At 42.4% G+C, this 255986-nt stretch overlaps 3 protein-coding genes and 1 non-coding gene across 11 annotated transcripts; 2 read left to right on the top strand and 2 right to left on the bottom strand.

Annotated features, from left to right (window-relative positions):
- The first annotated feature begins 13208 nt into the window (after positions 1–13208).
- On the top strand, positions 13209–38246 carry LOC137373441 (ubiquitin thioesterase OTUB2-like). Of its 3 annotated transcripts, none has more exons than XM_068038262.1 (6): positions 13209–13332; positions 14861–14953; positions 26850–26968; positions 28920–29004; positions 29403–29597; positions 38031–38246. In XM_068038262.1, the coding sequence occupies exons 1-6, from the start codon at positions 13249–13251 to the stop codon at positions 38238–38240; spliced, it is 786 nt and encodes a 261-aa protein (XP_067894363.1). In that variant the 5' UTR covers positions 13209–13248; the 3' UTR covers positions 38241–38246. The 3 variants fall into 3 exon arrangements, with proteins under 3 accessions (XP_067894363.1, XP_067894364.1, XP_067894365.1); XM_068038263.1 differs by having other exon boundaries at positions 13240–13337; XM_068038264.1 differs by lacking the exon at positions 14861–14953 and having other exon boundaries at positions 13240–13337.
- A 4647-nt stretch (positions 38247–42893) lies between these two features.
- Positions 42894–70675, bottom strand: ddx24 (DEAD (Asp-Glu-Ala-Asp) box helicase 24). Its single transcript, XM_068038742.1, has 9 exons — positions 70405–70675; positions 67916–68610; positions 58807–59178; positions 56383–56536; positions 53124–53639; positions 52453–52528; positions 51982–52170; positions 44174–44303; positions 42894–43235 (listed from the first exon to the last, which is right to left on the bottom strand). Exons 2-9 carry the CDS (start codon positions 68601–68603, stop codon positions 42994–42996), a joined length of 2367 nt encoding a protein of 788 aa, XP_067894843.1. The 5' UTR covers positions 68604–68610; positions 70405–70675; the 3' UTR covers positions 42894–42993.
- A 2968-nt stretch (positions 70676–73643) lies between these two features.
- On the top strand, positions 73644–252124 carry ppp4r4 (protein phosphatase 4, regulatory subunit 4). 6 transcript variants are annotated; one of them, XM_068038738.1, is made up of 24 exons: positions 73644–74501; positions 76196–76269; positions 146120–146222; positions 150637–150784; positions 155414–155487; positions 170709–170815; positions 173394–173501; positions 174402–174523; positions 180660–180782; positions 193354–193523; positions 195433–195552; positions 201921–201998; positions 208800–208883; positions 212504–212683; positions 213789–213894; positions 226048–226195; positions 235574–235718; positions 237072–237113; positions 237226–237300; positions 242524–242575; positions 244803–244908; positions 246732–246796; positions 247953–248091; positions 249173–252124. In XM_068038738.1, the coding sequence occupies exons 1-24, from the start codon at positions 74412–74414 to the stop codon at positions 249195–249197; spliced, it is 2484 nt and encodes an 827-aa protein (XP_067894839.1). In that variant the 5' UTR covers positions 73644–74411; the 3' UTR covers positions 249198–252124. The 6 variants fall into 6 exon arrangements, with proteins under 6 accessions (XP_067894839.1, XP_067894838.1, XP_067894840.1 ...); XM_068038737.1 differs by having other exon boundaries at positions 180660–180791; XM_068038739.1 differs by lacking the exon at positions 244803–244908 and having other exon boundaries at positions 180660–180791.
- On the bottom strand, positions 159793–159865 carry trnak-cuu (transfer RNA lysine (anticodon CUU)). Its single transcript has one exon. It is a non-coding gene; the product is annotated as a tRNA-Lys (tRNA).
- Positions 252125–255986: the final 3862 nt, after the last annotated feature.

Below are 255986 nucleotides of genomic sequence, written 5' to 3'. Positions count from 1 at the left end.
AGTGCCTGGAGGTTTGTGGTTTGTGGAGCAGCGCCTGGAGTGGCTAATAAGGCCAATTCTAGAGTGACAGACTTTTCCACAGGTGCTGCAGATAAAATTGGTTGTCGGGGCTATTTAACTAAGATACTAATTTCCATCATCCTGTTACAGTGAATTGTAGGCACTTCATATTGTCATGAAGGTGCTTCCACTATTAGTATTTTTTGGGGACTTGTGTTAGTGTTGAAAATACCTGAGAAGGTGCCTGGACATGTTTTTTTAAGGGTCACTGGAAGAAGACTTGGGACTTTGTTAAAAAAAGAACACTACCTGGAAGTCACATGTCTTAAGCTAAATAAACAGCCGAATATGGACTATAGAACTGTTTGGACTTGGAGAAGTCGCCTGTCTGGATTTATGGCTGTCAGGAGTTCTGTTTTTGTTTTTGGATATTGTTTAGAGTTAAGGGGTTGGTATGTATCCTGCTAAGAGAGAAGCCACCCAACTCATCCTTTTCCGCCTATTTTGAAAAATCTGAGAATCCAGTGTGACAGATGCAGTAATTCTCCCGAAAAGCCTGAAAGACTACTCCTCGACAGCTCCTGAACAGAATTGCTCCAGAAAGATCCCAGTGACAGCCGTCTACGTGTACCCAGACGCCAGACCAAAGGGCCATATGGAACATTCCATATCTTATCCCTTTTCTTCAAGAATTGACAATAACTTGGCGAAAGTATTTTTTTTTAAATTCATCTCTGCAGAGCCAGTTTCTTTCATTTTTCTTTATTTTTTCTTTAACCGGTTTTTGTGTGTGCGGGTGTGTTAGGATATTTTAGAAGGGTAGATATTTATACTTTCATATTTCAAACTGTGTTAATAAGCTTTGCATCTCTATTGAATAAGCCTTGTTTTATAATAAATTAATTCAAGAAACCTGGTTGGTGGATATTTATTCCGAAACTAATATAAAGTATATAATTGGCCATATCGGTAAGTGAGTAAAACATTTAAATATATGCTGTGACTAGTGGAGTAGTGGAACTAGGGAAAGACGGTGCATTCCTCCAATCTCGATTGTAACAATATATAAACTATATCAGTTAGTTACATTTTACCTCACATTAGGTTTAGTTTACAAATGTAATGCACTGATTTCTTAATAGGCCACCGTATACAAACGGAAGGGTGTGATCAAAGACAGAAGCTCCCCAGATGAGGTGACTTTGTTAACCATGGTTGGTTGGAGTTCCCAGCTGTCCATTACACTTATGGCATGGCATCTCACTGTGCAAAACTACTAACCAATTTAGTACCGCATTTAAACAAAATTTCTTTGACAGTTACTTTAATGAAGGGGGTTAATCCAACATATTACTAAAATCACATAGCATGGTTTCAACTAAACAAACATTTTAATCTATTGTCCATACTATTGTGTAGAATATTTGAAGAGTTTGCCGTGTAGAAATGTTCATATGAGAATGTGATCTCTGGAGAGGTGCAGTTAACATCAATCTGCTATCACTTTTCAAAGTACTATTATAATAGGAGCAGCACAAGGTCAACAAGTAGTCTCCACACATTACACTTCTACATAAAAGTAAGCAAAACAGTTCAAGTGCAGACCTGGCTGTAGGCCTATTCCCATGCAATCGCAGAGGCTGCAGTGTTTTAGGGAGCCCCTCAACAGTCATTTATTCCAATGTCTTCTTGCCCTCACTCAGAATAGCACAGAGTTCTATGCTTACATATAATTAGGAATCTCTTTGGTGCCAGACCACATTTGCTTAGTGTGCTGCAGGCTCTGCATTAGTGAGCATGGTTATTTTTGCAATGAATCACAAAGTAACCATTCACCTGATGAAAGCTTCCACCTAATGAGGAGGGGTGGAGACAGCCAAATGGAGGATTCATAGTCATAACAGCATAGAATGAATGTTGCCAAAACAAAACTCATATATCAACCCACGCCTGCTCAGCCAAATATTCCAGCTCCCATACATGTTGAAGGAGACACTCTGGAATATGTTGTGCACTTCTCATACCTTGGCAATTACCTTTCTCAAAAGGCTACCATTGGTGAGGAGATCCAACACCGGATTAGCTGTGCCAGTTCAGCCTTCTACAAATTACAGCAACAAGTGCTTCCCAACAAAGACTTCCGCAAATCAACAAACGTCTTAGTGCACAGAGCAGTTGACTTCACCATGCTGCTGTACTGCAGTGAGACCTGAACTGTGTATCAGCGATACATAAAAGCGCTAGAGCAATTCCATCAGCAATGCCTCCACCGCATCCTCCGGATTCAATGGGAGGACCGTTGAACTAATGCTAGTGCCCTTCTTGATGCCAGATTCACAACCATTCAGGCAAAATTCCTGCAAAGTCAACTCTGGTCAGTGTGTCCACATGGATGAAACTTGTCTCCCTGGCCAGGTCCTGTTCTCACAACTCTCAAATGGCCAGGATTCCAGGGGAGGACAAAGAAAACACTTCATCTGGCTGCATTGACCTTAACAACTGGGAGGATCTTGCTACCACCAATCAGAACGGCGACAACTTGTCCACTAAGCTGCATCATGCTTTGCGTCTCAACATCTTAAAGAAGAGGCAGAGCAATAGCAGAGAAGGAAAGAAAAGGAACAAATCCTGCACTCCAGATTCCACTACCTTGTGGGATATCCTGTGCCATGTACCCAAAGATCTGCAGGTTGAAAATCTGTCTGCTAAGTCACATGAAGGCCCATGGCAGAAACTCATGACCCTGAGAAGATGTCACCCTCGAATGGAGCAATCCAGTCAGTCCTATACCCTTGATCTATCCCCATAGCCCTGCAAGTTTATTTCGCTTAAGTGGCCATCCAATTTCTTTTTGAAAGCATTGATCATCTCCACGTCCACCACTATCATACACAGTGAGTTCCGTTACCATTCACTGTGTAAAAAACTTCTTCCTCAGATCCCCCTGTATCTCTTGCCCAAAACCTTAAATCTGTGTTTCCTAGTCCTTGTATCATCAGCTAATGAGAACAACTTTTCTTTGTCTACCTTATCTAAACCTGTCATAGTCTACACCTTTATCAAATCTACCTCAATTTCCTTTGCTATAGGGAGAACAACCCCAGCTTTTCCAACCTAACCTTGTAGCTAAAATCCCTCATCCCTGGAACGATTCTAGTAAATCTCCTCTGCACCCACTCAAGGATCCTCACATAATTCTGTTACGACCAGGTGAGAAAGGTATCTAGGGGTCCCTCTCAGCATTCACCTGGTCTTACCATAACAGGGTTTAATTTTAAACACACCGTGTTTTTAGCTCCCCCTTGGTGAATCCTTGTTCACCGCTTTCCAATTATGAGGCAAAGAAACCAGCAAAAACAGGTTTTCTTAGGTTTAAAGAAGAAAAGTTGAAATTTATTAAACTTGAACTTAAACTCTAATTTGGCTGGGGCCTATGGATATATGACATACCCACGCTAGCATGCATACGCGATACACACATACAAATAGAGACAGAAAAGAGCAGAAGAAAAATAAAGTGGAAAAGTTTGAGGCAATATCTGAAGAGTTGTTGTTACAGTTCTTCAAGCTCGCTGTGGAGTCCTTGATTGTAGGTAGATCTTGCTTTTCGTTGGGCCCCAGTATTCTCCTTAAACCTTGTTCACTGTAGGAGACTTTTCTCTCTTGGGGTTCATGTGTCTTCAGTGGATTCAGAGGCTTGTGAGAAAGAGATGGGAGAAGATGGGAGAGATCTTCTCAGTCCAGGAGCAAATAGTCTTTCTCAGTTCAAACTGTACAATTCAGAAAAACCAGGTTGCCAAGCAGGCTAGTCACGTGACCAACTGGCCTGACTACATCTGTTTGTGGATTTGGCCATCCCAGCAGTCATCCTGAAATTTGAACTCCCTCACCTTCAGTGTCTGGTGCTCAAAGTCCATTGTGGGTTGAATTGGATAAGGGAAGTAACCTCTCTTGTGCCTATTAGTATGCAAATATCCTCCATCCAAGTCTGTCAGCCCTTGTAACAGGCCTTCTCTTCTTCCCAGCAACAATTTGAAATTTAATGTCCATATGGCAAAATTAATATGCCTCATTCTTGGCAGTTGGGGTTCCAGTATGACAAGTCCTAAAGTGTGGTGACCAGAGCTTTATAGAGGTTAAGGAAAAGTTCCCTACTTTTGTACTCATTACCCAAGATCCCATATGCTTTGCTAACTACTCTCTCAATATGTTCTGATGCCCTCAAAGGTCTATGCACATGAACCCACCTGGTCCCTCTGTCCCTGCATACTCTTTAGAACTGTGCCATTAAGTCTTTATTGCCTCTCCCTATCCCTTCTGCCAAAAAGCATCACCTCACACTTGGTATTAAATTCCATCTGCCGCTTGTCTGCCCATTCTGCTAGCCTATCTGTCCTGTTGCAGTCGATTGGTATCATCCTCATTGGTTGCCATACCTCCAAGTTTGCTATCATTGGCAAATTTTGAAATTTTGCTCTGTATTCCAGTATTCAAGTAATTTCAAAAGCAGTGGTCCTAGCACTGCCCTTTAGGGAACACCACTGTCTACCATCCTCCAGTCTGAAAAACAACCATTTACCACAACTCGCTGTTTTCTGTCCTCAGACCAACTTTTTATCCAAGCTTACACTGACCCTCCTATTCCATGTGCCTCAATTTTGTTAACCAGCTTTTTATGGTACTTTGTCAAACGTTTTCTTAAAACCCATATATACAACTCTCATTGTATTCCCTTCATCAACCTTTTTTGTTCATCAAAAAGTTCAATTAGACTAGTCAAGCATGATCTGCCTTTTACAAATCTGTGCTGGTTCTCCTTAATTATCGCAAACCTCTCCAAGTGCCGCTTGATTTTTTCCCTGATTATTGTTTCTAAAACCTTACCCACCACTGATGTTAAACTGTGGTTACTAGGAACGTCCTTACAGTCTTTCTTGAATTTGCGAGGCTCCAATCCTCTGTCACCTCCCGCATATCTACAGAAGATTGGAATATTATTGTAAGCCCATCTGCTATTTCCACTCCCACTTTCCTTAGTAACCTGGGATGCAAGCCATCCTACCCAGGCAACGTATTCACTCTAAGCATAGCTAGCTTTTCCAGTGCACCTTGCCTATCAATTTTCACCCTCATCCATTACCTCCACCATCCCTGTTTCTACCGATATTTTGTCAGCATCGCCTTCCTTAGTATATACCGATACAAAGTAATTATTAAGTATTCTAGCCGTGCCCTACACCTCTAAGCATATGTCAGCCTCTTTGTCCAATAATAGGCCCCACTCTGCCTCTTATAACCTGCTTACTATTTACAAGCTGGTAGAAGATTATTCGTTTTCCTTTTATGTTAATGGCCATTTTATTCTCTTTACCGGTCCTACTTTCCTCTTCATTTGCTCTCTCAACTTATTGTATTTGGCCTGTCTCTCACTTCAAGAATTCACCTGACATGCATCATTCATCCACTTTTTTTTGTTTCGTCATATTCTTTATCTCCCTCATTAGCCAAGGAGACCTGGCTTTGGTTCCCTTACCTTTTGCCCTTGTTGGAATGTAACTAGCCTGTACCTGAAACATCTTCTCCTTAATGATCATCCATTGTTGTTACTGTTTTTCTGTCAGTCTTTGGTTCCATTTAACCCTGGCTAGATCCCCTCTCATCCCATTGAAGTTAGTCCTTTTAAATTTAGAAGTTCTACTTTAGATTGTTCCTTGCTCTTCTCCATTTCTAAGCTAAACCTCATGATATGATGATCACTCTTATCCAAGTGCTCCCCACAGACACTTGGTCCATTTGGTCCACCTCATTTCCCAGCACCAGATCCAGCAATGCCTCCTTCCTAGTTGGAACAAGAACACACTGGTCAAGGAAGTTCTCCTGAAATTTCAAAAATTCCTCCCCCTCCTTACCCTTTACTCTAGCATTATTCCAATAAATATTTGGGCAATTAAAGTCCAATATCACCACTCTATAGTTCTTTCACATTTCTGTGATTTTCCTGCAGATTTGTTCCTCTATCTCTCTCTCACTATTTGGAGGCCTATAGAATAACCCCAATAGCGTGATCATACCCTTTTTGCTTCTTAACTGTAACCAAATGGATTCTGTCCTTGCCCCCTCAAGGATATTCTCTCTTTCCAACACTACAATGTCTTCCCTAATCAGTACTGTCAGCCCACCTCCCTTTTTCCTTCCTTAGCTTTTCTGAACACCTTATAGCCTTGAATATGAAGCAGCCAGTCCTCACCATTTTTATGTCACATTTCCATTATTGCCATTACATCATGTTCCCACATGACTCTTTGTGCTTGTAGCTCACCAACCTTATTCACCATACTTTGTCTGTTTACATACATGCATTGTAAACCTGTCTTTGGGCTGAATTTACTGAGCTTGTCGTGGACCCCAGCGGCGGCCTGGAAGTGGGCACCGTTCCTGCTGTCCCGTGTGCGGCCGGCCCACTGCGATTACGCAGTGGGCGGCCACTTTACATAATGGAGGTGTGGGGCCCGCCCATTTACGTGATGGTGGTGGGATGACTCCCGTGCAGGTGCTGGTGCCATATTTAAAGTCCTGCCAGCCCTGCTTGCATTGCTGCCTTAGACTCATTTACAGTGCTCTTTGTTGAAGCCATTGCTGTAGTGACTCCTGTACCCCATCCTCGGCAGACGGACGCCACAGGATGGCAAAGGCAAGACACAGGGTGGCCCCATGGTTTGGTGATGCCTTCCTCCAGATTCTCCTCCAGGCTGCAAGGGCAAGGAGGGTGATCCTCTTCCCTAGTGATGGCAAGAAGAGGTCCTCCTGCCTGACCAAGCAAGCCTGAATGGAGATCACAGAGGAGGTCAGCAGCAGTGGAATCACTGCCCGAACATGGGTGCAGTGCCCCAAGACGGCCAAGGACCTTCTTCGTTCTGCCAAGGTGACTGCTCCAAACCTCTCTCCTTTTTAGTGATTGCAAGTGGTTACGCAGGAGGAAGTGCGACATGGGGAGGGAGGTTTCACAACTCTGCTGGCAGAGGGTCAAGGTATCATGTCGTCCTGACAAATGCATGGTTGCATCTTGACCAGAGGCTACCTTCCTTCACAGCTTACCACCAGTAACTGTCCGGAGAGCAGGTAGGAGGATGAACTATATAGAAAACCCCAGTAGGGGATGAGGCGCTGCAACTAGCAGAACTGCCATGTTGATCTCTCTGCAAAGTATAACTATCTCCCTCTTTCCACTTGCAGTGTGCCCATACAGGAGGGAGAATCGTGGACTGGCAGAGGCATCCCAGATCTTCAACCTCTCCAAGACAGAGGAGGAGGCACTAGAATTAGTGGGGACCTAGGGCGGCCACTCAATAGCTGGTGGAGAGACTGGAGTCTCCGCGCAAGAGAGTGATGATTGTTTTCCATTGACATACAGTTCACTTCTGGAGACCCACATCACATATGTTTGGCATGACGAGATCTGCACAGCCTAACACATGTTTGTGTTCTCTCATGCAGGTCGGCAACCACAGGAAACTCCAGTTGAAGGGGGACATAATTCCACCTCTGAGGAGGATTTTCAGTCAGACGATGCACCATCCCATGACTCTCCTGCACCTTCCACTAGCACAGATACTTTCACCTCAGTGGGTATTCTTTCAGCCTTAGAATCAGGGTCACAAGCTGGTGAGATCACCGCACACATGCACGAGCAGCTGGCTGAGGTTTTGGCAGCCGAGGGCTCTGACAGTCAGAGGACTGCGGGTGGCCAGGCCCATTCTGAGCCCCAGGCTCATGACGAGCACAGGGCATGCTGGAGTTGCAGAGAGAGATAAGGCAACATCTGGCGAAGATGTCAGAGGCAATGCGCAGCCATGAGCAGACAATGGAGGAGTCCATCCATCCCATGAGTCGTGCCATGTCTCAAGCGTGTGAGCACATGCCTTCCTCCATGGAGAGTTTGGCAACCCTCATGGAGAGCCAGATCCCACAAATGCACACAGACCTGCACACCATGACATTGGCCAAGAGCTCAATGCAGTAGTGGCAAGGCAAGAGAAGGACGAGGCCCCTGGAGTCTTCTCCAGCTCCTTGTCCTTCTCGGTCAGCAGGGAGGTTCAAGTGAGCCTTGAAAGAGAGGAGGAGAGGCTGATCTCCACAGCTGGGGGCTCCTTCAGCGTGCTCTGAGTGTGGACAGCGACTCCCCATCCCCTACACCACTGAGCCCAGCTCCAGTACCCATGATTCCTGAGGAGAGTCCTGCACTTGTGCGGGAAACCCTCAGACAGCTGGGGTCCTCCAGGCCTCAGGCGGTCAGAGGATGGCCGTTGAAGTCATCACAGCAAAAAGGGCAGACAGATCAGCAGCCTGCCTCTAGCCCAGCTGCTAACGCAGAGGTTACACCTCATAGAAGCACTCAAAAACGTATAAAGAAAACCACCTAGAGACACTTGGGGTTTCATGGGTGTTTGAAATTTGCCATTAGTTTTGTCTTATACAGTTTCTTTGTTTTTGAAATGAGCTTCCATTGTGGAAAATGCTTATTCTATCCTTCCTTCATTGTGAGCTGCTGACTTCATCCTTCTCCCTTAGTGGATGCCAATGTAGGCACAGCCCTCATTTTATTAGCATCTCCCATAGGCCATAGTCTGTGTTTAAGTTGGGCGCTTGGCACGGAACACTAGTAGAAAGGAGGCGACAGACTGAATGCATTGAGGTGAGCCTTTATTGATTTCGCTCTGAGAGGCTATCATGGTGGCTGGAGGCGGGTAAGTATGAGACTGTCTCTTGCCTTCCTGGTCCGTTGCTCAACATGCCTAGCCTCCGATGCAAGGGGTTCAACATCATCACCCTCCTCTGCGTCCTCCTTCTCGGTTGAGGAGTGGTGGTCAATCATGTCCTCGTCATGCAAGGCCTCCCCCATCTGCAGTGCTAGATTGTGCAGAGCACAGCAGACCACTATGATACGCGAGACCCTTGCTTGGGCATACTGCAGGGCTCCACCGGATCGATCCAGCACTGGAATCTCATCTTCAGTAGCCTAATGGCCTGCTCGTTGGTCACCCGGGTGGAGCCATGGCAACTGTTATACCTTCACTCCGCTGTAGTGTGAGGGTTCCTGACAGGCATCAGTAGCAACATCTTCAGTGGGTAGCCCTTGTCCCCAAGAATCCAAATCCTGAAGGTGAGTGGGATCCAGAAAAGCCGCGGCACTTGGGACTGTTGAAGTATGTAGGCGTCATGGCTGCTTCCCAGGAAGCTGGCACACAGCTGCAGGAAACGCTCTTGGTGGTCACAGACCAGTTGAACATTGATGGAGTGGAAGCTCTTCCTGTTGATGACGGTGGCTGGCTGATCCATTGGAGCTTGATGGCCACATGCAGTTGATCACACCTTGTACCTGGGGGAATCTAGGAATGGGCCTGAATCTGATGGTCCTTTCTGCCTGATTGTCAGGGTCAGTCCAGTAGTGCACATATCACTAGCCTTCTTGAACAGGACATTGGTCACTTCCTTGATGCAGCTGTGGGCTGCTGATGGGAGACAGCACACGTTGGAATGATCCAGATGTGTGTAAGTTAAGTGCCATGGTGATGTTCTAGGCCACTGGCATAGGGTGACCACCGAATCCCATGGGCCACAAGTTGTCCTGCAGTATGACGCATATGTCGGTGATGATCTCCCTGGAGAGCTATAGTTTAAGCTGATGATGCCACTTGGACATTTGGAGGTAGCTGAGCCGAATCCAGTACAGTCTGTGGCATAGGTGGTCCTTTCTTGGCATGGCCGGCTGCTGTTGCTCTCATTCTGGAGCTTCACCGGCAGGCTCAGTTGTGTCAGAGGCACTACATTAGGCTAGGGAGGTCCAAAATGACAGGGTGTATGAGACCCATTCCAGGTGATCAGTAGGCCTCCAGAGAACTGTCCTTGCAGAGATGAACTTGCCTTGGCTATCTCGCTAATGGCCCACAGTGATAGCCAGCCCTTTCACCTGACAGTATTGCCAGCCCTCTCACCCGACAGTATGGCCACCCAATCTTCTCACCCAGCAACATGGCCACATGGTACAGATCCCCCATTCCCTGTGCAGACCACCCAATACCAAGCTCGCCTAGTAATGCCACCCGAGACCAAGCCTACCCATGCAGGGTGCACAGCACTGTAGGCCGGCAATGGCTTCCGCTGCCCTGTCTTCCCCTATGCAGTGCTGATCATGGCTGCTTACCCATTGCAGCACTGAGGTGTCGTTTTGGTGCCGCCAACTTTCAACGGCCAGGGATCTGAAGACACGTGAGGGCCACCCGTCATCCACTTTATCCCAAGCTCCCCATTGAATCACAATCAATTAAATGCAAATTTATTAAAACTATCTGTTCAGCAATTTTAAATTGCAATCCTGTCGTGTCAGGTTGGTGATGCTGCCTTGGACCTTTCCCTTCACTGACTAAATCCAGAACCAACATCACAATGCTGGATTTCCTGGCGGAAGCATCTGATGCAATTCTGCGTCCCCCCCACACCTCCATTCCCACTCCAAATGGGCTCACTAAATTCAGCCCTTTGTATGCCTCGTAGTCCTTCTTAGTCTGTTCCAATCTAATATGGTACTTTAGTACTTTCCAACATTTCACTCCTTTATGCACCTTATTCTTCTTTCCTACTTATAAATGCTTGTGTCCATCTCCCTTCTAACATAATTTAAACCTTCCCCAACCACACTAGTGAACCTCTCCACAAGGACATTGGTTCTAGTCCTGTTGAAGTGCAACCCATCCCTTTTGAAAAGGTGTCTCCTGCCCCAAAGCTGGTCCCAATGCCCCAAGAATCTGAAGCCCTCCCTCCTGCACCATGCCTCAAGCCACACACTCATCCTCCCTATCTTCCCACTTCTACTCTAACTAGCGTGTGGCACAGGGAGTAATCCAGGCCTTTGAGGTCCTACTTTTAAAGTTCCTCCCTAACTCCTGAAAGTCTGACTCTAAGACCTCATTATCTGCCCTCCCTATGTCATTGATACCAATGTGTACTTCTGGCTCACTCCCTTCCCCTTGCAGAATATTCTGCACCCTCTCCATGATGCCCTTTACTCTAGCACTAGGAAGGCAACACACTAAGCAGGATTCATGGTGACGGTTACAGAAATGGCTGTCAGTCCCCGACTATGGAATCTCCTGTAATGACTGCATATCTATGCTTTGCTGTTTCCTCCTGTGCAGTCCCTTGCCCATTCTGGAAAAGTCTGAGTTTATTTCTATTTAATGAAGTTTGTGCTGTTATCTTTTGTTGTATCTGAATCTGCTTACGTTCTAAACAACAGAACCATATCTTCCCTTTCCCCACTCACTGGAAGTCTTCAATCCTGCTCTGCCATTGTTCAGTCCCTCCTGTCACTGTCTCAGAAACAATTCCTACTGGTTAAATCCATTCCAATCAATGTCTTCCTCTATTTGCTGTGTGATGGCCATGGCTTCAAGGAGAGGCTAGTCGGATTAATCTCAGAGAGAAACTGAGGGGTTCTTTTTCAACATACTTTCTCAGTCTGCCTATTTTTCTCCATGTCCTTCTCTTTCCCTTCATTTTTCATTTTTCTCTATTATTTTAATTTGTACATTTCTTTCTCTCCTTATCACGTGCCCCACTACATATAGATACAAAAACAAGAAATGCTGGATTCACTCAGCAGGTCTGGCAGCATCTGTGGAAAGAGAAGCAGAGTTAACGTTTCGGGTCAGTGACCCTTCTTCGGAAGAAGGGTCACTGACCCGAAATGTTAACTCTGCTTCTTTTTCCACAGATGCTGCCAGACCTGCTGAGTGAATCCAGCATTTCTTGTTTTTGTTTCAGATTTCCAGCATCTGCAGTATTTTGCTTTTACATATAGATACAAGTTATTGTTACTATTTGATTTACTCTACATTTTCCTTTTTTTCTGACCTGCTTCCTACTCCATGCCATATTCTATTTATGTTCCTCTCTTCCCTTATCTACCCACATCCCAGATACCATGGCAACTGTGACATATGTTTTCAGTGAGCTATTTATATATTCCTTTGTGAACAAATTATGTAAAAAAAATGCAAAACGTGGTGCGATCATACATGTCTTGCTCAATATGTACATCTTTTATTAGCAGAGGTATAGAGTAAGTGCTTCTTAAAAATTCAAACAATAAATATTATTGACGCCTCACACCGTTCCCTAGTAACAAACCATGTTAATTTGGAATGCTCCATGAGTTCAATCTCAAATCTCCCAAATTATAGCTACTTGTTAACTCGTATTTTGCCAGAACAATTCCACTTTAAAGGATTTTTCATGTTCTAAAATCTGAAAAATAGGAAGAGGATGCATTTTCTTCTGTTTGAAATCAAAATCTTTCTGCAAATGTGGTACATGCAAAGGATTGGTGCTGTGTGTATTAAATATGCTGAGTGGCATTAGCCAAATCAACTTGGTGAGTGTTGTAGGCAAATAGCCTACTTCATGTAAATCTCTATTCCAGGTGCCAATATTTTTTTCAAGTGATTACACGTGGTGACAAATGGGTAAGAAGTCATGAAAGGAGTTTCAATCGAAACATTTTCGAATAAACAGCATACAAATTACGAGTGCAGTTTCCAAAAATACTTCCTTTAAAAAAATCTAATGGCATTATGGGCGTTTCGATAGCTAGTAAAAAATGAAATGCATATGCATTCATATTTGTTACTTATTACTGCAAACAAATCTATTCATACTAAATGAAATTGCACCGTGCTGCAATGCTGTGAAACAGAATGAACCGTTTTTGGCGCTGGTTGGGATGAAAGCTGTCTTCCAAGTTTCGAAAACAAAATGAAATAAATTTGAATTTGTAGATAACTCAACTCATTCATTTAGAGTGACATTCACTCAGTAGTGATTTAAATTATAACCTGATGCACCCCACGCTTAAATATAAAGGCAGTTCCAGGTGTTTAAATGGAATTTTGGTGCAGCTTAGCCTTTCCCCCCCCATACAAACTAACATTGCCTCTTATACTGATGCCACTGTGACCCAAGACAATGCCTATTGTGAACTAGACAGCAGCAGCAGAAACCGGACCTGTCAAAGGGCACGTGCTCCCGGGACAGCGGAGCCAGAGTAGCGATCCTCTCGCTGCTCTGATTGGTCGGAGGATTAAACCACCTGACCTCTCGGCTGATTGCTCCGATTGTCAATTGTCTGTTACGTCACTTCCTGCGGTGGAGGGGGTGGAGCTGATGATGCGGGTCTCGTGAGGCTTGCGGGCAATGTGTCAATCCCGGTATCCGCGCTGCATGTCACTGCACAGCACAAGCCGGCTGCTCACTCCTCCACAGGGAGTGCAATGGATGGTACAGTAAGTCAGAGTTTCTCTGTTCCAACCCCTTGCTGTCAGTGTGAGAAGTAAAAGTGATGACATTGTGGGGGTGGGGGAAGGGAATAGAGCAACATGATTGATGGGTTGGGGGTTGGGGCAAGATTGTAGATGCCTCAATTCCCCAATGAATTTAGTAGATCAGTTGCCATTGTGACAGCACTAAGGCACAAAAGGCATAACCAATTCTATTGACAAAGTTGGAATGTGTTTCCGCTGTCTGCTGTAAAGCAATGGGCATGTAAGATGTACCTGGCTAAATCGGCTGTCTTTAAATTGCGTGTTGGAGTTTTGTAAAAGTTATTGTGGTGTTAGTTTAAGATAGAATGTTCTTTGCTAAGTCAAGGGAAAAAGTGTTTTCCTGTGAGCAGGTGACCAAATTCATGCGTTGCTTTGGTAGTCAAGATTGTTACTTTATTTTATTCTGTATCATACTTTGTTTCATGAAGTTACTTATGTTAATTTTTCTGGAACATTTCCTAATTGAACCATTAAGTGTCAGTTTATTTTTTTGTTTGGGTACAGCATGGATTAGATATGGATCAAAGTTCTTTTTTTGATGCCCCAGCAATGTCTCATAACCCCAATCTTAGCAGAGCATGAATTTTCCACTTTTTTCACCAAGTATCCTTGCAGCCTCTCAAATTAGGTTGCAATTAAAGTTGGACTTGAATCCAAGCTCCAGAAGTGAAAGGTCACTGCTAGCCTAGTGTGACATCCCATCCCCCTGAAGTTGATAACTACTAATCTCATGGATTGTATGTGCTACAATGTATAGGTCTACAATGTTCAAATGTGTACTTTAGGTGATGAATGCAGTGGTCAGTAAAACAGTTTCTGACAATCTGCTTATCTATGACCAAGCCACAAGCACTTGAACTGAAGTTTTCTTAAGTGATGATATATATGCACAACATACTGAATAGATACACAGAAGGAAAAATCAAATTTGTTACCTTTGTATTATTTTGAAATACACACATTTATCATTGTGATGGCATGAAAATGATTATTTCTCAATAGTTTCCTGATCACTTGTTCACAAAGATGGCCTTCCTTTCGTATTCAGTCAACCCCTGTTTTGTTTTTTTGAAAAGCATTGTACTTTACAGCCTTTAATATTTCTCTGAAATCCTGCACTTTTGACTGGTTAGTATATTAGTTGCTGCCCCATTCACATTTACCTCAAGAGGAAAGGTGGAATCTACCACTTTCCATTTTGTAAACTCAACTTTTCTCCAAGGTATGCTGCCATGAACAGTGTCTCAGATTGGGTACTAACTTATTCTGATTACATTAGGGAATATAAGTTTAATGTTTTGTCTCATATGTGAACTTGCATTCATTGGATACTGGGTAGGCATTGCAAGTAGAATATTAGTATGTAGGATCTTTGTTCAAATGTCAAAATGTATAGTTTGCATATGTGAATGTTATATGCTTTTTTTTTCTTAGCACTGATTTCCATGTTCTATTCAGTGTTCTTTTTCCCTTTTTAAAAATAGTTTGGATCTGTTTGTATAGTCTCTGATAAAAGTGAAATACTAGCACTTGGAGAAGAACATCCTGAAGATAGAATTTATCAACAAAAAGTGCAGGTAGGATATTGTTTAATTACAGCTCTGTGAAGGCTCCTAAAAGAAGCTTCTATTTATCATGGCATTCGACAATTAAATTATATATCAGGCAGTGGTGATAATGGCTCAGAGATTGTGGTCATTGCCGAAGCACATACTTTGGTTGTGTCTTCACAAAGGAGGGCACAAATAAGCTCCCAGAAATGTTAGGGAACCAAGGGTCTAATAAGAGGGAGGAATTGAAGGAAATCAGAATTGGTAAAAAAAAGTAGTGCTAGGGAAATTAATGGGGATAAAGGCTGACAAATCCCCAGGGCCTGATAATCTACAACCTAGAGTACGAAAGAAAGTGGCCCCGGAAATAGTGGATGCACTAGTGGTCATCTTCCAAAATTCTATAGACACTGGAGCAGTTGCTACAGATTGGAGAGTGGCAAATGCAACCCCACTATTTAAAAAAGGAGGGAGAGAAAAACAAAGAACTACAGACCAGTTAGCCCTTACATTAGTAGTGGGGAAAATGCTAGAGTCTTTTATAAAGGATGTGATAGCAGAACACCGAGAAAGCATAAACGGGATTGGACAAAGTCAGCATGGGTTTATGAAAGGGAAGTCATGCTTAACAAATCTACTGGAGTTTTTGAGGATGTAACTAGTAGAATAGATAAAGGAGAACCAGTGCATGTGGTGTATTTGGATTTTCAGAAGGCTTTTGATAAGGTCCCACATAAGAGGTTTCTTTTGGGCCTCCTTATCTCGAGAGACAATGGATACGCGCCTGGAGGTGGTCAGTGGTTTGTGAAGCAGCGCCTGGAGTGGCTATAAAGGCCAATTCTAGAGTGACAGGCTCTTCCACAGGTGCTGCAGAGAAATTTGTTTGTTGGGGCTGTTGCACAGTTGGCTCTCCCCTTGCACCTCTGTCTTTTTTCCTGCCAACTACTAAGTCTCTTCGACTCGCCACATTTTAGCCCTGTCTTTATGGCTGCCCGCCAGCTCTGGCGAACGCTGGCAACTGACTCCCACGACTTGTGATCAATGTCACAGGATTTCATGTCGCGTTTGCAGACGTCTTTATAGCGGAGACATGGACGGCCGGTGGGTCTGATACCAGTGGCGAGCTCGCTGTACAATGTGTCTTTGGGGATCCTGCCATCTTCCATGCGGCTCACATGGCCAAGCCATCTCAAGCGCCGCTGACTCAGTAGTGTGTATAAGCTGGGGATGTTGGCCGCCTCGAGGACTTCTGTGTTGGAGATACGGTCCTGCCACCTGATGCCAGGTATTCTCCGGAGGCAGCGAAGATGGAATGAATTGAGACGTCGCTCTTGGCTGGCATATGTTGTCCAGGCCTCGCTGCCAGAGAGCAAGGTACTGAGGACACAGGCCTGAAACACTCGGACTTTTGTGTTCCGTGTCAGTGCGCCATTTTCCCACACTCTCTTGGCCAGTCTGGACATAGCAGTGGAAGCCTTACCCATGCGCTTGTTGATTTCTGCATCTAGAGACAGGTTATTGGTGATAGTTGAGCCTAGGTAGGTGAACTCTTGAACCACTTCCAGAGCGTGGTCGCCAGTATTGGTGGATGGAGCATTTCTGACGTCCTGCCCCATGATCGTTTTCTTGAGGCTGATGGTTAGGCCAAATTCATTGCAGGCAGCTGCAAACCTGTCGATGAGACTCTGCAGGCACTCTTCAGTGTGAGACGTTAAGGCAGCATCGTCAGCAAAGAGGAGTGCAAAATTAAAGCACATGGGATTGGGGGTAATATACTGGCATGGAGTGAGAATTGGTTGACAGATAGGAAACAGAGACTAGGAATAAACGGGACTTCCGGGTGGCAGGCAGTGACTATTCGGGTACCGCAGGGATCGGTGCTTGTGCCCCAGCTATTTACAATATACATTAATGACTTGGGTGAGGGAACTAAATGTAACATTTCCACGTTTGCAGACAACACAAAGCTGGGAGGGAATGTGAGCTGTGAGGAGAATGCAAAAAGGCTCCAATGTGATTTGGACAGGTTGGGTGAGTGGGCAAATGCATGGCAGATGCAGTATAACGTGGATAAATATGAGGTTATCCACTTTGGTTGTAAAAACAGAAAGGCAGATTGTTATCCGAATGGTGATAGATTGGGAAAGGGGGAAGTGCAACAAGTCGCTGAAAGCAAGCATTCAGGTGCAGCAAGCAATTAGGAAGGCATTGCAAGAGGATTTGAGTACAGGAGCAAGGATATCTTACTGCAGTTATACAGGGCCTTGGTGAGACCACATCTGGAGTATCGTGTGCCGTTTTGCTCTCCTTATCTGAGGAAGGGCATTCTTGCCTTAGAGAGAATGCAAAGAAGATTTACTAGGCTGATTCCTGGGATGCAGGATTGATGTATGATTGTGTCGACGAGGCCTATATTCACTAGAGTTTAGAAGAATGAGAGGGGATCTCAAAAACCTATAAAATTCTAACAGGACTAGACAGGCTAGATGCAGGGAGGATGTTCCCAATAGCTGGGGAGTCCAGAACCAGGGGCCACATTCTCAGGATATGGGGTATGCCATTTAGAACAGCGATGAGGAGAAATTTCTTCACTCAGAGGGTAGTGAGCCTGTGGAATTCTCTATTGCAGAAGGCAGTGGAGGCCAAGTCATTAAAAGGAGATAGATAGATTTCTTAATGCCAAAGGGATCAAGGGATATGGGGAGAAAGCGGGAACAGGGTACTGAATTAAATGATCAGCCATGATCTTTTCTGAATGGCGGAGCAGGCCCAAAGGGCCGAATGGCTTGCTCTTCCTGTTTTCTGTTGCTATATAAGCAAGGGTGCCCAGAATTGACCTGGAAGAAAGCTGCTCACAAAGATCTAGCCATCTCTGGTCTGGTTTTTCCCTTTCCTGATGGCAGTTTAAATCTGGTGCCAAGTCAGAGGGATGTCTTGGCGTGCAGCAGCAATGATGTCAGCAAGCATGTAGGTAGCCAGTCACATTGAAGTATTCACACACAGCATGCCAGGAAGTTAAAAGCCCTTAATATCCTTCAATTTTTTAAATTTAAATTTTCGGAGTGAAATAAATGATTGGATTAAAGAAGCTAAAATGAAGAAACTTTAAAAAAATACATTTTTAAAAATGTAATTTTTCTTAGGGCCCCTACACAGGTGTAGGATGATGCCGGTGGGAGGAGGGGGAGGGGTGGAGGGAAGGGGGTGCGAGGGGGAGCTGGGAAGGGGGCTGTAAGGGGGTAGGGGGGGTGCAGGGGAAGGGTGTGCAGGGGGAAGATGGTGCGAGGGGGGGGCTGGGGAGGGGTTGTGAGGGGGGTGCGGGGGGTGGGGTGAGCTGAGAGAGTGGAGCTGGGAAGGGGAAGGTGGGGGAAAGGGGGTGCAGGTAATAAGTCATTTCCTCAGTTCCCACCATCGATGCCTGGAAATCTCGTCCGCGTCCTTCGGGAGGTGAGCGACATCCTCGTGCGCCGGTACCAGCATTGCCGACAGTGCACTGCAGATGCTCTCCGAGCCATCTCCCGCGGGCGCTTTGAAGTTGCGGCCGAGGAGCCGTTCGTGGCTTTTTGGGTGTTCGGGGCACCTTTTCGCAAGGCTTCCCTCGGGTCCCGCTTCTCCTTATTCTCTTCAATGGACTTACCGCACGCTGTGGCCGCGGACACTCTGGACGGTGAAGACAGCAGGATCGAAGATCAAAGTAACACCAGCTGTACTTTTCAGTTTCATCCGGACTGCGATCAATTTCATTTAGAAAACAAAGAGCAGGTATGGCTGGGGGAGGGAAGTGGGCCCAGGTAACATAAACTAGCTGTTACCTTGTAGTTAGGGCTAAAATGAACTGATTAAAGAGCCAGGGGAGTTTAAACAGTTGAAGAGGGTAGATTGGGGGAGAAAACACTAAGAATGGGAGCAGATGGCCATGGATAGAGTTGAACAGCAAGGAAGCTTCCTAGGGAGCTTGCTGCCCAGGAGCCATCTTGCCTTGAAGATCTCGGGAGAGACTAAGGCTAAGGGAGTAAACCCTAACAGAAAATCCGGAGCGGAACCCCGTAGGCGGTCATGTGTCACCTTTGGCATGCTTCCGGCAGTTCCTGCAGCCATACCGGTGCCAAACGTCGTGCTCTGCACTCCTTTGGACCCCCACCAGAAAGGGCAAGAGGGGGGTTTTGATGACTGGGCAACTCTCAACCGCCTTAAATTCGCCCAGGCATGCGCCATGGAGAGGTCACTCCATAGTTGCCTCACAGCGACTGAAACAACACGGAAGGCAGCAGTTACGGGTTATAAGTCCAGCTAAATTGGCGTAGAGATTGGGCACCACGGGTTGCCTTTGTCGGTGGGAGAGGTCATCGCACCTCACTGGACAGCTACTGCACGCCTAAAGCCGGGCAGCCCCCGGTCAATAAGGTTCTGTCCCACCACAGTCCACCTGCTTCAATGGGTGCTTGGAGCTCAGGGTCGTTGCCCGAAAGGTGGACTGCAACACCGCACCAAACAACATGAAAGAAGGTACCAGCCCTTCGCTTTGCAAGCTGGAACGTCAGAACTATGTGTCCTGGCCTGTCAGAAGACCTGACACAAATCAACGATTCTCGGAAGACCGCCATCATTAATAACGAGCTCAGTAGACTCAATGTAGACATTGCAGCACTTCAGGAGACACGCCTCCCCGTGAGTGGATCTCCAGCAGAGCAAGACTACACCTTCTTCTGGCAGGGCAGGGATCCTGAAGAACCAAGACAGCATGGAGTGGGCTTCGCCATCAGAAACTCCTTGCTCAGCATGATAGAGCCTCCCTCAAATGGTTCGGAACGCATACTGTCCATTCGACTGCTCACCACCTCTGGTCCAGTACACCTACTCAGCATCTATGCTCCAACACTCTGCTCCCCACCTGAAGCTAAAGACCAGTTCTATGAGGAACTCCATGATATCATTCGCAGCATCCCCAACACCGAACACCTGTTCCTGCTGGGGGTCTTTAATGCCAGGGTTGGGGCCGACCATGACTCATGGCCCTCCTGCCTTGGGCGCTATGACATTGGAAGGATGAATGAGAACGGGCAGAGACTGCTTGAGTTGTGTACCTATCATAACGTCTGCATCACCAACTTGTTCTTTCACACTAAACCCTGTCACCAGGTTTCATGGAGGCACCCAAGATCGCGTCGTTGGCACCAGCTAGACCTCATCGTCACAAGGCGAGCATCCTTAAACAGTGTTCAAATCACACGTAGCTTCCACAGTGCGGACTGCGACACTGACCACTCCCTGGTGTGCAGCATGGTTAGACTCAGACCAAAGAAGTTGCATCATTCCAAGCAGAAGGGCCACCCGCGCATCAACACGAGCAGAATTTCTCATCCACAGCTGTTACAAAAATTTCTAAATTCACTTGTAACAGCCCTTCAAAACACTCCCACAGGGGATGCTAAGACCGTGGGCCCACATCAGAGACACCATCTATGAGTCAGCTTTGACCACCTATGGCAAACGTGCGAAGAGAAATGCAGACTGGTTTCAATCTCATAATGAAGAGCTGGAACCTGTCATAGCCGCTAAGCGCATTGCACTGTTGAACTACAAGAAAGCCCCCAGCGAGTTAACATCCGTAGCACTTAAAGCAGCCAGAAGCACTGCACAAAGAACAGCCAGGCGCTGCGCAAATGACTACTGGCAACACCTATGCAGTCATATTCAGTTGGCCTCAGACACCAGAAACATCGGAGGAATGTATGATGGCATTAAGAGAGCTTTTGGGCCAACCATCAAGAAGATCGCCCCCCTCAAATCTAAATCAGGGGACATAATCACTGACCAACGCAAACAAATGGACCGCTGGGTTGAGCACTACCTAGAACTGTACTCCAGGGAGAATGTTGTCACTGAGACTGCCGTCAATGCAGCCCAGCCTCTACCAGTCATGGATGAGCTGGACATACAGCCAACAAAATCGGAACTCAGTGATGCCATTGATTCTCTAGCCAGCGGAAAAGCCCCTGGGAAGGACAGCATTACCCCTGAAATAATCAAGAGTGCCAAGCCTGCTATACTCTCAGCACTACATGAACTGCTATGCCTGTGCTGGGACGAGGGAGCAGTACCCCAGGACATGCGCGATGCCAATATCATCACCCTCTATAAAAACAAAGGTGACCGCAGTGACTGCAACAACTACCGTGGAATCTCCCTGCTCAGCATAGTGGGGAAAGTCTTTGCTCGAGTCGCTCTAAACAGGCTCCAGAAGCTGGCCGAGCGCGTCTACCCTGAGGCACAGTGTGGCTTTCGTGCAGAGAGATCGACCGTTGACATGCTGTTCTCCCTTCGTGAGATACAGGAGAAATGCCGCGAACAACAGATGCCCCTCTACATTGCTTTCATTGATCTCACCAAAGCCTTTGACTTCGTCAGCAGACGTGGTCTCTTCAGACTACTAGAAAAGATTGGATGTCCACCAAAGCTACTAAGTATCATCACCTCATTCCATGACAATATGGAAAGCACAATTCAACATGGCGGCACCTCATCAGACCCCTTTCCTATCCTGAGTAGCGTGAAACAGGGCTGTGTTCTCGCACCCACACTTTTTGGGATTTTCTTCTCCCTGCTGCTTTCACATGCGTTCAAGCCTTCAGAAGAAGGAATTTTCCTCCACACAAGATCAGGGGGCAGGTTGTTCAACATTGCCCGTCTAAGAGCGAAGTCCAAAGTACGGAAAGTCCTCATCAGGGAACTCTTCTTTGCTGACGATGCTGCCTTAACATCTCACACTGAAGAGTGCCTGCAGAGTCTCATCGACAGGTTTGCGGCTGCCTGCAATGAATTTGGCCTAACCATCAGCCTCAAGAAAACGAACATCATGGGGCAGGACGTCAGAAATGCTCCATCCATCAATATTGGCGACCACGCTCTGGAAGTGGTTCAAGAGTTCACCTACCTAGGCTCAACTATCACCAGTAACTTATCTCTGGATGCAGAAATCAACAAGCGCATGGGAAAGGCTTCCACTGCTATTTCCAGACTGGCCAAGAGAGTGTGGGAAAATGGCGCACTGACACGGAACACAAAAATACGAATGTATCAAGCGTGTGTCCTCAGTACCTTGCTCTCTGGCAGCGCGGCCTGGACAACATATGCCAGCCAAGAGCGACGTCTCAATTCATTCCATCTTCGCTGCCTCCGGAGAATACTTGGCATCAGGTGGCAGGACCGTATCTCCAACACAGAAGTCCTCGAGGCGGCCAACATCCCCAGCTTATACACACTACTGAGTCAGCGGCGCTTGAGATGGCTTGGCCATGTGAGCCGCATGGAAGATGGCAGGATCCCCAAAGACACATTGTACAGCGAGCTCGCCACTGGTATCAGACCCACCGGCCGTCCATGTCTCCGTTATAAAGACGTCTGCAAACGCGACATGAAGCCCTGTGACATTGATCACAAGTCGTGGGAGTCAGTTGCCAGCGTTCGCCAGAGCTGGCGGGCAGCCATAAAAGTGGGGCTAAAGTGTGGCGAGTCGAAGAGACTTAGCAGTTGGCAGGAAAAAAGACAGAGGCGCAAGGGGAGAGCCAACTGTGTAACAGCCCCGACAAACAAATTTTTCTGCAGCAGTTTAGTTTAGAGATACAGCACTGAAACAGGTCCTTCGGCCCACCGAGTCTGTGCCGACCATCAACCACCCATTTATACTAATCCTTCACTAATCCCATATTCCTACCACATCCCCCACCTGTCCCTATATTTCCCTACCACGTACCTATACTAGGGGCAATTGCTAATGGCCAATTTACCTATCAACCTGCAAGTCTTTTGGCATGTGGGAGGAAACCGGAGCACCCGGAGGAAACCCACGCAAACACAGGGAGAACTTGCAAACTCCGCACAGGCAGTACCCAGAATTGAACGCGGGTCACTGGAGCTGTGAGGCTGCGGTGCTAACCACTGCGCCACTGTGCCGCCCACGAACCTGTGGAAGAGCCTGTCACTCTAGAATTGGCCTTTATAGCCACTTCAGGTGCTGCTCCACACAGCACTGACCACCTCCAGGCGCTTACCCATTGTCTCTCGAGATAAGGAGGCCAAAGAAGAAAAAAATTTTCTTAACAGTATGGAGAAATTTGCCATTCTACAAATATAAAATTAGTTTTTCAGGGCTAGTGAGAGTGTTTAGCAGTAATTATGAAGTCAGTACACTGTTGAAGAGCCAGTTACACCCCATTCAAAAAAGTGTAACTTTTTTTCTAGAGTTTCTAGAGTGATACTAACAGTGTAAGACTGGAAGTTTTTGTCAATTCATTTGATTTCCCATTGATTGCAGTTGGGGTGGTGGTGGGGAAGAATACCTCAACAACGCACCCACTGGAGAAGCATAGAATTACTGACAGCAACTTCTGGATTTCCCCGTTATTCTGCAGCGCGCAGAATAAATCAGTTTCAGTGGAGTAATGACAATGAACGTTACTAGTTTCACCATCATTACCACTGCAAAATCCAGGTCAATATAGTAGATGTATTGCAAATGGAGTTATTGAAGCTGCAGTAACAATTTAAATTTTCTATGCAAAAATGCATACGTTGGCTGTTGTGTAAAACTATGACCTGAGTTAGTTTATTATCTGCTTTATTACCTTTGGCGGCATGGTGGGGGTGAGGGCATTGGAGAGTTAATGTTGATACCAGTATTTTTGCAAAAAATTTAACTTATCAAGGTTAGTTAAGTTTAGTGAATACATCAGGTGACCTTTTTCCATCTTAATCTGCCCTATAAACTCTGCTGGAAAGCTATCTACTGAATGCACTACAGTATACATGGGGTAGTAATCATTGTACACTCTAACATTTTAAATAAATCATTTTTTTCAGTCTGTCCAGCTTGTTTGGTGTTACACTTCCTGCCAAGCTAGCTGGAGAGTAGCCTGCACCACAAGCCTTTCTGTTTGGCCAGCTGCGAGCAGGTGTGGATTGGGAACATTGGCCTATTAGCCCATCGAGCCTGCCCCACCATTCAATACAAGTGGCGTCCCCCTTATTTTTAAATTGTATCCCCTGGTTCTAGACTCCCAAACTAGGGGAAACATCTTAGCTGCATCTACCCTGTCTATCAGGTTTTGTGGTTGGATTAGAGTCCAGAATAAATGGAAATTAAATACACAGTCTGTGAAGTTGGATGATTCGGTGGTCTTCCAGCTGAAGTTGTATTCTTTAAGTCCTTAGCTGGTCAAAGTGCACTTTGTGGCTGGCCCGCTTGGCTCAAGGCTTTCTTGGAGGCAGGCTTGTAGATGGCTGGTCTCTGTCAGTAGCAATCTGTAGGGTTGGAGGGTCCGCAGTCACAGACGAGGTTCAAACTTGTGTTATCTGGAGAGAGGGGTAGGGAGGGAGACACATCCTTTCTCCTGCTGCACAGTCTGAGTTACTGCCTGTTTGTCTTTGTTCAAGGAAACTTTCTGGCTTTCCCAGAGATGGACAGACAGTCACATGACAGCCCCCGTGTATTCACTGGAAACTTCTAATGATATTCAAAGGTTCGGAATTGGCTCCCCAGTCCCCATGATGCCAATATTTACACTTGCAGGGGGTTTGCTCTTTCAAAGTCAAGGTGTTAGAATTGCCTTGAATGCTGTGCTAATGAAGCAATCTTAGGTAATTCAATCACTTCGAGCAAGCCATTATTCTGGGTCTATGATGCTCAGACCTCTGTGTCTGGGTGGGTCTTTGGAATGTGCAAAGGTGTTTTAGATGCAAATTGCAGTGACCATCTTGGCTGCTAGTTTCTTTAAAGTTAACTGCAGGAATTTTTCCATTAAAAGTTTGATGTAAATTTCCAACCACTGAATTAATAATCCCTCATTTGGCATCCCATGTTTTCTTGACAACATATCTACAGTCATGGATTGAGCATAGCCTGTATCCCTAGTAACTACTGGCTCAGTGCAAGAGAAAATCATGCAACAAGAGATCTTAATTCGAAGAACACACAGCAGGTCAGGCAGCATCTGTAAAGAAAGAAAAGATGTTAACCTTTTCAAGTATAATCCTTGGTCAGAACTGGGACACAGTACAGAAGACTACCTTCTAGCCTGCTCAGCTGTAATAACCTTACAGTTCTGACAAATGGTTATACCTGAAATATTAATATTTTCCCTTTCTTCACAGATGCTGCCCAGTCAGCTGAGTGTTGCCAGCATTTTCTGTTTAGGCTTCAGCATTTGCATGTTGTATTTTCCTTCATTCTAGGTAAGGGATGTTGCATTTAATGTTTTCTTAAATCTTTTTGGCTCTTGTATCTTATTTCACTATTATGACTGAGCCCCAGCTCCTTAAACCTCCCGAGTGTTGATATAAGCCTTCAGATTCAGGTAAACTTTTTGTTAAGATGCCTGGGTAAACAGAGAGCAAATCCTATTGAGTAATTACTTTTCCATAATATCTCATTTTGGGCTTTGAAAATGCATTAAATGAGACCTTATTCAAATTAAGAATGATTTTATTATATTTATTATGGAACATCTTTTAACTTGAGCAGGGAAAATAATTGTAACTAAGAATTAAATGTTTTGTAAATGGCTCTTAAGTACAGTTTTTCTTGGTCTGTCAGCTTTTTTCAAAGTGCCATTTGGTTGCTTGTCTGAGACATCCAATTAACTAACAGACAATGTGCTTTTTCTCTCATCTCCCGGAAGAGACTTGTTGGGACTTCATTTTTAAAACTTGTCACTCCAATTAAAGTAAAGGAGCTACAAAATGAACACATTGTGAAGTCAGGACATAGTTGAAAATTATGTACCAGATTCTCAAGCCTATTACCAGTGAGATCACTCCCAACAAACTTGGCAGTGTTGTATATGGACAGGCCTGCTCCAAAACTCTGGCTGCAGCTGGTTGATAAATTCCCTAAGCACAATAGCTTAAGTTTTAAGGTGCCGACCATTTATCAAAACTGCAAAAAAATATATAATTTGTCAAACTGATATTTCAGCACTAAAGCTCCGGCCTGACTTTTTTTCTGGCTCAATTCTGAAATTTCCAAATACTTTTGCTTTTCTCAGTGCATCTTTGACAAGAAAAACAAGGGGAGATGGTGGCGTACTGGTAATGTCACTGAACTAGTAATTCAGAGTCCCAGGCTAATGTCCTGGGGACAAGAGTTCAGATTCCACGATGGCAGCTGCTGGAATTTAAATTCAATTAATTCATTAAAAAAAAGTCTGGAATTGATAGCTAGTCTCAATAATGATGCCATGGAGCTGTCATTGATTGTCATAAAAACCTACCTGGTTCACTAATGTCCGTTAGGGAAGGAAATCTGTTGTGCTTACCTGGTCTGGCCTACATGTGACTCCAGACCCACAGCAATGTGGTTGACTCTTAACTGCCCTGTGAAATAGCCTAACGAGACGCTCAGTTGTCAAGGGCAATTAGGGATGCGCAACAAATGCTGGCCTTGCCGGTGACGCCCACATCCCATGAAAGAATTTTTAAAAAGTTGATTGTATATCTAATTTACTTGCATGTGTCATATAATTCATACCAGGATAGAGTCATAGAGAGATACAGCAATGAAACAGGCCCTTCGGCCCACTGAGTCCGCGCTGACCATCAACCATCCATTTATACTAATCCTGCATTAATCCCATTTTCCCTCTCCCATCCCCACCTTCCCTCAATTCTCCTACCACCTACCTACACTAGGGGCAATTTTTTTTACAATGGCTTTTACAATGGCCAATTTTCCTATCAACCCGCAAGTCTTTGGCATGATACTATGCAACAACATTCCTAAAGGAATACCTTTCACTGTCATGCTGGTTTGAATGGGTCATGGTTTCAACAGACTTCAAGAAAGTGATTTAAATGTTGAAAGCATTGAATTGAAAATGATTTCTTTCATGTCAGCCTACATGTGTAGATCCATCTTTTTTTTTAAAAGGATATCAGTAGAAAGTATGCCTTCTTCAGAAGAACACTTGGTGATGGGAACTGCTTTTATCGAGCACTGAGCTTTGCTTACTTGGAATCACTACTTGGAAGTAGCAAGGGAATCCAAAAGTAAGTTTGCTTTATGGTTGCTGTTACTCATGATATTGCAGATTTAGTTGTATAGTTATAGGTAGGATGGAGTTGCAAGATGGTGATATAAATGAATTCCGATTTGTGAAATTATCAGTAATTAGCGATCCACTCTCCTACATGCGTGTTATTACGCTGTTACTGTGGCAGAGGAAGTGGAAGAGAGGTTAAATGATCTAATAGGTATTCAAGATGAGGCTGGGGAATTTTATTCCTCTTTCTCCTCTTTGAAGAATAGACTCGTACAGCACAGAAGGAGGCCATTCTGCCCATTGTGCCTGAACGAGCTACCAATTTGTCCCATTCTCCTGCTCTTTCCCCATAGCCCTGTAAATCTTTCCTTTTCTAAGTAGAGATCCACTCATGTTCTATACAGATGGTTGGTTTGAAATGAGTAACTCGCTGTGTAGAACTGTAGTTAGGTTTTGTATGATTTGCTACTATTCAAAAATAGTCATATAGAATTTTTTTTCTGCATTGAGGACACAATGAACATTTTTATTGGTAGAAGAATGTTGCATTTCATGCAGTGTTCTATTGATTGTCCAGCCAGTCCAAATCCGGAGGGATCCACATGTGGCTGAGGATATGGATTCTTCCCAATCTGCTCCAGATAAGCCTCTAAGTGAATGCCTAAAATTAGTAGTTTTAGCTGGGCAAGGAGTAGGCAGCTTACCATTCATCTCTTAGTAAATTGCTTTGTTTGAATTGTTTGAACTGGATTTAAACTCCAGCTATGCCTCTGTGCACACTTGAGGATCCTCATGCCTTGGCTCTGCCAATTTGGACTCTGGTTAATTGATGTGTGTAGGGCAGTGTTGCCTAGCCACAGGTGCGGTATGGCACCACTGTTTTAGCCATATGCACTAGTTTTAGTCAAATGCTTTACATAAACATATATTAACTTAAAAAACATCTATCGCCATTCAGTGCATAATTTGCAATCTTTCTCGTTCACCTAGCATTGGAATTCTGGTATAAATTTATGAGATACAGCACGGTTTTAAACAGCTTCTTTTGCCCGTTGGTTGAGAGTACCTAAACTTCGAGAGTGATTGACTGGCACAATGAGGCACGCCACACCTGATTTTGCTATTCCCTGCCCTTTGCCATGATGTGCCCTGTTGGAGCTACCTATTGGTTAGGCTTGCTTTCTTCTGGTCTGGAACAATTGGTTGAGCTGAAACGGTGACAACTCCCCTTTCCATACATTATTGCTGGTGTTTCTGTGGTGCTGAAGTCCAATGTTTTCATCTGTGCTACACACCATTTTAGCAGTTGACCAATAAGCAGTGACCAAGGAGGTAAAGCACACGCAACGATCAAAATACCCTTTCACACACTTTTTGTTGTATCATTTTACCTTCAAGAGGTTAAAGTACATATGCATATGCAATGAGTATTGATATCACATGCCCAACAATAGTGTCTTTGTAAATTTTTATTTTCAATAGCCACATCTAGTTTCCCAATTAGGCACTAGTGGCTCTAGAGAACGTTGCTGCTATATGAATGAGAGTGCATGCAGTCCAATAGCAGTTAGATAGGAATTGCCTGCTTAGACTCTTTTGTAGCTTGGTGTGGAGACTCATAAAGGTGATGATAGGTTTCTATGTATGACACCTGGGTAACTCCAAAAATGTTGTTATAACAGACATGTGTCAAGGAATTAATAAGGAGAAAAAAGTACTATTCATGTAGATTTTGCTGATATTCAAAGATTTTAACTAAATTTTGTTGAAATTTCTACAGCTACTATATGGAAATTCCCACTGTTCATGCTCTACAGCTAACAGTAAATGTATAAAAACAGAAGTTAAGATTTTATTACAAATAATAAACAGTAAAAGTCTTCTCCATAGTATTTGTATAATTAATCTTAAAGGTTAATCACCATTTTTTTTCCTAAGATTAATTATTTTTATTTTAGACTCAGAAAGAATTTAATGCGGAGTAGAGATGAACTTTCATCTGCTGGATTTGCCGAAAGTACATTTGAAAATTCTTTCACCACAGTAAGTATTTCATTAATGAAGAACTGAGGAAAATGAGAAGTTTGAAGGTTTCATTACTCTTGCCTTTTGACTCAACTGCACAAAAAAACCCACAAAATTTAGAAGGGATTGTTTCCAAATCTATGATTAGAACTTGATACACTGTGCAGGATTGCAAACCTTTTCTTCAGTATATAGCACTAGCAGTAATAGATCTCATTGTTTTAAATACTAGTGAGCAAATGTGGATTTTTTTCCATTTGTTTTTGAGTGATATAGGCTTTAATCCTGAAATATTTTTATTGGTCAAAATGAGCCATCTCCATTTTCTGTCTAAATTTGCTAAGGAATGGTTGCAGTTGCCTTTTAAGAAAAAATTGCATTGATATAGATGTTACTGTTGGGTTCTCTGGTTCTAGTTTATGGATGTGATTGACCTGGTGGAAACGGATGGTTCGGTCTCAAAACTTCTTGCTGCTTTCAACGATCGTGGTGTTTCAGATCACTTAGTGCAATATCTTCGACTGCTAACATCTGCGTACTTGCAGAAACGGTCTGAGTTCTTCGAGTTTTTCCTTGAGGGAGGTGTAAGTGTTAAAGATTTCTGCACTCAGGTTAGTTCCATAATTGGTTATAATTGGTTTAAATTATTGAACATGGATTTCCTTTAAAACTTCAGGTCAGAAAAATGTTTTTGGTAAATATTGATAAAACAATATAGTTACTGAACAGTATTGTAATTAAAAACCCTTGAATTCTTCGATTAACCCACCAGTGCACTACTGAAGAAGTGCTACATTGTCAAAGATGCCATCATTTGGATGAGATATTAGACTGTGGTCTGGTCGACTTATTTAGTTGTTGCCTTCCTCTTATAGGGATGGTATTTAGTGTGGAAAATGATAGATCTAAAAAATGATCCTCAATTTTAGGACACTTTAATGAAAAGTAAGCAAGGCATCCAGCTGCCACTGACTTCAAAACAGATGCAATCTGGTACATCTTGTCTTTTAAGAGAGTTGATAATTATGGGAGTTGTGCCAAAGTTCTGGAGAGAAGATGATGTGCCAATCTATAGAGCATGGAAGAATAATCCAAGAATTTAGACTTCTGATCTTAACATGAGCAGTTGGGGAAAATAAGACAAAATATTCTGAACAATACAACTGAAACATCAGATGAAATCTGGAAAGATTGAAAGCAGTCAATATGGCTTTCAATGTGATAGATTATGCTTGCTAAATCTATAATCTTCAAGAATATTACTGAATTAATTAACAAAGAACCCAGATTTCATATACCTAGACATCAGCAAAGTTAGTAAATTGTAATATATCAAAAGATAGGAGAAAAGATTGTTAAATGGATAACTGTTAAGTCAGAAATTCAAAGGCTATCTAAAGAAGCAGCAGGCTCCGATGAAAAGCATAGGATTTGAGCACATAATCTAGGCTGACACGTCGGTACAATACTGGAGGAGTGCTGCATTGTTTGAAGTGCCAGCTTGCCTGTTCAGATGAGCATTAAAGATTTCATGGCATTATTTGAAAAGGCTAACTTCCTTCTTTCAACCAACACTCCCAAAACCAGATTACATGGTTATTCAGTCATTCACATCTTGTTTATGTGGTCTTGCTGCATGCACATTGATTGCTGTACTTGTCTACATAATAATAAATAGAAGTAGGGCTTATGACCCTTGAGTCTGCTCTGCCACTCAATAGGGTCATGGTAGATCTTCGATCTCAACTCCACTTTCCCATCCAGTTCACATATTCCTTGATTCCCTTGGGTCCACATTTTGCAATCATAGGCGAAGTGCCAATGCTCACCGCTGACCTTGAAGAAAACTGCTCACAAAGATCTAGTGATATCTGGTATGGATTTCCCCTTTCCTGACATAAGTTAGAATGTGGTGCCAAGTCAAGGGGATCTCCTGGCGTCCAGCAACAGGGATGTCAAGTAGGGTAGGCAGCCAAACACACTGAAATATTTTCAGAGATAAACAGGAAGTAAAATGCACTGGCTATCTTCTAAATTTTACAGAGAACAAAATAAATTGAGACATATTTCAGCTTCTACCTTAATCCTATGTATATCAGACTTTTAAAAAAATAATTAAATGTGGATTTTTTTTTAACCATAATGATGAAATTTGAGATTCCACAAAGGTAAAACAAGTTTTTTTAGGGCCATTGAGGCTGGTCAGCTGCAATTATGCTTAGTGCGCTGTTGCAGACTGGGGGTCTTCAACAGCACACCTCATAGAAGTGTAACATAACTGGCAGCAACATCTGGATTTCTGCATTTAACTGCACACAAATGCATTCCAGAAGTTGCTGTCAGTTTCAAAAGAGTAATGCTGGCAAACTCTGATGACCTCAACCACCTAGTCGGACAAGGGCAGCAGGCGCATGAGAACACTGCCACCTGCATGTTCCCCTCCAAGTCTCTCTCCATCCTGATTTAGAACCATATCGCTGCTGCCTTACTGTCGCTGAGGCAAGAACCTGGAACTCCCTACCTAATAGCACTGTGGGTGTACCTACACTAGATGGATTGCAGCAGTTCAAGATGGTGGCTATCACCACCTTCTCGAGTGTAATTAGGGATGGGCTACAAATGCTGGCCTTGCCTGCGATGCTCACAGAATAATGTGAAATAAAGTATATAAAAACAAGAAATGCTGGAAATACCCAGCCGGTCTGGCAGCATCTGTGGAGAGAGAAGCAGAGTTAATGTTTCAGATCAGTGGCCCTTCTTCAGTACATCGCTCTCAAACTCGATATAAAATTCTGTCATTCTGATCACTCTCTCCCAGAGGATCCCTTACTACAAGATTACTAATTAACCCTTCTCATTGCACAAGAGAAGATCTAATGTAGCCTGTTTCCTGGTTGATTCCACGATGCATTGTTCTAGGAAACTATCTTGAATAAATTCCAGGAACCCGTCCTCCAAACTACATTTGCCAATTTGATTTGTCGACTCCCTATGAAGATTCAAGCTCCCCAAGATTAATGCATTACCCTTTTTGCCAGCTCCTCTTATTTCTTGATTAATACTCTGTCCAACAGTATACTACTGTTGGAGGCCCTACTCTCACCAATCTTTTCTGATCCTTGTTGTTTCTTATCTTCAACCACACTGATTCTACTTCCTGATCCTCCAAGCTAAGATTGTTCCTTGCTAATATTCTTGTCATCTTTTTATCTAGGACTACACCCCTTCCTTTACTATTTTCTGTATTTTTGAAATGTCAAGTACCCTGGAATATTTAGTTCACAACCATGGCCCGGATTTTACCCTTTGCGGACGGGAGCCGTCCACCAACTGAAAAGTAGGTGGCGAACCCAATTTTGCCTGGCCTGCGGATCTGACCCGCATTTTGCAGTTCCCCAGCCTTTAATTGCTCTGAGGCGGGACTGCTTGAGGCAGGAAGTCCCGCCTAATCGAGCTGCCAGCCAATCAGTGGGTCGGCAGCTCTTAATCTCAGCAGCGCCACCGGGAGCGGTGGCCACTGCTGGGGCTGCAGCCAAGCTTCAAGACAAAGATGTCGTGGAGCCCCGGAACCAAGGCAAGTTTTTGTTGCCTTGCCGGGTGATCGGTTGGGTCCTGGCAAGGCAAGGGTGGCCGATTGGGGGGGACGCGGGGCATGTTTGGTGTGGTTGTGGCAGCGGGGGCGTCCCTCTGATGGGCACAAGATGCCCAACTATGAGGGTCTCCCAGGCCAGCTTTTGTCAGGTGGCTTCTCTCGGGCCTGGCTGCCCGACCAGCCACAGTTAAAACCCCTTTGGCGGCGGGCAGAGGCCCTTAAGTGGCTACTTAAGGGCTTGACTGGCCTGGGGCAGGCGGGCAGTTTTTTGTCACTGCCGCCCTGCATGAAGTGGTGGCAGAGATGGGTCGGGACGGGCCCCCCGCTCCATTTTACACCCCTTGCCCTGGCCACCTTCCTGCTCTTTGGGGGGGAGGGGGGGGCATAAAATTCCGGCCTTGTCTCTGTAATAGCTATTAGATCAACCCCATTTATCTCTATTTGTGCCATTAATTCATTTATCTTGTTATAAATGTTCTGTGCATTCAGATGAAGCAGCTTTAATTTCAACTTTTCACCATTTTTCCCTGATTTGATCTTATTCACTGCACTATTACTGTTGAACTCTGTGTTTCTTCCTGTCACACTTTGCTTATCTTTACCCAAATCGCTACACTGTTCTATGGCCTTGACTTTTCTCTTTACATTTACAAACTTTTCCTCACCTGAACCCTCCACCCCTACCTTTTTTAGTTTATTCAGGTTGTTCAATACACCAGGACAGCTCCCAGCCAGGTTTAACAGAACTCTTTCCCCAGTACTGCTGCCCGTTTTCCCATGAATAAAAAGCCTTCTCTCCCACGCCACTCTTTGAGCCATGCGTTCAATTTTGATATGTTTGACCCTATGCTAATGTGTGTGGCTCAGGTGGTAATCCAGAGATTATTATCTTTGAGGTTCTGCTTATTAATTTGGACCCTAGCTCAACTCCCTCAGCAGAATTTGAGTTGTAGTTCAGTCTATGTTTTTGGTACCCATGTGGACCATGACAACTGAATCTTCTCCCCTCATGCACCAAGTTCTTTTCCAGCTGGGAGATGGCCTTAACCCTGGTGTAGGGCAGGATACACAGCCTTCGGGTCACAGCTGCAGAGAACAGTATCCTCCTGACTATACTGGCCGCTACCACTACCACATTTTTATTTGTCCTACTTGAATGGTCTCCTGTACCAAGGTGCCATGGTCAAATTGCCCATCTTTCCTGCAGTCTTCGTTCTCAGTAGCAAGTACCTCGTACTTCTTGCACAATGTTAAAAGCTGAGGCTCTGCCATCACTATATCATCTGTCCCCATACCTGCCTGACTCTCATTCACATCCTCCTGTCCTTGACTACTGTTTAAAAAGGGATCACCCATTTAGGGCAGAGATGAGAAATTTTTTGTCTGAGGGTCATGAGTCTTTGGAACTCACTTCCTCAAAAGGCGGTGGAAGCAGAGTCTTTGAATATTTTTAAGGCAGAGGTAGATATATTCTTAATCAGCAAGGAGGTGAAATGTTATTGGGGGTGGTGTTGAGGTTACAATCAGATCAGCCATGATCTTATTGAATGGCAGAGCAGGCTCGAGGGGCCGAGAGGCCTATTCCTGCTCCTAGTTCGTATGTATGTTCAACCTAAGGCATGTGACTGCCTCCTGGATCAAAGTGTTCAGATAACTTCTCCCTCCCTGATGCATCTCTGTCTGCAGCTCAGACTCCAGCTCAATAATTCTGATGTGAAGCTCCTTGAGTTGCAGACACTGCAGATGTGGTTGCTTAGGATCTCACTGGTCTCCATAAACTCTCATACGCTGTAGTTACTACATACCACCTGCCCTGCCATCCCGATCGAACCTTGTTTTATATATTTATTTAAGGTTTTTATTCATTGTTTTCAGTTTTATTAACTAATTAGTTTATCTAGATTTAATGAATAGTTTCTCCGCTCCTGATTTTAACCACTGCCCTAGCTTAAAGTGCCAAGAATGGTAATACTCACCAGCTAATTGCCAACCTGCTGTCCTGTGATATCACTTAGTGATTATTTTTGTGCTCTCACTCCACTGCTTTTATTCCCCCTGCTGCTCTCGCTGTGCTCTCTCTCTCTCTGCTGCTCCTCTATCCTCCCACAGCTGTTGCTGTGCACCCGGGGTGGTGGGGGTGGGGGCGCCACTGCCCCTTATATTCCTGCTGCTCTTTTTATTTCCCCCCCCCACCCCCCGCCACTCTCCTTGATCTACTGCCATCAATCTATGAAGAACTAACTGTGCCAAAACTGTAAATTTTCCAATTATGACGACTTGTGAACCACTTTAAAAGTAATCCATTGATGGCATGATGAGCTTGGAGATGTCAGGAAAATTTGTTGAGTCTATAAAAATTCAATATTTTTGTTTTTACACAGGAAAAAGTGACTATTGGGGTACCACAGGAATTGATTGAGACTGTGACCAACCTGTGGAGGAATTAAGTACTAAAACTCTAAATTTGCCAATGATAGCAAATTGGGGGGCTCTGGGTCAAGTTTGGAGGATTAGGTTTATAAGTAAGATACCATTTAATATAGAGAAATATGGAATTATGAAGCTGAGGAATGGAAAACTGTGGCAGGATGAAATAAATGTGTAGAGTTTACAGGAACCTGAAGCTGTTTTTTTTTTTTGGAGGCATCTTTTAAATGTGCAGCACTGGTGAAAAAGCAAGATTTCATGATGTATAAGCTTGTGGCATAGAATATAGAAAGTGGTGATTAATTTTCCCAAACTAGTTTCCTTTACCTTGGTATTGTGTACAGTGCTAGACACGACAGTGTAAAGGGATATGGTGTCCTTGGAAAGAAGCATCAGTGTTGATAAGTGGGATTGAGCACCTCATTTAGTGAAAGATTATTCGTGCCTTTTATACTGGACAAGAGTGTCATGTAGAGGGGATCTTATTTAGGTATTTAAAATTTTCCAAAGAACAGACAAACAGAATGATCAATATTAACACAAGCTTCTGGATATGGAGTCTTAGTAGAGAAAAGGTAAATACAGTTAACTTTTATAATTTCTTTACACTTGGCCTACTCTGGAAGGCAGTGGAAGGGAAGAATGCTTAAAATTTTAAGGTGATGGATAAACTTTTGACAGCTATTGAAGTAAAGCGAGGGTAAGAAAACTGATCTTTAGGACCAACTTAATGGAGGGAGGTTGTTGTTTCTGGCCCTGCTTAGTCCTATGTTCATAAGTAGGGCCCTACCAAATTCACGGCCACGCAAACTGCGTCACAGATCATGAAATCGGCCATTTTGCGAACATTGTGTGTTTTACTGATTTGACATAAGGCTCAACTCTGGTTGATGAGTGAGGGCTTCTTGTGCAGTTTTGAGAGTAGCAGTCTCAACTGTTAGCAGACCAGTGAGAATGCCAGAATGAGCAAATCAAAACGGCCACAACCATTACTGCAGCACACAGTGAAAAAATGTGGAAGCCAAATTCTGTATGCTGATGGTGGCATACTGTTTTGTTCAAGCTGCAGTGTTACATTGGATCACACAGTGGGCAGCATTCGGTGCCACTTGGAGTCTGAAAGCTATCGCAGCAGAAAGAGAGCATCTGACACCACACTGCTGGAAAACGAACATGCAAAAAAAAAAGCAACAATTTGTCTTTTTAAAATGTTGACAGAGCTCAGAAAATTCAGATGTGTTTTGATTCTTTAATGGGATGTGGGCATCACTGGCAAGGCCAGCATTTCTCATCCAACCCGAATTGCCCTTGACAACTGAATGTCTTGCTAGACCATTTCAGAGTGCAGTTAAGAATCTTCCACATTGCTGTGGATCTGGAGTCACATGCAGACCAGATCAAGTAACGACAACAGATTTCCTTCCCCAAAGACATTAGTGAACCGGATGGGTTTTTACGAGAATCAATAATAGTGTCATGGCACCATTAGGTTTCAATTCCAGGTTTTTATTAATTAATTGAATTTTAAATTCCACCCGCTGCCATGGTGTTATTTGAACCAGTGTCCCCAGGGCATTAGCCTGGGCCTCTGGATTACTAGTTGTGACATTACCACTATCTCCCCCTGTTGTTATTTGTAATGGAACCTTTTGCAAGTGCAGCATACAATTGGAAAATCTTGATCGCCCAAAGCTGTAGTTATTCAATGTGCAAAATGGTGATTGCTTGCCAAGTGTAAATAAACTACGACAGGACTACCTACCAAAGGTTTTTGCTACACATTGCAGAGATGAACTCTGGAATGCAGAATCCCCCACCTTACAAGGTTAGCATGGCGCTGACAGAGAATGAAGAAAGACAGTTGTACTGATCTCAGTGATTAAAGAATGTGACATGTTTATAGTCCGCTTTTTACATTCGTTTTTGAGTATACAATAAGTGCCAGTTGAAACCAGAAACCTTTTGTCTTTTTTTGGTTTTAAATAGATTCTTTTCATGGGTGTTGCAACACTAAAATTTGATTCAAATATGTGAAATTCATGATTCTTAAAATGCCATGACTGAAATTTATAAAATTTGACTTAATTTGGTAGGGCCCTATTCGTAAGCAAATTGAAACATATTGGCAGGGAGGAAGTTGAGTTTTATGCATGCCAAGTGATCACAAGAGTAACTATGGTCTTCTGGAACTTGCTTTAGTGACTGGGGAGGATTTTTCCCAGAGTTGTTGAAGTTTTTTTTTGCCCGGGAGTTAACATTTATGATTTGAGGGGGATGCATGATTTGCACACTAATCCCTAGGATGGGTTAATGTGCTTTTCCCATCATTCTTTTTGTATGTTTAGGTATCCACTAAAGATCCTTAGGCACCATTTGAACGCTGAGTTCTCCTGGGGCCAACATTATTTCCTTAACAAACCTGTCCAAAGACATTAGCTAGTCATTCATTGGTGTTTGAGAACTTGCTATGTGCGATAATTATACTTGAGTAACTGATGTAAAATTCAATAGATTGTTTGAGATAAAGGTGCTGTATGCAAGTCTTTTAAAAAGATAGATTAATGTTCAGAGGGGAAGATATTTCATGAAACATGATGGATACTCAACTTGCATTTTATATGGTGCATTTAGCTTGAAAAAACAAAGTTTGGGGGGAGGGGTCATAAGGAGTAACCTGGTAATAAAAAGGGTGTTTTATTTTCTTCCTCTAATAATTTGCTCAGTTCTATCTAAATAATTGCTCTTTTCTTCCCTTCTTGATGACTGCTGGCTGATTTCCTACGTCGAGATCCCAGTGTAGAAATGGTCATACTGAGATTTCAGTAAAAAATACTTAGTCAGATAACTTATTCTGGTCTGTTTCTAACCAGAAAAGGATTGACCTATTGTTGGATGTTTGCTGATAAATGGGTATTGCCAGGTGCATTTGAGCGGAGGTCATTATTGCATCCTGAAGCCTGGCTTTAACAGAACTTACTTTTATATACAGTATATAAAATAATAATGCCAAGTTTCCCCCTCATAGGAAGTGGAACCAATGGCTATGGAGAGTGATCACATTCATATCACTGCGCTGACCCAAGCACTGAGTATACCAATCCAAGTGGAATATATGGACAAAACGGACACTGAAGTTAATCATCACGTCTTTCCTGATGGATCAAAGCCTTTGGTTTACCTACTTTACAAACCAGGCCATTATGACATACTTTATAAAGCAAATAAACCCAAATAGTCGTCAGTCTGCCGTGTGATAACTGGAACAGTTTCAGTCTTGGGACAGGGGTTGGGGAAAAGAAATTCACTTGATAAATTCATGACCACAATCTTTAAACTATCTTTCTGCACAAAATGAATGTATATCCCCATATGAAAATGGAGTGAATTTAGTGTGTGTTGAGTCGTATTTGTAAAGCATGGTGGTTGTAATATACTGTGGACAAAGGTCTTTACCTTTCAATATAGCTTTGTAGCAAATAATACATTTCTGGTATAGCCTTGCATAATGCTTTTAAATTTAGTTTTAAAAATTATATCCTTTAATCTATCTTTCTCCTTTCATTGACTTCTGCATGCTATCTGTTTTATTTCTTGCTGATCTATGCCTTGAAACTCCTCCCGCACACAGCAGAACTTTTCCTTCTCATAAATCCCAGGTGAGACTTGAAGCTGCTTCTTCATCCAGAATTTTAATGTTGATGCTACTTTCTAACTTGTATATTCTATATTGGCTTTATTGCAGGTACAACCAATTATAGCCTTGTAGCTGTTTAAGATAGATCATACAATGCTTAACTTTATGCAGCATAAGCTTGTTTAATTTGGATTTTGGTATAAAAGGTAATTGTCTAATAGTGTCCCGTGTAAGCATAAGATTTGAAGTATCAGATGCTCAAAAGATATGACTGTGTTGCATAATGTTTTCTACTTAAATGCAAAAAATTGCATACCAACTTAAACACCTACTGCAAATGTAGAAAGCACCCTCATCCCAGTTTTGCTTTATTGGTATAGATTGAAAAAGTAAATGGTGACAGTTATGATCAAACTCTCCCCAGATATGAATTAGAACATTACAGCGCAGTACAGGCCCTTCGGCCCTCGATGTTGCGCCGACCTGTGAAACCATCTGACCTACACTATTCCATTTTCATCCATATGTCTATCCAATGACCACTTAAATGCCCTTAAAGTTGGCGAGTCTACTACTGTTGCAGGCAGGGCGTTCCACGCCCCTAGTACTCTGAGTAAAGAAACTACCTCTGACATCTGTCCTATATCTATCATCCCTCAACTTAAAGCTATGTCCCCTCGTGTTTACCATCACCATCCACCCTATCTAACCCTCTGATTATCTTATATGTCTCTATTAAGTCACCTCTCCTCCTCCTTCTCTCCAACGAAAACAACCTCAAGTCTCTCAGCCTTTCCTCGTAAGACCTTCCCTCCATACCAGGCAACATCCTAGTAAATCTCCTCTGCACCCTTTCCAAAGCTTCCACATCCTTCCTATCGGTATTCATTCTAAACGAGTATCGGTATTTGCATCGGTATTCACCGAGGAGAGGGACATGACGGATGTTGAGGTTAGGAACAGATGTTTGATTACTCTAGGTCAAGTCGGCATAAGGAGGGAGGAAGTGTTGGGTATTCTAAAGGGCATTAAGGTGGACAAGTCCCCAGGTCCGGATGGGATCTATCCCAGGTTACTGAGGGAAGCGAGAGAGGAAATAGCTGGGGCCTTAACAGATATCTTTGCAGCATCCTTAAACACGGGTGAGGTCCCGGAGGACTGGAGAATTGCTAATGTTGTCCCCTTGTTTAAGAAGGGTAGCAGGGATAATCCAGGTAATTATAGACCGGTGAGCCTGACGTCAGTGGTAGGGAAGCTGCTGGAGAAGATACTGAGGGATAGGATCTATTCCCATTTGGAAGAAAATGGGCTCATCAGTGATAGGCAACATGGTTTTGTGCAGGGAAGGTCATGTCTTACCAACTTAATAGAATTCTTTGAGGAAGTGACAAAGTTGATTGATGAGGGAAGGGCTGTCGATGTCATATACATGGACTTCAGTAAGGCGTTTGATAAGGTTCCCCATGGCAGGCTGATGGAGAAAGTGAAGGCGCTTGGGGTCCAAGGTGTACTAGCTAGATGGATAAAGAACTGGCTGGGCAACAGGAGACAGAGAGTAGCAGTGGAAGGGAGTTTCTCAAAATGGAGACGTGTGACCAGTGGTGTTCCACAGGGATCCGTGCTGGGACCACTGTTGTTTGTGATATACATTAATGATTTGGAGGAAAGTATAGGTGGACTGATTAGCAAATTTGCAGACGACACTAAGATTGGTGGAGTAGCAGATAGTGAAGGGGACTGTCAGAGAATACAGCAGAATATAGATAGATTGGAGAGTTGGGCAGAGAAATGGCAGATGGAGTTCAATCAGGGCAAATGCGAGGTGATGCATTTTGGAAGATCCAATTCAAGAGTGAACTATACAGTAAATGGAAAAGTCCTGGGGAAAATTGATGTCCAGAGAGATTTGGGTGTTCAGGTCCACTGTTCCCTGAAGGTGGCAACGCAGGTAAATAGAGTGGTCAAGAAGGCATACGGCATGCTTTCCTTCATCGGACGGGGCATTGAGTACAAGAGTTGGCAGGTCATGTTACAGTTGTATAGGACTTTGGTTCGGCCACATTTGGAATACTGCGTACAGTTCTGGTCGCCACATTATCAAAAGGATGTGGATGCTTTGGAGAGGGTGCAGAGGAGGTTCACCAGGATGTTGCCTGGTATGGAGGGCGCTAGCTATGAAGAGAGGTTGAGCAGATTAGGATTATTTTCATTAGAAAGACGGAGGTTGAGGGGGGACCTGATTGAGGTGTACAAAATCATGAGAGGTATAGACAGGGTGGATAGCAAGAGGCTTTTTCCCAGAGTGGGGGTTTCAATTACTAGAGGACACGAGTTCAAAGTGAAAGGGGAAAAGTTTAGGGGGGATATGCGTGGAAAGTTCTTTACGCAGAGGGTGGTGGGCACCTGGAACGCATTGCCAGCGGAGGTGGTAGATGCGGGCACGATGGAGTCTTTTAAGATGTATCTAGACAGATACATGAATGGGCAGGAAGAAAAGAGATACAGAACCTTAGAAAATAGGCGACATGTTTAGAGAGAGGATCTGGATCGGCGCAGGCTTGGAGGGCCGAAGGGCCTGTTCCTGTGCTGTAATTATCTTTGTTCTTTGTTCTATAATGCAGTGACCAGAACTGCACGCAATACTCCAGGTGCGGCCTCACCAGAGTTTTGTACAGCTGCAGCATGACCTCGTGGCTCCAAAACTCGATTCCCCCTACTAATAAAAGCTAACACACCATATGCCTTCTTAACAACCCTATTAACCTGGGTAGCAACTTTCAGGGATTTATGTACCTGGACACCAAGATCTCTGTTCATCTACACTACCAAGAATCTTCCCATTAGCCCAGTACTCTGCATTCCTGTTACTCCTTCCAAAGTGAATCACCTCACACTTCTCCGCATTAAACTCCATTTGCCATCTCTCAGCCCAGCTCTGCAGCCTATCTATGTCCCTCTGTACCCTACAAAATCCTTCGGCACTATTCACAACTCCACCGACCTTAGTGTCATCCACAAATTTACTAACCCACCCTTCTACACCCTCTTCCAGGTCATTTATAAAAATGACAACCAGCAGCGGCCCCAAAACAGATCCTTACGGTACACCACTAGTAACTAAACTCCAGGATGAACATTTGCCATCAACCACCACCCTCTGTCTTCTTTCAGCTAGCTAATTTCTGATCTAAAGCTCTAAATCACCTTCAACCCCATACTTCCGTATTTTCTGCAATAGCCTACTGTGGGGAACCTCATCAAACACCTTACTGAAATCCATATACACCACATCCACTGCTTTACCCTCATCCACCTGTTTGGTCACCTTCTCGAAAAACTCTAAGGTTTGTGAGGCACAACCTCCCCATCACAAAACCGTGCTGACTATCGCTAATGAACTTATTCTTTTCAAGATGATTATAAATCCTGTCTCTTCTAACCTTTTCCAACATTTTACCCACAACCGAAGTAAGGCTCACAGGTCTATAATTACCAGGGCTGTCTCTACTCCCCTTCTTGAACAAGGGGACAACATTTGCTATACTCCAGTCTTCCGAGACTATTCTTGTCGACAATGACGACATAAAGATCAAGGACAAAGGCTCTGCAATCTCCTCCCTGGCTTCCCAGAGAATCCTAGGATAAATCCCATCTGGCCCAGGGGACTTAGCAATTTTGGAAAGTGTGAAAATAGATAACACCTCAATCCCATCTAGCCTAGTAGTCTGAATCTCAGTATTCTCCTCAACAACATTTTCTTTCTCTAGTGTAAATACTGATGAAAAATATTCATTTAACACTTCCCCTATCTCCTCCGATTCCACACACAACTTCCCACTACTATCCTTGATTTGCCCTAATCTAACTCTAGTCATTCTTTTATTCCTGATATACCTACAGAAAGCCTTAGGTGAATGGCTTTAGTTTGGAAAATGCTTAAGAAATGTTGATTATCACCTTACAATCCATACTTACTGCAATCCAAGAGAAGTGGAAATGTTTTGATGACCTGGACGCAAGAGATTTTCTGTAGGATGAAATGCTGCATCTCACTGACTGCTTGTTCCCATAGTAACATAGGCCTGCTGGCCTTATTTTTAGTAACCAAAATTCTTAGGAGGTGCCTTGCACATCCCTGTTTATCTGGACTTGCTCTTTATTTGAAATGCTTTACGAAGATCTGTTATCCTGTTATAGTGAGGATATGATTGGTGTTTGGGTTTTAATCTTCATATTGAAGACAATAGTACTATGCAAGTTCTGGATTTTTATTAAATGCAATAAATGGTTCAGTGACTGATACAACTAGCTGATACCAGTGTATAATTCATTGATTTAACAACCATCACATCTTTCAATGTATCTGTTCATATAACTTTCGCTTTTTTCTATTTTTATGCTTTTTGACTGTACTTAAAGCAGTTTCTTGGCTGGCCAAAGGTAGGGCAGGCACTGTTAGCCTACCAAATTGTGTTGGGTACTTGGTCTGCAGGTAATTCTTAAACACTGATTGCGAAAGCAAATGCTTCAGTTGTTTCTTCATTCCTTTTAACATTCTTTGTCTCTGCTTTTCATCACTGTCATTACAGTCTCCACCTAAAAACAAGTATATAGTATATTAGTTCCGATGAAGGGTCACTGACCCGAAACGTTAACTCTGCTTCTTTCCACAGATGCTGCCAGACCTGCTGAGTGGTTCCAGCATTTGTTGTTTTTATATTATATATTATATAAGTATATAGTGTAGTTTTGTTAAACATATTCTTAAGTCTTCCATTTCAGTTCAGCCCTCATTATTGGCTCTAAATAATACAAGTGTATTGGAATAAGCAGTAGACTCTAACTTGATCAGACTTTTTAAAATTGGGAGACAAAATGCTGAAATTGAGTGGCTGTGAAATAATTGTCTAGGATAAAAACAGGTCCAATGTTAATCGAATTTATCTGGGAAGCAAAATAAAATGCTATTAAGAGGATAATGCAGTTCTAGGAGATAAACCTGTAACACTGCCACAAAAATGACCACAAAGATTGGACTGGCTTTAGAACAGACTTCATCAACTATCTGTTCCAGCGTGGAAAGGGCAAGAAACAGAGGCTCTTCAAGCAGAGTCCAAACCAGGAAATATATACTTGATTTACATTGTGTAGAGAAAGTGAAATGATTAGAGAGCGAGCCAAGAGAAAAACAAATTTAAAAATATGCAACATTCATTTTCTTAGAGATTGAGACCTCTTGTAAAATAAATTAAAGCCAGAAGGGTTGATAATTTAGAGGTTAACTTCTCTCAAACTCCTGAATCCACTAGTCCTTTTTCAGCAGTTTAGTGCAGAACTAGTGGGTCAAGTTCACACCATTTCAGTGATTTCAATGCCGAGTCTATGAAGACTGCAACTGATGGACTTTTTGCATTCAACTGTGCATGTGCACACAAGCAGCTACTGCCAGATTTATCCTGTGATAACCGTGAGTGCCTAAAACCTGGCCATTATCACTACAAACTCTGGGACAATGTATGGTTGCATGTACTTACCCATTAAGACATCATCCTCCAAATCAACCTCAAGAGCTTCAGCAGCTTGCTGAAACCAGCTGTTGTGCTGTTGTGCTTTACTGTGCTGGTATTCCATCTTTTCTATACTCCTAGCTACAGTAACACGGGCCTGTGAATTGTAAAGGAGAGGTTTTATGCTGTCTTGTATTCACAATTGTTCACTAAATTAAATGCTGTTTTTTTAATGGATATATTAAATGTTGTGTAAATATTGAAGATTTTAAAATAGTAGCCGCCATCAATTGATTTTTATAGAATTAAATGCTTCAGCAGTTAATCATTTGTAAAGCTTTTCAAGTCTCACATCCAACAGCTTAAAAACTGATTTTCACTAAGCCCCATATAAATACAAAATTTCAAGGCCAGCTGCTTCCTGAAGAGCTATTTTATTCCACATCTCCTGTTCAGTTCTATTTGCAACTTCAGATAATGAACATAAATACTGTGGCTACGGGTAGGCGGTGTCGTAGCGGTATTATCACTGGACTAGTAACCCAGAGAACCAGGGTATTTCTCTGGGGACATGGGTTCGAATGCCACCACAGCAGAAGGTTGGAATTTGAATTTAATTAATAAATCTGGAATTAAAAGCTAGTCTAATGATGGCCATGAAACCATTGTCGATTGTTGTAGAAAACCATCTGGTTCACCAATGTCCTTTAGGGAAGGAAATCTGCTGTCCTTAGCTGGTCTGGCCGACATGTGACTCCAGACCCACGGCAATGTGGTTAACTTACACTCCCTCTGAAACGGCCTAGCAAGCCACTCAGTTGTACCTAACCGCTACGAAGTCAATAAAAAGGAATGAAACCGGACGGACCACCCGGCATCGATCTAGGCACCGTAAACGACAACAGCAAACCCAGGCCTGTCGACCCTGCAAAGTCCTCCTTTCCTCCTTACAAACATCTGGGGGCTTGTGCCAAAGGTGGGAGAGCTGTCCCACAGACTAGTCAAGCAACAGCCTGACATAGTCATACTCACGGAATCATACCTTACAGACAATGTCCCAGACACTGCTATCACCATCCCTGGCTATGCCCTGTCCCACAGGCAGGACAGACCCAGCAGAGGTGGCGGCACAGTGGTCTACAGTAGGGAGGGAGTTGCCCTGGGAGTCCTCAACATTGACTTCGGACCCCATGAAGTCTCATGGTATCAGGTCAAACATGGGCAAGGTAACCTCCTACTGATTACCACCTACCGCTCTCCCTCAGCTGATGACTCAGTGCTCCTCCATGTTGAACAGCAGTTGGAGGAAGCACTGAGGGTGGCACAAAATGTACTCAGGGTGGGGGACTTCAATGTCCATCACCAAGAGTGGCTCGGCGGCAGCACCACTACTGACCGAGCTGGCCGAGTATTAAAGGACATAGCTGCTAGACTGGGTCTGCGGCAGGTGGTGGGGGAACCAACACGAGGGAAAAACATACTTGACCTCGTCGTTACCAATCTGCCTGCTGCAGATGCTTCTGTCCATGACAGTATTGGTAGGAGTGACCACCGCACAGTCCTTGTGGAGATGAAGTTCCGCCTTCACATTGAGGATACCGTCCATCGTGTTATGTGGCAATATCACCGTGCTAAATGGGATAGATTTCGAACAGATCTAGCAATGCAAAACTGGGCAGCCATGAGGCGCTGTGGGCCATCAGCAGCAGCAGAATTGTACTCAACCACAATCTGTAACCTCATGGCCCAGCAAATCCCCCACTCTACCATTACCATTAAGCCAGGAGACCAACCCTGGTTCAATGAAGAGTGCAGGAGGGTATGCCAGGAGCAGGTGTCAACCTGGTGAAGCTACAATCCAGGACTACTTGCACGCCAAACTGCATAAGCAGCAGACAGAGCTAAGCGATCCCATAACCAACGGATCAGATCTAAGCTCTGCAGTCCTGCCACATCCAGTCATGAATGGTAGTGGACAATTAAACAACTAACTGGAGGTGGCGGCTCCACAAATATCCCCATCCTTAATGATGGGAGAGCCCAGCACATCAGTGCGAAAGATAAGGCTGAAGCATTTGCAACAATCTTCAGCCAGAAGTACCGAGTTGATGATCCATCTCGGCCTCCTCCTGAAGTCCCCAGCATCACAGATGCCAGACTTAAGCCAATTCGATTCACTCCGCGTGATATCAAGAAATGACTGAAGGCACTGGATACTGCAAAGGCTATGGGCCCTGACAATATTCTGGCAATAGTACTGAAGACCTGTGCTCCAGAACTTGCCGCACCCCTAGCCAAGCTGTTCCAGTACAGCTACAACACTGGCATCTACCCTGCAATGTGGAAAATTGCCCAGGTATGTTCTGTGCACAAAAAGCAGGACAAGTCCAACCCGGCCAATTACCGCCCCATGAGCCTACTGTCAATCATCAGTAAAGTGATGGAAGGTGTCATCAAGCGGCACTTGCTTAGCAATAACCTGATCAGCGACGCTCAGTTTGGGTTCCGCCAGGGCCACTCAGCTCCTGACCTCATTACAGCCTTGGTTCAAACATGGACAAAAGAGCTGAACTCGAGGTGAGGTGAGAATGACTGCCCTTGACATCAAGGCAGCATTTGACAGCGTATAGCATCAAGGAGCCCTAGCAAAACTAAGGTCAATGGGTATCAGGGAGAACCCCTCCGCTGGCTGGAGCCATACCTAGCGCAAAGGAAGATGGTTGTGGTTGTTGGAGGTCAATCATCTGAGCTCCAGGACATCACTACAGGAGTTCCTCAGGGTAGTGTCCTAGGCCCAACCATCTTCACCTGCTTCATCAATGACCTTCCTTCAATCATAAGGTCAGAAGTGGGGATGTTCACTGATGATTGCACAATGTTCAGCACCATTCGTGACTCCTCAGATACTGAAGCAGTCCGTGTAGAAATGGTGCAAGACCTGGACAATATCCAGGCTTGGGCTGATAAGTGGCAAGTAACATTTGTGCCACACAAGTGCCGGGCAATGACCATCTCCAACAAGAGAGAATCTAACCATCTCCCCTTGACATTCAACGGCATTACCATCGCTGAATCCCCCACTGTCAACATCCTAGGGGCTACCATTTACCAGAAACTGAACTGGAGTAGCCATATAAATACCGTGGCTACAAGAGCAGGTCAGAGGCTAGGAATCCTGCGGCGAGTAACTCACCTGATTCCCCAAAGCCTGTCCACCATCTACAAGGGACAAGTCAGGAGTGTGATGAAATACTCTCCACTTGCCTGGATGGGTGCAGCTCCAACAACACTCAAGAAGCTCTACACCATCCAGGACAAAGCAGCCCGCTTAATTGGCACCCCATCTACAAACATTCACTCCCTCCACCACCGACACACAGTGGCAGCAGTGTGTACCATCTACAAGATGCACTGCAGCAATGCACCAAGGCTCCTCAGACAGCACCTTCCAAACCCGCTATCTCTACCAACTAGAAGGACAAGGGCAGCAAATACATGGGAACACCACCACCTACAAGTTCCCCTCCAAGTCACACACCATCCTGATTTGGAACTATATTGCCATTCCTTCACTGTCGCTGGGTCAAAATCCTGGAACTCCCTTCCTAACAGCACTATAGGTGTACCTACCCCAAATGGACTGCAGCGGTTCAAGAAGGCAGCTCACCACCACCTTCTCAAGGGCAATTAGGGATGGGCAATAAATGCTGGCCTGGCCAGTGACGCCCACATCCCATGAATGAATAAATAAAAAAAAAAAGTCAGAGGCTGTATATTCTGTGGTGAGTAACTTATCTGACTCTCAAGCCTTTCTGCCATTTAGAAGGCACAAGTCAGGAGTGTCATGGAATACTCCCAACTTGGATGAACGGCACTGCAGTAATGCTCAGGAAGTTCAACACCAACCAGGACACAGCAGGCTGTTTGATTGGCACCCCATACACCACCTTAAACATTCACTCCCTCCACCAGTGCACAGTGGCAGCAGTGTGTTCTATCTACAAAATACATTGCAGCAACTCGCCAAGGCTCCTTCAATAGCATCTCCCAAATCCCTGCCTTTGACAACCTAGTCACATGAGACCACCACCACCTGCAAGATTCCTTCCAAGTTGCATACCACCCTGACTTGGAAATTTATCACCACTCCATCACCATTGGGTCAAATTCCTGACACTCTCTACCTAACAGGACTGTGGGAGGACCTCCACCACAAGGACTGCAGCGATTCAGGATGGACAATAAATGCTGGCCTTGCCAGTGATGCCCACACCCTATAAACAAGTGTGTCTCAAGGTCTCACATTTTGACACTCCATGCTAAGTGCCTTGGGTTGTTTATACATTAAAGGTGCTAAATAAATGCAAGCTGTTAATTACATTTTAATCGATAAAGTTGACTTTATGCTAGTTGTGTTGAAGTAGTACATAGTCTGGCACTGCTTACAAAATGCACAGGGTAACAGTTACAGTAGAAATAGTGTAAAGCAATTAGAGATGCAGTTCCATTACAGTAGAGAATCCTCAATACTGTAGGATAAGTAAAACCGGTTCGACTAGTAATGGTCATTGCACCACTGCCTTGGACGCTATGGAGAGTATCTGAGTCTAAATCAGGTACAAAATTAAGTTAGGTTATTAACTAGATTAAATTAGCTTTACAATATTTATCCCAAATTTTCTCAGAAAAGGTGACTGGCCACTGTTGTCAAAGTGGAATTATCATTTCTGATTTTGCAGTTGTTTGAAGAGGGAGTGCTATTTGAGGACTTGGGTAGGAGTTGCTGAGCCTGTCAGCAGCAGGGGGCTGCAGCACTACAGCTGTTGTGATTACTAAAGCCCCCACAGTGTCTGACTCAATTCTTTCACAGTAGCCACCCCCAAATTACAACTCTTCACTTTGTCTCAAAGTGTAGGGGCGTGCTCGTGCTGTGTGATGTTTTATACTTTTAACTCTTCATAGTAGAGGTTCAATTTATTACAAGCCTGAAAAGGGAGCATACATGACATTAAGTCTGATTCAGCTAGACACCAGTGGAGGAATCGATTCTATTTTAAAACAATTTTGGCAGTTTGTCAAATTGGAAAGCTGGTCTAGGGTCAGAATATCAATGCATGAGTCCATCTCTTGAGCACAAATGTTCTCTTCATTCCTTCCTCTTCTGAAAGCTTTGATTAATTAATTAAGACGAGATGTTGGAGTAGTGATAGTGTCACTGAGCTAGTAATCCAGAGGCTCAGGCTAATGTCCTAGAGACACTGGTTCAAATCCCATTCTAGCAGCTGGTGGAATTTAAATTCAATTGATTAATAAATTCAATTAATTAATTTTAAAAATCTGGAATTGAAAACTAGACTCAGTAATGTTGCCATGAAACAATCGGTTGACCAATATCCTTGTGATCATAATTCAGTTAGTTTCCCTTAGCGGAGGTTAAAGGCCTGCTCAGGTCAGGAAATAAAAACCCAGAGCCCACGTCCCTCCACTTTTTCCTCCCGAGCCCAACCCGACCCCCGGAATAGTTACCTACTTTGATTCCACAGTGCACTCACTCACTGTACCACTTTTGGATTAAGGAAGCTGCAGCATGAGCATGATGACATCATTGAGACGCTCACTGTGCAGACACATGTCGTCGGGTCCAGGTTGGGTAGCAGGCCTTTAGCGGAGGTGTCAATAACCAGGGGGCACAGATTTAAGTTAAGGGGCAGGAGATTTAGAGGGGATTTGAGGAAAAATGTTTTCACCCAGAGGGTGGATGGAATCTGGAACACACTGCCTGAAGGGGTGTAGAGGCAGGAACCCTCAACATTTAAGTAGTATTTAGATGAGCACTTGAAACGCCATAGCATACAAGGCTATGGGCCAAGTGCTGGAAAATGGGATTAGAATAGATAGGCTTGATGGCCGGTGCAGACACAGTGGGCCGAAGGGCTTGTTTCTGTGCTGTATAACTATGACTAATTGCTGGCATATTATTCTGCAAGAGCCATGATAACAAGTGGCAGAAGACCAATCAATTTTAGGAGCATCACAGCTAAGGCCAGCTCAATCTCCACAAAAAAAATGGTTGCGTTATTGTTTAAATTCATTTCACAAGATGTGGGCGCCCCTGACAAGGCCAGCAATAATTACCCGGAAGAAGGTGATGAGCGACCTCTTGACCAGCTGCAGTCGGGAGGTGAATCTACTGCAGTGCTGTTAGGAAGGGAATTCCGGGATTTTGACCCAGCAACAATGAAGGAACAGCAATACGTATCCAAATCAGGCTGGTGCGTGACTTGGAGGTGGTGGTGTTCCCATGCACCTGGAAGGAGTCAATGGTAGAGAGTAGGGTGGGAACCTGGCCATTATTATTCCTTCAGGACCCTCAAGTCCCTTTCTCTTGCCTTGCTGAGATTAGAAAGTCAGTATAGGATCAAACCCAGGTAATCTTACTGAACACAAAACACTTTAATTCAATCCCAATATATCAAACCTCTTTCCCCGTCATGATTTGGAGTTGCATTACTTTAAAATACCTTCTGCTTCACTTTTGCTTACGATGACCAAAATTGGCATTCCATTATAAAATGCTTACTCCAGAAATCTTAAAGTGGACTTTGATACGTCTTGAGCAATAAGCAGGTTATTGGATTATTTCATTAAAATTAATTGTCTCTAATTAGAAATAGACAGTGCCAATGTACATCTGTACTGGGCCTTACTGAGATGCAGATCAGCTCGAAGTGTTCAGTAGGACAGTCCTTTTAAAGGTATTCAACAGTACTCCTTCCATGCAATAAATTTATCCACACTAGTTAACTAATGTTTTTTTTCTTAACTTTGTACAAGAAAATCAAAACAATACAGATTCAAACTTTGATTTAAATTCTCATCGAATATCCTTGCAGAAACTCAGAACACTGTTAAATCCCTTCCACTCAGCTCTGGTTTTGCATGAGAAGTCCGTAGTGATGATGGGTCAGCCACAAGCAAATGCTTCACGGGCATTAACAAAGTCTGTGTTAGACACCCACAGCCCCCAAAATCTTACACAGTTCACAGCAAATGGCTTCAGCATGCATAAAAATGGACACACACATTTGAATAGAGCAGTGTAGTCGTCCAGGTTTAGTTCAAATCTTGACAGGGAAAGGTGTGAAATTGCCTTTAATAAATCTGTTAAGTTATGGGCTAGCAACAGAAAAATTGATCATGAAAACTAGAATATTGTTAAAAACGCAACTGTCTTTCAGAGAAGGGAACTTGCTACTCTGTACCAATCTGGCATACATGTAGCTCTAGTCCCACGCTATGACTAACCCTTAATGATGTCTGAAGTGGCCTAACAAGTCAATCTGTGGTCAGAGTAGTTGGAGATGGGCAATAACTCTAGCACTGCCAGCATCACCTACATCTCAAGAACAAAATAGCTGCACTGCCTGTACTGAAAAGAGTGGGATTCTGCTCCTACTTTTTATCTGCCCCATCCAGAAGAAATGGAGGCCAGGTATTTTTTTTTTTTTTTTTTAAAAGCAGTAAAATACAAGGGCTGATCATCACTCAAAGCCATTTTGGCATCAATTCACCAATTCATTCCTCCCTTACCCCCTATTTCCCGATACACAGGAACAGACTGCCTACCCCTTGGAACTTTGTGGTACAGCGATAGAAAAGAAATATTAACATTTACCCAAGAGCAGAAAATCACTAAAGCAACTTGATTTAAAAAAAAAATTAATGCCAAAAGCATTGATCAGCATGCTCTTCTTTCCAACACCATCGTTAATTTTCTATATATGATATATGGGTGCAAATCTGACACAGGAAATTGGAAAAGATTTGACATTTACCTTTATTGCAGACATACATTTGGCTTGTACCGGAAAGAGAGGAATATTTTCATCTTTGCCCAATGTTCTGCATATCTTCTTAAAGTGAATCATGTCATCTGGCCCAATTAAAATCAATGAGAGACCTGCCTTTGTGGCTCGAGCTGTTCTGCCACTCCTGTGGACATAGATCTCAGTAGTGCGGGGAACCTGTACAAAAATGCATTTTAATCTTAAATTAGTTTGCGATTTTGGATGAGAATTAAGTCTGTGCCCTGATGTACTGAGGTATCAAGTAGCACTTGTGTTCTACCTTTTCCCTTCTTGATATTTTAACAGTAACAATGATACAGCAGAAAACTTTAGATGGGTAAAGCTTGTTGCAGTTCAGGTTTTATTCACCATCTTATCTATTATAATATATTCATTATTGAGGAGGATTCTTAAAAGGAAAACATGCCAAGAGTTCAGATTTTACTCTTTCAGTCTTACCTGATAGTGAATGACATGCTGTACATTTGGAATATCCAGACCTCGAGCTGCAACATCAGTGGTCAATAAAACACAGCTGAAATATAGTAAGAAAATCAAGCTAAGGAAAATGTCCAGAATGAATGCCAAAGTTTCCAAAACAAAATTCCTAATGAAAATGTGACACCCTTTCACTTTGCCACACCAAGATGGTGGTTCTTACCCACTTTTTTTTTTTTAAGCATTTACAGAAATAAAATTTACATTTATTGGACTCAATTTCCCTGCAGTTAACCTTGCTCCACAGAAATACTAAAAGGAAAGTGTGAAGTTTATTATTGAAAAAAGTAGGTTTTTTGTCACATGCTGGTTATGGCCAATTTATAACCCTTTTCTATCCTGACTGCATCTACTCAAAGACAAGTACTGTTCCATGGGCACTATCCAGAATTTTATTCAGGGACTACCTTATTCAAATTGTCTGGCCCCCAAATGCAATTCTACAGCACAGAAGAATACTTTGCACAAGTGCATCTACAGGTATGTACAGAATTTTCCTCCAAGCAGTTAACATTTTAATGGTGAAAAGCATACATACACAAAACTTCTAAAGCAACTCCAGGTAAGCTTAAAAAGAGCTCAGGAGGTTCATATATTTACAATATACTTTTCCCCTAGTTTTAGAAACTTACCTCTCTCGGTCAGCGAACCTTTCTAAATTCTTTAACCTCTGTTTCTGATGCATGTTTGCATGCAGCGGCAGTGGACTGCATTCCAGGATAGTGAGCAGTGCGTTCAGACGTTTGATACAATCTATACTATTTGCAAAGACCATTGTACGGCCTGGATACTGAAGCAGGAAGTAATACAGGTAGATGTCTTTTTCTTCCACCTCGCATTGGATCCTGGTTTCAGTGAGGGTCTCAACTGTACCCTCCTTCCTGGATAAATCTATTATTTTTGGTTTTCCTTTGATGCCTACTTTTTGCATCAAAGCTTCTAATTTTGTTTCTGCATTTATTTTTTTGACATTCTTCTTTCCTAATACTCTTGCAGGAGCCTGATGAACCATAGTTAAAGTGGCAGAAAATATAAAGGTTCTTCTTTTAGGATGGTATTCTTTTTCATGTAGCAGCTCCAATAGTTGAGACAGTTCTGCAAAATGTCCCTTTTCAACCATGCGATCTGCTTCATCAATCACCAGGCACCTAGGTCAATTTAACAATAATATAAATTCAGAATTTGCAGGTCAATAGTGCACTGCATTCATGACTTCTTACATCACATCATCATCAGTTACTGTGATAATTTACACAATAGCTGCACTTTACAAGGTAAAAAGCGCACTGTTTAATTTTTAATTCAGATCCAACATGCACCCCGGTATCTAACTACGTTCAAAGTAGACATGATTAATTTTTTTTCCCAATTAATTAGTTGCTAAAAATAACCAAGAATTGCAATAACCATGCTTACTTTAATTTGGTCAGAAATAGATATTCAAACTGGGATACATGTTACAATCAAAGTGGAGCTCCTAATTCACTAAACTCTACTCAAATGAATTGAATTCCAGGCTGGGTATGTTGGTGTAGTCACTATGGCCAGAATTTTACAGCCCCCAAATGAGCGGGTTAGTGGCGGGGGGCCATTCCCGAACCCCTTCCACCCCTGCTGAAATTTTACACTGGGTGGTGGCGGCGAGAAACATCCCGCCAGCCCCAGGCCAATCAAAGCCCTTAAGTGGCCAATTAACTGGCATTTAAGGGCCTCCTCCTGCTGAGGGTATTTTATAAAGGCCTGCTACCCGACCCGAACCCAATGGTACCTGATGACATGTGTCGGGTCGCACTTCCAGGTCCAGCATTCTGGCTCGGGTCGGACATGCTGTATCACAGGTAAGTGGCTCCAATGTTAATCTAATTTTTTGACTGGAAAGGTGGATTTGTTACAGTTATTTTAAGCTTGTGCAGATCAGCAACAAAGTGAAAAACAGAAGGTAAGTTAACTGATGATCGGGTCAGGTGCGGGAAAAAATGGAAGGACTCGGGCGGGGTCGGATGTGGTTCTGTCAGGCTCAGGTTGGGTTTTTGTTTTGCAGACCCGAGCAGACCTTTAGTATTTTACCCTAGGCAGTCGGACGGCAAAAACCTCAATAACCTAGCCTGGTAAAACCAAGCGGCCTTCTTGTGGGCTGGGGAGGGTCCTCCTGATTGGGCACCCTGTGCCCATGAAGGGCCGCCCCCGAAGCCCCAACCTTCTCCAACGCACAACACCTCCCCCACCCCCGCCCTTGCCTCGCTGGGGCCCAGCCAATTGTCCTCGGCGAGGCCCTAAAAACTTACCTGTCTTCTGGGGCCATCCTTGATTGCGATGGCTGCCAGTGGCGCTGCTGGGACTAACAGCTGCTGGCCCGCCGATCGGCTGGCAGTTCCATTAAGCAGGACCTCCTTTCTCAAGGAGGTGGAAGTCCCACCCAAGACCAATTAAGGGCCTGGGGAGCGAAAAATCCCAGCTTGACGGAGGCAGGCTCGCCACCGACTTTTTGGGTGGTGGGTGGGACATCCCACCCAACGAAAAATTCCGGCCAATGTTACTGGACTAGTAATCCAGAGACTTAGACTAAGAGAACATGAGTTACCAATATGTCAGATTAAGAATTTGAATTCAGTTCAAAAATATTTGGAAATGAAAAAAAAAGTGAGCATGAAGCTGTCGGAGTGTTCCAAAAGTCCAACTGCTTCACTAATGTGCTTTAGGGCAAGAAACTTGCTGTTCTTACAAGGTTTCTATGTGGTTCCAGTTCCACACCAACATGTTTGACTCTTATCTGCCCGCTCAAGTGGCCTAGCAAGCCTCTCATTTGTATCTGACTGCTACAAAGAATAACTGCAGAAGGGTCGCTACTGCCTTCCCAGGGGAACTAGAAAAAGGTCTTTCTCTTCTGCCTCACTCTAGATTTTGGTTTTACTGAGTGCCTCAACTGTATGCTCTTTTTTTTTTAGATAAAATCAACCACTTTTGGTTTCCCTTTGATATCTTTTTTTTTTAAGATCAGAACTTCAAACTTTGTGTCAGTGGTAGAGCTCTCACCTTTAAGTCTGACAACTGTGGGTTCAAGCCCCACTCCAAGACTTCAGCACAATAATCTAGGCTAACATTTTAACTTGGTACTGAGGGAGTATTGTACTGTTGGAGATGCCACCTTTAAGACCTTATCCTGTGGCCCTGTCTTTTTCTCAGGTAATATAAAAGATCCCATGGCACTATTCAAAAATCTGGGGAGTTCTTCCAGGGCCCTGGCCAGCATTCACTCATCCAACATTGTAAAATAGAGTACCCTTTCACTTATCTCACTACTCGTTGTAGGACCTTACTGAGTGAAAATTAGTTTGTGTTTACCTACCTTACAACACTGTCGAAAGTACTTAATTGATTATGGAGCACTTCGGGGAATTCTAAGCTAGTGAAACATGCAATACAAATATAAGTTCTTTCTTTCAACCATTATATATCAGATGCAACATGTTATCCGATGACTACTTATTAAAGGCCGGCTCGGGTCTGCAAATGAAACCCGACCCGAGCCCGACAGAACCACATCCGACCCCGAGCGCGGCCCGAGTCCTTTCACTTTTTCCCGCGCCCAACCCAACCAGCAAACCTAGCTTCCGTTTTTCACTTTGTTGCTTATCTGCACAAGCTTAAAAAAAAACTGTAACTAAACAACCGTTCAAGTCCAAAAAGTACATTAACATTGGAGCCACTTATCGGAGGTGGTGATGGTGTGTGTCCGACTCGGTCAGACCCAACCAGAGCCCGAATGCTGGACCTGGAAGTGCAACCCAACCCGAAGCTGACACATGCCGTCGGGTCCCGTCGGGTAGCTATGCTCTACTACTTATTTCCTCTCAACACTACTTCAACATATTCAAACTGATTCTGGCTTACCTGAGCTGTTTCAAATGAGAGAGATGTGGATGCCTCTCCTTTATCAGTTCCCACAGTCGCCCTGGCGTTGCAATCACAATTTCTGGCCTGCAATTCAAAACCCTTTTCTGCTTCTGAGCAGCCATTCCTCCAACTATTGTTGCAGTTCTGATCCCTGTAAAGGTGCAGATTTAGGGTGAGGTATTTATTAATTCAGGATATATAAAAAATTTAATTCATTTTAGGAGAGACTGCGGGGCTCAGTGGGTTAAACATACTGGGACTGGAAATCCAATCTGACCCAGATGGGACAAGAGTCCTTTCTCTGCTGCTTTCCAAATGATATTGGTCAGTCTTGACTTAGCTTCTACAGGCATGGGCCTCTAACAGAAATCTACTCATTATTTGGCACAAATTAACAATTTTCCTCAAAGCACAAGGTCACCTGTTGTGGGAAGTGGAAAAATTCATACTTGTGTAGTAGTGCATAACATCCTAATAGAGAATACCAAACTCTTTTTTTTGCTAAGCCCCCCTTTGGAGATTCATTTAATGAAACGGATTCTATAGGTCCAATGACCATTACTACAAATTGAGAATGGAGACATCCCACGCTGCGTGCCTCATACAACCTTGCATAGACACAGGAGGTGGGTAACAACAGCTCTCATACTGGTTAGTTTATGGCAGCTTGTCCTGCCTGCACACCTTGATAACCTTGTCACACACCCATTTGGGAACCTCTGTTCTGATGTTAAGGCAGAGTACATCTAACTTGGGAATGTCTGATGCTGGGTCGTAATAGTGGAAAAGGGTTCCATTACCCAGCACAGAAGTTTCCATTTGTTCAGCAGAGTGTCTAACATATATGGAAACCAGTCACCATGTTTAAGGATCTCCAAAAAAAAAAAATTGCTGCAAAATCCACACCTGCTGAGTATTTCCAGCATTTTCTACTTATATTTCAGATTCTCAGTACCAACAGTATTTTGTCTCAAGTAGATTTCCTTTTTGGCTAATAGTGCGCTCACTCATCACATTTAAGTGCACAGAACTTAGGTGCACCTTGGTAAAAGACAAGCTAAGGGAGCTCAAAAGTGTGCGTCAGATACTGTTAAGTTATAATCTCAAAGCTCACCCCACAATGCACGAAGTTTCCTACTGTTTTTCAACTTAGGACCATCTTTTCTATTAGGGCATTGTCTTGCAAAGTTATTTAGAGTGAGAAGAATTCTAGCCCCCCATACACAAGTGTAGCCTCCAGACTGCATCTGAGACAGGCTGACTGGTCATTCACAAACAGCATTCTGGAATCCATCACAAGATTGAGATCATCAAAACAAAAATGGTAGGTATATCAAATCAGTTTCACTTCAATGCAATACTAATTTCAATTGACTTTCATCTCTTCACACCTCTTTAGGTCTCACAATATCTGTCCCTAAACAAGGCAGTGTGCAGGTGATCTGCTGTTCACATATGGGTTAGTGCCTGTTGGTCTGCCTCTACACAAAGCAAAAGAATGTCCAAAGTCACTTGCCTTCCAATTCGCTTCTCCCTCACCATCAACCCTCCCAAGCAAGTAGAGAAGTGCCCAGTCTCAGATCTCCACCTGCTCAATGACATGGCTGAGATTAGGAACTAACTGGGTGACTAACTCTGATCAATAATTCTCATCCAATCATGACTATGTAGTATTGCTGTTCCATACTTAAGAACAGCAGAGTAGTTTAAAAGTACTGCAATGTACAAATTCACAGCACAAACTGTTAACTCTGGCATATATATGTCATAATTTCTTCAAATACTCTCAAAGTTCTGGTATCTCTACTACTTTAAGTGTGTGAAAACACACAAAGAAAATAAACCTAAAAGAGCATTTCATTTAGTTGTAAATCTACATCCTAAAGCTTACTTGGTTGTGCATACTGAGATGGAATTTAGTGTTCTCCCTTCTTAATATGCTGCCTTTTGCTGGCATACAAGAAACAGTTACCCTAGTTTCCATACAGTAAGTGAAAGGTCCAGTTAAAATAGAACTATTGTTCCTATAGTTTTGTGCTCTGTGTCACACTTACCAACTGACCAGATTAATATCAGGGATGAATTATGTGGGATACTGCAGCAATATTACTTTAACCCATGTTGCAGTATTAGAGCATCCCATAAACAAAACACCAATTAGGATTGTGATCCTTGACAAAAAGTAATGCTGACACTCAACTGGATTACTGTTCAAATTACTATAAATACAAATAACCACCATGGAGAAAAAAAATAGTGCTTCATTAGACAATAGATATTTACTACTTTCTGTAACATAGTTCTCTAAAACCTGAAATTTCTATAGTGACTTTATTCTGCTAACAAGTACAGAGATGAACCTTAAAAACATTATTACACTGTGCCATACTTTAAAGTTTTGCATAGTTACTGCGTACTTACCAGTGAATTTGGCAACAGCATCAATATGATGTTTTACTTGGACAGCTAATTCTCTTGTTGGAGTCAGCACCAGGCCCAATAATGGATTTTCAATATTAGAAGCTGCGCCAATCTCAAAATCAAAATGCACATTTACACAGCCTTGGTTGTGAGCTGCAGGATTCTCTTCATTGTCATTTACTTCCTTGTGTTCCTCCAGGTGTTCACTGGCATTTTCCAGTACATGATCACTGACTGCTTCTTGATGGTCATCAGAATCCTGGTTTCCTTCCTGTACTTCCTCACTTCGTCTCAATTTAGCATCTTTAGCTTGCCTCCACTCTAATATAAGGTGGATCATGGGAATAGCAAATGCTAATGTCTTACCACTGCCTTCAAGTTAAAAAAGATAAAGATCAGAAAAGAGTCATGTAATTTAGCTTAAGCCAGCACATCAAAAATGTGGGAATTCATAGCAAACAATATCTGTATTTTACATTTATAATCTAAATGCCCCAGAATTTTTAAGTTAGTGAGCATGGCAGAAAATTGTTTTAATGATAGCGGTGCATATATTTTAGATGTTTATTTGAATTTAACCCAACACAGCAAAAACTTGATAAGATCTGTCGAGACTAGTGTTATAGGAACTTATGAATCAAGAAAAAGCAGAAAAGTATCTATTGAGCAAGTTTTACATCAAGGCTGTGTACATGACTACACTAGACACAGTTTTAATGAATTGAGGAAAAAGTCACAAGATGAGATTCAGAGCATAACTGAACTCAGACCATAGTAATAAATATGTAAACAAAATGTAAAATAGATGTTGACCGAGACTAGCAGGTTACAACCGAAAGACTGGCTGGTGACTTAATAATCTTGTAGATCATGATCATCCCAGCTTCAATCATTTGCATTAGAATTGGTCATTTACTTTGTTAACTAGAGTGTTAACAGTGGCATTCCGCAGGGCTCCTCTGCTTTTTATGGTGTACGTTAACGATTTGGACATTAATATAGGGAGCACGATCAAGTTTGCAGACGACACAAAGGTCGGCCGTGTGGTAGATAGCGAGGAGGACAGCTGTAGGCTGCAGGATGGTCTGGTCAGATGGACTGAAAAGTGACAAAATGGAATTCAACTTGGAGAATGTGAGGTGATGCATTTGGAGAAGTCAAACAAGGCAAAGGAATACCCGATTAATGGGAAAATACTGAGAAGTGCAGAGGAAGTGAGGGACCTTGGAGTGAATGTCCAAAGATTCCTGAAGGTAGCAGGACGTGTGATAAGATGGTTAAGAGGGCATATGGAATCACAGAGTCATACAGTCAGAGAGATACAGCACTGAAACAGGCCCTTTGGCCCACTGAGTCTGTGCCGACCATCAACCACCCATTTATACTAATCCTACATTAATCCCATATTCCCTACCACATCTCCCCCTTCCCTCAATTCTCCTACCACCTACCTACACTAGGGGCAATTTACAATGGCCAATTTACCTATCAAGCTGCAAGTCTTTGGCTGAAAGGGGAAACTGGAGCACCCGGCGGAAACCCACACGGTCACAGGGAGAACCTGCAAACTCCACACAGGCAGTACCCAGAACTGAACCCGGGTGGCTGGAGCTGTGAGGTTGCGGTGCTAACCACTGCGTCAATGTGCCGCCCTTTCCTTTATTGGCTGAGGTATAGAATACCCGAACAGGGAGGTTATGCTGGAACTGTACAATTCATTGGTTAGGGCACAACTTGAGTACTGTGTGCAATTCTGGTCATCTCATTACAGAAAAGATGTAATTGCACTAGAGAGGGTACAGAGCAGATTTACGAGGATGTTGCCAGGACTGGAAAAATACAACTATGAGGAAACATTGAATAGGCTGGGGTGGTTCTCCTTGGAACAGAGAAGGCTGAGGGGAGATCTGATTGAAATGTACAAAATTTTCAGCAGCCTGGATAGAGTAGAGGTGAAGGGTCTATTCACCTTAGCAGAGAGGTCAGTGACGAGGGGGCATAGATTTAAAATGATTGGTAGGAAAACTAGAGGGGAGATGAAGGAAAACTTTTTCACCCAGAGGGTGGTGGGGGTCAGGAACTCACTGCCTGAAAAGGTAGTTGAGGCAGAGACCCTCAACTCATTCAAATGGAGTCTGAATATGCACCTCAAGTGCCGTAACCTGCAGGGCGAGGGACCAAATGCTGGAAAGGGGGATTAGAATAGGTGGATTGTTATTCGGCCGGCACAGACACATTGGGCCAAGTGGCCTCTTTCTGTGCTTTAAGCTTTCTATGATTCTATTCTATGAGTGTTACTCAGGTCACACAACCAATATATAATGTATATACAATGTTCCTCAAGAGCCCATTTTGAAACAATCTAAACCGGTTTCCTGCAGAAGACTCAAATCACAGCTGCCAGACACTGGTCCGTCAAGGCTAGGACCTGGGTTTGATCGCTTACATCCACCTGTGCAAGCCTCACTTTAATGTCTCATCCAGAAGATGTCACACTGAACAGTGCAGAATTCCCTTGATGTTAAACTGAAGTGTCAGCCTAGTTCATATGCTCAACTCCTGTTGTGGAGCTTGAACTCACAACCTGACTCATGTGAAAATGCTACCGCTCCGAATCATAGAAACACAGAAAATAGGAGTAGGCCATTCAGCCCTTAGAGCCTGCTCCGCCATTCATTATGATCATGGCTGATCATCCAATTCAGTACCTTGTTCCTGCTTTCCCCCCCATATCCTTTGATTCCTTTCGCCCCAAGAGCTATATCTAACTCCTTCTTGAAAACATACAATGTTTTGGCCTCAACTGCTTTCTGTGGTAGCGAATTCCACAGGCTCACCACTTTCTGGGTGAAGAAATTTCTCCTCATCTCAGTCCTGAAAGGTTTACCCCGTATCATTAGACTATGACCCCTGGTTCTAGACTCCCCCGCCATCGGGAACATCATTCCTGCATCTACCCAGTCAAGTGCTGTTAGAATTTTATAGGTTTCTGAGATCCTCCCTCACTCTTCTCAACTCCAGCGAATATAATCCTAACCGACTCAATCGCTCCTCACACGTCAGTCCCGCCATCCCAGGAATCAGTCTGGTAAACCTTTGCTGCACTCCCTCTATAGCAAGAACATCCTTCCTCAGATAAGGAGACCAAAACTGCACACAATATTCCAGGTGTGGCCTCACCAAGGCCTTGTATAATTGCAGCAAGACATCCCTGCTCCTGTACTTGAATCCTCTCGCTATGAAGGCCAACATACCATTTGCCTTTTTTACCACCTGTTGCACCTGCATGCTTGTCTTCAGTGACTGGTGTACGAGAACACCCAGGTCTCGTTGCATATTCCCTTCTCTGTTTATAGCCGTTCAGATAATAATCTGCCTTCCTGTTTTTGCATGCAAAGTGGATAACCTCACATTTATCCACATTATACTGCATCTGCCATGCATTTGCCCACTCACTCAACTTGTCCAAATCACCCTGACGCCTCTCTGCATCCTCCTCACAACTCACCCTCCCACCCAGTATTGTGTCATCTGCAAATTTGGAGATATTACATTTAGTTCCCTCATCTAAATCATTAATGTATATTGTGAATAGCTGTGGTCCTAGCATCGATCCCTGTGGTACCCCAGTAGTCACTGCCTGCCATTCGGAAAAAGACCCGTTTATTCCTACTCTTTGTTTCCTGTCTGCCAACCAATTTTCTATCCATCGCAATATACTACCCCTAATCCCATGTGCTTTAATTTTACACACTAATCTCTTATGTGGGACTTTGTCGAAATCCTTCTGAAAGTCCAAATAAACCACATCCACTGGCTCCCCCGATCATCTCTACTAGATACATCCTCGAAGAACTCTAGTAGATTTGTCAAACATGATTTCCCTTTCGTAAATCCATGCCGACTCTGTCCAATTCTACCACTGTTCTCCAAGTGCTCTGCTATAAAATCTTTGATAATGGACTCCACTACTGACGTCAGGCTGACTGGTCTATAATTCCCTGTTTTCTCTCTACCTCCTTTTTTAAATAGTGGGGTTACATTAGCTACCCTCCAATCTGTAGGAACTGTTCCAGAGACTATAGAATCTTAGATGACCACCAATGCATCCACTATTTCTAGGGCCACTTCCTTAGTACTCTGGGATGCAGATTATCAGGCTGTGGGGATTTAGCAGCCTTAAATCACATCAATTTCCCCAACACCATTTCTCTACTAATACTGATTTCCTTCAGTTCCTCCCTCACTAAACCCGTGTTCCCCAACATTTCTGGTATGTTATTTGTGTCCTTTGTGAAGACAGAACCAAAGTATGCATTTAGTTGGTCAGCTATTTTTGTTCCCCATAATAAATTCCCCTGTTTCTGACTGTAAGGGACCTACATTTGTCTTCACCAATCTTTTTCTCTTCATATATCTATAGAAACTTTTACAGTCAGTTTTTATGTTCCCCGCAAGCTTACTCTCGTATTCTATTTTCCCCTTCTTAATCAATCCCTTGGTTCCCCTTTGCTGAATTCTAAACTGCTCCCAATCCTCAGGTCTGCTGTTTTTTCTGGCGAATTTGTATGCCTCTTCCTTGGATCTAATGCTGCCTCTAATTTCCCTTGTAAGCCATGGTTTGGCTACCTTTTCCGTTTTACTTTTGCGCCAGACAGGAATAAACAATTGTTGCAGTTCATCCATGTGCGCTTTGAATGTTTGCCATTGCCTATCCACCGTCATCCCTTTAAGCAACATTTCCCAATCCGTCATAGCCAAATCGCACCTCATACCTTCGTAGTTTCCTTTATTAAGATTCAGGACCCTAGTTTGAGAGTCAACTACGTCACTCTCCATCTTGATGAAGAATTCTATCATATTATGGTCACTCATCCCCAAGGGGTCTCTCAACTAGATTGTCAATTATTCCTCTCTCATTACACAATACCCAGTCGAGGATGGCCTGTTCTCTAGTTGGTTCCTCAACGTATTGGTACAGAAAACCATCCTGCATGAATTCCTCCTCTACGGTATTGACTAATGCGATTTGCCCAATCTATATGCAGATGAAAGTCACCCATAATTACAGATGTTCCTTTATCGCATGCGTCTGTAATTTCCTGTTTAATGTCATTCCCAACATCATTACAGTTTGGGGGTCTATATACAACCCCCACTAATGCTTTTTGCCCCTTGGTGTTTCTCAGCTCTACCCATACAGATTACACATCATCAGAGCTAATATCCTTCCTCACTATTGTGTTAATTTCCTCTTTAACCAGCAATGTAACTCCACGCCTTTTACTTTTTGTCTGTCCTTCCTAAATACTGAATACCCCTGGACGTTCATTTCCCATCCCTGGTCACCCTGCACCGTAATCCCGATTATATCATACCCGTTTACATCTATTTGCGCGATTAATTCATCCACTTTATTGAGAATACCCACTCAAAAAAAAAAACTTGTCGCTCATCCCACTCCCTCACTTTGAACATTCACTGCAAATTGGCAAAATTTGTTTGGGGAATTTTATTTTTGAACACTATTAGTCATCCCATAGCAAAAGTTGGTAACTTCTTAGCCTTAAATGCTGTAATTTAGTAAAGTCAGTCAACGCTGGTGGGGGACATGAAGCACTCTCTGGTCATTTATAACATGCACTTAAAGAACTCCCTGCTCAGAACAAGAACAAAGAAAATTACAGCACAGGAACAGGCCCTTCGGCCCTCCAAGCCTGCACCTATCCAGATCCTCTATCTAAACCTGTCGCCTATTTTCTAAGGGTCTGTATCTCTTTGCTTCCTGCCCATTCATGTATCTGTCTAGATACATCTTAAAAGACGCTATCGTGCCCGCGTCTACCACCTCCGCTGGCAACGCGTTCCAGGCACCCACCACCCTCAGCGTAAAGAACTTTCCACGCATATCTCCCCTAAACTTTTCCCCTCTCACTTTGAACTCGTGACCCCTAGTAATTGAATCCCCCACTCTGGGAAAAAGCTTCTTGCTATCCACCCTGTCTATACCTCTCATGATTTTGTACACCTCAATCAGGTCCCCCCTCAACCTCCGTCTTTCTAATGAAAATAATCCTAATCTACTCAACCTCTCTTCACAGCTAGCACCCTCCATACCAGGCAACATCCTGGTGAACCTCCTCTGCACCCTCTCCAAAGCATCCACATCCTTTTGGTAATGTGGCGACCAGAACTGCACGCAGTATTCCAAATGTGGCCGAACCAAAGTCTTATACATGACATGCCAACTCTTGTACTCAATACCCCGTCCTATGAAGGAAAGCATGACGTATGCCTTCTTGACCACTCTATTGACCTGCGTTGTCACCTTCGGGGACCTGAACACCCAAATCTCTCTGTACATCAATTTTCCCCAGGACTTTTCCATTTATTGTATAGTTCACTCTTGAATTGGATCTTCCAAAATGCATCACCTCGCATTTGCCCGGATTGAACTCCATCTGCCATTTCTCTGCCCAACTCTCCAATCTATCTATATTCTGCGGTATTCTCTGACAGTCCCCTTCACTATCTGCTACTCCACCAATCTTAGTGTCGTCTGCAAACTTGCTAATCAGACCACCTATACTTTCCGCCAAATCATTTATGTATATCACAAACAGTGGTCCCAGCAAGGATCCCTGTGGAACACCACTGGTCACACGTCTCCATTTTGAGAAACTCCCTTCCACTGCTACTCTCTGTCTCCTGTTGTCCAGCCAGTTCTTTATCCATCTAGCTAGTACACCCTGGACCCCATGCGACTTCACTTTCTCCATCAACCTACCATGGGGAACCTTATCAAACGCCTTACTGAAGTCCATGTATATGACATCTACAGCCCTTCCCTCATCAATCAACTTTGTCACTTCCTCAAAGAATTCTATTAAGTTGGTAAGACATGACCTTTCCTGCACAAAACCATGTTGCCCATCACTGATAAGCCCATTTTCTTCCAAATGGGAATAGATCCTATCCCTCAGTATCTTCTCCAGCAGCTTCCCTACCACTGACGTCAGGCTCACCGGTCTATAATTACCTGGATTATCCCTGCTACCCTTCTTAAACAAGGGGACAACATTAGCAATTCTCCAGTCCTCCGGGACCTCACCCGTGTTTAAGGATGCTGCAAAGTTATCTGTTAAGGCCCCAGCTATTTCCTCTCTCGCTTCCCACAGTAACCTGGGATAGATCCCATCCGGACCTGGGGACTTGTCCACCTTAATGCCTTTTAGAATACCCAACACTTCCTCCCTCCTTATGCCGACTTGACCTAGAGTAATCAAACATCTGTTCCTAACCTCAACATCCGTCATGTCCCTCTCCTCGGTGAATACCGATGCAAAGTACTCGTTTAGAATCTCACCCATTTTCTCTGACTCCACGCATAATTTTCCTCCTTTGTCCTTGAGTGGGCCAATCCTTTCTCTAGTTACCCTCTTGCTCCTTATATATGAATAAAAGGCGTTGGGATTTTCCTTAACCCTGTTTGCTAAAGATATTTCATGACCCCTTTTAGCCCTCTTAATTCCTCGTTTCAGATTGGTCCTACATTCCCGATATTCTTCCAAAGCTTCATCTTTCTTCAGCCACCTAGACCTTACGTATGCTTCCTTTTTCCTCTTAGCTAGTTTCACAATTTCACCTGTCATCCATGGTTCCCTAATCTTGCCATTTCTATCTCTCATTTTCACAGGAACATGTCTCTCCTGCACGCTAATCAACCTCTCTTTAAAAGCCTCCCACATATCAAATGTGGATTTATCTTCAAACAGCTGCTCCCAATCTACATTCCCCAGCTCCTGCCGAATTTTGGTATAGTTGGCCTTCCCCCAATTTAGCACTCTTCCTTTCGGACCACTCTCGTCTTTGTCCATGAGTATTCTAAAACTTACGGAATTGCGATCACTATTCCCAAAGTAGTCCCTTACTGAAACTTCAACCACCTGGCCCGGCTCATTTCCCAACACCAGGTCCAGTATGGCCCCTTCCCGAGTTGGACTATTTACATACTGCTCTAGAAAACCCTCCTGGATGCTCCTTACAAATTCTGCTCCATCTAGACCTCTAACACTAAGTGAATCCCAGTCAATGTTGGGAAAATTAAAATCTCCTATCACCACCACCCTGTTGCTCCTACATCTTTCCATAATCTGTTTACATATTTGTACCTCTATCTCACGCTCGCTGTTGGGAGGCCTATAGTACAGCCCCAACATTGTTACCGCACCCTTCCTATTTCTGAGTTCTGCCCATACTGCCTCACTGCTCGAGTCCTCCATAGTGCCCTCCTTCAGCACAGCTGTGATATCCTCTTTGACCAGTAATGCAACTCCTCCACCCCTTTTACCTCCCTCTCTATCCCGCCTGAAGCATCGATATCCTGGGATATTTAGCTGCCAATCGTGCCCTTCCCTCAACCAAGTCTCAGTAATAGCAATAACATACTCCCAGGTACTAATCCAAGCCCTAAGTTCATCTGCCTTACCTACTACACTTCTTGCATTAAAACAAATGCACCTCAGGCCACCAGTCCCTTTGCGTTCATCATCTGCTCCCTGCCTACTCTTCCCCTTAGTCACGCTGACTTCATTATCTAGTTCCTTACAGGTATAAGAATTGTCAAAAGTCACAGCAAAATTCTACTGTGTCAAGGAGGGCTTCACTCTAAAAGATGCTACATAAAAGCAGTCAGTTTCTCGTCTCGCAAAATTGTCTTATTGATAAGCAAGTTATAAATAAGGTGGGGCTAAGGTGTGGCGAGTCGAAGAGACTTATCAGTTGGCAGGAAAAAAGAGAGGCGCAAGGCAAGAGCCAACTGTGTAACAGCCCCGACAATCAAATTTTTCTGCAGCACCTGTGGAAGAGCCTGTCACTCTAGAATTGGCCTTTATAGCTACTCCAGGCGCTGCTCCACACACCACTGACCACCTCCAGGCGCTTACCCATTGTCTCTCGAGATAAGGAGGCCAAAGAATCAAATAAGGATATATCCAAACAGCTACTTTTTGGTACAGTTATACAAGTAACCAGTAGATACCAATATCAGTAGTTTACTGAGGACAATTATAAACCCTTGCACAAAATATTGCAAAATTCCAGCACCAACCAGTTTCTGCAGCACCAAGAATGTCTAGTTTGTCTCTAATAGCAGGTGGCAGTACCAATGCTTGGATAGGAGTAGGAGCAGTATAACCAAGAGAATTCAGAGCACGGAGTACTGGCTCTGGGACAAACAGGTCTTTCCAGGCAGAAACATCAGTTGTCTGCTCAGATGAACACGAATGATGTGTTGTCCAATTTTTCACTTTCATGGCAAGTGTGGAGGACTGAGAAGCTACAGAGTTTTTTTTCTTTTTCCTTTTCTTTGAAACTGCAGTAATGTTTGTTTCTGCCTCTGCTGTCTCATTTTTATCAGAAAGTTCAAGTTCATTCATCCCCTCAGAGAAGTCAACACCACCCTCTTCATCCCCAACACGTCGAATGTTGACTTTTTTCCTTTTTCTCTTCATTGCTTGCGTCAGTTTTGGTAAATCCTCACTAATTTTCTGTTTCTTTGGAGAATTGGACACCTCCAAAATATTAGATGCTCTTTTTTTTGTTTTTTTCTCTGTCGATTTACCAGCATTAACCAACTGATAATCTGTAAGCTCTTCAAAACAAATCAGTTCTCCCAAATCTTCCTCACCAAACAAAGTTGAGTCTATATCCATTGGTTTCCATTGTCCAGTTACTTGTATCTTCTTTCGTTGGGCGTTTGAAGGCGTATAAAACTTCTTTCTTTTTCCTTCTTTCATTTTGCCCCTAAAAAAAACAAGCAAAATTATGCAAACCAAGTTAATAAAATTTCAGTTCATAAACATGTTCGACTTCCTCAATGTGAAAAATCAAGTTAAGACAAAATAAAAACTGAACAGTTCCAAACTAGGTGTAAATGCAGGCATCTTTAAACAATAATTCTTACAAATACACTAATTTACACATTTTACCTCCTGGAGTTCCTTCGTACAGATGCAAAATAATCTTAAAATACTGTGTGTTCTAGCTCCCTCTCCAAGAATATTTCAGTTCCACAATATCTCAGAACTACTTAATTTACCTGTTGTCAGGCAAGCCCCCACCTGCCAAGAATGAGGAAAATTAATTTCGCCACATAAACATTCATTTTAGAAGAAAGAACTTGCTTGAAAAAACAATTGGAGACTTTGGCTGGAGAGAGACATTAGCATAACAGACAAGTACTTCAAAGGACAAAGGAGCTATTCTGAAGGCAGCAGTTCTGAAGAAGGGTCACTGACCTGAAACGTTAATTGCTTCTCTCTTCACAGATGCTGCCAGACCTGCCGAGTGGTTCCAGCATTTCTTGTTTTTATTTCAGATTTCCAGCATCCGCAGTATTTTGCTTTTAACAAAGGAGCTATTCCCTGCTCGAATTTAATCCACAATGGATTTTTGATAACCTGGAATGCTTCAACATCTGATAAACTACTAAGATGGTCGAATACACAAACAGACATGGTCGGGCCAGTTTGGTCACATGTCTGACTGACTGTTGAAGTTTTTTGAATTTGAACTTCTAACAGGGACTGAACACCTCTTTCCTGTCTGCTCTCATCTCACTCTCACCAGTTTTGGAAACCACTGAAGACATATGAACCTCAAGAGAGAAAAGTCTCCTACAGCGATCAAGGTTTAAGAATAATCCCAACGAAAAGCAAGACTACCTACAATCAAGGACCCTACAGCAAGCTCGAAGCAAAGTAAAGAAAATCCCTCGTCAGCAATTGCCTCAAACCTCTCCATTTTATTTTTCTTCTCTTTTCTGTCTCTATTTGCATGTCCTTATCCCGTGTGTATGCTAGCATGGGAGCAGCGTGTATCTGTAGGCGTTAACTAATTACAGTTTAGGTTTAATAAATTTCACTTTTCTTCCTTAAACCTAAGAAAACCTGGTTTGCTCATTTCTTTGCCTTATAATTGGAAAGCTGTGAACAAGGATTCACAAAGGGGAGCTCAAAACCCTGTGTTTAAAATTAAAATCCTGTTACAATAAAACCAGGTAAAGACAGTGAAAGACCCCTAGACACCCTTCTCACCTGACCGCAACACTGTCAAACGAGGCCAGGTTCAACTCTATTCTTTCTCAGCATGTGCTGCCTGATTTGCTGAATGTTTTCCAGCATCTTCTGCTTTAATTTCCTTTTAGTGATCGCAACATTAATTTCAAGAATGAACAATTATACTGTACAGCTTTAAAGGACAATCAATTTTACAAAAACAATACTCCAGCTTAGTAAATAACAAATCTCCTGACTTAAGGTGAACAATGACAGAGGAGATTGACTAGTTAAATATAATTAATAATTTCTACCGTTTTAAGTACCCCAGTGACTCACAGGGTAAATGCACAATCCAGACAGGAAAGCCCTAGATTTAATCTGCTTTATGTAGAGTTAGAACGCTAAAGCCTCCTCTAACTTGTAAACCGAGGCTCGTTTCCCGAGCCCAGAACTGAACTGTTCCCCAAACCTGACATCGCGAAAAGGTCGAGTTACAGTTCCTCGCGGGGAATGGGAGTGAAGACTCCGTTCCTTTTACCTGAGAGGAGTGGTCTCTCCTGGTCCTGCTCTGACCCGGCGCAACTTCTCCTGGCCCCCGTTCGCTGTGAACCGTCACGGCAACACACGACCTCTCCCGGCTCGCTGTGACCCGGCACGGCCTCCCGCCTGTCCCGGCTCGCTGTGACCCGGCACGGCCTCCCGCCTGTCCCGGCTCGCTGTGACCCAGCACGGCCTCCCGCCTCGCTGTGTCCCGGGAACTCAGTCACCACGCGCTTTACCGCAATCCAACCGCCACTCTACACCGCGTCACCAGCAGCGACCAATCGGAGGCCGCGATACTTTGAGGTGACAGGATTTCCCATCATTAAGAAAAAAAAAACTTTATTGACAAAGTGAAAGACAAACACAACAGGTGCTCACATTGCCGGGAGGAGCAACAATTCCAACACGCGCCTCTCACCCACCCAGCAGATCAGCGTCAATCTTCATGACGGGCAACACACACGGGCATTAGATTGAACATGGGTCATGGCTTTTCATAACTTTAGCTAAAGGTGTATCCACACTCCATTTTTATTGTGGGGAGGAAAGCTAAAGGAGTGCTGTTACCAGCAGTGATGGGTATCTACTCAGCAGCGGAAACAGAGGTCTGGGGGAGATTCTTCCTGAAAGAAATTTCTGATTTTAACCTTATTTGGTACATCCGGTTATCTGTCATTTTATATTTGCTACAAACACGACACACTCTTTATTTGGGCATCACCATCCTGTTATCCTTCCAGGTGGCTTCTGGATAGGATGTTCCCGTTCTAAAAGCTACCTGCTCCAAAGTTTCACCTACAGCTACAAAGGTCTATCAGAAGGAACTCACAAGTTCGAGAAGCTACAGATCACCATATCTATACAACAGCATTACCTTCAGCACGCTGAAGGAAATTTGAATTGGACACACTGTGGGCACCACCATGGGAGTTCCACTTTATTGTTTGGAGCCTACTGTAATTCTGCCTTTCAGGACAAGAATAATTTATGGGTTCAGATATCTTTAAATGAAAAAGTAACTTTAGGGACTTCAGTACAACTTTACAGGATACAATTCTTTTTATTGGGAATCTATTCGTGATGTATCATATTAGTTTGTGATCCAAAATCTTTTACATATTTTTGATCCCAATAACAGTGCACTCTATACAAATGGATCAGCATCTGTCCCTATGCCAGACCCCAGAAAATAGATCAATTTATAAACTATTAAATAAATTTACTTAAAACTAAAAATGATTCCAGTACAAAAAGTAGGGGGAAAAAACCTAGAAGTGCACTAATTAAATAAGAGAACTGGAAACAATCCTCAAAGGGGTTTACATACCATTAACTATATTAACAGAGTCCAATGTTTCCGAACCAGCACTAACATTTTTTAACTAGGACGGAAAGGTTTATCCTTCTGATCTCCGTTGTAGAAAGCAAGGAAACAACATTTTCAAAGGTTTTCATACCTTAATAAGAAATCGAATAATGGCTTGTAACAGTTATATTAACTCTCTTACAGTTCAATCAACTGTATTAGCACATATTAGTCTGTTGAAACTTAATACTTCAATTATGCTGTCCCATGAAAAAAACTTCAACTTTCTGATTTGTGATCTATAGCCTTGTGTGGTTTTCGTAGACCTAATTTCTCCAGTGCTCTCTTTTGTACCTAGTGAAGGAGTAGTTTCCATTTTAAACCTTAGCTATATTTTGATAGATTAAAATATATATCAGCATATCTCAACAAGTTATATTTTGCCATAATAGGTTTCCTTGGAAATGGTACAAATATTTGTTCTAATGGCCTTTTTGAATGTTATTTGTCTCTTTCCTTAATATCACAGGTATTGCTTCTGTGCCTGGTTTTTCCCCCATTAGCCATGCCTGTTCAGACCAGATAACTACATTAGTAGCAGTAGTGAGCCAAACAGACTTGGAAGGTTCTAGGATCAGTTGGTCATCGAACTGAAACATTAACTCGTGTTTCTCTCTCCACAGATGCTACCTGACCTGCTGAGTATTCCAGCATTTTCTGTTTTTATTTTGTACAGTAGATTGCTTGTGTTTTAAAATGTTGTGTCAGTATAGAAGGAGAACAGGAGTGGACTCATCTTTCATAATTAAATAGCCTGTCAATGCTCCCTGTAAAAACTTACAGGTGTAGAATGAAAGATATATGGTGCCTTTCATGACCTTAGGCCATCCGAAAGCACTTTACAGCCAATTAAATACTTTTGAAATGTAGATGCTATTATAATATAGGAAACATAGCAGCCAATTTGCACACAATTAAGGTCTCATAAAGAGCCATGTGATAATGACCATATAATGTGGTTCAGTAATGATGGTTGAGGATCAATATTAGTCAGGACACCAGGGAGCACGCCCCAGCTTTTCTTCCCTGTTTACAATCCATCTGAGAAGGCAGACAAGGCCTCGGTTTTACATTTCATCTGAAAGACGGCACCTCTGACAATGCAGCACTCCCTCAGTACTGCACTGGAGTATCAGCATAGATTTTGTGCTCAAGTCTTGAGCTCACAACCATCTGATTTAGTGGTGAGAATGCTACCACTGAACACCAGTGGTGGACACCAATGAGCACATGGCTGGTTTACCAGAGGCCATGCAGTGCCCAATGGAACTTTTCTCCCAGCAAGAAAGTTAACCGGGGGACGGGGGACGGGGAATGGGAGGCCTTTTTTTTTCAGAAACGCCCAAATATTCAAGTCTAATAGAACTGAAGCCCCCTCTCTGCTAGCAGTAAATATACCTTGGTGAACTTCCAGCATAAATAATGCAGCCATTGGTTTACACTGGGATCGCTGCTGTCGGATTGACTGTAACTAGAAGGGTGCATTATTAATGCTGGGAGATCACTGTCCAAAGTCATTCGTCATCGCTGAACCGCAGCCCCCTCTCCTCGCCCACTCTCAGAGCCCATCCCACGCACCGCACTGACGCAGGAAATTGTCATTTCAAATGCCATTTGTTCCAAAGCATCACTGGGACGAGACCAAAACAAAATCAAAATTAAACCGGAGAGTAAGTGAAAGAAGATGTGAAATACATATAGAAGAGAAAGGAGCTGCCTGAGAAACAGCTGCTGGCTCGAGGAGCGCAGCTACGTCTTCCGCACAGACGTGAGAGGTTTGCCATTCGGCGCTCGCCGTAGCGGCTGGTTTCCAGGGCGACGGCGGTGCTGCTGGGTGACGGACGGCCCCGCGCGGCGGCGTCGGCGGCTCCTCCCCCTCCCGGCCCCGCCCCCAGCCGCCGCCAACGCTGATGCTTCAGCTTCACTCCGGTGGCCGTTCGCATTCGGAAGCTCAGGTTTCGTCTTTCAGGCTCCCCGGTGTTGTGTGTGTGTTAGGAAGCGGGGGTAAAAAAAAGAGGATCGAGGTTTTTCTACTCGTGTATCGGGAGAGAGGGAGGCGGCCGCGGGCTCCGAGAGTCGGGGAGGAGGATTAACGGGAGATTGGAAGAGGCGAAGCGCCGGGGAGCGGCTCCGAGCCCACGAGTTGCCGCCGCTTTAAGTTCAGTTGGTGGGGAGCGGGAATAGGAGCAGGCGGCGCATCTCCAACTGCCTCCCCTTCCGAAGAGACGCATCGTACCGGCGGCGGACAGGGACGGGCAGGACACCGGGTGATGATGCTGGGATTGTCGGGGAGTCGCTGACCTTCTTCCCCCTCCCCACCACCCCTCACCCCCCCACCACCCCTCACCCCCCCCTCCCCACCACCCCTCACCCCCCCCTCCCCCCCACCACCCCTCACCGCCCCCCCCTCCCCACCACCCCCCCCTCCCCACCACCCCTCACCCCCACCACCCCTCACCCCCCTCCCCCCTCCCCTCACCCCCCTCCCCTCCCCTCCCCTCCCCTCCCCCAATCCCCGGATCCCGGCTCAATCCCGCATTACACACACACACACACACACACATACTGACACCTCCTGCCCCGGGCTCTGCTGTTTCATCTGTTCCAGAATAATCATTGAAAGAAAAACAAAGGTGATGGATTTCAACCAGGAGAATTTGTTCGGGCAAATAGAAGATTTGCAGGAACTTAGTTTCATTGAAAGACCAGTGCGGAGATATCTGAAGGTGTGTATCTGGAGGAGGGGAGGGGAAATAATATTTTTAAATACATTTATTGATATGCCCCCGGTGTAAGTAGAACTGTCGAGGTTACAGTGGGTACAGAAAATGCGCTCCGTTTACAGTGCACTCAAGGCAGCTTCACTTACCCTTGACCTATTGCACTGGAAATGTATTTAAAGCGAAAATCGACTGCCTGACGAGGGTACTGAGACTGAATCAGGTTTATTATATTGGTCCATAATAATACCAGTTACAGCTACAGGGTAGTGAAGCTGAATTACGTAAGTTATTAACAAATGCAACATCAAATCTGCAGTGCTAAGTCTAATATCTGTAGCAAGTTGATTCATTTTAACGGAAATGTTATATTTCTACCTGCTTACCGTTAACATTTTAAACATCGCCGCAACTTGCATTGTGCTTATTTATTAAAAGTTGCATCCATAATTAGATTTATTTATCCATGCAATGTATGTGTGTGAATTATAGCGAATATGAATTGATACTAAAGATCAAGTTATATTTCTGGGCAAATTTTAATATGTTTCTAGTTTAATTCTGAAGTGTGAATGATTCGCTATTTAATATGTTGTCTGATATACTAATTTAATGAAGACATTTCTGATGCGATACAAATTAGATGTCCTCGCTGCTATGTGCAACAGAACACATTTAACCTGAATACAAAGTCAAAATACTGTAGATGCTGGAAATTTGAAAGGAAAATAGGAGATGGCTGGAAATTCTCTGATGAAAGGCCATCGACCTCAAATGTTAACTCTGTTTCTCCACAGTGGTTGCTTGACCTGCTTCACATTTCCAGCATTTTCTCTTTTTATATCTAACCTGAATGCTGTTAGCCTGCACAGATTGGTAATCTGAAACAGAAGTGATAACTAAAAAATAGTACTTATTGGCAAAAAGCGTATTTCCTATAGTTATGTGGTTTTGGCAAACTCTTGTCAGCTTGAGTATTTTATTATATATAGCCTGTCAAATAAATACACCAACCTTCAATAACTGTCATTTATAAAATGCCTTTAGTGGTTGGAAATAAGTGCGAGTCTGCAGATAAAAACCTGCATGTTTAGCTGTGGACACATTACATTGGAAGTGTGACTGGGCCGCATACAGATGCGAGATCAAGTTTAAAATCACACTGAAAGCTGTGGTTGAGTCAGCAGGATAGAGTTGCTATTTGATTCATCACAGTGCAGGAAGAGCCAAGTCCATTGCTGTCAACTGGTTCCCCTACACCTTTTCCCCTGACTTCAGTTTTGGCTCTTGCTTTTTTTCTTAAAGCGATGGTACTCTATTTAAATGATAATTTGCCCTCCTGATGTAAAAATTAAGTGGCTCCTTACTACTTTAGAGTGACGAATCACTCTTGCAAACAAATTGCTACTGTGAACTGTTCTCACTCCAACTAGTTCAGATTAATTGTGTTCTTCTATGATAAGAATGTATCACTATATATCTATATTTTATATGTATATTTTATATGTATGATAGTTGCCAAGAAATTTTAACAATATTGTATTTTGCCAACAATCTCAAAATGCTTGAGCTTTTCCATTGCAGTTTATGATGATATCTGGCAACCCTTTGCGTCTCCCTTGATTGAAATTAACTTGTAATTTACTGACAACCATCTAGTCATTGCATATCTATTCCATTTTCAATATTTACATTTGTAGACACCAGAAGAGATAGAAAGATTGACAGTTGATGAAGAACTCAATGATATTGAAAGGGCAGTCTATCTTCTCAGGTAGGTTATAAATTCCAATTTCCTAGCATTCTGGAAGAAAGATGCAGTAATGTCTGAAATTGTGGTTGCAATATATTTTGAAAATGAATATTCTTAAGTGATATTTCAACAGTATTGAGATTACTTATTTTGGAAAGATATCTGCCAATTGCTGTTCAGACTATTGGTTCTGTTTTTGGTGCAGTTTTCTTTTGAATAACCAGTCAGTTCATAACTGGCCAGCTTTCCTATCTTTATAGAATAGATATAGAATATATATTTAGCTCCTTTTTGGTTCTCTATCTGTTGCCTCTATCACTTCAGTATTTCAATTATTTACTTGGCTATAGGAAGTGGCTTGGCAATGCTCCAGAACTTTTTTGTTTTTTACCCTCCCTCAATGGAAAGTGCCTAAACCTTAGTTGGTAAATGTATGATGTTCCCCTGTGATGCATAGTGAAACTTCCACTTACACATTTGAATCCTGCACCTTATGCTGTTTATCTGTTGTAATATATTACTTAATTGCACAACTTTTATTTGAAGTTTCACATAATTCTAGAAATGCTTTTTACTATTGTATATGGTAGCTAACAATTGCAGGCATTTGTTTTTTGATTGTTTTTGTTGTATGCCCTACAAATTCAAATCTCTACTTTTCAGGCTGTTGTCATTGCCATTGAGATTAAAACCTTTATCATTCTGTTTCCTTCAGTTACTTGTTCATTAGTTTACAAAATGGTATTAAACTGGTAAGCTTTACTGGCAGCATATAAAACTAAAAAAAAAGATTAGTTCTTTGCTTTTCTGCACTTTTCAATAACTATTGTTGTCTTGGTTTGGTTCTTGCTCCTCCAAGCTATAAATTACGTGGCAGCCATAAAACCTGACATTTTTTTTGTATGCTCAAATGTGCTAAGAAGCAAGCCCATTTCTTGGGTGAGACAGCTGTTCTTGTTCTGTACTGATCTAGGGTTTATGTCATTCATTTGCTGATGCTATTTCAAGAACCTAGAAAAGAGATATGAGCAATTTGTTTCTCTGATCCATGACGATTTAGAACATTGAAGACTAGAATTTTCTCCAAGCATAAGAGCAAGCCATGTATTCAGTGTGGCTTGAAAATCTCTCTGAAATTTCACTTTTATGGTTCAAAATATCCTGCATTAGTACCCAATATATATTTGTCTTTTCTATCTGACTCTGCTGAGTATAAACTACTTTCTAAGTGAAATCTTTGCAGATTCTCTGTAGATGTATGCACTCTGTAGGTGCTCTCTAGGCTGTTTAAGTTTAGTCATTACTTTGCTCCAGTTTGTGCTGTTTACTTGCCTCCTTTCCTCAAATTGTAATTATTTTTAAAGAGAATCAGTTTCTTCAAAATGCTTCGTTTCAGTTCTTTTACATTTGACAGACGTTCACTTTAGATGTAAAGCTGTTTCAACTTGGAATAATTGGTATTGGTCCGAAAGAGAGGCTCAACAGATAATTTAATGTGGTAACTTGTATCAGACAAGTGATTCAAATTAACTTGCAATGTTAGAAGACTTGTAATATAACAACATACAAGCAGGAGTAGACCATACAGCCCCTCTAGCCTGCTCCGCCATTCAGTAAGATCTTGACTGAACATTTACATCAAGTTCACTTTCCTGCCCCTCCCCATACCCCTTGATTCCCTTAATGCCCAATACTGTATTGATCAAAGACCTGAATATACTCATCAACTGAGCATCCACAACCCTCCTGGGGTAGAGAATTTTAAAGATACGTAACCCTTTGAGTGAACAAATTTCTCCTCATCTGAGTCCCAAATGGCTGACCCCTTATCCTCAGACTATTCTCCCTATTTCTAAATTCTCCAGTCTGGGGAAGCTGCCTCTTAGCAACTACCTACTAAAAACTTTATCTGTTTCAATGAGATCATCCCTCATCCTTCTAAACTCCAGAAAATATGGGCCCATTCTAATCAATCTCCCCTCACAGGACAGTTATAGAGTCATAGAGTTATACAGCACAGAAACAGGCCCTTCGGCCCATTGTGTCCATGCCGACCATCAAGCACCTAACTATTCTAATCCCATTTTCCAGCACTTGGCCTGTAGCCTTGTATGCTATGGCGTTTCAAGTGCTCATCTAAATACTTCTTAAATTTTGTGAGGGTTCCTGCCTCTACCACCTCTTCCAGATTCCAACCACCCTCTAGGTGAATTTTTTTTTCCTCAAATCCCCTCTAAACCTCCTGCCCCTTACTTAAATCTATACCCCCCTGCTTATTGACCCCTCTGCTAAGGGGAAAAGTTTCTTCCTATCTAACCTATCAATGCCCCTCATAATTTTGTATACCTCAATCATGTCCCCCCTCAGCCTTCTCTGCTCTAAGGAAAACAACCCTAGCCTTTTCAGTGTCTCTTCATAGCTGAAATGCTCCAGCCCAGGCAACATCCTGGTGAATCTCCTGTGCACCCTCTCCAGTGAAATCACATCCTTCCTATAGTGTGGTGCCCAGAACTGTACACAGTACTCCAGCTGTGGCCTAACTAGCATTTTATACAGCTCCATCATAACCTCCTTGCTCTTGTATTCTGTGCCTCGGCTGATAAAGGCAAGTATCCCATATGCCTTCCTAACCATCTTAATCTACCTGTGTTGCTGCCTTCAGTGATCTGTGGACAAAGCACACCAAGATCCCTCTGACCTTCTGTACTTCCTAGGGTCCTACCATCAATTGTATATTCCCTTGTCTTGTTAGTCCTCCCAAAATGCATCACCTCACACTTCTCATGATTAAATTCCATTTGCCACTGCTCTGCCCATCTTACCAGTCCATCTATATTGTCCTGTAATCTAAGGCTTCCCTCCTCACTATTTACGACACCGCCAATTTTCGTGTTATCTGCGAACGTACTTATACCTCCGATATTAACATCAAAATCATTAATGTACACTACAAATAGCAAGGGTCCCAGCGCTGATCCATGCGGTACACCAGGAATCAATCTCGTGAACCTTCATTGTACCCCCTCTAAGGCAAGTGTATTTTTCCTTGGGTAAGGAGAACTAAACTGTACACAGTACTTCAAGTGTGGTCTTATCAAAGCACTATATAATTGCAGCAAGACTTCCTTACTGTTATACTCCAACCCTTTGCAATAAAGGCTAGCTTTGCCATTTGCCTTCCTAATTGCTTGCTGTGATTTGTGTACAAGGACCCTGAAATCTCTTTGAATACCAATAGTCTCTCACCTTTTACAAACAATATTTTGCTTTTCTTTCTTTTCTTTCTTTATCAAAGTGGATGATTACACTTTTATGCAAGTTATACCCTATCTGCCATCTTCCTGTCCAATCATCTAATTGCTCTATATGTTTTGCTGCATCTTTACATCTTTTCACAGCTTGTTTTTCGCACCTAGCTGTGTACTGTCAGAAAACTTGGCTCCCCTCATTTAAGTCATTGATATACAATGTAAATAACTGAGGCCCAAGCACTGATCCCTGTAGCACTCTACTAATTACATCCTGCCATCCTGAAAATGACCTGTTTATTCCGACTCTTTTCTGTCTATTAACTAATCCTTAATCTATGCGGATATTAGCCCTAATCCAAATATATTATAGCCACTTGTTCCCCTGTGGCTCAGTTGGTAGCACCCTCACGTTTGAGTCAGAAGGTTGTGGGTCTAAGTCCCGCTCCAGAGACCTGAGCATAGAAACTAGTACTGACACTCTAGTGCAATACTAAAGTGCTGCACTGTCATCTTTCAGGTAAGACATTAAATCGAGACCCTATCTCCCCTCTCAGCTGGATATGAAAGATCACATGATTTTGAAGAAGAGCATGGAGTTATCGGTGTCTTGGCCAATATTTATTCCTCAATCAATATCACGAACACAGATCTAGGCATTATCCCATTGCTGGTTGTGGGAGCTTGTTGTGCACAAATTGGCTGCTTCCTTTCCTACATTACAAGTGATGACACTTCAAAAGTCCTTCATTGGCTATAACTTGCTTTGAGGCATCCCGAGGTCATGAAAGGTGTTGTATAAATTTAAGTTTGTCTTTCCTACTTTCTTTTCTTTTCCTCCCTCTCACTTCAAAAAAAACTCTAATAGATTTGTTAAACACAATTTCCCTTTCATGAAACTGAATTGGCTGTGCCTCATCATAATATTTTTCCAATTGCTCTATTACCACGTCCTTAATAATAGATTCTTGCATTTTTCCCTCCGACTGATGTTAGGCTAACCGTGCCCTGTTATCCCTCTCCCTCCTTTCTTGAACAGCGGAGTTATATTTTCTACCTTCCAATTCATGAAGACCGTTTGAGAACATAGGGAATTCTGGAAGATCAAACCCAATGCAGCTACTTTCTCTGCAGCCACCTCTTTTAGAACCTTTAGGGCGGTGCAGTGGTTAGCACCGCAGCCTCACAGCTCCAGCGACCTGGGTTTAATTCTGGGTACTGCCTGTGCGGAGTTTGCAAGTTCTCCCTGTGACCATGTGGGTTTTCGCCGGGTGCTCCGGTTTCCTCCCACAGCCAAAGACTTGCAGGTTAATAGGTAAATTGGCCATTGTAAATTGCCCCTAGTGTAGGTAGGTGGTAGGAGAATAGTGGGGATGTAGTAGGGAATATGGGATTAATGTAGGATTAGTGTAAATGGGTGGTTGTTGGTCAGCACAGACTCGGTGGGCCAAAGGGCCTGTTTCAGTGCTGTATCTCAAAATAAATTTTAAAAAAAATAAACTGTTGATTGTAGGTCATCAGGTCCATGGGATATGTTGGCTTTTAGTCCCATTAATTTTTCCAATACTCTTTCTTTAGTAATTACTTCAAGTTCTTCACTCATTAGACCTTTGGTTCCCCACAATTTCCAATGGTTATTTGTGTCTTCTACTATGAAAAGAAAAACAAATATTTGTTTGTCACTGCCATTTCTTTATTCCCAATACCATTTCTCCTGTCTCTGCCTCTAAGGAGCCCCCATTTATTTTCATTAATCTCTTCCTTGTTACATAATTGTCCAAGCTCTTACGATCTGTTTTTATATTTCTTGCTAGTTTACTCTGATTCTATTTTCTCCCTCTTTATCAATTTCCTGGTCATCCTTTGCTGGCTTTTAAAATCCTCCCAATCTTTAGGCTTATGACTCTTTTTGACAACATTGTAAGTCTCTTCTTTTAATCTAATATACTATGCTTAACATCTCTAGTTAGCCATGGTGGTACCATGTTTCCAATAGCATTTTTAATCCTCAAGGGAATTTGTTGAGAATTATGTATTGTTACGACCAGGTAAGGAAGGGGTCTCAGGTTCCCCTCTCGCCCCTTCTCTGGTTTGGCCGTAACAGGGTTTATCTTTTCAAACAGTGATTTTACCTCAGTGACCCCTTGCTCGCTGCACTCTGGTTCATTTGCAATTGTAATTAATCAGACAGGTTTTCTTGGGTTTAAACAGAAAGATGCAAGTTTATTAACCTTATCACTCTAAACCGGTTAAAATTACTAAAATATACGATGCATCCCTGCTCGCATGCATATGAGAGGCACACACACACACAAATAGATACAGAGGGGAAGAAAGTGTTGGGAGGTTGAAACAGAGTTGGTAATAAATGGAATACCGATGCTATCCTTAAGATAATGTCCTCAATTGAAGTTAAAGTCTTGGAGTCCTTGCTGGGGCCATGTGCACAATTTCAGGCTTGCTTCTCTGGTACCAGAAGGCCGAAGAGAGGTTTTGTATTTTCTTTTGGTGGTCGCCTCTAAAGGGCTGTAGTCTTGATGTGTAGAAGCTGCCACTGTGGTTTCCCTGGGACTTTGCTGGACAGAGGGGGATGTCTTCCTCTTGGGGTTCAAAACTGCAGTCTCTTGTTCGCTCTGAGGCACAATTCAAAAACTTCAGCCTTACCCCAGCAGGTAGGTCATGTGACCATCTCTTTGTTTGAAAGAACAGTTCCCGGGGGGTGTTGGAATTTTAGAGTCTTTCAGACCTACTTGGTGGTTGGGGGGTGGGTGGGGGGGGGGGGTGGAGTTTGTCTCTTACAAAGTCAAAAGGGTGTTGATGTATTTTGATTATCCCTATTGGCAAAACCAATCTCGCTAATTGAATCAGGGAACATCCTCATTGTTGCAGCTAGACTGGTACTTCACTTCTGTCTTGTCAGCCCGCCTTTGTCTTCTCAAAATGCAAATGTGCTTGGTCACTTTTTAACTGTTCAGTTCTGCTTTTTAAAAAATTATTTGCAATGTCCTGTAAAAGTTTCAAGCAGTGTTCCATATGACGAAATTAATATGTTTCCATTTGGCAGGTGTGATTTCTGTCACAGTATTACTTCATTTAAATGTTTGCCATTGCTTATCTACCATCATATCTTTTAATCTAATTTCCCAACCTATCTCAGCCAACTCGCCCTTCATACCTCCGCAGTTAGCTGTTTAAATTTAAGAACCTAGTTTTGGACTTAACCACATCACTCTCAAACTTAATGTGAGGTTCATCGGAATATGATCACTTTTCCTCAAAGGATCCTTTACTGTAAGATGTCTAATTTACCCTATCTTATTACATAATACTAGATCTAAAGTAGCCTGTTCTTTAGTTGGTTTCTCAACATATTCTTTTAGATTTTAGAGACTATTTACCAATGATATGACCATAATCACTGGTGGTTATCTATAAGTACTACCTATGCATAAATAAGTTTGGATGAGCAAGTTATCAGTGTATCTTTGTATCTAGTAAGTCATGATCTGGCACAGCATAGAATGAATGGTGTGTTGCAAGACAGCACCCCATCTCAGGTAGGATTATATGATGAGTTGCTTGAGTGAAGTGTGTTTAAAATTTACATTTATTTCTTTACACTGGTGGGAGTGTTATGACCATTTTTAAAGGCTAACTCTTGACCAAATCAAGTGATTTAGAATAGAAGTATTGCTTTCCTGCTTGATATGAGCAAGAGTGTGTTTGGAGTTTTTTTTTATTTGTTCATGGATGTGAGCATCGCTGGCTGCTCTCAGCCAGAATGATGTTGGGCCCCACCAGATAAGGATGGGGAAAAATTAGCTTTTTCCATTTCTGACTGCTATCCAGTGATGTTTTATAAAAAGTTCACATGGATGGATGTCGGGCAAGGACAGAATCAAGCTTAGCAATGATTCTTCGGGGTTGAATAATCTGTCATGCACAAACACTTGGATGACTGGGAGACTGCTATTAAAGCTTTTTTCAGCATCTTTGCCATCTTCCAAAATAGAAGAAATTTGAAATGGAAAAACGGGGGCATTTTACAAATTATTGAAGGGTTGCAATATGGAGGCTTGTATTCTACTGAGAAAACCCTATTCATGTTGAATATCTCTGTGGTGAACATGTTATGGTGTTGCAACTTCTCCAAGTTGAAAAATGAATGTGAATGGTCTGATGTAGTGATGGTTTGTTGATCACTGATTTTTCTTTCATGTTCAAAGCCTTGTAACTAAAGCTAGCCACGGCCTTTGCATGTATTTGAATAGGTGATCAAAAGGCAACGATGTAATTCTGCTTTAAAATCTAGTAACTATGGGGGTGACCTTGTATGGAAGTGTAAAGGAAATTTTCCAAACAAATCGTATGCCTATTGCTTTGCTGCTATATGTTTAATTCCAATGCACATATTTAATAGTGTTTTTGATCATTCTTGCCACTGTATAGTCATGTAACTCTTGTCTTATAAAAAAGAGTTAGATGCAACTTTTAAAGTTCCTATTACAGTTAAACAAATTCTGAGGAGTTAGAGATTGATTGACAGAATTAGTTCCATTTATGTTTGGCTCCTAATTTCTCATTAGCTTATCTTAATCACTGTTTCACTAACATGACTGATGTGACAGAGCTATTTACTAGTTCGCTAAATATTAATGTTATGCCAATTGTGTATTATAGCTTGCAACAAAAGGCAGTGAATGCAGCCTAAATTTCAATAATTTTTATGCAGAACAGATATCTGATAAAGGTTTCATAATTTAGTTTTACTTTTGTAATTTTGAAAGTTATTTTTTTCCTATGATGAGAGTGACTTAGTGTTAATCCTTGCAGAAAAGGTGATAACTATTGCAATGTCATAACATCCCAAAGGATATTTGTTTTGTAGTATGCTAAGTAAAATCATGATATTTGCTTTAGTAATGGCAAGCTAAGTGGATAACTGGAGCATATTGCTTCAAGTCTGTATTGTAAATCATGATTTTCACCTAGTTAGTTTTTTTAGCTAGTTTAAAGTCTTGGGATGAGGTGAAACATGTACTCATAAGAAGGATGGGGAATATTAAGGGGAAAATCAACATAACTTAACAGTTGCGCTCACTATCAACCTAAGCTGAGAATAGATCGTTTGATTGGTGATAGGTATGAAAATGGGGACAATAACAATTTAGTTGGACTCAGTTTATACCTGATTGCAGAGAGTATGATTATAGTAATTGAATATCCTTCTTGACGCCTCCAAACACATGCGCTCGTATGTACTCACTGCACAGAACAATAGTTGTTTACAACACAGAAGTAAGTCATTCAACCCATGTCTGTGTCATCCCTTTGATCGAGAAATCCAAAGCCAATCTCAATATTCTGTTTTCTTATCACCTTGTACCTTCCTCTGGTTCAAATGCTGCACTATATAGATGTGGTATTATGTTTTGGCTGCTGTAAAATGTTAGAATTTAAGTTTTTGTTTACAACTTCAAAAGTGAATTGCAGATTTTCTTCAGCTAAGTTTGAAGAATTGTTTAATATAATTGAGAATGTATTTGGTTCATGTATTCATGTTAATATTTATTGGTTCAATCAATAATGCAAATGTTTTGCTATATGAAATCTACAGATACCCATTCTGTTTTGTTTAAATGGCAGTCTCTGGAGCAAGAACTATCCTGTTTTTAAACTGTAAAGTTATGCTATATATTTAATTCTGCTGTAATCTTCCCTCCTTGCTCACCAAGACAAACTTCCACCAAGGTTTCCCATGCTTTAGTCTGGAACTTGCATTTTTCTATAGCTTCTCCATTTATCCTCATGCCCTTTGACATCAACTTACTCTTGGGACTCGACTCCTGCTCTCTCACCCCTATTCCCATTAAATCGCTGACCACCTAAATTTCCTTTCTGATTCCATGCTAGCTAACGTAAGTGGTTCCCTCTCCTTGGATACAGTCCCCTTCCCTTTCAACACAGTCACCACCATCTCTTCAAGGAACATCCTTGAAAACTACCACTCCAACTCCAATCATCCTTTCCTCATTAAAGTTCTTGAGCCTGTTGTCTCCCAAATCCATGCTCATCTTTCCCACAACTCTATTTGATCTTTGCCATCATGTTTCTGCCCTGCCACAGCACTGAGACGGTCCCAATCAAGGTTGCAAATGACATCCCACATGACTGTGACCATGGTGCACTATTCCTCCACATGTTTCTTGACCTGTCTGGCCTTTGATATAGCTGACCATACCCACTCTGCAACACCTCTCCTCTATTAGCCAGCTGAGTGGAACTACCTTCATGTGGTTCTGCTGTTAGCTATCAGTCATGGTCAGATAATCTCGTGTAATGGCTTCACTTCCCACCCTGGCACTCTGAAATCCCCCAAAGGATCTATCCCTGACCCTATTTCTCATTTATATGCTGCGCCTTGGGAGCACCATCCAAAAATATCAGGTTCCTCATATACACTGACAACACCCAGCTCAACTTGCCACCACCTCTCTTGACCCCCTCCACTGTGTTGTCAGACTGTTTGCCTGTCATCCAGTCCTAGATGAGCCAGAATTTCATCCAATGAAACATTGTGAAGACCAAAGCCATTATCTTTAGTCCTCGTCACAAACTTCAGTTTACTTCCATCTCCATAACATTGCCCACCTCTGCACCTGCCTCAGCCCATCTGTTACCAAATCACTCATCTTTACTTTTGGCACTTTCTGGCTCAACTAATTTTTAATTCCTCTCTGGCCATGGGGGAGGTGCCAGAGGACTGGAGAACAGCTAATGTGGTCCCACTATTTAAGAAAGGTTGTAGAGATAAGCCAGGGAACTGCAGACCAGTGAGTCTCACGTCCATGGTAGGGAAACTGTTGGAGAAAATTCTGAAGGAGAGAATCTATCACCACTTGGAGAGGCAAAATTTGATCAGGAATAGTCAGCATGGCTTTATCAGAGGGAGGTCATGCCTAACATATTTGATTGAATTTTTTGAGCATGTGACCAGGTGTGTAGATGACGGTAGTGCAGTTGACGTAGTTTACATGGATTTCGGCAAAGCCTTTGACAAGGTCCCACATGGGAGACTTATCAAGAATGCAAATGCACATGGGATACAGGGTGACTTGATAAGGTGGATTCAAAATTGGCTTAGCTGTAGGAGACAGAGAGTGATGACAGACGCCAGTGTCCAGTGGCGTACCCTAGGGATCCGTGCTGGGTCCCCTATTGTTTGTCATTTATATAAGCGACATAGATGACTATGTGGGGGGTAGGATCAGAAAGTTCGCGGATGACACAAAGATTGGCCGAGTGGTTAACAGTGAGGTGGAGTGTCTTAGGTTACAGGAAGATATAGACGGGATGGTCAAATGGGCAGAAAAGTGGCAGATAGAATTTAACGCTGAAAAGTGTGAGGTGATACACTTTGGAAGGAGTAATGTGACACGGAAGTATTCAATGAATGGCCTGACACTGGGAAGTTCCGAGGAACAAAGGGACCTTGGCGTGTTTGTCCATAGATCTCTGAAGGTAGAAGGGCAGGTTAATAGGGTGGTGAAAAAGGCATATGGGACACTTGCCTTTATCAATCGAGGCATAGATTACAAAAGCAGGGAGGTCATGTTGGAGTTGTACAGATCTTTGGTAAGGCCACAGCTGGAGTACTGTGTGCAATTCTGGTTGCCACATGATAGGAAGGATGTGATTGCTTTGGAGGGGTTGCAGAGGCGATTCACCAGGATGTTGCCTGGGATTGAAGATTTAAGCTATGAAGAGAGGTTGGATAGGCTTGGGTTATTTTCACTGCAGCAGAGAAGACTGAGGGGTGACCTGATCAAGGTGTACAAGATTGAGGGGCATGGACCGGGTGGATAGGGAGCAGCTGTATCCCTTAGTTGAAGGGTCAGTTACGAGGGGTCACAAGTTTAAGGTGAGGGGCTGGAGGTTTAAGGGGGATTTGAGGAAGAACTTTTTTACCCAGAGGGTGGTGATGGTCTGGAATGCCCTGCCTGGGAGGGTGGTAGATGCAGGCTGCCTCACATCCTTTAAAAAGTACCTGGATGAGCACTTGGCACGTCATAACATTCAAGGCTATGGGCCAAGTGCTGGCAAATGGGATGAGGTAGACAGGTCAGGTGTTTTAATGTATCGATGCAGACTCGATGGGCTGAAGGGTCTCTTCTGCACTATTATTCTGTGATTCTGTGATCTGAACTATTCCAATGCTTTCCTGGCTGGCTTCCCATCCTCCACATTCTGTACACTAAGCTCATCAAAAACAGTTGTGTAGAGCCAAGGTCAGGTTCCATGTGGAGTACTACATTCAGTTTTGGGCTTCACACCTCAGGAAGGACATATTTGCCTTGGAAGGGGTGTGGAGCAGACTCATCAGAATGATATCTGGCTTGGAGAGTTAAATTACAGTGACAGGTTCCAAAAACTTTTTTGTGTTCCCTTGACTATAGAAGATCTGATCAAAGTATTTAAAATGCTTCATGCGTTCAATAAGGTTGATACAAAAACCTTTTTTTCATTATTCTTGGGATGTGAGCATTGCTGGCAAGGCCACCGTTTATTGCCCATCCCTAATGGCCGTTAAGAAGGTGGTGGTGAGTTGCCTTCTTGAACCACTGCAGTCCATGTGCTGTAGGTACACCCACAATGCTGTTAGGAAGGGAGTTCCCGGAATTTGATCCAGAGACAGTGAAGATGCAGTGATATGGTTCCAAGTCAGGGTGGTGTGTGGCTTGGAGGGGGACTTGCAGGTGGTGGTGTTCTCATGCATCTGCTGCCCTTGTTCTTCTAGTTGGTAGAGTTGCTGTAGTACATCTTGCAGATGGTACACACTGCTGCCACTGTGCATCTGTGGTGGAGGGAGTGAATGTTTAAGGTGGTGGTATGGGATGCCGATCAAACGGGTTGCTTTGTCTTGGATGATGTCAAGTTTCTTGAGTGTTGTTGAAGCTGCACTTATCCAGGTAATTAGAGAGTATTCGATCACACTCCTGACTTGTGGATGCTGGACAGGGCAGTCAGGCGGTGAGTTACTCACTGCAGAATTCCCAGCCTCTGACCTGTAACCACAGTATTTATGTGGCTGGTCCAGTTACATTTCTGGTCAATGGGAACCCCCCGGGATATTGATGATGGGGGATTCAGCAATGGCAATGCCATTGAATATCAAGGAAATATTGTTAAATTCTTTGCTGTTGGAGATGGTCATTGTCTGGCACTTGTGTGGTGTGAACAGTACTTGCCACTTAGCAGCCCAAGCCTGAATGTTGTCCAGGTCTTGCTTCAGTAGCTGAGGAGTTCCAAATGGTACTGAACACTGTGAAATCATCAGTGAACATCCTCACTTCTGACCTTATGTTGGAGGGAAGGTCATTGATGAAGATGGTTGGGCCTGGGACAATGCCCTGAGGAACACCTGCTGCAATGTCCTGGGACTGAGATGATTGGCCTCCAACAACCACAACCACCTTCCTTTGTGCTCGGTATGACTCCAACCTGTGGAGAGTTTTCTCCCTGATTTCCATGAACTTCAATTTTGCTAGGCTTCCTGATGCTACACTTGGTCAAGGGCGTCACTTTCACCTCACCTCTGAAATTCAGCTCTTTTATTCAAGTTTGGACCAAGGCTGTAGTAAGGTCTGGAGCTGAGTGGCACTGCAGGAACCCAAACATAGCATTGGTGAGCAGGTTGTTGCTGAGTAAGTGGCATTTGATAGCACTGTCAATGACAATTTCCATCATTTTGCTGATGATTGAGAGTCGACTTATTGGCTGAATTGGATTTGTCCTGCTTTTTGTGGATAGGACATTCCCGAGCAATTTTCCACCTTGTCAGGTAGATGCCAGTGTTGTAGCTGTACTGGAACAGCTTAGCTAGGGGCGTAGCTAGTTCTGGAGCACAAGTCTTCAATAGTACAGCTGAAATGTTGTCAGGGCCCATAGCCTTTGCATTATCCAGTGCCTTCTGTCATTTCTTGATAGCGTTTGGAGGGAATCAAATTGTCTGAAGACTGGCATCTATGATGGTATCTCCAGAGAAGGCTGTGATGGATCATCCCCTCGGCACTCCGAACTAAATGTTGCAAATGCTTCAGCCTTTTTCTTGCACTGATGTGCTTGTCTCCCCCCCATCATTGCGGATTGAGATGTTTTTGGACCCTTCACCTACAGTTATTTACTTAATTGCCCAGGACAGTGGCTGTGGCAGGACTGCAGAGCTTTTATCTGATCCATTGGAAATGGGGGTTACAGATATGTCCCCTTGTTCTTGATATTGGGAATAATCTTAAAATTAGAGCCAGGCTATTTAGGAGCTAAATGAGGAAGCACTTTTCCTCACAGAGTAATAGAAATCCTGAATTCCCTCTCATGAATGCTGATATAACTGGAGCTTTCAAGACTGAAATTGATAAGAGTTTTGTTAGGTAATCAAATTAAGGGATCTGGAGCTAAGACGGGTGTGGTGTTGAGGTATCAATGAGCCATGATCTAATTGAATAGTGGAGCAGGCTTGAGGAGCTGAATTGCATACTCTTGGTTCCTCACTCTGCTGCCTGAATCCTATACCACAGATTATGTTCTGCTTACTTATAACTCCTATCCTCATTGACCTATGTTGTCACTCCCTCACCACATCAATTTGAATTCTCATGTTTGTGTTTAAATCCCTTCATGCTCTTGCCCCTTCCTAGATATGTAACCCCCCCCCCCCCCCCCCCCCCCCCCACACACATCCCTTTCAGGCTTCTGTCTCTCTCTTGGGGATTGTGTTTCTGCACCTCCTTTCCCCTCCCCACCCATTGGTGCCATGACTCCACCTGTCTAGGCCCATACTCTGAAATTCACTCCTTTAAACCTCTATGTTTAGACCTCTGTGAAGCACCTTGGGATGGTTTTCATTGTTAAAGGTGCTATATAAATACAAGTTATTGTTGATAATTGACTTGATGGAGAGATACTCTGCTTGAATACCAAGACATGTGAACATTGAACTGGAATTTGCTGGAATGGTATTATTAGCGATGTACACTATTTGTGTTGTCTGTTTATGTCATGATATTTCCAGCAAATTTTGGCGTACATTTGAACCAGCTACGGTGCAGTGAGATCGTTGGAAATCAAGGATCCTGTTCATAATGCATCCAATGGCTTATCCCAAGGACCAAGGGCATGGCACTATAAAAACAACTAAGAACAAATCTCATAACACAGATTGAGACTTGGCACTGGAATGTAAATCAATTGCAACTGGTAAAATCACCTTTTAAAAAAAATTCTGTTTAATATTTTTTTAAAAAATGTAAAATATTGAAAAACTTAATTTCAGTTGTCTGCACATGAGTCAAGGGTGGTGGAGTGATGAAGAAGAAAGCTGTCGTCAACTCTGAGTTACCATGTAGGATTTTCAATTGGGCATTGCAGGCAATTAGCATATTTAGCAAGGAGTGCCCCTTTCTTTTAATAAGACAGGTTTTTCAAGTGGAGCCATCGATAGCACATGAGTTCCAGCAATTGCTCCCTTGGGAAGCAAGTAAGTCTTGTGAAAATTGCTGGCCTGTCATATATAATGAATTTGTATTCCCTGCGAGAGAGAACATCTGTCATGTGTTGATGCAGTTCCTTGCAGCTCCTTGGCTAATGTTACCAAGGTCTCCAGTGCTTGACTTGATGGAGCCAGAACCATTGAAATTTAGACCTGTTGACTCCTTCATTGTCACAGATAGTGCCCTGTGGCAGGTCGACCGTGGCTTCAGGTTTTCATGAGCATCTCACAAACGTGGGCAAATACTTCCATGGTAAAGCACAGTTTGTGCATGCACAGCTCCTCTGACAGTGCCTGAAATTACATTTGTTCCTTGTAGTAATGAGATTGATACAGTCTCCAGTCATGGTGCCTCGAGCACATGCCAGCTACCTCTGCACTTTCTCCAGGTTGCCCATGGTGGTCAAGGACATGTGAATGTCCAGTGGATAGACCATTGTAATGCTTTTGCCTTCTTGACATATAGAAAGAGGTGGGAGTCCTGAAGGTAATTGACTGCAGACACTAATGGGACTCTTGATGGGAAACCTGGCAAGAAAAGCCTGCAAAGGCAAATAGAATTGGGAAAAAAAACCTGAACTATTTCTAGATTGCTGCGGTGAGGCTCTACAGTTTTAAAGGCTTCTTTCATTAGCTTTCCCGCTTCAAGTCATGTGGATGCAATAAATCATATCAAAACCAGATGACTCGTCGTTATTTTTCAGTCTAAGTGGCTGCGACATGAAAAGAGATGTAAATCCAGCAAAAAGATGTTAGCCACAACAGCAATGATGGGCTGAGTGACAAGATTGAATTTAAATAGGCTTGGGTGAGGGCATCAGCTGAATGCCCCAACAAGGCAACTAACAGCATAATCCACTTCATTATTTCATTGCAATTCTTTACATATTGATAAAGGTGCATGCGGTTAATGGGTCATTACTATGGCACAAATTTCAGCCATTGTGGCGGGTTTGTCCAATTTCTCATTAACATGTTAGCCCAGATTTTGTGGTCAGTGGTGAGTGGATGGTGCCAACCATTCATGCCACTTCTACTCACCCACAGACCTCCCATGTGTTTTTGAATTGGAATTTGTAGTCATTAGAAAACCACTATGGCACAGTTCCCTCTACAGGGGATCTGAGCACTGTGTGAGTAGGGCAAGCAGGTACAGTATATTTCCTTACCTCCTTAACCAATCAGAATGAAAAATTCTTATTGATGTAACGCAGTCCAAACTGGGAAGTGTAACTAAGAATAGTTCATTCAGTGCCAATTCATGTATGGAAAGTGAAGTAGAGATGGAACAAAAGATGAAGTTTAAAAATTTTACAAGAAAAATGTTTATAAAAAAATTATTTGTTTTTAACTCTCCAACAATAATTAAAATCTTTAGGGATAAGACTCCACACTTGTACAAGTACACTTTCAGAGCCAGAGAGATGGTTTGGCAGTAATTAAGATTTTAAAATTAAAAATTTACTGACACTGGAATGGACAAGCCCAGAACCTTTACTGGTGAGTTTAGAGGGTATCGAGTGGGTAAGAACTGCAGTAACACACACTTGCGTGTATTTGAATGTCAAGTCTCTTGATGAGATACTGTTATAGTAAAGCTTGAGGAGGAGCAGGGTAACTTGAACAACAATGCCTGATTTCCACATTTAACTCTGCTATGTGATCTTTGGAAGTTGCTCCCGATTTACTCTTAAGTGAGTACTGATGACCTTTTTCCACAAAATCTGCACCAATGTGTTAGTGTTGTGTGTTTGTTCTGATTTTGATTAATAGCTTCTGTGTGCAGAAGCTGTTTGATTGTGAGAATGGATATGGTAAGCTTTTTCCAGTTGAAGTTCCATTCATTTGCGTATTACTCATTGAAGTCTCTGTGATGATTCAGAATCCATAGTGCATAAAGTGCCCATGATTATGAAAAGCACAATTCTAAGGACTAAGAACATCAAACACCATTTATGTTGATCTCAGAAACTCAATTCATGTACTAATGAAAGTTAAGTAATATATTGCAGTCTTCTGTGACTTATTTTTGCTTCTTGTAACAAACGGGATTATAGTTTTCAGCCTTGGCTGCATATCAGTTTAGTGCTTCACACCAATTAGGGGAGATTAGTAGTATATGCTGATCCCATACTATTTTTGTTGTATTCCCCAACGATATGAAGATTCAGGGTTTGCTTTGTGGTGACATTCCTAGATGCTGCACACACGCAGTCATTTAAGTTCATAGGAAGTGTGACCTTGCCTGTGGAAGTTGAGTTTTTCAAGAGGACAAATAGACTATTGAGAAGAAGCCCAAATTGTAACAGTCACTTCAGAAAGTTATTCAAAAGCGGTGCTCCGTGGAGGAGTGGGGTGGTGTGAGTTTGCTAGATAAAATGCTTGAGCCAGTTTGGTCTTTTGTACCTCCTGTTTCTTTGAAAGAGTATTTTTTGTGCAGGGTAGAAAGAGGGAATTGCTGTCCATTTCATCACTCTTTGGTTTTTCATGTTATGTGATTTCCTCAGCTCACACCTGTTGCTTGATTATTGGATGCATTCTGCATCTTCACACTGAAATCACAACATCTTGGTAGAATGAGTTTTTTTGGTTAAACCTAGATGTACATTGTGGAGTATATAGCTAATAGCTCTAAGAAATCATCTCCTATAATAAAGGCTTATGCTGCCCATTAAGTGCAAGATTATTTGGTACAAAAAAACATTGTGGTACTATTACTCGATTTGTTCAGGGGATGTGGACGTCGCTGGCAAGGCAAGCATTTATTGCCCATCCCTAATGACCCTCGAGAAGGTGGTGGTGAACCACTTCATTCCATGTGGTGTAGGTATACCCACCGTGCTCTTGGATAGGGAGTTTGAGGATCTTGTTCCAATGACAATGAAGCAACAGCGATCTGTTTCCAAAGTCAAGATGGTATGTGACTTGGAGAGTGACTTGCAGCTGGTGATGTTCCCATGTGCTTGCTGCCGTTGTTCTAGGAAGAGGTTGTGAGTTTGTAAGGTGCTTTGTTAGGCAAAGATGTTTAGTGGCACAGGGCAAGGCTAAAATACTTAATGAGTACCTTGTATAAGCGTTCACCAAGAAAGTGGAATCTGACAAAATATTGCTAGAAGTGGAGAGAGTAGAGGCAATGGATCGGGTAAAAATTGAGAGGAGAGGTACTAAAAAAGCTGGCTATGCTTCAGGTAGATAAGTCATAAGATGGCTAGCATCCTAGTTTGCTAAAGGAAATGGGGATGGACACAGCGGAAGGGCTTGCCATAATCTTCCAATCTCCCCTGGATACTGGGGAGGTGCCAGAGGATTGAAGAGTGGCAAATGTAACACCCTTATTCAAGAAATGAAGCCCTAGCAACTCCAGGCCAGTTAGTTTAACATCACTGGTGGATAAGCTTTTAGAAACAATAATCGGGAAAAAAATCAACAGACACTTTGAGATATTGGAGTTAATTAAGGATATCCAGCATGAATTTGTAAACGACAGATCATGCTTGACTAATCTAATTGAGTTTTTATATGAAGTAGCAAGGAAGGTTGATGAAGGAAATGCTAAAGCTTTATATGGATTTTAAGAAAATGTTAAGATACCACATAAAAGTCTGGTTAGGAAAATTGAGGCTCATGGAATAGGAGGGTCAGTGTCCAATTGGATTAAAAATTGGCTTAAGGACAGAAAATGGTGAGTTTTAGTAAATGGTTGTTTTTCAGACTGGAGGATGGTTGACAGTGGTGTTCCCCAAGGGTCAGTGCTGGCACCACTGTTTTTTTTTTGCTGTATTCGACTCGGCTCTTGGAATACAGAGTAGAATCTCAAAATTTGTTGATATACCAAATGATATGAGATGATATGAACTGCCTGCAACAGGACATAGACTATCAGAATGGGCAGAGAAGCGGCAGGTGGAATTTAATACTGATGTGTGTGAGGTTATGCATTTTGGCAGAAGGGATAAAGAGAGGCAATATATACGTAATGGCACAGTTCTAAAGAGTGTCCAGGAACAGAGGGACTTGGGAGTGCATGTGTATCAATCTTTGAGGGTGGCAGAACATATTGAGAGAGTGGTTAGTAAAGCATATGGGATCTTGGGCTTTAAAATTGAGGCATTGAGTACAAAAACAGGAAAGTTGTGCTGAACCTTGATGAAGCTCTGGTTAAGTCCCAACTGGAGTATTGCATCCAGTTCTGGTCACCACACTTTAGGAAGGATGTGAGGGTCATTGAGACGGTGCAGTGGAGATTTATCAATGATTCCAGGGATTGGGGTTTTTAGTTAAAAGGTTAGATTGGAAAAACTGTGGTTGTTCTCCTCAGCACAAAGGAGATTGAGGGGAGATTTAATGGAGGTGTGAAGATAATGATAGGTTTAGATAAGTTAGATGAGGAAAAACTGTTTCCATTAACTAATGGTTCAAGGACTAGGGGACACAGATTGAATGCTTTGGGCAAGGGATGCAGGGGAATATAAGGAAGAACATTTTTATGCAGCGGGCGGTAATGATCTGGAGCTTTGTCCCCACAAAGGTGGTGGAAACGGAAACAATCAATGACTTCAAAAGGAAATTGGATGGCCACCTGAAGGAAATGGACTTGCAGGGCTATGGGGATCGAGCTGGGGAGTGGGACTTACTGAATAGCTCCCTAGAGTGCCGGCATGGACTCAATGGGTTGAATCCTCCTGTGCTGTAAATGACTCTGACTCTAAGGCGCCTTGGAGAGTTTCTGCAGTACATCTGTAGATGGTGCACACTGCAGCTATGGTGTGCTGGTGGTAGAGTGAGTAAATGTTTATGACGGTGGATGGGGGTGCCAATCGAGCAGGCTGCTTTGTTCTGGATGGCGTCAAACTTCTTGAGTGTTTTTGGAGCTGCACTGCTCCAGGCGAATGGAGAGTATTCCATCATGCTCCTGACTTGTCCCTTGTGGTGGAAAGGTTTTGGCGAGTGGAGGTGATTTACTCACTGCAGAATACGTAGCCTCAGAACTGCTCTCGTCGCTACAGTATTTATATGGCTTTTCCAGTTAAGTCTCTAGTCAATGGTGACCCGCCCCCCGCAGGATGTTGGGGAATTCAGCGATTAGTCATGCTGTTGAATGTCAAGGGGTAGTGGTTAGCTTCCGTCTTGTTGGAGATGGTCATTTCCTGGCGCTTGTCTGACATGAATGTTCCTTGCCATTTATCAGCCTAAGCCTGAATGTTGTCCAAAGCTTGCATATTATCTGATTTGGGCTACTTTGATTAAATGGCCCTCGTATTAAAACCAAGTATCAAACAGAACGACTTGACTATGCTAAAAAAAAACCCAAACAGTTTCTCATAATTTACACCATAATGAAAGCTTATTTCCCGAAAAGGTAATTAGCCAGATATTATGCACTATTGCGATGGTAAATAAATAATGACTTTAGCAAGCAATGGCCAAGCCATTATTAAGATTTTATAATAAATTATAATATTATTCTGTGCAATTGCAGAAGGTAGATTTTTTTTTTCTCTATATGAGGAAAATACATTATACGCCTCTGGCAGTTTGTTTTACATGGCCCATTGACGGGAGTGCGCATTTACAGAGATTGTTTTCTCAACCTTTAATTTCATCTCTGTACTTTGTACAGTATTTATATAAGCAAAATTGCAAGAATATTTTGCTGGTAATGGTGGTTGGGGGATGCTCCAAGTAAGCCCTTAATAATCTTTCTTGAGTCTACCATAAAGACTTTCTAGTCATAAATTCTGTTAAATGTAAAATATTCTTCTGAATGTGCAGGCTCAGTAGTCTGTCTGTTGCATGTCTGCTTAGATTAAACAGATTTTTTTAAAGCAAGAAATTGCAACATGACTGGAACACAATTGAATCTTTTCTAGTTTATGTTGAGTTTACATGTGTGAGCCCGTTCCTTTTTCTCCTTCCACCACGATTAATCTTTTTCCCTTCCCCAGTATCCTATAAAAGATTGCTTTAATTGTAACAAAATTGCTCTTTTCCCATTTACTCGTTGCAGTTTGAAGTTAATTTAATTCCCTTATCTCACTGTAATGCATGGTGTTGTCTTTCAGCCAGGACAGTACAGCAATCTGGGTTAGGGCCCTCTCAGTGGACATAATCAAGATTAGCTGATGGATGCACTCTCTGGAGTACGATTGATTCTTCTGTGATTTATTTTTTCCTTTTCACCTCTACTGCCTCTGTTTGGTACTGCATCTAAGGCACTAGCTAAGGAATAGTGAAAATTGCACATAAGAGTTATAATCTTTAGGATATACAGGTTCGGGTTAGAGTCTAGGCCTCCTGCATTGAATCCAACATAGAATTTAATTAAGAATTGCTAGGCCACAAAGCCTCTCTCTCTTTTAGAAAGCATATGGTTTCACTCTGAGCACTGTTTCCCTTTCTTGAAGGAAATGATTTTCAATATGAGAGCTTTTGCAAATACAGAATACATTGAAATATTGTCTTATCCTAACAAATATAAAATGATTTTCCCTAAAAGTGACATCTTGTTACAAAACATTTTGAATGTTTTCTACTTCATCGTTTGCCACCTGCCAGATAAACCTGCTTTAGCCTATCAAATAAATAATATCATTCATATCCTTATAGTTGCATAAAGATCATATTCAGTTTGGGTCAGGATGACCTGAACTGAATCTGATCCCCCAGTGTTTGTAGTTTGGCCTCACCAATTCAGTTTGTGTGCTAGAAACTGTTGGGTTTACTTGCCAACAGATGTGCGGACGTTTCTAATTTGCAAAAGATGATAGAACATTTACAACAGGTATTTATATCTGCTTGATATAAATTTCCAGCTTTGCACATTTGGGTGATTTCAATTAAGTTATAAAGCTTAACTGTGGATTAGTGCAACTAAGTAATTTATAGCATTCATACTTAAGGGTCTTGCCATCAAGATCAGATATTTAGGGGGAAAAATACATGCTGCAAGGAATGAGCTTCCGTTTTGTTTCTCCCTGTTTGGTATTTTTGTTTAAAACCACGAGTAATGATGGCATAGAATTATAGAAACTTAACAACACAGAAGGAGGCCATTTGGCGCGTCGTGCCTTTGCTGGCTCTTTGAAAGAGCTCTCATGCTTAGTCCCACAAGCTCGCTTTTTGTCTTTAACCCTGCAAGTTCCTCGTCCTCAAGTACCTCTCCAACACCCTTTTAAAATTATTTATGGGATCAGCTTCCACCACCTTTCCAAATAGTGTTCCAGATCCCGTCAAATCTGAGTGAAAAATTATCATCTGTCTAGATCTTTTGCCAATGATTTTGAATCCATGACCTCTAGTTAGTGACCCACTGTCGATGAATATTTTTCCTTATTTACTCTATCAAAACTCTCATCATCTTGAAAACCTCTATAAGGTCACTTGATAACCTTCTCTGCTCCAGGGAGAACAGTCCTAACTTTTCCAAGCTTTCCTCATACTGAAGTCCCTTATCCTTGCGAACATCCTGGTAAACATTTTCTGAAGCCTTCCTAATGCATTTGCATCTTTCTGAAATGTGGTGCCCAGAATTGTCCACAATACTCCAGTTGAGGTCCAACCAGTGATGTATAAAGTTGTAGCATGATCTTTGCTTTTATATTCCATTTCTCTCTATATAAAATCAAGTAGCCCAATGCTTTTTTAACCATCTTATCAATTTTTCCTGGCACCTTTTAAGGATTTGCATCTATGAACATCAAGATCTTTCTGTTCATCTACACTTTTCAAAATTGACATTTAATGTAAACTACCTTTTCATCTTAATCCTTCCACTTCTCCTTATAGAAATACATCTGCCATACTTCTGCTTATTTCACTATCCGTTTTAAGTCATCCTGAACCCTATAATTGTCCTTATCTATTACTTTGCCAAGTTTCGTATCATTTACAAACTTTATTCTGCTCCTGAGTCTAGGCCATTTATATAAAAAAAAAAATTGCAAAGTGTAATGGACCCAAAACTGACCCTTGGGGAACACCACTGAAAATCACTTCTCAGTTTGAAGAACATCCATCCACCAACACCCTTTGCTTCCTGTCACTTAGCCAATTTTGTATTCATACTGTCACTTGTCCCTTAACACCATGGGTTTCCAACTTCTTAATAAACCTCCTGCGTGGCACTTTGAATGCCTTCCAGAAGTCCACATATACACCGACTGCATTAGCTTGATCAACTTTCTCTGTTACCTCATCAAAGGATTCAATGAAGTTAGTCAGACACGATTTACTATGAACAAATCCATTCTGGCTCTCTTCGATTAATCCATGCCCTTCCAAATGAAAGTTTATTTTGACCCGATAATGATTTCCAATAACTTCCGCACTAATGAAAAGTGGCAAAACATTAGCAACTCTCCAGTCCTCTGGCAGTATTCCTATAGTCAATGTGGATTAAAAGATTGTGACCAATGCCTCTACTATTTCTACTTTTAGCAACCTAGGCTGCATTCCATCTGGACCAGATGACTTGCCTACTTTCAGTTATGATCTTTTTATTACATCTTCTTTATTATTATCCAGTCCATAAATTCCCTCTCTTTTAGTGTAACCTTCACATCAGTCACTTCCTTGTAAAGACAGATACAAGCTGCTCATTTAATATTTTAGCCATGTCCTCCTGCCTCTACAGGAAGATCTTCCTTTGAGTCCTTAACAGGCCCAAACTTTTACCTAGCAAGCAACTTGCACTTTATATGTTCATTAAATTGAAGCCTAAAACATTTAATATTACTTGCTAATCTTTTCTCATAATGACTCGTTGTCTCTTCTATTAACTTCTTCAATTCCCCCCTGTACTTTCCATAATCTTTCTGGTTATTAACTGAATCTTGCTCCTGATATTTGGCATAACTCTCCTTTTTCTGTTTTATTTTTAACTTTTATTCTCTGTGTCATCCAAGGTGTATTAGCTTTGGATGCTCTTCCTTCTCCCTTCAAAGCAATATACTTAGTTGTACCTGAACTATCTCTGCCCTGAATGCCTTCCGTTGCTCTGCTCCATCACTGCTTTATCCTGAAATCACTTTTTCCAATCTACCTGTGCTAGATCCCTTCCTAAATCACTGAAATTAGCTCTTCCCGAGTTGCGCATTTTTACCTTGGATGTTTTCTAGTCTCCGCAATTACTTTTAAACCAAATTGTTATGGTGATCTCCTACTGTAACACTCTTCGCTTGTCCTATTTAATTTCCAGAACCCAATCCAAAACTGTTTCCTTCTTTGTTGGACTGGAGATACTGTGGATGGCAATGATAGCTTGAACAAGTTCCAGTTTTATGGAGCTGAGTTAACATTAGTAGAAATACAGTAATCAGTGTCAACATCAATAGTGTATGTTAACTCATGTTGGTATTGGGATTAGTAACCTTTACAAACTAGTGTCCTCCGTACTGTAATCATCATTTTCTGTTGAAATGAAAATTTTCAATAAATGAATAATATAAAACAAAAGATGCGAATTACAAGTCTTTGTACTAGATTAATGCTTAAAAGAAAATCCTGATTGTGGGATGTCCTCCCTTTCATATTGTTCAAATTAATGTGCAGTTACAGGACATGAAAATTTAAAGTTTAACATATATGATTTTTAGCTTGAGTGCTCAGATTAAAATGGTTTATCTGGGCCATCTAAAATTACATTGATTAAATATATCACGTTCTTCTATTTCAGAACATTTTTAGCTGTAGTTTGGGGGGAAATGGTAATGGCCAATTTGATTTGAAAGACGAGATCAAATCCTTCTGTTGGCTTCCTTTGTTCTTCAAATAGTACCCTATGTTGTACAAGTGGGAGCTCTTATTCCTTTGATCAGTTGTGTTTACTGCTTGAGCACTTGTTGTTTTCTGGCCCTTGGACGCTTTCATTAATAATTGCCAGAGTTTGAAACAGTAGTAGGAGTGCTTCCCATTGCTACTGACTTGTAGGCAAGTTGAGGACTGAGTCAGGGAGCACTTTTTGGTGCACACTGACGGATATCTGGAATTGTCTTTTGATTGTGTAAAAGAAGGCAAAAACTCTGAACCTATTCATGATTTGATGCTGTAACAAAGGGGGTGGGGAGGAACTGTAGATTTCTATGGAATAATATGCTAGATGGGCTGAGTGGCCTCCCTCATCTGTATGTTTAGTTGTGAAATGATGAGGGGAATAATTGGTTTACATCTTTTTGCATGTTTGAGAATACTGTGAGGGTATCACTGATTTTTGTTGTCTGTTGTGAAATTTTTGTGTGCCTCATACCTACCTTCGGGTCTTGCATAATTCTTTCTTTCTTGCATAGTAATGCAATGAGTGCTAAGCAATACCAGTGCAGAAAAGCCAGTAAAATTAAGATTACAAATGAATGTTTCTGATTACTATACGTCATTTTGAAAGAGTATGCTTGCAAAGTAATGGATTCCAGAGACAAGATTTTCCTTTGAGGGGATATAGTTGATAATGCAACATGTTGCAAAAAATTGCAGGCTTGGTTAAATTGCCTACAGAAATCGAACATATGAATATTATAGGCTGGAGAAGACGAGTTGGTGTATCCATTAATTTTATTGGCATTTCTGCACAATTTCACAACAGACAACAAAAATCAAGCCTGCCCAATTAGTTAACAGGACTATTCCAATAATCCATTTGCTTATTTCAGAACTAAATATGTTTGAATTGTAAATATGAAATTAATTGGCACCAGCAGCTTCCTCTTTAATTTGCTTCCATAACTGTTTGAATTTCATTGAGATATTTTTATTTTTCATTATCTGTTCCACAAATAAAGTTAGGTGTACTATTCTAGTTTATTCATATTCTTGCTCTCTGGAGTTTATCTGCCCGGACAATGAAATGACAGCAATCATTGTAGAAGACCTATTGTCACCTTTTTATTATGGAAAAACATAAGCCTTTCCAAAGAAAGTGCTGTCTTTCTTTGCATTTGATATGTCAATGATGAGTTTCAGCCAAGAAGAGTGAAAATAAGTCTTTAGTAAATATTTCTACGCTAATCTTACTCTATTGACCTTTTTTCTCTCCCTTTTTATTCTTGCTCAAGAAAATGCAAAGCAAGCAGGCACAATGCTGAAGAACAAATGTGGGCATATGGCCATTTTGTGACTTTGCCAAGTGAAAGAACTCAAGTAATCCAAGTCTTTGTTTTTTTTGAGCAGTTGTTAAAAAAAGGATCAAAATTAAGAATTTTATTGAGAGGTGGATAAACTACATTGAAGTATATAAATTTAAGAAGTTTTTTTTAAAAGACGCAGTTAAAAACTCCCCAGTTATGCCAGACAATTCAGTAAACTGAGGAGTGACCTCAGCATTCAGTACCGTACCAGAAGGTATATAAGGAGGAGCTAGCTTGATGTTTGGTCAGTATGTGGACTATTTGGCCTTTGACAGTTTGCCTTTTTTCTTGCTGAACGGAAAGTGAAGCAAGGTAAACTTTTCTGAAATCCTTTGCCATTCTATCACTAACTTGGAGATATGGAGTAGAAGTTTGGAGGAAAGTGAGACAAATATATTTAATTTTAGTTATACCTATTGTTCGTCATACCTTAACTCATTTTGCAACCCAGTGTCAAAATGGAGAACTTTTGCTTGACATTTAGTTTAATATTAATATCAAAAGACTCAAATGCATGAATTGATAGAGGTTTCCATACAATTTGATTGAAAGGAAGAAGGAAAGCAGATATTTTGTTCCACAACTGGTTACATTTTTGTGAAAGAAACCACTTTAACCTTCATCGTAAACCTACAATTCTCTTGCCTTCAGCTTAAACACAGAACAACTAAAGCTTCTGAAGTCAGTAAAAATGTGTTTTTATTCTGGATTTTACATTAGGTTGCACTGCTCTAACTCTGGAGTCTATTTCCAACTGTGCATTTTCACCTTTTGTGAAACTGTTCTTTATTAGAGGTTAAAGTGTGAGTATCCCTACAGGTACATTTTTTTAAAAGAATGAAATGGTAAACCAGCAACCACTTTGGAGAAGTTAGAGTTGCCATTGTAAGTGCAATTAATTAAATTCCAGCACTGATACAAAAGCCTGGATTTTAGTGCTAGGAGCTGTTTTGAGGTCAGGAAACTTGGAAGTACAGGGTCCCAAATGTTCAGCCATTTTTAACTGCTGGACGTTTTTAAAATATTTCTTCAGCATTCCTGTCCACAACCAGCCTGATTGACAGGCTAGAGAGCTGTCAGGCTGCTGCTCCTGCTAGCCCACAAGCAGTGCCATAAAGGCACTTAACTCATGGGTTCAGCCCTTCTCTCTTTTCACCTGCTTGGTTTCCTGGGAAATCCAGCCCCTATGATTAAAAATAGAATCACTGTTAAAACGAAGGCATGTAGCCTCTTTAAAATATTTCAATGACCAACCCACCTTGTGCGAAATGATTAGTCGCCTGCCCCTTGTCCTGCCTCTGTTAAAGCCGAAAGTGGGTGGGTTCAAGGTGGGTTGGGTTCCTAATTCAGATTTGTTTTTAAATTTTAACCTACCCCAACCCACTCATTTTTGGGAGTTAAAATTCAGCAATAATATTTCAGTAATCTTGTCACTTTCACTTTGCACATTGATTGACTTTTCTCATACTACTGGGATGTAATTTCCTCCTGGTGTTTTGTGTGCTTTTAAGTAAAAAAAAAAAATCTTTAAATTCCCAAAATCTTGATCAAAAATGGGAAACTTGGCTACAAATCTTTGTACTGACCCATTTAATTTGCTGCTGAAGGTGAAGATTATTTCATAAGAAAAATATTTTAAATGGGGTTCTGCAATGGAAATCTTAACTTTGTTAATTGTGTGCCTATATTTGATGGGTAAGTTGTGGGATGGGTAGTTTATTTTCTGGCAGTAAGGTTACTGGTTATTCTGTGTGCCCAGCCCCATTATACTGAGTTCACATTCTTTGAGGAATTATAATCACTGAACAGTTATATGGATAGCTTTGGGAAGCAGTGGTAGCAAGCATGCAGCCTGATGATTTTTAGGTTGGAGCATTAGCTTTGTGTCTAATTGTTATAAGCAATAATGCTGTTTCCTTTGCAAAATATCACTTGTATACCTTTAAGATTGTTCATAAAAGTCATTAATATGCTGTAAACTGTTCACTGGCAATACAGCTGTTAAAATTACAGATTTTCCAAAATAAATGTTTTGTTTATTATTTCCGACTGTGTTTGCTATTGTTTATATTTTTTTGACCATATGACTTTTGACTCAGGAATGTGGTCTTGTGCTAATAAAGTCATAGAGTTATACAGCACAGAAACAGGCCCTTCAGCCCATCGTGTCTGTGCTGGCCATAGAGCACCCAACTATTCTAATCCCATATTCTTGCACTTGGCCCGTAGCCCTGTATGCTATGGCGTTTCAAGTGCTCATCTAAATACTTCTTAAATGCTGTCAGGGTTCCTGCCTCCACCACCACTTCAGGCAGTCTGTTCCAGATTCCAACCACCCTCTGGGTGAAAAAATGTTTCCTCAAATCTGCCCTAAACCTCCTGCCCCTTACCCTAAATCTATGCCCCTTGGTTCTTGACCCTGCCGCCAAGGGAAAAAGTTTCCTCCTATCTAACCAATCAATGCCCCTCATAATCTTGTACACCTCAATCATGTCCCCCCCTCAGCCTTCTCTGCTCCAAGGAAAACAGCCCTAGCCTTTCAGTCTCTCTCCATAGCTGAAATGCTCCAGCCCAGGCAACATCCTGGTGAATCTCCTCTGTACCCTCTCCAGTGCAATCACATCCTTCCTATAGTGTGGTGCCCAGAACTGTACACAGTACTCCAGCTGTGGCCTAACTAGCATTTTATACAGCTCCATCATAACCTCCCTGCTCTTATATTCTGTGCCTGGGCTAAAAAAGGCAAGTATCCCATATGCCTTCCTAACCACCTTATCTACCTGTGCTGCTTCCTTCAGTGATCTATGGACAAGTACGCCAAGATCCCTCTGACTTTCTGTACTTCCTAGGGTCCTACCATCCATTGCCTATTCCCTTGCCTTGTTGGTCCTCCCAGAATGCATTACCTCACACTTTTCAGGATTAAATTCCATTTGCCACTTCTCCGCCCATTTTACCAGCCCATCTATATCTGCCTGTAATCTAAGGATTTCCTCCACACTATTTACGGCACCACCAATTTTCGTGTCATCTGCGAACCTACTGATCATACCTCCTATATTCACGTCTAAATCATTAATGTACACTACAAATAGCAAGGGTCCCAGCACCGATCCCTGTGGTACACCACTGGTCACAGGCTTCCAATCGCAAAAACAGCCCTCGACCATTACCCTCTGCCTCCTGCCACTAAGCCAATTTTGGATCCAAATTGCCCTGGATCCCTTCTTAACCAATCTCCCATGCGGGACCTTATCAAAAGCCTTATTGAAATCCATGTACACTACATCTACTGCTTTACCCTCATCTACACATTGAGTCATCTCCTTGAAAAATTCAGTCAAGTTAGTTAGACACGATCGCCCCCTGACAAAGCCATGCTGACTATACCTGATTAATCCCTGCCTCTCCAAGTGGAGATTAATTCTGTCCCTCAGAATTTTTTCCAGTATTTTCCCAACCACTGATGTTAGACTCACCGGCCTGTAATTACCTGGTTTATCCCTACTACCCTTCTTGAATAATGGTACCATATTCGCTGTCTTCCATTCCTCTGGTACCTCTCCTGTGGCCAGAGAAGATTTGAAAATTTGTGTCAAAGCCCCTGCTATCTCCTCCCTTGCCTCACATAACAGCCTGGGATAAATCTCATCTGGGCCTGAGGATTTATCCACTTTTAAACCTGCTAAAACAGCTAATATTTCTTCCCTTTCAATGCGAATATGTTCGAGTATATCACAGTTCCCCTCCCTGATTGCTACACCTACATCATCCTTCTCCATAGTGAACACTGATGAAAAGTAATCATTTAAAACCTCACCTATGTCCTCCGGCTCCACACAAAGATTGCCAGGTTGGTCTCTAATGGGCCCTATTCTTTCCCTGGTTATCCTCTTACCCTTAATATACTTATAAAACGCCTTGGGGATTTTCCTTTATCTTGTCCGCCAGACTTTTTTCATGCCCCCTCTTCGCTCTCCGAATTACTTTTTTAAGTGCCATCTACACTTTCTATATTCCTCTAGTGCCTCCGCTGTTTTCAGCATTTGGGATCTGCTGTAAGCCTCCTTTTTTTTTCCTGATCCAATGCTCTATATCCCTTGACATCCAGGGTTCCCTGGGCCTGTTAGTCCTACCCTTCACCTTAACGGGTACATGTTGGCTCTGGACTCTCACTGTTTGCTCTTTGAATGACTCCCACTGATGTGATGTAGACTTTCCTACAAGTAGCTGCTCCCAGTCCACTTTGGCCAGATCCTGTTTTATCATATTGAAATCAGCCTTCCCCCAATTCAGTACCTTTTATTTCTGGTCCATCTTTGTCCTTTTCCATAACTACCTTAAATCTTAGAGTTATGGTCACTATCCCTGAAATGCTCCCCCACTGTCACTTTTATTTATTTATTTTTATTTAGAGATACAGCACTGAAACAGGCCCTTCTGCCCACCGAGTCTGTGCCGACCATCAACTACCCCTTTATACTAATCCTATACTAATCCCATTTTCCTACCACATCCCCACCTTCCCTATATTTCCCTATCACCTACCTATACTAGGGGCAATTTATAATGGCCAATTTACCTATCAACCTGCAAGTCTTTGGCTGTGGGAGGAAACCGGAGCACCCGGTGAAAACTCACGCAGTCACAGGGAGAACTTGCAAATTCCGCACAGGCAGTACCCAGAATTGAACCCGGGTCGCTGGAGCTGTGAGGCTGCGGTGCTAACCACTGCGCCACTGTGCCGCTCAGTTCTACCACTTGACTGGTTTGATTCCCTAGGATTAGGTCCAGTACTGCCCCTTCCCTTTGTAGCACTTTCTACATACTGGCTCAAAAAGCTCCCCTGTATGCATTTTAAGAATTCCGCCTCCTTTAAGCCTTTTGCAGTAAGACTATCCCACTTAATATTGGGGAAGTTGAAATCCCCTACTATTATTACCCTATTATTTTCACACCTCTCACAGATTTGCCTACATATCTGCTCCTCTATCTCTTCCTGACTACTACAGGCCTCCAAACAGGCACCCAGCCAAGTGATTGCCCCCTTTTTGTTTTTAAGTTCTACTCAAATGGCCTCATTTGAGGAACCTTCGAAGATGTCATCCCTCCTTACTGCAGTAATTGACTGCTTGATCAACAGTGCAATGCCACCTCCTGTTTTATCCCCTCCCCTGTTGCGCCTGAAGATTCTATACTCTGGAATATTGAGCTGCCTGTCCTGTCCCTCTGTCAACCATGTCTCTGTGATAGCAATAATATCCTAATCCCATGTGCTAATCAGTGCCCTCAATTTATCTGCCTTATTAGTAAGACAGCTTGCATTGAAATAGATGCAATCCAACCTTGCATTTTTCCCTTGTGCCTTACCAGGTCTATATTTGCTCTGCCTTCCAGGCTGACTCACTTTCTGTTCTATATTACCCCCTACTGTACCTCCACTCTGTATCCTATCCCCCTGCCAAATTAGTTTAACCACCGCCCCCCCCTCCACCCAACAGAACTAGCAAATCTCCCAGCAAGGATGCTTGTCCCATTCCGGTTCAGGTGCAACCCGTCCAACTTGTACAGGTCCCACCTTTGCCAGAAACAGACCCAGTGATCCAGGAAACTAAAGCCTTCCCTCCTGCACCATCTCCTCAGCCACGCATTCATCTGCTCTATCCTCCTATTTCTAAACTCACTAGCACTTGGCACCGGGAGTAATCCAGTGATTACAACCTTAGAGGTCCTGCTTTTTAATCTGCTACCTAGCTCCCTAAATTCTTGTTGCAGGACCTCATCGCTTTTTTACCTATGTCGTTGGTACCAATGTGTACCACGACCTCTGGCTGCTCACCCTCCCCCTTTCAGAATGTCCTGCAGCCGCTCCGCGACATGACCCTAGCACCAGGGAGGCAACATAGCATCCTGTAGTCCACAGAAACGCCTGTCTGTACCCCTTACGATAGAATCCCCTATCACTATAGCTCTTCCACGCCTTTCTTCCCCCTGCTGTGCAGCAGAGCCATCCTTGGTGCCATGGACCTGGCTGTTGCTGCTTTCCCCTGGGAAGTCATTCCCCCCCCGAACAGTATCCAAAGCGGTATATCTGTTTGAGAGGGGGATGGCCACAGGGGACTCCTGTACTACCTGTCTGCGTCTACTACTACGCTTGGTGGTCACCCATCCCTTTTCTGCCTGTGCTGCCATTACCTGCGGTGTGACCTGCGGTGTGACCTGCGGTGTGACCTGCGGTGTGACCTGCGGTGTAAATGTGCTATCCACGACGTCCTCAGCATCACGGATGCTCCACAGTGAATCCACCTGCAGCTGTAGCTCCGTTATGCGGGTAGTCAGTAGCTGCAGATGGATGCACTTCCTGCACATATGGTTGTCAGGGACACTGGAAGCATCCCTGATTTCCCACATAGTGCAGGAAGAGCATATCACGGGGCTCAACTCTCCTGCCATGACTTACCTTTAAATTAATTTAGTTACTCCCTTTAAAAAATACTGATGAACAACTGTGACAACTGAAAGAGTTTTTAAAAGTCCCTCTGTGAGATGCAAGACTATTGTATTCTCTCTTTGGCCTCCTTGTCTCGAGAGACAATGGGTAAGCACCTGGAGGTGGTCAGTGGTTGGTGAAGCAGCGCCTGGAGTGGCTATAAAGTCCAATTCTAGAGTGACAGACTCTTCCACAGGTGCTACATATAAAATTGGTTGTCGGGGCTGTTACACAGTTGGCTCTCCCCTTGCGCCGCTGTCTTTTTTCCTGCCAACAGCTAAGTCTCTTCGACTCGCCACGCTTTAGCCCCGCCTTTATGGCTGCCCGCCAGCTCTGGCAATCGCTGGCAACTGACTCCCACGACTTGTGATCAATGTCACAGGACTTCATGTCGCATTTGCAGACGTCTTTAAAGCGGAGACATGGACAGATGGGGGTTCTGATACCAGTGACGAGCTCCCTGCACAATGTGTCCTTGGGCATCCTGCCATCTTCCATGCGGCTCACATGGCCAAGCCATCTCAAGCGCCGCTGGCTCAGTAGGGTGTATATGTTGGGGATGTTGGCCACCTCGAGGACTTCTGTGTTGGAGATACGGTCCTGCCATCTGATGCCAAGGATTCTCCAGAGGCAGCGAAGATGGAATGAATTGAGATGTCGCTCTTGGCTGACATATGTTGTCCAGGCCTCGCTGCCGTAGAGCAAGGTACTGAGGACACGGGCTTGATACACTCGGACTTTTGTGTTCCTTGTCAGTGCGACATTTTCCCACACTCTCTTGGCCAGTCTGGACATAGCAGTGAAAACCTTTCCTATGCACTTGTTGATTTCTGCATCGAGAGACAGGTTACTGGTGATAGTTGAGCCGAGGTAGGTGAACTCTTGAACCACTTCCAGAGCGTGGTTGCCGATGTTGATGGATGGAGCATTTCTGACGTCCTGTCCCATGATGTTTGTTTTCTTGAGGCTGATAGTTAGGCCAAATTCGTTGCAGGCAGCCACAATCCTGTCGATGAGTCTCTGCAGACACTCTTCAGTGTGAGATGTTAATGCAGCATCGTCAGCAAAGAGGAATTCCCTGATGAGGACTTTCTGTACTTTGGTCTTCTCTCTTAGATGGGCAAGGTTGACCAACCTGCCACCTGATCTTGTGTGGAGGAAAATTCCTTCTTCTGAAGGCTTGAACGCATGTGAGAGCAGCAGGGAGAAGAAGATCCCAAACAGTGTAGGTGCGAGAACACAACCCTGTTTCATGCCACTCAGGATAGGAAAGGGGTCTGATGAGGCGCTGCTATGCTGAATTGTGCCTTTCATATTGTCATGGAATGAGGTGATGATACTTAGTAGCTTTGGTGGACATCCGATCTTTTCTAGTAGTCTGAAGAGACCACGTCTGCTGACGAGGTCAAAGGCTTTGGTGAGATCAGTGAAAGCCAAGTAGAGGAGCATCTGTTGTTCACGGCATTTCTCCTGTAGCTGGCGAAGGGAGAACAGCATGTCAATGGTGGATCTCTCTGCTCGAAAGCCACACTGTGCCTCAGGGTAGACACGTTCAGCCAGCTTCTGGAGCCTGTTTAAAGTGACTTGAGCGAAGACTTTCCCCACTATGTTGAGCAGGGAGATCCACGGTAGTTGTTGCAGTCACTGCGGTCACCCTTGTTCTTATAGATGGTGATGATATTGGCATTGCGCATGTCCTGTGGTACTGCTCCCTCGTCCCAGCACAAGCAAAGCAGTTTGTACAGTGCTGAAAGTATAGCAGGTTTGGCACTCTTGATTATTTCAGGGATAATGCTGTTCTTCCCAGGGGCTTTTCCGCTGGCTAGAGAATCAATGGCATCACTGAGTTCCGATTTTGTTGGCTGTACGTCCAGCTCATCCATGACTGGTAGAGGCTGGGCTGCATTGAGGGCAGTCTCAGTGACAACATTTTCCCTGGAGTACAGTTCTAGGTAGTGCTGCACCCAGTGGTCCATTTGCTTACGTTGGTCAGTGATTGTGTCCCTTGATTTAGATTTGAGGGGGGGGGCGATCTTCTTGATGGTTGGCCCAAAAGCTCTCTTAATGCCATCATACATTCCTCTGATGTTTCCAGTGTCAGAGGCCAACTGAATATGACTGCTTAGGTGTTGCCAGTAGTCATTTGCACAGCGCCTGGCTCTTTGTGCACTGTTTCTGGCTGCTTTAAGTGCTACGGATGTTAACTCGCTGGGGGCTTTCTTGTAGTTCAGCAGTACAATGCGCTTAGCGGCTATGACAGGTTCCAGCTCTTCAAAGTGAGATTGAAACCAGTCTGCATTCCGCTTCACACGTTTGCCATAGGTGGTCATTGCTGAGTCATACATGCATCTCTGGTGTGGGCCCACTTGGTCTCTGCATCCCTTGTAGGAGTGTTTGAAGGGCTTTTTCAAATTAATTTAGAAGCTTATGTAACAGCTGTGGATGAGAAATTCTGCTAGTGTTGATGCGCGGGTGGCCCTTCTGCTTGGAGTGATGCAGCTTCTTTGGTTTGAGTCTAACCTTGCTGCACACCAGGGAGTGGTCGGTGTCGCAGTCCGCACTGTGGAAGCTGCGTGTGATTTGAACGCTGTTTAAAGTGGCTTGCCTTGTGACGATGAGGTCCAGTTGGTGCCAACGACGTGATCTTGGGTGCCTCCAAGAAACCTGGTGACCGGGTTTAGTGTGAAAGAATGAGTTGGTGATGCAGAGGTTATGATAGGTACACAACTCAAGCAGTCTCTGTCCATTCTCATTCATCTTTCCAGTGCCATAGCGCCCAAGGCAGGAGTGCCATGAGTCATGGTCGGCTCCAACCCTGGCATTAAAGTCCCCCAGCAGGAACAGGTGTTCGGTATTGGGGACGCTATTAATGATATTATGGAGTTCCTCATAGAACTTGTCTTTAGCTTCAGGTGGGGAGCAGAGTGTTGCAGCATAGATGCTGAGTTGGTGAACAGTCGGGTGGACAGTCTGCGTTCCGAGCCATTTGAGGGTGGCTCTATCATGCTGAGCAAAGAGTTTCTGATGGCGAAGCCCACTCCATGCTGTCTTGGTTCTTCAGGATCCCTACCTGCCAGAAGAAGGTGTAGTCTTGCTCTCTTAGAGATCCGCTCGCAGGGAGGCGTGTCTCCTGAAGTGCTACAATGTCTACATTGAGTCTACTGAGCTCGTTGTTAATGTTGGCGGTCTTCTGAGAATCGTTGATTTGTGTAAGGTCTTCCGACAGGCCAGGACACATAGTTCTGACGTTCCAGCTTGCAAAATGAAGGGCTGGTACCTTCTTTCCTTTTTTTGTCGTGCTGTTTGGTGCGGTGTTACAGTCCACTTGTTGGGCAGTGACCCTGAGCTCCAAGCACCCATTGAAGCAGATGGACTGTGGCGGGACAGAACCTTACTGACCGGGGGCTGCACGGTTTGAGGCGGGCGGTAGCTGTCCAGTGAGATGCAATGACCTCTCCCACTGACAAAGGCAACCCATGGTGCCCAATCTCTACGCCAATTTAGCTGGACTTATAACCCGTAACTGCTGCCTTCCATGTTGTTTTGGTCGCTGTGAGGCGAATATGGAGTGACCTTTCCATGGCGCATGCCTGGGCGGATGTATGGAGGTTGTGAGTTGCCCAAGCGTCAAAAGCCCCCTCTCGGCCTTCCTGGTGGGGTCCAAAGGAGTGCAGAGCACGACATTTGGCACCAGTATGGCTACAGGAACTGCCGGAAACATGCCAAAGGTGACAAATGATCGCCTTCGGGGTTCCGCTCCGGATTTTCTGTTAGGGCCTACTACCTTAGCCTTGGTCTCTCCCGAGACGCCCGCAAGGCAGTGGGGTTGTTAGGGCCCCTGCTCAGGGATAGGTGGATGCCGGTGGGAGGAGGTGGGGGCGAGGGGGAGTGTATTGTATTCACTCCTCCTTAAAAGCCCTTAGTTGATTTTCCATCTGATCCAGCTCCCACCCAGTCTCACTACCTTCAGCCCTTGAATACGCTGTTGCCACTCAGCTCCATTTCCCCAAAGTGTGGAGGTTGTCTTTTTCAAAGTTATCAGTGACATCCTTTGTGGTTATGACCATGGTGCATCGTTCTTCCTAGCCTTTCTTGACATCTTTGCAGATGTCAACTCAATTCTCCTCCACTAGCGCTCCTCCCGTATACCGCTGCCCTTGTCAGGTCGATTCCTGCCTGTCCCAATGATGCCAGCAGATCTCTTGCCTCTGCTCTATCATCTTACTTATGTCCCAAAGCTTCATCCTTGGTCTGCTTTTCCTCATCTACATGCTGCCCTTTGGTAATGTCATTCAAATGCATGGGATCAGCCTTCAAATACATGCTGACAATATTCAGATTTCCTCTCTGCCACCATCTTGAACTCCTTCACCACACCTCTGTTGTGTTACTGTACAGCTGGCATCAAGTCTTGAATGAGCAGCAATATCCTTCAACTGAACATCAGTCATCCTGTTCAGTTTTCACCAAAAGCTTAGTCCCTAGCTGCCTGCTTAGTGTGAGACTGATGGATTGCAATGCCAGAGAAACCAAGTGAAGCTTCAAGTTTCAGATCCTAGCTACTGCCTATTTCCGTCCTCAGCACCAGCCAATTCTACCCCATCTCTCTCCAACTCTTACCGAATTTATTATCGACACTCTTCTCATGTCCATGCTAGATTACTCCAAAGCTCTCTTTATATGCTCCCTAAATTTTATTCTTCCAGTCTTTGAAGGTGGTGGGATATATTAAGAGAGTAGTTAACAAAGTATATGGGATCTTCGGCTTCATAAATAGAGGTATTGAGCACAAGAGCATGGAAGTTATGCTGAACCTTTATAAAGCTCTGATTAAGGCACAAGTAGAGTATTGCATCCAGTTTTGGTCATCACACTTTTGGAAGGAGGTGAGGGTCCTTGAAAGGGTGCAGAGGAGATTTGCCAGAATGGTTCCAGGGTTGGGGAATTTTAGCTGCAGGTTAAGTTGGAAAAGCTGGGGTTGTTCTCCTTGGAGGAAAGGAGATTGAGGGGAGATTTGATAGAGGTGTACAAGATTCTGATAGGTTTTGATAGGGTCGACAAAGAAAAGCTGTTCCCATTAACCGATTGTACAAGGACTAAGGACATGGATTTGGGCAGGAGATGCAGAGGGGATGTGAGGAAGAACTTTTTAAAGCAGCGAGTGGTTATGACCTGGAACTCATTGCTTATGAAGGTTGTGGAAGTGGAGACAAAGAATGATTTTAAAAGGAGTTGAATAGGCACTTGGGGGAAATAAACTTCCTGAGCTACGGGGATCGAGCCAGGGAATGGGACTGATTTGGATTGCTCTACAGAGAGCTGGCATGGACTTGATGAGTTGAATGACCACCGTCTGTGCAGTTATGACTCTATGGGCTGAATTTTATGAGCGCGCTGCAAATTGCAGCGGCGCTCTCCGATCGCGGTGGCCTTCCTGCGTGGATGCGCCATCGTTGAGCCCCCCGCAATATTTCACGCGGGGGCCCGTTTAAATGGAGGGGGCGGCCGTTGCATCCCTGGCGCCGGTGCAATTTTTAAAGGGCTTCAAGCCCTTAGATGAAATTCTTAAAATCATATTATGACTGAATCGTGTTCAAAATACTTAAGTGAAAATTGGAGGCCCTTTTCCCACCCCCCGCCAATGTTTGCTTTCAGGCCTTTATCACCAAAAGTAACTTTATTCCCAACCCGAACTTCCCTTCTCTTCCCCCCACCCCCCCCGCAACCTTGTAACATTTGCCCTTCAAACCCTTCCCACCATCCCCACAGTCAATACAAAGTGTTTTCCCCGTTCCCCTGCCCCCAGCCCTGGTAATTTCACTCCTCACCTCGGAACTCGAAATGGAGTTCCAAAGGCGTGGGAGTTCCAGCCAGAGGCCGGAATATCAGCATGGGGCAGCCATCACTGCCAGATATGTTGTTGTTCTTTAATTTTACTATAATTTGCATATGAAAATGAGGGCCCCACCGCCAGGTGGCGGTGGTGGGGGGGGAGGGGGGTGGTCGGGGGCTGCACCGACACCTCACCGCCGCCGGTAAAATAAGGCGAGGCCTTCACGGCGTCGGGGATCGTTGCGGGCCTCTTCCAGAAGAACTTTCCGGGCCCCCCACCACAACCTCCAAGCCAGAGGGCCAGTAAAAATCAGCCCTATGACTCTGTTGCAACTCGGCCAAATCGCATCAAACATAGCATTAGATCAAGAGTGAGTAAATAAAACGATGAGTAAGAGTTTGGAACAGTTATAGAGATTGAGAGTTGCAAGTAAATATTTTGGGCAGATTTTATTTTTACTTTTCTTTGCAGGTACTCCTCTCCTTGCTTGGTTCCACATATCTAAGAGACTAGTTAGTTCGCAGGTACAATAGGTGACATAAACACAAAATAACAACTTTGTTAAAAATTGACCATCTTAGTTATAGTTATTTCATAAAATTAATATGTGTATGCGCTGTGTTGATCAGGATACACTGTTTATACCTTTTATAGCTTGGTACATAACATGGATGTCAAACTGAGTTATATTTTAAATTAAAAACAGAAAATGCCCGAAATACTCAGCAGGTTAGGTATTATCTGTGGAGAGAGAAACAGAGTTAATGGGTCCAGTTTTAACTCTGTGTAAGTGAATGTGTTTTGAGTTTCAGGTCAATAACTTTTCGGCAGAACCATTTATTTAGTTGGTGTAGCAATATGTTAAGGTCAAACCAAATGTAATACAAGTTATGTAACAAACGCCATAAGAGATAATTGCATCTTTTTAAAATTATGATTGTTGGTCCTCTGCACAGCGTTTGGATTCTACAATATAAAGCATTTGAGTTTGTTGTAAATATGATAATTGCACTCAAAACACCAAGAAAACCAAACTATAATAACCATTTAAATACTCGCACATTGTAATGAAGAGATCAAAAGTATGTCATCTGCAAAGCACTCCAGCAAAATATTTTTAAAATGTAGGACTCTAGCATTGTTCCATTTTGCCCAAATAAAGGGAGTTTACCAGTTACAGATTTCTAACAAAGTAATGCACAAACTCAAAACATTTACAGGATAAAATTGTCCTAGCTTCGTGCAAACAAGTAGGCAATACAAGGATGTCAAATAAGTACACCTTCTGCAAGCAGCCATTATTTTAGGCAGACCTGGAATTAAGATCAGTTACCTAATTTGAGTTCATCACCACTGCAACACTAATTCGTTTTCCAGATTGTCTTTCGCCATTGCTAAACCACTATTAGAGTTACAACAGTGCATGCATCTTTCATTGATTTGGGGTCCTTGTATTAATGCTGTAAAGGCACCCTTTTGAATTCTGGCTACACCACCATGTTGTAGCTTGCCATAGCAACAGAACAGATAAAAAAACTTTGAATAAACTAATTCATTTAAGGGCTGTCTGGAATTGCCAACATTATCATAAGCATACAGATTCTTTCTTTTACTTCTCTTCCCTCTACCCCATTAAGCATACTGAACAATAATATTTTCCTCATCTATTTTCTGCCCTCCTCACTGGATTTAAGAAAAGTTTTTTCCTCCCCTTTAAACTGATATTACCTATGTCTCTTTCCTCTTTCTTTTGGGTCTCTGCCCTTCAAAATTGCCCTATGGCTTGTTCTGATTTCATATCATCTTCCACTATCTATCTATCTCCCATATTTTCTCTCTCCTGTTTCAGCGACAGCTCTTATCAACACTGCATCGTGCGAAATTGGGGCGGCGGGAGTGTTGCATCATATCAATCTCCCCGTTCCTTCAGTTCTTCACAGACCTACAGAGACTTCAGTAGGGAGAAAATTGCGTTTCAAAAATCTACTGGGGACATCAGGTAAAGTGCTTCAACCTTTGATTGTGGATAAACCCTTAAGATTTTTTTTCTTCAGTTCTACATAGACCATTTCCCTACCTCCCTTATCTCTCCATGCATCTGCTTTGTATGCTTCTGATAAGATTTATGGGCAAAATCCTATCTGTCTAGTGGGGCACTAAAACTGTTTACTGCTAATTGAAAATTACATTTGAACTAAAATCACAAAGCAAATTCAAACCGCATTAATACTGATGAAACAACATTTAAAGTCATACTGCTGATAGGGCAACATTTGAAGTTTTATCAATTTTAAATTGAAATATTTGCCACAGTTCTTGCATTCATTAACCATTGTGCTCACAGCCCATAGTTTTTTGTCCATTACTGACCTTGGAGCCCATAATTCTGAATTGGGAAAGTAATATAATACCTTCCATCTATGAAAGACGATGGACACGCAGCAAACGCTCAATTTAGATGGGGTGTCTTCTCTTGGTGCACCTTTGCTGTTGGCTGTGAACACCAGTCCTTGAGAGGCAGGTTCTGCCACAAGTGCTGCAGGTGAAACTGCCAAGTGATGCTGTGAATTGTTTTTGGCGTTAGTGCCTGGTCGTAGTGGTAATGCATACCATAGAAATGTTAGGCACAGAAGGAGGCCATTCAGACGATCGTGTCTGCTCCGGCTGAAAAACTAGCCGCCCAATCTAATCCCACCTTTCAGCACCTGTTCCGTAGCCTTGCACGTTACAGCACTTCAGGTGCATGTCCAGGTACCTTTTAAAAGATTTGATAGTTTCTGCCTCCACCACCAATCCAGGCAGTGAATTCCAGGCACCCACCACCCTGTGGGTGAAAAAGTTTTTCCTCATGTCCTATCTAATCCTTCTACCAATCACCTTAATTCTGGTAATTGACCTCTCCGTATGGGGAAACAGGTCCTTCCTGTTTACTCTATCCAGACCACTCGTAATTTTGTACACCTCAATTAAGTCACTCCTCAGCCTCCTCTGTTCTAAGGAAAACAACCCTAGCCGATCCAATCTTTCCTCATAGCTGCTACTTTCAAGCCCTGGCAACATTCTTGTAAATCTCCTCCGTACTCTCTCCAGAGCAATTATTATGCAATTATAATGTCATTCCGGAGTCTACAGCTATCCTTTTCACTACCAACTACACGGCCAGTTTTTATGTCAGCTGCAAATTTCCCAATCATGCCTCCTACATTTAAGTCCAAATCATTAATATATACCACAAACAGCAAGGGACCCAACACTGAGCCCTGTGGAACGCCACTGGTAACCACTTTCCATTTGCAAAAACATCTGTCAACCGCTACCCTTTGTTTCCTGTCAACAGAAGCCAATTTTGGATTCAACTTGCCACATTCCCCTGTATCCCATGGGCTTTCTATTTTTCTGACCAGTCTGCCATGTGGGACCTTGTCAAATGCCTTACTAAAATCTATGTAGACCACATCCACTGAACTACCCTTATCAATCCTCCTTGTTACTATCTCAAAAAATTCAATCATGTTAGTAAGACGCGACCTTCCTATAACAAAGCCATGCTGACTATCCCTGATTAATCCATGCCTTTCCAAGTGGCAGTTTATCCTGTCTCTCACAATAGATTCTAATAATTTACCCACCACCGAGGTCAGACTGACTGGCCTATAATTACTTGGCCTATCCCTCGCACCCTTTTTTAAACAATGGTACAACATTCGCAGACTTCCAATCCTCTGGTACCTCCCCTGTATCTAGTGAGGATTTGAAGATGATCCTCAGAACATCTGCTGTTTCCTCTCTGGCTTCCTTTAACAAGCTGGGATGCAATCCATCTGGCCCTCATGATTTATCCACTTTCAAGAATGTTAGACCCTCTAGTACTTCCTCTCTCATTATGCTTATTGTATCTAATATTTCACACGCCTCTTTTACTGCAATGTCTGCATCATCCCTCCTTTGTAAAGACAGAGACAAAAAACTATTAAGAACCAGCCTGTAGGATGTGTCGCCATTTCCCTCTTTCGCCAGCTAGTGACTCCCAGGTGTGATGGTTGACATTTAGGGCCTTCATGTCACACTTGCAAGCATTCTTGAAGTGGAGCTTTGGGTGCCACACTGGTTGTTTGGCCCTGGCTACTTCACCATATACAAGGTCCTTGGGTATGCCCAAGACAAATTAGGAAATTATTGCTTAAAACAGTACAGAGACCAATTTTATTAACATACTATCAGACCTTTTTGAGTATCTTAATGCTAGTCAATGAAGTAGGCCTAATTTTTACCAGGATAAGCTGTTTAAAAAAATTGTGTCCAATATTTAAACGTACTGTATTTTTGTGCAGTGGTAACATTGCCAACTAAGGAAAAAGTTGCACCAGAATTAAAGGAGATTAAGGAGACTAAGGTACCTACAACATGTTAACAGTTACCATTTTTTGAGGAGTTATTCTCAGTGGAAATGTTTTTCTATAGCTTACTAAAGACCACTAGCAGATGTAAGATACAGGCTCTGCACTGATGCAGGGTAGGACATACTAACATTACTTTTGTCAGTAGACTTTGATTGTCCACCAGTGTCATTTTTTGAAATTCGTTTCATCTCTTCATGGAAAGAATTCAGGAACATGGTATGTTTGTGTGTTTTGACACAAAACAAATGTACATAAATGTTTCATCTTTTTTAAAAAAAAGTTAAGCACATATGCATAGATTTAAGAATTGTATTCAAGCCAGACGGACCAGATTTGTATTCAAGCCAGATGAACCAGTTTGCAGCATTTTATATTTTGCAGTCTATATCAAACTAATACAATGAACGTCAAATACCTCACCAAGCCAGGCTGTCCTTGATTCATTTTGAGAATAACAGGAGATGGTGAGTGAGGGTGGAGTGGGGCGGGGAAGAGGGGTAACTGCTTTCATCGATAAGCTTGCTGGCAAAATATTGATTGAGAAAGGCAACAGAGAGAGAGAGCTTTCTCACTGGTGAAGTACAGAGAAAAGGGACAATAAAACACATGAGCAATCAGTGAGTCATCTAGGTCTTGGAGGATGACGTGCAGGAAAACACCTGGTCAAGTGAGGGGAAATTTGCTCACTTCAGACCCAGAGCCAGTTGGGATCAGAAGACGGACCAGAAAAAACGTAAGTGAGCTTGCAGGTAGGGATAGTGTTATAATTTATTTTTTCTTCTCAAGGAGGATTATGTAGTTAGTTTAATCAAGGTGAGAGCTGATTAAATCTGTTACTCTGTAGGATCAATTGCTGGCTGTAATATGAAGTAGTTTAACAGACCTTCTTTCACTAAATATTTCAGTTTGCCTTTGGAAAGATTGGGAAATGGTGTGTGAGGGCATGTGGGAAACATATACTTAATTTGGGTCGCAAACAGGTGCTATTGTATAGTTAGATTTTGGACAGTATGGGCACACTGCTAAATGTAAGAGTAGCATTGTTGTACCTGAGAGAAGTATTAAGTATACCTAAAAATTACACCTGAAACAATTGTATCTGTTCCTGTGCCCAATGTGGAAGTAGGTGTGCATTTCCATCCTTGAGTAAATGAGCCATTTTATGCCATCATTGTACCTCTAGGTTCCTTCATGGAGCATTTTCTATTCAGCTAATTTTTCCTCAATTTCCCTCTGGACATGATATCCAATTACAAAAGTAATTGACTTAAGCCCTGCAATTAATATCTGATTCTTACTTTAAGCTCCTTTCTTTGTCCCAATTTCCTTTTTATTCCTTTTTTTGTGGAAATCATAGTCCATTTAAAAAGGAAAATTGAAGTGGGACTGTAGGAATATCTACAAAGAATGTAAATGAACCACTACTGGAGATAAGTATTCAAAAAATCTATTAAAGAGTAAAGTAAATGGCATCCCAGTCTATGGAGGAAGGTTGACACGAGTTAGCATGGCCAGTTAACCTTATTTCAGGATAAACATCTATGGTCTATAGAATAACAATGGTGACTTGCATTTAAGTAGAGTTTTTAATGTAGGAAGTATCTTGAGTTTCATAGAGGAAGGAAGGAATGGACACAGCCATTTTGAGAGAATTGTGGGGGGTGGGGTGGGGGAGGTGGTGCAGAAAACACAAGATATTGGACAGTTGAGATGATTTTATGAAGGGCTGGTCATGTTTGATTAATTTAATTGAATTGTTTGAAGAAATAATAGTGCCTAGATAAAGGTAGCATGGTGGATATTGCATATGGATTTTCAGAAGGTGTTTGATAAGTTGCCAGATAAGAGAATTGTGAAAGTTAAGGACAGTTTGGATAGGTAAATGACTGCCAAATAGAAGGAACAAAATGAATGTTTTCTGGGTTAGCTAGATGTGACTGGTGTCTCTCCTGAATCTATGTTAGAACCACTTTTATTTTCCATTTGTATAAAAGATTTGAACATTGGCACAAAAGGAATAATATCAATGTTTGCTGATAACCAAATTGTATGGTTGGGGAACATAACAAAGGATTACTGGAGGAGGAGAAGAACAGTGAAAGGAAGTACCCAAAATAGTAAGATTATTGACAATGGGGGAGCAGAGTGATCTGAAAGTGCAGATAAGAGTTTTAAAGGTGGGAGTTCAGTTAGAAATGACAAATGGGATTCAAATTTTTATATATAGAGTAATTGAATATAAAAGTGAGGAAATTATGTTTAATTATGGAAATTTGTATAATACACCGGCTAGACTACAGTTAGGAACAAATGTCAAGGGGGGATCTCAGAATTATGAAAGATTTTAGAGGATAAGAATTGTGGCAAATTGAATCCATGGGTTGACGAACAAGGAACTAAGCCATATAAACTTACTAAAATATTAAAAGGTAATGTTAGAAATTTTTTCACTTTTTAAAATATTAAATACTTAAACAAAAATGCCCATTGAGAAAATTTAAGAGAATTGGATCAGTATTTGAAAAGTAAGAAAGTAAATTGGGGAAAGAGCAAGAAAATGGAATTGGAATGGATGGCTTCAATTGAAGAACTGGTGCCAGCAATGGAGGTGGAGGCACGTGGCCGAAAAAACAGATTACCTTCACAATCTGATTCTATTGATGGCAAGTAATGTTTCCTTTTGCTATTATTTCAGTACAGTTCAGCATCCTTTAAAATCATGCTTCATGTTAAGCCATAACTTTTTTATTCTGGTCCAGGGAAACTCAAGTTTATTGCTGTTGTGACTGAGAAGTTGGAATTGCAAGATTGAATCTGCAACCTTCTTGCTGTATGCGACTTAGTACTACACCACACAATTGTTTTACATTTTGAGCCAATCATCATCCTCAGAACTTATCTGCTCAGCCTCCCAGTTGATTTCAGTTGTAGATTATAATTTTTGCATGTTTTTTTATGGCTCAGAAAACATCTGATTAAAATTAACATGATTAATTAATCTTTGACACACTTCCTACTATACACATTTGTATTTGTGTGGATAAGCTCTACTAAGAATATACTCCTTTGGGGCAGATATGGAGAAAATAGTATTTTTTTCAGAGTTAAGACTGGTAAATTTTGAAATTACTTAATAGTAAAATCGCAGAATTGTTGCTGCGCAGAAGAAGATCATTCAGCCCATCATGTTCACTCTCTGAGCAACTCACTTGATGCCATTTCCCCGCCTTCTCCCTGTAGCTCTCAAAACAGTATGAAAACCAGCAGATATTTTATATTTGTCAACTTTAATAACACACAATAGCTCAGATTTTGTGGTCAGGAGTGAATGAATGATACTTGCCATTGATTGCACTTAAGCTTGCCCACAGACTTTCTATCTGCTTTTGCATTGCTTCTTGCAGTTATAAGTAATCCAGAACAACATGGCACCCTCTACATGGGATCTGGGATCCATGTGAACAGGGCAAGCAACAGTGTGTCTACTTAACTAATCAGATTGAAGAATCCTTACTGACCCAGGCAGAGTCTAAGCCAGGAAGTGTAAGTTAGAATGTTTAATTCCATGCCAAATCATGTACAGAAAGAAAAATAAAGGAAAAGATGGAATTGAGAGAGAGGGAAAAGGGACAGAAAGCAAAGTAAAACAAAATGTATTTTAATTTCTTAAAATCTTCAATAATTAAAATCTGAAGAAATGAGACTCCACAATTTTAAAAGTAAATTTTCAGTGCCAGAGGTGGTGTTTGGCAGTTATTGAGATTTATGGTGTCATTAAAAATTTACTTACACTTAAATGGAGAAGCCCTAACTTTTTTCTGGCGTGTTTAGTTGCTATATACTGGGCAAGTACCGCAACTTCGCACCCTTCATATAGTTGGATGCGAGTCTCTAGACAAAATAACGGTACAGCACAGCTTCTGGAGGAACAGAGCAACTCGCACAGCAGCTTGCTGTTTTGTGCATTTAACTGTGCATTTATGGATGCCAGAGGTTGCTGTATGAAGAGCACTCACTATTATTTTTGCAACAAAAATCAGGGCCAATGTAATATTGTTTTTTAAACCAAAGATATCTTTTTATTTGCCTGTAAATGCAAGTTTGGTAATTCGGGTAATGTGTTTTTAAATTAATTGTAGATTTGTCCAACAATAATGCCATTGTATTTCTGTTTCATCAAAAAATAATTAAATGTAGTACTATATGTACTGTAGCAGTTAATGCTTGCCTTATACCAAGTGTTCCTTGACGCTTGGTTAACTTTATAAATATTTGAACTATGATTGATTTTGTCAGCCACTAGAGAAAGATAACCTTGTAGTTTGCCAATATAATTTTTTAAATTTTTAAATTTTTTTTACATTCTGGGGTAGAGGAACAGAGGAATCTGAGGGTACAATTAGACAAATCTCTTGAAGTAGCAATGCAGGTTATCTGCGTTTATCTCTAACTGTGCGGGGTAATTTTGATTATCCATGAGCAATGTCACAAGAGATCGAGACGCATTAGTTTTATAAAAGTTAAACAACGCATAACTGGGGAATTGTAGCACTTTTTAATTGACCATGAGAAATGACTTAACAGAATATTGGAGTGAATGCCTGTTCTGATTAAAAATTGATTCACAGAATGTTCTAGTTAGTTACAGTTATCCAATTTTGTTGTCGTTCAACTAATGATCCGTTAAGGACCTCTTGAATGTAATGGTGATGTGAACATTCACGCTGGAGCCTAAAGCTGAAGCCATGTGGTTCTAACCAACTAAAAGATGCAAGCTGCTGCTCTGTTTGTACATGACTAATCTCTAGAAACTTTGTAGACTGCATGAGTGCATGTTGCAGGGATATCAAAAAATTAAGTTGAACATTTGCATTAATTTACATCTCATTTCAAGGCGCTAATAGTCAAAACTATTGGGGGACATAGACAGGAGAACGCGCTGTTTTGACTGTATTGGCACTGAAGACCAAGAAATTATAATGGAGATAGGCTCTGCAGACATGGTACTTTCACTATTGTTACAGATGCAAGAGAAAACTTGTATTTCCCACAGCTAGGTGGACTGTGAAGGAAAGAAAGATGGAAAAGATGGTAGAAATAGTGTATTAATGCCATTTAGCTATCGTCATGTGCCTGTGATGGATGTTGCTTGCTACTTTTAAACATATTTATAATTTGGGGGGTAGGTAGTACGCCAGATACACTCTCAATTTATGACTTGTTCAAAGGTGATAGTCCTGATGCTGGCATCTGCCTACATTGACAAGTAGGATGATTTGTTGAAGGTTTTGAGGTTATCATTATTGTGGAACTAAACTGACAAACTTTTTTAAATTCTGCACTTTTTTAATTTTCTTGATTTGTGGCATATCCCAAAAAGTTGTGGATGTATTGAATGCTTTTTGAAAATTGTTTGCACTGCATCTACTGGAAATGAGAACTACATCAGATTTGTGAATTTACTTGACTATCATTATCAATACAATGCAGCTCTATATAAACATAATAGACAGTGGATAAAACCCAGATGGTAGAAAGCTAGTTCGACAACATTGTTTTAGTAATCTAGGTGCAACAGAAATATCAACGACAGCTATTAAATATACTTATACAGGTTATGGAGGAATAATGGTCCAGATTTTGCAGCCAATGGTGAACAAACGGCACTCACTGTTCATTACTCTTACACTTGCCCACAGATTTTTTTTTTATTCGTTCACGGGATGTGGGCATCACTGGCTAGGCCAGTATTTATTGCCCATCCCTAATTGCTCTTGAGAAGGTGGTGGTGAGCTGCCTTCTTAAACCGCTGCAGTCCTTGGGGTGTAGGTACATCTACAGTGCTGTTAGGAAGGGAGTTCCAGGATTTTGACCCAGCAACAGTGAAGGAATGGCGATATAGTTCCAAGTCAGGATGGTGTGTGGCTTGGAGGGGAACTTGCAGGTGGTGCTGTTCCCAAGCATCTGCTGTCCTTGTCTTTCTAGGTGGTAGAGGTCACGGGTTTGTTAGGTGCCCTTGAAGGAGTCTTGGTGAGTTGCTGCAGTGCATCTTGGATATGGTACATACTGCTGACACTGTGCGTCAGTGGTGAAGGGAGGGAATGTTGAAGGTGGTGGATGGGGTGCCAGTCAAGCAGGCCGCTTTGTCCTGGATGGTGTCAAGCTTCTTGAGTGTTGGAGCTGCACCCATCCAGGCAAGTGGAGAGTACTCCATCATACTCGTGACTTGTGCCTTGTAGATGATGGACAGGTATTGGGGAGTCAGGAGGTGAGTTAGTTGCTGCAGAATTCCCAGCCTCTGACCTACTCTTGAAGCCGCAGTATTTATGTGGCTGGTCCAGTTCAGTTTCTGGTCAGTGGTAGCCCCCAGGATGTTGCTAGTGGGGGATTCAGTGATGTGGTAATGTCATTGAACATCAAAGGGAGATGGTTAAATTCTCTCTCGTTGCAGATGGTCTTTGCCTGACACTTGTGTGGTGCAAATGTTACTTGCCACTTATCAGCCCAAGCCTAGATGTTGTCCAGCTCTTGCTGCATCTGGACATGGGCTGCTTCATTATCTGAGGAGTCGTGAATGGTGCTGAACATTGTGCAATCATCAGCGAAGATCCCCACTTCTGAACTTATGACGGAGGGAAGGTTATTGATGGAGCAAGTGAAGATGGTTGGGCCTAGGACACTACCCTGAGGAATACCTGCAGTGATGTCCTGGGACTGAGATGTTTGACCTTCAAATTTTCTGTGGGCCTTTGCACCGCAACTAGCAATAGTCAATAATCCATTTCAGCCCGGTGCCCTCTACAGTGGATTTGGGACCTGTGTGAACCGGGCAAGCAATGGTGTGTTTCTTTACCCAATTGGATTGAAGGATCCTTGCTGAGACATGCAGTCTCTAAATCATGAAGGGTAAATTAGAGTATTTAATTCAATGCCAAATCATCTACAGAAAGTTAAATAAATAGAGGATGAGAATTTTAAAATTGAGGTATTGCTTAACTGGGAGCCAATGTAGGTCAGTGAGCACAGGGTTGATGAGTGAATGGGACTTGGTGCAAATAAGACATGGACAGCAGAGCTTTGGGTGACAAATTTATGAAGGGTAGAATGTGGGAGGCCGGCTAGGAGTGTATTGGCAGAGTCAAGTCTGGAGGTAACAGATGTGGATGAGGGTGTCAGCAGCAGATAAGTTGAGGCAATGTTAAGGAGTTGGAGACAGGTGGTCTTCGTGATGGCACAGCTATGGTGTGAAAGCTCCTTTCAGGGTCAAGTATGAGACCAAGGTTATGAACAGCCTGGTTCAGCCTCAGACAGTTACCAGCGAGAGGGATGGAGTTGGTGAGTAGGGAACCTAAGACAATGGCGTTGGTCTTCTCAATATTTAGTTGAAGGAAATTTCTTCTCATCGAGTACTAGTTGTCAAATAAGCAGTCTAACAATTGAAGAACAGTGAGGGGTCGAGAGAGAGGTGGTGGTGAGGTAGAGCTGGGTGCCATCAGCATACATGTGGAAACTGACACTGTTTTCGGATGCTGTTGCCAAGGGACAGCATGTAGATGAGAAATAGGAGGGGACCAAGGAAGGATCCTTGGGGACACCAGAGTTACCTCTGTGCAGGAGCATGAAGGGAAGCCATTGGAGGTGATTCTCTGGCTATGGTTAGATATATAAAACTGATAGCAGGTGAGTGCAGTTCTACCCAACTGGATTATGGAAGAAAGGCATTGAAGGCTGATGATGTCCTGAACTCTTAACTTTGTGACCTGTCTGTAAATACAGTTTAATTTTAGGTGCCAGAGAGGTTGTTTGGTATGTTTGAGGCGTACTACGCCATTAAAAGGGTACTTGCACTGGAATGACCAAGCCCTAACTGTATGTGATGAGTTCAGTGTGTATCTGTGACGTTTGTACAGAAACCTCACACTGTTTAATACATCTGAACAGGGATACAGATGGTGAAATGCCATTTTTGCAAGCTTACAGACAGCCAAAGTATCTTGGACAGTAATTTCCGGATATTTGTGTTTAACTGCAGATGTGCACTTGCTGGAATTTGCTGTTGTATTTGCTCATAAATAACGGTGAGCGAGTGCTCTTATCCTTACTGTTTCCTCCTTCAGCCTCTGCACCAAGTGGCTTCTCATCCTTGGTGATTTTAATCTCCATCTCAACTCCTCATGTTCTTACTCCTCTGAGTTCACTGCCCTTTTTATTCTGTCTCAATCTCTCCCTGCATGCAAACACCCCAACCCATATTCACATTTGCCCCGTCAAACCTTCCATCGCATGTGGTCTTGCTAGTCCCATCGTATCAATTACAGATCAGGTCATCTCTGATCACTTCCTTGTATCACCCTCCATCCACATCCCCCTTCCACGCCCCAATCCTACCTCATTATCCTTCCCTGGAAATAAAGATCCCCCTATTCACTTATAACTCCACTTTCAAAATCTCAACTATCTAGACTTTGGCTGTTCGTTCGCAACAACATTTCTGTAGCTACTGATTTGCTCAACCACATCCTCTCATCCAGCTTTGATGCCCTAGTCCCCAATGAAAAGATCAGTCTCTTTCACCCTGGCCATTCCCCCTGGTATGGCTCTCATCTCCATTCCCTTAGTCCAAGGGGCGCAGACTTGAAAGGATATGGTAGACAACTGGTTTAGTCATCCACCACTAGATCTGGCTGGACCACTTAAAACCATATTGGTCCTGCTGTTGTCTGCTAAAACTGCTCACTATTCCAAGATCATCTTGGAATGCATAGCTAACCCCTGCTTCTTTTCTCTAGTGCAAACTGTTTTCTTAAACCCTTCCACCCTCACCTCTAACAATAAGCGCGAGGAGTTCATGGACTTCTTTGCCACTAAGATCGAGACCAGCTGCCACTGCCTCATCCCACCCTTCCACTAGTCCACCTGACTAAACTTCCTATAATGCTCCCCCCTGCTCTAGCCCTGAACTCTCATCTTTCTCTAGTTTCTCTCCTATCTCCCCTCATGCTCTCTATGAGCTCATCTTGTCTGTGAGACCCACCTCCTGTTCTCTTGATCCTATTCCCACTAAACTGCTGATCACCCAACTTCCTCTCCTGGTCCCCGTGTTAGCCGGTATTGTAAATGGTTCTCTCTTTTCAAATGTTGTCCCTCTCTCCTTTTAAATCTGCCGTCATCACCCGTCTCCTCAAAAAACAATCCTTGACCCCACCGCCCTTGCAAACTACCGTCCCAACTCCAACATCCTTTCCTCCCCAAAGTCCTTGAACGTGTTGTTGCCTTCCAAATCCGTTCCTGTCTATCCCGGAACACCATGTTTGTATCCCACCAATCAGGTTTCCACCCTGCCACAGTACTGAAACAGCTGTTATGAAAGTCAAAAATGACATCCTATGTGACTGATAAACTTTCCTCGCCTTTCTTGACCTGGCTGCAGCCTTTGACATGGTTGACCACACTATCCTCCTCCAATGCCTCTCCACTGTCATCCAGCTGGTTGGGACTGCTCTTACCTGGTTCGATTCTTATCTATCTAATCGTAGTCAGCGAAACACTTGCAATAGCTTCTCTTCCTGCTCCCACAGTATTACCTCTGGTGTCCCCACAAGAATATATCCTTGGTCCTCTCCTATTTCTCATTATCAGACTGTTTATCTGACACGCAATACTGGATGAACAGAAATTTTCTTCAATTAAATATTGGGAAGACTGAAGCCATTGTTTTTGGTCCCCACTCCAAACTACGTAGCCTAGCTACCGATTCCATTCCTCTCCCTGACAACTGTTATAGATTAAGCCAGTCTGTTTGCAACCTTGGTGTCACATTTGACCTCAAGCTGAGCTTCCGACTTCTTATTCGTGCCATCACTAAGACCACCTATTTCCACCTCTGTAACATTGCCCGACTTCACTCCTGTCTTGGCTGATCTGCTGCAAAAACCCTCATTCATGTCTTTGTTACCTCTAGACTTGACTATTCCAATGCTCACTTGGCTGGTGTCCCACTTTCTACTCTCCGTAAACTTGACATCCAAAATGCTGCTGCCCCTGTCTTAACTTACCCAAAGTCCCGTTCCCCTATCACCCCTGTGCTTGCTGACCTACATTGGCTCCCAGTCAAGCAACATCTTGATTTTAAAATTCTCGTCCTTGTTTTCAGATACCTCCACGGCCTTGCCTCTTATCTCTGTAATCTCCTCCAGCCCCACAACCCTCCAAGATATCTGCACTCTTCTAATTCTGGCTTCTTGTGCATCTCTGATTTTAATCGTTCCATTGTTGGTGGCTGTGCCTTCAGTTGCCTAGGTCCCAAACTCTAGAATACCCTCCCTACACCTCTCTGCCTCTCCACTTCACTTTCCTCCTTTCAGACACTCCTTAAAACCTACCTCTTTTACCAAGCTGTGGTCATCTGACCTAATATCACCTTTTGTGGCTCAGTGTCATACTTTGCTTAATAACACTCCTGTAAAGTGCCTTGGGATATTTTATGATATTTTTCGAGTAAAATCTGACCCTTTGTCCTCCAATGAGTCTTGCTCTGCTCAGGTATCCAGTTGGGCCCTGACTGCCACATCAGCATGTGTTACAATTTGCACCATTGGCATACTAAGATATCTAGATTGGAATAGAGTTATATTTTTTCTGTAATTTTAAACTTAGAGTATTAGTAATTGGGATTGGATATCTGTTTCTTAAGTATTTGCTGTGAAATCCGAAACAAGGTGATTCTTGACAACGCAGCCGGCGGGGATGTCATCCGACTGCGCCAATCTGCGCACATGCGCAAACTGGCTCCTGCTCTCTGCGCGTGGGCTGCGTTCCGCATTGCCAGGACCGGTTGGCACATGCGCAGATGATGTCATCGCATAACGCGGGAGAGAGAGCAAGTGGAGAAGCGGGGTGTGGGAGACAACCAGGAGACCACGGGGCGTGGGGGGGCAGGGGGGGGAAGCAGGGAGAGAGCGGGGTGTGGGGGGGAGAGCGGGGTGTGGGAAACAGCAGTGGGGGAGGTGAAGGGAAGCGGGCAGAGAGCGGCCAAAGACCTTGGTGGCGGTGGGTGTGCTCTCCTCCTGCCTCCCCGCCCGCGCACTCCAGCCATTCCGCCTGCCCGGTCGTCCACCCCCCCGCCCACCCCCCCCACCACCACCCCAGCCTGCCCCCTCTCTCCGGCCGGTCGATCTCTCCGTGTGTGCTGCCATATGTTCACGTTACCTTTGTGTGATTATTTGAGCAGCGCCATCTTTAGTCCTGGCAGCTGCCTGAACGTCGCTGACTGTGACGTTTAGGTTGAACAGGCTGCAATGCGCATGTGTCAATGCAGTGCCACCTAGTGGCTGCGTTGTCAGCAAATGCAGCCAATCCGAAAAGGGGGAAGGCGGTGGTGTACTGGTATTGTCACTGGACTAGTAACCCAGAGACCCAGGTATTGCTCTGGGGTCATGAGTTCAAATCCCACCACAGCAGAAGGTGGAATTTGAATTCAATTAATAAATCTGGAATTTAAAAAAAAACTAGTCTAATGATGGCCATGAAACCATTGTTGTTTGTTGTAAAAACCCATCTGGTTCACTAATGTCCTTTAGGGAAACAAATCTGCTGTCCTTACCTGGTCTGGCCTACATGTTACTCCAGATCCACAGCAATGTGGTTCACTCTTGCATGCCTTTGCAATGGTCTAGCAAGCCACTCAGCTCAAGGGCAATTAGGGATGGGCAATAAATGCTGGCCTGGCCTGCGACGCCCACATCCCATGAATGAATAAAAAAAAAATTTGTGCTGTAGGGGTTTTCTCTAATACTCATTGTGCACAGGAGCCCGATTGGGGAGCGGGGGTGGGGTGGGGAATAAAAAAAAGGCTGGCATTTCCGGTTGCTTGCCATTTCAACACTCCCCCCTGCTCTCATGCTCACATCTCTGTCCTGGGATTGCTGCAGTGTTCCAGTGAACATCAACGCAAGCTCGAGGAACAGCATCTCATCTACCGATTAGGCACACTACAGCCTGCCAGACTGAACATTGAGTTCAATAATTTCAGAGCATGGCAGCCCCCCATTTTACTTTCATTTTTAGTTATTTTTTCTTCCTTTTTTTTTACATTCTTTTTTACATTTTTTACAATCTTTTTTTTGCATTTATTTCATTTCATCTTAGTTTGTTCAGTTTGCTTACCCACTGTTTTTTTTCAAGTTTGCACTTGCTGCTGTTCAATATTCAGTGTATTAATACCTAATCTGTACTAATGCTTTGTCTTTCAACACACCATTAACATATTGTTTGCCTTTGCTCCGTGACCTTTTGGTCAGCTATGTGGCCTGGTCCAATCTAGACCTCCTTTGTTATCTCTTGCCCCACCCCCACCTCACTTGCTTATAACCTGTGACTTTTCTAATATTTGTCAGTTCCGAAGAAGGGTCACTGACCCGAAACGTTAACTCTGCTTCTCTTTCCACAGATGCTGCCAGACTTGCTGAGTGGTTCCAGCATTTCTTGTTTTTATTACTGGCATTAATATAGCTATTTTAATGACCTCATGATATCCCAAAGGGCGGCACAGTGGTTAGCTCCAGCGACCCGGGTTCAATTCTGGGTACTGCCTGTGCAGAGTTTGCAAGTTCTCCCTGTGTCTGCGTGGGTTTTCTCCAGGTGCTCCGGTTTCTTCCCACAGCCAAAGACTTGCAGGTTGATAGGTAAATTGGCCATTATAAATTGCCCCTAGTATTGGTAGGGAAATTGTGGGGACGTGGTAGGAATATTGGATTCATGTCGGATTAGTATAAATGGGTGGTTGATGGTCGGCACAGACATGGTGGGCCGAAGGGCCTGTTTCAGTGCTGTATCTTAAAAAAGTGTATGATTCATTTATTTGTTTACCATGAGTATTACTGATGTTGGACTATGATGAGATTTAAATACAAAAATATACATAGTCCTGCTGCTGAATCTCAACAAACCAAACTCTTTTTTTTTTCTCTGCTGGTTTATTCCCACATCTCAGCTATGGCTTGCACGTCTTTACCTGCTTGTTGCAAAATCATTCAATCACATTGCTGCCATAACTGTATTGTCTGAGCTTGACAAGAAGAATGTTAAAATAAGTGAAATTAAAAGCTTTGCAAGGGAAGAACACTTTACCTCTTGTCCAAAGTTGGTATCTGTCAATCTAACCAATGTAGTTTCTGTTGAGTTCCCTTTTTGAAAGCTGCATTGGACTGACAAGCTAATGCAAAGCCATAAAAATGTTCAGCATTATTGTCTTTTGTGTGTACTGGGAGAAAAGAAATCATCGCACTACACTAAAACTCTTCTGTTCCAGCTAGTCTAAATTTCTATGCTATGCTAAAAATCTAGCTAAGGTTTTGGCTACTAATGTGGTGAACACTACAGTGTTGTAGATTTAGATTTTCAAAAGGCATTTGATAAACATCCACACAAGAATGCTAATTAAGCTCAAAAGATGTGAGGACTAAGAGCAACATTTAGGTATGGTTTAGAAACTAGCAGGAAGGGAGAAACATGTGCTGATCGGAGGAGTAATTCCAGGGTGGTCATGGTTGGGTTGTGGGTGAGCAGATTCTACCCATGGCTTTGTGCATTTTGAAATTAAATATAATTTAATTATATTTCCAGTTAATACCAAACTAGGAGGGATAATGAAATTGAAGGAGGTAGCCAAAAAGTACAGAATGAGCAAAGCAAAATTTGTGAGTGGGTCAAACAATGACATGGAAGTTAATGCAGGCAGTTGTAAAGTGTAGCATGTAAGAAGGAAAAATGGACAACATATTTACTTTGTGAATGGTGTTGAGATAGCTAAGGATGGAATTGAAAGAGTACTTGGTGCCTTGGTAGACTTTATATGCAAAATGTGCAGCCAATGTAGAGCACCATTCAGAAATTCAATAGAGGTGTTGAATCAAGTGGTCACTGCTTCAGATTGAGTCAGACTGGTTGACCCACCACCCCTGCCAAGTTGGACACAGTACACAAAATGTGGTCTGACCAGGACACAGTACAGTTTTATCATGACTTCCTCAGAATTGTATTCTACTATTCTGGCTGTATGATCCTAGATAAACAAAAGAAACAGTTTTTAATTCATATATTCTGAATTGTTCATTTTATAGAGGTACTAGATTTTATTGTAGATTAAATCCAGTTCATTGTTAGAGAATTTGTACATAAGATTTGATAAATCATTAGAGTGAGAAATGGTAGGATCAACATGGCCAAACTGCCTGAGCTGTTAATGGTGTTGCTAAGGGACACCATGGACCAAATGCTGGTTGTCAGACATGTGTAAACAGAGGATTTCTGAGTTCTGACAAAAGGAAATTTGTGTGTTTCTTTGTTTTTGTAGTTTTATTCCTGGTCTTGAGTTCGACTGTTAGTATAATTGCAAACTCTGAGGCTACTGTTACAATAACCACTTTTATATATTTAAAAAAAGCTTATTTCCCTATAAAGATTTTAAAAAGTGGTTACCCGAAAAGCAGTTTGAAAGCTCCAACAGCTTTCCAAATTAGAACATTGTTACAACTTTTGTTGCTAAACAGGAAATTGGCCTGGGAGCACTGACATTTATTATTGATGCCTGTAGTGTTACCATTGAAAATTCTATTCTGTGTAGTTTTCTGATCTAGCTCCAGTTGTCTCAATTTAAATGCTCAACATCATTATCACATAAAGGAAAAGTTACATTATTCTGTCCACTGCCTGTATTGTGCAGGATTTCTGAAATTAGAGAATTGTTTTTGAGTAGTTTGATGCAAATCAATAAGAATTATATTACTTTACCTTTTCAAAATGTAATGCATGTGTCTGTTACCATTCAGGTGCCTTCCAGGTACTTACTCTCATGCTACATGCAAATGCTCCACAGTCCCAGGCAAGCCAATTATGTTATGCAAAAGGGAATCTGAGAGGCATCAAGTCCTGAATGAAAATAATCCCCCTTTATTGTTGATACATCCAATGGGTGTCAAGCATTACAGCATAAGCTCTTCAATTAATGGGCAAATAATAACAACTTGCATTTATATAGCACCTTTTATCATAATAAAACATGTCAAGACACTTTACAGGAGCATTATTAAGCAAAATTTGTCACCAAGCCATGTAAGGAGATATTAGGTCAGGTGACTGAAAGCTTGGTCAAAGAAGTAGGGCTTAAGGAATGTCTTAAAGAGAATTCCAGAGCTTATGGCCTAGGCAGCTGAAGACACAACTGCCAATGGGGAGCAATTAAAATTGGGCATTTGCAAGAGGCCAGAGTTGGAGGAGTGCATAAATCTCAGAGGGTTGTCAGGCTGGAGGAGGTTACAGAGAGGGGGAGGGTCAAAGCCATGGAGGAGTTCGATTACTCTGACGAACTGTACATTTCTGACAACAAACTACAAGCCAGGTTTATATATATTATATAAAAATTAAAGCTGAAGGAAAAAAAACAAGTATATGGACTGTATTTATGGATCCAGCTTGTTTAACTGCCTGGCGAAGTGGCAGTTATACTGCTCCTTGCCTTAAGTTCTGGACTACAATAAAGGAAACTTCAGGTTATTTGCACAATAGCCAAAACTCTGAGCAAAACGCTAGACAGATATACTCTCAATTAATTGAGCTGACTCACTATAATATTTCTACAGTGACAGTTTCATCAATTAATTTGGGTTTCACAGATATTAGGAAGGCGACTTGTGTTGTGGCCTCAGGCCATTCGTAGTCTTCAGGACAAAGCTGAGCTGCATGCTTGGTATATGAGATCTCTTTTGGGACAATAAATCGTAGTCCATGTCTTTTCAAAAGATTTGTAGCATAGTTTAAAGAATAAACTTTAATTCTGGGCAGAACACAGCCTGATGATCCATTAATCTGGGTGGGCTACAGCCTTTCCTCTTGTTGAACAGTCCACCTAACGAGAAGGGAGCCATTTTCATATTAGCCAGCCTTGTGGATTTTATCTCACGAAAGAAAAATCAAGTCTGCAAAGAATTCTTTCAAAAATGCAGTTTGTTAAAGTCACTTCAGAAATATTGTTATAAATTCTTGATGAAGCATTATTAAAAAATGGTTACTTTCATAACTTGAAAGAAGACAGATCTCTGTCTTCAGATCTCTGATCTGTCACTGAAATATTTTAACAAACTTGTGAAATATAGATTTTTGAATTTTTTGTATTGCTTTTATTGTATACTGTAGTATTGATGTGGAGTAATTTTCTTTGCACAGCTTACAAACATATGAGAAATGACGGGCAGGTAAAGGTCCATCCATCCTGTCCACCTCACTTGAGATGCCTGCTTCATCACAATGGCTCGGATTTTGTAGTCAGCTGTCCACAAAGGTTTCCAGGCTTTAGAGTGCAGACTTGCTCGAATGAGATTATACTCTTGTAAAATTACATTTTCAGAGCAAGAGAGGTTATTCAGCAGTAATTATCACTTATCGCAGTATGAGAACTCACTCACTCTTAAATACACTAACTCAAACTTATTAAGCAGCTTTTAGTGCACTACTAGTGGGTAAAGCAGAACCCATTCATAAGTTGCATTCATTTCAGTGCCAAATCTATTGGGGTGAACTGCAACAGCACAGCCAGTGGAGAAGTGTGGTATCTCTGACAGCAACTTTGGATCTTCGCATTTAACTGCGCATGTGTGGATGCCAGAAGTTGCTGTCTGATTTATTCCATTGCAACAGTGTGTGCCATTAGTCTTGCCATTATTCGTATTACAAAATCGGCCCAATATATACACTGTGCACCCCACCCAAAACGATGTGCACTCTCGGAGAGGTGAAAAACCAAATAAAGGTCCAGGCCAAATTGTTTAGGGAAAGAGTCTGGGAAATTTCTCTTCAACCCGTCTCGGCAATCTAGGCAAAAGTAGGCCCGCTGCTCACTGACATTGAATTCCTGAAGTTCTTTGTCTCTTACAAAGGCTATGCCCAGAAAAGAATGGCTTCCTGACATATAACCATAATCTGTGGCCTTATACGACTTAAAATTGTTACTCCTGGTCCTTGCCAACCTATTTAATTGGAATGAATGGTCAACTGGAACATAATCTATTCCCTTCATCTTCTTACACACCTTAATCAGATTACCTTTAAGTCTAGACTTCTTTGAAGTATCTTGCTAAGATGCTTTATGCTGGGAATTAGTCAGGTGGTCCTCCTCTGCACCCTTTCCAAAGCCTCAATATCACCCACTGTGTGAGGCAACCAAAACTGGACACAGGATTCCAAATGAGCCCTGAGCAAGGTCTTGTACAAAGACAAAATAGTATGTCCTGTCTTGTAATCAATTGTGCTATGAATGCACCTCAACATCCTATTTTCTGTAGCTATCATTTCACAGCATTTCTCACGTACCTTTGAGGTCTGTGGACTAAAGCACCCAGATCTCTTTCTTCCTCCACCTTATTTTAATGCTTTTCCCAGATTTAGATCAGTAGATGGTTCTTTTCCCAAAGTATAGTGGACTTCTGGAACAGGCTGTCATCTTGTGTGGTGGACACCAATTCAGTGGATTCCTTCTGGACCTGGACTTGTTTCTGTTTGGAGTGGACGTCACCTCTTACAAAAGCTAATGTTGAGCATTCACCCTATCCACATAGCAAAATAGCACTTATCCAATTTAAGCATCATTTGCCAGGCATGACCCCAATCTCCCAAGGCATTAAGATCTGTCTGGAGCAGTTAAGCATTATCTGCAGTCCTAACGTTCGCACAGATCTTAGTATTGCCTGCAAATTAGCAGATCGTGCCCCCATCACCTATATCCTGATCATTAAAAAGAATAGTTAAAGCAGCGATCCCAACACCACTGGATCCAGTCTTCAAACAGATTCCGATCCATCTAGAACTAATTTTTGCCTACATCCTGCAAGCCTGTTTTCAATCCAGCTAAATATATTACTACAATACTAGACACTTCAATCTTGTAGAAAAGCCTCTTATGTGGAACCTTATCAAAAGCTTTTTGCAAGTCTAAATATTTTAGATGACCAGCTGGAGTCATACTGAGGACAAAGGAAAATTGCCTCCACAAACAAAACCAATTATCTCAGCCCCAGGACATCACTGGAGTAGTTCCTCAGGGCAGTGTTCTAGGCCCAATCGTCTTTTACCTGGTTCATCAATGACCTTCCCTCCATCATAAGGTCAGAAGTATGGATGCACAATGATGATTGCACAGAGTTCAGCAGCATTTGCAAGTCCTCAGACAATGAAGCAATCCTTGCCTGCTTGCAACAAGATTTGGACAACATTCAAGCTTGGGCAGATGAGTGACAAGTAACATTCGTGCCAGACAATGACCATCTCTAACAGGAGAGAATCTAACCATCTCCCCTTGATTTTCAGTTACTTTACCATTGCTGAATCCCTCACCATCAACAAAACTGGGGGTTACCATTGACCAGCCATATCAATATTGTGACTACAAGAGAAGGTCAGAGGCTCTTTATTCTCTGGTGATTAACTCACCACCTGACCATCTACAAGGCTCAAGTCAGGATTGTGATACAGTGCTCTCCACTTGCATGGATGAGTGCACTCTAACGACACGTGTAGCTCAACACCACCCAGCACAAAAGTGCAATACTGCAGATGCTGGAAATTTGAAATAAAAACAGAAAATGCAGGGAATACTCAGGTTTGGCAGCATCTGTGAAGAGAGAAGCAGAGTTAATGTTCCATGTCTGTGACCTTTGATTAGTGCAAGGCAAGGCCAGCATTTATTGCCCATCCAAATTGCTCTTGAGAAAGTGGTGGTATGCTGCCGCCTTGAACCACTGCAGTCTGTGTGATGAAGGTACTCTCACACTGCTTTTAGGTACAAAGTAATAGTATTTTGACCCAACGACAGTAAAGGAATTGTGATGTATATCCAGGACAGAATTGTGTGTGGCTGGCAGAGGAACTTGTAAGTGGTAGTGTTTGTAAGCGCCTGCTGATCTTGTTCTTCTAAGCAACAAAGGTCATGGTTTGGAAGGTGCTGTTGAAGGAACCTTGGCAAGTTGCTGCAGTGCATTTTGTAGATGGTACACACTACAGCCACAGTACACTGGCGATGGAGGGAGAGAAAGAAGGACATTGGAATAATGAGATTAGAGTTAACAAATGTATGAATGAGGGTTGCATCAGTAGCAGATAAACTATGGCAGGACTGGAGGTGGGAAATGTTGTGGAGGTGGAAGTATGCACTTCTGCAATAGAGATTGTGTATGGGCTCGGAAGCTCAGCTTGGAGGTGGAGCAGGACACAGATTGCAAACAGTTTGGTTCAGCCAGAGGCGATGGCCAGGGAAGAGGATGAGATCGCTGGCGAGGGTATGAGGCTAGTTGTGGGAGCCAAAGGCAATGGCTTCAGTTTACCCAATCTTCAGGTGGAGGAAATTGTAAAAGATGGTATGTATCATATTCTTTTAGGACTAACCTAAGTTGAGTTTGAATTGATGGTAGATGTACAGGTCCACAGTACGTTGTCCATTAAGATTCAGTTAATAGCTTAATATAACATTTACTGCTAAATGACCCCCTTTGATGACCGTTCGCATACAGTTGCAGCTGTTTGTGCAGGCTTTGGTTTTGCTCAGAAATGTACAACAGTGACTGGTCATTTTATTTTCTTTGTTGATGCAGTAAGCAATTTGTATTGAGAAGCAGAAAACCAGTTTGTAGCATGATATCCCAGGCTCCCATGCTGTCAGTTGCCCTGCTGTTCTGAAGACTTGATCCCCATTTTCTTCTGAACAAGTTGGAATGCTCCCTGTCGAAGACATAACTAGAAAGCTCTAGCAGGAAGGGAAACTTGATGTATGTATATGATGCCTGTTTCCAGAAAAGTCTGGACTAGTATCTACTCGTTTTAAAGCTAATCTCTGAGCAGCTGCTTTAAATTCCTTTGAAGAGATACCACATCAACTTAACTTTGAATTCCTTTTGCTATTTCAGTTAGTGTGGCATTGAGCCACACAAATCAGAGTGTCCTTTGTCTGTGCTGCCGTGACAATAATGAAATCTGCAAGTATCCTTGGTATCCCAGAGCTAGAAGGAGAAAAATAGGCTAGAGTTTGTCTTAATGATTTTATCCAGTGGACACAGATGAAAGCTGTAATGTATGAACATTGACTGGGGGGACAGTGTCAGACTCAGCTACCATACATCTCAGTTGAACAGTCTTAACAACTATTCAGGTTCACATCGGAAGAATGGCTACTTAGATGAGAAACTGGAAGGCTACCAATAGAATTGTATTTCGGAATGAGGCACCCAAATATTGGCCATGAAACCAGTTACCACTCCATTGTACTGTAGCGGTTAATACTTATTCTTACTTCAGTATTCTTACTATTGTGAAGTTCTTATGGTGGAAGTCTATTTTATTTGCTTATTGCTTTCTTCGTATCAGTCTTATCATCGCTGCTGTCTAAAAAGAATTGACAATGGCACTTTTATGCAGCACAGGAAGGGAAAACTAAGGTGATTCCAACCATGTACGTGTATATAATTGCATTCTTTTCTTGCTTAAGGAGACTGAAACCACAACCATGCCATTTAAATGCAAGGTTCACCATAAGCCAATTAGTTCTGGGGACTCTATGATAGGAGCTCAGAAATGCTTTGAAACCAGCAGTTTTGACTGAAAGTGATCTGATGGACTTCCTTGTATTCAGGTTTTCTGTCTTAGTCAAATCACTTTCCTTAGTTTGAGTTGCCCTTCTAAGTACACAAACTTAATGAAAATCCTCCTGTCTAGCAAAATTTCATACCATTTCATACCATCCAAGATGCAGAAATATATTTTTTCTTTTTCTACATTTAAAGCTCATTTGGATTTCTGAAACGCTGTCATCTTGCTCTAACCCTCCAGCAATTGGTCACAGGCCTGACTTACTAAGTTTCAAATTGCTGGAAAGTGCAGAAACAAAAGGGCAGTAATAGTAAGGATTTCAACTATTAGTAACTGGGATAAATTCAGTGTAAAATGTACAGAGGGTACAGAACTCTTAAAATATATCTGGGAGAACTTTTTTAGCCAGGGGCAGTTCTAGACTTAGTTTCAGGGAATGAATCTGGACAGGTGGAAGGGGTATCAGTGGGAAAGCTTTTCAGTGGTAGTGATTATAATTCAGTTAGGCTTGGAGTGGTTATGGAAAATGATGAAGATAGACCAAGAGTGAAGGTTTTGAATTAGGGAAAGGCCAATTTTACTCAGCTGTGATGTGATTTAGCGAAAGTGGACTAGAAGCAGCTACTTGAAGGTAAATTAGTGACAGACTAGTGGGAGGCACACAAGGAGGAGCTAAGAGCTAAAGAGGGTTCAGCATAAATATGTTCCCACTGAGAAAACAGATGGGACTCAAATACACAGCCCCCTCCCCTCCACTTTAGGTGTCAAAGAGCATACAGAGTAGTATAAGGCAAAAAAAGAAAGCTTATGTCAGCTGCCAAGAGCTCAGAACAGCAAAAAGCCTAGAGGAGTATAGAAAGAGCAAAAAGGAAATTAGGAAAGCAAAGAGGGCATGTAGAAATATTGGTAAGTAAAAAATCAAGAAAACGCCAAAGGAGTTTTATAAATACATAAAGAGCATGAGGATAACTATGCAAAGCGTTGGGCGAATTGGAGACCAAAGAGGTAACTTGTGTGTGAAGGTGCAACTTTGGCGTGGTTCTTCATGAATACTTCATGTCTGTTTTCGAAAAGTGAGGGATGAAGCATTGTAGTTAAGATGGAGGAGTGTGAAATATTAGATAAACATAATGAAGGAGGAAATTTTAAGGTGTTTAGCATCCTTGAAAGTGAATAAATCACCAGGCCTAGATAAAAATGTATCTCAGGTTGCTAAGGGAAACAAGGGGAAAAAAATAGCGGTCTCTGACCATCATTTTATAATCCTCTCTGACAACAAGTGTGGTACTGGACGACTGCTAACATTGCACTGTTGCTTAAAAAAAAAGGAGGAAGGGATATTCCAAGTAATTACAGGCTAGCCAGCTTGACTGCAGTGTTGGACAAATGATTGAAAAAAAATTCTGAGACACAGTATAATTAGTCATTTCGAAAGGCACAGATTAATCCAGGACAGTCAGCATGGATTTATTAAGGGAAGGTTGTGTCTGATTTACTGGCCTTCCTTGTTACTTCTTCAAAAAATTCAATGAGGGCAGCACATTTGATGCAGTCTACGTGGATTTTAGCAAAGCTCTTGACAAGGTCCCACATTGGTCAGTAAATGAAAAGCTCATGGGATCCAAGGGAAAGTAGCAAGTTAGATCCAAAATTGACTCAGTGGCAGGAAGTAAAGGTCGATGGGTGTTTTTGTGGCTGGATGGCTATTTTCAATGGGTTCTGCAGGGCTCAGTGCTAGCTCTCTTGCTGTTAGTGGCGTATATCAATAATTTAGAATTAAATGTAAGGGACATGATTAAGAAGTTTAAAGATATGAAAACTGGTTATATGGTTAATAATGAGAAAGAAAGCTGTAGACTGCAGGAAGATATCAATGGACTGGTCAGGTGGGCAGAAAAGTGGCAAATGGAATTCAATCCAGTGAAGTGTGAGGTAATACCTTTTGGGAAGGACAAATAAGGCAAGGGAATACAAAATCACAGAATAATACAGTGCAGAAGAGGCCCTTCGGCCCATCGAGTCTGGACCAATGCATTAAAGACACCTGACCTGTCTACCTAATCCCATTTGCCACCATTTGGCCCATAGCCTTGAATGTTATGACGTGCCAAGTGCTCATCCAGATACTTTTTAAAGGATGTGAGGCAACCTGCCTCTACCACCCTCCCGGGCAGGGCATTCCAGACAGTCACCACCCTCTGGGTAAAAAAGTTCTTCCTTAAACCTCCCGCCCCTCACCTTAAACTTGTGACCCCTCGTAACTGACCCTTCAACTAAGGGATACAGCTGCTCCCTATCCACCCGGTCCATGCCCCTCATAATCTTGTACACCTCCATCAGATCACCCCTCCGTCTTCTCTGCTCCAGCGAAAACAACCCAAGCCTATCCAACCTCTCTTCATAGCTTAAATGTTCCATCCCAGGCAACATCCTGGTGAATCGCCTCTGCACCCCCTCCAATGCAATCACATCCTTCCTATAATGTGGCGACCAGAATTGCACACAGTACTCCAGCTGTGGCCTTACCAAAGTTCTATACAACTCCAACGTGACCTCCCTGCTTTTGTAATCTATGCCTTGATTGATAAAGGCAAGTGTCCCATATGCCTTTTTCACCACCCTATTAACCTGCCCTTCTGCCTTCAGAGATCTATGGACAAACACGCCAAGGTCCCTTTGTTCCTCGGAACTTCCCAGTGTCAGGCCATTCATTGAATACTTCCGTGTCACATTACTCCTTCCAAAGTGTATCACCTCACACTTTTCAGCGTTAAATTCCATCTGCCACTTTTCTGCCCATTTGACCATCCCGTCTATATCTTCCTGTAACCTAAGACACTCCACCTCACTGTTAACCACTCGGCCAATCTTTGTGTCATCCGTGAACTTACTGATCCTACCCCCCCACATAGTCATCTATGTCGTTTATATAAATGACAAACAATAGGGGACCCAGCACGGATCCCTAGGATACGCCACTGGACACTGGCGTCTGTCATCACTCTCTCCTACAGCTAAGCCAATTTTGAATCCACCTTATAAAGTTACCCTGCATCCCATGTGCATTTGCATTCTTGATAAGTCTCCCATGTGGGACCTTGTCAAAGGCTTTGCTGAAATCCATGTAAACTACATCAACTGCACTACCCTCATCTACACACCTGGTCACATGCTCAAAAAATTCAATCAAATATGTTAGGCATAACCTCCCTCTGACAAAGCCATGCTGACTATTCCTAATCAAGTTTTGCCTCTCCAAGTGGAGATAGATTCTCTCCTTTAGAATTTTCTCCAATAGTTTTCCTACCACTGACGTGAAACTCACTGGTCTGTAATCCCCTGGCTTATCTCTACAACCTTTCTTAAATAGTGGGACCACATTAGCTGTTCTCCAGTCCTCTGGCACCTCCCTTGTGGCTAGAGAGGAATTAAAAATTGGGGTCAGAGCCCCTGCAATCTCCACCCTCCTCTCCCACAGCATCCTGGGACACAAATCGTCCGGACCTGGAGATTTGTCCACTTTTAAGCCTTCCTAAACCTCCAATACCTTGTCACTCCCTATGACAATTTGCTCAAGAACCTCACCATCTCTCTCTAAGTTCCATATCTACATCCTCATTCTCTTGGGTGAAGACAGATGTGAAGTATTCGTTCAACACCCTATCAATGTCCTCTGGCTCCACCCACAATAAATGGTAGGATTCTGAAAAGTGTAGAGGAACATAGCGACCAAGAAATGCATGTCCCCAGATCCCTGAAGATTGTAGGACAGGTAGATAAGATGGTTAAGAAGGCATATGGGATACTTTCTTTTAATAGCCAGGACCTAGAGCAGGGAGACTATGCTAGAACTGCATAAAACACTAGTTAGACCGCAGCTGGAGTACTGTATATAGTTCTGGTCACCACATTACAGGAAGGATGTGATCACACTTGGAGAGGCTACAGAAGAGACTTAGGAGGGTGTTCCCGGGAATACAAAATTTAGCTTTGAGGAAAGATTGGATGGACTGTGTTTGTTTCCTTTGGAACAACGAAGGCTGAGGAGAGATTTAATTGAGGTGTCAATAACAAGGGGGCATTAATTTAAAGTAATTCATGGAAGTAATTAGAGGAGAGTTGTGAAATCTTTTCACCCACTGGGTAGTGGGGGTCTGGTGTTCAGTGCCTGAAAGGGTGGTAGAGGCAGAAACCCTCATTACATTTAAAAAACACTGGGATATGCACTCGAGGTGCCATAACCTAAAGAGTTACGGACCAAGAGCTGAAAGAAGTGGAATTAGACTGGATAATACTCTTGGCTGGCAAGGACATGATGGGTTGAATGGCCTCATTTTGTGCCGTAAATCTATCTTTCTTTCTGTGCTTCTATGAAATTTTGATTTGGCAAGTGTTGGAAAGTCAGTGATATAAGTTCTCTGTTCTGAGACCAAAAAGCAGGTGTTTAGATTGTGGTCTACACAATTAGGCCTCTGTCCAGAGCTTTCCATTTTAATCACTGCTGGTCTCTGGTTGCCACAGGAGGAAATAGTGTGTAAAACAATTAATGCTGAGGCTTGGGTGCTGAAACTCATTAATTGTGTTGACACTTCAATGAGATTACCCATTATCAAAGCTGTCAGTAACGAGAACACAAAGTTGATGTTCCCCATTAGAACATAAATAGGAGCACGAGTAGGCCATTCAGCCCTGCGAGCCGCTCCCACCATTCAGTGAGATCATGGCTGATCTTCTACTTCAGCGCCATTTTCGTGCACTATCCCTGTATCCCTTGATGTTTTTAATGTGTAGAAATATAAGAATTAGTACAATATGCTTGTTAAATGGAACTGTTGATCAATTAAACATTGTTTTTAATATAGAAATTTCTTTAAAACACGTAATTGTTGGGTAGACCCTACCAGATTTAATGACATGCAGCATGGCTTCAATGAAGATATCTGCCACATCCAAACTGCTGCTGTTAATGTCACTAGTTTAAAAACATCGATAATTCACTCTTGTTAGAAATTGATAATATTGGAAAGCTTAGAAACTTTAGATGTTAATAAAAGTGAATTAACATCTGTAGGTGATTGCGTATCTGTGCCATTAAAATCACATCTCTATTTCATATTTATTTATTTAGAGATACAGCACTGAAACAGGCCCTTCGGCCCACCGAGTCTGTGCCGACCATCAACCACCCATTGTACTAATCCTACATTAATCCCATATTCCTACCCCATCCCCACCTTCCCACAATTCCCCTACCTGTACTACGGGCAATTTATAATGGCCAATTTACCTAGCAACCTGCAAGTCTTTGGCTGTGGGAGGAAACCGGGACACCCGGCGAAAACCCACGTGGTCACAGGGAGAACTTGCAAACTCCGCACAGGCAGTACCCAGAATTGAACCCGGGTCGCTGGAGCTGTGAGGCTGCGGTGCTAACCACTGCGCCACTGTGCCGCCCTATAAGATGATAAAATGTACTGACAAATTAATCCAAAAGCAAAATATTACAGATGCTGGAAATCTGAAATAAAAACAGAAAATCCAGGAAATACTCAGCAGGTCTGGCAGCATCTGTGGAGAGAGGAACAGAGTGAATGGCTGGAATTTTATGGTGGGTGGACGGGAGCCGGTCTCAGACCTGAAAGTCGGTGGTGAACCCGCTTCCGCCTGGCCTGGGGATCCGTCCCTTTTTTTACGGGTCCCCAGGCTTTAATGGTCCCGAGGCAGGACTTCCACCCAGTTGAGGGAGGAGGTCCCGCCTCAGTGAGCTGCTGGCCAATCAGCGGGCCGGCAGCTCTTAGTCCCAGCTGCGCCACCAGGAGTGGTGGGCACTGCTGGGTCTGCAGCCCAGCCAATGCCATGGATCGAGGAGGGAAGGTAAGCAGGGGCATGCCTCACCAGTGGGATTGGTCCTTCCCTGGTGAGGTTGGAGTGGTCGTTTGTGGGGAGAAGGCTGGGTTAAGAAGCGGGGGTGGCCCTCAATTGGGCAGCCTGTGCCCGACTGCCATGCCCCCCCCCCCCCCCGGGGCGCGGAAAGGCTGGCAGCTATCGCTGGGCGACCTTTCACGTTCCCACTACACCTGCTTGCCATGGATAAAATACCCGTGGAGATGGGCGGGGGCCTTTAAGTGGCCACTCAAGGGGCTTGATTGGCCTCGGGCGGGCGAGCCGTTTCCCACCCCCTGCCCGACGTCGTAAACTTGTCCGGTGGCGGAAGCGGTGCGGGTAGGCCTCCTGGAGCCTGCTGCTCAATTTCACGCTGCCTCCATGCCACCATCTGAGCTGCTGGGGCGGTGTAAAATTCAGCCCAATGTTTCCGATTGATGACCTTTCATCGATTAATTGTTTCTTTCTCCACAAATGCTAACTGATATGACAAATTAATCCTTAGTTTTAGAAATGCACTTTGAAGTACCGTACTTATACAAAGTTAAACTGAATTATCATTTACTATTTGATTTATTCAAGAATATGCAATATGTCTTTTTGATGGGACTAACTTATTTTCTGTCACAAATGCACACGAGTGTGCAAGTTTACACACAAAATCAGCTTTTGCGTTATCTGCCTGATCAGTTTGTGAGAGTAAATGCAATTGTTTTATTTGCAGTTCTGGTCAAGATGTGCAGCGAACCAGTGTTGTTGTTAATCTACCAAACCTGATGCGACAGAATACTTCAGAAACAATTCGAAGAGTGGTGCCAAAAATTAGAGTAAGTGGCAACTTATCCATAAAGAATCAAGTTTTGTACAATTGAAAATGGCCCAGTACCCAATATAATGCATCTTGCAAGGCCATGTGAAATCAACTAATGTGCTGTTAGCAACGTTGCATGTCTGTCCCCACCACTAACCTATTTCAGAAAACATTGCTCATCTATATTAAAATTGCTGGTAGGCCACCAAATTTTATGCAGTGTCTATTAGCTCTATAGATATTTTTAAATAGTTGAATGTCAAAGCACGAATTGGCACCCTATATGTTGGCATTTCAAAAATGGATGCAAGTCCATTCCCTTACAACTGTTTAGCTCTTCAGTCATTGCTACTTATAAACAGGAAGGCTGAATTATCCTGAATTACAATTGTTTCTCTCTTCGTTTCCTGTGTTTCAAAACAAGAACTTATTTCCACCATCTTCGCTCTTAAAAGAGAGGTTTTCCAGTTTCAATCATATTGAAACAAACTATGGACTTCTGCTATGTTAGTCAGTCACCATTGTGAAAGTGTGCAACATGCCACTGTTTATTGGACCCATTGAGATGTATGATAATATAAGGACTCAAAGTGTAATTGCTGCATATGTGGGAACTTAATATAATTGATACTTCGAACCTCACACATGCCACTATAGCTATTAAGCTGAAGTCCTCATAGATTTACTGAACAGACAGATTAATTCAGTCCACCATGTCTGTGTTGGTCAAAAAATATCTAACCAGCCTAATCTCTTTCCAGCACTTGGTTGTAGCCTTGTAGTTTATGGCACATCAAGTGCATATACAACTAATTTTTAAATGCAGTGAGGGTTTCTGCCTCTACCACCCTTTCAGGCAGTGTGTTCCAGCCCCCACCATCCACTGGGTGAAAAAGTTTCTCCTCAATGTCCCCCTAATCCTTCTACCAATTACTTTAAATCTATGACCCCTGATTATTGATCTCTCTGCTAAGGGAAATAGGTCCTTCTTATCCACTACCTAGGCCCGTTATGACATTATACAGCTCAATTAAATCTCCCATGGGCTTCCTCTGTTCCAAAGAAAACAACCCCAGCTTATCGAATCTCTCCATTCCTGGCAACATCTTTGTAAATCTCCTCTGTACCCTCTCTAGTGCACTCACGTCCTTCCTGTAATACGGTGACCAAAAGTGTACGCAGTACTTTAGCTGTGGCCTAGCTAGTATTTTATACAGCTTTAGCATAACCTCCCTGCCCTTATATTCTATCACTTGGCTAATAAAGGAAAGTATCCTGTATGCTTCTTAATCACCTTGTCTGTGTATCTTGCTACCTTCAGGGATCTGTGGACATGCACTCCAAGGTGTCTCTGTTCCTCTATACTTATTTATTTATTTTATTTATTGAAATAGCACTGAAATAGGCCCTTCGGCTCACCGAGTCTGTGCCGACCATCAACCACCCATTTATACTAATCCTACATTAATCCCATATTCCGACCGCGTCCCCACCTTCCCTCAGTTCCCCTACCAACTACCTATACTAGGGGCAATTTATAATGGCCAATTTACCCATCAACCTGCAAGTCTTTGGCTGTGGGAGGAAACCGGAGCACCCGGCGAAAACCCACGCGGTCACAGGGAGAACTTGCAAACTCCACACAGGCAGTACCCAGAATCGAACCTGGGTCGCTGGAGCTGTGAGGCTGTGGTGCTAACCACTGTGCTGCCCAACTCTATATCTTCCAATTTATTGTGTATTCCCTTGCTTTACTTGCCCTCCCCAAATGCATTACCTCACACTTCTTTGGATTGAATTCCATTTGCCACTTTTCTGCCCACTTGAGCAGTCCATTGGTATCTTCCTGCAGTCTGCAGCTTTCTTCCTCACTATCAACCACATGGTCAATTTTTATATCATCTTTAAACTTCTGAATCACCCCTACATTTCACTCCAAATCATTGACATACACCACAAAATGCAAGGAACCTAGTACTGAGCCCTGCAGAACCCCACTGGAAACAGCCTTTCAGTCACAAACACCCATCGACCATTATTCTTTGATTCCTGCCACTGAACCACTTTTGAAGCCAATTTGCCACTTTCTCTTGGATCCCATAAACTTCAACTTTTCTGACCAGTCTGCCATCTGGAACCTTGTCAGAAGCCTTGCTAAAATCCATATAGATACATTAAATGCACTACCCTCTTTGTTACCTCCTCATAAAATGTCTGTCTAACTTGATCACATGACCTTCCCTTAACAAAACTATGCTGACTGTTTTTGATTAATCTGTGCCTTTCTAAATGACAATTAATGCTGTCTGAGAATTTTTTCCCATAATTTGCCCACCACTGAAGTTAGGCTGACTGGCCTGGAATTACTCAGTCAACCCTTTCTCCTTTTATAAAAACAGTAAAACGTTAGCAGTCCTCTGGCACCATGCCTGTCGACAGAACAAAAATTGGAAAATGATGGTCAGAGCCTCTGTTTTTTCTCCCTTTGCTTTTCTTAACCTTTTTTTATTCGTTTATGGGATGTAAGCATTGCTGGCAAGGCGAGCATTTATTGCCCATCCCTAATTGCCTTGAGAAGGTAGTGGTGAGCCGAATTCTTGAAACACTGCAGTCCATGTAGTGCAGGTACCCACAGTACTGTTAAGAAGGGAGTTCCAGTAACTAGAGAGGTGATATAGTTCCAAGTCAGGATGTTGCATGGCTTGGAGGGGAACTTGCAGGTGGTAGCATTCCCATGCATCTGCTGTCCTTGTCCTTCTAGGTGGTAGAGGTCGCGGGTTTGGTTGGCGCTGTCGAAGGAGGCTTGGTGAGTTGCTGCAATGTCTGTTGTAGATGGTACACATTGCTGCCACTGTGCGCTGGTGGTGGAGGGAGTGAATGTTGCAGGTAGTGTATGAGATGCTGATCAAGCGGACTGCTTTGTCCTGGATGGTGATAAAATTCTTGAGTGTTGTTGGAGTTGCACTCACCAGGAAAGTGGAGAGTATTCCATCTGATTTGTGCCTTGTAGATGGTGGGCAGGCTTTTGGGCGTCAGGAGATGAGCTATTCTTGCAGAATTCCCAGCCTCCGACCTGCTCTTGTAGCCACAGTATTTATATGGCTGGTCCAGTTAAGTTTCTTTTTAATGGTAACTCCCAAGATGTTGATGGTGAGGGATTCAGCAATGGCAATGCCATTGAATCTTGAGGAGAGTGTTAAATTCTCTCTTGCAGGAGATGGTCATTTCCTGACACTCATGTGGTGCATATATTACTTGCCACTTATCAGCCCAAGCTTGAAGGTTGCCCAGATCTTACTACATGCTTATATGGGCTGCTTCAGTATCTGAGGAGTTGCGAATGGTATTGAACACTGCAACCATCAGATGCTTATACAGTTCTCATTTTGAAAAGTTGCGATTGAATCTGCCTCCACCACCCTTTCAGACAGTACATGCCAGATTGTAATCCATTGCTGAATAATTTTTTCTCATGTTGCCTTTGGCTCTTTGCCCAATTAATTACCTTAAGTCTATGTCCTCTGGTTTAAAAGAAGATGATCTCTTAATTCATCCACACTTATTTAAAAAAAGGTTTAATGCACTTGTAAAAGTCCAATGCCCATATAGCTTTTACTGTTATCAGTTATCCGTTAAAAGTAAAATGTATATTTTGTAATGCTGGGTTTATACTTTCAACTGTGAAAAGGACTATGAATAAAAATCCAACATTTGCATCCTTTGTTTTTCAATAAACCTGATTGGTGAGGCATCAATATATAGGCTGTGAAAGAACAAAAAGATATTCACAAGAAATTATCTACCTATTACTGATACTGTATTCTTGAAACTCCAAATAGTTTTCTTATTTTGAATATTCATCATCACACTTGAATTTTAGTTTGCTTACCGGCAATTTAACATACTTAAATAGGAGTTATGGCCCAGTGTGCAAGATCTGTTTGTTCATACAGTTAAAATGAATCCTAATTTGTGTAACAAGGAAAAGTTTCAGTTTTCCTACAGGTGAGACATCACCTCTGAGGTGTTCCACCTGCAGGTTAAGTAGCAGCTTGTTTGAACTTCTGGAATAGACATGCATATGACTTAAATGGAATAGGCCATTCCTCCATGACTGTATTTCAAAATATCATCTTTGATGTTTAACAAAGCTTTTTATTAAATTATATGTGTAGATTACATAAAATTTATAAATGGACAGGAACAGTAATTATTTTGACATTATGTTAGGCTTCATTAGAAAGAATATATGTGCTGTAAAATGTGTTCAAAAATAGGTTTTATAATGTTATTAACCACCAACATGAAGTGTTCCTTTGAGTTCTATTTGTTTAAGTATTTATTTATAATGTCTGGAAAATAATGTGAAAGACAAACTATTTTCCAGCAAGTCAATAAACAGTCTTTTCTCATAAATGTCTTTATTGTAGGAGGTACTGCACGTTGCGGGGGTGGAGATGCAGTTAGCTGCTGCCGTTTCTTTCCTTACCATCTTGCAAGAAGAGTTAGTTTCCATTGCAGCTTATATCCATTCCTTTCTCCCGATCATATTGGCAAACCTAGATCACAGAGACACAGGTCAGTTCAATATAGTTTAATTATTTTTAAAAAGTGCTGAGCTATATTCATTGCACATTTATGATAGTATGATTTAAGTTCACTTGTGTGGCTTTTACTCTGCTTTTAAAAAAAGAATTGCTGAACTAAAAATCAATTCTGCTATGTCTTTGCAAATGACCATTTCCAGAAAAATGCTGAATAAGCACATTAGCAGAATGGCAAAATGTTTGTGAACCATAACTTATTTTTTGTGTTTGTATTTGAAACATTAATATCAAATGCAGTACTATATTATAATAGGCCAGTTGTGAATTTAGATAAATATCTATACATTCATTCCACAGCAGCTTGCATTTATATAGTGCCGTTAATGCAAAGGAAGTCCTAAAGCACTTCAGTGGTGCAATCAGGGAAAAAATGGATGCTGCACCAAAGAGATAGATACCACAAAGGTGACTAAAAACTTGGTCAAAGATAAAGGTTTTACCAACAGTCTTAAAGGAGCAGAGGAAGGTGGAGAGGCGAAAAGGTTTATCCAGTTAAAATCTGAGTTGAGTGTTACAGCATTGCATGTAATGTTCATTAACGTAAATAATTCTTGTTTAATATATGATAGGAAGGATCAATGATTGTAAATATAGTTATAAATTGAGGTAAGCAAACATTCCACAATGGCTCCTGTGTGCTTGTGGGGGAAGAAGTGACGGCATTAGAGGGCATTAATGCAGGACTGCTTTGTTGAGATGGTGAATGGACAAATATTCTCGAATTCGACTCGACTATGGGAATCGGGAGTATTTTTGGTCGCATTCCCTCAGGAAATTAAAATAAGTGGATAGAGTCCATGGCGGAGTAGATTGAACCTCTGTTTAAAGAGTAGGCTTTTAGATTAGATTAGAACATTACAGCGCAGTACAGGCCCTTCGGCCCTCGATGTTGCGCCGATCATCTGACCTACACTATTCCATTTTCATCCATATGTCTATCCAATGACCACTTAAATGCCCTTAAAGTTGGCGAGTCTACTACTGTTGCAGGCAGGGTGTTCCACGCCCCTACTACTCTCTGCGTAAAGAAACTCCCTCTGACATCTGTCCTATTATCTTTCACCCCTCAACTTAAAGCTATGTCCCCTCGTGTTTGCCATCATCATCCGAGGAAAAAGACTCTCACTATCCACCCTATCTAACCCTCTGATTATCTTGTATGTCTCTATTAAGTCACCTCTCCTCCTCCTTCTCTCTAACGAAAACAACCCCAAGTCCCTCAGCCTTTCCTCGTAAGACCTTCCTTCCATACCAGGCAACATCCTAGTAAATCTCCTCTGCACCCTTTCCAAAGCTTCCACATCCTTCCTATAATGCGGTGACCAGAACTGCACGCAATACTCAAGGTGCGGCCTCACCAGAGTTTTGTACAGCTGCATCATGACCTCGTGGCTCCGAAACTCGATCCCCCTACTAATAAAAGCTAACACACCATATGCCTTCTTAACAGCCCTATTAACCTGGGTAGCAACTTTCAGGGATTTATGTACCTGGACACCAAGATCTCTCTGCTCATCTACACTACCAAGAATCTTCCCATTAGCCCAGTACTCTGCATTGCTGTTACTCCTTCCAAAGTGAATCACCTCACACTTCTCCGCATTAAACTCCATTTGCCATCTCTCAGCCCAGCTCTGCAGCCTATCTATGTCCCTCTGTACCCTACAACACCCTTCGACACTATCCACAACTCCACCGACCTTCGTGTCATCCGCAAATTTACTAACCCACCCTTCTACACCCTCATCCAGGTCGTTTATAAAAATGACAAACAGCAGTGGCCCCAAAACAGAACCTTGCGGTACACCACTAGTAACTAAACTCCAGGATGAACATTTGCCATCAACCACCACCCTCTGTCTTCTTTCAGCTAGCCAATTTCTGATCCAAAGCTCTAAATCACCTTCAACCCCATACTTCCGTATTTTCTGCAATAGCCTAGCGTGGGGAACCTTATCAAACGCCTTACTGAAATCCATATACACCACATCCACGGCTTTACCCTCATCCACCTGTTTGGTCACCTTCTCGAAAAACTCAATAAGGTTTGTGAGGCACGACCTACCTTTCACAAAACCGTGCTGACTATCGCAAATGAACTTATTCTTTTCAAGATGATTATAAATCCTGTCTCTTATAACCTTTTCCAACATTTTACCCACAACCGAAGTAAGGCTCACAGGTCTATAATTACCAGGGCTGTCTCTACTCCCCTTCTTGAACAAGGGGACAACATTTGCTATCCTCCAGTCCTCCGGCACTACTCCTGTCGACAATGACGACATAAAGATCAACAACAACGGCTCTGCAATCTCCTCCCTGGCTTCCCAGAGAATCCTAGGATAAATCCCATCTGGCCCAGGGGACTTATCTATTTTCACTCTTTCCAAAATTGCTAACACCTCCTCCTTGTGAATCTCAATCCCATCTAGCCTAGTAGGCTGTATCTCAGTAATCTCCTCGGCAACATTTTCTTTTTCTACTGTAAATACTGACGAAAAATATTCATTTAACGCTTCCCCTATCTCCTCTGATTCCGCACACAACTCCCACTACTATCCTTGATTGGCCCTGTTCTAACTCTTATCATTCTTTTATTCCTGATATACCTATAGAAAGCCTTAGGGTTTTCTTTGATCCTATCTGCCAATGACTTCTCGTGTCCTCTCCTTGCTCTTCTTAGCCCTCCCTTTAGATCCTTCCTGGCTAGCTTGTAACTCTCAAGCGCCCTAACTGAGCCTTCACGTCTCATCCTAACATAAGCCACCCTCTTCCTCTTGACAAGCGCTTCAACTTCTTGAGTAAACCACGGCTCCCTCGCTCGACAACTTCCTCCCTGCCTGACAGGTACATACTTATCAAGGACACGCATTAGCTGCTCCTTGAATAAGCTCCACATTTCGTTTGTGCCCATCCCCTGCAGTTTCCTTCCCCATCCTACACATCCTAAATCTTGCCTAATCGCGTCATAATTTCCTTTCCCCCAGCTATAATTCTTGCCCTGCGGTATATACCTGTCCCTGCCCATCGCTAAGGTAAACCTAACCGAATTGTGATCACTATCGCCAAAGTGCTCACCTACATCTAAATCGAACACCTGGCCGGGTTCATTACCGGGCTTATGGAACAAATGCCTTTTTCTCATTGTATATTTTCCTGTATTCTTTGGGTCAATTCATATTAGTTAGCCACATCTAAACTAGACAAAAACATGAAAACAATAATCCAGGCCAAGATGTTGTTACGACCGACCATTCCACTCAAAGCGCCCAGTCAAAATATACGATTCTGATTGTGGTGGGACTAAATCCTTAAACACTATGAAATATTTAAACATTTAAAATAGAAAAAATTAGAGTCCTTGCAAATTTTACAGTCCAGTGTTGCTCGAAGTCCTCACAGAATGTTGCTTTCCTTCTCTAGCGAATTTCAACAATTAACGACTTGCAAACACTTTCAATGAAATCAAGCCGACTTTAGAGTTTTTGAGGGATAAAAGATTGTCACAGTCTAACTTCCCTTTCTTCAGTTTAAATTACCAGAGATCTCTGTTTTGGCTTGACTTTTTTTTAGAATTTTGAGAGATAATAATTAAACAGACTAAATTCCTATTCCTTCAGTTTAAATGGTTGAGAGCTTTTTTCTAGGTGTTGTCATCACAGCTGTCTCAGTCTGTCTGTTAGAACAAACTGTCTTCCACTAAAAGCCAGTTCAAAACTGAATTGCAACAATTGTTTCACATGAGCCTCACTCCCAGTGGCTAGATCTATGGTAACGAGAATGCACCCTTTGAATCGCAATCTCCAAATGGCTGTTGCTAAGGCAATGAAAATGCACCTTCCTAATACTCCTGAGGCTTGCTCATTGTAAAAGCAATTCTGATCCCTTGCAAGCCTTAAAGGCAAACTGCATATTCCGAAAAAAAATTACAGGGCCATGACAATGTGATTCATCTTTAATTACATTTAGATAAAGGTGGGCCGAAGGGCCTGTTTCTATGCTGTACGACTCTATGACTGTATGATGTATCTGAAGTTATAATTATTGCATTACATTTTGCACCTGCGATGTGACATTTTTGCCACTATTTTTCCCTCACTATGCAATCCCACCTCCTTAATTACTTACATCTGAAACACCTTTTATATTGCCAACTGTTTCTTACTAATTCTTAGAAATGAATGTCTTTGGACAGCCTTATTCGAAATAATCTGTCATTGTGGGTTGCAGCAATGCATGTTAGAAGTGCTTTAAGACAATTGCTCCAAAGCTACATTCTCAAGCTTTGACCTGGTAATAATAGTAAGTGCTGCATCCTGCACATTAGCCTTTATGAGCCTGACAAATTGAACCATGTAATGAGGATTCTTCTAGATGAGTACAGTTGCTTCAGAAATCGCCATAAATATGATTCTCTTTGTTTTTTCACTGTGAACCTGTTTATTTTCAGGATGTAAAACACAGTACCTCTTGTGCATGTGCTAATCATGGCTCTTACATTAGCTTGTAGGATTAGACAATGGAGCTGATTTTGCAATATGTTTAAACCCATAATTTTAACTTAGTTTGTCAAAGTTGATTATGTTTCTTTTTTGGCCAGTGGTCAGCAATGCATGGTTGGAGACCCTCCTGACTGTAATCAATGCTTTACCAAAGGAAACCATCAGACAAGAGGTAATGTAAAAGTAAAAAAAAAAATCTATCCCTGTATATCTGTATAGCGTTTATTGATTCCATATATCTTTATGAATATATATAATTGTCATGCAGGCCCCCACCTGCCAAGAATGAGGCATATTAATTTTGTCATATGAACATTGATTTTAAACTTGCTGCGAAGAAGAGCAGGCCTGTCATAAAGGCTGCCAGACACTTAGCTGAAAAAGATTTGCATACTAACAGACAGTGCTTGTGGAGACAAAAGGACCATTCCCTGACGCATTCAACTCACAATGGATTTTGATCACCAAACGTCGAAGGTGTAAGGACGAGCATTCCAGAGACTGCTAAGGTGATATAATCCACAAAGGCCAGGACTGGTTAAATCAGCTGGTCACATGACTAACTGGCTGGTTCAGGGTTTTTTGAACTAGCCACAGAGTTTTTGAACTCAAAGACTGTTTACCCCTGGAGTGTGAAGACCTCTCCTGTCTGCTCCCATCTCTTTCTCACAAGCCTCTGGACCCACTGAGGACATCTGAACTTCAAGAGAGAAAAGTCTCCTACATCGAACAAGGTTTCGGGAGAATACTGGGTCCCAATGAAAAGCAAGACCTACCTACAATCGAGGACTTTACAGCAAGCTTGAAGAACAGTAACCAAAACCATCTTCAGATATTGCCTCAAACTTTTCCATTTTATTTCTTCTCTTTTCTGTCTCTATCTGCATGTGTGTATCATGCATGCATGCTAGCGTGGGCGCATCGCGTATCCGTAGGCGTTAACCAAATTAGAGTTTTAAGTTTAATAAAGTTCAACCTTTTTTCATTAAACCTCAGAAAGCCCTGTTTGGTTAGTTTCTTTGCCTTATAATTGGGAGTTAGTGAACAAGGATTCACTAAGGAGGAACTAAAACAAAACGGTGTGTTTAAAATTAAACCCTGTTAGGGTAAGACCAGGTGAAGGCTGAGAGGGAACCCTGGACCCCTTTCTCACATGGTCGTAATAAGATATATAATTAAAGTGCTATCATCTTTATGAAAAATTGTCTTTTTATTATTTTGGCAGAAACTCAGACTCAGCAGAGTGACTATAATGATATTGAAGTATATCATTGATCACTTATACAGGAAATCATGCCTGTACTAGTTGAAGCAAAAATGTTTCAAATTATCATACAACACTGAAGGAGGCCATCCAGCCCATTGTGCATGGGCCGGTGCTTGGATAGAGCTAACCAATCAATCACACTATTTTGTGCTTTCCCCATAGCCCTGTTTTTCTTTCTTCAAGTACTTATCCAATTCTGTTTTGAATCTCACCTCTGGTTGTTTTGCCAATCACCCTAAACCTGTGTCCTCTGGTTACTGGTTTTTGAGCCACTAGCATCAGTTTTTCCTTGTTTTGCCTATAAAAACCACCAGTGGTTTTGAACATCTCTGTCAAATCTCCTAAACATTTTCTGCTTTAAGGAGAGCGTCCCCAGATTTTCCAGTCTCTCTACATAATTGAAGTCCCTCATCCCTGATACCATTTTAGTAAATTTCTTCTGCACCCTTTCCAAGGCCGCATCTAAATTCCTATATTGTGGTGCCCAGAATTGGACACAGTACCACAGCTGAAGTTTAACCAGTGGTTTATAAAGGTTTAGCATAACTTTCTTTTTTTGTACTTTTATTCCTGTATTAAGAAAAAAAGAAGCACATGCATCCCTACCTATAACAGCCTTCTCAACCTGCCACCTTCTTAGATTTCTGTAAATAAACCCTCCGGTCTCTCTGTGCTTATACCCCCTGAAAAATTGTAGAAGTTAGTTCATATTGCCTCTCCTCATTCTTCCTACCAAAATACATCACTTCACACTTCTCTGCATTAAATTTCATCTGCCATGTGCCTGCTGATTTCACCAGTCTGCCAATGTCCTCCTGAAGTCTGTTGCTATCCCCCTCATTGTTTGTTTGCTACATTTCCAAGTTAAATTTTGGGCTGCATTTTAAGAGTCCGACTCCGAAGTAGACGATGAATGTAAAATTAATAATGCGGCCCGTCCACACGGGCACCGCGTCATGGAGCTGCCGCGATTTCAAACACGGCGGCTCATTTGCATGGCCGCAATGCCCTCCCTTCGCGATGATCTGGAGGGGTGGGTGAGCCGTTGCCCGCAACAACGTCCAGCGCCATTTTTAAAGGCTTACTACCCTCGGTTGAGATTTAAAAATTAAAGGGCCTGGTCAGTTCAATTACCAAAAAACAGAATTAAATTACCTTTTAAATTCATTTCCCCCCAACCCCAACCCCATGGCATTTCCAGACGTTTGTGCCTATTCCCCACCCCCCTGGAATTTGAATAATGAGGATTTGACCTGCTGGCCACTCCCCCCCCCCCCCCCCCCCCGCCAAAGTTCAGCAATTTTGACTTTACCCCTTCCCATCAACACCCCCCCCCCCCCTCCAACTGACCAATCTGCATCGTTATTACCCTGCTCCCGCCCACCCCACCCCCTGCACAGAGAAATAATACTCCTCCCCCCCCCCTCCCCACAGGTGTCATGCCACATTTCCCCGAATGGGGATTTGAAGGCGCAACATGATCAGCTGAATGAAGATCGCTGTGGCAATTAAGGAGGCGACGGGACCCTCATTAAATCAGGTATGTAAATTAGTTAACATATTGAAATGGAGGTCCCGTCGCCAAACAGCAGGGCAGCCGCCACGAGACCTCGCTACCGCCGCCGAGATCGACATAGGGCCTGCCGCTATCGGGGTTGGTGGCGGGCGTCCGCCGCACCGAACTTCATTGCCACCACCCCCGCCCGCCACTGTTCCCGATGGCGGAAGTGCTTTAATATCCAGCCTACCATCTGCAAACTTTGGAATTATACCCTGCATACCCAAGTCCAGATCATTAATATATATCAAAAAGAACAGTGGTCCAAACAACGACCCCTGGGGAATACCACTATATGTTTCTCTCCAATCTGAAAAACAACCAGTCACCTCCACTGTCTGCTTTGAATCCCTTAAATAATTTTGTATTGTTACGATCAGTTGAGAAAGGGGTCCAGGGTTCCCTTTCTGCCTTCACCTGGTCTTGCTGTAAGAGGGTTTAATTTTAAACATACATGTTTTTAGCTCCCCCTTGGTGAATCCTTGTTCACCGCTTTCCAATTATAAGGCAAAGAAACCAGCACACACACAGGTTTTCTTCAGTTTAAAGAAGAAAGATTGAAATTTATTGAACTTAAACTCTAATTCGATTAATGCCTACCGACACGACGCGCCCATGTTAACATGCATGCGCGAAACACATGCAGACCGGGACAGAAAAAGCAGAAGAAAAATGAAGTGAAAAAGTTTGAGGCAATCTCTGAAGAGGGTTTTTTTGTTACTGTGGTTCGAGCTCTCTGTAGAGTCCTTGATTGTAGGTAGATCTTGCTTTTCGTTGGGGCCCAGTATTCTTCTTAAACCTTATTCACTGTAGGAAACTTTTCTCTTGGGGTTCATGTGTCTTCAGTGGGTTTTGGAGTTCTGTGAGAAAGAGATGGGAGCAGACAAGGAGAGGCTGTGGCGAGCCAGCCAGGAGAGGTCTTTTCAATCCAGGAGCAAACAGCTGTTTGCAGTCTCTGTGGCTAGTTCAAAACTGTACAATTCAGAAAACCCCAGGTTGCCAAGCAGGTAGTCATGTGACTAACTGGTCTGACCATGTCTTGGCTCTGTGTATTGTTTGTGTCAGGGAATGGTCCTTTGTCTACAAACACTGTCTGTTAATATGCAATAAATGTCTTTCCAGCCATAGGCCTGACAACCCCTTGTAACAGGCCTTCTCTTCTTCACAGCAACAATTTGAAATTTAATGTCCATGTGGCAAAATTAATATGCCTCATTCTTGGCAGGTGGGGGCCTGCATGACAGTATCCATATTGTCCCTGCAATCCCATGGGCCTTAAGTTTGCTAATAAGTCTATTTTGTGACACTTGTCATCTTTTTTATTTATTTTTATTTTTTATTTAGAGATACAGCACTGAAACAGGCCCTTCGGCCCACCGAGTCTGTGTCGACCAACAACCACCTATTTTTACTAACCCTACAGTAATCCCATATTCCCTACCTACACTAGGGACAATTTACAATGGCCATACCTACACTAGCGGCAATCACCTGCAAGTCTTTGGCTGTGGGAGGAAACCGGAGCACCCGGCGAAAACCCACGAGCTCACAGGGAGAACTTGCAAACTCCACACAGGCAATACCCAGAATCTAACCCGGGTCCCTGGAGCTGTGAGGCTGCGGTGCTAACCACTGCGCCGCCCAAAAGATACCGCCCAACGTGGGGCTCGAAACCACGACCCTGAGATTAAGAGTCTCATGCTCTACTGACTGAGTTAGCCGGGTGCTTTGGAAGTCCATATACACATCAACCATGCTGCCCTCATCAACCTTCTTTTTGTTACTTTATCAAAAAGCTCAATCAATTTAGTCAGACGCTATTTGCCTTTAACAAATCCATGCTGACTTTCATTTATTAGCCTGTACACTTCCAAGTGCCGATTTAATTTTCTCCTGGATTAATTAGTTCTAAAAGTTTCCCCACGAAGCAAGATAGAGCTTTTAGTGAATCATCTTAAATAAGTATAATTGCAAATTCATGGCAAGACCAGCATTTGTTGTCCATCCCTAATTGTGCTTGAGAAAGTGGTGGTAGAGCACCTTCTTGAGCCACTGACGTTTGTGTGTTGAAGATACTCTTGCAGTGCTGTTAGGTAGGGAGTTCCAGTATCTTGACCCAGCAACGGTGAAGGAACAGTGATATATTTCCAAGTCGGGATGCTGTGTGACTTGTGGTAAACTTGCAGGTGATGGTATTCTCATACATCTGCTGCCCTTGTCCTTCTAGCTATGAGAGGATGCAGGTTTGGAAGGTGGTGTCGAAGAAACGATGGTGAATTGCTGCAGTGCCTCTATAGATGGTAACACTACAGCCGTGGTGCACTGGTGATAGGCGGAGTGAAATTTTAATGTGGTAAATGGAGTGCCAATCAAGTGCGCTGCTTTCTTCTATATAGTGTCAAGCTTCTTGACTTGGAGCAGCATTCACTTAGACAAGTGGGATGTATTCCGTCATAGTCCCGATTTGTGCTTTGTAGGTTGTGGAGGAGTCAGGTTTTGGGGAGTCAGAAAGTTAGTTATTCACTACACAATACCCAGCCTCTGACCTGGTCCAGTTACGTTTCTGGTCAATGGTAACCCCTAGGATATTTGTGGTGGTGGATTCAGTGATGGTAAAGCTGTTGAATATCACAGGGAAATGGTTAGGTGTTCTTTTGTTGGAAATGGTCATTGTCTGACACTGTCGTGACACGCATGTTACTTGCCTGTTGCTGCAATTTTTGAGATACCTTACCCTTGCAGGGTAATTTGAAGTAGACCAGGCACTTTTCAGGTCTGAAAGTGTTGGCCTTAGGCCCATTCGTGTGCATGTGTGATGCACAGCGAACGATGATCTGATCGGGGTAGCCATTATCCTGCAGGATAGCTTTGAACCCCATTTCGGCGACAAGCTTTTACAGTGATTAAATGGCTGTGGCCCTATTTATTATTTATTTATTTTTATTTTTTATTTAGAGATACAGCACTGAAACAGGCCCTTCGGCCCACCGAGTCTGTGCCGACCATCCACCACCCATTTATACTAATCCTACATTAATCCCATATCCCTACCACATCCCCACCTTCCCCCTACCTATACTAGGGGCAATTTATAATGGCCAATTTACCTATCAACCTGCAAGTCTTTGGCTGTGGGAGGAAACCGGAGCACCCGGCGAAAACCCACGCGGTCACAGGGAGAACTTGCAAACTCCGCACAGGCAGTACCCAGAATTGAACCCGGGTCGCTGGAGCTGTGAGGCTGCGGTGCTAACCACTGCGCCACTGAGGTTGCCAATAAGGCCAATCTTATAGCATGTGGAGCTGTAGGAATCCCAACGCATATATTGACCAGTGAAAGTAGGCTTGCGGTAGACAGTAGTAGAGAACCCATTAGCGGATTTCTCATCTAGCACGTCGAGGAAAAGGAGCTCATTAGACTGATCCTCTTCAAAGATGAATTTGAGTGTATTAAGGTGTATAAGGAAATTCTTACATGCAGTTGCAGATTCAAGTATAGCAAACATATCATCCACGTATCAGAATTATGCAAGGGGGTAGGTGGTTAGGGGTCATTCCATAGAAAATGTGTTTCTCGTGGAAACTGACGAAAATGTTAGCAACAGCTGGGCCCAGAGGGGATCCATTGGCAACACCATCTATTTGGGCATATATGGTGTCATTAAAGCTGAACTCAACTGCGCGAGTTGCTAAGTTCATAAGGTCAATGAATACAGATTCAGAAAATGGTGGCGTGTCTAGATTGCCATGATATAGTGACAGGGCGCAAATGTCTGTGGCTTCCTTGAGCAGCACATTAATGAATATGCTCGCAATGCCGAATGAGCACAAAGACACAGCATTGTCATCGATATGCAGGTCGCGTATAGTCTTGGTGAAGGAATCCTTCACCGTGTATGTGGGAAAACTCATAGAATAGTTCCCAGGTGCATTCTCCATGGCAATGCCTTGACCAATCAGAATTGACTTGTCAATGAATCAGCACCCCTTTTCTCATGTGGTATAAATTGTTGCTGCCTTTGAACTTTGGCATTCTTGCGTCTGTCCTGATGAGTGTAAGATGAAAAGCTTCGACGGCATGCCTCTTTTTTCAGGAATACTCAAGTTCTGTACTGCCAAGCAACCGCAACCATCTTTCTTTGTGCTTGGTATGACTCCAACAGTTGGAGAATTTTCCACCGATTCCCATTGACTTAATTTTGCTAAGGACATCTACCTGTTGCAGATGCAACTGTCCATGACCGTATTCATTGGTGTGACTACAGCGCAGTCCTTGTAGAGACAAACTCCCGTCTTCACGCTGAGGATACCCTACATCCTGTATAGCACTACTACTGTGCTAAATGGGACAAACACAGAACAGATCTAGCAGCTCAAAACTGGGTATCCATGATGCACTGTGGGCCATCATCAGCAGCTGAATTGTATTCAACCACAATCTGTTACCTCATGGACTAGCACTTTACCATTACCATCAAGCCAGGGGACCAATTCTGGTTCAATGAGAAGGATATTTGTGATCCAGATGAATTTTTCTGACAATCCAGTAATTTCATGATTATTAATGAAAATGCCTCTGGGAGAGGGCCACCCCGGACCCCGACGCTGGGAGGGCCCTGCCCGATGTAGCCAGTGGTGGTGAGGCATCATGGCAGCCCCCCGCTGCTCGACGACGGGACACTCATTTACGTATTTAAATAAATGGAAATGAATGCATAATCATACTTACGCCACCGCCTTCTCTCCCGCTGCGATCTTCCTGCTGCTGGCCAGCACACTCACGCCTTCGAATCCCCATCCGGGAAAATGAGGCGGAACTCTTGTGGGGAAGGAGATAGGTTTCTCAGTGGGGGGGTGGGGAGTGGGGTCAAAGTAATATTGACGTAGGGGATGGTGGAAAGGGATTTAGGTTACAATTTATGCACTTTGTGGGGGAAGGTCAGGTGGACAAGGTAAGTGTTTTATGGGGAGGAGAGGGCAAATTTAACTCTTATTGGGCGGTGGGAGAGGAGCAAAATAAAAGTATTTTAATTTTTTTCATTCACTTTAGCTTTAAAAATTTAAAGTTAACGGTAGGGCTCAAAGCCCTTTAAAATGGGGATGGGGGGCCTTGCCCCAGCTATTTATATGAGCCGCCGCACTCAGGATCGCAGCGGCTCCACGATGTGCAGCCCATGCGGGCAGGCCACCGTTGTTTTTGCCTGCCGCCTATTTTGGCAGTGTGATTGTAAAATTCAGCCCCCCTAGATGGATACAATCTGCTGCTAAGTGTCCTTCTCCTCCTCCTCCCTCTGCTGCGTTTCTCTGTGATGCTGCAAAGTTTGCAAATGGGAAACATGAAACAGCTACTAAGATTCTACAATAAAAACAAAATACTGCGGATGCTGGAAATCTGAAATAAAAAGCCAGGCTGCCAGACCTGCTGAGTGGTTCCAGCATTTCTTGTTTTTATTACTAAGATTCTAGACTTAGGTAATGCTGACTTCAATGGGATGAGACAGAGACTGTCCACAGTAAACTGGGCAAATTTGTTAATGGGTAAAATGACAGAAGATCAGAGGGAGATGTTCACAAAAGAACTTAATGTGATACAGAACCAGTTTATACCCCGAACTGACAAGAGCTTTACTTGCCAGAAAAGGCTGCTATGGACAACTGAAGAGGACAACCTCAAAGAAAAAGCATATAAAAATGCAAAAATAGCACAGATCTTGGCTAATGGGAAAAATCTAAAAACAAAGGTTAACAAAACAGATAGTAAAAGCTATAAAAAGAAGCTTGCAAGGGATATAAAATCAACACAAACATTTCTACAATTACATTAGGAACAAGAGCAGTCAGGAGCAATGTGGGTCCCTTAAAAACTGATAATGGTGATATTGTTAATGAAAATAAGAAAATGGTGGACATGCTGAATAATTACCATGCTTCAGTATTTACCAGTAGCTGAACATGTCAGCATGCCAGACATCCTAAGGAAACTAACATTGGATCAGGGTCAAGGACTCCCCAAAATTAATGTAAGCAAAATAACAGGAATGAAGAGAATAATGGCTCTAAAGAGTGACAAATCCCCAGGACCTTTAAAGACGTCTGCAAACGCGACATGAAATCCTGTGACATTGATCACAAGTCGTGGGAGTCAGTTGCCAGCGTTCGGCAGAGCTGGCGGGCAGCCATAAAGACAGGGCTAAAATGTGGCGAGTCGAAGAGACTTAGTAGTTGGCAGGAAAAAAGACAGGCGCAAGGGGAGAGCCAACTGTGCAACAGCCCCGACAAACAAATTTCTCTAGAGCACCTGTGGAAGAGCCTGTCACTCTAGAATTTGCCTTTATAGCCACTCCAGGTGCTGCTTCACAAACCACTGACCACCTCCAGGCGCGTATCCATTGTCTCTCGCGATAAGGAGGCCAAAGAAGAGGTCATTTCCATCCTAGGATTTAAAGGAAGTTGTTGAGAACATTGCAGGTGCCCTAACTCTAATCTTCCAATGTTCTCTTTATTTGGGAACTGTTTGTTTTGATTAAAAATTCCACATGTCATTCCACTATGTAAGAAAGATGAGAGAGGGAAACCAAAGAATTATAGACCAGTTAGCCGCACATCTGTTGTCAGGAAATTATTTGAGTCTTTTATGGATAGGATGACTGAACACCTTGAAACTTTTCAGTTGATCAAAAGGAACCAACATGTATTTGTTATATCATGCCTAACAAATTTGATTTGAATTATTTTGAAGAGGTGACTGTCTGTGGATGTCATTCATATGGACTTCTAGAGGCATTTGATAAAGACCTCTGTAAGACACTGTTAGCTAAAGTTGAAACTCATTGAATTGAAGGCAAATTATTGACCTGGTTGGGAAATTGGCTGAGTGGCAGGAGACAGAGTAGAAATAATGGGCAGATACTCTTAAGTGGTACATTGGTGAATAGGCTAGCAATGTCAAATGAGCACATGGACACGGCAATGCTATCGATATGCAATCCTGTATGATCTTCGCAAATGTGAAGGAGTCCTTCACTGTGTATGTGGAGAACTTGCTCAAAACTGGTTGTAATAATTCGCCCAACTATTTGGCCAATTGATGTTGTGCAGAACCGGTCACAGAGGGACATCACTTTTGTTTGTCTTGGGCAGCCCATACATATGTGGAGGCAGCGAGCCGTGAGAAAAAACCTTGTCATATATATCACCCGGCAGTTCATTGCTCTTACAAGTCCAGCAAGTGTTTTTAACTTACTTTCGAGCAAGGCTGTCCGGTCATGTTGAGTGGCAGGTCCTACACATATGAATTTGGACCCGTCATTAAGAATGGTGAGCATTTTGTTGATATAGTCAGGCTTGTTAAGGGTGACTATTCCCGTCCCTTTGTCAGGTTTACTGATGTGTATGTCTGGGTTGGTCTTAAGGCCTCACAACGCTGTCAGACAGTCACGTTGCATGTGGAAATCAGACGTCATTCGGAATCTCGCAATATGTGTTCACTAAATTCAGCGTCTTCAGTGGACGCTGGTTTTTGGTGGGAAATTTGGGAGTAGAGGAGTTCGAACTCAGCAAATACCTCTTGCTTATATAATAATATAAAAGCAAAATACTGCAGATGCTGGAAATCTGAAATACAAACAAGAAATGCTGGAATACTCAGCAGGTCTGGCAGCATCTGTGGAGGGAGAAGCAGAGTTAACGTTTCAGGTCATTGACGTTTCATCAGAACCTCTTTCTGTTTAATTTGGGATGAAGGCACAGCCAAATTGAAACCATGCGCTGAATCCTTGAAAGCGTACCTCGCTGATATAGCGTGCGCATATTGCGGGATTCTGAACGACATGTCTGATTTCCACGTGTTTGAGCACCAATTTGAGCAACAGATATAACTAGCTGTTTCACGCTGCTACTATGCAGTAGCAACACATGTGGTGATCGCCACTAACAGGATGCTGCTGTCAAGCCAAAAAGACATCCTGCCTATCTCACAAATGAATAATGTGATATATGAATTTTAATGCCAGTGTGATGCTAAGTATATATGCCATACGTCCCAAAGACTGGCGGATTGTATCAAACAACATGTCCGTTCTGTTCGCACAGGCAAGGTACGGGCCGTACCCAACCATCCCGGGCTTGCAAAACTCAAAACAGTGTTTTTCTTTATTCATTCGTGGGATGTGGGTGTCACTGGCTAGGCCAGCATTTATTGCCCATCCCTAATATTGCCCTTGAGAAGGTGGTGGTGAGCTGCCTTCTTGAACCGCTGCAGTCCATGTGAGGTAGGGACACCCGCTGTGCTGTTAGGAAGGGAGTTCCAGGATTTTGACCCAGCGACAGTGAAAGAACGGCGATATAGTTCCAAGTCAGCTTGGAGGGGAACTTGCGTGGTGTTCCCATTCATTTGTTGCCCTTGTCCTTCCAGTTGGTAGAGGTCACGGATTTGGAAGGTGCTGTCTAAGGAGCCTTGGTGCGTTGCTGCAGTGCATCTTGTAGATGGTACACACTGCTGCCACTGTGCGTCGGTGGTGGAGGGAGTGAATGTTTGTGGATGGGGTGCCAATCAAGCAGGCTGCTTTGTCCTGGATGGTGTCGAGCTTCTTGGGTGTTGTTGGAACTGCACCCATTCAGGCAAGTGGAGTGTATTCCATCAGACTCCTGACTTGTGCCTTGTAGATGGTGGATAGGCTTTGGTGAGTTACTTGCCGCAGGATTCCCAGCCTCTGACCTGCTCTTGTAGCCACGGTATTTATATGGCTACTCCAGTTCAGTTTCTGGTCAATGATAACCCCTAGGATGTTGATAATGGGATTCAGCGATGGTAATGCCATTGAATGTCAAAGGGAGATGGTTAGATTCTCTCTTGTTGCAGATGGTCATTGCCTGGCACTTGTGTGGCGCAAATGTTACTTGCCACTTATCAGCCCAAGCCTGGATTTTGTCCAGGTCTTGCTGCATTTCTACTCGGACTGCTTCAGTATCTGAGGAGTCGCGAATGGTGCTGAACATTGTGCAATCATCGGCGAACATCCCCACTTCTGACCTTATGATTGAAGGAAAGTCATTGATGAAGCAGCTAAAGATGTTTGGGCCGAGGACACTACCCTGAGTAACTCCTTCAGTGATGTCTCGGAGCTGAGATGATTGACCTTCAACAACCACAACCATCTTCATTTGCACTGGGTATGACTCTAACCAGCAGAGAGTTTCCCCCCTGATTTCCATTGTCTCCAGTTTTGCTAGGGCTCCTTGATGCCATACTCAGTCAAATGCTGCCTTGATGTCAAGGGCAGTAACTCTCACCTCACCCCTTGAGTTCAGCTCTTTTGTCCATATTTGAACCAAGGCTGTAATGAGGTCAGGAGCTGAGTGGCCCTGGCGGAACCCAAACTGAGTTTCACTGAGCAGGTTATTGCTAAGCAAGTGCCGCTTGTCAGCACTGTGGATGACACCTTCGGTCACTTTACTGATGATTGAGAGTAGACTGATGGGGCGGTAGTTGGCCAGGTTGGACTTGTCCTGCTTTTTGTGCACAGGACATACCTGGGCAATTTTCCACATTGCCGTGTAGATGCCAGTGTTGTAGCTGTACTGGTACAGCTTGGCTAGGGGAGCAGCAAGTTGTGGAGCAGGTCTTCAGTACTACTGCCGGAATATTGTCAGGGCCCATAGCCTTTGCAGTATCCAGTGCCTTCAGTTGTTTCTTGATATCACGCAGAGTGAATCGAATAGGCTGAAGTCTGGCATCTGTGATGCTGGGGACTTCAGGTGGAGGCCGAGATGGATCATCAACTCAATACCTCTGGCTGAAGATTGTTGCAAATGCTTCATCCTTATCTTTTGCACTGATGTGCTGGGCTCCCCCATCATTGAGGATGGGGATATTTGTGGAGCCACCTCCTCCAGTTAGTTGTTTAATTATCCACCACTATTCATGGCTGGATGTGGCAGGACTGCAGAGCTTAGATTTGATCCGTTGGTTCTGGGATTGCTTAGCTCAGTTTATCGCATGCTGCTTACACAGTTTGGCATGCAAGTCGTCCTGTATTTGTAGCTTCACCAGGTTGATAGCTCATTTTGAGGTATGCTTGGTGCTGCTCCTGGCATGCCCTCCTGCATTCTTCTTTGAACCAGATTTGGTCCCCCAGCTTGATGTCCAACATCAGATGTGATTCTGCAATTGGACAACATTTGCTCAATAATCCACAGCGTGCTAAGAATTACGCTGAAAACTGATTTACGATTGTCAGTAGGGCTCGCAGTGTGGCACATTTGTGCGTACTGGAAGCTACGTATATTAATATACAGGGCCCTGTTCTTTGCAGACAGAATATGTGCAAATATTGCGCCTGTTTCAGCTGAACAAAATAAGTGATAGCCATTTGTTGGTTCATTCCTCAGGGTAATGCCTTGACCAATCAGAGTCAAGCTGCCTGGGTTTAATTTCAAATGAATCTTGGCAGTTAACTGTCAGTCACTGTAAACTGGTGCATTCTCCATGGCAGCAACTCTACCAATCAGAGTTCACTTTCCAACCAATCAGCACTCTCTTCTCATGCAATATAAGTTGCTGTTTTCCCTTACATTGGTTATTCTTGTGGATTGTCCTGATGATTGCAAGACGAAAAGCTTCGACAACATGTCTCTATTTTCAGCAATACTCAAGTTCTGCACTACTAAACGACGAAATGAGGTAAGATGGTTCACATTTTAATTAGTCCAGCAGACTAATCAATCTTTTCCTAAAGTATTCTTGGATGAAAAGGTTAATGAAGTATTCCATTTGACAAGACGTAGTAAATATTTTGGTACAATTTAAATTCTTGGACATACCGCAGCAAAAACATTTATTGTGCCAATTTTGATATTTTTCACATTTGTTTTTTAGGGAACTGATTGTCCTATGCTGTAAACTTGAAGTCATCCAAATCTCTGCTGCCTGTATCCTAATTCACACTAAATCCCATTCACCCATCATCCCTGCATTTCCTGATCTATACTGGCTCTCAGTTAAGCAATGCCTCGATTTTAAAATTCTCATGGTTGTTTTCAAACCCCTCCATGGCTTCGCCCCTTCCTATCTCTCTTGTCTCTTTCAGCCTCACAACCTTCCAAGATATCTGCGTCCCTCTAATTCTCCTCTAATGGAGCATCCCCAATTTTAATCACTCCACCATTGGTGGCTGTGCCTTCAGCTGCCTAGGCGCTAAGCTGTCTCAACCTGCCTCAACCTCTCTGCTCACTCCTTAAAACCTACCTCTTTGATCTAGCTTTTGGTCATCTGCCCTAATATTTTCTTATGTGGCTCAGTGTTATGTTTTGCTTTATAATGCCCCTGTGAAGCACCTTTGGACCTTCTATTACATTAAAGGCCCTGTATAAATACAGGTTGCTGATGACAAATCATTTAACCTTTCAATGATATCTTTTACCTTTAATAATTAACACATCTTACTTGAGCTTCTTGATATATGTGGAATCATATTAAGAAATATGTTTTTTTTTTTGTAGAGGGATTTTAGGCTTGCTAAAAAGCAGGAGTAAAAATCATCTCCATCTTGATTTGTGTGTTGTGTGCTCGTTATAATGGTGAAGCAACTCCTTAATGCAATTTCTCTTAAACTTAGGGGCTGGATTTTACCAAGCCCTCAACGTTGTGATCTGTGGCAGGGGAGGCCTGAAGATGGGTCCGGATGAGGCAACGGGACCTCAATTAAAATATTCAAATGAATAAAATAAATTCACATAGACTTACCTCCAATCTTGACAGCCCGCCACGATCTTTGGCACAGCAGCCGCCACTCCCGCGCCTTCAATTCCACGTCTGGGGAAAGGTGTCATGACCCTGGTGGGTGGGGGGGGGGGGGGGAGGAGGAGGAGGTGAGATTGTCAGTGTGGCAGGGGGGAGGGGGTACTCAAATGCACATAATGGGTGTAGGGGATTGTGGGAAGGGTTGAACTTCAAACTTTGTGCAGTTTGGGGGGGGTAAGGTCAGATGTAAAAGGTAAGTGCTTTGGGGGGGGGGAAGGGCAAATAGTTAATGTAATTATTATTGGGGGGGTGGGAAAGGGGCGTAAGAAATTTATTTATTTAATTTTGGGGCTTGTGTGTTTAAAAATTTAAAATAAGCAGCAGGGCTGGCTGCCCTTTCAAAATGGTGCCAGTGCCTGCACACAGGCAGCTGACACCATTGTTGGGGTCGAATAGCATGATACCTCCACGAGAATTTGTTTGGGCGGGGAGGGGGAGGCGGTTGCGGGCTGCCCTGGCTATTTAAATGAGCCGCTGCGCTTGAGATCATGGCGGCTCTTTGGCGCGTGCGGGTCACCATTTTTTGAGATCGCTCTTAAAATCCAGCCCTAGAAGTGTGGGGAGGAATTCCATGGAAGGTTGATTCTACAGAGGACCTATAATCGCACAAAGTTTTCTGTAGTCGTAAAATTTCAAAAGCCATGACTGTAGACTGTAGAGTATTATGAGGTGTAAAATATATTATATTGGACACTCTATTAAATCAAGCTGCAGTAACTTAGTTGGGAACTAATAGTTTCCATAGTAACTTTTTTTGCTTTTGTTTAGATTTTGTCCCCATTGGTTTCAAAGGCTCAATTATCACAGACAATCCAGTCACGTTTAGCAAGCTGCAAGATTCTGGGAAAAGTTTCCAGGAAATTTGAATCTCATATGTAAGTGAAAGAAATATTTTTGTTGGTGTTTTTCTAAGCACAAAGATCTGATGTGTATTCAACATAAAATACTATAGTATGCTATCATACTTATATGAGTACTCTAGTGTGCAAGAATTACTAAATATTTCAGCATGTTAGCAGAAACAGAAAAGATGGTTGGTATTCCAATGCAATTTGTGTCAGTATTATATTGCATGGGTGCACTGGCCTGATGTTTATTACTTAGCAATTTTGAATCTCTATGTTAATTGTTTACACTATAATTTGACTTCTTTTATTTTCATTCTATAAATTTGCAGTGGTTGCATAATATCAGCTAAGGAGCAAAAAAAATTGGGTTTTGATTCTGTTCCTTTCAACAAGCCATGTACAATTGGACTGCAAGTCAGTTTAGTTAATTTCCCAAAACATATTAATAAGAGAAAATTAAAATTTCCTTCCCGAGCCTGAAAGTGATTAAGCAACAGTTTCAAGCAGTGAATTGATCATTCCAATCTACATTATTATACACTGACTCATTGCAATCCACAAGTGATTTATATGAACAGATCTAAATTTAGTGCTGTATCTATTCTTTAATCCCTGTAATCTTGAATCCCTTTCATAGATAACTATCTCATCTGCTCACTTTTTGAGGACCTGGTTAACATACCATTGACTCCTTTTGTGGAACCACTGATATGTACAGGAAAATTACTTCTAATGTGGAGTCTTGCATTGATTTTTAAATGTGGGTTTCCTCACACAATGGCAGTGCACAGGCTGTCCGTGTCCAGCATTATTATTACAGCTATTAAAAATGTGGATCCAAATCTGGATTAAACTACTCCCATAATCTACACACCATCTACACTCTTATATGAAATGTTATTTCCAAGTGTAAACATTTCATTTTGGGATTCAGATGACAGTTAAATGGCTGAAACTTTATCTGAAGCACTTCAATGAGATAACTGCTAGAGAGGCACACTCAGTACTTTTTGACTATACATAATTGCACTGAACCTTTGAGGATTCAATTAATCTTTTTTTGATTGAGTCAAATTCTTTCTTTCCTCTTGGCTATATGGCTGTATGCCACTTTTGTTTTAGTTAGTTCTATATTGTATATTGTAGTTATTCATTATACTATATTTGACAGGGTTTTTAATCATGTCTTTTTTCTATAATTTTTGGTGGATTTTAAGAATGCACGTAAGTCTTATTTGGTATTCTGTTTATAGGCTTTATGTTTCTATTTTTGTGAAGAATTGTTCCTGGTTATTTTATGCAGCATGTCAAACTGTAGACTATACATTTTAAAATAAAGTTTGATTTAAAATAATTTCTGAAAATAAAACTGAAGCAAATGGAGACCTTTGCTTGTATATTTATAACGTTAAGTTACAAGAAAGTGTAAAGATGGGATTTTTTTAAAGTAGCGATCTGGCTGGCTACACAACATGCAGAGGTGGTGATTCTTCACTACTACATGGTTGCAAGGTTGAGACCAAAAAATGTTGCTGTGTAAAATATGTGTGCTGATGACACCCAGCTCTCTTTCACCACCATTCTTTCTTAAGACCCCTGTGTTGTCAGACTGCCTGTCCAAGATCAACTTGTGGATGAGTCAAAAATTCCTCCTCCTGCACATCAGAAAGATCAAATTCATTGTGTCCAGGTGAATTGTGGCCTTGCTATTGAGTCCATCCCCTCTCTTTCCCCCCCCCCCCCCCCCCGCCCTTACAGACCCTTACAGCCCTATCTTTACAATCTCCTCTACCCTTATATTCCATCCCCAGCCTTTGATCCTTGAACTTTGATCCTGGTACATCCCCCCTCCTTTTACCTAACTAAAAGCACAGCTTTTAGCCATCTTGGTCTTAATTCGTGGAATACCCTCCGTAAACCTCTCCGCCTCTCAATCCATCTTTTCAGCCAAACTTTTCATTACTCTTAATTAACCCACCTGCCATGGCTCGACGCCCATTCATTTATCCCTTTTATTTTCTACTCCTCCTTCAGCGTGCTTTGGTCAATATTCTATGTTAAAGGCACTCTATAGATACAATTTATTGTCGTAAAATGGTGGCAAGTACGATTATGTGACTGTCCTAACCTTTCAGTTCTCAAATCATGTTTATGCTGGTAGCCTTGGTGTGATCCATTTCCTTGGTTGTAGCTAGAATATGAAGTAAAGCATTTTATGATAGAAATGGTTCCATTCCATTGACTAAAGACTGAGATAAACCCTGATATCGCTGAATTATAAAGCAGCAATTACAAGCAATCAGTCTCTTTCGAATTCTCTCTCGATTTCATTCCTCCCTCTCTGTCTGTCTGTCTCTCTCTCTTTCGAATTTTCCATGCTTCTATGTTATTCAGGATACCACATTGGAATATGTTGCAAGGCAATAAGGTATCTTGAGATTGTGATAATATTGACGAGTTGCTACAGTTTTAATCACTTTTTGCAATGTTTTCTTAATTCCTTAATGTGTTCTAAGATAGTAGCACATTGCAGCTATGTGTGTTTGTTCTAAATTTATTAGGAAATAGGCAAAAAAGTGCATAAACAGCTGTATTGTCTCTGCAGAATAAAACGAGATATTCTGCCTCTAGTGAAATCACTTTGCCAGGATGTAGAATATGAAGTTCGCTCCTGTATGTGTCGTCAGCTGGAATTCATAGCACAAGGAATTGGGTAAATATAGTCGCTTACATTTCAAATGTATGTTCATTAACCTTTGTTTGAGTGAAGTGATAATGCTAGACACCAGATAAAAACCATAAATACTGCAATTTTCTGTGCAACAAGAAACATAACTAAGCAAACAGTTGTTCAGACTAGACAGCTCTGTGCCAGATTTCAAGAATTAAAATATCATGAGATACACATGAACGTAGCATTACTGCTATAAAGTAACACTGTTAAGCTCTGACTCCACAAAGTAAAACAGATCAAGGTGAAATTTGCTGTAAATACTATTGTATTTAATTTACACAGCCTTTTTTCTTCAAATTCCATAACGTAAGAATTTTTACAAGATTATGTAGTACACGACTTTTTAAAAATTAATAGTTTCATTAATACTTAGGTAAAATTCATAAATTACATTTGTGTAGTATTTTCAGTTTTATATTTTTAAAATACTTGCCTACTAAATTCAATCGTTTATAGTGCAAATGATATTTTTCTAAATCCGTACAATGTAGTGATGACGTTCATAATTAAATATTAAGCTATAACGCAATATAGTCTTGCTGCAATTAAATTAATCTACCCGATGCCATTCACATGTAATGTTAGGGATGACTGGGTTAATTTTGACTTCTGGTTTAAGTTTGGTTTTGAAGAGTATGAGTAAGAATCAGCTGTCATTCATGCTTGATATTGTATAAACCTTTTCCGTAAGTAGGGCTCATGCTTTAGGTTTTATTCAACTATGATGTCCCTTATTAAACTTACTAACTGCCAGATAATTGCTACGATACATTCAGGTTATATTGGTGGGAATTGACAGAAGACTATTCATAGAATATGCAGGACAGGTAGGAATTCTTTGATCTTCTCACAATAATTGTTTTTATTTTCATTACACAGGGTTGAGCAGACAAAAAGTGCAATTCTTCCTGAATTAGTGGAATTGGCTAGGGATGAAGGGAGCAGTGTACGCATTGCTGCATTTGACACCATTGTTAATCTGCTTGTGATGTTTGACAGTGGTAAGTTAACACAGAGATAACAACTTATATGTTCAGTGAGTTAGTGAAATCAAGTGCATAGTAAATTCTAAATGTTGGCCTTTGGTAATAAAAGGAATATTCTGACCTAATATTGATGTATTAACAGATTTTAAATGAAATTTCAAATTATACCATGATTTCTTTAGTACAGCCTTATGAGAGTGCCATTGGATGCAATTTTATGGAATTGCTTTATTATCTTGATCATAAGATTGAGGAAATTATTAAATGGATGTCATGAGGTTCACCAATATTAGGTACTGCTCCAGTTACATAGTTTTATGTTTACTAAAATTATCACTACATATAAAACAAAAAAAACTATTGAAAATACACCTTCCCAAGGTAACTCTGCAGAAGTAAACAAAATGCCAAAACAAATTGCAGAACTCAGTACCCTTGTCAGACTGAAATTGCATTATTAAAAATGCTCCGCTTTGTAATGAACTAACGTACTTTGTCTTTTATATTGCGAAGCCCAAGTTTTATTGATAGCATAAACAAATATTCATTCATTTGGTTCCTGACGTCTTTGGCACCTAAAGAATGGACTCAACATCCTAATGGATTGTGACAGAGTCAAAGAAATATGTAGAGAGGGATTGTGAACAGGTTCACATGCCAACCAATGTAAATAGGGGCAAAACACTTTGGGGGTGGGGGGGATGGGGGGGCCTGTGTTGACTATAAAGCAAGTGATTGGACATGGGAGATAGTCCATTTGTGTGCTTGTTTAATATAATTGCCCTCAGAATTCTTCAGTTAATTTGGCGATTCAAATTTAATATAGTCTTGACCAACCAGGAATTAATTAATTTGGTATCTTGAAAAAATACTTTCAACCCAGAAAATTTAGCATACAGGATCTCATGTACTTTTCCAAATGGAGACTATGCTTGCTTCAGTCCAAGTGATTCAGAACCAAAAAGTAGCAAGTAGTAGGAAGAAAAAAAATGCTCATATTGCTTAAAAAAAATCATCCTGAATGCAAAAAGATCATTGTTTTTGTTCAATCAAGCGATCTTGTCAGAGTTTGCAAGTGGTCATTTCACTACTCCATGAAGTCAGAGAGCAGATCATATGAGTCTAGTAAACTTAAAGGTTGTAGTCTAGACATTTTTTTCAGTTTACAACCAACAGAATCTTTTTTTTAAAGAATCTGAAAAGGGCAAGAGTAGATCGGTAATAAATTTAACTGGCATAGTTTGTTAGTTTATTCCAAAGTATACACAATCCTCCGCATCAGATATTCTAGAGTAAATATAAGACTAATACATCAAAATTCCAAGTACTTTAGAGAGAGCTATTAAAATGACAACCACTTTTGACTTGATATCAACGATCATATATGTTGGAGTTTCTTCTTTGAGAGCTCCAATATCTGCTTTCTTTGAACCTGAAACTCTCAGCACGTCTTTCATCTTTCATATCATCCCCTCGATTGGAATGTGTATTGGGTCAAGAGTCAGCACAAGCATTAACCGTGGTCAGTTTGACAATCTCTTTATTGCTCTGTGCTTTTATGATGAATCTCCCCTCTCATAGGGCGAAGGTATTCAACTCCAGTCTAAAATGAAAATGTTGCCCTAGTTTTTCTTCGAATTCAATTTTCAGCTAGTTAATTCATCTTTAGAAGAACAACAAAATTTCTGTGATTTTAACCACCAGCATCATTGAGTGTCATCTTTGCTGACCATGTTGCAGGCTATAATGTCTTTTAGGGAAGGAAATGTGCTGTCCTTACCTGGTCTGGCCTACGTGTGAGTCCAGACCCACAAAAATGTGGTTGACTCCTACATGCCCTCTGAAATGGCCCAGCAAGCCACTCAGTTGTATCAAACCGCTACGAAGTCAATAAAAAAGAATGCAACAGGACAGACCACCCGGCATTGACCGAGGCATCGGAATCGCCAACGGCAAGCCCAGCCCTGTCGACCCTGCAAAGTCCTCCTTACTAACATCTGGGGGCTTGTGCCAAAGTTGGGAGAGCTGTCCCATAGACCAGTTAAGCAACAGCCTGACATAGTCATACTCACGGAATCATACCTTACAGATAATGTCCCACACACTGCCATCACCATCCCCTGATATGTCCTGTCCCACTGGCAGGACAGACCCAGCAGAGGTGGCAGCACAGTGGTATACAGTCGGGAGGGAGTTGCCCTGGGAGTCCTCGACCTCGACTCCAGACTCCATGAAGTCTCATGGCATCAGGTCAAACATGGGCAAGGAAACCTCCTGCTGGTTACCATCTACCGCCCTCCCTCAGCTGATGAGTCAGTACTCCTTCATGTTGATCACCACTTGGAGGAAGCACTGAGGGTGGCAAGGGTGCAGAATGTACTCTGGTAGGGGAACTTCAATGTCCATCATCAAGAGTGGCTCAGTAGCACCACCACTGACCGAGCTGGCCGAGTCCTAAAGGACATAGCTGCTAGACTGGGTATGCGGCAGGTGGTGAGGGAAACAACAAGAGGGAAAACAAATTTGACCTCGTCCTCACCAATCTGCCTGCCGCAGATGCACCTGTCCATGACAGTATTGGTAGGAATTACCACCGCACAGTCGTTGTGGAGACGACGTTCCGCTTTCATGTTGAGGATACTCTCCATCGTGTTGTGTGGCACTACCACCGTGCTAAATGGGATAGACTTCGAACAGGTCGAGCAATGCAAAACTGGGCATCCATGAGGCGCTGTGGGCCATCAGTAGCAGCAGAATTGTACTCAACCACAATCTGTAACCTCATGGCCCGGCATATCCCCCACTCTACCATTACCATCAAGCCAGGAGACCAACACTGGTTCAATGAAGAGTGCAGAAGGGCATGCCAGGAGCAGCACCAGGCATACCTCAAAATGAGGTGTCAACCTGGTGAAGCTACAACACCAGATTGTGTAAGCAGCATGCGATAGACAGAGCTAAGCGATCCCATAACCAACGGATCAGATCTAAGCTCTGCAGTCCTGCCACATTCAGTCGTGAATGGTGGTGGGCAATTAAACAACTAACTGGAGGAGGTGGCTCCACAAATATCCCCATCTTCAATGATGGGGGAGCCCAGCACATCAGTGCAAAAGATAAGGCTGAAGCATTTGCAACAATCTTCAGCCAGAAGTGCCAAGTTAATGATCCATCTTGGCCTACTCCTGAAGTCCCCAGCATCACAAATGCCAGACTTCAGCCAATTCGATTCACTCCTCGTGATATCAAGAAACGACTGAAGGCACTAGCTACTGCAAAGACTATGGGCCCTGACAATATTCTGGCAATAGTACTGAAGACCTATACTCCAGAACTTGCTGCGCCCCTGGCCAGGATGTTCCAGTACAGCTACAACACTGGCATCTACCCAGCAATGTGGAAAATTGTCCAGGTATGGCCTGTCCACAAATTGCAGGACAAGTCCAACCCGACCAATTACCGCCCCATCAGTCGACTTGATGGAAGGTGTCATCCACAGTGCCATCAAGCGGCACTTGCTTAGCAATAACCTCAGTTTGGGTTCTGCCAGGGCCACTCAGCTCCTGACCTCATTACAGCCTTGGTTCAAACATGGACAAAAGATCTGAACTCAGGAGGTGAGGTGAGAGTGACTGCCCTTGACATCAGGCAGCATTTAATTGAGTATGGCATCAAGGAGCCCTAGAAAAACTGAAGTCAATAGGAATCAGGGGGAAAACTCTCCACTGATTGGAGTCATACCTAGCGCAAAGGAAGATGGTTGTGGTTGTTGGAGGTCAATCATCTGAGCTCCAGGACATCACTGCAGGAGTTCCTCATGGTAGTGTCCTAGGCCCAACCATCTTCAGCTGCTTCATCAATGACCTTCCTTCAATCATGAGGTCAGAAGTGGGGATGTTCGCTGTTGATTGCACAATATTCAGCACCATTCGTGACTCCTCAGATACTGAAGCAGTCTGACTAGAAATGCAGCAAGACCTGGGCAATATCCAGGCTTGGGCTGATAAGTGGCAAGTAACATTCGAGCCACACAAGTGCCAAGCAATGACCATCCGCAACAAGAGAGAATCCAATCATCTCCCCTTGACATTCAATGGCATTAGGATCACTGAATCCCTTATTATCAACATCCGAGGTGTTACCATTGACCAGAAACTGAACTGGAGTAGCCATATAAATACCGTGGCTACAAGAGCAGACCTAAGGCTAGGTATCCTGTGCTGAGTAACTCACCTCCTGACTCCCCAAAGTCTGTCTACCATCTACAAGGCACAAGTCAGGAATGTGATGGAATACTCTCCACTTGCCTGGATGGGTGCAGTTCCAACAACACTCAAGAAGCTCGACACCATCCAGGACAAATCAGCCTGCTTGTTTGGCACCCCATCCACAAACATTCACTCCCTCCACCACCGACGCAAAGTGGCAGCAGTGTGTACCATCTACAAGATGCACTGCAGCAATGCACCAAGGCTCCTCAGACAGTACCTTCCAAACCCACGACCCCAACCAACTAGAAGGGCAAGGGCAGCAGATGCATGGGAACACCACCACCTGCAAGTTCCCCTCCAAGGCACACACCATCCTGACTTGGAACTATATCGCCGTTCCTTCGCTGTCACTGGGTCAAAATCCTGGAACTCCCTTCCTAACAGCACTGTGGGTGTCCCTACCTCACATGCCATGCAGCAGTTCAAGAAGGCAGCTCACCACCACCTTCTCGAGGGCAATTAGGGATGGGCAATAAATGCTGGCCTAGCCAGCGACGTCCACATCCCATGAATGAATTAAAAAAAGCCTGAAAATAGTCTTCAACTTTGTATTTGTCAGGAAGAGAGTGATCCATTAGGTTTCTCTTTGTATTTTTGGGTCCTGAAGATTCTTCAGACAAGTAAAACAATATTGACTGCACTCTTTAAGATCCAAATGTTGGATCTATTGGAGCTAGACATCTTTTGACCTCTAGCTCTTCCTCACAAGTCGGGTTCTTTGCCCCAGAATGACAGTTAAATGATGCTTCCTCTTAGGCTGTTCTGCAGATGGTTCAGCTCTTGAGAGCAACAGATGGGAAGAAGTTAACCTTCAGAGGAAGGGAAGGTCTTGTACCTTCAGTGGTGGGTACAGGCTTGACATTCAGAAAATGTTTCAGTTCAAAGGCATACAACACCAAAATGCTGTGATGAATTTATGGTGACTGAATCACTTTACAGTAAAAATATGTTGAACATTCTAGCTTTATTTGCAGCACTTTTGACAAGCCTGACAACTACAACAATAGTTAATTTAGTAGCCATTCTGGATGCTACTCCATTTGTGAATGACAAGTCAATAGACTTTTAAGCAGTTTGGAGTAGGGAAGATCATACAAATTTCACATGATCTCTGAGAGTGTAGAACTCCTGAGATAGAGTGGAAAGAATAGCTATTCTAAGATTTATGAAGGATAAGCACATTCAAAGAATGTAAAATGCCCAAATCCATTACTTGGTCACTTAAAAACACCAACATAAACTAAAATGTGTACTAGATAGTGCTGCATTTGAGATGGTACCTGTCTGAAGATAAATGAACTTAATTTACCCCATTTAGACCTAATATTGACCTGAGAGTCAGGAGATATTTGCATGAAGATTCCCTAATAAGTTTGATGTTTGAATTGGCATGAATTCTGGCCACATAAACACACAATTAAAATGGACTACTTTGTACCTTTTTCTGTATCAACACTTCATGGCATATATTCCTAATTGCAAAAGTGACAAATGGGGTCTTTTGCAGAAATCTATGTTCTATCAATATGCGCCAAAGTGCTTTGATGTCTTCCAATATTTTATTATAGCATCTTTAATGTGGAATAAAAACCCAAAGCATTTTAAAGAGGAGTAATCAAAAAAGGGATGGCATTCTGTACTGTCTAAGTAAGCTGTCTGGTGATACTTTGACAGCATCATAAAATAGTTTTTTTAAAGTATATCTTAACACTTTCTCGCAAAACAGCTCCATTTGAAGGTTTAAAGTATTAATTTCCCATTTGATATCTGTATTATCAATAAACTCTTTTGAGGTTGGTGCAGTTTTTGTATAGGATTACCCACTTTCTGCTTTACTTTTGCTTTGTCAGTAATACATTATTCTGTGACTATCTTATCAGATGACCGTACTCAAATTATATTTCCCTTGGTGATGATGTTCTGTGAGAAATCATTCAAAGCAGATGAGACTATCCTTGCACCATTGTCACACCAACTAGGAAAGCTTTGTCACGGACTCTCAGGTAAATTTAGTAAGTTTTTTTTTAATTTCTTAACTTTTAGTTTTAACCTTATTTTAAAGCATATATGGCTAAATGGAGGGCTTTTGTATTCTCTTCATTTTTGCCTATCTGCCTTTGAACATCAATGCGACTTGCTAATTTTTAATGACTTGCTTGACTGTTTCCTGTTGTCCTTGTTCACACATCTTCCAACAGTGAAGGAAGTACAGTGCATTTACCAGTATTGTGTACATTGCAGTGTAACAACCTCTGGAAAGATATATTGGCCTTGAGGGGGGGGATCCATAGGTATGTAGCTAAGTTTATGAAACCTGTCCTCTTAATTTAAGCCTCTGAGCTCTGGTTTCATCCAGGTGAGTCTGCAATGTACCCCCACCCCTTCCCCAAGGCCAATATATCTTTCCTGAGGTGCGATGCTCAAAACTAAATGCAGTACTCCAAATGGAGTCTGACCAAGGTTCTACATAACTGAAGCATAGCATTCTCTCCTTTATAATCCAGCTCCCTTGAAGTTAAGACCAACATTTCTTTTGTCGTTTTGAGGGTTTTTTTGTACTTGTCTGTTACCTTTTAAAAGATTTGAGTATCTGGGACTCCAAAATCTCTTTCTAGTGCACACAGATTCATCAGAATGATGCCAGGGCTTAAAGGGTTAAATTGAGGACTTGCTGCATAAACTCAGTTTTCATCCCTTTGAGTTTAGAAGAGGGGTAATCTAATGAAGGTATTTAAAATGATTAAGGGATTGTTTAGGGTAGATACAGAGATACTCTTGCCTCTGCTGAGAGAATCCAGAACAAGGGGGCATAATTTTAAAATATAGAAGTAGGGCATTCAGGATTGAAATTGGGAAACACGTTTTCAACCAAAGGGTAGTGGGAATGTGGAATTCTTCCCCACCCCCCACCATCCCCCAATCCCCAAAAAAGACTGGATTCTGGGTCAATTAAAACTTTCAAGACCGAGAAGATGGGTTTTTTAAGGTAAAGTTATCTAGGGTTATGGAGCAAAGTTGGATAAATGGAGCTGAAGTACAGATCATCCATGATCTAATTGAATGGCGGAACAGGCTTAAATGGGCTACTTCTGCTCTTGTGTTGTTATGATTCTTCAAGCGTTTAATAATGTCATCCTGGGTCACAGATACAAGTCCTTTGTTGAAGCAAAAGTCAGACTAACTTGCCTTTAATTTCCTGGCTTAACTGGGTCTCTTTTTATTTTAAAAGAGGGAGTTGCATTTGTGAAGTTCTAGACATTTAGCACAATTTTGGAGAATTGTTGTTCGAATATCAACTGTTTCCTCCTTAGATTTATTTGGATTTAAATAACAATTTTTAAAGAAGGGGATGCGGTGGCGTAGTGGTATTGTCACTGGACTAGTAACCCAGAGACGCAGGGTATTGCTCTGGGGACATGGGTTCAAATCCCACCACAGCAGAAGGTGGAATTTGAATTCAATTAATAAATCTGGAATTCAAAACAAAGCTAGTCTAATGATGGCCATGAAACCATTGTCGATTGTTGTAAAAACCCATCTGGTTCACAAATGTCCTTTAGGGAAGGAAACCTGCTGTCCTTACCTGGTCTGGCCTACATGTGACTCCAGACCCACAGCAATGTCGTTGACTCTTGCATGCCCTCTGAAATGGCCTAGCAAGCCACTCAGTTGTATCTAACCGCTACGAAGTCAATAAAAAGGAATGAAACCAGACGGACCACCCGGCATCGACCTAGGCACTGGAAACAACAATGGCAAATCCAGCCCTGTCGACACTGCAAAGTCCCCCTTGCTAACATCTGGGGGCTTGTGCCAAAGTTGGGAGAGCTGTCCCACAGACTAGTCAAGCAACAGCCTGACATAGTCATACTCACGGAATCATACCTGACAGACAATGTCCCAGACTCTGCCATCACCATCCCTGGGTATGTCCTATCCCACCGGCAGGACAGACCCAGCAGAGGTGGCGGCACAGTGGTATACAGTAGGGAGGGAGTTGCCCTTGGAGTCCTCGACATCGACTCTGGACCCCATGAAGTCTCATGGCATCAGGTCAAACATGGACAAGGAAACCTCCTGCTGATTACCAGCTACCGCCCTCCCTCAGCTGATGAGTCAGTACTCCTCCATGTTGAACAGCACTTGGAGGAAGCACTGAGGTTGGCAAGGGCACAGAATATACTCTGGGTGGGGGACTTCAATGTCCATCACCAAGAGTGGCTCGGTAGCACCACTACCGAGTCCGAAAGGACAAATCTGCTAGACTGGATGTGCGGCAGGTGGTGAGGGAGCCAACAAGAGTGGAAAACATACTTGACCTCATCCTTGCTTGTCTGCCTGCTGCAGATGCATCTGTCCATGACAGTATTGGTAGGAGTCACCACCGCACAGTCGTTGTGGAGACTAAGTCCTGCCTGCATATTGAGGATATCCTCCTTCGTGTTGTGTGGCAGGCACTATCACCGTGCTAAATGGGATAGATTTCAAACAGATCTAGCAATGCAAAACTGGGCATCCATGAGGCACTCTGGGCCATCAGCAGCAGCAGAATTGTACTCATTCACAATCTGTAACCTCATGGCCCAGCATATCCCCCACTCTACCATTACCATCAAGCCAGGAGACCAACACTGGTTCAATGAAGAGTGCAGGAGAGCACGCCAGGAGCAGCACCAGGCATACCTCAAAATGAGGTGTCAATCTGGTGAAGCTACAACACAGGACTATCTGCGTGCCAAACTGCATAAGCAGCATGCGATAGACTGAGCTAAGCGATCCCATAACCAAGGATCAGATCTAAGCTCTGCAGTCCTGCCACATCCAGTCATGAATGGTGGTGGACAATTAAACAACTAACTGGAGGAGGTGGCTCCACAAATATCCTCATCCTCAATGATGGGGGAGCCCAGCACATCAGTGCAAAAGATAAGGCTGAAGTATTTTCAACAATCTTCAGCCAGAAGTGCCGAGTTGATGATCAATCTTGGCCTCCTCCTGAAGTCCCCAGCATCACAGATGCCAGACTTCAGCCAATTCGATTCACTCCTCGTGATATCAAGAAATGACTGAAGGCACTGGATACTGCAAAGGCTATGGGCCCTGACAATATTCCGGCAATAGTACTGAAGACCTATACTCCAGAACTTGCCGCGCCCCTAGCCAAGCTGTTCCGGTACAGCTTCAACACTGGCATCTACCCAGCAATGTGTACACAAAAAGCAGGACAAGTCCAACCTGGCCAATTACCGCCCCATCCGCCTACTTTCAATCATCAGTAAAGTGATGGAAGGTGTCATCAACAGTGCCATCAAGCGGCACTTGCTTAGCAATAACCTGCTCAGTGATGCTCAGTTTGGGTTCTGCCAGGGCCACTCAGCTCCTGACCTCATTATAGCCTTGGTTCAAACATGGACAAAAGAGCTGAACTCAAGAGGTGAGGTGCGAGTGACTGCCCTTGACATCAAGGCAACATTTGACCAAGTGTGGCATCAAGGAGCCCTAGCAAAACTGAGGTCAATGGGAATCGGGGGGGAAAACCCTCCGCTGGTTGAAGTCATATCTAGCGCAATGGAAGATGGTTGTGGTTGTTGGAGGTCAATCATCTGAGCTCCAGGACATCACTGCAGGAGTTCTTCAGGGGTAGTGTCCTAGGCCCAACCATCTTCAGCTGCTTCATCAATGACCTTCCTTCAATCATAAGGTCAGAAGTGGGGATGTTCGCTGATGATTGCACAATGTTCAGCACCATTCGTGACTCCTCGGATACTGAAGCAGTCCGTGTAGAAATGCAGCAAGACTTGGACAATATCCAGGCTTGGGCTGATAGGTGGCAAGTAACATTCGTGCCACACAAGTGCCAGGCAGTGACCATCTCCAACAAGAGTGAATCTAACTATCTCCCCTTGACATTCAATGGCATTACCATTGCTGAATCCCCCACTATCAACATCCTAGGAGCTACCATTGACCAGAAACTGAACTGGAGTAGCCATATAAATACCGTGGCTACAAGAGCAGGGCAGAGGCTAGGAATCCTGCAGCGAGTAACTCACCTCCTGACTCCCCAAAGCCTATCCACCATCTACAAGGCACAAGTCAGGAGTGTGATGGAATACTCTCCATTTGCCTGGATGGCAGCACTCAAGAAGCTCGATACCATCAAGGACAAAGCAGCCCGCTTGATTGGCACCCATCTACAAACATTCACTCCCTCCACCACCAACGCACAGTGGCAGCAGTGTGTACCATCTACAAGATGCACTGCAGCAATGCACCAAGGCTCCTCAGACAGCACCTTCCAAACCTGCAACCTCTACGAACTGGAAGGACAAGGGCAGCAAATGCATGGGAACACCACCACCTGCAAGTTCCCCTCCGTCACACACCATCCTGACCTGGAACTATATCGCCGTTCCTTCACTGCTGCTGGGTCAAAATCCTGGAACTCCCTTCCTAACAGCACTGTGGGTGTACCTACCCCACATGGACTGTAGCACTTCAAGAAGGCAGCTCACCACCACCTTCTCAAGGGCAGTTAGGGATGGACAATAAATGCTGGCCTGGCCAGCGACGCCCACATCCCATGAATGAATAAAAAAAAATATTTGGATTTAACCCATCAGGGCTTTTTTTTTTGTTGAAAAAATTATCCTCTGCTGACTGTTCTACACATACCTTTAGTGGTTCAACAATCCCAATATCCACCACCTCTCTGAAAACCAAGGCAAGTACTTACTTATTGGCCGGGATTTTCTCAGAAGCCCTGAAGTCCCGATGTCGGGACCGCAATCTGATGCCATTGCTGCGTCGGTTAGAGGCTTGCTTGCGTTCCGAATGTTCTCGAAGCCAGAGTATTAATGTCTGGCAGGTGGGGGAGTCGTCCACTGATTTGGTGTGCGTGGGAGTGAAGGTTCTTGCTTAGTCAATGCTGGTGCCATATTTAAATGGCACCCAGTAGTAGTTGCAAAGGCAGCAGCCCTGGAGCGACTAGAAAGGAAGCCCTTACAACCGAAACGCATCTGGCAATAGCAGAAGGAAGACTGACCAGGCAAACAAAGCAAACCTTGATGGAGATTGCAGATGAGGTCATCCCTTATGCATGGCTGCAATGCCATAAAAGGATCAATGACCTGATGTGTGCTGGCAAGGAGAGAGCATCACACAATGTTTAGCTTGCATGTTTATATGTGATGAAAGGTGGATGGGAAATTGGTAGTAAGAGCATTCCCACCCAATCACTACCAATGCCCAGGCAGCAGCATTGGCTGTCAGAAGCATGTCAGTCTCTCTGTGATCAGTCAGAGTTGACTCTTGCACTACCACCACTGAGTGGCTGCATGCTGGAGGCATCCTTGAGGTGCCCTAATGGACAGTCAGGCTGCCACAAGCACAGGCTTAGTGCGTCTTTGACGGGCGACTAACGATGAAAATTTATCTACTTGAAAGAGAAGCGAACTCAGAACGCAAGGGAGAGAGCCAAGACAGGTGGCGGTGTCCCTTATCTTGCCATTCTGCCGACCATGGATGAAGCAGCGCTGGAGCTGGGAGTCTTGGAGGCAGTTCGGATAGTAGTTGATGGTGAGACAGGAGTGGAGCCCCAAGAGCGTGAGTGACCTAATGGGTGGATACAAGAGACTCTCAAGTGAGCACGATGCATGGCACTCATGTCCACCACTGGTCACATGCAGCTGCAGACTCTGAGTCGTCAGGAGGCTGTGATGGAATGTGCATTACCCTCAAATCAATCTTCTCTCTTTCACTCTCAGGTTAACAACAATGCAGCCAGATACCGTGACCGGGGGACAGCCGTCCACCTCTGAGGAGGAGGGGATCTCAGAGAGACCACCGTCATTTCATTCTCCTGCACTTTCCACCAGCGCAGATACTCACATCAGTGGGTGGTCACACGCGATTAGCTAAGGGATCACAATATGGTGAGCACAGCACAGAAGTGCCCGTGCAGCTGATGGAGGCAGTGATAATCATGGCCACTCGCGCTCGGAGCACTGTGAGAGGGCATGGCGATGCTGAGCGTCAGGCGGATGACATACCTCCGGAGTCATCAACAAGGTGGTAGATGCTGGACCTGCAACGCAAGGCGCGTGAACATCTGCCGCAGTTTCCACAAGCTATGTACACCCATGTGTGAGCAATGGAGGAGTTCATCCAAGTCATGAGTGCAGCCATGTCTCTGGTAGCATAGCACCCTCCATTGAGAGAGTGGCGACCCTCTTGGAGAACCACATCAGCAAACCACCCAGTGGATGCCGAAGATGCACGTGAACCTGCACACCATCGCCACGTCCATGAGCTCTGTGGAGCAATGGCTGGGCGAGACGTGGACGAGAAACCTAGAGTCACTCCCATGTCCTCAAACTCCTCAAGTGTGCCCTGAAAGGCTGGAGGAGCGGGCGGCGACAGCACCTGGTGACTCCTCTCGGTGCTCCTGGGATGGGAAGCGAGTCCTCGTCCACTTTGACGGTGACACCAACACCTCACGAGGCTGTGGCTCCTGCACTTGTTCAGGGGGACTTCAATATGCTGGGGTCCGCCAGGCTTCAGGCAACCCGAGGATGCCTGCCAAGGTCATTGAAAGCCACGGACCCCAAAGGTCAGCAGCTTTCTTCCATCTCAGCTGACAGCGCAGGGGGAGCATAATGTCAGAGCACCTGCAAGTGCTTTAAGAAGTCCACCTAGCTGCACTTGGGTTTCACAGGATTATATTTTGTTCATGGATATCACCTTGCTCTGCATGTGCTTTAAATGAAAGCTGGAATGGTGCAAATGCAACACAAAAAGAATTCTTTACTTTTTTACACACTACTGGGCCTTTAACAGTCACTGGCTCCCACAAAGGGTGTAATGGGAAGGACCACACTGAATGAGGTTAATGCATTCCCCATGCCGTTGCTTAATGTATTTATGGGTGCAGGGACATTTTAAGGGCAATCAAGAAAACAGCAACAGGGCTTCAGAAGGTTGTAGGTTTATTAGATTGGATGGATATGTTAGTGAGACTCATCTGAAACATACCTGTATTAGCGCAGCGGGAGCCTTCATTGTGCATATCTCGTGGCGCCTTGCCTGCAGTCCCTCGGGGGCTTCATGTAGCACCTGGTCAGCATTCCCCTCCATATCCTTATTATCAGAGGAGACACTGCACTCTAAGATGTCCTCCTTGTTTGGGTTGTGCAGTGCTCAGCACACCACCACACTACGGGAGACCCTTGCTGGGACATACTGAAGGGCTCCACCAGATCTATCCAGACATCTGAACCGTAACTTCAGAAGCCCTATAGCCTGCTCAATGGTCGCTTGGGTTGTGCCATGGCAGCTGTTGTCTCTCTCCCCTGCATCTGTGCTTGTGTTCCGTACAGGCGTAAATAGCCATCTCTTCAGTGGGTAGTCCTTGTCAGCCAATATCCATCCTTGAAGGCACACGGGTGGACTGAAAAGGTTGGGCACCTGGGATTGCTTTAACATATAGGCGTCGTGGCAGCTCCTCGGGAATCTTGCACAGACCTGAAGGATTGGTTGGCAGTGGTCGCAGATCAGTTACACATTGAGTGAGTGGAGGCCCATCCTGTTGATGAAGGTTGCTGCCTGTTCTGTGAGCCTTGATGGCCAGATGCATGCTGTTGATGACACCCTGCACCTGGGGGAATCCAGCTATGGCCCTGAACCCTATAGCCCTCTCAGTCTGACTGTCCAGATCGGTGCGAATGTGTGTGTTTTGGGTGGCTGGTCGCCTCTTGAGGATGGCGTTGGTCACTGTCTTAAAGCAGCAATGAGTCACAGACTGGGAGATCCCACAGATATCTCCAGAAGATCCCTGGAAAAATCCTGAGACATAGAAATTCAGTGCCATGGTGACTTTCAGCGCCACAGGCATTGGATCCCCATAGGGTTCAGCTCGTTCTCCATCACGGTGCACAGCTCGGTGACTGCCTCCCTGGAGAGGCACAGTCTTTGGTGACACTGCTGCTCCGACATTTGCAGATAGCTGACCCTCTGAATGTAGACCCTCCCTGGCGGGTAGTCTCTTCTGCGCTCGAGAGGCTGGTTCTGTGCCTCTATGGTCCTCCTTGTCCATGTCTCCTTCCAGGCTCATGCTCCTGGTACCCCTCTGGGTGTTGAAGGCCCACTCCCAGTGACTGCAGTTCTCTCCCTCTGTCATGCTCCTCCTCACTGGAGACCTTGAAACCTAGTTGAATGAGGCCCATAGCAAGTAGTTGAACTCACTTTTCAGGGCTATACCACATCACTTACTCTGCACAAACAAGTGCCAAGCCAGTGAGGACACGCAACCAGACTTCCTCCGTTGTGGCAGCCAAATGTGTCTCAGGCCCAATCTGCTACTGCTGCTGTGCACCCAGTATATCCCACCCTACCAAGCAACACTGCCACTAGCAATGGCTGCCAACTGCAGCCACAATTGACCTGCCACTGAGCTTCTGCTTAGTTCTAGCTGGCGAGGCTCAAGTCTAGTTTTTTCCGTGCGCCCCTCGTAAAATGTGAAACACCTCATAACATTAGAGTTAAGAGCCTGCTAAACAGGCTTAATTACCTTCCCGCTGTGTCAAAGAGTGAACTCTTCCTGCCAGCCTGGCACATCTTGTAATACATCCACAAGCAACACAAAGACATCAGGCTTCCCTCCCCTGTGCTTTCCACTGCAATTTTTCCAACTCTCCTGCTTCCAGCCCATCTCTGCAGGGCTGGTAAAATTTCCAGCCATTATCTGTGCCATTCCATATCTCCACTATTGCCGCCTTCAACTCTATCCTATCACTATTGCAGCTATCCTATTTACTTCAATTTTCTGTCAGACTCCCTGCTAACCATAGAAAAGTTATGACACAGAAGGGGCCATTCAGCCCATCGTGTCTGCGCTGGCCGACCCACCTTCCAGCAGCCTTGCAGGTTACAGCACTTCAGGTGCGTGTCGATGTTCCTTTTAAATGAGTTGAGAGTTTCTGCCTCCACCACCATTCCTGGCAATAAATTCCAGACACCCACCACCCTCTGGGTGAAAAGTTTCCCCTCATGTCCCCTCTAATCCTTCTACCAATCACCTTAAATCTGTGTCCTCTGATAACTGACCTCTCCGCCAGGGGAAACAGGTCCTTCCTGTCTATCTAGGCCCTTCATAATTTTGTACACCTCAATTCAGTCACCCTTCAGCCTCCTGTGTTCCAAGGAAAACAACCCTAGCCGATCCAATCTTTCCTCATAGCTGCTACTTTCAAGCCCTGGCAACATTCTTGTAAATCTCCTCTGCACTCTCTCCAGAGCAATTATGTCCTTCCAGTAATGTAGTGACCAGAACTGTACGCAATACTCCTGCTGTGGCCTAACCAGTGTTTTATACAGTTCCAGCATTACATCCCTGCTTTTATATTCTATAGTTTGGCCAATAAAGGAAAGCATTCCACATGCCTTCTTCACCACTCTATCTATCAGTCCTACCATCTGCAGGGACTTGTGGACATTCACTCCAAGGTCTCTCACTTCTTCTACCCCTCTCAATATCCTCCTGTTTATTGTGTATTCCCTCGCTTTGTTTGCCCTCCCCAAATGCATTACTTCACACTTCTCTGGATTGAATTCCATTTGCCACTTTTCCAACCACTCAACCAAACCATTGATATCATTCTGGAGTCTACAGCTATCCTCTTCACTATCAACTACATGGCCAATTTTTGTGTCATCAGCAAATTTCCCAATCATGCCTCCCACATTTAAGTCCAAATCATTACTATATACTACAAACAGCAAGGGTCCCAGCACTGACCCCTGTGGAATGCCACTGGAAACTGCTTTCCATTTGCAAAAACATCCGTCGACTACTACCCTTTGTTTCCTGTCACTGAGCCAATTTTGGATCCATCCTGCCACATTCCCCTGTATCCCATGGGCTTTCATTTTTCTGAGCATTCTGCCATGTGGGGCCTTGTCAAAAGCCTTACTAAAATCCACGTAGACCACATCCACTGCACTACCCTCCTGAATCTTCCTTGTTACTTCCTCAAAAAACCCAATCAAGTTGGTGAGACATGACCTTCCTTAACAAATCCATGCTGACTATCCCTGATCAGTCCTTGCCTTTCTAAGTGACAGTTTATCCTGTCCCTCAGAATTGATGCTAATAATTTACCCACCACCGAGGTCAGATTGACAGGCCTTTAATTACTTGGCCTATCCCTTGCACCCTTTTTAAGCAATGGTATAACGTTCGCAGACCTCCAATCCTGTGGCACCTTGCCTATATCCAGTGAAGGTTTGAAGATGATCCTCACTGCATTCATTTTTAATTTTTAATAGCCATTTTTAATCTCCCTTTTTAGATAAAATAGTAATTTTTAGATAAAATGGTTACAACACAGAAGGAGGCCATTCTATCTGTCGTGTCTGTGCTGGCTCCCTGAAGGAGCAGTTTCCCCAGTGCGATTCCCCACCTTCTACCCGTAGCCCTGCACATTCTTCCTTTTCAGATCATAATCCAATTCCCTCTCAAATGCCTCGATTGAACTTAACTCCGCCACACTGTAAGGCAGTGCATTCCAGATCCTAACCACTCACGGCGTGAAAATGTTTTTCCTCATGTCGCCATTGCTTCTTTTGCCAATTACCTTAAATCTGTGCCCTCCGGTTCTCAATCTTTCCATCAATGGGAACAGTTTCTCCCTATCTACCCTGTCCAGACTCCTCATGATTTTGAATACCTCTATCAAATCTCCTCTCAACCTTCTCTCCAAGAAAAACAGTCCCAACTTCTCCAATCTATCTTCGTAAATGAAGTTCCTCAACCCTGACACCATTCTCGTGAAGCTTTTCTGTACACTCTGTAACGCCTTCACACCCTTCCTAAAGCATGGTGCCCAGAACTGGACGCAATACTCTAGTTGAGGCTGAACCAGTGTTTTACACAAGTTTACCATAACTTCCTTGCTTTTGTACTCTTTACCCCTACAGATAAAACCTAGAATGCTGTATGCTTTATGAACCGCTCTCTCAACTTGTCCTGCTGCCTTCAATGATTTATGCATATATACCCTAAGATCCCTTTGCTCCTGCACCCCCGTTAGAATTGTACCCTTTATTTTATATTGTCTCTCCGCGTTCTTTGTACCAAAATGAATCATTTCACACTTCTCTGCTTTAAATTTAATCTGTCACTAAACCGCCCATTCCTCCAACCTGTCTTTGTCCTTTTGTAGATTTCCGTTTTTTGTATTTGTCCTAGGTATTTCATTACCTCCCTGTAAGTGCTAAGTGCTTCTATTTTTAATTTCAAATTTGATCTAATTTCCCTATTTATACATTGGGCCTCAGCATTCACATCACTTTTTTTTCCCTTATTAGAATATACTTGAATTTTTGTAAACCCTTTTAAGTATTTCTCTTTTCTGATATCTGTGTCTGTCAATTATTGCCTCTTTTAATGTGACTTTTTATCTCAATTTGCATTTTTGGAATAAAGCTTCAAAACTTATATATTTTTTTCTTTCCTATTCTTGCATTAAACCAAATTATATTGTGGTCACTACTTCCCACTTTCAAGTCACTAACTTAATTCTGGGTAATGAAGTGGACCATGTCAAGTATGGCTTCCTTCCTGTTGGAATTCTAACATATTGACTGAAACAAATCTCTCTCACTGCAAGCTAGTTCCTATCCACATTTTTGGATAATTCAAATATTGTCAATATGTGCCTGTCTAATTGGTTTATGAACTTCATGCTCAGCTTTGTTTCCATTGTCGGTGATCCATAATAAACTTAATGATATTACTGATCTGCCTCATCTCAATCAAAACGGATCTTGTTTGGACCTCTTTATTTAAATATTTATTATCTAGTGCCTTCACGTTTGTAGGACGGCGATCCTCTATGGCAGTGAAGGCAATGCACTCGATTACTTTGGATCAGAGTTACCTGGAAAGGTCCTCCTCAGTATTGCTTCATGTGAGCAGTGCACAGGAATTGAAGCAATTATGGAAAGGGTTCACATGGACAGAGAATGGATGGAGCTTCTGAGAGGACCTGAATCTGCCATGCAGTGTAGGGAGAGGATTAGGTTGAGTTAGGATAGGTTGGGCCGAGATAGATCCTGTATGCGAGTGGATAATGAATGCAATGTACTTGATACCCAAGATCCCTACTCTTGTGCACTCTGTGACATAGAGAAATTAGGGGGAGGTGTATGTGTGAAATAGAGAGACTATGGGAATAGAAGTTGTCTAGAGGATGGGAAAGAAGGCAAGAGTGATTTGATGAAGCATAAAATGGTGTGTGTTGAAGAGTAGAAAGAAATCCTAAGTATATGCATTTGGGAGGAGAAGCAAAATGAGTGGCAGAATGAGCATTTGGAGATAGAAAATTAGTATGTGTAGGGATTGAGGTAGAGAGTGACAGTCATGGAAAAATATTTGAATAGTCGAACATAGTGTTATGGAGGAAGGCTAAATCTAATCTGGACAGATTAGGACCAGGTTTGTAGATCCCATTAGCAGCGCCCATTACCTAGTAGTAAGTGACACTATTTTCAATCATTACCTTCTTTCCCATTTAGGGAATTTAACCGATGAACAACATTTGTGGTTTTTGGATTTCTACAAGAAATTTAGTACATTAGGCCTACAACATGAAAATGGTCAAAGCGAGCACACAACTCAATTCTATGCAGCAGATGTGGATGCAAAATATGTGTCTGTCAGACAGAATTGTGCCTACAACTTGCCAGTAAGTGCTGATTATAGAATGCTAACTTTAACCTGTAGATTTGTTTTGTGCTGTATTACTCAGTCTGTCACAATGTACAGACGGTGTAATAACTCCAGTGTTATAGCTATTCTTCATTTGTACATGGGGAATGTGGTCTCCTTTACCTGTCTCCATGGTCTTTGTTGCTGTTCCTTTCTGTCCTCTCCTGCTTCTCTCTCTCATCTCTTGTCCCTTTTCTACCAAAATTATTTTTTTCTTCATTCCTTGTTGTCCTCTTTAGTGTCTCATTTTCTTTCCTTATAGCTGAAGTAGTGGCTAGTGTGGCAAGTTGGGGAAAGCTGCCACCAGCATCTGGAAGCTGCATTTTGGGTAGAGTTTATGGGGAAGATATGGCTCTTAGAAGTACCTTTCCCATCTACTCTTCTTTGTTTCTTCCCTGCCCCTTAAGAAAAAGGAGGGAACCAGAGAAAGGGATGTGGGTGAAGGGATGGGAGAGGCAAGAAGGGCAGTGAGGAAACTGGATGCAGAAGCTATAAAAGAAAGGATGGGGAAAGGGACAGAGGGAGGAGAACTGTTTTAGGAAGATTAGCAAGAGCTTTTAATATGAGTTTTTAATTTAACATTTATTTCGAACCTTTGTAAATAATTAGCTTCTTATTTTAATTTGCATTTTTTGTGAAGGAGGAATGAGGGAGTCCAGATTATGGCTGTAGCCAACCAGTTGGCTACCTGGAGCAGGCAGTAGGCTGCATCATGATGAGGGCATGGAACAGTTCTGATTCAGAATAGGTTGGCAATTTCTCAAAGTCTAGCAGGGGGTGGACAATGAGACTGCTGTGATCATGGCCTACCTAATGTAGTCAGCAGGTGAGTGGAGGCCCTGGCAAATTCAGTTAATAGGGGTGGGGGAAGGAGGCCAGAGTGTAAATAACCTTAAATCCAGCTGCATTGTACAGGAGCTATGACTTAGCCCTAACATTATTAAACCTCCACAATGACTTAAAGCTGTCCCTCATAGTTAACTCAATGTAGAAAAATCATCAATTTAATGCTGTGCAGCTAACCAGTGGATTGGTTATGGAAATGCAAGGTGGCCCCCAGTGCTAAAATGCAGGGGGGGGGGGGTTATCTACAATTTAGATAGGCAGCTTTTCATTATAAATTTGGGAATTAGAATTAATAAATGGGAAAAGTTGATGGGAATTAAAGTTTTGTAGATGGAATGTGTACGGCATAAGATGTATAATAATTAAATATCAAATATGACATAAAAGGGCAGAATATAGGACTTAATTCTGAAATGCACCCTGAGCAATTATGCCTCTTCCTTTTAAGCCTACTTCACTGGAATACTGCATTTGGTTGTGACTTTCCATGTACAACAACAACTTGCATTTATATAGCAACTTTAAAGTGAAAAATGTGGCAAACTGCTTCACAAAGGTCTAATTAGACAAAAATGAATCAAAGGAGGACATATTGGGAAAGGTGAGCCAAAGTTTGGTCAAAGAGGTTGACTATAATGAGCGTCTTGCTGGAGGAGATGAAAGTGGTTAGGCAGGGGTTTAGGGAGGGAATTCCAGTGTGTGCCAAGGCAGCTGAAGGCACAACTGCCAATGCCTGGGCAAAGGAAGGGGGAGATGCACAAAAAAGCCTAATGGGATATATAAAGATTTTGGGAATGGTGTTTTAGGATGAGGAGGTTGCAGAGATAGGGTGGATTGAGGCCATTCAGGGATTTAAGTATAACTTATTGTACAGGCTTCATTCCTTCAATTTATATCTGAATTTCTGAATTTGTTATTATGTTGTAAAATATTCCAGCCTTTACGGTTTGTACATTTGCTAAGTTCAGTGCCAAATGAATTTTTAACTTGTTGTTATATTCATTCTTGCTTGGCTTAATTTTGCCTTTCCCTCCACACAGGCCATGATACTTTTTGTGGATCCTAAATGTTTCTACTCTGAACTGTATCCCACTTTTTCAACCCTCTGTCATGATCCTGAAACTCTTGTCCGACGTACTGTTGCCACTGGCTTCCATGAAGTAAGTGTTTTCCAGTGACTCTTCATAGTTCAGTGTGGTGGTACAATAGGACAGCATATGAAGTGACACCAAAAGCATTCTGTAAAATCAAGCTTATTACTCTTACTGAAGTGAGAATGTGATCACTATGGCTCTGTGTTTGCCCGCGTGATGAATGTTGAGAAAGGATAGCATCAGGCTTAGCGAGGATGACCCTGGTGTTCGAATAGCCTGCTATGCTCATCAACTTCGCAAACATGAAAAATGACCCTTTGGGCAGCCTATAAGGGGTGCCCTTAGAGTCATACACCAGTTTCTTCAGAAGTGTTTAAAAACAGATAACACGGAATAAAATTGTTGGAATGTTCTCAAAAGTTGTCATATCTCCTTTTACTTTCTCACCCATAATAATGCTTTCAGAATAAACCCAGCCAAGTGAGTGCATCACCTGTTTAGTTCTGTGTTTTTGTTTTGGTCAGTTATAGCGGTATGCTTCACTGCTCTATCTATTGTTATCTAAATGACTGTAACTTTTAATTTTCTCTGGATATGGCACAAGCTGGCAACCCCCAACTTCTTGGCAAGCGACATTCCAGATTGTGTTGTGAATAGTATCAAACTCCTTTGTACTTGCTGCAAAACAACTTTCTCAAATTGGATAGACTAACAATGCTTGCTTCACCTAAGCCTACAACACACAATGCAATACTAATTACTTCCTACTTGAATGGATGAAGGTAATTGTTCCGAAAATAAAGTAGTTACCTCTTGAAGTTTGCAAGGCCAGGGAGCAGTTCGGAATCAAAAGAAAAAATGAAGCATTCAGTCTCAGCTAATGCTTTAGGCATCAAAAATATTGTTGCTTAGAGACATGGAGCAGAGTACGGTGACGTGATACTGGAAATCTCAAGATAATTATAGCATATGCCTGGCAGCAAAGATGCAGCAAATTTGACTGATGCAGAACTAGTAGTGTTATTGTGGATTGGCTGCAGGGGCAAACTGGCCATGTGGGAAGTCAGGAGATTTGAATGTTCCATAATGCCGCCTTAATCAGCACCCCTATCTCCTTTTCAATGAGAATCCTGCCATCTTTTGGGGAGCATGTCAGCTCCTGATTGACTGCATGAGTCCTTCCTTCATCAGTGTGTGATAGTTGGTTGAAAGGTGAATCACAGCAGCTCCTCACTTTCAGCATGGAATTTATCCTCAAGCAAGTCTTGTTGGCAGGAGGACACTGGAACGTAGCACACCCGTAAAGTTCCCTTTTCAACCTCAAGTTATATTGCTGATTTATTGTCCGAATTCGGGTGACTTTCATTCTGGATCTCAGAATACTAAAACAGCTGAAAAGCAAAAAGCTAAACATCTTTGTCGTATGTTGAGGCAGTGTGCCCAGTGTTGTCCTGAGATCCCCACCATTACAGATGCCAGACTTCAGCCAATTTGATTCACTCCATGTGATATCAAGGAATAGCTGAGCGTACTTCAAACGGCAAAGACTATTGACCCCTACAACATCCCAGTGATAGTGCTGAAGATTTGTGCTCCAGAGCTAGCCGTACCTCTAACCAAATTGTTCCAATCCTGCTGCAACACTGGCATTTACCTGACAAAGTGGAAAATTGCTAAGGTATGTCCTGTCCACAAAAAGGCAGTATAAATTCAGTCTGGTCAATTACCCTCCCACTAGCCTACTTTTCAATCATCCCCGAAGTGATGGAAGGTCTGTGAAGCGGCACTTACTCACCAATAACCTGCTCACTGCCTAACTTGGGGTCTGTCAGGATGACTGGGCTCCAGATCTCATTACAACCTTGTTCCAAATGTAAAACAAAAGAACTGATTCCAGAGGTGAAATGCTGCCCTTGACAGGAAGGCAGCATTTGCCTGAGTGTGGCATCAAGGAGCTGAGTAAAATTGAATAGGAATCGGGGAAAACTCCAGTGGCTGGAGTCATATCTAGCACAAAAGAAGTGGTAGTGGTTGTTGGGGGCTGATCATTTCAGCCCCAGGACGTCGCTGGAGGAGTTTCTCGGGGCAGTGACAGGCCTCACCATCATCATTTGCTTGATCTTGACCTTGCCTCCATCATGAGGTCAAGTGGGGACATTTGCTGATGATTGCACAGCATTCTGTTCCATTTGCAATTCCTCAGGTAATGAAGCAGTCCATACCTGCATGCAGCAAGATCTGGACCAACATTCACGCCTGGGCTGAAAAGTGGCAAATAACATTTGTACCGCACAACTGCCAGGCAATGACCATCTCCAATGAAGGAAAGTCTAACTACCTCACCCTTGACATTCAACAACATTGCCATTGCGGAGTCCAGCACCATCAACAACCTGAGGGTCAGCATTGACACAAAAATTAGCTGGACCAGTCAAATAAAAGCTGTAGCTACGAGAGCAGGTCAGAGCCTGGATATTCTGTGGCGAGTGACTCACCTCCTGATTCAACTTATTTGTGTGTAATTCCAACAGCACTCAAGAAGCTCAACACCATTCAGGACAAAGCAGCCCACTTGATTGGCACCTAATCTGCCACCTTAAATGTTCACTTCCTCTATCACTGGAGCAATGTGGCTGCAGTGTGTACCGTCGACAAGATACACTGCAGAAAGCCACCAAGGCTTCTTCAACAGCACTTCCAAAACCCACGACCTCTACCACCTAGAAGGACAATGTTAGCAGATGCATGGGAATGCCAAGTTCTCTTCCAATTCACACACCATGCTCTCTCGGACATATATTGCCATCCTTCGTCGTCCTTGGGTCAAAATCATGGAACTCCCTTACCTAAGCACTGTGGGAATATCTTCAACACTGGGACTGCAGCAGTTCAAGAAGATAGTTTACCACCACCTTCTCTAGGGCAGTTAGGGATGGGCAATAAATGCTGGCCTTGCCTGCGACACCCGCATCCCTGAATGAATAAAAACAAAAATCAATTTTGTGTAATATACTTTAATACATACAATGTCTATATTGTCATAGTGCAGTATAATGTACATAAGTTGTTGCCGGGTAGATTATGTATATAGACCTTGAGCATTGTCACAGGATGTGATGTCATGAGTCTGAACCTCATGTTGCTCAGTGTTCGCTTAGATACCTTAGAGATAAGACCCCCGTAAATAAACTCCTGTTACTTTGGCCCAAAATCCACTATCCTCATTTAACAGCACACTGACAACATAGTACATGATGGCAGTGGTAAAAACAACTTTCATAGCTTAGAAAGCAGAAGAGATCGAAAATATCAAAGAAACTTGGAAAAGTCAATGCCCTTCAAGCGAGCGGCAGGGCTCAACCAGGCCAAAGCATGATCGAGATGGATTTGAAGATTCGACAGGTAGCATTCCGCATCAAGTTTAATGGCACGACCGGACAGATAGCAGGTCAGTGTTTTGCTGAACACCATGGGAGACAGTGCAGATGACATACTGACTACCCTGGGATCGATGAAAAAGAAACTCCTTCTGATGAAGTAATTAAAGCATTGGAGGGATACTTTCAGATCAGAAAGAATATAATTGTGGAAAGGGCTAAGTTCAACAAACGCACCCTAAAGGTTGGTGTAAGTATTGATTCAGTTATTAATGATCTGTATAAAGTAGCTGAGGATTATGACTACAGGAGTCTGCGGACAGAGTAGTAGGCGGGGTCATAGACGAAGCAGTGTCAGACCAGCTTCAGTCGAAAGAGGATTTTACTTTGAAAAAAGCCATTCTACTGAGCAGGCAGGCAGAGGTCCGAAAGTATAATCGACTATGAAGTCGGGGGGATCGGGGTAGTCCAGCCTCTCAAATTCTGGAATCAGTTGAGTCCATAAAGAAGACAAAGAATAATGGCGCCAGAAAGCCCATGAGGCAGGAAAGACACCTACAGGCAGCAACACTGAATTGCAGTAGTTCTGTCCAAGAGCGGCACTGGCGGGAAAATTACCCAGCCCGGGCAACTGAATGTTTCTGGTGCAAGAAAAGGGGCACTTTCAGCAGGTGTGTCGCAGCAGATAACAAACGCTGCAGTCCAGTAAAAGGATAGAAGTTCTTCCTTTATTTCTAACAACCAATGCTCCTTTCCTTGGAAGTGCAAGAGAAAAATGAAGATTGCTGGGAAGCAGAAATCTTCGTGGGGGAAAATAAAACCAATTTCAAGTTAGATACAGGAGCAGCAGTTTCTATCTTGTCTGACTAAACGTCTTGGCTGAGGAAGGAAAGACATAAGAAAACCAACAAAAAATTGTACGGGCCAGGAGGGATTCCATTGAACGTTGTAGGAGAAATACTGACAACCCTAACACACAGAAACAACACTGTTCCAGAAACCCTATATGTTATTAGAAACCAGCCCTGTTTGCTACTCAGTAAGAAAGCTTGCTTAGCCTTACAGATCTTGCACAGGGTGGAAGCAGATCGTCCCGAAAAACTCTTCATTTGTGGTCTGAATACTGAAACAACTGAAAAGACGCTTGAAGCAGTGTTTGGCAAATATGGAAGAATAGTAGAAGCCCCGCTGGCGAAAGATCATAAAACAAATGAGACCAGGGCTTTTGCTTTTGTTACTTTCAAAAGTCCAGGAGATGCTAGGGACGCAGCCTGGGATCTGAATGGGTGTCTTTGGATGCAAAATCCATTAAAGTAAAGCAAGCTACGAGACGAGCATTTGAAAATAGTAGTCGACGTAGACTATCTCCACCCCCAAGAAGCCATGGTCCTCCTAGGAGGATTCGAGGAGGAATGAGAGGACCCCCCAAAAAGGTGGGCATGGTGAGTGAATTAGGAGAAAGAAAAGAAAGAAAACCTTCAGAGGAGTGTACCACCTCCTAAAAGGCCCCTTCCTTCGCGGCTCCACACGAAGTGGAGGAATGGGGGAAAGAGGAAGTGACTCAAGAGGATCACCTTCACATGAAAGGGACAGTTATGGTTTGCCTCCATCTCGCAACGGGTTGGTGCCGTCCAGAAGAGATGATTAAAGATAAAAAAAAACAGCTACCAGAGAGAGCTGATGAACCGGTGATGCAACCAAACAACAGATCACCCAGCCGACAGTGAAAACAGAGAACCTGAGCCATCCAATAATTCCGCTCACTCACAGGAAAGTGAGGAAGAAGAACTGAAAGATTCAATACCCCAAACAAATGAAATAAGAATACGCTATGGTAGAATCGTGAGAACCCCACAGCGTTACAGACCTGATGAATGAAGTCAGAGACTTAGGGGGAGATGTATTATAATGCACATAAGCTGTTGCTGGGCAGATTATGTATGTAGACCTTAAGTATCATCACAGGATGTGATGTCATGAGTCTGAACCTCTTGTTGCTCAGTGTTCATGTAGATACACATTAGAGATAAGACTCCTGTTACTTTGACCCAAAGTCTACTATCTTCATTTCATAGTAACAGCACTCGGACAATATAGTACCATAAGATCATCCTACACAAACTTTATTTGTGTCAAAAGGAAATGAAAGTAATAGTTATAAAAAGGTTGGTTAAAATGAATGTCCCAAGCTATTTCTGTTACATTTAAGTATTATAAAACTATCCAATTTACCTCTGATGGCCCTTTGATAGTTCAGTGATTTTAACCAGCAAGCCTTTGACACACTCAGACAAGAAAAGTCCAATGCATGATCCCCAGTCTATCCAGTTCATACCTGCAGGAGGTTTGTATGCGTGCGCATGCATTTATGTAAGGATCAAGTTTACTTGTGATGCTGTACACAGCAGAGCCTACAACACTCTCAGTTGTGATTTACGTATGAATATTGGCTGTTTGGGCAAGGTGCCAGAGGGTGACTGGATGTCAGCAAAAGGTCAACACATTCAATAAGGAGAGAGGAAAACCCAAAAAAAAGAGGGAGGTGGAAAGACAGGGAAGTGTAGGGAGGGAATTTCAGAGCTTGGCACCTAGATGACTGAAGGTACAGCACCATTGGTGGGGTGAAAGGATTTCAGGATGTACAATAGGCAAGATTTGGAAGAATGAGGTTTGTTGGGCTGAAGGTTTCAGAGATTGGGTGGGGCAAGATCAGCATGTAATTTTTGGTAAATCACCAAAATCAATTACTAGAAGGTTCCTTTGGTTTTAGAAATACTTGTCTATTCTGTTATATAACTTATATCATTTAATTTTCTATCATTGAATACTTGAAGTAGAATTGGAGAAATCGAAAACTCTGTGGAACACTTCTTCATTCTTAGCATTCCTTATGAGTTCGACAATTAGAATGCCTTGTTTTTTTATTTTGATGCAAATTTTTTGCTGTAGTTCTCAAAGAACGAATTCATTTTTCAGGTAATCAGTTCATTCCTTAATAGAGTGTAATGTTATTCACATGGGTCAATGTATAATGTTTTGTGCATTTTACACTTGTAGGTCATTAAGCTGCTAGGTTCCAGTGTTCACATAGTTCACAAAGAACTGATTGCGCTTTTACAAGATGAATCATTAGAGGTAAGGTAAATAATATCAGTTTTACTTAAGGATTTGGTTAATTCTTTCCCATTTTGCAGGTTTTTTGGCTTCGATTTAAAAAGTCTTTAAAGTTTATCAGTTTTTCCCCCACTTCTAATTTACAATTTTCTTCTACCTTTGCTACAAACCCCATTTTTGATTTGTGGCCTATCTTCATTGGCAAATCCATTTGCCTCTCTCCTATAGTCATGAACCTGTGCAATCTCATGGATTAAACTTTGTGTTTGGTACTATGATCTTTCCTAGTTAGCAACTTTCACTTATTTGTATTGTGTAATTCAAAGCCTGCACCAGATTCAGCACAGGGATTTAGGAATAAAGAAAGGACTTGCATTTATATAGCCCCTTTCACACCGCTGGACATCCCAAAGTGCCTTGCAACCAATGAAGTACCTCAGAATTATACTTACTATTGTAATGTAGACATGACAGACTTAAATGCTGGAAGGTGGTCTTGTGATATCCAAGTCCAAATTTTTTTTTTCTCTGGTGCAACAGAGCCTTTAGGTCAGCACAGTCACGGAACAGATGGAGAATTGAACATGAGCTTTCCATGCATTAACCAATCAATGTCATGTATCAGCTCTGGCAGTTGGCAGAAGGATATCGAGGAGAGTGAAGAGAGCCTCTGGGTTGCACAGCATCGGCTACAAATCAACTCGGTGTTCAGATTTGACTACTGGAACAAACAAATTGTGCTCGTCATAAAGGCATGTTCAGTAGCAAAGCTGGAAAAGAAGTATTGCTTTGAAAGAAAAACAGGCAGAGAATAAAATGTGTGCATTGCAATGCACAGGGTTGGGAAAACAAATTAGGTAAGCTGGAAACAGCAATTTTACAGGAAGATCGAACAGCATTGATAGAAACCTGGCTGGAAGGGGCCAAGAACAGAAATTAAACATGTTGCAATATGATATATATAGAAAGGACAGAAAAGAGACAGAGTGGAATATTGGTAAAAGAGGGAATAGATGCTGTAGGGGGGGTTGATGTTGATAAGAGGTGCAGATAGATATGATTGGAGCTCAATTTAAAAAAAAAACAGGCTTGTCATGTTACTAGAGTTGTATTGAAAACCTTCAAATTGCAGGAAGAAATAGAAGAGGAAATCTGCTGTCAAGTTAGATGAGCAGGAATAACAATTATTTTGGGAGATTTTATTCTAGGAGCTCTTTGGATAACCACACTGAAACAACCATGGAAATATAGTTTTCTTAAAGTGGGAATTCTCAAAGGAGCTTATTGTATTTGTCACTGACAGCACGGTCATTGTTGACAACATTTTTAGCTGTATTTACTAGCCTCCAGGGAAAACCCCCTTCTCGCACAATCCAAAGTGATACAGAATACTAGACTGGATGAGGCTGACCTACTTGGTGCTGGGCTCCCGATACAAATCATGGGCAAAATCGCAGCACAAGAGTTATTAGCACTTGAGACATTATTATACTAGGAACATGAGGGATTCTGTGCATTAACATTCTGCATTAACATAATTTTATTTTATGGAATTACAGCAGTGAAATGTCGCAACAAGCCTCTCCTGCTGTGGAACTTATTTCCAGAGAGTGTTATCACCTTGTATAATAGATATGGAAGAGCAAAGTTAACCTTAGCTTGCTAAACCTGTTGAACCAGCTAGGCTATGGAAAAATTTATGACTTGTCCATTTCCATCCCATTACAATTTCTCTCGGTCTTTCTATGCTCATAGTAATCACCTGAGTAAAACTATAAGAAATCTATCCTGTTGCCTCTGGGTGTTCATTCTTGCTATGGTATATAACATACAAAAACAAAAAAGGTCTTGACTGGAGTGATATTGGACATTGAATCTTTACAAGAGTTAGGATGATACTTCAACATGACTGTATAAATGTTAAAAGTGATATTGAAAAGCTTGATTTGCTGCATTGCTAAACTTCCCCATCTGAAGTCACACACAATTACACAGGAAATTATCATACCTTTTAATAAGTCTATTTTTCTGTCTATGGTCTGTAATGCAGAAGACTGTAGTATGGTCCGAAATGTGCATCTGGCTGATTACTATGCAAAGCGTCAAATTAATAAAGCTCGAGGGGTTCAGTTCAGAAGAAAATCTCAATCATTGCTTTTTTACTTTTGCTTTTGAAAGTGATGTGCATTATTATGCAGAATAGCTGTATCTACATTTTAGCCTGGGTCTTGATTTCAAACTAAATCTCAAGCAAATAAAATCCTTCAAAATGTTCAAAAAATTTAAAATGTAAAATTCTGGACATTCACATCAGATACACTCAAATTGTCACCATGCTGTGATCCTACAAATCTTCATAGTAGCGAATTTTGTTTGGGTTCCAAACTTTTCATACACATATTTCTAGAGTACCCCCACCCCCAGAAATAATTATCTCCACACTATTCGAATTTCAAGATCAACTGATCCAATACTATCTAAACTTCCAAGTTGCTTCTTAGATAAAGTAAGGCTTTTGAAAGAGAACCATGGTACATTTCAAGTCACAGTAACTACTTCATGGTAGACCATCCTTGTGGTAAGATATTGATGATTAGTTTTTGAAAGGCAACTTTTTTGTATATGAAATTTTTAAAAATCTGAATTATTAATTACATTGAGATTGGTATCTTTTTTTTTCTATTGTAAGCTCACTCCACACTTATCCAAATACCATTTAGTATAAATAATCAAAGGTTGGTCAAGAACATTGCATTCTTGTAACTTCAATTAAATTGGTATATATTCTTGGACCAGTAATGTTCCAAATAACCTTGTCGATTTTTTTTAAGTTAAGGTAGTGATACAGTCATGTTATTAGTTTAATTATGACCCTAAGACTCTAGTAAGGTAAAATATTTAACTGAGAGAATTGGAATTAGCTTGACACTCTTCCTTTATAGAATCCATAAGACCTCCCATTGATAAATCAACTTTGAATAATCTGCTGGCAACATCAAATTAATCACACCAGTTATCCTGCTGTTCTGAGAGAAGCAAACAATGTTAAAAACCTATGTTGCCGCCTTTTTGCTTTTCAATATTTTGTGAAGTTTCTCAAAAGTTTTTGAATGAATTTTCTTCAATTTTTTCCTGTCTTCAAATTGCATACATTTTAGAAAGCAATACCCTTCGACTCTCTGCATATGTACTGATCAATTATCAAGGATTTTAGGAAAGAACAATTAAATATGCTAAATATTTTTTAATCAATAATGACATTGGCAGAGAAGTCAAGTGGTGGTGCAGGTTAGAAAAATCTCTTAAGGGCTCTATATTAGGTTCAAGTTACATATCTTCCTCAAGGGTACCAGCTACTGAAGACTTAATTCCTTTGGAAAATCACTTTGTTTTCCTACTGTTTAACATTGACAAATGCAACACCATTTATTTAAACAATTTAGAGACACCCCTGTTCAGATAAGGTAAGTAGCTATTAGTAAATAAAAAGCTATTAATAAGCAATATTCAGCACACACAAATTTCTCCAGTATCATGAAAAAAATTATGCCTGTCTCTAAATTATCAGATGGCTTTTTCAACATCCAGTACCAGATGAGCAGGAATTTCTTCCAATTAAATACTGGGAAGGCTGAAGCCATTGTCTTTGGTCCCCGATACGAACTCTGTTCTCTAGCCACCGACTCCATCCCTCTCCCTGACAACTGTCTGAGGCTGAACAAGACTGTTTGCAACATTGTCATATTTGACCTCAAAAGGAGCTTCCGCGCCACCACAAATACCACCTACTTCCACCTCACTAACATCATCTCCCTCTGGCACTGTTTCAGCTCATCTGCTGCTGAAACCCTTATGCATGCCTTTGTTACCTTGATACTTGACTATTCCAATGCACCCACTGGCCAGCCTCCACATTCTGCTCCCCATAAACTTGAGCTTATCCAAAACTCTGCTGCCCATGTCCTTACTCATGCAAAGTCACGTTCACCCATTACCCCTGTGTTTGCTGGACTACACTGGCTCCGAGTTAAGCAACATCTTGATTTTTAAAATCTCATCCTTGTTTTCAAATTCTTCCGTGGCCTCGCCCCTCCCTATTTCTGTAATATACTCCGGCTCCACGCCCCTCCAAGATATCTGCACTCCTCTAATTCTGGCCTCTTAGGCTTCCTGATTTTAATCACTCCGCTACTGGCAGCTGTGCCTTCAGTTGCCAAGGACCTAAACTCTGGAATTCCCTCCCGAAACCCCTCCACCTCTCTTTCCTCCTTTAAGACGCTCCTTAACACTAACCTCTTGGACCAATGTTTGGTCACCTGCCCTAATGTCTCCTTATGTAGTTCATTGTAAAATTTTGCTTAATAATGCACCTTGGGATGTTTTGTTATGTTAAAGGCACTGTATAAATACAGGTGTTGCAGAGTATACTGAGCGGTTCAGAGAACTGGTGGGGGGCAGGGGCGAGGCAGTTGGGGGCGACCTAGACATGACTGGTCTTGAATAGCCCTCTACTAATTACTAATCCTGCAGTTGTCATGAAAGCTGTATTTACATTTTTGCTTTATTTGAACTCTCTCTGCCCTCTGAGGAAAGGGTTGAGGATGCAGACCTCCACCAAGAGTGTCGTTAATGAGGAACTGTCTATTGTTGTAATACTGTCAGTTAACCTGCTAGAAGACCGCACTCTTTGTGATCCTAGTCAATGCAGTGAACTGCATACCATAGTATAAATCTATATCAGTTTATCTGACAGTGTACATGGTTACTTAAGTTCTGTTTTGTTCAAGGAATTGTGCTGCTGTCCGATCTTACTCACACATATCCCAGGAGAAACATTATGCTACAATGAGATGCCAGACAAATGCTCTGTTACTATGTCAACTGGATTATTATCCCAAGGTTTTTCAGTCACATAAGACCAAACTCTTGGGCACACTGTTGTGCAAAGACAATAACAAGTCAGTCATTTTTTGCTTTCTTGCTATTCTGCAAAATGAGATTCTGAAGGAACATGGGATGCTTGGCCAGAAGCATCCAATTGTTATACCCAAACCAATCTCTGGTGAGCATCACTCCAAGATATTAAGTGCAGCTATTTACATAAATCTGCATACTTTCACCAATTAACTGAAAGGTTTACCTTTTATTAGGGCTGTGCTAATCTGTGTCCTAAATCCTAGATGGATGAGTTCTTCCTCCTCCTTGTGAGACTCTGCTGTATAGCACATGAAGTATAACTAGTAAAGAAAGATACTATGGTACATTATTCCTCCTCATTCTCCACAACCCCTCTGCAGCCTTTGACAGTCTTGCACGATCACAGCTATAGCATCTCCAGCAATGGTTCTCTTCCCACCTCTACTGTCACCTCCATCTCCATTTATCCTGTACCCCTATTCTTATTCTAAGTACTGCCCCTTGGCGACCTCATCTACAGACATAGGATCAGCTTCCACTGATCCATGCTAACAATACCCAAATCAACCTCTCACCCCACTATTTTCAATCTTGGTATCCTATTTGCCGCTCTGATCCCATATCCTCTCAATTACAAAGGACATCTACTTCCACCTCGAATGTCGCTTGCCTTTGCCTCTCTTTCCGTCCATCTGCTGCTGAAACCCTCATGCATGGCTTTGGTACCTGCAGATCCAAATAGTCAAATTGTCTTCTGGCTAGTTTTCCATCCTCATATACTTCAACTCATTTGAAACTCTGCTGCCTGTATCCTATCCTGCCTTCCTTCTCTGAGTTAGCCCATTGGAATTGAGTTATATAGGTGAATATTTTCAGATAATTTTCATCCCTTATTTAAATCCTCGGATTTATTACTATTGGATCAATCAACAGATATTCTATTTGTTATAAATGTTTAATTCTGGAAGTTCAATTCCTCCCTTTATGCTATAAGTCATAATAAAATGAGTCTGGGAGGGGTTGGGAGAATTCTAACCCCAAAACATGGTGGGTTTGGGTCGAGTGGGAGATTAGCGTTTTAAAAAAAAATATATTAATTCTGACCCCAAACACCTTCCAACCCTCCCATCTCCAGTTTTATTGGAATGGGGGTGGGCAACCTACCTGCTCCCAGGAGGCTGGTTGGCACATTAAATAATACAATGAGACTGTGTGCCTCATTTTTATTCACCATTTTGAACTTAAATCTGGGTGCTCGGGTTTCTCAAACCTCGGGAAGGCTGGAAACTAAGCCCAGGTGAGGAGCATGCTTGCCTGGGCAACCCTCCACAATTTCCCCTTGATCCTTCCGATTTCCCTCCGACCCATGCATCGCCCCCTCACTAAATGGACCTGCCCAACTCGCACCAAGACTTCCAAACTCCACCACCCTACCTCACCATGGGAATGCATATGGGGAACCCTGACTTCCGGGTTCCTTGCACTGTATTGCCCATTCCCCCACCAATAGCCTGCTGTTGATGGGTCAGGTAAGTTAAAATTCAGCCCTTGCTCTCTTCATGGAAACTTATGTCGAAGTACTTTTCACCCAAAGAGGGCAAATTGGTTCATAATGGATCTTAGACTTTGTAAGGAAAGATATGGTGGCTCTAGTCGAAGGTTGTTATTAAATGAATCGCTGTCCATATTAAATACTTCACCTAATTATTGTATGTGCAGTGTAATCTTTTAAACAATGGTGACCGCTACTCTTAACAGTGAGCAGTCTGCTTTTTTTGTCTGTCACCACTGATTACTGTAATTATAGAATAATGCCTTTTATAAGTCTGCCATAATTTATTCTTGTGCACTTTCTGATGTAGTTATGCCGTATAAAAGCTTGATTCGTTGTTTTGCCATATCTAGGTATTGGATGCACTGCTAGATCACCTTCCAGAAATTCTAAGATTTGTCATTACGGGAGGAGACCATGTAGGAGCAGAGAATAAGGTAAACTATCATATATTCTGATTCTTTAGAAGTACAGTAATTGAAATCTTTCTGCTGTGATGACTGAAAAATTCCAACAATAATTTTGACAAGCAGTCATCCGATTACTCATCTTAATGATCCTTTTCAGGTGATTTACACGGATCGCTGAAAGTTACGAATGCAATAATTTTTTTTATTAATTCTTGGGATGTAAACGTGCCGGCGAGGCCAGCATTTATTGTCCATCCTTAATTTCCCTTGAGAAGGTGGTGGTGATTGGCCTCCAATGACCAAAACCATCTTCCTTTGTGCTAGGTAGGACTTCAACCAACCAGTGGAGAGGTTTCCCCCGATTCCCATTGACTTTCATTTTGCTAGGGCTCTTTGATGTCACACTTGGTCAAATACTGCCTTGATGTCAAGAGCAGTCACTCTCATCACACCTCCAAAATTCGCTCTTTTGTCCATGTTTGAACCAAGGCTGTAATGAGGTCAGGTTGACACCTCATTTTGAGGTATGTCTGGTGCTGCTCCTGGCATGCCTTCCTGCACTCTTCATTGAACCAGGGTTGATCCTGTGGCTTGATGGTAATGGTAGAGTGGGGGATATGCCGGGCCATGAGGTTACAGATTGTTGTTGAGTACGATTCTGCTGCTAATGGCCCACAGTGCCTCATGAATGCCCAGTTTCGCACTGCTAGATCTGTTTGAAATCTATTCCATTTAGCACAGTGGTAGTGCCACACAACATGATGTGAAGATGGGACTTCGTCTCCACAAGGACTATGCAGTGGTCACTCCTACCAATGCTGTCATGAACAGATGCATCTGCGGCAGGACGATTGATGAGGACGAGGTCAAGTATGTTCTTCCCTCTTGGTTCCCTTAACACCTGCTGCAAGCCCAGTCCGACAGCTATGTCCTTTAACACTCAGCCAGCTCGGTCAGTAGTGGTGCTACTGAGCCACTCTTGGTGATGGACATTGAAGTCCCCCACCCAGGGAACATTCAGTGCCCTTGCCACCCTCAGTGCTTCGTCTAAGTGGTTTTCAACATGGAGGAGTACTGATTCATCAGCTGAGGGTGTGGGTGGGGCGGGGTGGCAGTGGGGCTGGTGCAGTCGGTGGTAATCAGCAGGAGGTTTCCTTGCCCATATTTGACCTGATGCCATGAGACCTCATGGGATCCGGAGTTGATGTTGAGGACTCCCAGGGCAACTCCCTCCCAACTGTATACCACAGTGCTGCCACCTGTCAGCGATGGTGATGGTGGTGTCAGGGACATTGTAAGGTATGATTTATGTCAAGCTGCTGCTTGACTGGTCTGTGGGACAGCTCTCTTTGGCACAAGGCCCCAGATGTTAGTAAGTTGGACTTTGCAGGGTTGACGGGTGGGTTTGGTGGTGTTGTTTCCGGTGCCTAGGTCGATGTCGGTTGGCCCGTCTGGTTTCATTCCTTTTTATTGACTTCGTAGCGGTTAGATACAATTGAGTGGCTTGCTAGGCCATTTCAGAGGGCATTTAAGAGAAAACTACATTGCCGTGGGTCTGGAGTCACATAAAGGCCAGACCAGGTAAGGACAGCAGATTTCCTTCCCTAAAGGACATTAGTGAACCAGATGGGGTTTTACGGCAATGGTTTCATGGTCACCATTAGACTAGCTTTTAATTCCAGATTTATTAATTGAGTTCAAATTTCACCTTCTGCCATGATGGGATTCGAACCCATGTCCCCAGAGCAATGCCCTGGGTCTCTGATCCAGTGACAATATCAGTACGCCACCTCAGCCCCTAAAGTAGTGCCACACAACATGATGGTGAGTGTTCTCTATGTGAAGACGGAACTTGATCTCCACAAGAACTGTACAGTGATCAGTCCTACCAATGCTGTTATGGAGAGGTGCATCTGTGACTGGTGAGAACAAGGTCGTATAAGTTTTTCTTGTTGGTTCTCTTTCCACCTGCCACAGGGCCAGTCTGGAAGCTATGTCTTTCAGGACTCAGCCAGCTCAGTCTCCCCACCCAGAGTACATTGTGCCCTTGCTACCCTCATTGCTTCTTGCAAGTGATGTTTGATATGGAGGAATACTGATTCATCAGCTGAGGGAGGGCAGTAGGTGGTAATCAGCAGGTGGTTTCCTTGCCTGTTTTTGACTTGATGACATGTGACGTCATGGGGTCAGGAGACAAAATTGAGGACTCCCAGGCCATTCCATCTTGCCTGTATACCACTGTGCCACCACCTCTAGTGAGACAGGATTTATCCAGGGATGACGATGGAGGAGTTTGGGACATTAGCTGTAAGGTATGATTCGGTGAGTATGACTATGTCCAGCTGTTGCTTGACTAGTTTGTGGGACTGCTCTCCCAATTTTGACACAAGTCCCCAGATGTTATTGAGGAGGACTTTGAAGGGTCGACTGGGCAGGGTGTGCCTTTATCGTTTCCAATGCCTAGTTCAATGCCGGGTTGTCTGTCCGGTTTTATTATTATTTGATTTTTCTGCAGCAGTTTGATCCAACTGAGTGCCATTTCAGAGAGCAGTTAAGAGTCTGTGGGTCTGGGTCTGGAGTCACATGTAGGCCAGACCCAGTAAGGATGCCAGATTTCGTCCCCTGAAGGACATTAGTGAACCAAATGGGCTTTTGTGACAATCCAGTAGTTTCATGATCATTATTAATGAGACTAACATTTTATTCCAGATTTGTTAATTGTTTTTAAATTCCCACATCTGCATTGGTGGGATTTGAACTCATATCGCCAGAGCATTAGTACAGGCCTCTGGATTACTAGTCTAGTAATATTACCAGTATAATGTCAGAATGCCTGTCTGACATGTATCTAGTATTTTATTTACTAGATCGTAAGTCGGTATTTTAATGCTAAACAGTAATCAGGAAAATGATTGATTTAAATTTGTTCTTGCATCTCGATTTCAGTTTCATTGATCAATTTAATTAATTTAATTCAGTCCTTTCTGCACATAAGGTCTGAGAAGGTCTGTAATACAGAAAACTTATGATTACATGATGAATTTCGTACTTGTCCCCTGCTGCTATTTACTGTAGATGAGCAGAGAGCGTGGCAATACTGAAAATATTAAATTTTTGTAACATTTTCATGATCTGTTTATACTTACTGAACAAAAAAATTCTGACAAAAATGGATTCATCACTTAACCCTAATAGCTAGGTATGCCTCCTAAATCTTACTCAATTATTGACATCATAGTGAATAACCGTCATTCAGTTAAGCCACTGCTGCATCAAAAGCAAATTGCTTCCCTCCAATGTGAAAAAATATCCCTGACTAGAAACAAATGCCAATACGATCCCAAAAACCACTACAATTCTAGCAAGACACTGTATAAACTAAGCACTAGACTGAAATTATTGTATTCTTGAGGCAGGCCTCCAGAAGTAATGTTAATTATTGATGGAAATGTTACTTTTGTATTAAATACTGCATTGTCCTGTGCAAAATAATTTTATTGTTCGACAAGGTATGGACATCAAATTGCTGAAATTTTAATTGTGCACTCTTAATAAGTTTGGCGTTGTAAAGTATTAGTGTGCATATAGATGTGGAAGGATAATTGCAGTTTACAAGACCTTATTTTAATTGGAAATTCTGTTGCCAGGTACATGTTCCTGATCTGATTCCAGCTCTCTCAGTGGCTGAACAGAGAGCTGCCACCTCTTTAAAATGGAGAATACATGAGAAGCTGTTGTTGACGTTTTCTTGTCTGCCACAAGTCATATCAAGCGATCAGATATACTACAAGTTTTTGCCCATAATGTTTAGAATAATGACGACAAATGTAAGATTCATCTCTAGTGCAATTTCTCATCATTTTGAAACAATGTGAAAGTTGTGACACTCGAGATACTAATGCTCCCAGTTGAAGAGGATTATTTTTTCAATTTGCTTGAGTTTATTTTGTAACTCCATATTAAGGATAATTCCTAAGAAATGTACAATTTATGATTTTTATCTTTTTAAAAACAGCAAATGCAAACACAAGTGTAAAACTTATCCAGTTAAAACACATAGTAGTAACTTGTGCACACTACAAATTTTCTTACAGCCTTCAACTTGATTCATAAGAAACTAATAGATAATTCTTCTATCCCATTCTGACAATTAAATCTGTATTTTGACTTTAAAAGGTAGTATCTCTGAGGTGTTATGTATTCATTTTACACCTTTATCCTGTTTTGTTCTGTGTGTTTATACAGATCCAATCCACTATAGAATTTAAGGAATCACTTCCTATTTGTAACCATATTTTAACAAATGGATTCATTTTTCTTGCATGCAAATGTCATTTAGATCTCCAATATATATTTCAAATATCTAGTTTAGAATCAAATATCAAATTATATTCACATTTTTCTGTTGTGTACATCTCAGCTCTGTTCAGAACAGTTATTTCTCTGACTTGGAGTGTGAAAGCAGCATGTATTTCTGTTGTCGTCTTCCATTTATGTCTGCCATATTTATTTATAATTTTTAACTTGCTTTATTTATATCTAAAAATGTCAGGCCACCATAAGAAAATATCATTGGCTCACAACTGAATCACTGTGATCTCAGATATTCGATAATAATGTCCAGGTGTTCTGATAAGTTTATTGGCTTAAATAATAGATCATTAGTAAGTGACTTGTCTGTTAACTTTTAATTTCAAACTTACGTAAGTGTTAATTGAGATATTCTGTTCAAGTCCCGTGTTGCATGCTTTGCTTATGTTCTTTAACTCATGAAGAACTCTTCACTTCCTCAGTAGCAAACATAATTTCAAGTTAAATTTACCATATTTGTGTGCAGCATCTTTGATGTTAATAGATTGTTACATGACCATTTTTGAAGGAAATGCTAATTCTGATAACACTAAAATTCAGGTTGGGATTATTATTATCTAGAATGTCCTCCCAGTCCAAAGAGCCTCAGCCAGAACCCTCTGTGTATTTGTTCGGTACAACCGTAAACAGGAGCAAAGACAGGAAATATGCAGTAAACTCATTGAACGTAAGTATTCTTTTGAAAGTAAATGTAGTAAAATAACTTACAGTCTCTCAATGAACTGTTCCCCCAAAACTGGGAATAGAAATCCCAGAGTAATAGAAACCAAACCACATATCTTCTTTTTCCAATGTACCATTCGACAATAAGAGCATAAAAAGAAAGAACTTGCATTTATATAACATCTTTCATGACCTTGGGACGTTTCAAAGCACATTGCAGCCAATGAAGGTCTTTTGAAGTGTAGTCACTGTTGTAAAGTAGGAAACGTGGCAGCCAATTTTTGCACAGCAAGGTACCACAAACTGCAATGAGTTAATGACCAACCAATCTGCTTCAGTGATGTTAGTTCAGAGATGTATATTGCCTGGAAAACTAGGAAGCAGTACCTATGCTCTTCTTTGAATCATGCTGCGGGATCTTTTACGTCCACCTGAGAGGGTAGGCAGGTCTTTGTTTTAAGCATCTTATTTGAAAGATGGAATTTCCCTCAGTACTGGACTGAGGTATCAGCCCAGATGATGCGCTTATGTCTCTGGAGTGGGACTGGAACCCACAATCTTCTGATTCAGAGGCAAGAATGCTACCACTGAGCCAAGGTTCATTATAAGAAGTTTTATAATTCAATAGATTTGGCACTATGCCTAATAAAAGTTGCAATGTGCAAGTAAATAACATAAATCTAAGCATTAAGAGGAAATTGCATACAAATTAACTTCTGAACTCAGTTAGGGAAACATAGCTCAAGTAAGGAAACAACCATATGATCGAACAAGCTCTTGTCCCAAAGAACTTTATATTTTCATTGATGTGCTAAATAATTTCAAATTTGCTACTGTGGAAACCCCCTTAGGCTGCGTAGTGTACTTGGATGAGGAATTGATTTAAATAATATGATTTGTTCAACTCCCATTTGCTTAATCCTCACAGCAGTAACATACATAACCGAACAAGCAGCGGCAGAGTCTTTTGTTTTCTTACTCTCGGCATTGCTTTAGGATGTACATGGCATTTGAGTATCTGATGGACAGCATGCCCTGTTGATGATCTCCTTGGTAAAAAAATGATCCTGCCTTGTGAATGAAGTGATGCATCGTTGTCAACAAGTGGCAGGATGGGCTGCCTAGCACTGATTTCCTCAAACGCTGCAAAATAACTGGAATTGAGGGCACAGTTGAAAAGGTCCAGTTGCATTGGTCTGGACATATCATTTGCAAATCTGATTTTAGAATTTCCAAGCCACCTTCCACTGTGAACTTCAGTCTAACTATCAAAGCAGTGGTAGACAGGTCAAATGGTTTCAAGATGCACTAAAAGCCCCCTAAAAAAAAAACTTGCAGTATTAATCCCAGTACCTGAGAAGGTACAGCCACTGATGAGCGACAGTGCGTCATTTCTGATAGGTTGGTTTGAATGATTTTGAGGCTATGAGGTTGCAAGATCTGGCTGTTGAGCACCTGGCACACAACACAACTTATCTACCCTTCCGAAGAAGGGTCACTGACCCGAAACGTTAACTCTGCTTCTCTTTCCACAGATGCTGCCAGACCTGCTGAGTGAATCCAGCATTTCTTGTTTTTGTTACAACTTATCTACTTACCTCATCTGACTTTCAATGCAATATGCACAGCCATACATATGCGTCCAAGATCTGGCTCATTTCCCACCAACGCACCTACAACAACTGAGCTTTGTCTGTTCATTTGACAGGAGACTATATCATCATAATCAGTCACTTCAAAAAAAAAAACATTTGAATTTATCAAGTATAAATTGTGATTAACAAATCCATGCCTTTAATTATTCCATGAATAAAAGTTTACCCACAACTGACATTAGACCAACTGGTCTGTAGTTATCCAATTTATTCTTCCCTCCCTCCCTTAAACAAAGATGTTACAATGATTACTCTCCAGTCTCCTGGAATAATTTGTCTATCTAAGAAGGAGTGGGAAAAAAATTGTGATCAGGGCTTCTGTTTACTCCTTTCTGACTTCCTTCAACAGCTAGAGTACATGGCATCAAAGTCTGGTGACTTATTTTGAGTTCTATTAAGTACTTCAGAATCCAGTTTTTTTTTGTTGTCTTAAAAAAAAAAGTTCCATATTCTTCTTCATACACCTTTGTCATCATTCATTAGCACCAGCAGAAAATATTTATTCAATATACACCTTTGCCGTACCTTCTTCCTACACGGCTGGATTCTCCCTTCATACTTCAGGGGTCTGCCCTCTTTTTAGGTTGTTTACTTCCAATATAATTATAAAATCCCTTACTATTTTCTTTTTATCCATTTGCCTTTTTTATATGCCTGTTGAGCCCTTCTGACGTTTTTTTCATCTCTCTACTACACTTTCTATGTTCCTCGTGATTTTCTTTGGCATTGTTGGCCCTAGCTTTATCAAGTTTCGGCTTAGCGTTAATCTTTATATCAATTGATATACCCACTTTTCCCTTATAAGAATATATACTTTTGGTTCGTATCCACATCATTTTAATTTGTTATCCCACTAAATTTTTGCCCACTTAATGTGAGCCTTCCTATCTCACTGAATTTTGTCTTTTTCCAGTTCTTTATACTTTCCTATTTTCTCATTGAGCTTATGTTATCATTCTACTTTTTCCCAGCGCTAAATCAAGCAATGCTTCCTTCTTTGTTGGAGGAGAAACACCTCGGAAGCAATCTTAAGCATTCGAAAAAGGTTTCTCCACTTTTAACACACATACTACTTTTAGCCCAGTATATCTTGAGATCGTTACAGTCACTCAATATTGTTGTCTTATTGCTCTTGCTGCTCACATTCATCTTCACTGTTTAATAGCCTGTAATAAACATTGAAAATTGAGCCACTTCCCTCCCATTCCTTAACTTTGTCCATATGAATTTGTTCTTAATGCAATCTTGCATTCTAAAACTGATAAAAATTCATTTTTGCTGCAACCAACACCCTTTTTGTCCTCTTGAATTCTCCTGTGTTATAACCAGGAACATTAAGTTCCCAGTGATGCCTAAACCTCTGCTGCGTAATACCATTTGATATTTATTAATGCTTCTAACTCTTCACATTTGTTTTGCTTTATGGGTTCACTTATCTATCATTCAATCAACTGTCCAAGTTTTGGTGATCTTACTCTTTTTAATTCTTCCTCTCTCCAGTCTCCTGATTTCACTCTTAATCTTTCTAATTTCCCTTTAGGTTTTGCTTTACGTTCTATTTCCTCATCCTTTTCTGCCACCCATCACACAGAATACTTATCTCCACCATTACCGACCTCCACCCGGGGTAGACGGTGGTGTAGTGGCAATGTCACCGGACTAGTAATCCAGAGTTCTGATGAGGGTCGCAGATCTAAAACGTTAACTCTGTTTCTCTCTCCACAGATGCTGCCAGACCTGCTGAGTATTTCCAGCACTTTCTGTTCTCGTTTCAGAGTTCCAGCATCTGCAGTATTTTGCTGTTATTACAGTAATCCAGAGGCCTGGGCTAATGCCCTGAGGAGACAGATTCAAATCCCACCTCGGCAGCTGGTGGAATTTAAATTCAATTCATTAAAATCTGGAATTGAAAGCTAGTCTCAGTAATGGTGCCATCGATTGTTGGAAAAACCATGTGATTCCAGACCCACAGTAATGTGGTTGACTCTTAACTGCCCTCTGAAATGGCCTAGCAAGCCACTCAGGTCAAGGTCAATTAGGGATGGGCAACAAATACTGGCCTTGCCAGCGATGCCGACATCCCAAGAAAAGAATAAAACATGCCCCACGATAACGAAATGATCGAGCATCTCACCCAGCCAGTCTTTGAAGGGAAGGTCTGGCTGTGAAGTATGATGAGTTTCCAAAGACTGCAGCAGTAGGTTACTGTTAGCAACATGGTCTCGAGGCAATTTGCAGCACACAAAGGGGAAAAAAAACTGCCATCAGTACATAAAAAGGGGAATTCCTGTCTGTTCACCGAATCACTAGATAATTATATTGAAAATGCTCTTACACCCCAATTGAATTCATCCATCCAAAAGCACAATGTGATTCTCCATTGCAGCTTTCAATTGATTCTTAAAATATTCCAAGGTTTTCAACTCTACTGCTCTATCTGGAAGTGCGTAATTCTTCTGAGTTAGAGGATCATGTGTTCAAGCCCCACTGCAATTCGGGCAGGCATTATTGTAGTAAGGGAGGGTGGTCTTTTGGATCAGATGTTAAACAAGCAACTTGTTTGCCTATTTGATTGGACCTAAAAGCTCACATAGCACAAGAGCAGGGAAGTTTATACCTCACCCAAAAAACAGATTACTGGTAATTTATTTCATTACTGTTTGTGGGAACGTACTTGGAGCTACGATGTTGTGGCCATTACGGAGACTTGGATATCACAGGGGCAGGAATGGATGTTGGATGTTCCAGGGTTTAGATTTTTCAAAAGGAATAGGGAGGGAGGTAAAAGAGGTGGGGGAGTGGCATTGCTAATCAGGGATAGTATCACAGCTGCAGAAAGGGTGACTTCAACTTTCCTAATATTGATTGAAACCTCCTTAGTGCAAATAGTTTGGATGGAGCAGTTTTTGTCAGGTGTGTCCAGGAAGGTTTCCTGACTCAGTATGTAGATAGGCCGACTAGAGGGGAGGCTATGTTGGATTTGGTGCTTGGCAACGAACCAGGCCAGGTGGCAGATCCCTCGGTGGGAGAGCATTTCGGTGATAGTGATCACAACTCCCTGACCTTTACTATTGTCATGGAGACGGACAGAAGCAGACGGGATGGGAAAATATTTAATTGGGGGAGGGGAAATTACAATGCTATTAGGCAGGAACTGGGGAGCATAAATTGGGAACAGATGTTCTCAGGGAAATGCACGACAGAAATGTGGAGGTTGTTTAGGGAGCACTTGCTGCGACTGCTGGATAGGTTTGTCCCGATGAGGCAAGAAAGGGATGGTCGGGTGAAGGATACTTGGATGAGAAGAGATGTGGAACAGCTAGTCAAGAGGAAGAAGGAAGCTTACTTAAGGTTGAGGAAGCAAGGATCAGACAGGGCTCTAGAGGGTTACAAGGTAGCCAGGAAGGAACTGAAGAATGGACTTAGGAGAGCTAGAAGGGGACATGAAAAAGTCTTGGCGGGTAGGATTAAGGAAAATCCCAAGGCGTTCTACACTTATGTGAGGAACAAGAGGATGACCAGAGTGAGGGTAGGGCTGATCTGGGATAGTGGAGGGAACTTGTGCCTGGAGTCGGAGGAGGTAGGGGAGGTCCTTAATGAATACTTTGCTTCAGTATTCACTAGTGAGAGGGACCTGGTCGTTTGTGAGGACAGCGTGGAACAGGCTGATATGCTCGAACAGGTTGATGTTAAGAGGGAGAATGTGCTGGAAATCTTGAAAGACATGAGGACAGATAAGTCCCCGGGGCCAGACGGGATATACCCAAGGATATTACGGGAAGCGAGGGAAGAGATTGCCGCGCCTTTGGCGATGATCTTTGCTTCCTCACTGTCCACTGGAGTAGTACCAGATGATTGGAGGGTGGCAAATGTTATTCCCTTGTTCAAGAAAGGGAATAGGGATAACCCTGGGAATTACAGACCAGTCAGCCTTGCGTCGGTAGTGGGCAAATTATTGGAGAGGATTCTGAGAGACAGGATTTATGATTATTTGGAAAAGCATAGTTTGATAAGACAGTCAGCATGGCTTTGTGAGGGGCAGGTCATGCCTCACAAGCCTTATTGAATTCTTTGAGGATGTGACAAAACACCTTGATGAAGGAAGAGCAGTGGATGTGGTGTATATGGATTTTAACAAGGCGTTTGATAAGGTTCCCATGGTAGGCTCATTCAGAAAGTAAGGAGGCATGGGATACAGGGAAAGTTGGCTGTCTGGATACAGAATTGGCTGGCCCATGGAAGTCAGAGGGTGGTAGTAGATGGAAAGTATTCAGCCTGGAGCTCGGTGACCAGTGGTGTTGCGCAGGGATCTGTTCTGGGACCTCTGCTCTTTGTGATTTTTATAAATGACTTGGATGAGGAAGTGGAAGGCTGGGTTAGCAAGTTTGCCGATGACACGAAGGTTGCTGGAGTTGTGGATAGTGTGGTAGGTTGCAACGGGACATTGACAGGATGCAGAGCTGGGCTGAGAAGTGGCAGATGGAGTTCAACCTGGAAAAGTGTGAAGTGATTCATTTTGGAAGGTTGAATTTGAATGCAGAATACAGGCTTAAAGACAGGATTCTTGGTAGTGTGGAGGAACAGAGGGATCTTGGGGTCCATGTCCATAGATCGCTCAAAGTTGCCACCCAAGTTGATAGGGTTGTTAAGAAAGCGTATGGTGTGTTGGCTTTCATTAACAGGGGGATTGAGTTTAAGAGCCGCGAGGTTATGCTGCAGCTCTATAAAGCCCTGGTTAGACCATACTTGGAATATTGTGTTCAGTTCTGGTTGCCTCATTATAGGAAGGATGTGGAAGCTTTAGAGAGCGTGCAGAGGAGATTTACCAGGATGCTGCCTGGACTGGAGGGCATGTCTTACCAAGAAAGGTTGAGGGAGCTAGGGCTTTTCTCATTGGAGCAAAGAAGGATGAGAGGTGACTTGATAGAGGTGTACAAGATGATGAGGGGCATAGATAGAGTGGATAGCCAGAGACTTTTTCCCAGGGTGGAAAGGGCTATCACCAGGGGGCATAATTTTAAGGTGATTGGAGGAAGGTTTCGGGGAGATGTCAGAGATAGGTTCTTTACACAGAGAGTGGTGGGTTCTTGGTAAGACATGCCCTCCAGTCCAGGCAGCATCCTGGTAAATCTCCTCTGCACGCTCTCTAAAGCTTCCACATCCTTCCTATAATGAGGCGACCAGAACTGAACACAATATTCCAAGTATGGTCTAACCAGGGCTTTATAGAGCTGCAGCATAACCTCGCGGCTCTTAAACTCAATCCCCCTGTTAATGAAAGCCAACACACCATACGCTTTCTTAACAATGCACTGCCAGCGGTGGTAGTAGAGGCAGATACATTAGGGACGTTTAAGCGACTCTTGGATAGGTACATGGATGATAGTAGTATGAAGGGTATGTAGGTAGTTTGATCCTAGAGTAGGTCAAAGGTTCGGCACAACATCATGGGCCGAAGGGCCTGTACTGTGCTGTACTGTTCTATGTTCTAATTGGCTGTTATTTTTGCCAATGTGTCTACAGTTGAAAAGTAATTCATCGGCTGTGAAATGCTTTGGGGTGACCTGTGGATTCTTGACATATATTAATGACTTAGACTTGGGTGTACGGGGCACAATTTCAAAATTTGCACGTGACACAACTTTGAAACATTGAAATCTCTCGAAATCCTCCTCGCAGTTTCCAACAGGACATATACTGGCTTTCCAACAGAGTGGCTTAATGCTTGGCAGATTAAAATGAATGCTGAGAAGTGTGGGTATACATTTTGGTAGGAAGAATGAGGAGAGGCAATACAAAATAAAATTCTAAAGAGGTGTAGGAACAGAGGGACATGTGGGTATATGTGCACAAATTGTTGAAGGTAGCAGGGCAGGTTGAGAAAGTAATTAAAAAGGCATATGGGATCCTGGGTTTTATAAATAGAGGCATAGACTACAAAAGCGAGGAAGTTATGATGAACCTCGATAAACACTGGTTCGGCCTCAACTGGAGTATTGTGTCCAATTCTGGGTCCCACACTTTAGGAAGGATGTGAAGGCTTTGGAGATGGTGCAGAAAAGATTTACAAGAATGGCTCCAGGGATGAGAGACTTTAGTTACATGGATAGATTGGTGAAGTTGGGATAGTTCTCCTTCGAGAAGAGAAGGCTGAGGAGATTTGGTAGAAGCCTTCAAAATCATGAGGAATCTGGACTGAGTAGATGGGGAGAAACTGTTCCCATTGGAGCCACAGCACACTGATTTAAGGTGATTGGCAAACGAATCAACAGTGACATGAGGAAAAACTGCTTTACGAAGCAAATGGCTAGGATCTGGAATACACTGCTTGAAAGTGTGGTAGAGGCGGATTCAAACGTGACTTTTAAAAGGGAATTGGATAAGCACCTGAAGAGAAAATATGTGCAGAGATACGGAGATAGGGCAGGGAAGTGGTACTAGTTGAGTTGCTGTTGCAGAGAGCACGCCGGCACGGGTGTGACAGGCTGTATGGCAGCCTCCTGTGCCGTAATCAGTCTGTGATTCTATGAAAAATGCTATATTAATGCAAATTCATTTGCATGTTCCTGAATTTGCCTTTGCTTGTTTGAATTTGTCCCACTCCTGCAATTTAAATTAAAGTAATATTCAGAATATATATTTTTCATACTTTAACTAGTATTATTCTGTAAGATCACTTCTCGGATGTCTTCTTTCCAGATTGTAAAACCCATGTTTCTCCCAGTTTTTCTCATAAATCATACCTTTTCTATTGGAGCTTTACCTCATGACCCCTAACACATGCAATGTCTCCCTTGTGGCTTAGAAACCACAACTAGGAAGTGCAGAAGATGTTAGTTTAGGCAGGCATCAAGATCGGTGCAGGCTTGGAGGGCCGAATGGCCTGTTCCTGTGCTGTACTGTTCTTTGTTCTTGTTCTAGACATAGTACTGAAGATGCCCAGAGCACTGTACCATTTAATCGCAACTTCTTCTGACTTGTAGTCTACTGTTCCAGCTTTGTATTCAGACATCTATTAGTTTGGTTGATTACTGTCCTACATTAAATGAAAATATTACGATCAAGTCAACTAAGGCTCATGGGTCTCTCTCAGCTTGATCTGTGCTATTTCAACACCATTCATGGAGTGTGTATGTCAAATTTTTTACCCTTACATGCAGTATGCTGCACTTGTCCGCATTAAATTTAATCAACCATTGATCTATTCACGTACTTACTTTGTCCAACTCGTTCAGTAAGTTCTCAGCTGCTGTACTGATTCTGTTGCCCCTCCCAGTTTATCATCAGCAAATTTGACCACTTTGAGTTTCTGAGTCTTAAGTTATTTATATACATGAGAAACTACTGATCCCAGTAACAAGCCTTAGGCCATTACCTCAGTGCTTCCCACCATCTCCAATGTAACTCCTTTAATGAGTAATTGTTCTTTTCTACCCTTCTATCAGTTTCTTGTCTGTATACAGTAGTCAGGTTTAATCTTACTCCCTGCAGTTTTGAGTTTGACTAATTTTTTTGGGAAGTTTTTCTACTGCTTTTTGGATGTCTAAATACACTATTGTAAGAGCTTTCCACAGTACAGTTGGGAGGTCACTACATCAAAGAAGTCAAGATGATCAGTCAGGCAGGATCTTTTCCTTTAGAATCTACCTTAACTACTGTTCACTAGGTTATTATTGTACATTTAGACCTCAAGTTTGATCTTAATAATGATCAGTTCTATTATTTTGCATGAAATAGAAGTGAGACTCATTGGTCTTAATTGCTGATCTGTATTTGGAGCTGGCCTGTTTCCAATCTACTGGGCATTCACTTATTCAGTGATACTATCACAATGGGCTGAGTGACTCTCAAATCTCTTGAGTTTCTTTAGCGGTTCGGTTTAAATACAGTCTATCCCTGCTACTTATTTGTTTTGTGCCGTCTTAGCCTACATGCAGAACTTCCATCTCATTCATATCAACTTCATTGATTTTACTCAGGGTATCTTTTTTTGGTGAGGCGAGGCATATTGCACAATGTTGGAAGAAGCAATTATTTGGAATGTATATTTTTTCTGCTTATCCTAAGTTTTGATTCCACTTATAGCTTCTTTGGTTTCATCTTTTCGCTGACTGTCCCATTCCTGTTTTAGTTTTAATTTGTTGCTATTCTGTTTAGCCTTTACTGCTTTCTTTCTTTATAATTAACAGCTCCACTATTTTTGATTCTAGCACACATGCAGTAGCTTTTTTTATAGATCAGGAGTATGTTCTGCAGATAATTTAAGCTATTCACTGTATACCTTAGAGTGAGTGACACATTATTAAAATCTGTGCTTTTGATTTTTTAAATTGAATATATAAGAGACCCTTTATACTTATGTCTACCTCAAATTAATGTGAAACTCTGTATCTGGAAAACATCTGTTTTATGGGAGCTGAATGCCTTGGCTACTCATCCATCTAACCTGATATGATATGAGAGGAATGCAGGAATTCATCCCACCTTAGATATTTGAATTTTGTCCTTTAAACTTAGCCAATATGAATTTTGCAAAGAACTCCATTTTATCCTTTAGATGCAAAGAACATATTGTTAAGTTGCATTTTATCATGCCAGAGCTATATAAATGTAGTTTATAGCCACTTAGTAGAAAAACTTATCAGTCAACATCTTGCATTGGTGTATAGATCGGTAGGAAGAGATCTATCCCCATCATTCAGTTAAAGGCGAGGGCAATTTCATGAGATTTTCTTCCGTGTATGTAGCTTTAATGCTACTGCTTAGAATAACTCTCACTCAGTCAGCTGTCGCTCAGTTGGTAGCACTCTCGCCTCAGTCCCAAGGTTCTGGGTTCAAGTCCCACTCCAGGACTCGAGCACAAAAAGTGATGCTCACTTAGTACTGCACTGTTGGAGGTGCCATCCTTCAAATGAGACATTAAACCACGGCCCCATCTGTCCCCTTAGGTGGATGTAAAAGATCCCATGGCACTAATTCAAAGAAGAACAAAGAGAGTTTTCCTATTGTCCTGGCCCATGCTTATCTCTCAATCAACATCAGAAAACCAGATTATCTGGTCATTATCATACTGCTGCTTATGGGAGCTTGCTGTGTGCAATTTTGGCTGCTGTGTTTCCTACATTACAACAGTGACTACACTTCAAAAGTACTTAATTGGCTGCAAAGTGCTTTGAGACATCTGGCAGTCATGAAAAGCGCTATAGAAATGCAAGTCTGTCTTTGTTGTAAACATGATTCTTTGGATATGTAATTCCACAGAGATATTCCTCTTAGAATTGTTTTTCACATTCTATTAAGTTCACTCCCTCATTCTTTTATCTCTTCTGAATCTTGCCATGAATATTACTTTTCACTTCCTGCACTAGACAAACACCTTACATAGCAGTTATTATAATGTGGTAGAACTTTTGTTATTTTTAATCATTATCACAAATGGCCTAATAAAGGTATTACTACAAGACTTTAGCAGCACATTTCTCCTAATTTTTAGGTTTAAAAAATCAGCTGAACGTTTCTACCAGCATCTATCACTGAAAAACTGGATAAAAAGCTTTGTCGGGGCTGCATTTAACAGCTCCCAAAAATCTTAAAAGGTGCAGATGTCCCTATGATTTTCCAGTTGGTTGGAAGATTTATTTCATGTGAAAAGCACCTAAAGGTGTATTGTTTTATCTATTTTCTTTCACGCGCCATCTCTAAAATTAACCATGTGTAAATTTCAAATGTAATATCTAATGTTGGAAATACACAGCAGCTGACTCAACATTTGTAAAGAGAAAAGACAGATTTTTGGCATTTTGGGTATATAACTGGTAGTATAAGGGTTATAACTGGTTAATGTTTGAGACAGTGTGAGGAATACACCCCCCCCCCCCCCCACCCCACCATGATGATGTAAGAGATCCCGTGAGAGTTACTGGAGGGAGAAGCAGCATGGCTTCAGAGGAGTCGTACAGACTTACGTAAAGCTGTATCTAGTTAAAATGTAATAAATGAGTTAATGTTAAAATTACTTAAGACTCCGTAATTTCTCCTAGCTAGACTAACCAAATACACAAATGGTGACAGACTCACCAAACATACAACATAAACCTTTCTTTGGCCTCCTTATCTCGAGAGACAATGGGTAAGCGCCTGGAGGTGGTCAGTGGTTTGTGAAGCAGCGCATGGAGTGGCTATCAAGGCCAATTCTAGAGTGACAGGCTCTTCCACAGGTGCTGCAGAAAAATTTGTTTGTCGGGGCTGTTGCAACATAAACCAAAATATCAATAATCTAGTGTTTTCTTTTTTACAGATGACTTGACCTGCAGCATATTTCCAGAATTTTCTACTTTTTAACTCAGATTTCCAGCCTTTCCCTTTTTTTTAAATTTGACTATTTGGAGTGGTGGGTATTTTGAAATAGAAACAGAGACTGTGATGAAACCACAGAATGTGCTGGATTTAAAAAAAAAAGCTTTTGTTTAATTTAATTAAAACATTTTATTTTTCTGCTCCAGAACTTGGTCAAGGAAGAAGTTGCTGGAACAGACTAAGATTTCTTGACACTTGTGAATGTATCATGGATCTGTTTTCAAAAGCCTTCTTCTGTAAATACTTTTTCCTGCCTGTACTTGAACTTTCAAATGATCCTGTTCCAAATGTAAGGTGAGTAGATCATTGATATAGTACTGCGTGTTGTACACTTGTTGCTTGGTACCATTTTGTAATAATCTTTTTAACTCATGTAAAGAAGAAGAATAGAGCACATTTCATGCTCTAACTGGTACAGAGCGTGTGGCAACCTGGTAACAATGTCAGAATTTCCTTAGGTGGTGCATATAATTAGGCTTAGCTCCATCTGATGAATATTCACTGCTGCATCAGTGTGAAATTTTTTCTTTTCACAGCTAGTGTTTGAGACTGAGAACTGAAACTGATATCATTTCAAACTTGGGAGTCATTAATGCGTCGCACATAATAACAGATTAATCTGATATGATCATAAACAAATTTAAAGCAATGTCTAATACTTGTGAAAAACTTTTTTGGGGGGTAGAAACCTGCACTTCTGGAGATATGAGCAATGGTTGCAGTGAGATTTAACAAAGCAGAAACATTGAGCAGAATTTTAACCTGCCAGGATGGGCAGGTGTCTGTGCGGGCAGTTGGTTAAAAGAGCAAATAATACTGGCGTGTCAGGAACCCACCCACCTCCACATATAACTTGAGCATGTTCATTAGTGCACGGCAACCCCTGTGGGATAGGCGAGTCTGACATTTCACTGTGTTAAAAGGCAATTGGATGGAGTTTTAACCCTGGACTCTGTCTTTAACTCTCAACGCACAGGCTTCCCAGGCTTCCTGGAACTTGCCAGGTAAAACAAGGTGGGAGGACTGGGGATTGGACGCGACTGAGCAATTGACCGGCAAGAAAGCCTATAAATACTGAGACATGATAGTTGCTTCTTTGCCCAAGTGAAAGAACTTTTTCTGAGTGTGCTTTCACTGATTGGGTGGTGATTTCCAACACTTTGGAGGGCATTTCAGTTACCTTTGATTTTTAAGCTTTTGATCTGCACTTCCCTGCTGTCAGCATTAAGATTATCATGGGAGCTGCTTATGCAGCTCTGCCTTGGATCCCTGATACCTGCTGCCACACAGGACAGAAGGGATAAACACAGAGCTCCAGCTTGCAGGAGGCAGAACCCCAATCACACGGTATTCAGGAAGAATATTAGCTCTCTGGACATGTCTGAGCACCAGTGCCTCAGGAGGCTCAGATTAACTGTCAATTGATCACTGATGTTTGCAGTCTTCTGAAAGAAGACCTCCTGCCAAGTGGAACATGTGGGAATGTATTGCCTGTGTCAGTCAAGGTCACAACAGCCTTGAATTTCATCTCCTCCGGCTCCTTCCAGGGATCTGCTGGTGACATTTGTAGAAGTTCACAATCTGCTGCCCACAAGTGGTTGCAGATGTCATAACAATGTAAGAAGTAAGAGCAAGAGTAGATTTTGAACCCTCTCTGCCATTCGGTACGATTGTGGCTGATCATCTCCCTCAACTCCACTTTCCTGTTCGCTCTCCATATCCATTGATTCCCTGAGAGATCAAAATTCTGTCTATTTCAGTCTTAAATATACTCAATGATGTAGCATCCACAACCCTCCAGGGTACAGAATTCCAAAAATTCACAACTCTTTGAGTGAAGATATGTTTCCTCATCCTAAATGATCGACCCCCTTATCCTGAGATTGTGTCCCCCACCCCCATATTCCAGATTCTGCGGCCAGGGGAAACAACCTCTCATTGTCGACCTTATCAAGCCCCTTCCAAATCTTGCATGTTTCACCTCTCATTCTTCTAAACTCCTCCTGAAGTCCTCAGCATCACAGATGACAGTCTTCAGCCAATTCAATTCACTCTGTTTGATATCAAGAAATGACTGAAGACACTGGCTACTGCAAAGACCATGGGCTCTTGACAACATTCCGGCAATAGTACTGAAGACGTGCTCCAGAACTTGCCGCGTGCCGCGCCAAGCTGTTCCAGTATAGCTACAACACTGGCAGCTACCCAGCAATGTGGAAAATTGGCCAGGTATGTGCTGTACACAACAAGCAGGACAAATCCAATCCGGCCAGTTACCGACCCATCAATCCACTCTCAATCATCAGTAAAGTGTCATCAACAGAGCTATCATGCGGTACTTGCTTAGCAATAACCTGCTCAGTGATGCTCAGTTTGGGTTCCGCCAGAGCCACTCAGCCTTGGTTCAAACCTGGACAAAAGAACTGAACTCGAGATGAGATGAGAGTGACTGCCCTTGACATCAAGGCAGCATTTGACTGAGTATGGCATCAAGGAGCCCTAGCAAAACTGGAGATGGGGGTAAACGCCCTCAGGTTGGAGTCATACCTAGAGCAAAGGAAGATTGTTGTGGTTGTTGGAGGTCAATCATCTCAGCTCCAGGACGTCACTACAGGGGTTCCTCAGGGTAGTGTCCTAGGCCCAACCATCTTCAACTGCTTCATCAATGACCGACCTTCCTTCAATCATAAGGTCAGAAGTAGGGATGTTCGCTGATGATTGCACAATGTTCAGCATCATTCGCAACTTTCAGATACTGAAGCAATCCATGTAGAAATGCAGCAAGATCTGGACAATATCCAGGCTTGGGCTGATAAGTGGCAAATAACATTCATGCCACACATGTGCCAGGCAATGACCATCTCCAACAAGAGAGAATCTAACCATCTGCCCTTGACATTCAATGGCATTATGATCGCTGAATCCCCCTCTATCAACATCCTAGGGGTTACCATTGACCAGAAACTGAACTGCACCAGCCCATATAAATACTGTGGCTACAAGAGCAGGTCAGAGGCTAGGAATCCTGCAGCAAGTAACTCACCTCCTAACTCCCCAAAGCCTGTCCGCCATCTACAAGGCACAAGTCAGGAGTGTGATAGAATACTCTCCACCTGCCTGGATGGGTGCAGCTCCAACAACACTCAGGAAGCTCAACACCATGCAGGACAAAGCAACCTGCTTGATTGACACCCCATCTACAAACATTCACTCCCTCCACCACTGACGCACAGTGACAGCAGTGTGTACCATCTACAAGATGCACTGCAGCAACACACCAAGGCTCCTTACACAGCACCTTCCAAACCCGCAACCTCTACCAACTAGAAGGACAAGGGCAGCAAATGCATGGGAACACCACCACCTGCAAGTTCCCCTCCAAGCCACACACCATCCTGACTTGGAACTCTATTGCTGTTCCTTCACTGTTGCTGGGTCAAAATCCTGGAACTCCCTTCCAAACAGCACTATAGGTGTACCTACCCCACATGGACTGCAGCGGTTCAAGAAGGCAGCTCACCAGCACCTTCTCAAGGGCAATTAGGGATGGGCAATTAATGCTGGCTTTGTCAGTGATGCCCATATCCCACAAGCAAATAACAAAAAAGACCCAATTTACTCAGCCTCTCATCATAGGACAAACCTCTCATCCCTGGAACAAATCTTGTGAACCTTCGCTGTACCGCCTCCAATGCAAGTATATCTTGCCTTAAGTATAGAGACCAAAACTGCCTGCAATACGGAGTCATGTTTGCTATGATCAACACCTACTCCCACTTTGCTTGAGTCCAGTTAGAATGGGATAGTCCCCAGATTTCCTGCTGTGACTGGATTCCTGCAGGGAGTTATCGATTTGTACATGTGTCAATCAGGGCGCCCCCAGGTCACCCAGCAGTATTCGTCAACCGAGAAGGATTCTACTCCCATTAATGTTTAGATGGTATGCAACCAGTGATTGCTGGTGAAATAGGGGTATGAGGAAATGCATCGAGAGAGGGATCAGTTCACCTGCAAGGTGTGCTGACCTGAGGAGTGATATGCAGGAGAAGGCTGGGGAAGGTCGAGTGAGGGGGCTTGCACTTGAATGTGTCTTGCTCCACACCTTTCCTGCCCTGATCCTCATCATCCATGCAAAGAACAGCCCCATCTCCAACCTCCCGTTCCTTGAACGTGTTGTCGCCTCTCAAATGTGTGCCCCTCTTTCCCAGAAATCCATGTTTGAATTCCTCCAATCAGGTGTCTACCTCTGCTACAGTACAAAAACTGCTCTTTTCAAAGTCATAAATGACATCCTATGTGGCTGTAACAAAGGTAAACTATCCTCCTTCATTTTTCTTGACATGTCTGCAGCCTTTGACACAGTTGACCACATCATTATTACTTGAATGGTAAAAAGTTGCAGCATGCTGCTATGCAGAGGGACCTGGGTGTCCTTGTGCATGAATCGCAGAAGGTTGGTCTGCAGGTACAGCAAGTAATTAGGAAGGCAAATGGAATTTTGTCCTTCGTTGCTAAAGGGATTGAGTTTAAAAGCAGAGAGGTTCTGTTGCAGCTGTATAAGGTACTGGTGAGGCCGCACCTGGAGTACTGTGTGCAGTTTTGGTCTCCTTACTTGAGAAAGGATGTACTGGCACTGGAGAGGGTGCAGAGGAGGTTCACTTGGTTGATTCCGGAGTTGAGGGGGTTGGCTTATGAGGAGAGACTGAGTAGATTGGGATTATATTCATTGGAATTCAGAAGAATGAGGGGGGATCTTATAGAAACATATAAAATCATGAAGGGAACAGATAAGATACAAGTGGAGAGTATGTTTCCACTGGCAGGTGAAGCTAGGACAAGAGGGCATAGCCTCAAGATTAGAGGGAGCAGATTTAGGACTGAATTAAGAAGGAACTTCTTCACCCAGAGGGTTGTTAATCTATGGAATTCCTTGCCCGGTGAAGTAGTTGACGCTTCTTCAATAAACGTCTTTAAAGCTAAGGTAGATATCTTTTTGAATAATAAAGGAATTAAGGGATACGGTGAGAACGCGGGTAAGTGGATCTGAGTCCACGAAAAGATCAGCCATGATCTTATTGAATGGCGGAGCGGGCTCGAGGGGCCGGACGGCCTACTCCTGCTCCTACTTCTTATGATCTTATGATCCTCATCCAACACCTCTCCACTGAGGTCCAGCTGGGTGGAACTGCTCTCTCCTGGTTTCACTCATATCTGTCTAATCGTAGCCAGCGTATCGCTTGCAATGGCTTCTCTTCCTGCTCCTGCATTGTTACTTGGGTGTCCCCAAAGATCTATCCTCGGCCCGCTCCTATTTCTTATCTGCATGCTGCCTCTTGGTGACCTCATCCAAAAGCGCAGTGTTAGTTTTCACATGTACATTGGCAACACCCAGCTCTACCTCACACCACCTCTCTTGACTCCTCCACTGTTGCTAAATTATCAGACTGCTTATGTATTTAAGGAAGAGGTAGATAGATTTTTGAAATCTCAGGGAGTCGAGGACTATGCAGAGCAGGCCCGAAAGAGGAGTTGAGGCCTGGGACAGATTAGCTATGATCTTATTGAATGGCTATGATCTTATTGAATGGCGGGGCAGGTTTGAGGGGCTGAATGGCCTACTCCTATTTCTTATGTTCTTGTGTAGTACTGGATGAGCAGAAATTTCCTTCAATGACCTCGTGGGAAGACTGAAGCCATTCTTTTCGCTCCCCACTCCAAACTCCGTTCCCTAGCTACTGACTCCATCCCTTTCTCTGACAACTGTCTGAGACTAAATCAGACTGTTCGCAACCTTAGTGTCATATGTGACCCCAAAATGAGCTTCGAACCATATATTTGCACCATCACTCAGGTCGCCTAATTCTACCTCTGTAACATTGCTCAACTTCGCCCCTGCCTCAGCACATCTGCTGAATCCCTCATTCATGCCTTTGTTACCTCTAAACTTGACTATTCCAAAGCACTTCTAGCTGGTCTCCCACTTTCTATCCTCCATACACTCGAGGTCTTCCAAAGTTCTGCTGCCCGTTTCCTAAATTGCACCAAGTGAGGTTATCCACTTTAGTAGGAAGAGTAGAAAAGCAGAATATTATTTAAATAGAGAGAGACTGCAGAATGGAGCAGTACAGAGGGATCTGGGTGTCATTGTACATGAAAGACAAAAAATTAGCATGCAGGTGCAGCAAGTAATTAGGAAGACAAATGGAATGTTGGCTTGTTTACAAGAGGGATGGAGTATTAAAAGTTGGGTGTTGGTGAGACCGCACTTAGAGTACTGTGTACAGTTTTGGTCTTTTTTAAGGAAGGATATACTTGCATTGGAGGCAGTTCAGAGAAGGTTCACTAGGTTGATTCCTGGGATGAAGGGGTTGTCTTAGGAGGGAAGGTTGAGCAGGTTGGGCCTATACTCATTGGAGTTCAGAAGAATGAGAGGTGATCTTATTGAAATGTATAAGATTTTGAGAGGACTTGACAGGGTAGATGCTGAGAGGATGTTTCCTCTCGTAGGGGAATCTAGAGCTAGGGAGTACAGTTTCAGAATAAGGGGTCGCCCATTTAAGACAGAGATGAGGAGGAATTTCCTCTCTTGGAGGGTCATTAATCTTTGGAATTCTCTTCGCCAGAGAGCAGTGGAGGCTGTGTCATTGAATATATTCAAGGCTGAGTTAAACAGATTTTTGGTTGACAAGCGAGTCGAGGGTTATGGGAGGCAGGTGGAAAATTGGGGTTGAGGCAATGATCTTATTGAATGGCAGAGCAGGCTCAAGGGGCCAAATGATCTATTCCTATTCCTATTTCTTACGTTCTTTCTTATGTTCAAGTCCCGTTCACCTATCACCATTTGCTCGCTGACCTATATTGGCTGCCGGTCAAACAACATCTTGATTTTTAAAATTCTCATCCTTGTTTTCAAATCTCTCCATGGCCTGGCCCCTCACTATCACAGTATCTCCTCCAGCCTCAACCCTCATGATATCTGCGCTCATCTAATTCTCGCCTCTTGAACATGCCAATTTTAATTCAGTTGCCGAGGCTCCGTGCTCTGGAATTGCCTCTCCACGCCTCTCCACCGTTGAGACACTCCTTAAAATCTACCTCTTTAACAAAGATTTTGGGCATCTGCCCTACCTTCTCGGTTGCTCGGTGTAATAGTTTGTTTTATATTGCTGCTGTGAAGCGCCTTGGGATATTTCATTAAACCTCTTCCATCATTGTATCAAGGAGGGAGGCACCACACGCCTGAGGCTGACATTGTTGGCGACTTCTAGCTGCGCTTGCTTGTTCTCTGCTGCTCCCTTTTTCCTCCTGTCTGTGGGGAACAGAGCCTCCCTTCAGGCCCTTACAATCCACAGCATGATCTCCAGGGATGTATTTAATAACCGTGGTCCAGCCTTTGCATATGGACACTAGATTTTTCCAGTTGCTGGCTCATTCAATCACTTCTAGAATGTTTCCATTCAGACCCTTACATGGTCCCTTTAAATAGTGGAGCTGAAACAGACTACAGCGGGTCGTCATCCACCCATCTGCTCCAATTGGTTGGGAAACCTGGAAGTCAGATGCAAATGTTGTGGTTGAGTTAAAAAGCAACTGATGAGCGCGCTGCTGAAACTTCAGGTTCCCGTCACGCTGCTGGCGCCCCCGCTGCATGTGGATCAGAACTTTACAAGCTAGTTATTTCTATTCCTGCTTTTAGCACATTCCTGGATTCAATACTGATTTCCAAATTGTCCTGGGCATAATATGTTTGCCCATTAAACATTTTGATGACTCCAGGCTTGGTAGAATTGTACTAATTTCAGATATGCTAAAATATGCACAAGTATTTCAAACCAAAACTAAAGCACCTCTACAAGACAGCTAGAAAAGTGTAAAATACTATAGGTTTTGACAAAGCTATAGAAAATTTTGAGGGTTTTTATTGCAAAGCAGATATTTTTACAGAAAGCTACTTTGAAAATGTAAATAATTCTCTCAAAATAGCCAGCATGTGTGCTGGTATGCTGTAAATTACAATATAGAGTTTCACAATTAATATTACATGACTGAAATTTGTTGTACATTGTCAAAGTTGAAGGGTGTGTTGAAATTGCCTGCTGACAAATATCTACTTCAACAGCTACAGCTTTATTTTAGGAAACTATTGGTCTAGAAAAGGACAAAATATTGTTTTGATATATTATGCATAAATATGTGTGTCTATGTATGAGTGTGTGTATATAATATATATATGTTTATTCTAGGGGGTTTAGATTTTACTTTTGCTATCTGGAGAAATATTTCCAATTATTTTGATAAAACTTATTGCTTAAGCCATCATCTATATGTGGCATTACTGCAACAGGCAGTAATGGTTTGTAGAATTGCAATATTGTGTAGAAAGGTTGATCTCTGGTTGTAAAGTTTCTTGAATTGTTCACATGCTCATTCATTGGAGTCAATTTGTCTACTAGATGAAGATTCTGAAATCTGAAACAAAAGCTGAAAGTACTGGAAACAGTCAGGAACATCTAAGGAGTAATATCTTCCAGTACTGATAAAAGAATCCATATCTGAAATGTTAACTTGTCTGTTGTCTCCACAGATGCTGCCTGATCAGCTAGTGTGTATCTAAATTTTTTTGTTTTTTTAAAAATCTGCTTAGTAATGGGAGATGGGAACTGAATTGAACCTCACTGGAGCAGTCAATAATCCAATGCCCTAGCCAGACAACATTTTAGGATGCTGACGATAATTGTCCAGAGGGCCTACCTTTTTAATAGGACCTGGAGGGGACCCCTAACCCTGTAAACCAGTGTCCTAATGAGCAGGGTAGTCCTAGCTGGACAAGCATCAGGAACCTTTGCAGTGCTATGAGCTGGTAAGCTGTATGGCTTTTACTCATTGAATTGCAGCACAGCTTGTCCTCAAGGCTTGTCCAGCTTGTGCAAATGGAGCTATAATGTTCACTGCATTTCAGACTAATGGAAATTGTACTTGGGTATAATTCTCAATAGTTTTTTTTGGAGACACTTGGGTTAAGTATGGTGATGGGCTTGTGTGTATGTCATACTGCTGGCTGACCAAAAAAAAATTGCTGTGCTAATTCTAGGTTTATACAGCTGTGAATGTGGGTGCCTGTACAGCACTCATTAGAAAGCATCATCCATTCCATGTAAATAAAGTTGTAAATTCTGAATAATTTCTCCAACCCCATTCTCTGGTTTGACATCTAATGATAGTAAATTACACACCAGTAATTACATATCACAGGCCTGAGTATGTAAAACGAATCATAAATTATCTGTTACAGCAGCTTAGCAAAGATGCCCTCCCACTGATCTTATACTTTAACCCTACAATCCTAAAGCTGCATTAAAGGCTATAAAATCATCTCATCACCCCCTCCCTCCCCACTCCACCTCCAACACCACCCTTCTACCAGATGCACAGTTACGTTTTGAAAAATATGTAACAATAGGTCTCAACATACCAGACCAGATCACCTAAGAAAATGTCCATTTGGTGATCTAACAGAGTTATAGAAAAATGTTCGTTACTTTCATTGTGGGGCTTGCATTTTGTTAGTTTGCAAAATGTTTTGAAAATTTAAATGATTTTTTAAAATGACTGACTCTGGAGCTGGTGGTGTGCTATAACTCACAATATGTGGTTTCATGTTTATTCTTCCAGGATTAAATTCTGTTACATGCTGCCAAAATTGAAGTCTGCATTGAAACTGCCTGCTGACAAACACCTACTTCAACAACTAGAGCTTTGTGTTCGGAAATTACTGTGTCAGGAAAAGGACAAAGATGTCACAGCAATAGTGAGAATTGTACGTTTGCTTCTTACAACTTTTTTGCAGCTGATTATTCTGCATTTGGTCTTGAATCATTACAACTGAGATTAAGCATTTGTTCTATGTGTCTCATCAGTGGCTCATTTGAAAGAAAAGTGCATCTGATATTAAATAGTAATGTATTTTATACAACTTTTTGCTTGTAAATTAATATTTTTTAAAAAATCAAGGTATTAGAGTTAGCTATGAGGACAGATTTTGCTGTAAAAATAATGGCGTCTGAACACTGTCCGTTATTAATATGCAAATCGGTCAGCAATTTGTAGCGAGGAAGCGATATCCCATGAATTGCAAATTGCCACAAGGTCCGCCATCAGCTTTGCCCATGGTTTTCATGAAGTTATAGCATTTTCACACTAATTATTGCTTAAACTCACCAGAGAAAGTTACGTTTTGGAATTAATAGTGTCCGTACCCTTTTAATATGATTATTCTTAATGACTACCAGTCAACCTCTCTTGCCCAGAAAGTAACCAATTACAAGGGTGGCGTCTCATTCCTTCAGGTTGTGAATTGCTTTAGGAACTTTTAAAAATGTGAAACAGCTTTTTAAAAAAAAAACTTACTTTTCCTTTGTCTCTTCCTCTTTTTCTCTCTTCCTCTTTTTCTCTGTTAATCCAGTCTTTTTTTCCCCTCTCTTTGTCTTTCTGTGCCTGATTTGACGTAGAATTCATCCACTCCTTCTCAGCCCTTCCTCTGCATATTTCGCAATCCTTTAAACTCGTTGGTTAAGGAGATATACCGTTTCTCCCATTGTTCACTAAGGTCCGAGATGTCCTCTTGCCCTTGTTGCACTGTTATCAGCTCAGACTTGCAGCAACTTTGTGGGCAAAATTTTTAAAAACCTAAATGTGCATGAACAAGTCTAAATATTGGGGTGTGCCTTGAGATACACTATTCCAGCAAAATCTGACCCATTATTTCATAAGTTTATGCTGTCACAAAATTATTTTCTTATTACAAATCAATTCACTCCAGTGTACAATGGAACCAGTTTCTTTTCTGTTAAGATTATGAGATAAAATATCACCCTCTGTTCTTGAAAGTATCATTTTTTACTGGGAATGGTGTTACAGTGTTGGATTTCTAAGTCAAGGGCTTACATGGTTCTTTCCAAAAATGAATCTCCTATCAAATGGTCATAGACTGTCATAAATCCAGTCTGAAGAAATTTGTTGATTAGGACCCTCTGTCATTCAGCAAGAGATGAGAAATTGTACTGACGGGAAGCAACAGTGGAGGAAGTGCACTCTTCAGAAATGATTTTTTTTTTCTGTTTATCATTTCTACTACTTGCTACCAACACTTTTTTTTTACCCTTTTATTAAGATTACATTGGAATTAGATCGAATGGAAATGAGCATGGAATCTGTAAGTTAACATTTTTCTGTAGCTTTGTTTTGAAACAATCAGTTGTTCCATGAACAAATTAGGCAATTCAGTTACTAAGCAAGTAAGATGTGACTTTATTTTTCTCCTCAAGTTTCCCAAAAGGTTACAAGAAAAAGACTTGCTAGATCACAAGAAGGAAAAAGAAGAAATTTTGCTTCTAGAAATGGTAATATCTGTATTATGATGGCATGTTTATACCTTTTGAATGAGAGATTACATTATACTTCATATTAACTGCATGTATATCTTTGCTTCTTTTCATATGATTTTCAGTATACAGAAGTAAGCACGATCTGTTCATACTGAAAATTAAATAACATGTACCACACCTGCACTTAATTTCAATCATTTGACCTCTTTTGTGTTGAACAGTGTTTTAATATATAACTTTTGGATGGGATTTTTTGAGCACAATCAGACTTGCAGCAGAATATGTGGCTTAAGGGTTTAGTGCTGATCTGATGCTACAGGGAAAGACACTATAATGAATACGTTTGGAAACATCAAGTGCTGCAATACTATTTTACTCTTGAAATCAGCTTTGTGTGGGCTTTGCTTTAATAGTCCTGATAAAATGCATTGGTTGTAAACATACCTTTATTATCCTCTCTTGTACTTTGTACCAAAAAAAGAGAGAAAAGCAGTGTAACAAAGATTTAGGGAGATGCTTGTTCCACTTGTGCTTTTAATTGATGTTGATAGACCAATAATAGGCAAGTATTTGCTGACAAAATAACGGCAAGGCTAATGGCGCTTGCTGTTATTATAGGTAACTGCTGCGGCAGCTTCAGTTGAAGAGCAGATGAGTGGTTAAATGTAAATATCTAAAAGTTGTTCCGTTTTCGCCTACCTCTATTAGGTTCATGAAAATGGCATCCCTACTTTAGCCACTCATTTTTTTTAAGAAACTTTCTATATTTACCCATTAATTGCCCATTAAACTTGACAGAGAAAGTTAAGTTTTGTCATTACAAGCATAAGTACTCTTTTCAACATAGAGTCTTCAGCACAAAAACGGGCCATTCGACCGAACTGGTCTATACCAGCGTTTATGCTCTACACAAGCCTCTTTTCACCCCTCTTCATCTAACTCTATTTGCATATGCTTCTATTCCTTTCTCCCTCGTGAATTTCTAGCTTCCCCTTAAATCTGTTATTTGCTTCAACTACTGTTATTGAGTTCTGTATTCTTACTGCTCTTTGGGTAAAGTGTTTATGAATGCCAGTCAACTTCTCTGTTTCAAGTGTGGGGGTCTCATTCCTTTGGGTTTTGAATTTTTTAAGGAGGTTTGAAAAATGCCAAATTTTAAATATAATTTTTTTCTTATTTTTCCTCTCTCTCAATCCAGTATTTATTTTCCTCTTTATTTCTCTCTCTTCCTGATTTGACATTGATTTTCACCAGCTTTAATTCGCCCTCCTTCTCATTTCTTCCTGTGTTTATTTCCCATTCCTTAAATCTCGTTAAGGAGAGACCCTGTTATTTGTCTTGCTCACTCAGGTGCCAGATGCCCTGTTTCCCTTGCTGCACCATTATCAGCTTGCTCTTTTAGTAACTTTTTTTTTTAGAGATACAGCACTGAAACAGGCCCTTCGGCCCACCGAGTCTGTGCCGACCATCAACCACCCATATATACTAATCCTACACTAATCCCATATTCCTACCACATCCCCACCTGTCCCTATATTTCCCTACCATCTACCTATACTAGGGGCAATTTATAATGGCCAATTTACCTACCAACCTGCAAGTCTTTTGGCTTGTGGGAGGAAACCGGAGCACCCGGAGAAAACCCACGCAGACACAGGGAGAACTTGCAAACTCCACACAGGCAGTACCCAGAATTGAACCCGGGTCGCTGGAGCTGTGAGGCTGCGGTGCTAACCACTGTGCCGCTTTGAGAGCAAAAAAGGTACCCTGTGAGAGGTGGGACTCTCATTCTCTTACGTGACATCTTGAAATTTGATGGCACGTCGAATGCCTGGAAGAGGACACCAGCTTGGGTGCAACTGGCAGCCATTCCAAACATCTCTGTGCCACCGACGCCACTGAGCGGTCCAAGCTACACAGTGTGGCATGCGTCCTGTGGATGTCAGTGCTCAATTTTTGCATACACTCCCTAGTGCTGTTGCCTATGACACTCCATGAAATTGGCCATACTCTCGGTGGAGGAGCTCATGCGCTTATAGCCCCGAACCAGGGTGACGCACATGAACTGGATGGACCAGCAATTCTTTACCCGCGACCCCCCACATGGCGTCAGGGAACTCTGACATGTGGGTGCACATCTCTTGCTGATGTTCTAGGTAGAACTTCCTTTCTTGTGACTCCTGGGGCCCTATATCTGTGCCCAGCTGAGAGTGTCTGTCCTCCCTCCTCCTCTTGGGCTGTGCTTGGGAGGGAGAGGGTCTTTGTGAATGGACGTCTGCACTTGTGGGAGACATAAGAAAAGATCACAAGAGCTAGCCTTGGAGTGCAGAAGCCTCTACAGTGCAGTATTCAGCGTGCTGTCAAACACAGTGGAATGCAATGCACCTCCACAAGGAGCACATTTCCCTCCGTCATCACCATCTCCACTGTGATCATCCATTTTGCCAGGGCCAACTTCCTCCTGGTCAGCGATCCTGGCTACTTCCATCGCTCGATCCTCGATTGGTGGTGTTAACTGAATGTAAGGGACACCTCCTCCTGTTGGGCCTTCCCATGCATTGTGTGCCTGTTTCTCCTGCAAAAACAAAAGAGTGTGAGATAAGGCAGCAGCACAGGTAGATAAGGTGGTTAGGAAGGTCTTTATTAGCCGAGGCATAGAATATAAGAACAGGGAGGTTATCATGGAGCTGTATAAAACGCTCGTCAGGCCACAGCTGGAATACTGTGTACAGTTCTGGGCACCACACTATAGGAAGGATGTGATTGCACTGGAGAGGATGCAGAGGAGATTCACCAGGATGTTGCCTGGACTGGAGCATTTCAGCTATGAAGAGAGACTGAAAAGGCTAGGGTTGTTTTCCTTAGAGCAGAGAAGGCTAAGGGGGGACATGACTGAAGTATACAAAATTATGAGGGGCATTAATAGGATAGATAGGAAGAAATGTTTCCCTTAGTGGAGGGATCAATAACCAGGGGGCATAGATTTAAGGTAAGGGGCAGGAGGTTTAGAAGGGATTTGAGGAAAAATCTTTTCACTCAGAGGGTGGTTGGAATCTGGAACGCACTGCCTGAAGAGGTGGTAGAGGCAGGAACCCTCACAACATTTAAGAAGTATTTAGATGAGCACTTGAAATGCCATAGCGTACAAGGCTATGGGCCAAGTGCTGGAAAATGGGATTAGAATAGTTAGGTGCTTGATGGCCGGCACAAACACGATGGGCCGATGGGCCTGTTTCTGTGCTGTATAACTCTATGACTCTATAATGCACTGCTGTCCTGCATGGCCAATGTCATATGCTCTTACTCATTAACAGCTACATATCTTAGTGGTGACAGGTCCTCAGCAGCATTATGGCACTGAGCCATTCTGAGGGATCATTGAGTACCCTGGGCACACACTCCTCCTATGTTCAGGGGCAGCATGTGGCCTCGGGCTCCTCAGCTGGTGCGTCTGCTGAAGGGTGAATACCCAGAGCCCTGTCATGAGGGTTGGGTGTGGCATTCACCTTGCTAGAGCATATGAGGTCATTGAACAATTTCAGAACTGGATCCAGAATCTCCAGGTGATACTTCTGATGCTCCAGTAGCAGTGATGTCCTGCCAGGCCCGTTTTACCTGTGTGGGTGGCCTCTTCCTGCCACTCTCCAGAAACAGGACCGTTGTCCTCTCCCTCATGGCCTCCAACATAGCCTCAAGGTCTGCATTGAAGAAACGAGGGGCAACCATGCCTTGTGACCCAGGTTTCCAAATCTCCTGGGACATCTTGCAGACAGCAGAAGATTGAATTAAACAGCAGCCCCAGTAATGGCTGCCATGGTCTGTTGAATAAGATCCGTAAGTTAAAAGTCCGGCCTCTGTTCCCACCCCCCATGGCCGCTAATTAGACAGCGAATCTGTCTCCATATTAATTAAAAGGTCGCCTCGTGAATATTGTGCATCATTTTAGTTTCCCACTGGGGGTGGGTTTGCGACCCAGAAATGGTTGTGGCTCACAATACCCACCCCCGATGCGAAAATTCTGTCCGCAGAGCCTAAACCAGGAAGTATAAACCAGAGAATAAAAATTAGACCCAAACTGGAGAAAATAAAATAAAGATTAGAAGATACAGATGGGATTAAGGGAGAAAAAGATCAAAGAGACAGAAAAGGTAAAAAAAAATTCAGAAATTAGTGTTAGAGATTTAAAAAATGAATTTTTTAAAATCTCAAACACTAGTTTTCTCTGAAATAATGAGACTTCACACTTATAAAATTAATATTTCTTGGCCAAAGAGATTGTTCAGCAGTAATTTATATGATAAGAACATTAGAAATATGAGCTGGAGTGGACCATTTGGCTCTTCACACCTGCTCTGACATTCAACATAATGCCTGATATTCTACCTCAACTCCACTTCCCACTATATCCCCGTATGCCTTAATTCCCTTCGTACCCAAAAATCTATCAGCCTTTGTCTTGAATATATTCAATGACTCAGCATACAGAGATCTCTGAGGGAGAGAATTCCAAAGATTCTCAACCCTTTGAGTGAAGAAATTTCTTCTTATCTCAGCCCTAAATGGCTGACCACTTATTCTGAAGTTGTGACCCCATGTCCTGGAAAGCCCAGCCAGAACAAAGTTTCTCTGCGTCTGTCAAGCTCCTTAAGAATTGTGTATGTTTCAATTAGATCACCTCTCATTCTTCTAAACTCAAAGGAATATTAAAAGCAAAATATTGCGGATGCTGGAAATCTGAAATAAAAACAAGAAATGCTGGAACAACTCAGCAGGTCTGGCAGCATCTGTGGAAAGAGAAGCAGAGTTAACGTTTCGGGTCAGTGACCCTTCTTCCGAGTGCTGATTGCCTCACCATTATTCTCATTGCAAGTGCCAGGCCAATAAATTAGCTAGCTGGATTGAAAACTAATTGAGAAATAAGAAGAGCTAATGCTAAATGAAGAGAGCTCTTTCTATTGGGATAGAGAGCTGTAGAACTCCACAAAGTTCAGTCTTGTCTGCAGCGAGCAGCTTTCCAAGGTTAAACAACAGAAACGGGCGGTCTTGTGTGTTATTTACTTTTGATGTGAGGGAATAATTCTGCAGAACATTTTTTTAAAATAGCATGGAACCTATGATAGGAATGGCTTGAATGACTTTCTCATAACATACTTTATATTCTTGTGTACAAATATTTTCTTCATATTTTCTTTATACCTAAGATTTTTTAAAATTGCACTCTAATATTTCGCTTAATAGGAAGACATGGAAAAACGGGGAGAAGGCAAGTCAATGAATGAAAAGAAATTGCGTGAGTTTTTTTGCACTAATTTGATCTAAACATTTTGCTGCTGAAAGCTACTGTCATGCAAAAAATTGTATTTTCTAAAGTTAGTTATAGATACTGTAATAACTTAAGTGGATCAGCATTTTCAAAGTTAGTTTTGCTACGTTGTAGAGTAGCTATACTTTTGCTGAACAGTATAGATAAACTCCACCTCATCGTATGAAAACCATCCTGTGGAGATAGCAGGAAAGACAGAAAAGGTAAATGAAAGAAAGAAAATAGTATGTATAAGACAAACAAAGCATATACTTCACATACTGGGAGGCACTTCCCAATCATTTAGTGATACCCATCATTAATCTTAACCAAGCCCCAACTCTCAGCACTGTTACAATGGCCCAGATTTTGCTGGAAAGTTTTGGCGTAACTATGTCATGAGAGTGGTATTGCACCATTTTCGCAGAGGGAAATCGCACTCTGAAACATTGCTGTGTGCAAATTGCCTTGAATGTTTGTGCCACTCCTGAGATACTGCAACCAAAACCTTCTGATGCTTGTTTACATAGCTCCATCCCATGCAAAAGATCAACTCATGTGAGTTTCCTGGAGTTAAGCGAATAATGCGCTGGTGTAGATTTATGGTCTACTATTTAAGTGCAGCATGGCCTGTAGTCAATTGATATCTGTGTAATTGCAATTTCTGAAATCTGATAGCGATTTTCAGCACAATTTGAGTTTTACTCACTGAGATCTGCACTATACTTAACTAAAGTGCTGGCACTCACAATGCACACACAATTTTTCGGACCCTCGCAATACATTCAGAAAGACTAAGCAATTACCTTTTGAATTAGCATACCCCTGTTCTGCTTTATAATTGAAGAGGAGCAGAGAGGCTTGAAGGTCTGAGAGTGATGTGTGATGTCAGAAGGCACTGATACAGTGAAATCAGCAACATAACAATATAACGATGGAGAAATTTCTCAAGCTGCTCTCACTCTGCTGGCATTACTTCACTGGAAGCACCAACAAAAACCTCAAGCCAGTTTCACTCAAAATTGAAACTACATCTGGTAGGGGTGTTAACCTCACTATACTCCTGAATATTTCATATGATAATCTTAACAATGGCTTTTTGACACTAGTATAGATGTTTCCTAAATTGACACCATGGTGAAGGTGTGCAAATTAATCTTGGTTACTGAACGTGCCAATGCAGCCACTGCAGGTAGAAATGAGAGGCTAAACCCGAAGTAAGTTTCTTCCCCCAGAAGACCCAATGATTAAATGCCAGGGATCATCAAATGGACAGCTGAGAGATCAAATCCAGTTTTAACAGAGATTCGCACTTCCTTCTGCACGTTTTGCAAGTTTTGGTGGATCTTGCCAGAACACTAAATGATGCAACACTGCTGCTGTAAATCATCAGAGCATTCTGTTTCACACCCCACACATGAAAGTTTTACAAAAAACTCAATTTACGGCGACACGTGGTAAGTTTTTTTTATGAGGGTAATACACGATTAGCCTAAAAGATTTCATAATCCATAGATGTAACAGAAATGGGCAGCAATTGGAAGTGCTGCATTTGCGCTTGTTTTATGCCGGTTTTTACGTTTGGTTATAGGCAAATGAGCTCTGCCAGAAAATTTGGCGTCCATTTCCATCGTCCCTGCGTAAGTGCGATCCAAGAAATTCAAGAGATCCAATGAATCTTAAAATGGGCAAGGAAGTATATGTGGGAATGGGCTTATTTATTTGAATTAACAATATAAGGGGGGAAAAACAGGTCATGTTAACTTTCATTTAATACATTTTAGAAATAGAATCTGTGCTAAAATGTAACTCTACTTAATGGATTCCTTTTATTTATACTGCAAGATATGAATTGAAATTAAGGAGATTTCACAGTGATAGGAGTACTGAACACAAATCAGTTGCTGCCCACATTTCCAGAAAGTTATTTTCTTTGTCCCATAGTTAGATAAGCACTGGAGGAGTAATTGGCCTGGTTGATGTTGCCCTTTCCAGCTGTCTACATTACTGTGTTCTTTTCCTCAAATGTTTTTTGGGAGTAATACTCTGTTATTAAATATTATAAAACAGAAGTCTAGAAATGTACTGAACCACAAATAAAAATCTCAATTTGCAGTGTTCTCAAAAGAACTGCAACCAGTTTATACTGCTGTTTGTATTTTCTCCCCACGTTTACATTAAAAATCAAAATAGAATAATTTATTTTCTTTACCAGTTTCATCTTTTAACAAAGATGGGAAGAAGAAGACTAAATTAGGTCGTAGTCGTTCACTTGGTGGTCGAGTAGCTCCTCCAAAGATCACCTCTGATAAATCCACAATGTAAGTAAGGTGAAAGAAGCAAAATAGCTTAAAGCTAAGGGGAATTTGTAAACCTCATGGTCAGTTGCTGTTGTTGCAATTTTCTACCCACAAAAATGATATCCCCCTCAATAATTTGATTTGGGAAAATCAAACTTACTAATCTAACCGGTAGCACCACCTAGTCCTCAAAATAAAAATTGTATCCAGCAAAAACAAAATGGAACAAGAAATATTTCAGTGTAAATATAAATATTCTTGCATTGTTAAATAATTTATCTATGAAAAAACTTCTAGTTTATTTCAGGGAGCTTTTATCCACCAAAATTTCGGTCTGGAATGCCCTGCCTGGGAGGGTGGTAGAGGCGGGTTGCCTCACATCTTTTAAAAAGTACCTGGATGAGCACTTGGCACGTCATAGCATTCAAGGCTATGGGCCAAGTGCTGGCAAATGGGATTAGGTAGACGGGTCAGGTGTCTTTAATGCATCAGTGCAGACTCGATGGGCCGAAGGGCCTCTTCTGCACTGTATTATTCTGTGGAAAAAGTCAATTGTGCCTGTGATGGTTTTAGTTGTGGCTGTTGTCATTTCTACTGATTGCATCACAATTTTAATCAGATTATTTTCACAGTCCTCTGCCTGGGTAATTTACAATCAGTAATAGGTAGGTTCAATCAGATGCTGGTTTGGCTTAATGTATGCAATGTACGTACATTATGTATAGAGGTGCAGTTCAGGATCCCAGACAGTAAGAGCAGATGTCTCAAACTGCAGGTTGTATTATCAACTAAAATGTTTATTATATTTTATGTAAATACAGTACATGACAAGTACAGGCTGCTGCTAATGCCAGATATGACGTCTGCTCTACTCTTTACAGCCATCTTTGAGTGCTTATGCAGATTGACATGGTGCCCACCAAATCATCAGTAACCATTCTCATGTGCACATGATTCGCATCGCTTCCACCCTGGTCAAAATACAGGCATCCATTGCAAAGTGATTATTTGGTTTTTGGTTATTCATGATGATTTAATATATTAGGTTCATAATTAATTTATCTCACGTAAAACTTCAAACATAATGGATCAGAATTTGTAGTAAATATGACGTTGAGGCTAATGGCTCTCACTGTTATATATGTGCAAATTGGACAGCAATTTCAGGCATGCACAGATGCATGATTTGAATGCAAGAATCCAGATTTGCTGTACAACATGTGCCATTCTGCTGTAATCTGACAAAGAGTGGCATCTCTCCATCTGGCTCCCTGTTCAAATATATTGAACAGCATTGTAGTTACGGTCTGAACCTGCCACAGAGAATTTCAGCTTGTCCCTTTCAGTCTAATGGCATGATGTCTTAATTACTGCCAAACAACCTTTCTTACATGGAAAATTAACTTAACCAAGTGTGAAGTCTTTTTTAAAAATTATATTTTTAAAAACTTTTTCTTTACCTCTCTCCTTCTCTCAATCCATTTTTCCCCTCTCTTTATTTTGCTTTCAGTACCTGATTTGACATTGAATTCACTATTCTAACTTATACTTGCAGACTCTGCTGTTTGTTAAACGTTCTTCAATTTGATTGGTTAAGGGGATACACTGTTGCTTGCTCTCTTCACACAGTTCCTTGATGCTCATTTTCAGTGTCCCACTTGTAGCAACTTACGATGTAAAAGCTCATGGGAAATGGGCAAGACTAACGAATGGCTGGCACTGATCATTTGCCAGTTACAGTAAATTCTGGCCCCATATGTATATGATTCATCAAATTATTTTAGTTGAAATGTATGTTAAAACACATCTCACATTCTCAATGTGATGCAACATCTGTCTTCCAGGAAACTTACTACAGCATCATCTAATTCTCAAATTGCTACAACAAAAAATGCTCTACTGTCATTTGGTAAGTAGACCATTCTCATATTTTTCCACAGCATCACAGCAATTTATATGCAATCCCAAAAGACACTTTTTTAAAAATATTTTATATAAATGGTACCTGACTAATAAGAATTTACTAAATGTGTAGATGTTCTTATTGGCTTAGAGGATAGCCATGAATACTGGAAATATCTAACATATCTAACTCAGAGAGTAGTAGGGGCGTGGAACGCCCTGCCTGCAACAGTAGTAGACTCGCCAACTTTAAGGGCATTTAAGTGGTCATTGGATAGACATATGGATGAAAATGGTATAGTGTAGGTCAGATGGTTTCACAGGTCGGCGCAACATCGAGGGCCGAAGGGCCTGTGCTGCGCTGTAATGTTCTAATTCTAATTAACAAGAATTAACTTGTGTAATGTACAAAGAAAGAACTTGCATTTATGTAGCATATTTTACTGTTGTTTTGTAGGCAAATACAGCTGTTAATTTGCATGCAAACAAATAGCAAGTGAGAGAAATGACCAGATTTTTACTATGGTCTTGGTTGAATGAAAGGTATTGTCCAGGATGCCAGGCAAACTCAAACAGAAAATGCTGGAAATACTCAGCAAGTCAGGGAGCATGTGTAGAGAGAAAAGCAGAGTTAATATTTCTGGTCAATGACCTTTCATCAGAACCAAGCAAATTCACTATTCTTCTTCAAATAGTCCTGTGCTATCTTCTAGATCCTCCTGGACAGGCAGATGACGGTGTCACCGTAACATCTAATTTGAAAGACAGCATTTTGCTCATTATTGGGCTGAAGCACTAATGTAGATTATGTGCTCAGGTTCTGGAGTATTATCTTCATTTTCACCTCTGAACCAAACTTACATTCAAAAATTGACCATCATAACTGTTAATGTAATCTCTTTGATTAGGTCAATGAGTTGTATTAATGTTGTCTTACACTGAGCCAACAATATTTATACAAATGCTCTGAGAATTACTAGCAGCTTCATTGTGTAAAAAAAATTGGCAATTTATTTTAAAATTGCATTCTGTCTAGATATTCACTTACTTTGGCATGGTAATTTCATAAAATTGTCAACATGGCATTACTCCATAAAGAAAGCAAATGGTAACAGGGCACAGTTATGTAAGCGTTTCTGGTAATGTGTTCTACTTTACTTTAGACGGGACGCTCCAGAGTCATTCTTCAAGTTCTGGTGGGCCCTCCAATCTGCCATCTTGTTCTTCTCGTTTTTATTCAGCTAACTCCAATGAACAAAAAACAAACGGGGGTAGAGATACTCTTCCAAAGAAGTTTAACTTGTAAGTCTGTGCATGCAAGTCAATTCAGATTGCTAGACAGATGAATCAGATTCTTTTAAAGAAAGATAATTCTTCCATTTGCTTACTTCTATTACTTTCCTGAAGGCACCACGTCTAGATTGTTATGGCTTCACAATAGCCAGTTGTCCTGTGCTATCTTCCCCAAAATGGTCATTTTTCATGTGTGAGCCAAATGAGTCCTAGTATGCCATTTATCCACTGAGAGTCAATCAAGCTAAACCTTATTTGCATTTTCTAGCAGAGGTTATTGGATAGCAATCTGACAGGGAAACTAAGTCTTTTAATACCCCAATTCACAACTGTAACACTAGAGTAGGGGTCAAGTAGCATGCTGCAATTGCTGCCCAGGAATCAAATTCGGGAATAGTTAAACCAGGCTTCCTGCTGTAACCACTCCCTCCCTTCCCCCCCCCCCCCCCCCCCCCCCACCGGTCGCTGTTTTTCCAACCCCAAGTCATTTACATATGGGAGGTGGACTGCCCAGACTCCTCCAGGGAGTTGCACTAATATGGGGACAGAAAAGGAGGTTGGTACTGAGCTGCCCGGTTTAAAAAATTCTTCTAATTAAAGAAAAGATTGTCATCAAACTAATGAGGCCTGTGCTTATGCCTCTTTTTACCCTGGAGCTCCCTCTGGTTATTTCTGAATGCTGATCTTCATCGCCTGATGTGCAGCCTTCCATCCAGCATGAGTGAAAATGGCACATTGGTGGCTGTACATTTGTCCGTCTCTACCATGCTAAACAATTTACCCTGACAGAACAGGCCTGTGGGAAACATTGGGAGCTGGTGTTTCTGCGCAATGCGTTTCCCACCTGCTTTCTGCCTTGATTCACTATAACTCTGCGGAAAAATCTGTTGGCGGGAGGTGAAAAGCCTAAGCCAATATCTATATGGCACAATGCTACATTAGGCGTGCATTTATCATCAATGTGGATTCCTTTTTAAAAAAAATTGTGACAGTATATCTTAGTTCCTTTTATTATTATATCAGAACAAATTATATGGAATAATATTGATAAATATTTAATTGAACAAATGATTTTTATTTTTTTATGAAGGAAAAGCAGAAAATCAAACCCTTAATAATATGGAAAGAAAAGTTGCACTCTCTGGACAGTCATTTCGTGAAGCATATCAGTGACTTCCTTAAAGCCAAGTTTCAGTAAGTGGCTGATAATTTTGCAAGCTGTGAGGAAATGGACATATTTGTCTGACTACCTAATCTTGAAGAGGAAGCACTCCAATTTGAAGCCAAGACTGTGTTTGTGGTTTCACGAAAGTAACTTATTCTCATATTTTATTTTTCATGTCAGCTGTTTTTTGAATATTACTGCATATATCCTTGTTTGCTATACAGTGATCGAAACTCATTAAAGAAAGCATTACACAGCTTTCAGCAGCTACTACCGCAAATACCTCCAAGTACCCTGATGGGTATGCACAAAGAAATTTAAAAATGTAAATTTGTCTCAGCACCCTTAAGTTGACTATCTACTTGCTTGCAAGAAAATGGACTGTAAAGAGTTGGCATAATGATGTAACCACATTCACTCCCATGCATGTCTGGAGATGCGTTTTTGCTGTGGGTGGCTACTAGAAACAAACTAGGTTGCTTTTGGATTTTTAAACATCGCTCAAAGTTCATCTATAATGACCGGCAGGGGACACAAAACCTTTGTAAATTTGTGTTGTAAACTATAGAATTTCATGGTTCTTGAAACTTTTACTTTTGCTTAATTTGAAGCTTAAAGGGAGCTTTTAACTTCTCCCTCTGAAAAATGACAAACTACTGTGTTCAAATTTCAAGCCTGGTGCCAAACTGTAACTCAGTGGTTAACTGTGGTGAAATACAGTTCCAAGTTAAAGTAATAGAAATTTAACATAAGTGATTGAACTAAAAAAACTTTTTAAAAAACTTCCAATTACATTCTCAGCAAACTAAGTTTATTGAAGAACATAGAACAGTACAGCACAGTACAGGCCCTTCGGCCCAAGAAGTGGAACAGTACAGTTTTATCTGACCCAGGGTCAGTGATTAATTTCACTAATCTTATATTTGAGCAAAATCTGTATTTTTGTTTAAGGGGTATGGCTGCCTTTTATATTGGTTTTACAGGGCATGTTTTATTCTAAACTATGAAGCAGAGCTCAGAGTAAAATGATGACATTGTCAACTTCAGTGTGTGTTGCATTTTGTGATTTGAAACTAGATAACAGATATTTGCACTGCAATTAATATATTTGCTACAGGGCAACTTATGTCTGTAACTAAAGGCAGTTCTTTTTAACTCGGATTTTGCAGCAATCTGTTTTAGATGATGAGCCTGTGCAGATTGCTTTTTAATTCAAGCCCAGATGATTTAATTGGCTACATTGTGATCCTTGAAGCAAATCAGGAGGTTCTAGGGACCAATTTCTTGAACTCCAGGCACAATCATATTTCAACTTGCACACCTGGAAAATTTGGTTTTCAGAAGACTGCTGGCAGACAGAAACCCTTCACTAATTCATTGTTCAAGTCACCTAATAAACCAGAAATTCAAGACTGCTAAGGTGTAAGTTTTCAAAAAAAAAATCCATGAATGGAGATCTGCTGTATAGTACTAGGGAAAACTCCTTTTAGTAAAATAGCTGTGTCAAATACTAAAGGAGCATTCCTTCAGAAATGGGATGCTGCGCACTAAAATTGCCAATTTAAAAAATAAATTTTGGATGAAAATGTAAATACATCTTTTACGTTGTAACTTCTATATTTCTGATTAAATATACACCTCAGTGGTGGATGTTGTCACCCTCTCGCAGCAAGTTTGCCATTTTGGCAGAAGCTGACGTAACACAGTCGTGTCTCCCGTATCACTGACTGTGTTGCCAAGCGTGGATTGTATTTCGGCCAAAATGTCACCGTGGGTGCCAAGTGAAAATGATGCAAAACTGCCTCTTGGAGTTAGTCTCTCTCCCACTGGTACTGGCTGGCATCAGCAGTATCATTTTGTTCTTTCAATGTTGGTGTGATGAAAATATCAGCATGACACCCATACTGAAGATGGTGTATAATGATTAAATGGCATTAAGTATCTTATATCTGTGCCCTGCATTGATTTCAGAAAGTTTCAAGAGACCTATAACAGTCATTTGGTGTTTATTTTAACAGTAGTACAAGATGTACTAGCTTGTTACAACTGAATGTAATAAATTACTTAATCTGAAGTGTTTCTATTTATTTTGCTCTGAAAGATACCGTTTTTTTAATGACGCTTTGCATACTGTATAGAACTGCAAACATATGTCATGCAGGATCAGTATTATCAATTGTTGGCCTGTGTTACCAAAATATTTAGTGATTACTGTATGTACATTTTACCTACTTGGTTATGTCTTCTCATGTTGCAACCTGATGGCAATTTGAAATAATTTCTGGTAACCAGAGATTTATAATAATTTTTCAGTGTTGAGTTGAGCTTCTCATTGTAAAACTTTTCAGGTACAGTGTATTGTATTATTTTTCCAATTATTTCCAGATCTGAGTATTGTAATTCCTTGATTTGATTTGAAATCATACTGTACCCTTTTCCACCCACAAGACGGAGTGATACTTCCTGTAAGAGCGGGTGTTATCCTCTCATTTCACCATATATTGTAAATAACCATGTATAATTACACAAGAATTACATTGTAAGCATGTAAAAGATATGCAAGTGTATTGTTTTTTAAGATAAAAATGAAAATTTTTATTTTTATTTTGTTTAGCATGTAACATGATTCTTTTAAAGCTAATTTTGCATAAATTCCTTTGTCATGTACCTACTGTACTGTCTTGCTGCAGGAATATTTATAAGCAGTGTTATGGATTCGATGTGCATACTGGTGTAAATATGGCCTTAATCAGATTAAGCTATGCAGTCTAAAAACCTGGCTTTGTGAAAAACTTTATACAGGTAATGTCAACTTAAGTTCTGTTACAGTTGTATGTTACATATTCTTAAATAAGTTATAAACTAAATAGAAATTCAGCAATGCTGTTGGTGTTTGTTATCTCCCACAAAACCATAACTTGCATATTACTGGCATATTTAATGCGCTCATTAGTTCTGTTTTCTTTTATTAAGAAAAAGTTCTCAGCTGTTTGATTGTTTAAGAACATAAAACATGGCATGAGGAAAGGCCATTAAACCTATTAAACTTGAAGGAGGACTGACTAGAATCAGAATGTTGCAAAAATGAGACCTACAGCTGACCTATGACTTAAATGGTCAGTTTCATCAGTTCTCACCTTGGTGCTAAGTGGAACAATGTATCACGGCAGATGGTTTCACCTTGGAGAGAAAAGCTCATGTTATCTGAATTTTGCTCCAACAGAGATGGCTGCTGACTATAGACAACTGAGTTATCTGTCCATGGTCTGCATTATCTAAACATCTTGACAAGAATCTGTGTTCTCATTTAGAGTCTCACCATTTTCTAGTTGTAACTATGCCATCTCCTTCAGCCTGGGAGGTCCAACAATTTATCTACAACTGTTATCTGTTAGGACCGGGTGAGGAAGGGGGTCTCGGGCTCCGCTCACACTCCTTTCCTGGTTTGGCCGTAACAGGGTTTTATCTTATAAAACAGAGTTTTTAGCTTCACCTCAGTGAGTCCTAGCTCACTGCTCTCTAATTGTAATTGTAAATGAACCAACCAGACAGGCTTACTTAGGTTTAAACAAGAAAGATGTAAGTTTATTAACCTTATCACTCTAACTCAGTTAAAGTTACTAAAAATACGCGATGCTACCATGCTAGCACGCATACGCGATAAACACACAGACAAATAGATACAGAGGGGGAGAAAGAATAAAGGGGGGGTTGAAAGGCAGGAGCTGAAGAACTTAGATTGGGGGCGGCTGTTTGAGGGTAAATCAACATCTGACGTGGGAGTCTTTCAAACGTCAGTTGATTAGAATCCAGGACCAGCAAGTTCCTGTGAGGAAGAAGGATAAGTTTGGCACGTTTTGGAAACCTTGGATAACGCGGGATATTGTGAGCCTCGTCAAAAAGAAAAAGGAAGCATTCGTAAGGGCTGGAAGGCTAGGAACAGACGAATCCCTTGAGGAATATAAAGACAGTAGGAAGGAACTTAAGCAAGGAGTCAGGAGGGCTAAAAGGGGTCATGAAAAGTCATTGGCAAACAGGATTAAGGAAAATCCCAAGGTTTTTTATACGTATATAAAGAGCAAGAGGGTAACTAGGGAAAGGATTGGCCCACTCAAGCACAGAGAAGGGAATCTATGTGTGGAGCCAGAGGAAATGGGCGAGATACTAAATGAGTACTTTGCATCAGTATTCACCAAAGAGAAGGACTTGGTGGATGATGAGCCTAAGGAAGGGAGTGCAGATATTCTCAGTCATCTCATTATCAAAAAGGAGGAGGTGTTGGGTGTCTTGCAAAGCATTAAAGTAGATAAGTCCCCAGGGCCTAATGGGATCTACCCCCAGAATACTGAGGGTGGCAAGGGAAGAAATTGCTGGGGCCTTGACAGAAATCTTTGCATCCTCATCGGCTACAGGGGAGGTCCCAGAGGACTGGAGAATAGCCAATTTTGTTCCTTTGTTTAAGAAGGGTAGCAAGGATAATCCAGGAAATTATAGGCCGGTGAGCCTTACATCAGTAGTCGGGAAATTATTAGAGAGGATTCTTCGGGACAGGATTTACTCCCATTTGGAAACAAACAAACTTATTAGTGAGAGGCAGCATAGTTTTGTGAAGGGGAGGTTGTGTCTCACTAATTTGATTGAGTTTTTTGAGGAAGTGACAAAGATGATTGATGAAGGAAGGGCAGTGTATGTTATCTATCTGGACTTCAGTAAAGCCTTTGACAAGGTCCCTCATGGCAGACTGGTACAAAAGGTGAAGTCACACGGGATCAGAGGTGAGCTGGCAAGATGGATACAGAACTGGCTCGGTCATAGAAGACAGAGGGTAACAGTGGAAGGGTGCTTTTCTGAATGGAGGGATGTAACTAGTGGTGTTCCGCAGGGATCAGTGCTGGGATCTTTGCTCTTTGTAGTATATATAAATGATTTGGAAAAAAATGTAGCTGGTCTGATTAGTAAGTTTGCGGACGACACAAAGGTTGGTGGAGTTGCGGATAGTGATGAGGATTGTCAGAGGATTCAGCAGGATATAGATCGGTTGGAGACTTGGGCGGAGAAATGGCAGATGGAGTTTAATCCGGACAAATGAGGTAATGCATTTTGGAAGGTCTAATACAGGTGGGAAGTATACAGTAAATGGCAGAACCCTTGGGAGTATTGACAGCAGAGAGATCTGGGCGTACAGGTCCACAGGTCACTGAAAGTGGCAACGCAGGTGGATAAGGTAGTCAAGAAAGCGTACAGCATGCTTTCCTTCATCGGTCGGGGCATAGAGTATAAAAATTGGCAAGACATGCTGCAGCTGTACAGAACCTTAGTGAGGCCACACTTAGAATATTGCGTGCAATTCTGGTCGCCACACTACCAGAAGGACGTGGAGGCTTTGGAGAGGGTACAGAAGAGGTTTACCAGGATGTTGCCTGGTCTGGAGGGCATTAGCTATAAGGAAAGGTTGGATAAACTCTGATTGTTTTCACTGGAACGACGGAGGGGCGACATGATAGAGGTTTACAAAGTTACGAGCGGCATGGACAGAGTAGATAGTCAGAAGCTTTTTCCCAGGGTGGAAGAGTCATTTACTGGGGGCATAGGTTTAAGCTGCGAGGGGCAAAGTTTAGAGGGGATGTGCAAGGCAAGTTCTTTACACAGCGGGTGGTTTGTGCCTGGAACTTGCTGCCGGGGGAGGTGGTGGAAGCAGGTACGATAGCGACGTTTAAGAGCATCTTGACAAATACATGAATAGGACGGGAATAGAGGAATACGGACCCCGGAAGTGCAGAAGGTTTTCGTTTAGTCAGGCATCAAGATCGACGCAGGCTTGGAGGGCTGAATGGCCTGTTCCTGTGCTGTACTGTTCTTTGTTCTTTAAGTCTTGCAGTGCTCGTTGGAGCCAGTGTACACTTTCAAATTTGTATTGCTGGTACCAGAAGGCTGAAGAAGTCCTCTGTCTCGAGGCTTAAGCTGCTTCCGTGGGTCAATGGAACTTTGCTGAAGGGAGAAAGCAGTGCTTTCTTCTTGAAGTCCAATTCAGTCTGCCCCAAACCTTTCTGTGAGGCACAATTCAACGGTTCCCAGATTGGCTGGCAATTTGGTCATGTGACCAGCTCTTTGTTTGAAACAGCGTTGCTTGCGATGGTTGTTGATTCTTCAAAGCTGACTAGATACACTCGGTGGGGGGTGGAGCATTGGCTCTTTGAGTTATAGAGTCATAGAGTTATACAGCACAGAAACAGGGCCTTTGGCCCATCGTGTCTTACACAGACAATGGCTCTCAATGTCTTTTGATCATCATGATTGACAAAACCCATCTCACCAATTGAATCCGGGAGCACTCCCATTGTCTCTCTATGCAACTGTCTCTCAGAATGCAAATGTGCAGCCATGTTTTCAGCCATTCAGCTCTGTGATCTTTTTAAACAAGTTATGTTCCATGTTCAGTAAAAGTTCAAATAGTGTTTCATGTGACAAAATGAATATGTTTCCGTTTGGCAGGTGTGGTTTCCGTCACACCTCCACCTCTCGCCCAATAGAATGTGGCATTAGGGGGAGCATTTCATTATAAATTAGATGGAAGACAAAGTACAGGAAAGTACACTTGCATTTCTCTCATTCATTCACAAATCTTAAAATTGTTTCAGCCTGTCTTTCCTTGTAGCAGTGCTGCTTTGGACTGCCCCTTTGTCCTTATGGTGCATCTGAGATAGTTACGTGTTACCCAAGGGGTTTAAAGTTTCTTCAC

The sequence above is a fragment of the Heterodontus francisci genome, chromosome 9 (assembly GCF_036365525.1).
Source record: "Heterodontus francisci isolate sHetFra1 chromosome 9, sHetFra1.hap1, whole genome shotgun sequence".
Classification (NCBI taxonomy): Eukaryota; Metazoa; Chordata; class Chondrichthyes; order Heterodontiformes; family Heterodontidae; genus Heterodontus; species Heterodontus francisci.
The sequence above is the reverse complement of the archived record's forward strand: the minus strand, read 5'-3'. Positions and strand labels throughout refer to the sequence as shown.

Excerpts from the sequence above, each read along its gene's own strand:
- ppp4r4 (XM_068038737.1), top strand. The coding sequence starts at position 74,412 with ATGGATTTCAACCAGGAGAATTTGTTCGGGCAAATAGAAGATTTGCAG. Across the intron at positions 150,785-155,413 it reads CCTAGATCACAGAGACACAG|TGGTCAGCAATGCATGGTTG; the intron begins GTCAGTTCAATA and ends TTTTTTGGCCAG. Across the intron at positions 237,301-242,523 it reads AAATTTTGCTTCTAGAAATG|GAAGACATGGAAAAACGGGG; the intron begins GTAATATCTGTA and ends TTCGCTTAATAG.
- ddx24 (XM_068038742.1), bottom strand. The coding sequence starts at position 68,603 with ATGAAAGAAGGAAAAAGAAAGAAGTTTTATACGCCTTCAAACGCCCAA. Across the intron at positions 52,529-53,123 it reads AGGTTCGCTGACCGAGAGAG|CTGTGTTTTATTGACCACTG; the intron begins GTAAGTTTCTAA and ends ACTATATTTCAG. Across the intron at positions 44,304-51,981 it reads AATGTATGTCTGCAATAAAG|GCCCGTGTTACTGTAGCTAG; the intron begins GTAAATGTCAAA and ends TACAATTCACAG.
- LOC137373441 (XM_068038262.1), top strand. The coding sequence starts at position 13,249 with ATGTGTCAATCCCGGTATCCGCGCTGCATGTCACTGCACAGCACAAGC. Across the intron at positions 13,333-14,860 it reads CACAGGGAGTGCAATGGATG|TTTGGATCTGTTTGTATAGT; the intron begins GTACAGTAAGTC and ends TTTTAAAAATAG. Across the intron at positions 26,969-28,919 it reads AGTAGCAAGGGAATCCAAAA|ACTCAGAAAGAATTTAATGC; the intron begins GTAAGTTTGCTT and ends TTTTTATTTTAG.